Here is a 226,938-nt window from a genome sequence, read left to right as displayed (position 1 = left end):
AGTTACTTATTCAAACAACCCTCTACATAAGCAAATCAAAACAAACAGTACTTTAAGAACAACGCATTAAAAGATGCAATCTTAATGATGTCATACAAGAATATCTTGAAACATTTCTTGTCATACAAGAGTATCATGAACACATGATCGGTGGTACAATATTTTGTCTCTCCTGTTACCATTTTCAAAAGAAATTTTGGGTTATTAAGAAAAGGTTTTGATAAAATGTTAAGGTTGTTTTACGTAGCCAATTAGGTGGTTTTCAAGAGAATAAACTTCTAAATATATTCATTCTGTAAAATAATTGATTATTTGCAATTTTCCAGGTTGTACTGAAAAATGCCTCTAAAAATTGGTTTTCAAAGGTTGTAAAAAATACCACCAGTAATGCTAAGATAGCAATTTATATTGTTCGGCATTTTTTCACTCTTTCAAATAAACCCAACATCAAGTAAAATTAATCCCTCATAAGTTAGTTTACTTTTATCTTTATTTCATTGGTAACAGGAACGTACGTTTATGATATATAACTATATAAAAGTCTATCCTGATACCTTTTTGTCTATCCTGTTACAGGTATCAGTATTGCACCTGCAAATGCTTAATTTGGGAAGATAAAGACGTTATAACCTTAAGATGAGTTCAAACAACGAAATATTTCATTCGTTTTGCACCTATATGTTATTAGTTAAAAAAATAACGACCTTTTTGTCTACAATTGTCTATCCTGTTACTGTAACCATAGCAACCATAGTAACAGGATAGACATAACTGGAAACGACAATTTTTGTCGTTTTTGATTGCTGTTGTGAAATAACTTCTCCCTTTGGTGAAGTGATTATGGTTTTCTATTGTGAATTTGGTTTCCAACACGTTATTGCACTTTTTACAAGCATACTGTTGGTGTAATTAATTAAAATTGTTGGTAAAAGCATAGACATTAAAAAAAGTACCCTCTATTTTTTTTTAATAAATGTCTTGAAATTTCTTTTCTCTTTACTGTCGTTCAAGAAACGTGGCGTTTTAAATGTAGCGATTACTTTGTACTTTTGAAATCAACACGGACTGATTCAATATTCATAGGGAGAACAATTTAACGGCTGATTTAAGTAGAGGTAACATGATGGACATGAACCTCCCGTACGCTGATTGAATTTAGTTTGTAGATAATATATTTCATACAATGATAAAGAAGCTACGATTTTTCGTTAGAGTAATAATTAACGTTCTTAAAAAGTCCCATTTGCAGATATCAAGGCGGTCAGAAAATCAAAGTGTTTTTCTGACACTGTACGCACACAAATACCCCCCAAATTGGACTAAAATACAGTTTAAGCTTATCAAAATAGATGTAAGATGTCTTTATTATAATATTAATGTTCTTAATCATAAATCCGACAAGCTTTTATCTAAACCATTACAACTGAAATGTCCATTAGAAATAAATAACTTAGCATGGGTGTACTGACAAATTCGACATTTTTTTTAAATGACCCATATAAAGCTTCAACTATCCCCGAAAATTATGAATCTATTTATACTAAAGTAAAAGACTTGAGGAGAAAAATTTCTCTAAATCACAGAAACCATGAGACGACGAAGATAGGGTTTTATATGGATGTGATAATCTCGATCAGTGGAATAACAAACTTCAACTATCTCCGAAAATTTATCTATTTATACTAAAATAAAAGACTTGTAAAGACAAATTTCTCTACATCATGCACAAAAAGAAACCATAAGATAGGGTTTCATATGGATGTGATTATATGGCGTTATATATAAAATAGTCTTTTTTAATCTCGATCAGTGGAATAACAAAACGTGCAAATAAACGTCAGTACAGACAAAATTTTGAAAAAGCGATAAAAACAAAACATACGCATGAGTACAAACACAACAATAACAAACAATATGGTACACCGCAATCTCCAAGTTCTAATCGATGCAAATCATGAAATATAGATGAAACGATGGTTTTACGAAGCATAGTTTGTGGCTATGAGGAAACCGACTTATGTGCTAAATAGACGTTGTATATAAACTCATATGTTCCTATACTGTAATATCGGCGGCTGTACTTCGGAGAATGTAGTGATATTTCGTACAAGACCAGCATGAAAAGTGCTTTGCCTGGACAAAATTTTGTGCAATGTCCAGAATAAATCATTATAATGCAGATTTTTTTTCCTCACTTAAAATGGTATCATTTTTAAGAAGTAAATCATTCTTTTTTCTAACGGATAGACTGCAAAGTTTCTACAACGATTGATAAACATTAAAAATTCACGAAGCGAGTTTTCTTCTTACGCATAAAACGAATGTAAAGGAGTAGGTCCGGTGAGACCCCTTTTTGGCCCCAAAATATAACAGTTTTACAAAATTGTTAAAGTTATTTATTGGACAGTTAAATGCGTCTGCCACATAAATATGGGCTGTTTTTGACTATGCAATCCAAATATATCGGGTTGTAGCGCCATTAAGTCATGCTAAATTACTGAAATCTTTAAAATTCTAGCATTTTAGTTAGATTTTAGACGGTTTCCGTGTAAAACGAAAGTGGCCGCATTCGTGTTCATCCTTAATATTGAAATGTAAGTTGTATTTTATGATAATACATAACATATATAAAGGTTGTGGATGAACACGGATGCGGCCACTTTCATTTTTGACAAAAACCATCTGTAAAGTGACATTTTTCAGCATATTTGGTAGATTTTTCATATTTGAGCTGGAATCGGATCGTTTTTAATGACTAAATCAGTTAAAATCTTTCACATAAACAAATTGAATCAAGTGAAATAGACACTTAAGTGTTTAAAAAGTGGTCAAAATCTTTCGTCAGATGAAACTGAAATTTGAGGCCAAAATGAGTCCTTACCGGACCTTGAAGTTCTCCTTTATCATAAATCTGTGTCATGGCAGAAAAATGTATTGAAGTAGATATAAATCAGTTTAAAAAAGGATGTGTAACACTGTTTGTCGATGATTTCGGTTTTGTAATGTCAATTTATATCTTAATTATACTTTTATACGTATTCAAAAATTTCATAGTTGGCGTAGCCGAAAACACCGATAAACCAACTTTGTATATATATTAAGACATATTTCATAGAAACCAAATCGAGACATTTGTTACCAAATTTAAACATTTCTCTCCATTTCCCGGGTTTTTTTTTTAACATTAATATCGTCAAATCACTACACTAATACATACATGAAAATCAAAAAATATTATATTGACTTACCAAGCAAGATGATGATCGTAAAACATTGTTTCATCTTCTTATTCCTTATAACAAAAATCACAAAATAAAATGCATCCTGACCCTCAATAACCCGAAACAAAAACTGTATGTATTTCTCGGTATCTTTTTGTTAACCATTAATTAATTATTAAGCATATTAAGGTGAACTAAAAACAAAATTTAATTAAGGCCTCACACACCTGTTGATCTCAAGGGCCTTCTAAAATTCACCTTTATATGTATTGGTGTTTGATATGACCTTTCTTACGTAGGACTGGTAATTAATTATTTATGCATAATTGACTGAGAACAAGTGTATATAGCATCTGAGGGGGGCAACATTCTTCATTAATTTATATCTTGATTAGTACCTATAGAAACGTCAATTGGTAATTATTGATTCTTTATTTACGTAAAAAAACAAGTTTTGATAAGACGATTATAAGCATCTTTTAGTTCGTGATACTGCGCAGTTTTCTGTGGGTATTTTTTCTCTGTTGATTGTGTTTTTCTTTAATTATGTGTTATGTCATCAAGAATCGATTCTCAGCTACTTGTATGCATAGAGACAGAAAGCAGACAGCAATTAAACACAACACACAAACAAATAATAACCACATCAAGACATAAAGACATCTTAATGTATGTATACGCCGCTCTGTATATATATATATATATATATAAAAATATTTAAAAAATGGGATCAGAAAAACGTTTGCCATTGTTTCTTACGTTGGTTTACAATCATCTTCATCTGTTCCAACTCCTTCAGCCAATCTTAAGCTTTAGCTTATTTTGGCTTTTCTTTTTTATTGTTTATTCGCATTTATGCATCCTCTGCTTTCAAATGTATTTATTTTTAAAAGCAACACAATGTTACATTAAAAATCCCCTTTTTGAAATTTGATTTGTTTTTATATAGATATAAAACTCCCTGTATAAATATTTGAATTTAGACCATTCAACATTAATGCTTTCTTTTTATTGATAAATGTACATGTATTGTATTTCTCAGAAAAATCCTTTGCTTTATATATGAGAGTTTGGATGGGGTTAAATGATTAAAAAATAATGCACTTGAAAAAAGAAGATTAGAGAATAACGGGCAAAATAAAATGAAGATTAGAGAAATGCATGGTCTTATTTTTTGAAGATTAGCGAAAAAAGGGGTGAAAATTAAATGTTTACAGAATAACAGACCCCCCATCCAGACCCTCATATATCAGCAGGCTGGCATTGTTTTCTTGAAAGAACAAAAAATTCTCAAATTTCAGGTATGTAAATTAAATAATATTATTTTACCTACATCCTTACCCTAATTGTTTTTGTTTATTCTATATAGGTGTACCATTAGAAAATGTATGAAAATTTGCAAAATTCTATATGTTTTGTTTTAATCTTTTCTCTTTCATATTTAATCTGTAGGGTCTTCCCCCCTGGTTAGAAAATGTCTCGGGGGATTGTACACTTTGCTAATGTAGTTATTAAAAGTTCACTTTCATAATTAATCTACAATGGAAAGTCATTCATGTATAGCATTTCATAGTGCATGGAAAACCATGTACTATAAAAATTAGAGGTGAAAAAATGCCTTTTCATTGGACGAGAAGGAGTGAGTATTTTCTAACTAAGAAATGATCAGATGATTCTTTCCATGTAGGTGGACGTGTACACATTACAATCATTCCTTGCATATTATTGCTTATAGTATCTTAGAAAGAGACCTAATAATAAAAAAAAAAAAATGATATAAGCCATTGAAACATGAAAATGAGATCAAGGCAAAATAAAAGTATAAAGGCAGCCAAGTACATCTTACAATAAAATATTTATATACATCAAATATAGGTGTGCTACTGATATAAACATTCAGAGAAAAAAACCCAGACCTGACCACAAAACTTTATGTTAACCAATAACCATGAAAATAAGGTTAAGTACAAATGACCCCTGTGGGACAGTCATATACAGTTTGCAATCAATAAAACAACAAATGACTTCATCAATAAAAAATAACATTGAACCATGAAAATGAGGTCAGGTCAAATAAACCCTGTGAGATGGACATCTGTCAATCATTTCATACACCAAACATAGTGACATAGACCATGAAAATGAGATCAATTTTAGATAAACTCTTAAACAACAGGTATTCTCAGATCTGCAGTGACATCACAACATGTAACTGACCAATCAATGATTAGAATTTGTGTTATATAAATAATGTTGAGAGGTGATGCGGATAAGAATCCTCTTGATTTTCCATAGACTTCAATGCAAATTAATTTAATTGATATATATTGACACCAGTTGAATCTAGTAATTTTACCCACTTAATATTTTTAAAGACACTATATTATATCTCCATTTTGATTTTTATCATACTATATCCTCTGGTTAAAAAATAATCAACAATATAAATAATCAGTTATCACCTTCAAATAGATGAACCAGATGCTTCGCAGGGCGTAGCTTTATACGACCGCAGAGGTTGAACCCTGAACGGTTGGGGCAAGTATGGACACAACATTCAAGCTGGATTCAGCTCTAAATTTGGATTGTGATTAAATAGTTGACACAGCATAGGTTTCTGACACAGAATGAATGTGTTCTAATGAACTTAAAATTTTTGTTTTCTCTTAGAGCAATTCACTATGCTGTTGAATATTAATCCTCTCAAAAAAATGTTTGAAGAAATTTTCTTTTTTATTTATGAAATTTCAAATGAGAAAAATTGAACTCAATTTTTTTAATCACATCCCCCTTTCCCTTATTCCAAAACTAATCTCAATTAAAATTTCTAATGGAGTTTGCAACAATAACTACTCATTTAAATACATCATAAAATACAGCTCTTTGTAAGAACCAGGCAGAGTGCGATACATGATGGTTTCAGATTTTTTCTATAATTGGCCTAGTAGTAGCAATAAATGAATCCTGCTCAAAAAATAATTTTGAGTGGGAAAATATGAGTGGTTGCCATGGTAACGGCCACTCTATTTTTTGGTTGTTAAGCGTGGTAAAATCTGTCAAAAAACAGCTAAATCACCACAATTCAGATCTTGATTATGAATAGAATCATGCATTTTTAATTAATTTTCATATGTAACATTGATAGAACATCGTTTAAGCTTCATTTTAGTGAAGATTGCATGTCAACCAAATTTGTAAATATTTTGAAAAATTTTGTGAAAAAATGCATATTTTCAACTTTTCTGAAATTGGGATTTTTGCTGAATTATCAAATTTTCTCTGGTGTTTTTCAGAAAAGTGCAAATGTGTACAGAATAGTTAGCACTGTAGTTATGAAGTTTGGATACTTCTTTATCAAATTAAATAGTGAAATGCGTGGGATTTTTTTTAGTTTTGTCACCATAGCAACCGATTTTTTCTTTGGAAACGGAGTTTTTATTTGCAGAATATTGTAGTTTAAGAGCTTAAATGTCCTGAATTGTTTTTTAACCGATAAGAAAAATACATAAAAGCTAACGCAATCTTTAAATTACAATCGTCAAGTGTTGTTGACTTCAATTGTTACCACGGAAACACATATTATCCATAGCAACATCCACTCTGAAATTAGATAAATAAAAATTTATGTAAAAAATTACATAAATAGAGGGTGTTTATTTTCAAATTGGAATATGACTGCATGCTTTGCTTCACTTACAGTCCTTCCTGTTCTTTTCATAAGGCTCAACAAATGTAATATATAATGTAATATTGGGGTTGGAAGGTTAGAAAAAAGGGAGGGTAGGTTTTTTTTTTTAAATATCATACATGTAGATTCTTGAAAAGATTATGTTTGGTCGGAGAGCCTGATTATAAATAGAATCTCTTTTTTTTCAGAAATTTCATATATAAGATTGATAATCTATTACTTGGTTTTAGCTTCAAATCTTAGTTAAGGTACTTTGTAGTTCGCTTGTCATTTTGGGGGATTTTTGTCAGATTTTTCAGAAACCTCAGGTTTTATTCATTTGAATGCTTAAAAATAAATGGCATTGACCCCCATTTATCTTTTTATAAATCTTTTACATGTATAAAAGTCTTATAAAATTTAAATTTTGATAGTTTTTGAGAGTGTAAACTTATCAATGATAAAGCTATGAAAAGTCAAGAGAGTATGTTTTCCCGCCAAAATTTCAATGGCTAATATCTCGAAAACAAGCACATTGGTCTGTATATTTGTTTACTCTTTTGATTCCTTTATCAATCCGCTATCGATATTCACTTATATTTAAATTGAAAGATCCAAAATAATGTCATACAATTGTGAAACTCCAAGTCAAATTATCTCTCTGCTTTAAAATGAATATTTAATAAGGAAACAATTTTTTTAAATCTCAGAATATGATCAGGATTCTTTGATAGAAAGTCATTGAATTTTCATTTCAATATAATAAAGTATTCTTTTTAAGATGCTTGGGTAGCAATTTGAATAGATAGAACATGATTTTATTAATAAAAACATCTTCATTCTATATATGTATTGCAAAACTACTTTACACAGTTCTCAAACGAGAGCTTACTTTGGAAGTATATTTATATTCGGTTATAGTTATATAAACAGGGTTGATTTTTGTTCTTCCGTATAACCTCAATTTACTCAATTTTCTTTATAGTATATATACTAGTGGTAACAAGGATATCGTTTCTGGGGGCCTTTATAGTTTCTTGTTCAGTGTAAGCTAATGCTCCGTGTTGAAGACCGTACTTTGGCCTATGATGGTTTACTTTTAGGAATAGTGACTTAGATAGAGTTTTCTTATTGGCATTCATACCACGTTTTCTTATATAATTCTGCTCATTATTAAAGTCAATGATATATGATCTAATTATTCAAGAATTTTACTTTGCAATCTATTAATAACTACTGTTTCCTTTGAATCTTAAATAAGAAATAAGCTAAAACAACGGTTTGCGTTATTTCTCAAAGGTTTGCGTTGTAACGCAAACATTGGAAGAAAAAATTTTAAAAATATTTGGCGCTAATACGCTTCCGTAGATTTTAAGAAAGGTAGTGCATATATTACTTAAGAATCGGTGCTCACCCATTACATTAAGAATTGAAAAATGCCAGACACTCGTAATGTACAGCTGATAGAGTTGAGGATGAGCGTCATTTTTCAGTCGAATGCTTACTTCATAATGATTTGAGGGAGGAACTCTTTCAGCACATTTCTAGCACTGACGATTTTATTGTTAAACAATAGTTCTTTTGAATAATGTAGTGCATGTCTTGATACTCACTGTTATTTGATATATATAGTTGTTTTTTTTTATTTTGTTTTGGCTCCGATTGTGACTGAGGCTTATGGTGCTATGAAGAGGGGGGGCAAGGGGGGTCCCAATAACAGCAAAACAGCAAATTGATTTGGCTCATAACAGATAACAAGGTATTAAAATGGAAAAAAACAGATAACAGTAAATGAAATATTAAAATAATTCGGTCTTTGACAAATCAGTATTTCTTACTACGGATATAATCCTTTGTAATGCATTCCATTTTTATGACTATGTTTTTAGTATTAATTTATGTATCTAGAATTTGTTTAAATTACTACTCAATATATTATAATATTTTTTATCACTCGTTTACGGAACGTATTATGGTATACTGTTGTCCGTCTGTTGTCAACATGTTGGACATTAACTCAAAAACTCTTTAACCATTTGCATTAAAATTTGGGAAATTGTTTATATCTATTGACGTGAGCTCCCTTTTTTTTTTTTTTTTTTTATAATTTTAGATTTTAAGTTTCTGGGTAATGGGTTTTTATTCAATAAAATTTGTGGGGTTTTTTCAGTTTTCTGATAATATCTCAAAAATGATTTCACAAAGCAAGGAATTTTGGTGAATTGTTTATATCTATTAACATGAGGTAACTTTCAATTTTAATAAATTTTAGATTTTACGTTTCCGAGTTAATGGGTTTTATTAATTAAAAAGGGGTGATTTTCCAGTTTTCAGACATTAACACAAAAATGTTTTCCACTATTTTCAAAGGCCTTATTTGAACAATTTTTTATCAGCTGAGGTTTTTGATTGTACCAAGTGTACTAGTAAGTAGAATACATAGTTTAGTAGGGAAACAATGGCTTGAAACGAAATAAATCTTTGTTTGTAATGAGTTATGTGCAGCTTCGGACCCAAGTACATGGTTGAAACTTTCATTGTACAATGCATTTGGTTCTGCCTTGAAAAGAATTACAGAGCTGAGTCTATGTCGCCTGTATTATTTTCACTATATTTAAATGATTTGCAATCATATTTAGAAACAAAAGATATTAAAGGTTTAGAATCTATCACCAAAGATGCTGAAAACGAACTTACAGTGTATTTAAAAATATTTTTGCTTTTATATGCAGATGACACCATTTTATTAGCAGAATCGGTTGAAGATCTGCAACTTATGCTTGATAATTTTTCACAATATTGTCTCATTTGGAAACTTAAAGTAAATGTAGAGAAAACTAAAGTTTTAGTTTTTTCAAAAGGCAGGATGTCAAAACACACAAAATTTTATTTGAATAATAATGAGCTTGAAATAGTTAAAGATTATAAATATCTTGGTATATTCTTTTGTAAAAGTGGATCATTCTTGTCTACAAGAAAGTATCTAAAGGAACAGGCAACTAAAGCTATGTTTGGATTATTGAAGAAATGTAGAAGAAATAACTTATCTATTGAATGTCAAATTGATTTGTTTAAAAAATTAGTAGAACCTGTAATATTATATGGATCAGAAATTTGGGGTTTTGAAAATTTAGATGTTCTTGAAAGTATACAGTTGCGATTTTTAAAAATTATATTGCACTTGAAGCAATCTACACCCAACTTTATTGTATATGGTGAGCTAGGAATATTTCCTATATCGATACAAATAAAGATACGTATGATAAATTTCTGGTGTAGACTTGTTAGAGGAAATGAAACAAAATTTTCATCCTTATTATATAAATTGTTACATGTTTACTACACAGATTATGGTTATGAATCTAAGTGGTTAAAGTTTATAAAGAATATTTTAGATGATTGTGGTATGTCAAATGTTTGGCAAAACCAAACTGTTTTTTCGTCTTTATGGATTTCAAAGTGTATTGAACAGAAACTTAAGGATCAATTTATACAATTTTGGTATTCAGAAATGTTCAAGTCTCCTAAGGCATTGTGCTATAGATTATTCAAAACTCATTTTTGTTTTGAAAAATATATCTCAGAGTTATCACCCTATTATATGTACATCCTTTGTAAATTTAGATGTGGTAGTCACAGATTACCGGTCGAGACCGGGAGATGGCGCAATTTGCCAAGAAGCGAAAGAGTGTGCTCTCTGTGTGACTCTATGGATATCGGTGATGAATACCACTATATAATGACATGTAGCTACTTTATCAATGAAAGAATAAATCTGCTTCCCCCTTTTTGTCACGAAAATGTTAACATTTATAAGTTTGAACAGCTATTTGCTTCCAACAATGTAATTGTATTAGAAAAACTATGTAAATTTATTAAGAACGTCCAAGAGAAGGTCGTTCCTCCAGGTTAAAACTTCTTAGTATCACTTTATATATGTATATGTAATTCACACATGCTATATAAGTTTGTATATTGTTAATATGTATATGTTCTCTGTAACAATTGTTTTAAGAGAATAAAGTATTCATTCATTCATATGTACCATATTATATAAAAGGTTAAGTGGTTGTTAGGACCTAGTCCTTAATTGAGATCCTTGTCAGATATTCCTGGCCATATGTTTTCCTTTTTGTCATATTAAGAATTGCTTTAATTTAATATGTACATACGGAAAACAAGGAACATTATTCTCATACACACAAATAAGATAATTCTAAATACACATTCATAAAAAAAATGAAATTTATTACAAAGGATAATCATAAGATATACTTGAATTGTCCTGGACCTCACTTCTGTGGTGGGTATATGTTAATGGAATCCTTCTCTGAATACGGGACAAACATATTAGTAGTGGTAGACCCCAATGGCCAATGATCTTCAATTTATACCGAATATTGACTGTCAAAAAAAATGCTTACATTCCAATTTTCAATAACAGTTAACAGCAAATACATTATCACAATAACAGATAACAAAAAAACTAAAAGCCCAATAACAGCTAACAAAGAATAAGACAATAACAGCTAACAGCAAATGTATTTTCAAAATAACAGATAACAAAGAATTAAATTGCCCCATAACAGCATAACAGTTAAACCCCTTGCCCCCCCTTATGAAGGTTTATATTATATCATATTATTATTGTTGTAAAGTCTTTATGTTGATCCAATCATTATACCGCCGCTTAAAAAAGTGGGGTATACTGGTTTACCTCTGTTTGTCCGTCCTTCCAACCATTCATCCGTCAGTCTGTCCGTCAGTTCATCCCTCCGGCCCATGAATATTTTCGTTGCATTTTTTTCATGAACTTTATTATAAGGATTTCTAAAAGGTTTATTGAAGTCGGCTATATCTTGTGATAAGTTTTCAGATTCATTACTCAACCACTTCCTGTTTACCGAAAACTTTTCACATGACTGCCAAGTTAAAAAAATATTTTTCTGAGGGACTACAATACAATGATTTCTGAAATTTGGTTTCAGGGTTTATATTAGTCAGCTATACTGCGTGATGATTTTTCAGATTCACAACTTAACAACGAAATATTTGGGCGGGGTATATTGTATCATCAGTAGTTCGCACCACCACTGGTTGTTAATATGCTCTTTATAGACCCTTTAATTTGGAAAAATGAAATATTCTGTTCTGTTTTATTCTATATACAGATTTCGAATTGAGTATATAGAAAGTATTCGAACTACCTAAGCCTAATATGTTATATATACAGATTTATTTCTTTAAAAACATGTTACTTTATCGTATATCTAAACGTAGTAATACAGAAAGACAATTTTCTTTTATCCTGTTACCCTTATGCTTGACTTGATAAGCGTTGGACTAATGGGTTGTTGGAGTATTGGGCTGTCGGAGCAATTGATTGTCGGACTATTGGGTTGTTGGACTAATGGGTTGTCGGACCAATGGGCTCTTGGACCAATGGGTTGTCGGACCAATGGGCTGTCGGACCAATGGGTTGTCAGACTACATGTAATGGGTTGTCGGAATAATGGCGTGTAACCATCTCATTAACAATTATACCACATCTTCTTTTTTAAATTAACAGAAAAGATAAAAGAAAAAGTCGAAAAATATAATATTGTATGTATGACAAAAAGAGGGCTCCAAAAAGATTCTCAGTCCTAAGATCAAATGGTCACTTTTTCAACACTTACAGTGACACCAACAAAATTCAAACTTGATCTCTCTGTGTATACATGTTTCATAAGATTTGATTGAGGCAAACTAAAATTATAAAATGGAAACTAACTTTGTGACGACTAATGTACTGACAAACATGGGTTAAAGCTACTTCAACCCCCCCCCCCCCCCCCCCTTCCCCCTCCAAAACAAAAAAATTGCGGCACGGTCATAAAAGTGTTTATTTTAGTTTTTGCCCGGCCTTGTACCTTGAATCGATCAAATGTGTGCACAAAGAGTGGGACATTGGAAATTTATTCTTTTATTTCACAGGGGATACTAAAGTCTTGTATTCATGAATGTTTACAACTTGTTGGGATTAAAAAGCATTGATAATTACAAAGAAAAATAAGATTGGTATGTACTGCGCTGTTTCTAGTGTTGCAGTTTATTGAATGTGTGGAATTTGTCTTCAAATTATTACTGTTTTTAATCTTGTATTCATGCAGACATTCTCAGCTTAGTGGTTTCATTCCTAATCTCGGGATTAATGCAGTCTTTTGTAAAGGTTACAGAGACAGATACAGAAAATAAGGGCGTAATTCATGTAAAGGTTAAAAAAAACGTTGAGAATAGCAAAAAAATTTTTTCGAATATTTATCCTAAAATAATTTCAGAAGGATTAGAAGTGTGCTTCAGCTGAATCCCCCTCCCCAACACACACACACCCACACACAAAACAAGATATTATGATATTGGAATCATGAACTTAAAAAATGTGAGATATATGTAGAACGACGCATAGTAAGGAATGATTCATTATTGATACAATTATATTGCTTGATAATTTTGATTTCATAGTTTTGCAGGTAATAGCATAATTATTTTACTGGGATTAACACAATTCTAACTTAGCAGATGTATTATATTTGTCTATCTCGGAGATCCTGAATTCCAATTGCGGGATAGTAGTACAACAAAGCAGTTATTAATTATATGTTAATAGCTACATGTTAGCGGCAATAAGTAAAATTAGGCATTAAGCTTAAATCCTAGGCAATAAGCTAACGCCTAGGCATTAAGTTATTGCCTGAAATTTTCTGACATTAAGCTTATTTCCTGAAATCTGATGATGATTATCCATCCTATTGCCGAACATAATTTTAGGCAAAAGTAAACTCTCGAATTAATGCATATTTGGTGATTTATTCTTGATATAAAGTCGTTTCTTAATTATTTCTAATATTACATATTTAAATATACATTCATTTGACAGATCTTCAAATTAAGTAAGTTTATTTAGCACGTTTAGTAATTTTAACAGTTACAAAACAGAATTAACTCATACTTTTTTAATGTTTTTGTGTTATTACAAAATAATTAAAAGATTTTAAAAAAAAAAGTGATTGTATCCAATTAAAAAATGTTGAGAGCTGGTTTAAATTGGCCAAAAGTAGACAAAATTAAAATATGATTTTTTGCTCACACCAATCTATTTTTTTATTGAATAAGTAAATTTTCTTTTTTTTTTTTATTATAAAAGAGTGATTTTAGCAAATATTCTATCAAGTTTTCATACTTTTAAATTATAAAAATGTTGCGTTTACAGTCGGAAAGCTGACCCCGGTTTGACCCCATTTCTTAAAGCAACAATGGACGTCATGTGATTACCATATATGGGCATTTTTTTACCAAAAAAAGTGAAGCTCGTTTTTTGGAATTTGTAGTTTTTTGCATGAATTAAAACTAATTTCCTTTTGAGTGAACATTCTTGAGTATATAAGAAATATATTACTCAACTCAATTATGGATTAAACTCATTTTTTTCTCTCAAAATGTGTCTTCAAAGTCAAGGTGTTGACGAAAAAAATTGGTCACAGAAAATTAAAATCGTAATTTTCTTTCTTAACTTCTCGGGAAGCTATGCTGAATTTAAATTATGTTATGTAACATAACTTGGACTATGATGTGTCAAATTTGTGCCAGTTGATATGCTAAGATACGCAAATGTGCCAGTTAGATGTGTCGATATTTCTGACGAAGCGGGGCCGACGGTAATTCACGAGTTACGTCCCTTTGTTTGACACTATCATGAACAAACTATTGTTATATCAAGCAATATGTGCTGTTATTTACATGTGGATATTATTAAAAATTATCTTATTAAATATATTTTGATACTGTAAACATGTGCCAAAAAATAGAGAAACACATTTTATCACTTTTCAGAACTCAGTCCCTGTGAAATAGGCCCTATGTGTCCCTATGTGCCATAATAGGGTTAATAATTTAATATTAATTTAATATTCCAAGAGTTAATTTAATATTCATGTTTTGGTAAGTATTTTTACTGCTGCAACCAAATTATTTTAACACAGAAATAAATGTCTACTCAATTTATACAAGGGGTAGTCTAAATATTCATGAATAATGGATCAAGACAGTATTAAAATGATAAAAAACAGGAATTCCTTTTCATTACTGACACTTGCAAGTTGGTCCTACCTTTTTCATTTAAACATAAAAGAGATCATAATGAAAGTATTCTGAATGTAAAATCTTCATTATTTTAAATTTATAAAAGGAAAATTAGTTTGCAATCCTTGTATGAACAAACTAAATATAACCATGTTGTCTCATTGATTTCATGCAAGTTATAGTTCTAATGAATGGAATCAAATTATAAAAATAACACACTAAACCAATAAATAAATGGTGCTGGTCATGAACTTGAAAATAAATAAGAACAAAATAGACTTACTACTGTCTTAGTAATATTTTTCTTTTTCTATTTGAAAAAAATAATAATAACATTAAAAAAACTATGCATTTTTACATTTATATAAAAGTATTTCAGAGCAGTTTCTGGGGGCTAAGTCAACACTTATGTTTTAGATCACAAGTCAAAATTAAGTCACACTTCATGTCAGTATGATAATGCTTTGAATAAGATTGATTAAAATGATACTCTGAAAGAGATTGTTTGAAGGCAGCAACCATTTGTTTTCAGGGAGGGGGGGGGGGACTATGGATTTTTTTCCAGACAAGTTGAAAACAATTCTTCTCTTTCAATTTTAGCATTTCATTTAATGGCAGCTGAGGGTAAAACAAACATTTTTTTTTCTCAGGGTCAAAAACAAATTATTCTTTATCCAAAAATTGGAAACAAACTTTTTTTCTTCAAAACAATCAAAAGCCACCACCCCCTACCCCCTACAGAAAATCAAATGGTTGTTGGCTGCCTAAGTTGAAATTTAGGACAATACTTTCCCATTTACTTTTGCAGGATTCCTTTATCACAAAAAAAAAGTAATATTTTAAACAACGAATGTGTTTTATGTCAGTGCATCTAAAGTAGTTAAGGTTGTGCAAAGACAGTATAAGATTTCCTTACCTTGGTTTAGTTAAGTCATACATTTCACTGACTTAAAGAGAATAATTAATCCAGTCAAATATTCACAGCTGATCTCGCCATTACTTTTTCAAACAAACATACTAAACATGCTAAATGTGTGTACATTGACTGTGTTCAGATGCCAGGTGACACCGAAAAACTACAATGTCAAAAAATGTCTTTCTTTTGGAATTTAGTTCAAACGGGGTTTCCCAAGGGGTAATAGAACGTTATACTTTATGATTTTTTTAAATTTTGAGATACGTATTATTAATTGTTTGCATAGTACATATAGTCTTTGTTAATCTGTGAAAACTAGAAGAAAATAATAATAAACGATGATCAACGGCATTACGGGATCGTTAAAACACGGCCAATTTGACATGTTTGAGATTTTTTTTTCCTTTTGATAATAAACTCCATGCTCAACAAATCGAAATAAATCTATTTCAGACCCTAATGGCAAGTAGGAAACTGAAAAAAAAGATAAACTTCCAAATTGGCGCCAAAAAAAAAAATCCGCGAAATTAACGCAATTTCAGAATGGCGGGTTCTAATATCAGTCCCATTGTTGTCTTAAGAAAGTAGCAACAACGGTCGTTTCTAAGGGCTTGCTTTCCGACTGTTTAAATATAAATAACATATTTCAGTAATGATTTTATTTCCGGTCTGTTGTGGACAGTTGTGTCATTGGCGTTCATATCACATCTTCTTTATTTATATTCAGGATGAAACTGGTCCCTGTAGTATATACGTGTTTCATTGGTAAAATAAGAGTTTTTCTTCTGCTCATATTCAAACGTATGTTAATTGCAGAAATACAATAAAATAGTTGAAGTATTCAGTTTTTATGTGAAAGATGCACAGGATTTGCCTTTGAACTTTTAAGTATGAAACCATGACACTTCGAATTCAGCTCCCTCCAAGCATATACTGATTTTACCGATTACATATTTAATTTTAACTATTTACAGTTAGTTTGTTCAATTCTATTATAAAACGTAGTTATATTTTTTTACTTATGTTTTGTTTACAATGTACAATAATAATATCAAATTATCTATTACCCTTTAATCTAAAAATAATAAGTTATTCTAATAATTAACCGTTTTTTAAATTAAAGTTGTTGGCTAAATTTGATACAATATTTCAATTTTTTTCATTTGCTATTTTCTTTTAGGCCAATACTTAGGACATCCTAGTTAAGATTTTGATGCGCATGCTGAGACATGTTGTAAATCGATACTAACTTTATCCTAATTTCTGTCCTTAAAATATCTTATAGGACCGATCTTAGGACAGTTTCGAAAAACAGGCCCCAGTTCTCAAAATGTTATCATGTAATAAATATATTTTTTATTTAAATGAATTAATGTTATTTATTTACCCTCATTTATATTTAAGGCATTAAGCTTAATGCCTGCACCCATTTTTCAGGATTTAAGCTTAGATCCTAGGATTTAAGAATAATGCCTACCATCATTTAGGCAATAGACTTACTGCCTAGGCGTTAGCTTATTGCCTAGGATTTAAGCTTAACCCTTTCAATGCCAAGACCAAAATTCAAAATTGCCAAGACGTTACAAACGTAACAATATTACGACGTCATCGATAGTTTCCGATTTCCAACGTTGACGTTCCTACTGCTTTCGTCAGCTATTGCTACTCTTTTTCAATGCATAGGACACATACTATTTATTCATTGCACGCTGTGGCGATTGTGGATGGTTGCGTATCTTTAGAGGGAGGAGCAATAATCATTAGTAATATAGAAATTAGTTGAATATTGGAGCATAAAAAGAAAAAGAAAATATTGCAAAAAACAACAGTAAACTAACAAAACAATGCAAGTTAGAAAAGTCGATAGTTTCAAAAAAAAATATGACAGAATAATGGGCAAGGTGTCTAACCATTTGATTGTCCTTTCATAGACGTATTTGCCACATCTACTTTTATTCATCATTGACGTATTTACCACATCTCCTTTTCTTCATCATTGACGTATTTACCACATCTCATTTTATTTATCATTGACTTATTTACCACATCTCATTTTATTTATCATTGACGTATTTACCACATCTCCTTTTCTTCATCATTGACGTATTTACCACATCTCATTTTATTTATCATTGACGTATTTACCACATCTCATTTTATTTATCATTGACTTATTTACCACATCTCATTTTATTTATCATTGACTTATTTACCACATCCCCTTTTACTCATCATTGACGTATTTACCACATCTCCTTCTATTCATCATTGGCGTATTAACCAGATCTCCTTTTATTCATTATTGACTTATTTATCTCATCTCCTTTTATTCATTGACGTATTTACTACATCTCCTTTTATTCATTGACGTATTTACCACATCTCCTTCTATTCATCATTTACGTATTTACCACATCTCCTTTATGTCATCTTTGACGTGTTTACCACATCCCCTTTTACTCATCATTAACGCATTTACCACATCTCCTTTTATTCATCTTTGACGTGTTTACCACATCTGCTTTTATTCATCATTGAAGTATTTACCACATCTCCTTTTATTCATCATTGACGTATTTACCACATCTCCTTTTATTTATCATTGACGTATTTACCACATCTTCTTTTATTCATCTTTGACGTGTTTACCACATCTCGTTTTATTTTGTATTAGTTGGTTTATATATCAATGCTTACGTGTTTTTTTTTACATGATTGTAAGCTAATAAAAACCACAAGAAAAGGAACATATACACGTAGTAAATTTATGAAGAATCCGGTTGAAATTCAAAGAAATGTAAAATTCTACTAGAATGGGATAATTATGAACTATGAACTATCTTGTCTTCTTTAGTTTATTTTTAATTTCTTGTTTTGTACTTTTTTCTTAACTGTGGTCTTCATTTTCATTCGTGATATAATTACATTATGCAACAGCTGATAAAACGCACTTATATAGATGTAAAATTAATATAATGCTTTGAATTCGCCGTAAATTAGAATTTCGTTCCCTGATTATAAGACATTGCATAGTTTCGTTCTATTCATTCTTCGTCTTGCAATTAATTTTTTTTTTGGTTGGAGGAAAGTCAGAGTGCCTAATTTTTAGAACCACCGACCTTCCGCGGGAAATCTTACATTAAATTTTTAAAAAGTGTTATTTGATAAAGTTAATTGCATTTTTTAGGGGGCAGTTTCTCGACAACTAATAACACATTTAACTAGCTCATGAACAAACTGGAGGCGTCATAGTGGACGAGGGTTAATTGATTTTTTTTTATAAAACATGTACAAATTTATCATAAATCTTATAAAGATTACTAGGTTAACAATAAATTTCTTCCACATCCTTTCATCTTTGTAGAAGGCTGTGAACATATCATTCCGATCGAATTCTCCCATAGTTTTGCTAAAACTTTCTATAGCGGTTGGTTTGCCATGTGGTGAAACTCCTGGTTTACAAATTTGGACACTAAGCAAACTTGTTTCCGTTCGTTTTGTCTGTATGTACATTGAAAGCAATGTTTCTCGTCTTCTCATAAATACAGAGTCATCCGGACGTTATTCATGTTCTTTTTTAATTCTTTTGGAGCATGTTACTTCCCAAAGTTCCAGTCATAAATGTCCTTCTTACAAGCAGTTTTAATGCTAGTGATAGACTAGAAAAAAAAACTATCGCAAAGCACTTGGTATCTTTTATTAATTAAACAACTAGCAATCAGAAGACTTTTAACTTCTTTGAAGTTCCCTATCAGGCACATGATCAAAGTTACGGCCTCTGTAAACAGTACTATGAATGAGATAACCGGAAATATATTCAACCAGCATCCAAAATTTAATGCCAAATTTGAGTCTTTTTGATGGTATATATTGTGTCATTACTGAGCGTGCACGTGTTCCAACCAAAGACTGGTCAATCAATCGTTAGGTTTCTTCCATGTGTATACAGATATTAACGCATGTTAAACGAATCAAGAATCGGCTTGAACTTTACCGACGGGTCATAAGTGGTATCGTTTCTGCCTGAAACTTTACGTTTTGTAATACCGTGTTGTAGATAATTCAATATGAGAAATCAATCAAAAGTCGAGTTAATCGATAAGTTCGAGAAAAAAATATCCGAAGTTAGATATTCAGAGGTAATAATTCTGCTAACCTCATCATAAATTGCAATTGTCTGTTAACATTCCGGACGGTAATGTTATGTTCGTGAAATTAAAAACATTTTGCCAAGATTTTGATGATTTTTTGGTAAATATGTGTTTGTTTTATTCTACTTGGAGCGGGATTCGTGGGTATCTATAAATAATTCATACTTAATGTTTTAAAATATAAAGGAGTTTCTCACTCATCCAATTAAGAATTGAAAAAAAAACGGGAATATGTTGTTGCATTCAAATAAATGATTTTTGTTAATTCAAAATGAAATATTGAATTTCTGAGATGTTTATAGTATAACATTATTTTCGGCAACAAAATAAGAATTAGGCTTCAACGATCCTTAATTGCATTCAGTCGCAAACAAAGAGTAGTAACACACGATCATTATTATACACTTACAGTTAACATTCATGATACGCACACCCTCACCCTCACCCTCACCCTCACCCGACTCCCCCCCCCTTCCCCCCCAAAAAAAAGTAAACCCCACTTCATTAACTTATCATATTGACATACTGAAACATTTTTCAATAATGCCTTTGGTTATATTTACTATGATAGTTCCTCTAGACTTTTCACTCCTTTTCTTCTAAAGGTTGTACATTGACTACATTAGTTCTTTTAATCATTGAGCTTATATTTCTTTATTACTTTTTTGGTTGGAATTGGTGAAGTTGAGGTGAAAGAATCATTAGATAAGATTTTAGGAAATTCACATGCAGACGGAAGCTTTATTAAACTGTTTCTGTTCAATTTATACTGATATCTACAGATATATATAGGTTAATCAAAGCCATGAGCCAACTCAATTACCTCCATGTTTTTAGTATGACAAAATAGATACACTCTATCAATAACATTGTATCAGTTTCATGAAAACAGAACTGCAAAAAGAGCGAATATTTTTACTTGTTTGTTTCAAGAAATATCTTCTTCATAAGATAAGTTGTAAACATGAGCATAAAATATGCTATTGCAGGCATATTCTTTACACCACTTTCGACAGTAAATTCGGGGTCTTCAGCACTTTGAATTTCTTCCGGCGGAAAACAAACGGAACCAATGAGTTGCCATATTTGCAGCATTACGCAACTCTCCATTTGACGTCATAAATTCATAGTCGACTTTCATATTCGTGCATTTTTCCGTAGTTTTCCTATTTCACAATGTTAATGGTATTTGGGGAAAATGTCAATTTTGCAAATGCACAGAAAATGCTAATAGAATTACTTGCAATTGTAAATGCTGGTCAGACATTTTTTTAAGTATGCAATAAACATTCCAATTGAAAAAAAAAATAATGCTATAAATCGTATCAGTGTATTTCTTAGACTTGATATTGAATTTTACATGAAACGAGTGTATTGCAATAACAGGTTATTAAAATTATTGAACTAATGAATGCTACATGTATATAAAGAAATAATTCAAGTATGAACGTTTTTTACATTTATTACAAATCTATAGCGTATTGTCGACAAATAATATTTCATTCATTGCTTGTTGATTGCAAGTTACTTTCGGTGTGTTGCCGAAGTTTACTGGTTTATGGCATTGATAAACAATCAACACATAGCACGTGGAGCATATGCAAAATAAATGAATTGATAGAGCCATATTTTTTTTAAACATTTTCTATCAAACTTTTTTCCATTTAACATATTGCTAAATGATTTGGTGTATCTAATTTATTCCTTCAAAATCTTTTTATTATTTACATTGAAGTATACGTTTGTTTACATTCGTTCGTCACGGATTATCCCTTGCACTTGCAATGTGCGCAGTCCTTACAAGTAGTAATTCGTTAATCTTCATTTTTCAATTTTTGCCCGATAATCCCTACTTTTCTTTTCATGATTTTATAACATATAGATAATTATTTGATAGCAGTACACGTACGAAGATTATGATAGTATGAAGGATTATTTTTTCTTACACTTGTTTTACAATAAAACCTATAGTATTTAAGTCTGTTATCAACTTTTCTTTTAAATTTGAAGTTTCATATGACTACAATTGTCAAGATGTGACAGTACTCTAAGTTCTAACGTTTTGTTTGTTTCAGCGCGGGTACCTGTTGTTGTTGTTGTGAAAGTGACGTAATAAACGTCAACGTCAAACTACTGTTTACAGTATACGAAATAAAACCGTTAAATTATTTAAATTTAACTGTAATTATTAAACCAACGTATGTTTAACATTTTTGAAAGACATAACGTCGTATTTGTTCAAAAATTATGATAGATATTTTTACCAATTAAGGGCCAAAATATTGGCCTTGTGGCATTTTTCAGATATTACCGAGGCCAATAAATTGGCCCTATGGCACAGAACTCGTTAATGCCTAATTTCACTTATTGCCGCTAACATATATATTAAGAGGATTCCATTATACTGGACTTCCGATATTAGCTATCGCCCATTGACTATTATTATTTTTTAAATCACCACCAACTTAAAATATGTTCAATTTGCCTGTCCGTCTATCCTCCCGTCCATCACACTTCAGTTTCAGTTTAGAAATGATTTGACCAAATTATTGGTTTGTTAATATTATGTTACGGGTGAATTTTGTGATTTATGCTGGTGGAATAACATCTCAGACGGATGTGTGCCATAAGAAACAAGTGAAACTGCGAGCTACTGCTCACTGATGATACCCCCGCCGCAAGTGGATAATATTAATAGTGTAAAAATATGCAAGTGTTCGGTAAACAGGAAGTTGTCGAGTGATGAATCTGAAAACGCATCACACGGTATAGCTGACTTATATAAATCCTGAAACCAAATTTCAGAAATCCTTGTATTGTAGTTCCTGAGAAAAATGTGACGAAAATTTTCAACTTGGCTATCATGTGTAAAATCAGACAAGTGTTCGGTAAACAGGAAGTTGTCGAGTGATGAATCTGAAAACGCATCACACGGTATAGCTGACTTATATAAATCCTGAAACCAAATTTCAGAAATCCTTGTATTGTAGTTCCTGAGAAAAATGTGACGAAAATTTTCAACTTGGCTATCATGTGTAAAATCATACAAGTGTTCGGTAAACAGGAAGTTGTCGAGTGATGAATCTGAAAACGCATCAAACGGTATAGCTGACTTATATAAATCCTGAAACCAAATTTCAGAAATCCTTGTATTGTAGTTCCTGAGAAAAATGTGACGAAAATTTTCAACTTGGCTATCATGTGTAAAATCATACAAGTGTTCGGTAAACAGGAAGTTGTCGAGTGATGAATCTGAAAACGCATCACACGGTATGGCTGACATATATAAATGTTGATACCAAATTACAGAAAGGGTGGATGTGTAGTTCCTGAGAAAAATGTGACGAAAGTTTCATGGGACGGACTGACTGACGGACTGATGGACGGACTGACGGACTGATGGACGGACTTACGGACTGATGGACGGACAGACAGAGGTAAAACAGTATACCCCCTTTTTTAAAGCGGGGGTATAATTAAGACTTGTCTTACAATTGTTAGTGCCATATATATCTTGCCTTTCAATAAGCCAGGTTGGCATCCCATGAAGTTCATCATCTGTTAACCTTAAACCAGATGCTCCACAGGGCGCAGCTTTATACGACCACAGAGTTCGAACCCTGAACAGTTGGGGCAATTATGGACACAACATTCAAGCTTGATACAGCTCTGAATTTTGATTGCATTTAAATGGTTTACACAACATAGTTTTCTGACACAGAATGAATGTAGTCTAAGAACTTAAACTTAAAAACTTAAACATTGGAGAATTACCTATTATAGTCCAATATCCAAAATCTAAATACATGGTTAAATTCAGCATATCAAAGAACCCCAAGAATTCATGTTTTGTTAATATCAAACTAAAAAGTTTAATTTTGGACCCTTTGGACCTTAATGTAAAACAATTTAAAAACTGGACCAAAAATTTACATTTACAGTAAGATTCGGCATATCAATGAACCCCAATTATTCAATTTTTGATGAAATCAAACAAAGTTTAATTTTAACCCCTTTGGGTCCCTAATTACTAAACTGTTGGGACCAAAACTCCCAAAATCAATCCCAACCTTCCTTTTATGGTAATAAACCTTGTATTTAAATTTCATAGATTTCTATTTACTTATACTAAATTTATTGTGGGAAAACCAAGAAAAATGCTTAATTGGGCCCTTTTTGGCCCCTAATTCCTAACCTGTTGGGACCAAAACTCTCAAAATCAATCCCAACCTTCCTTTTGTGGTAATGAACCTTGTGTTTAAATTTAATAGATTTCTATTTACTTAAACTAAAGTTAAAGTGCAAAAACCAATGTGTCTTCGGACGACGTAACGCAATTCTCTTTTTCTCAAGTATCTACTTGTATGCAACATTTAAAAAAAATCAACATACCCCTCCCCCCTTTTTCCAAGCCCCCCAACCCCAATGTTTCGTTACATATTAAATTTATTGAACCATCTGAAGAAAAAATTTAGACAAGACTGTGAGTAAAGCAAAGAAGGAAGTCATATTCCAATTTGAAAATTAACACCCTTTATTTATGCATTTTTTTTACATAAATTTCTATTTATGCAGTTTTTTAATGGATGTTGCTATGGATAATATGTCTTTCCGTGGTAACAATTGAAGTCAGCAACACTTGACGATAGTAATTTAAAGTTTGCGTTAGCTTTATGTATTTTCTTATCGGTTATAAAACAATTCAGGACATTTAAGCTCTTAAACTGCAATATTCTGCAAATGAAAACTCCGTTTCCTAGGAAAAAATCGGTTGCTATGGTGACAAAACTAAAAAAAATCCCACACATCTTTCTATTAAATTTGGTAAAGTAGTATCCAAACTTCATAACTACAGTGCTAACTATTCTGTACACATTTGCACTTTTCTGAAAAACACCAGAGAATATTTGATAATTTCGCAAAAATCCCAATTTCAGAAAAGTTGAAAATAGGCATATTTTCGCAAAATTTTTCAAAAAATTTACAAATTTGGTTGACATGCAATCTTCACTAAAATGAAGATTAAACCATGTTCTATCAATGTTACATATGAAAATTAATGAAACATGCATGGTTTTATTCATAATCAGGCTCTGAAATGTGGTGATTTAGCTGATTTTTGAAAGATTTTACTACGCTTAACAACCAAAAAATTGTGTGTCCGTTACCATGGCAACCACTCATATTTTCCCACTCAAAATAATTTTTTGAGCAGGATTCATTTATTGCTTCTACTAGGCCAATTATAGATAAAATCTGAAACCCCCCATGAATCACATGTATATGGCACTCTGCCTGGTTCTTATAAAGAGCTGTACTTAAGATGTAAAAAAACTGCTTGTTATCACTGAATGGTAAAGATTATTTTAATTTATCAGTTGGTAGTAAAAAGTGAATATACATTGTATATTGTATATAACAAAGATTTAAGTTGATTCTGGACAAAGAAAGATAACTCGAATTAAAAAAAAATCTTGCTATTGCACAATATTTTGCAATTAGATATTTCTTGCTTACTATTCTGGACAAAGAAAGATAACTCTAATTTAAAAAAAATTTGCAATTTCACAATATTGTGCAATTAGATATTTCTTGCCATTGCGCAATACTGTGCAATTGAAAAGACTTGCTATTGCACAATACTTAATATAATAATTTTAGATCCTGATTTGGACCAACTTGAAAACTGGGCCCATAATAAAAAATCTAAGTACATTTTTGGATTCAGCATATCAAAGAACCCCAAGATTTCAATTTTTGTTAAAATCATACTAAGTTTAATTTTGGACCCTTTAGACTTTAGTGTAGACCAATTTGAAAACAGGACCAAAAATGAAGAATCTACATACACAGTTAGATTTTGTATATCAAAGAACCCAATTTATTCAATTTTTGATGAAATCAAACAAAGTTTAATTTTGGACCCCGATTTGGACCAACTTGAAAACTGGGCCAATAATCAAGAATCTAAGTACATTTTTAGATTCAGCATATTAAAGAACCTAACTGATTCATTTTTTGTCAAAATCAAACTAAGTTTAATTTTGGACCCTTTGGACCTTAATGTAGACCAATTTGAAAACGGGACCAAAAGTTAAGAATCTACATACACAGTCATGACAGTTAGATTCGGCATATCAAAGAACCCCAATTATTCAATTTTGATGAAATCAAACATAGTTTAATTTTGGACCCTATGGGCCCCTTATTCTGTTGGGACCAAAACTCCCAAAATCAAAACCAACCTTCCTTTTATGGTCATAAACCTTGTGTTTAAATTTCATAGATTTCTATTTACTTATACTAACATTATGGTGCGAAAACCAAGAAAAATGCTTATTTGGGTCCCTTTTTGGCCCCTAATTCCTAAACTGTTGGGACCTAAACTCCCAAAATCAATACCAACCTTCCTTTTGTAGTCATTAACATTGTGTTTAAATTTCATTTATTTCTATTTACTTAAACTAAAGTTATTGTGCGAAAACCAAGAATAATGCTTATTTGGGCCCTTTTTTGGCCCCTAATTCCTAAACTGTTGAAACCAAAACTCCCAAAATCAATCCCAACCGTTCTTTTGTGGTCATAAACCTTGTGTCAAAATTTCATAGATTTCTATTAACTTAAACTAAAGTTATAGTGCGAAAACCAAGAAAATGCTTACTTGGGCCCTTTTTGGCCCCTAATTCCTAAAATGTTGGGACCAAAACTCCCAAAATCAATACCAACCTTCCTTTTGTGGTCATAAACCTTGTGTTAAAATTTCATAGATTTCCATTCACTTTTACTAAAGTTAGAGTGCGAAAACTAAAAGTATTCGGACGACGACGACGCCAACGTGATAGCAATATACGACGAAAAATTTTTCAAATTTTGCGGTCGTATAAAAATCTAGAGGAATCCTTTCTGCATCACCCCTTGAAAAATTTAAATGCCAGGATGTCCGTATCTGAGAATACCTTACCATCATCCCAATAAATCTTCATTCATTTATGTCTCTACTGCCAATCCATTAGCATCACTAGGTCTCCTATTTTGCGATTTTTGTTGCATGCAAATTCAGAAATTGTTGCATGCATTTATTGTTGCAATTTTGTCATTTTAGACTTAAATGCAATTTTATTTTTTACGATTTTGAGAAAAATCCAGTTTAATTAATTGTATTTTTCACAATAATAAAAACCTTGTAATAATTTTTGCACTTACAGTAGCTAATGCTTCTACTGTGACTGGATTAGCATCATTATGTCTTCCAGTCTGCAATTTTTGTTGCATGCAACACATAAATAACAGCTCCCATAATAACTTACCTGACATTTTCTATTTAGATATAAGAAGATGTGGTATGAGTGCCAATGAGACAACTCTCAATCCAAGTCACAACTTGTTAAAAGTAAACAATATGGGACAATATCCCTAATGTGCCTTAAAATGAGGAACTCAAATGTCAGGTGTAAACAAAAAATCTCTGTGTAGTGATATTTGACACATTTATATTATAAACAAATGACTGAGCTGAACCATTTGTGTTAATTTAGAAAGTAAAGGAACACAGAATAAATGTGTAAAAACTATGGAGCCATTAAATGTGTTCAAAGTATTAAATTTTTAAAGAACTTATTGTGTCAAAAATGGGATTATTTACCATGAGGAGCCACATCGCCAAAGGATACTCGGGGTTTGCTAATTTACGGAAAAATGAATCACACTTCGTACCCCGAAAATTTAACCACATATGTAAAAATGTCTCAGCTTCGAAACAAGCCATCATACATATTCAAGTTTATGATATGGGCTGAGCAACAGAAGAAAACGTTACCATTACCGCCTATGTAGAAACAATTGCGCATATTGCCCAAATTATGGGTCAAAATACGTTCGTCAACACAAGCCTTGGCTCACACCAAACAAAAAGCTATAAAGAGCCTCAAAAATTGATCGGTTAGGCTAGTGACTAAACCATTATAAAACTTATTTATGATAAAAAGAAGGATTTTCTAGTACATGTGGCTATATACAGCAACAAAATTCAAGTTTTTTTTTTTTTTTAAATTTAATTGATATGATAGTACATCTATAACAAACTAATATCACAGCAAATATAACATATAAAATAACTCTGATATACAAAACTTTGTCAAATATCGGAAAAGTATTTATGTAATGTTATTTGTCATGCTGAACTTTACTTGAAAACACCAGGGCATTAGGAGGGGATGGGGGCTAAATAGTTTTGATATTTATACCAATTTATTAGAAGTGAGTTATATATTCACATTATTTTTAGCTATGTTATTATATATATATAGAACATGTGCATGTATACTATAGGGTTCAATTACAGGATACAACATTTAAAACATAAATATTCTTTTTTACCCTTTTAAAGTCCCACCCCTTTCTTTTAACCTTGCAAAGTATTATCATCATATAGCAGAAAAACCTATATGGAGATTAACTATGTGTCACTGTAGTTACAAACATCAACATACCGTGACTAGACAAACAGTTGTTTCTCATAAGAAATTTATCCCCAAAATAATAACTCAGTTGTACCTATATTTACAAAATAATAAACAAAATGGCCAACAACATCAAAATGTAGATGTAAAGTTTGTTTTAACCAGCTGTGATTAAGTTCTTTTAGCGAGTGCTTGGATATATTTGTATATTTGTAAATAACCATTTGAAGACTCCTAAACTGTGTTGCAATACACAAATTGTAACAAAAAATTATTATGTATATTAATAACAAGTCTTATCCTGATTTAGAGTAATTTCTCGCAATTTGATTGGCTGATATTGTCCTAATAAATTTCAGTACAATTTTTTATCATGTCAATTGGAATTATCTCCCTTATACAATTGACCTAATAAAAAAAACCAAAAAACAATTGAGTTGCTTTGTAGTCATAATATTTTTTTTATTTTTCACATTTTTTTATTTAATATCTAAAATATATTTATTGATATTGTCCTAACATTGAATTTGAATATAATAATATGTAATATAACAAAATCAGGATAAATTCGTTACACAGTGTTCAATTGTCCTAATATAGAATTTATCAGGTCAATAAAAATCATATCGGGTTTGGCTTCGCCTCACCCGATATGAATTTTATTGACCCGATAAATTCTCGTATTAGGACAATTGCACACTGTGTAACTAATATTATGCAATTTATCCCTTTTCAAAAATCAAAAATGTCGTATGATTGCCTTTGAGATAACTATCCAACAAAGTTCAAATGAAACAAATGTAATCAATTATAGGTCATATAGCTCTTAACATGTTTCAGTATTACATGTTTATATATCTTTAGCTTTCACAGATTTTGAGTGATGAAGGTCAATAATGAAAAGTACTTTATCTGGAAGGCATATGAACCCTTCTTTTTTTTTTTTTAAACTTTTTTAGCTCCTTTATTTATATACTATTGATTTATATTTAAAATCTTTCAAAGCACTTGATATTTTGAAAAAGAGTATCTATAAGAACTAATATTGATGAATGTTATTATATCTAAACTAAAAGTCTTCAACTTGTACAAATATTATTCTTTTAATCCCAAAAAAGAAATAAAGTAAAGGATTAATAATAAATTTTGTTACTTAGTATCTTAGAACAAGCTTATAAACTTAACATGATCTAATTGTCTAAACTTTCTCATTCTTCAAACAACAATATATTTAAACCATTATTAGTTAAACAACAACTAAAATTAAAAAAAATAAATTACTGATACAGATACTGCCTTGTAGATATATCATAATTACATGAATGCAGTAAACATTTGATTGTATTTAAACTGGTACCTCAGCTACTTAGTAGGTGGGTTTAAATATTAATAAGTGTGCATTATTTTGTCTATAGGTAACCTTTCTCTCTTAACAACACATAGTATCTGAAGATTAAGTTTTAATTTTTTGTTGTTTTCGTAGCTTTCTTCTTTCTGACAGCACTAATAATTTCGGTAGCTATGTTAGTATAACCTATACTGACGCTCACAGCAGCAACATTTAAAATGCCCTAAAAATACAGATAAGACAGATTATTGTTAAGATTATAATAAAGAAATCAGTTGGATACAATCACAGGAAAATCATATAAATAAATATGGTTGATATTATTAAGGTGTAACACCACTAATTCGGGCCCGGCCAGAACGCACATACCAGAAAGTAGTACATATTTAACACAAAATAGTTCCTATGCATGAGTGTAACATTCAAAATATGTAGGATATTTAGGTATTTTTGCATCAAATAAAAGCTGAAGAACTGATGATCATTGTAGAACACTTTTGGACTTTTAATTTTAAATATTAATCAAAGAGCTGAAAGCTCTGAGGAAAAATGACGCCACTGCCTCTAATATTGGGATATTTTTTATGCAAGTCTTGATTTTCACATACCGTAATAAGTTGAACATTGCAACATGTCTCGTAAGCATATAATTGATATTCGTATATGAGTGTGTGAAGTGAAGATGACAACTGACTGGTTTTTTTTTAATACAAATGAATAGGTCAAGAGTCAAGACTACCTAAATGATCTACAGTATCCAATGACTACTGGCATGTTTTTTTTTTTGTACAAATAAATAGGTCAAGACTACCGGAATGATCTACAGTATCCAATGACTACTGTCTGTTTTTTTTTTGTACAGATAAATAGGTCAAGAATACTGGAATGATATACAATATCCAATGATTACTAGCTGTTCTTTTGTACTAATAAATAGGTCAAGACTATTCATATGATCTACAATATCCAATGACTACTTGCTGTTCTTTTGTACGTACTAAATAAGACTACCTGAATGATCTAAAGTATTCTAATTAATGTGGTTTTTTTTTCCTTGCAATTACATTTTTCTAATTCAAGAATACAGACTACTAGTATCCTTTCAAACCAAATGATTATGAAGAGCATGTTGTAATAAGCTCTTATACCCCACTAGTCCTATAAACATATGACTTCACATTCTTATTCAATTTTTAACGTTTTTATACTGATATTTTCATTTTTTTTAAATTTTTGAATGCGAAATGTGACACATTGATAGTAAAAAAAAAATTATCAGAACAGTAAATAGAAATAGTAAATAATGCTCCTGAGGTCATATGTTATAGGACTAATTACCCACATACTCATTAAATAAGTAACTAGTGACATACACAAATGTAGTTATTTCTGTTACTTGAAACAAATTCTATTTCTTTAGATTTACACAATATTGTTATACTTGTTTTATTTCACATTGAAGATTAGACAAATAGGGATACTCCTTTGATTTTTTTATTTCATGTCAGTCAGGTCCCTTTATATGAAACTTGAAACCACTTCTCTGCCATATTGATATTTTATAACAACTCTGCCCATGACCAATATTTGATATTCATTCTTTAACCATATATTAGAGAAGCTAGTTTTTTTTTGTTTTTTTTTACACTAATCCACAATCTTTCATGTTAAATTTTGTCTCCATTTAAGTTTATGCCATTGAACCATCATGGTATTTTAAACACAATCCCAAGTAATTATGCTGTTATAGTGGGTCACCATATATTCAACTTGGGTGGCATTCCAGTTATTGAAATTTGTGTCAGATTGGATAATGAACTAGACCTTTAGGAATTGATCTCATAATTTAATATGGAGCCATCGCAAGCGACCCCTACCCGGTAACAAAAATAAACATGTCAAGCGGCAATATTTATCACCAGAGATTACAAGTCAAAAGAGGATGGATAAGTCTCCAAAATGCTTGCCAAACTGGAACTACAACAAGATCTCCAGACAAGGACGAACAAAACGTTCAAGCCAAAGTTAGTATTTATGTACAAAGAAGTTGAGGGGCTGATTCACGCTATTGAACCAGACGAATTCCCCTTAAAAGCATGTCCGAAGAGAACCATAACTGCTGAGAAATTCAAAGAATACCTCGAAACAATTATTGTGGAAAAGCAAGAAAAGAATAACTCTTACTGTGAGTGTATTGACATTCCGCCAAGTAAAACACCGTACAATATTCAAACTCACTTTAGGGCCTTAATAATATGGTACAAGTCAAATTGGCACCTGGTTAAATCGACATCTAGTCAAATCGGCACCTATTTAAAGTCAATTAGGCATCCAATAATAAATATAAATAATTCAACCTTTAAAAATGTGAATAACATGATAAAATTAGGTTAATATTTCTGGCCAACCCCTTCCTTATCTACCTTTTCTTGGGTAAATACTGTAAAATTTCTGGACAACCCATTCCTTATTTTTATTGTTTTTGCTTAAAATACTGTTAAAATATATATTAAACAAATCTAACATGGGTGCCGAATTGACTATATCAAGTGCCGATTTAACCAGGTGCCAATTTGACTATACCGGGTGCCGAATTGACCAGGTGCCGATTTAACCAAGTGCCGATTTGATTAGAATTCCGTAAGACAGTGATCGCACCGATCAGGGCGAACGATCCCACCCCGCCAATAAAACCGTTGTATTAAAGCCAGCATCGATATTGACAATTTATGCACATTTCAATGCACATGTCATACAGATACAGTCTGTTACAGACTCTACTGTTGTAACTTTGTAAACAAAGAATGAGTCGGATGTCCGGTACTTCGATCTGTCTTATAACCAATAGAAAGTGGACCAACACTGACACATTATATTTTCTTATAAAAAAGGCAGTGGTTTGTAAAAAGAAAAGACTATCAAGTTTTCCCCGATTAATTATAGATTTTTAATGTTTTAACAATGTTTTAGTTTTACTTCACATAATAAATAAAGTTATAAAAATAGATTTATGAGTATCTTAACAACATTGGTTGTTACACTTCGATCTTTTTGGTAATAAGAATGACCGGAGGTATGTAAACTGGTTCCCGGTTGATTACTACACAAAAATCATAATAAAAGCAAATTCCAGTTTAAATGTAAAATATTAAATACGAAACCAAGAGTGGTAGACGGAGAAATGTAATGGAAAGTAAATACGAACCAAGCGCGGTAGGCAGAGAAATGTAATGGAAGTTCAGTTCACTAGTATAGAAGCATGCTGCTGAAAGCGTCATTTTTCAAAAAAACTGCACCAGATTTTAAAAAGAGGGTACATTTTGTCTGTTTGTCAGATCTGAAGTACCTGTTTTGGTACATCCGAAGTTCCGGGGACCAGTTCTTTCTTATATGCCATTAAAGGAATGCTGATTTTTTTCAGTACAAGACACCATAAAGTGTTGCTTTGACATGCAATGGTTGCCACTTTTTTTTTAACTTAAAATGAAAGAGGTGTGCCTGCTTAAAATGGAGGAATTTAACATAGAAAGTAATGGGACCATGAATTAGTGGTGTACTTCCTTAAACTCTTATTTATTTGGAAGGAAATAAAACCTTTCCAAAGAATCAGTTGGTGTTCACCTGGCCATTTAAATTTTGTTACATGAATTTTTAAGTTCCTATTGAATGAACTCCACAGAGAACAACTGTAATGGTATTTTTCATAGGAGAGTTCATTTTGCCAAAAAAAAAAAAAAAAAAAAATTGCCAGAAAAATACCATGTGATCCTGGGGAAAGGATTATTTCCTTGCATAAAACATTTTGCAGGAGTATATGGTAATTGTTATTTCACATTCTTTTGGTTGATTACTCTTTTTTTTTTTAAAGTTTTTTGGGAGTATTTTTTTTACTTGTTTCTTTGTACAGTTATCCATCAACAATTGTAATCTAAAACTACTCCTAAGTCAGTTCCCTGATTTTCTTGAAATCTACAATATTTTGTGCAGCTCTTACTTTGTTTCTGGATACAACTGATTTTGAATGATTACAATGGCTGTTCATTTGAAAAATCTCTTCTTTTCCTGTTACAGTGAAAGATTCTGTTCATCTGTATGAATGTCTATTTTTTCTGATTATTTTTTTTAATATATGTTTTAAATGATATCCAACTTAAAATGTGAATTCATAAACTCCACATAAAATCCCATGGTCTGGCCATGTGTCTTTCTGTTAAACATTAGTTAACTGACCTGTTTAATAATTTTCTTGATATCCTCCATATCCTGTAAAGCCACTAGGTATTCAATAACAGCATCCCACTCCTGTAAATAATTAGATCCATTGTTTAATATAACCATTTTAATGTATAAAAATGTCAAACTTTACAGATAGTGAACAATTATAAAATTTAAAAAAAAATAGACAGAAATCAATTAATAGTAAAGTTAAGTGTTCAGCTTGCAAGAAAAAACATGAAGCTCAAACTTTCACTTGTAAACAAGGCCCTAAAAGAGTTCTGTGAAAGTCCTGCAAGAATTTTGTGAAAGACTTCAGGGAGTTCTGTGAAAGTCCTGTGAGAGGTCTGAAATTTTTGTGAAAGTCATGAAAGAATTCTGAGAAAGTCCTGCAAGAGGTTTGTGAAAGTTTTGTGAAAGTCCTGTGAGAGTTCTGTACAAGTCCTGCAAGAATTCTGTGAAAGTCCTCTGAAAGGTCTGTAAAAGATCTGTGAGAGTCCTGGCAAGTGTGATTTCTAAGTGTTATGTCAAGATGAACTTACAGACAAGTGTTTAGTTTTCAACTTTTAAAAGATTTTCTGTGGGAACCCAGAACAGTGGGGGGGACACATTTTAAATCTAAAACTTTCATATCATCAGATTTCTATAAATTTCCAAACATGTTTAAGATAACACAATGTCTAATTCTCACATTCTAAAAACACTTTTCTGTGAAAGCTCTGGTTAATGGAGGATACATACCAAAGCTTAGTTTTCAAATTGCAAGAAAAGTTCTGTATACCTTTACTAATGAAGGGTACATACCATAGCTAAGTTTTCCACTTGTAAGAAGAGTTCTGTCAGAGCTCTGGCTAGTGGAGGAACCAATGTTTTTGTTTCAGAACCATCTTTAGTTATACCATTATATAAATTCCACAGTGGTTTTAACAAACTCAGATCTATAGATAAACTCTCAGCCGATGATCTAAAGTACAAAATAGGATACAAAAAAAAAGATATTTTTTATCAAAACTCTGTTTCAGGAGGCTCGCAGGTACAAAAATTTCAGCAAAATTAAACATTTCTTTTTTCATAATAAATTTAATTTATTACACTATTACTTATTACTTTATGATATGATACAAAAATTAACAAAAAAATCGATTCAATTTGGCCCCAGATGACTTTTAAAATGTTTATATCATTGAAAAAGCTCCAAATTATCTCCCTTTGGTGCAAAAATGCTATTTTTTGGCATTAGAATTGAAATATCTTTTTTTACTCATCGGTGACCTATACTTTTTATTATTGTTTTCAAATAAGCTATACATAAACTAAACAGTTGTAAAATTTAAGTGATTTCTGTAATTAAATTCTTTTTCATTTCAATATTACCAATTTTTCTCCTATTAGTTTGAAAGAAAAAAAGTACCTTTACAAAAATGTATGCTTCTTTCAAAGGCAGATTGTGAGCATAAATGATTGATGACCCCCTCTTTTTTATTATATACTGCAGCTGTGCTATTTGAGCAGTCAAATTGCATTGACCATACATTAATATGTGATATACAGTCACTGACCGTATATCACCATTTTTATGTCATTGACAATGTGTTTCTGTTGAGTTTTATTTATGACGTCAATAAAACATAGTTTCACGGAAATTTTACATCTTCCGCTCAAAATTAAGAAATGATGGTTTTTACCCTAAATACTTCATTTAGAAGTTATAAGAGTTGCAGTATATAAAGAATAACCATACATTGTCTCGAAATATCAATGTTATTTGTACTTGGCTCGAAACAGGTAGAAATGCTTGGCACAGGCTCGCTTTCTATCTGTTTCTAAGCCATGTACAAATAACATTGATATTTCGAGACAATGTATGGTTATTCTATATCTATTTTTCTATTGGGTATAAGATAAAGTTCATTTATAGAAAAAATAAGCGAAATCTTATATTAGATAAAAAACAAAAAATGATTTAGACCTGCGAGCCCACTTAAATGCAGCAAATAATCAGTATTACATTTCTAAAATCCAGAGATACTTTCATCGTTTTTTAAAATTTTGTTGGTAATTATTCCTTTGTATAGAGGAGCAAAATGGTTGTGCATAAACTATGTGATGTAGTTGTTGAATAAGAATAAGGATCAATAAGCAAAAAAAAAAAAGATTTTCTTTTGTATTCAAGCTACAACTTTTAAAACTATATCATGACACAAAATTTAACAGTTTGATGGAAAACTAGAGGCTCTCAAGAGCCTGTATCGCTCATCTGACTCTACTTGGGTTTTTGAAATCATATAAAAACAGATAAAATCTGACTACAAAGTAACAACATTTGGCCAGCACCTCATAAGGAAAGGACTATTCATGCTATGTTTGATTTCATTCAATTCCTTGGTTCTCTAGAAGAAGACGTTTGTATGCATTTCCCATAGGGTCTTATGTTAAACTAAGCCCCCCGCTGGCAGCCATCTTGGATGATGGATCGGAGACAAAGTAACAACACTTGGTCAGCATCTCATAAGGAACATTCATGCTATGTTTGGTTTCATTCCATTCAGTGGTTCTCTAAAAGATGTCATTTTTATGCATTTCCCATAGGGTCCTATGTTAAACTAAGTCCCGCCACTGGCGGCCATCTTGGATGATGGATCAGCTACAAAGTAACCACACTTGGTCAGCACCTCATAAGGAACATTTATGCCATGTTTGGTTTAATTCCATTCAGTGGTTCTCTAAAAGAAGTCATTTGTATGAATTTCCCATAGGGTCCTATGTTAAACTAAGTCCCCCACTGGCGGCCATCTTGGATTATGGATCGGCTACACAGTAACAACACTTGGTCAGCACCTCATAAGGAACATTCATGCTATATTTGGTTTCATTCCATTCAGTGGTTCTCTAGAAGAAGTCATTTGTATGCATTTCCCATAGGGTCCTATGTTAAACTAAGTCCCCGCTGGCGGCCATCTTGGATGATGGAATGGCTACAAAGTAACAACACTTGGTCAGCACCTCATAAGGAACATTCATGCCATGTTTGGTTTCATTCCATTCAGCGGTTCTCTAGAAAAAGTCTTTTGTATGCATTTCCCATAGGGTCCTATGTTAAACTAAGTCTCCTCTTGGATGATAGATCGGCTACAAAGTAACAACACTTGGTCAACACCTCATAAGGAACATTCATGCCATGTTTGGTTTCAGTACATTCAGTGGTTCTCTAGAAGAAGTCATTTGTATGCATTTCCCATAGGGTCCTATGTTAAACTAAGTCCCCCGCTGGCGGTCATCGTGGATGATGGATCGGCTTTAAAGTAACAACACTTGGTCAGCACCTTATAAGGAACATTCATGCCATGTTTGGTTTCAGTACATTCAGTGGTTCTCTAGAAGAAGTCATTTGTATGCATTTCCCATAGGGTCCTATGTTAAACTAAGTCCCCCGCTGGCGGTCATCGTGGATGATGGATCGGCTTTAAAGTAACAACACTTGGTCAGCACCTTATAAGGAACATTCATGCTATGTTTGGTTTCATTCCATTCAGTGGTTCTCTAGAAGAAGTCATTTGTATGCATTTCCCATAGGGTCCTATGTTAAACTAAGTCCCCTGCTGGCGGCCATCTTGGATGATGGATCGGCTTCAAAGTAACAACACTTGGTCAGCACCTCATAAGGAACATTCATGCCATGATTTGTTTCATTCCATTCAGAGGTTCTCTAGAAGAAGTTCAAAATGTAAAAAGTTAACGACGAGGACGACGATGGACGACGACAACGACGGACAACAGACGGCGGACGCCAAGTGATGAGAAAAGCTCACTTGGCCCTTCGGGCCAGGTGAGCTAAAAATTGAGGCAGTTCAATTAACATGAAATAAAGAGATGTTTGCCACATCTACACAATAAATTAAAGGGAACTAACCTATGTTGAGTGTGTATTATTATAAACAAAGGGAATAAAACTAACCTATGTTGAGTGTGTATTATTATAAACAAAGGGAATAAAACAAACCTATGTTGAGTGTGTATTATTATAAACAAAGGGAATGAAACTAATCTATGTTGAGTGTGTATTATCTTAAGCAAAGGGAATAAAACTAACCTATGTTGAGTGTGTATTATTATAAACAAAGGGAATAAAACTAACCTATGTTGAGTGTGTATTATTATAAACAAAGGGAATAAAACTAACCTATGATCACCTATGTTGAGTGTTTATTATCTTAAACAAAGGGAATAAAACTAACCTAGGTTGAATGTGTATTATCTTAAACAAAGGGAATAAAACTAACCTATGTTGAGTGTGTATTATCTTAAACAAAGGGAACTAACCTATGTTGAGTGTGTATTATCTAAAACAAAGGGAATAAAACTAACCTATGTTGAGTGTGTATTATCTTCAGCATTAGTTGAATAGATTTAAGTCTGTTTTCTCCTGTCTGTTTAATGGCAACATATACTAAGGTATGCCACAATCTGCATAAAGGCAAGGCTCTGGAAATCACAAGGTGAACATTTAAAAACTAAAATTGATTGGAAAACCTGTATTGTTATCATATTTAATGCAAAAATCTAGATATTCAACTGAATCACTGCACTTGTCAGTTAACCATAACTTTCTATAACCTCAACCAGTTTCCTGCAGTTGTTACACCACAGGCATTAACCACAAATAATTACTGTAAAATCAATAGACGTTTTTTTTTTTAATGTTGTGGTCATTTTTTTACAATGAATGTTGTGTGGTCAAAATATCATTAACATAACAAGATTATTAAGGTCAATGTCGTGGACAGAAATTATTCATGAAGGCATTCCATAATATTTGTTTTATCTACATTGGCAAGAAATATAGAAGATATAATTAAGTACCCTGATACTGTAAATTCAGAAATTATCTGGAGCATTTATTATTTCTTTTTTGTCATTTAAGACTAAAATGCAATTCTAATTTTTGCGATATTGAGAAAAATTCTGTTTAATTCATATAAAAAATTTCAAAATGCCAGTTAAAATTATTGCAATTATAACCCTGATAAAAGCATCGCAATAATTTCTGAATTTACAGTACATTATATCATGTTTTTTACTTACAAGGCCAACTTGGTTGAAAGGACATTATTTAGAATAGCATATCCTGTTTCGAAGCTGTCCCTGGTCAGTATAGAACCAGCGGTCACACTAAACTTGTAACCCCAGTTTGATGTCTCGGATGGTGATTTCTTTATAGAAAATTTGTACCATAACTTGTCACCTTAAAAAAATAACAAACATATAATAGCTATGTTCTACCATACATTTATCAGTCACAAACAAAAGGCAATTCTTAGCACAAATTGTCATATTATCAAAATAGAAAAACAAAAGATATGGGTATCTATCAAAATCAGTTTCTGCACAGCAATAAGTGAAGGAACAGTGCTTTTATTGCTGTTCTTTGTCTAAAAGTCATAGTGAGGCCTTCAACATGGAACAAAAACTAAAAAAAACAACAAACAAAAAATTCTCAACTTGCAGCAAATTTAATTGTTTTATAGGGATACATTTTTTAAAGCAAATAATATTCTGTGATTCTTTTGTTTGCTTTGCGAAAATAGTTTTCAAATTTATAAAGCAGAGAATACAAGAGGCTGTCACAACGACAGCAAACCGGATTTATTTACATTTATTTGTGTCCTGGCAATATCACAAGAACCATTACTGATGAATGGTGAAAGTGAAAATCATCAATATCAAATTTGACCTCCATTTTGTCATCAGTATCAACATTTTGAAATAATAATATTTGAAAAGCTTAGATTGAATGGTTCATGAGTAAATGCAACAACGTAAATGGAAACGCCATTTTACGACCTTTCAAGAACCATAACTCCTGATCAGTAAAAGTCAAAATCGACATTATGGAACTTGACCTCTATTTTGTCATCAGTAACAACATATTAAAATTTCAAAAGCTTTGGTTGAATGGTTCATGAGAAAATGCACGGACACGACGGGAAACACCATTTTTCAATCTTTCAAGAACCATAACTCCTGAACGGTAAAAGTCAAAATCGTCATTATTGAACTTGACCTCCATTTTGTCATCAGTAACAGCATATTAAAATTTCGGAAAGCTTTGGTAGAACAGTTCATGCATAAATGCACGGACACGACTGGAAACTCCATTTTTCAATCTTTCAAGAACCATAACTCCTGAACGGTAAAAGTCAAAATCGCCATTATTGAACTTGACCTCCGTATAGTTGTCAGTAATAACATATTAAAATTTTAAAAGCTTTGGTTGAACGGTTCATGAGTTAATGCACGGACAACATTTGATTGCCGCCTTTCAAGAACCATAACTCCTGAACGGTAAAAGTCAAAATCGCCATTATTGAACTTGACCTTCGTATAGTTGTCAGTAATAACATATTAAAATTTTAAAAGCTTTGGTTGAACGGTTCATGAGTTAATGCACGGACAACATTTGATTGCCGCCCGCCCGACCGCCCGGCCGCCCGCCGTACATCCCCAAATCAATAACCTACATTTTTGTCACAAAAATCCGGTTAAAAATCAATAACCTACATTTTTGTCACAAAAATCCGGTTAAAAATATAAATGGCAAAATCAGTTTTTAGAAGAAGAAAAAAACACTCTTATGACAAGATATGGGCAGCTAACCTTTTGAAAAAAAATATTCTCTACAAATCATTATAATTTAATACCTGCATGAATCTGAAGTGTGTTTTTACATTATTCTTTACATACCTTGAAATTCAAAGTTAATAAAATTGGATGAATCTCCAGAAAATGTCTTTGCATTTTGTTGCATGTCATCTGATGTTGAAAAAGTCAGTGTATCTTCATTCTGTCTCAAACAGCATCTATAAAATACACAATCAATTTAATTCAAAAGAATACAGCCAATCTCCTTGATAGTTATACTTAACATGGTTTGATTGGATCTTAACCCAACCACTATATATCACAACCAGACAACATGATTTGATTGGATCTTAACCCAACCACTATATATCACAACCAGACAACATGATTTGATTGGATCTTAACCCAACCACTATATATCACAACCAGACAACATGATTTGATTGGATCTTAACCCAACCACTATATATCACAACCAGACAACATGGTTTGATTGGATCTTAACCCAACCACTATATATCACAACCAAACAACATGATTTGATTGGATCTTAACCCAACCACTATATATCACAACCAGACAACATGATTTGATTGGATCTTAACCCAACCACTATATATCACAACCAAACAACATGATTTGATTGGATCTTAACCCAACCACTATATATCACAACCAGACAACATGATTTGATTGGATCTTAACCCAACCACTATATATCACAACCAGACAACATGGTTTGATTGGATCTTAACCCAACCACTATATATCACAACCAGACAACATGATTTGATTGGATCTTAACCCAACCACTATATATCACAACCAGACAACATGATTTGATTGGATCTTAACCCAACCACTATATATCACAACCAGACAACATGGTTTGATTGGATCTTAACCCAACCACTATATATCACAACCAGACAACATGATTTGATTGGATCTTAACCCAACCACTATATATCACAACCAGACAACATGGTTTGATTGGATCTTAACCCAACCACTATATATCACAACCAGACAACATGGTTTGATTGGATCTTAACCCAACCACTATATATCACAACCAGACAACATGGTTTGATTGGATCTTAACCCAACCACTATATATCACAACCAAACAACATGATTTGATTGGATCTTAACCCAACCACTATATATCACAACCAGACAACATTGTTTGATTGGAACTTAACCCAACCACTATATATCACAACCAGACAACATGATTTGATTGGATCTTAACCTAACCACTATATATCACAACCAGACAACATGATTTGATTGGATCTTAACCTAACCACTATATATCACAACCAGACAACATGATTTGATTGGATCTTAACCCAACCACTATATATCACAACCAGACAACATGATTTGATTGGATCTTAACCCAACCACTATATATCACAACCAAACAACATGGTTTAACATACTAACCCAACCACTATATATCACAACCAGACAACATGGTTTGATTGGATCTTAACCCAACCACTATATATCACAACCAGACAACATGGTTTGATTGGATCTTAACCCAACCACTATATATCACAACCAGACAACATGATTTGATTGGATCTTAACCTAACCACTATATATCACAACCAGACAACATGATTTGATTGGAGCTTAACCCAACCACTATATATCACAACCAGACAACATGATTTGATTGGATCTTAACCCAACCACTATATATCACAACCAGACAACATGGTTTGATTGGATCTTAATCCAACCACTATCCACTATATATCACAACCAGACAACATGATTTGTTTGGAACTTAACCCAACCACTATATATCACAACCAGACAACATGGTTTGATTGGATCTTAACCCAACCACTATATATCACAACCAGACAACATGATTTGATTGGATCTTAACCCAACCACTATAGATCACAACCAGACAACATGATTTGATTGGATCTTAACCCAACCACTATATATCACAACCAGACAACATGGTTTGATTGGATCTTAATCCAACCACTATATATCACAACCAGACAACATGGTTTGATTGGATCTTAACCCAACCACTATATATCACAACCAGACAACATGGTTTGATTGGATCTTAACCCAACCACTATATATCACAACCAGACAACATGATTTGATTGGATCTTAACCCAACCACTATATATCACAACCAGACAACATGGTTTGATTGGATCTTAACCCAACCACTCTATATCACAACCAGACAACATGGTTTGATTGGATCTTAACCCAACCACTCTATATCACAACCAGACAACATGGTTTGATTGGATCTTAACCCAACCACTCTATATCACAACCAGACAACATGGTTTGATTGGATCTTAACCCAACCACTATATATCACAACCAGACAACATGATTTGATTGGATCTTAACCCAACCACTATATATCACAACCAGACAACATGGTTTGATTGGATCTTAACCCAACCACTATATATCACAACCAGACAACATGGTTTGATTGGATCTTAACCCAACCACTATATATCACAACCAGACAACATGATTTGATTGGATCTTAACCCAACCACTATATATCACAACCAGACAACATGGTTTGATTGGATCTTAACTCAACCACTATATATCACAACCAGACAACATGGTTTGATTGGATCTTAACCCAACCACTATATATCACAACCAGACAACATGGTTTGATTGGATCTTAATCCAACCACTATCCACTATATATCACAACCAGACAACATGGTTTGATTGGATCTTAACCCAACCACTATATATCACAACCAGACAACATGGTTTGATTGGATCTTAACCCAACCACTATATATCACAACCAGACAACATGGTTTGATTGGATCTTAACCCACCGACTATATATCACAACCAGACAACATGGTTTGATTGGATCTTAACCCAATCACTATATATCACAACCAGACAACATGGTTTGATTGGATCTTAACCCACCCACTATATATCACAACCAGACAACATGGTTTGATTGGATCTTAACCCACCCACTATATATCACAACCAGACAACATGGTTTGATTGGATCTTAATCCAACCACTATATATCACAACCAGACAACATGGTTTGATTGGATCTTAACCCAACCACTATATATCACAACCAGACAACATGATTTGTTTGGATCTTAACCCAACCACTATATATCACAACCAGACAACATGGTTTGATTGGATCTTAATCCAACCACTATATATCACAACCAGACAACATGGTTTGATTGGATCTTAACCCACCCACTATATATCACAACCAGACAACATGATTTGATTGGATGTTAACCCAACCACTATATATCACAACCTGACAACATGGTTTAATTGGATCTTAACCCAACCACTATATATCACAACCAGACAACATGATTTGTTTGGAACTTAACCCAACAACTATATATCACAACCAGACAACATGATTTGATTGGATCTTAACCCAACCACTATATTTCACAACCAGACAACATGATTTGTTTGGAAATTAACCCAACCACTATATATCACAACCAGACAACATGGTTTGATTGGATCTTAACCCAACCACTATATATCACAACAAGACAACATGGTTTGATTGGATCTTAACCCAACCACTATATATCACAACCAGACAACATGGTTTGATTTGATCTTAACCCAACCACTATATATCACAACCAGACAACATGGTTTGATTGGATCTTAACCCAACCACTATATATCACAACCAGACAACATGGTTTGATTGGATCTTAACCCAACCACTATATATCACAACCAGACAACATGATTTGATTGGATCTTAACCCAACCACTATATATCACAACCAGACAACATGATTTGATTGGATCTTAACCCAACCACTATATATCACAACCAGACAACATGGTTTGATTGGATCTTAACCCAACCACTATATATCACAACCAGACAACATGGTTTGATTGGATCTTAACCCAACCACTATATATCACAACCAGACAACATGATTTGATTGGATCTTAACCCAACCACTATATATCACAACCAGACAACATGATTTGATTGGATCTTAACCCAACCACTATATATCACAACCAGACAACATGGTTTGATTGGATCTTAACCCAACCACTATATATCACAACCAGACAACATGATTTGATTGGATCTTAACCCAACCACTATATATCACAACCAGACAACATGGTTTGATTGGATCTTAACCCAACCACTATATATCACAACCAGACAACATGGTTTGATTGGATCTTAACCCAACCACTATATATCACAACCAGACAACATGATTTGATTGGATCTTAACCCAACCACTATATATCACAACCAGACAACATGGTTTGATTGGATCTTAACCCAACCACTATATATCACAACCAGACAACATGGTTTGATTGGATCTTAACCCAACCACTATATATCACAACCAGACAACATGGTTTGATTGGATCTTAACCCAACCACTATATATCACAACCAGACAACATGATTTGTTTGGAACTTAACCCAACCACTATATATCACAACCAGACAACATGATTTGTTTGGAACTTAACCCAACCACTATATATCACAACCAGACAACATGATTTGATTGGATCTTAACCCAACCACTATATATCACAACCAGACAACATGATTTGATTGGATCTTAACCCAACCACTATATATCACAACCGGACAACATGGTTTGATTGGATCTTAACCCAACCACTATATATCACAACCGGACAACATGGTTTGATTGGATCTTAACCCAACCACTATATATCACAACCAGACAACATGGTTTGATTGGATCTTAACCCAACCACTATATATCACAACCAGACAACATGGTTTGATTGGATCTTAACCCAACCACTATATATCACAACCAGACAACATGATTTGATTGTATCTTAACCCAACCACTATATATCACAACCAGACAACATGATTTGATTGGATCTTAACCCAACCACTATATATCACAACCAGACAACATGATTTGATTGGATCTTAACCCAACCACTATATATCACAACCAGACAACATGGTTTGATTGGATCTTAACCCAACCACTATATATCACAACCAGACAACATGGTTTGATTGGATCTTAACCCAACCACTATATATCACAACCAGACAACATGGTTTGATTGGATCTTAACCATACCACTATATATCACAACCAGACAACATGGTTTGATTGGATCTTAACCCAACCACTATATATCACAACCAGACAACATGGTTTGATTGGATCTTAACCCAACCACTATATATCACAACCAGACAACATGGTTTGATTGGATCTTAACCCAACCACTATATATCACAACCAGACAACATGATTTGATTGGATCTTAACCCAACCACTATATATCACAACCAGACAACATGGTTTGATTGGATCTTAACCCAACCACTATATATCACAACCAGACAACATGGTTTGATTGGATCTTAACCCAACCACTATATATCACAACCAGACAACATGGTTTGATTGGAACTTAACCCAACCACTATATATCACAACCAGACAACATGGTTTGATTGGATCTTAACCCAACCACTATATATCACAACTAGACAACATGATTTGATTGGATCTTAACCCAACCACTATATATCACAACCAGACAACATGGTTTGATTGGATCTTAACCCAACCACTATATATCACAACCAGACAACATGGTTTGATTGGATCTTAACCCAACCACTATATATCACAACCAGACAACATGGTTTGATTGGAACTTAACCCAACCACTATATATCACAACCAGACAACATGGTTTGATTGGATCTTAACCCAACCACTATATATCACAACCAGACAACATGCACTAGTAACCCAAATTTAACTTGATCGGACAAAAACGTGTTAACGCTATTTAAATGAGATTGATCGTTATTTGATAAAGATTGACAAAAATTAAAAATTATATTTAATTCATTTCAATTCATATCAATTCATTTTAACGCCAGTCAAATAGATTTCTCTGCAGTCGATCAATTGAAATCAAGTTAGTGGTCAGTTGGGTCAAACTAATAGGCCACGCCCCTGTTAAGCTATTTCAAACATGCATTAATTCGTTTTAAACATGGATGAGACCCGCGGACTTTTTACAGGTAAATCACTCAAGCAAAACGACCTCGATGTATATATCGTAAGTAACGTGTGGTCCTTTGCAACTATTTACGAAACTTTATGTATTCCTGTATATTTACCGTTTCTCTTTTTTCTGTTTTACTATATTGTACTCGTAAATCAAATGTAGACACGGAAAACTACATAATTTGTGTACATAATTTAAATCGATGTGTCTTGAAGCAACATATATTCATTCTCTTGCTGTATATTGATATTTGGAAAAGCTTGTAATGAAAAACAAGATATTGTTGAATAATAAAATCGACGAAGATAATGTTGACGTTGAATATGATAAACAGAAAGGCATGCTCAAAATTATAAATGAAGCAGCAGCCCACTGAACTTCTAAAACTGTGTTAAATTGTAATACCGGTCACTGGCCAAATCGGGCGTTAATTGTGGAAGAGAAACAAATATCAAACAAAAATATTGTTCTTACGACTCTGTAAAAAGATTATTGTGCTGTCATGCACCCTGACGTACTTGTAATAAATTAACATGTATTCTGTATATATGAGATAAATTTTAGTCTGCGATAAAGATGGGTAAGTTGATTTAAGTTTAACGACCTTGACAGGCTATTTGTCGGCATACTCTTACGTTTTTTTAATGTTTTAAAAGAAAACATACATTTACGTTTTGGGCATTTAATATAAGTCTACTTTCCAAATTGAAATGAACATAAACATTGTTAAAAAACAGAAAATGGAAAAGAAACATTCTGCATTGTTGCTTTCATATAATTTTATTTCCTATATATTTGAGCGGAAATTTCTAAGTTAAAACTGATTGTAGTATAGATAAAATATTTCATCTAGGTGCTCTCGTTACATATTAAAATGAATTTCATTGGTCGGAACGTTTGCAAACTTTCAATCCAGGTGTTCTCATCGAGGTCCTCGTTCATGTTTCAAATCAACACACAATATGAAGTCCAGTTCGGCAAAAAGAAATCAAATTAAAACTCTATGATGTCCGATTAAACAAACAGAATTCAGAAAAATAACACTTTTACGATTCTTCCAATCACGACAAAAATATCTATCTTTTTCTCCGATGAAAATCATTACTATTTATATCAGAACAAGTCAAAAGTTGCCGGAGCTTGATTTATGATGCATACGAAACTTTAATAAATAATAATCCGTGTGCAATGTTCTATGCTTTATTGCTATTCAAACCCCCGGAGAGGGTACAAAACTACAACATAAAAAAATACAATCATAAGTAAAAGGTATTTAGAAACATAACATTTTCCAATATTTCACATAAAAATAATCATACTGAAAATTGTAACCAAAATGCAAAACAGTACTAACAGTGCTTTGATTGTGTAAAATTACATAATGAAGTTTTAGTCCAATCTTTAAGATTTTCTTGAAAATACATGTAGGTGTAATATTACTTCAAATATCAATGCGGAACAAATAATAAATTGTTTGAAATGTAAAATGTGTCTAGAATAAAACATCAGTAAATTATGTACCATGTAAAATTTATCCTGTTATGTGTGTAAAAATACTTGAGCATAAAATATCTGGATAATACAAATAATAATTTGTCTAAACATTCATTTCAAATATATCAAATAGTTACATCATTGTACATACAAATAAACCTGCACAATCGCACAAAAATAACTTCAAATAATGTTACAGATTTCCCGTAGAGTTCAATATTTAGGACGTTCCTTGTCTCATAGAAATGCACCCATTTTACAGATAATTTCAACGCCCCGATATTATAATGTTTATAAAAATACACTAATTAATCAAATATCACCAATAAAAAAGGTATAAACTTACTTCATGAGGGGCCAACACCTAAATTCTATGTTTTGTGACAAAGCGTAATGTGAACATCAAACGTATCCGGTGTCATATGACTAATAACCAAAAAACGGTGTTGGTAAAAATTTAACCATAGCAAAAATTAAATCCGGGGCAGCACAATCCGGTTTGTATTTTTCAAAATAACTTTTATATCCGATAAAAATCGAAAAATAAATTATCGATTTTTCTATGAGACGAAAATTATCCTTATTGGAGTCAAATTTGTAATAAAGGACAAACCATATCCTCATGTTTTTTTATGCAGCACTAGTAAGCATAGTTCGTCTGTTATCGCTTCAAACCAAGCCATCATAAATACACCAGAGATTACTAAAAAGTTTTTCAGAATTACGAAAAATATGTTATAATCCTTGACCTTCCCGAATCAGTCGATTGTATGAAAGTTTTTTTTTAAAGAAACAGGTCTTTTACTGCAAAAAAAAAAAGAAGATAAAAGCGATTTTTGTTTGAAGTAACGAATGTCATTCTTGAAAAAAAGAAAGTTTTCGTGTTTTAGGTCGTCCTGATGCAAACGTAAAAGTTGAAATAAAAATTACACTCCGAGATTACACTAAAGACATTTCGCTAGCACACACGGGACTAGATTTATTAATCGTTCATTTGCAAGTCAAAAATAATAATTATGCAAAACAAATGATAAAACTTCCCAATTTAAAATTGAGAAAAATCCGACAGGAAACCAAAGTACAAAGGTACGGCATTTATCTAGAAACAATTTCCATCCAACTTCAAAATGTGAGGTAAATCGATTAGCTTACGCTAGCCAAGCAACCAACAGACAAAATAAATCTTGCCTCCCCGATGAAGACTATCTATAGACACGGAATAAAAACTAAGGAAATTATAATAGCATGTTAGATTGGTTACAAACACATTTATGCAAACATGAAGCAGCTGTTTCTTTACTGAACTGGTCAGTGGTAATACAAAACCAGGGTTTCAAAAAGATGAAGAAAAAGAAAAAGACATTAAACATGTTAAAATTTATTTAAAAGCAAATCATAAATAGTGTTTAACTGAAATTGAAAAAAAAAGAATCATAATAGTCTATAATATGTATAAATTTATATCAGAAAGCTAACAGCAAAATGAAAGGAAAATATGTGTTGCTTAAGAACATTGACCTGGGCCGTAACAGCCTCATGTTTGAAATTTTAAAACAAAGTTGAAACAAAGGCTTGTCTTCATATCAAATTGTTTTCACGGCGAATGTCTTGCAAGAAGCAAACTCCCATTACTCCGGTGTCGCCCCTGCATAATTTTGCGTGATCCATGCATGTTTCTGAATTACTTGTCTTTTGTGCATTTACTTTCCTACTAAATGGCTATAGTACAAGTATTAATTTTCATTTGTAAATGTCTGGTTTCGCAATGATGCATGTCCACCAATATCCAGACATTGTGCGAAAAAATATAGTTTAGAAGATATGATTCTATGCTGAATACAGAAAACATATACTAGTAGTCGTTTCTTCATGAAGAATTGAACTCTAACATTACAGAATACCAAACTGGCTCTCCTTTTTGAGTACTTCCATCTGGTATCTTACATTTAAAGGTGTCAACTTACTGTCAAGACAGACGCCTTTATAGAAAATAAAGGAATATGGAGTAAAGGTACACGGGACCTTATCGAACACAAAGTCAGAGCTAAACAAAAATACAAATTATCAATGGTCAGCGTTTTATTCCTGTTCATCTTTATAGTCGCTAGAGAGTCTTCAACAATGAAAGAATCACTTGTTTACCAGAAGAACAAAACGACAATAGCAAGAAAAGATCTGAGAGTACTTATTAAATAAGTTTCTGACAGCTAGTTCAAACTGTTACTTTTGAAGTCTTCCTGTCCGTCATCTCGCAATCGTTATTTTTGAAGACCTTAAGTGAATGAATAATTTGATTTTCTGTCTCAGGACCTGCGCATATATAAAATACTTGCCACTGAACATTGAACCAAGTAAAATCAATACACATCGTTTCATATATAAAAATCAATCTACAGATGATAAAGCATTTCTTTGTTGGTTAGACTCCCTTTTTGGGAGTTGAACACTGTGCGGGACAAATTTCTTCTCATGGGTAGATATATTTTTCCCATGGGAAAATTAGTTTTTTCTTTTATTTGTTTCAAAATTTGTAAAAGTGCTATGAAATATCGAAATGGACTGACAATCACTAGTAACCAATGACTGGAACAATTTAACAGGCATTATAATAAATTAAAAGTATTTCTATCATACTTTTACACTCAATAGTCTTCTTTTTTTTTCTTTTTTTTTATCGTTGAATGATTGGATAGAAATTCTACCGTCCAGCGGCTGATTTTACAATTTGAATCTTTCACCTTTGTTTTCGGTCAATATCATCGTGCATTTCATGTAATAGTGTTCACTGAACTGTCAAGTATCAGAAACATGTCTTTTGAATTTCAGAATTTAATTTAAGAATTAGAAAATTATAATTCTGTTTTAATCTATATACATGGGGAATGACGAATCGTGTTTTAAATTGTTTTCTAATTATAACCTTATAATTTCGTGAATTTACATCATAATCATTATGAACTTATTCTTTTTCGTCTACGTAGCTCGATATACGTGTTTTTCGCCACTAGAAAGATGTGCACTTACATTTTTTGTTCAAATTTCCTAATCATGCTTATGCAATGTTGTAACTCGTCTACACAAAAATCTTTTATTTCAATTCATTTTTGGCAAACACCTTTGGAAGTCTTTTCTAGATCTTTTATAACCTCTCGGGTAATTATCAAAGAAAATCCAGAGTTTTGCATTTACAAGGACGCGTACGGATGATCTTTGTGATATATTCACTTGTACTTTACCCGTAGGCTGTCTTCGTGTACTGTAATTTATGGTTTAAAGGAATACGAATACTTTATTTCTCATAAAACTTCAATTGCTAGTAATCAAGAACATACATAAACATAACTATAAGGTAAAATTATCACATGCATGTGTAAACGATACAATTAAATAAACTTGGAGGACTGACTTTCACATTTATAACTCTTACATAGTTTTTCTAATATTACAATATTTGATGAGTTTAACTGTTGAACAGCTTTAAAGATATAAGGGTTTGACTAACAGTAGTTCCTTAAACATTTCCTTCTTTTTCTATATTTTAAATGTTTTACAATTCATTATGTAATGGTACTCGTCATCAATGTTGTTTGTGTCACAGAGACGGCATATTCTGTCTTCTCTGTGTAAATCCTGACACCTTCTAGACTCAATCGGCAACTACCACATCTATATCTGCGTAATGTATTATTTTAGAAAGGTAAAAAGGAAAAGTAGTTTTCAAATTGATAATTCTTTTTGAAAATACGACAACATTATGTTTTATGCGATTCTGCAATAAAAGCAAAGAATTCTTCTTGAAACTGGTCTTTGGGTTTTTGCTTAAGACATTTTGACACCCATTTATCACAAACTGTGCACAAGGACGGATAACTAATATACGTCCTTGCTGTGCATTATAATTCAAAATAGTTGTAATTTGCAATTGTTTTAAATTTGTATTTTTTCCTCACTAGATAGGTGAAAGTATGTATAAAATTTAATGTAAATTGCGAAAATGCATTACGAGCATTAATCTATACTTTTAAGTTAGAATTTAGAGTCTCAACTTTTTTCAAAATCTTTGTTATATTACCCATGTATTATTTAAGTTTATGTCAAAGGCGTTTGATTGGATAATAGTTAAAGGTAGGCGTGGTTTTTGGTAACTTTCCTCCAATCAACTGGCCTATTTGACAAACCTGTGTGCGCTGATGCGTGTAAACTGGGTATTGTAACGGTACGTGTCTTACATCAGAATCTATCGTGCGTGACCAATGTTTATTGTATAATTTCTTGTCATGTGGTTAAATTATCTGAAAAAGTTCCAAAGGTTACAACTTTTTGAAAGATTTTTTTTCGGCAGAAACCAACAGCAATATTTGACGAAGACGAAGACGAAATAAAGGATTAAATTTTAACGTCCAGTGACATATATTACAATGATGTCGAAACAGAACTTGAAATTGACAATAGGTTTTCATAGAACCGCCGCTTTTCCAAAGAATTCACGCTTAGTTGCTATTTCACAACTTCGGGTTCGCATTATAGTTATACATGTACAAATAACTAACAATAAACAAATTCTGATGATTTCTGCAACTGTTCTAGGACCTTTTAGTTGTAATATAAATCTGTGATTTTTCTATATTCGTACTTTCGACGAAGCAAAGCAAGTTCGATCTAGATCTGGACATTTATGCATTAAACATTTACAATATTCAATAGTTGTACAAATGTTTTGTAGTACATGTAGAAAATCCGTCTTTTCGGATAAAATCTTAATTCACGTACCATTGTAAAATTGAGAATGGAAATGGGGAATGTGTCAAAGAGACAACAACCCGACCAAAGAAAAAAAACAACACTGAGCAGAAGGTCACCAACAGGTCTTCAATGTAGTGAGAAATTCCCGCACCCGGAGGCGTCCTTCAGCTGGCCCCTTAACAAATATATACTATATATATATATAAGTACGTCTGAGTCAGTTATGAATATAATTATTTTCATCTTGATTACATTAATTTGTAGGATCCTTTACTATAGATAATTTAGCTGATCTGTAAACAATAACATCTTCATGCCTTATATATCATGTACTGTAGTACGCCGCTAGATTAAAACTGACGTGGAAAGGTAACACATGCCCACCGAAAGCTCTTTTTTTGCGTCTAGCGGGACGGCTGCAGTGTGGGCGATTTGGTGTCACGATATCACAGTAGCATGGGTTCGAATCCCGGCGAAGAGGGAAGAACCAAAAATTTGCGAAAGCAAATTTACAGATCTAACATTGTTGGGTTGATGTTTAGACGAGTTCTATATATGTATATATATATATATATAGTCCAGTGACAATAAACGCCATACTAATTTCCAAATTGTACACAAGAAACCAAAATTCAAATAATACAAGACTAACAAAGGCCAGAGGCTCCTGACTTGTGACTTGCGCAAAAATGCGGCGGGGTTAAACATGTTTATGAGATCTCAACCCCCCTATACCTCTAGCCAATGTAGAAAAGTAAATGCATAACAATACGCACATTAATATTCAGTTCAAGAGAAGTCTGAGTCTGATGTCAGAAGATGCATATACGGACCCTGGATTTAAATCAGATATGATCTGGCGGTTTTTCAAAATACATATTTTTAATTGTGACTATCTTTAGTTCCGAATCTTTCTATCATTCTATATAATTAATTTAGTTTAAATGAAAATAAGGAACTTGGAATTAAAACACTGTTGAAGAGAAACTACATATTCGGGTTAAATTCACCTCAGTTTGTTAATTCAAGTTTGACATCTAACATCTTAATCCGTAATCCACATTTACCTGACGACCTTAAATTGTTTATTGTTGTCCAAAATATCATGTACATGTATATTGCGATTAGTGCTATATAGTATGTCAATGACATTGAATGCCGCTGAGTGTAAAATATTTGTCAGCTTAAAAAAATATTTTTGACACTGCTGGTTTTAATTTTCTGACTCAAGTATAAATTTAAGAAAAGTTTATAGTTTCTAAATATTTTTAGATTCAATATTTTATCATTATTATTATTTCAAAGTCTCACCACATACAAACATAAAATGAGAATCACAGAACTAAACAATAATTTAAAAAGATAAATGAGAGCCGTATAAGACACAATATATAAATATAAACAAATTTTTACTCATTTACATTCAAAATTTACAGTGTCCGTATACTAAATGAAATTAAACATCTTTTTCTTTAAGAACAAGTGAAATAAAATGCCGTTTCTTTTCAATATAATATTGTTGATGTTTCTGGCACCTATTGCAGCAACATTGTCGTTATTGAATAAATATATAAATTGTTCGCTATTTGATATTTATAAATTAAAATGTTAAGCTTAATGTATCATGATATGTCTATAATGGGCATTTTAAAAGCACAGGAATATAAAAAAAGAAGATATGGTATGATTTCCAATTAGACAACAGTCCACAAGAGACCAAAATGACAGAGACATTAACAAATATAGGTCACCGTACGGCCTTCAACAATGAGCAATGCCAAATCCACATGGTCAGCTATAAAAGGCCCCGATATGATAATGTAAAACAATTCAAACAAGAAAACTAACCGCCTTATTTATATAACAACAAAAAAAATGAACGAAAAAAAATATGTAACACATAAACAAACGACAATTTTTCTAAGAAAATCCAGTTTTTAACACACTTATGCTCAATACTCACACTATCAGCCCACTTGTGAACTTTTGCACTTAACCGATTTGAAATCATGTTATTTAATCTACACCACAAACGAATAATACTTTTCCACTGTTTATCAAAATTAGGTGGTATTCCTAAGTCTCTAGTAACTGTAGCATTTGGTGCATATTTTTGTACTCCGAGAAAAAAATCTACAAGCCCTATTATGTATAGAGTTAATACAGGAATATGTTTTTTGTTACCCCATATACCTGCTCCATATTCTATTATAGGACAAACCAATCTTTCATACAATTTTACAAATACAACGAAACAAACACCACCTTAAACAATCGTTTTACAAAAATAAATCAACTTCGAATTACAATGAAGTTTGACTAAAAACCAAAAAAAAAGTATCATAAAGTCAAAATAATTAACCTATAAAAAAATACACTCAAAAAAGAAAGAAATACAAAGTTTTGTTTTAACTCCTACAAAAACAAACAATTATATAACACGGCAAACAAAAAGGTGGAAGCCGTGTAATTGTTATGTTTCTTTATTTCTGCATGGGTCAGTGATTTTATTACCTTGTTAATTACTGGCACGTGTCGTCGGACAAAACCTTTAATGACAGAAAAAATCAAATTACGACTTAACTACAATTTCTAATGACTAAAAAAATCAGATACATTATCTTAAAAAAAAACAGCGTCCGATGGTATCTTTTTTACATGTGAATTTCATAGTACCATCCCATCATGGGCTTAGTGCAGCTTCTTGAGCTTAGTGCACTAAGGCGGCCTAGGTGGTGTTTAGACGCTCCCTAATATACCGTCGTATATAACAAAAAAAAGAGAATGGAAATGGGGAATGTGTAAAAGAGACAAAAACCTGACTATAGAGCAGACAAAAGAGGAAGGCCTATATTACGGGTCTTCAATGTAGCGAGAAACTCATGCGTATACATGTACATACATGCATTATTGTATGCACATGCTTGGACTTATAGATGCATATATATACTTGTACAAGTCCAAGATTGTGTTATAAAGTATTTCTTATAAAAATACAAGAACATTTTAATGCTAATCCAAACGCACAGGTGTCAATATCTGCAAATCTTCCGGTTGATACAAGTTGTCATTTAAAAAAAGTGAAATTATAGTGTATTTTATGGATGAATAGATAAATTTATTTTAAAGAATTACAATCCCTTAAAAACGAGGCACCATCATATATACTTATAAAACAGCTCAAATTCAAATCACTGAAGAGACATGTATTTTCGAAATGCGCATCTGGTGCAAGAAAATTGGTACCGTTAATTTTATTCTATATTAACCAGTGACCCGTGTACTAATTTTTAGGAAAAGGGATAGAAAAAGTATGAAACAAAAATAACCGGAAACTATATTTTCAAAATGCACTGCATAATTTAAACCGCTTTAAGGTGTTTCATTTTATTTTATGTTTGTGCGTATACGAAAAAATGATAGCAAGTTAAACTTCAATGTTCATGACTTACAAGTATTATATTTCTTGTAAAATTGATAGATGAGCGTTTTTCACAAATACCGAACATAAGAATATAGCGTAAACGTCAATAAATGGACAAGCAACCCAACAAGAAAAATATAATTTCAGAGGCATCTACATGTACATGTATAACTAGTTTTGAGTTAGAGAAATCATTCAACATTTTCAATGCCATGCATACGATTTATTTCAGATTTGTGCGTTTTTTTCGATTTACGAATAAGTCAATAAGATACAAAAAAGTAATTGAAGCAAAAAAAAAAATACATGAAATAACGAATTAACAAAAGTTTACAAATACATACCTAGGTGCTTTTAATAAAACAACATTTATTTTTTATATTATTATAATTTTATGTTTATGTACCCGATATGGAGTTCTTCTGAAATTAAAAATCACTTGAATGGGTATTTCTGGTGTATATACATGTATAACACGTGATACCTACATGTACAATATACGGAAATGACACGGCTGGGTATTGTAAAGTTACTGAAGGTAGATTACTGGCAGGTGTATATCCCCGGGCGAAAAAAATACTGATTTGTGAAAACGGTTAGGTGTAATTTGTCATATTGTAAACGTTTGAATAGCGCTCATCTCTTCTGTTTTATAATATTAAATGCGCCAATAAATGGAACTTGACACATTCCCCATTTAATTCTCAATTTTATTAATTGTGTCATATTTACATCGAAACTATTGCCCAAACTATTAACATATTTACACGTACATGTAACATTAGAATACTTACTTCAACTGTTAAATAACTTTATAATTACTAAAATTCGAAATTATATTCTTCTCCTTACGTATGCCATGTTTTTGTGTCAATTCTATCTTTCCATCAGGTCCATTGTGCACTTTTTTGTCAGTCTAAGTGCACTAAGGAGGCCCTTTCAGTTTGCAAATTCTGAACCTACATGTAAATACCAAAAAGGACCTCCTCAGTGCTCTAAGAAGAAACATTTGAAAACAAGTGTATAATATTTCAGTGTATGTAAAGTGCGGATCCCAAAATATCATTTTTACTGTATATGCCATAAATGTCTAATGTAGAATGATAAATAAACAGACGAACTTTTTTAAATTTTTTAAGAAAATGAGGAAAATTGGTTAAAATGTATATGTTCAGAAATACATAATACTAATTAAACAAAGTAAGAGATGCGAGCGGAGTTTTATCGCGCCTAAAGCCATCCAGCTGTGAAATATATACCAAAATAGGTGAATATTTAGGACATTTCACGAACAGATCGTGCAGGTGCTTTATAACTGATCATAACTAACAGGTAAGATGTTGTTGCAGTAAAAAATATTCATTTTAATACAATTATTAAAGTTGTATAACGTAGAATATGCTTTGTCATTCAGTTTCTTCATATTTAACTAAATTCCACCATGATGATTTCGTAATGCTAGTCATGTTTACTGTCGAATAATGATACTATTCTTTCATTTTCACTGTGGAGCGAATCATTAGTATTGTATATGCGGTGCATTTTCACTGTATAATTTTTTTTTTTATCTATTACAGCTCATTTCTTTAAGCATGTAGAGCAAGACTTTAGTTGATTTGCTTGCTTTCTTTATTGGATAATCATTATGATAACACCCAATTTAATTCAAATATTAAAAATACAGGTTAAACTATGCCTATTCATATTGTTTAAAAATGTCAATCTTATTTACAAAGTTTGTATAAACAATTATACAAACAAAGCAAGCAAGCCAACCAAAGTTTTGCTTTACATGCATTAGGAAATAAGCTGTAAAGCCTTAATTTAGCCGACTTGCTCAAATAATAGATAAATTAAGAGAAAGATTTGATAAAATTTAACTTACGGAGGAAAGTTTGGTTTTAAAACACTCTAATAAATTCAATAGAAATAACATTTATTTCAAATGTATTCCATTTAGTTTCTTATAAAGCGTATAGGGATCTTTATCCTTATTTTTTTATCCATTTCCATGACACTTCACCACTAATTACGTACATCTTGATATAGATTGCACCTTTGTTTTCCCGTTCAAAAGGTTTTACACTGGAGCCCTTTATAACTTGCTATTCGGTGTGAGCCAAGACTCCATGTTGAAGACAGTATTTTGACGTATAATGGTCTACTTTTATAAATTGTGAATCGGAGGGAGAGTTGTTTCATTGTCACATACGACATCTATATATGGCTCAAAAACGAAACGAGATGGGATAAAAAGGGACACAAAAATCCACGCTACTTTTTTACTATATTTATAATGGGCTTAATATGAGTCAAAATAGAGTAAAACACTAAAATAGTGGGTCGCATTTGGGTATAAGCGTCACGCCGGATTGCCGATTTTTTGCAAGCGTGACAGGTGAAAGTCAAATGATTGTGAACTGAAAAACGGGAAATGAAGTCTAGCGGGACACGAATAATCACAAAAAAATAGAACTGCATAGTATAAGCGGGATACGGGAATCTGACAAAACAATAAGCGGAATAAGGGAATCTGCCAAAACAGTAAGCGGGATCCGGGATCAGAACCCCCCCAATGAGACCCCAGAATAAGATATTTTTGTATATTCATCCTATTGTTACAGTCATGCCTTCAATAACAAATGTATTCGATGCATGCATTTTTTAAAAATTTTTGATCCCTTTTTCAATTTTGTGGGGTCCACATTTATAGACAAATGTCCTTTAATATAGATATTTGGAATTCGTTGACATGCTGAATCTAACCGTGTATCTAGTTTGGGGATTGTTTGCCTAGTTGCTGAAATAGCCCACATACAGTTCCAAAGGGTCTATAATCAACAAAAATGAATTGAAGCATGCATTTCATGTACAATAACCCATATGTGTATGGTTTTACCTCTGCGGTAGTATCCATTCGCGGATCTAGAATTTTTCATTAGTAGGGGCCCACTGACTGCCTAAGAGGGCCCGCTGCTGTCACGATCCAGTGATTCCCTATATAAGTTAAAATCAAGGAGAAACGTAATCTGAAGAATACAATATGACATTTTGAGAATCGCTTTTGTTACAAGTTTGAAAAGCTATATATTTGATGAAGAATGAATGAGGAGTTTGTATTTCAATTTGAAAATACATGTATCATAAATCCTAAAGTCATCAACTTAGTTTTTTTTCATTTGTTGCAAGTGCATTTATCACATAATTCTACAATAAAAATTCCTCGCATCTTTGAAAATTCTACATTAATAATGACTGCACTAACAGTGATAATTCATCGCATCTATAGTTAAAATGGATCGCTTTCAATAATCGATATGCTATATTATGATGCTTTTATAACACTTTTTTGAATTTTAATGCTATGTTTGTATATTATAAAGACATATCACAATGAAAATATGTTAAAACGTAACTTAAAATCCTTTAACTTGATATTTTCAAAACGTAAACAAATACAGTTTTCCCATAATCCTTTATTCTACAATAGACATACCCGCATATAACAGTAAAAATGAACTAGCTGGATTCGCACTTTATATACACTGATATTTGCACAATTAAATGATTGTTTTATTGGCGCAAATGAATGTTGCAGTTTTTATGATTAAGTGATACAAACAAAAAAAAAAGAATTCGCGTAATTAACTTGTAGCGCAAATTAATTCTTTTTTAGCCGAACTGGATATCGGCCTTCAAAACATTGTGTATACACAAACAAAGCAATATTTATCTTTTACGCAGTCTAGCCGGAGAATAAAAGTTTTTGCAATTTGTGTAGGATTTTAATTTTAGAATACAACGAACAAGTAAGAAGATCGTTATGTTCGATGAAAGGGAAAAATTTGGTGCGTCGATAAAAATTTCATGGATGCACTTGATAATTGTAAAATGTCAAGTCTTTAAATAACATCCATTTGTAGAACTGATTATTTCGATCCTTCAAATATATGTAGAATAATAATAAAGAAATATATTATTAATAAAATTGAGAGAAGGAAATGGTGAATATGTCAAAGCGACAACCACCCGACCATAGAGCAAACAACAGCCGAAGGCAACCAATGGGTCTTCAATGTAGCGAGAATTCCCGCACCCGTAGGTGTCCTTCAGCTGGCCCCTAAAATATGCATAATAGTACAGTGATAATGGACGTCATACTAAACTCCGAATTATACACAAGAAACTAAAATTTAAAATCATACAAGACTAACAAAGGCCAGAGGCTCCTGACTTGGGACAGGCGCAAAATTGCGGCGGGGTTAAACATGTTTATGAGATCTCAACCCTCCCCCTATACCTCTAGCCAATGTAGAAAAGTAAAAGAATAACAATACGCACATTAAAATTCAGTTCAAGAGAAGTCCGAGTCTGATGTCAAAAGATGTAACAAAAGAAAATAAATAAAATGACAATAATACATAAATAACAACAGACTACTAGCAGTTAACTGACATGCCAGCTCCAGACCTCAATTAAACTGATTGAAAGATTATGTCTTCATCATATGAATATCAGGTACAATCCCTCCCGTTAGGGGTTTAGTATCATACTATCATAAAATATATGAGAAGAACATAACCCGTGTCATGCCAACAACTGTTATTTTAGAAGTAAATGTGTTTAGTTCCGATGCAAAGACCCTATCAGTGAATCAATGTTAAAGCCAAAATATGCAATCTTTAATGACCTGACAACAGTATCGTAACTATATCCCCTTTTAATAAGTCTATTTAAAGGTTTTGTTAGTTTCTGAGGAGAATACTGACATTTTTGTGCTTTATAAAGAATATTTCCATAAAATTTTGGATGTGAAATACCTGAACGTATAAGATGTCTGCATGTTGAGTTATATTTACGAATTATTTCCTTATACCGGTGATAAAATTTAGTAAATGTTTTGACCAGTTTGTGATATCGAAAACCCTGGTGTAATAATTTTTCAGTAATACATAAATTTCTCTCGCTAAAATCTAATACATTGTTACATACACGAGCGAATCGTACAAGTTGAGATATATAAACACCATAAGATGGTGACAAGGGAACGTCACCATCTAAAAATGGATAATTAACAATAGGAAATGAAAAATCATCTCTTTTATCATAAATTTTTGTATTAAGCTTCCCGTTTATGATATAGATATCAAGATCGAGGAAAGGGCAGTGGTCATTGTTATCATTAGCTTTATTTAAAGTAAGTTCTACAGGATAAATTTTTTTAGTATACATACTGAAGTCGTCATTATTTAGAGCCAATATATCATCCAAATATCTAAAAGTATTGTTAAATTTTTGTATCAAATGTTGTTTTGATGGGTCTTTGCTAATTTTAGTCATAAATTGTAACTCATAACAATACAAAAACAGGTCCGCAATAAGTGGTGCACAGTTAGTCCCCATTGGAATTCCAATAACTTGACGATATACGGAATCTCCAAAGCGAACAAAAATGTTATCAAGTAAAAATTCAAGTGCATAAATAGTATCAAAGCATGTCCAATTGACATAGTTCTTTTGTTTATTGCTACTAAAAAATGATCTAAAAGAGTTTGAACATATGTACTCGCATTCCGACTTTTTAAATGCCCAGTTAATTATGGATGTGAATTTTTTCTTAATAAGAATATGAGGCAAAGTGGTATATAGGGTAGAAAAATCAAAACTTTGAACAGATTCAAAATCACCAATATATGCATGCAATTTATCAAGTACTTCCAACGAGTTTTTGACACTCCAAAAGTAATTAATTCCACTATTTTCAAAGGCCTTATTTGAACAATTTATTATCAGGTTTTTTATTGTACCAAGTGTACTAGTAAGTAAAACAGACAATTTAGTAGTTGAACAATGGCTGGAAGATGAAATAAATCTATATTTGTAAGGTTTTTTGTGCAGCTTCGGAAGCCAGTACATAGTTGGGACTTTCATTGTGTTTGGTTCTGCTTGTAAAGAAGTAGCTAAAAGTTTATGTTTGTTACAGATGTCGTTTTCTGAAAATGAAGTCAGTTGGAATGTTGGTGAATTCGTGATTTCCTTTTGCAGAACCTCTATATAAAATTTACGTCAAACAATAATGATATTATTAGCAGCTTTATCAGCCGGGACAAAAACAAATTCCTTGGCTAGTTCTGTCTCTTTCATATAAATACTGTAGATTTGTATTTGATCATCGATTGCAAACATAATGTTCAGTGAGAAATATTTCATGTATTCGTACAGAGAACAAATCAACTTCTTTCAGAATACAATTGATTGGTTATTGAAGTAAATGATTTGCGACAGAATAAGTGAAACTTGGCCAGCAGCTTACCTCTAAAATAAAGAAATATAAAAAAAGATAGAGTTAATTCTGTATTTTACTCATACTGCACTTAAGCACTTTTTACAGTCAATACCGAAAATATGAAATACATCGATTTAAATTATGTACACAATGAATAATTTCTGTGTAGTTTTCCGTGTCTACATTTACATACGAGTACAATATAGTAAACTGTATAATTTGTGTATGTATTTGATCCTATGAGCTGTATATTAATTTTCTTACGGAATAAAGAATTATTATAGTAAAACAGAAAAAAGAGAAACGGTAAATATACAGGAATACATAAAGTTTTGTAAATAGTTGCAAAGGACCACACGTAACTTACATGCCACGAGTTTTCATAGAACTTGGCAATTTTTGAAACGCATGTTTATATGCGATAAAGATCTAGTGCATTTGAGCAAATTAAAATCATGTTATATAATTATCTATCTATTTTATTTTCAACAAATTCACAAGTTTTGCATTTTTAAACCGCGTGTGCATATATGTTTTAATGTTTTTATTTTAATTCCTTATATATGAACATGTCACGTGTATTATTCGGGCGCCCTATTATTCATTCGCTTGTTTAAATTGTGAAACATGTGACTTTACTAAGACTGTACGCATTTAAAGTTTGAAACAAAAAACTGCAATTGGCGCAAATTGATTCTGCCCAAACGATAGATACATCGAGGTCGTTTCGCTTAAGTGATTTACCTGTAAAAAGTCCGGGTCTCATCCATGTTTAAAACGAATTAATGCATGTTTGAAATAGCTTAACAGGGGCGTGGCCTATTAGTTTGACGCAACTAACCACTAAATTGATTTCAATTGATCGACTGCAGAGAAATCTATTTGACTGGCGTTAAAATGAATTGATATGAATTGAAATGAATTAAATATAATTTTTAATTTTTGTCAATCTTTATCAAATAACGATCAATCTCATTTAAATAGCGTTAACACGTTTTTGTCCGATCAAGTTAAATTCGGGTTACTAGTGATGGTTTGATTGGATCTTAACCCAACCACTATATATCACAACCAGACAACATGGTTTGATTGGATCTTAACCCAACCACTATATATCACAACTAGACAACATGGTTTGATTGGATCTTAACCCAACCACTATATATCACAACCAGACAACATGGTTTGATTGGATCTTAACCCAACCACTATATATCACAACTAGACAACATGATTTGATTGGATCTTAACCCAACCACTATATATCACAACTAGACAACATGGTTTGATTGGATCTTAACCCAACCACTATATATCACAACCAGACAACATGGTTTGATTGGATCTTAACCCAACCACTATATATCACAACCAGACAACATGATTTGATTGGATCTTAACCCAACCACTATATATCACAACCAGACAACATGGTTTAACTTGATTGGATCTTAACCCAACCACTATATATCACAACCAGACAACATGGTTTGATTGGATCTTAACCCAACCACTATATATCACAACCAGACAACATGGTTTGATTGGATCTTAACCCAACCACTATATATCACAACCAGACAACATGATTTGATTGGATCTTAACCCAACCACTATATATCACAACCAGACAACATGGTTTGATTGGATTTTAGTCCAACCACTATATATCACAACCAGACAACATGGTTTGATTCGATCTTAACCCAACCACTATATATCACAACCAGACAACATGGTTTAACTTGATTGGATCTTAACCCAACCACTATATATCACAACCAGACAACATGGTTTGATTGGATCTTAACCCAACCACTATATATCACAACTAGACAACATGGTTTGATTGGATCTTAACCCACCCACTATATATCACAACCAGACAACATGGTTTGATTGGATCTTAACCCAATCACTATATATCACAACCAGACAACATGATTTGTTTGGAACTTAACCCAACCACTATATATCACAACCTGACAACATGGTTTAATTGGATCTTAACCCAACCACTATATATCACAACCAGACAACATGATTTGTTTGGAACTTAACCCAACCACTATATATCACAACCAGACAACATGATTTGATTGGATCTTAACCCAACCACTATATCTCACAACCAGACAACATGATTTGATTGGATCTTAACCCAACCACTATATCTCACAACCAGACAACATGATTTGATTGGATCTTAACCCAACCACTATATATCACAACCAGACAACATGGTTTGATTGGATCTTAACCCAACCACTATATATCACAACCAGACAACATGGTTTGATTGGATCTTAACCCAACCACTATATATCACAACCAGACAACATGATTTGATTGGATCTTAACCCAACCACTATATATCACAACCAGACAACATGGTTTGATTGGATCTTAACCCAACCACTATATATCACAACCAGACAACATGGTTTGATTGGATCTTAACCCAACCACTATATATCACAACCAGACAACATGGTTTGATTGGATCTTAACCCAACCACTATATATCACAACCAGACAACATGATTTGATTGGATCTTAACCCAACCACTATATATCACAACCAGACAACATGGTTTGATTGGATCTTAACCCAACCACTATAGATCACAACCAGACAACATGGTTTGATTGGATCTTAACCCAACCACTATAGATCACAACCAGACAACATGGTTTGATTGGATCTTAACCCACCCACTATAGATCACAACCAGACAACATGGTTTGATTGGATCTTAACCCACCCACTATAGATCACAACCAGACAACATGGTTTGATTGGATCTTAACCCAACCACTATAGATCACAACCAGACAACATGGTTTGATTGGATCTTAACCCAACCACTATATATCACAACCAGACAACATGGTTTGATTGGATCTTAACCCAACCACTCTATATCACAACCAGACAACATGGTTTGATTGGATCTTAACCCAACCACTCTATATCACAACCAGACAACATGGTTTGATTGGATCTTAACCCAACCACTCTATATCACAACCAGACAACATGGTTTGATTGGATCTTAACCCAACCACTATATATCACAACCAGACAACATGGTTTGATTGGATCTTAACCCAACCACTATATATCACAACCAGACAACATGGTTTGATTGGATCTTAACCCAACCACTATATATCACAACCAGACAACATGGTTTGATTGGATCTTAACCCAACCACTATATATCACAACCAGACAACATGGTTTGATTGGATCTTAACCCAACCACTATATATCACAACCAGACAACATGATTTGATTGGATCTTATCCCAACCACTATATATCACAACCAGACAACATGATTTGATTGGATCTTAACCCAACCACTATATATCACAACCAGACAACATGGTTTGATTGGATCTTAACCCAACCACTATATATCACAACCAGACAACATGGTTTGATTGGATCTTAACCCAACCACTATATATCACAACCAGACAACATGGTTTGATTGGATCTTAACCCAACCACTATATATCACAACCAGACAACATGGTTTGATTGGATCTTAACCCAACCACTATATATCACAACCAGACAACATGGTTTGATTGGATCTTAACCCAACCACTCTATATCACAACCAGACAACATGGTTTGATTGGATCTTAACCCAACCACTCTATATCACAACCAGACAACATGGTTTGATTGGATCTTAACCCAACCACTCTATATCACAACCAGACAACATGGTTTGATTGGATCTTAACCCAACCACTCTATATCACAACCAGACAACATGGTTTGATTGGATCTTAACCCAACCACTCTATATCACAACCAGACAACATGGTTTGATTGGATCTTAACCCAACCACTCTGTATCACAACCAGACAACATGATTTGATTGGATCTTAACCCAACCACTCTATATCACAACCAGACAACATGGTTTGATTGGATCTTAACCCAACCACTCTATATCACAACCAGACAACATGGTTTGATTGGATCTTAACCCAACCACTCTATATCACAACCAGACAACATGGTTTGATTGGATCTTAACCCAACCACTCTATATCACAACCAGACAACATGGTTTGATTGGATCTTAACCCAACCACTCTATATCACAACCAGACAACATGGTTTGATTGGATCTTAACCCAACCACTATATATCACAACCAGACAACATGGTTTGATTGGATCTTAACCCAACCACTATATATCACAACCAGACAACATGATTTGTTTGGAACTTAACCCAACCACTATATATCACAACCAGACAACATGGTTTGATTGGATCTTAACCCAACCACTATATATCACAACCAGACAACATGGTTTGATTGGATCTTAACCCAACCACTATATATCACAACCAGACAACATGGTTTGATTGGATCTTAACCCAACCACTATATATCACAACCAGACAACATGATTTGATTGGATCTTAACCATACCACTATATATCACAACCAGACAACATGGTTTGATTGGATCTTAACCCAACCACTATATATCACAACCAGACAACATGGTTTGATTGGATCTTAACCCAACCACTATATATCACAACCAGACAACATGATTTGATTGGATCTTAACCCAACCACTATATATCACAACCAGACAACATGATTTGATTGGAACTTAACCCAACCACTATATATCACAACCAGACAACATGGTTTGATTGGATCTTAACCCAACCACTATATATCACAACCAAACAACATGATTTGATTGGATCTTAACCCAACCACTATATATCACAACCAGACAACATTGTTTGATTGGAACTTAACCCAACCACTATATATCACAACCAGACAACATGATTTGATTGGATCTTAACCCAACCACTATATATCACAACCAGACAACATGGTTTGATTGGATCTTAACCCAACCACTATATATCACAACCAGACAACATGGTTTGATTGGATCTTAACCCAACCACTATATATCACAACCAAACAACATGATTTGATTGGATCTTAACCCAACCACTATATATCACAACCAGACAACATTGTTTGATTGGAACTTAACCCAACCACTATATATCACAACCAGACAACATGGTTTGATTGGATCTTAACCCAACCACTCTATATCACAACCAGACAACATGGTTTGATTGGATCTTAACCCAACCACTATATATCACAACCAGACAACATGATTTGATTGGATCTTAACCCAACCACTATATATCACAACCAGACAACATGATTTGATTGGAACTTAACCCAACCACTATATATCACAACCAGACAACATGGTTTGATTGGATCTTAACCCAACCACTATATATCACAACCAAACAACATGATTTGATTGGATCTTAACCCAACCACTATATATCACAACCAGACAACATGGTTTGATTGGATCTTAACCCAACCACTATATATCACAACCAGACAACATGGTTTGATTGGATCTTAACCCAACCACTATATATCACAACCAAACAACATGATTTGATTGGATCTTAACCCAACCACTATATATCACAACCAGACAACATGGTTTGATTGGATCTTAACCCAATCACTATATATCACAACCAGACAACATGGTTTGATTGGATCTTAACCCAACCACTATATATCACAACCAGACAACATGATTTGATTGGATCTTAACCCAACCACTATATATCACAACCAGACAACATGGTTTGATTGGATCTTAACCCAATCACTATATATCACAACCAGACAACATTGTTTGATTGGAACTTAACCCAACCACTATATATCACAACCAGACAACATGGTTTGATTGGATCTTAACCCAACCACTATATATCACAACCAAACAACATGATTTGATTGGATCTTAACCCAACCACTATATATCACAACCAGACAACATTGTTTGATTGGAACTTAACCCAACCACTATATATCACAACCAGACAACATGGTTTGATTGGATCTTAACCCAACCACTATATATCACAACCAGACAACATGGTTTAACATACTAACCCAACCACTATATATCACAACCAGACAACATGGTTTGATTGGATCTTAACCCAACCACTATATATCACAACCAGACAACATGATTTGATTGGATCTTAACCCAACCACTATATATCACAACCAGACAACATGGTTTGATTGGATCTTAACCCAACCACTATATATCACAACCAGACAACATGGTTTGATTGGATCTTAACCCAACCACTATATATCACAACCAGACAACATGGTTTGATTGGATCTTAACCCAACCACTATATATCACAACCAGACAACATGGTTTGATTGGAACTTAACCCAACCACTATATATCACAACCAGACAACATGATTTGATTGGATCTTAACCCAACCACTATATATCACAACCAGACAACATGGTTTGATTGGATCTTAACCCAACCACTATATATCACAACCAGACAACATGGTTTGATTGGATCTTAACCCAACCACTATATATCACAACCAGACAACATGATTTGATTGGAACTTAACCCAACCACTATATATCACAACCAGACAACATGGTTTGATTGGATCTTAACCATACCACTATATATCACAACCAGACAACATGATTTGATTGGATCTTAACCCAACCACTATATATCACAACTAGACAACATGATTTGATTGGATCTTAACCCAACCACTATATATCACAACCAGACAACATGGTTTGATTGGATCTTAACCCAATCACTATATATCACAACCAGACAACATGGTTTGATTGGATCTTAACCCAACCACTATATATCACAACCAGACAACATGATTTAACATATACTAACCCAACCACTATATATCACAACCAGACAACATGGTTTGATTGGATCATAACCCAACCACTATATATCACAACCAGACAACATGATTTGATTGGATCTTAACCCAACCACTATATATCACAACCAGACAACATGGTTTGATTGGATCTTAACCCAATCACTATATATCACAGCCAGACAACATGGTTTTACTTGATTGGATCTTAATCCAACCACTATATATCACAACCAGACAACATGGTTTGATTGGATCTTAGCCAACCACTATATATCACAACCAGACAATATGGCTTAACATACTAACCCAACCACTATATATCACAACCAGACAACATGATTTAACATACTAACCCAACCACTATGTATCACAACCAGACAACATGATTTGATTGGATCTTAACCCAACCACTATATATATCACAACCAGACAACACGATTTAATTGGATGTTAATGCAACCACTATATATCACAACCAGACAACATGGTTTAACTTGATTGGATCTTAACCCAACCACTATATATCACAACCAGACAACATGGTTTAACTTGATTGGATCTTAACCCAACCACTATATATCACAACCAGACAACATGGTTTAACTTGATTGGATCTTAACCCAACCACTATATATCACAACCAGACAACATGGTTTGATTGGATCTTAACCCAACCACTATATATCACAACCAGACAACATGGTTTGATTGGATCTTAACCCAACCACTATATATCACAACCAGACAACATGGTTTGATTGGATCTTAACCCAACCACTATATATCACAACCAGACAACATGGTTTGATTGGATCTTAACCCAACCACTATATATCACAACCAGACAACATGATTTGATTGGATCTTAACCCAACCACTATATATCACAACCAGACAACATGGTTTGATTGGATCTTAACCCAATCACTATATATCACAACCAGACAACATGGTTTGATTGGATCTTAACCCAACCACTATATATCACAACCAGACAACATGGTTTGATTGGATCTTAACCCAATCACTATATATCACAACCAGACAACATGATTTGATTGGATCTTAACCCAACCACTATATATCACAACCAGACAACATGGTTTGATTGGATCTTAACCCAACCACTATATATATCACAACCAGACAACACGATTTAATTGGATGTTAATGCAACCACTATATATCACAACCAGACAACATGGTTTAACTTGATTGGATCTTAACCCAACCACTATATATCACAACCAGACAACATGATTTGATTGGATCTTAACCCAACCACTATATATCACAACCAGACAACATGGTTTGATTGGATCTTAACCCAATCACTATATATCACAACCAGACAACATGGTTTGATTGGATCTTAACCCAACCACTATATATCACAACCAGACAACATGGTTTGATTGGATCTTAACCCAATCACTATATATCACAACCAGACAACATGATTTGATTGGATCTTAACCCAACCACTATATATCACAACCAGACAACATGATTTGATTGGATCTTAACCCAACCACTATATATCACAACCAGACAACATGGTTTGATTGGATCTTAACCCAACCACTATATATCACAACCAGACAACATGGTTTGATTGGATCTTAACCCAACCACTATATATCACAACCAGACAACATGGTTTGATTGGATCTTAACCCAACCACTATATATCACAACCAGACAACATGGTTTGATTGGATCTTAACCCAACCACTATATATCACAACCAGACAACATGATTTGATTGGATCTTAACCCAACCACTATATATCACAACCAGACAACATGGTTTGATTGGATCTTAACCCAACCACTATATATCACAACCAGACAACATGGTTTAACATACTAACCCAACCACTATATATCACAACCAGACAACATGATTTGATTGGATCTTAACCCAACCACTATATATCACAACCAGACAACATGGTTTACTTGGATCTTAACCCAACCACTATATATCACAACCAGACAACATGATTTGATTGGATCTTAACCCAACCACTATATATCACAACCAGACAACATGGTTTAACTTGATTGAATCTTAACCCAACCACTATATATCACAACCAGACAACATGGTTTAACATACCCAAACAGTTGATATTTAGTAACACAGTTCTAGATAAAACAGAATGAACCATTAACAAGATTTTTTTTCTTCATAAATGTATGATTTTAATTGTAAATGGTAACCTTGCAAAAATATGGATTTTTATTTTTAATTTTTTTCAAATATGTAATTCTTGCTTAAGAAAGACCTTAGTACCAAGATTGTGGAATAAATATAGGTCAAAGTGACAAAATTTTTGAATGATCATTTTTTTCTAACCAAAATGTGTGCAGTGACAAAATATGGTGAACCTGTATTACTAGAGAACAGATTTAAATACGATAAAATTAACAAGTTATCAAAGAAACAGCACTGGTATGGTTCTTTACCCTTTTTCAAAGTTGCTTGACCTTTAAAAATTAGTTAAAAATTAATGCAAACAGAAAGCATTACCATTTATCTAAAATTATAAAAAGAAAAAAGAAGACTATTAGGAGGAAGTTTACTTACTTGCTATCAAAAGATATTTGTAATTTGGAAGCTCCTGGGATTTGTATGGCTTCCTTCAAATCCTTGACACAATCTTTATTCTGTTTATAGTCATCTGTGTTTAACTGTTTGATTAAGGATGACATTGTGATCTCCTCCATGAACTGGGCAGCCGTACATGCAATAGGGATCAGGCTCTCTTTGTCACTGTACTTAATCACTTTCTGTACAACCTGTTAATCAACAGTTCAATATGCTTCAACTTTACCAACAAGAGAAATATAAAGCACATATTACGTAAATTTTACCGACACCATCACAAATTGGTTGACTGTTACGAAATAACGGTTTCACAGATGAAATCGAATATATTACTTATGTCGTAACTACAATCACCTTCCCTTTTCATGAATATGACCTATCGAATTCATGAATATGACCTATCGAATTAGACTATTTTCCCAGTTTATAATACCATATAGCAACACCACGGGTGCCACATGATCTGCTTACCCTTCCAGAGTACCTGAGATCACCCCCAATTTTGGTGGGGTTCATATTGCTTAGTTGTCAGTTTTTTATGTTTTGTATTGTGTTCTATTATTTGTCTTTTTTTTTTTAGCCATGGCGTTGTCAGTTTATTTTTGATATATGAGTTTGACTGACACTCTGGTATCTTTCGTCCCTCTTGTATGTCTGTGTATACTTCTGACACAAGACTCTCTTTCCAAGTTTACTTAAACATTTCTGTGCAACCTATATAAACAGGCTTTAAAATGTATTGTACATTATTATTACACTTATAGAAACAATTTGCATGATTTCAGATACTGATTTTTAATGGTACTTCAAAAGAGTACTAAGGAATCATTTATTTTCGTGGATATTTATTTTCGTGGATAGAGAAAAACTTGTTATTTTTTAATATATTTAATTTCATGGTTTTTCCAAGGTCTGCATAAAAACCTATAGAAAATTTACAATCCACATCCACAAAAATTGGTATTCAACGAATAATGATAAATCAACTAAACTGTGGATTCATAATTATTTTCCTTGGATACTAATCTTTCGTGGATTTCTTGGGTACAAGTGAACCACAAATTTAAATGTTCAACTTATAACAAATTTTCTACAGAAATGTATGCAGAGACTTTGCCAAAACTAAGAATTTAAATATGCAAGAATATGTAAGTTTTCCTAAATCCAGGAAAATTAATACCCACGAAAATAAATGAGTAGAGTTTTAGAACTAAACCTACAGTCTGGAATACATCTTTAGTTTCTGATCTGTTGAGTAAGTCCAGGATACATGGGATATCATGGACTTGTTTACATCCCAATAATTCTGCTGTAATGGCAGGAGCAGATTCTGGCCAGTGTGCCAAGAGCTTTCTCAGAACTTGTCTAGCATACAACACAGCCATTGCCATGTTGACTTTGTACAGGTATTCTCTAGAGCTAGATTTTCCTTGTTTTTCCAATTCCTTTTTGAGAAGTTCAGCGCTCCTGCTACGTTTTTGTTTCTGTATGTCATCTTCCACATCATTATCTGGTGTGTTCATAAGTTTGGTGTCTTCAGAACTTGCTTCTTCTTTTGCCTTCTCTGGGATTCTACAACAGGTAAAATTACAATGTTGATAAAACTTTTATACATTATCTATGCTAACACAGTATTTACTTAGACAATTGTGACCTCCTTGTCAGAACAGAAGGAACTTTAGAAAAAGATTTTAAAATTTAAATATTTATTTTATCAAAATTTGGTTAAATATTCTTACCATGAAAATACATTTATATTATATAAAACATTGTAGAATATGTTGTCTATGTTCTCATCTCAAAAATTAAGATAAATTCATATCAAATCTTCTTTACATTTCAAAATTACAATTTTCAACACTTTTTTGTATGCAACTGGATGTGATGTACTATGATTTGGGTGTATGACACCTTGACAATATTTTCTTTTAGAAATGTATGGTATTAAAAAGTATAGTCAAATAATAGGGTAATTTGACAATCTTTTGTTAATACTTTGCTTAAGAATTATTACTAGTAGTTTGGATACAAAATATTATTCATAAATTAAACTTTTTTTGAGAGCAGCAAATAAGCTAAAGAAGGATAAAAAAAAAACCAAGTGAAACTGTGAGCTACTGCTCACTGATGATACCCCCGCCGCAAGTGGATAATTTTAATAGTGTAAAATATGCGCAAGTGTTCGGTAAACAGGAAGTTGTTGAGTGATGAATCTGAAAACGCATCACACGGTATAGCTGACTAATTTAAACCCTGAAACCAAATTTCAGAAATCCTTGTATTGTTAAGTTCCTGAAAAAAATGTTACAAAAATTTTCAACTATGCTATCATGTGTAAAATCATACAAGTGTTCGGTAAACAGGAAGTTGTCGAGTGATGAATCTGAAAACGCATCACACAGTATAGCTGACTTATATCAAGTCTGAATCCAAATATCAGAAATCCTGGTAGTGCAGTTCATGAGAAAAATGTGAGGAAAAATTTTCAACTTGGCTATCAGGTGTAAAAATGATACAAGTGTTCGGTAAACAGGAAGTTGTAGAGTGATGAATCTGAAAACGCATCACACAGTATAGCTGACTTATATCTAGCCTGAAACCAAATTTCAGAAATCCTGGTAGTGTAGTTCCTGAGAAAAATGTGACGAAAAATATTCATGGGACGGACGGACTGACGGACTGACGGAAGGACAGACAGAGGTAAAACAGTATAACCCCTTTTTTTTCAAAGCGGGGGTATAAAAACAGTCTTCTAACATAGTATTCAAAAATCATTTAATGTGCATGGAGATATATTGCCTTTGTGATTTTGTGTTCAGAGACATTTTCTGAATTGTTTGCCCTGAGAGGCAGCCAAATCAGAAAATTGTCCCAGAGTGTAACAGTAACAGAGTCTCAAAATGATGATGGACATGAAACTTAATGTTGATTTTTTATATATCACTCAATTGGTCTTTTTCAAGAAGTAATAATTTTCTAATTTCTTGATAACTTTATTCTCAGAGCAAATTTTATAAATTGTCTATAATTGATAAGTATATATGAGCTGCGTCGGATAGAAATCGACCTTATGCAAACGAAAATCAATACCTCTGTTAACCTATTTTGGGTTAAAATAATTTCTACGGAAAGTCTGTGATTGTTCCAAAAGTAGATTTTCATAAGAAGACAACCCTTTTACATTGTTTTAAACGGACCAAAATGCAGCTTTTATATCTTAGTTATTCCAAAATCGATCAAAGTCTTAGATATGTATATGTGTGCATGCACTTGCATATGGTCGATTTCTATCCGACGCAGCTCATATGTAATACCTATTCCTATTGAGACGTAACTGGTCAATAACTGTAATAAACATACGTACACTAATAATGATTGAGTGTATGGCATTTAAATGAAGAAATTTAGGGCCATATTTAATAGAAATTTTACACTTGTTGAATTAAATCTACACAAGAAACTTCAATCCTTTTAAAAAAAATATATATAAGGTAACTTTAATAACCTATAGAAATGTGCCATAAATTTAGGACATTAAGGTCACTGACCACTGTTTTTAACCATATACTTATTAACTTTAAAGCTATGGTTCAGTTATTTATAATTCTTTCAATACATGAAGGTTTAATTCTTATTGTTACCTATGCTTCATGTGAACAAAAGGTGAAGGGATCTAAATCATATCAGAATTTGACATTTTTCAAAATTCCAAGATGGCTGTTGCAGAGCCCATACAGACAGCCCAGATTCCAGTAGGATGTCAGCTGTGTGAGAGAGGAGATAAAATTCAGTGGAAATGTTTGGACTGTTCATTGTTGTTGTGTACTAAATGTAAAGACAAGGTCCATCTAAAGTTTAAAAATGCCAAGGACCATAAAATTATTGACATTAAGAAAGTAGGTCAGCCAGAAACAGAGACTTTTAGCTTTGACTTTCAAGATAATAAATGTGAGGAACACATAGGACAGGCTTGTTGCTTGTATTGTAAGACTTGTGAACAATTTATCTGTCTGAAATGCCTCACTCAAGTACATATAGGCCATGATGTGATTGAACAGGAAGAATACAAAGCTGAAATGAAATGTGATTTAGACATTCAGATGGAGGGTGAAAATCAACTGAGAACATTATCCCATTCAAAAGCTGTCCCACGAAAATTACTGGAATTTCCTCACAGAGCTGGATCAGAAAACTGTGACAAGATAGAACAACAGAAAAATACCATAAAACCCTCCATGCAATGTACTACAGACATGGAACATGCAATGTCTACTATAGCAAATCCGAATAATTTGTTGTGGATTAAACAGGGTTATGAAACGGTGAAACATGTGACACTTTTAGGGGAGGTCATTTCAGAATTTACCGTCCATACACGTAATATGACAGTTACCTCATCAAAAAGATAGTTCTCTATAGTTTCAGCTCAAGGTCTAAGAATAACTGACCTAAACAAACATAGAACAAACAACAGATTTTAAACATAATGAAGCACCATTTTTAACATCATCAGAAATAAAGAAAACTTGTAGTTGGAGCCAAGTGACCAGGACCATCTATTCTATTGAAAGGTGTACATTGAAAGTGATATTTAAAATAGATACATTCTCAATGGATATGTACATAAAAATCCAAACAAAGCATTGATTATATTTCCCTTGGAATATACCATTTATCACGCTTGCCCACATGCCAAGTCTTGTACTATCAGAGCATGTTAAAATTGCTACAACAGACCAAAAGAATCTATACAAAATTTTCCTTTAAGATTAGCTTGGAGCTTGTGACTGCAATTCTTTTCTATCAAGGAGACCTATATCAGTAAAAGTCAAATTTGTGGGGTAGGCATGGTATAGTTCTGAAATAATCAGAAATATTTATCCTAATACATCAATTTAACTTTTGTAACAAGGACTGTGTCTCACTGTTCTATTTTTGAAAAATATTTTAATTTACTTACATGGATATTTATTCAGACTATAAATTATGGATGACAAATTATTGTTCAAATGTTGTGATTTAGTGAAATATATAATATTCAATAAAACATCATTTAGGAGGATGTTAACACTAATATGTCTGTTTCAAACAAGAAAGAAGCCCTAACTTGTTACTCACGAGTAATTATAGGAGTGCAATACATGGTGTGAAAGAAAGTTTTAAATCACTTATTTTTTTTCTCAGTTTATCATTTTAGAACAGTACATGGACATTCATATTTATATTCACACACAAGTATGAACAAGAATTTGGAAGGTATTGCTTATCTTCACTGGGCTTCTAAAATGTCGTATATGACTTTATTGGCTAAAAATACTCTTTGACACCAATGGTCTGGGCGGGAGAAAATCTTTGGTATTACAAAATAGCATACAGTTAGACCAATCAAAATGTGTGAAATAAGACATATTACAAAATTGCAAATGTCAGTTGTTTGTAAAGTTTGCTTCCAAAATGTTGTATGAAAACTTGAAAATAGTTGTAGAATGGCTTTGGGAAAAAAGTAATTGTACATTTCTTTATTTCTGTGAAAATAATTTAAGTTCTTGGATAATCCAGAAATGTCAAAGTTTTTATTTTATTGCTATTTACAAAAATGTTCAAGTTCACATACAACATTTTGGAAGCATGAATTTTGCCAAAATTTTCAAAGCCTGTTTGTGAGATATTTTTTTCTTGAAAAATTTGTAATTTACAACATTTTAGAAGCCCAGCGACGATATACAATATTACATGTCCCCTACTGGAAAGGACATTAGATGAGTTTACACTTATAAAAAACTGTCATTCAATTTAGAAGGTGAATTTTAAATTCATCTTGGGAAAATTCTATTCAGAGTTACTTGAGAATTTTCATTTTATCAATTATTTATTTAGAAAATTGAAATATACGAGTTACTTTCAATAACTACCAGTCTAACCCAATCCCCTGGGAATCACATTTTTTCAAGGAAAACTGTTTATTTTCCAGCAATTTTCTACATCCTAAGGCCAACACTAGAAGAGATTAAATTTCTTACCATTTGACTATACATCAAATATTGATAGTACACTGTTTATAACAAAGTTTCCATTGGAACATTGACAACTGATTCAATAATCAAATGGGGAAAACTTGTATTTTCAAGCTGTTGTCGTTTGTTTATGTGTTACATATTTGATTTTTGTTCATTTTTTTTTTATATAAATAAGGCCGTTAGTTTTCTTGTTTGAATTGTTTTATAGGGGCCTTTTATAGCTGACTATGCGGTATGGGCTTTGCTAATTGTTGAAGGCCATACAGTAACCTATAGTTGTTAATGTCTGTGTCATTTTGGTCTTTTGTGGATAGTTGTCTCATTGGTAATCATACCACATCTTCTTTTTTATAAAACTTGTATTTTCAAGCTGTTGTCTTGTCCCAGACCTAAAAGTACTGGAACTATAAAATTATCTGTAGCTTCTTATGACAAAACACCAATGATTCAGGTTTTACAGCAAACAATATTAGGACTATCAGTGATATTTAGAAGTATCAAACACCTTTCTTATTCATAAATAACACACAATATATATGCATCATGCTATATGAGAATTTGCATTTACAAAAAGTATTTCTAAATAGTTGAGTCATTAAACACTTCCATCATCAGCCACCTTAAATTTAAGTTCTCTAGGATATAATAGTGCCAAGTCCTCACTTAAAGATGTACTTAGGTGAGGGTTTGTGAAATTAAAAAAATCAAGAATTTAAAATTGATACTATAACTCAGAAGAGCATTACTTAAGGAAAAAAATTAAGCTAAAAATATTGAGAGGTCATGGATCTCCTTTCGAGATAAAACAATTTTTAAAATATGGCGGGGAAATGGCTGACTCAGACTTTTTCCTTATTTTTGCATTAGTATTATTTTGGACTCAAATCAAGTGAAAGAAAATAAAGAATCTGCTTAAATATTGGCAAATGACCCTTTATGAGCTATTTTAAAAGTCTTATATGAAAAAAATAAATGGGTGTTATGGGGCCAAATATTTTACATTGTATTGTATGGAGAAAAAAAAACCAAGGAGTTCGAACATTTGACACAAATTCCAAACCTCACCTAAGTACATCCTTAAGGTGGTATCCAACACTTTCATTAAAATTAATTTGGCTCGTTTAATTTTCATAAAATTTTGACAAAGTATTTAGTTTGAAAATTGAAAAAAATATAAAAAATTTGAACAAACCATTTTATCAGAAAAACTACACTGGTTATATAGCAGTTTGACGAACAATAATTTTGATCATTAAGAAGCTTGATATTGCCTTAACAACACAAATTAATTAAAACGTTGAGCTGAATTTTGGCTCATTTCACCAAAACAAGGTCTTAATAGTGGGTGGGTCTACAGGTCAAGTTTAAAGCATGGATCACAAGTGATTGTGAAAGTGAACAATGACCCTTACAAATTCTGTGCTTAAATTTGTGAAATGAATAAAAGATAGACTTACTTATTCTGTGACTGTATGACTTGGTGATAGTAGATGCCTGTATCTATTAGTTTCTCAGAGTCAGTAGACATTACTGGAGCTTCTTGTGTAGATGCAGTCAGACGTCCTCCCCTGAAACATAAATTGAGTATACTTATTCGTGAGGTTGTTGACCAATGGACAACAAGGCATCATTTATCAATGCAGCTAAAAATGGAAATGACTGGCACATATTTGTTGCTTGAGCCTTAATTATTTAGAGTCTTAATTTTCAAATAAAATAAAGTTATAACAATTATATATTGTTACATTTTATAGTTCCCAAACATTTACAAATCTCTACTTACCATTTGAGTGCCATCTTCATAATCTCATCCTTTGTCTGCAATGCTGAACTTTCCAGACTGAAAAACAAAGAGAATTTTCATAAAACCAGTTGTTCAATAAAGTTAGCTCTATGACATATATCATCACAGGGAAAGTGTAAATTGGATCATATTGTGTGTAATGAGGTTTGGCATTGTATGCAAACATTAGTTCAAACATATTTATTTATAGTGGATTGTGAAACAAGTTTTGCAACTTACATTAATCCCTTTCCACTTTGCAGGTGCGAGTGCTGCCTTGTAGCGGCATTAGCCTGCTCTTTTTTGTAATCTACAAGGGTGTCTTTTACTAAAAGAGATATGGCTCTCTCTTAACACGGGTCACCCATTTATCGTCCCTTCAGACGGACTATCATCGTTTCCACAAGGCCATACTCGCAAATGGTGTCAAGGGAGAGCCGAAAATTTAGTCCCTGAAATTTTCATCCTGAACCGGGAATCGAACCAGGAACCTTTGTGTTAGTAGTCCCATGTACTAACCACTACACCACGGCTCAGAAATTATTAAATCAAAACATGAACATTGTATAAAATAATTTACCATAGAATTATCAATTACCATATTCAGAAGCTTTAGGTATAACCAATTTAATGTGAATGTTGACCATAACTAGAGGTTCTTAAGAGCCTTTGTCGCTCACCTTGTCTATGTGCATATTAAACAAAGACACAGATGGATTCATGACAAAATTGTGTTTTGGTGATGGTGATGTGTTTGTAGATCTTACTTAACTAAACATTCTTGCTTCTTACAGTTATCTCAATTTATAATGAACTTGGCCCATTAGTAAAAGAGGAAAATATTTTGTTAAAATTTACAAAAATTTACAAAATTTACAAAAATTGACTTAAAAGGGCAATTACTCCTTAAGGGGTCAACTGACCTTTTTGGTCATGTTGACTTATTTGTGGATCTTACTTTGCTGAACATTATTGCAGTTTACAGTTTATCTCTATCTATAATAATATTCAAGATAATAACAAAAAACAGCAAAATTTCCTTCAAAATTTCCAATTCAGGGGCAGCAACCCAACAAACAGTTGTCGGATACATCTGAAAATTTCAGGGCAGATAGATCTTGACTTGCAAAACAATTTATCTCCATGTCTGAATTGCTCTTGATGCTTTGGTTTCAGAGTTAGAAGCCAAAATCTACATTTTACCCCTATGTTCTATTTTTAGCCATGGCAGCCATCTTGGTTGGTTGGTTGGCTGGGTAACTGTACACATTTTTTAAACTAGATACCTCAATGATGATTAAGACCAAGTATGGTTAAATTTGGAACAGTAGTTTTAGAGGAGAAGATTTTTGTAAAAGATTAGAAAAAATTACGAAAAATTGGTAAAAATGACTATAAATGGCAATAACTCCTTAAGGGGTCAACTGACAATTTTAGTCATGTTAACTTATTTGTAGATCTTACTTTGCTGAACATTATTGCTGTTTACAGTTTAACTCTATCTATAATAAAATTCAAGATAATAGCCAAAAAACTGTATAATTTCCTAAAAATTGCCAATTCAGGTGCAGCAACCCAACAACCGGTTGTCTGATTTGTCTGAAAATTTAAGGGCAGATAGATTTTTACCTGATAAACAATTTTGCCCTGTCAGATTTGCTCTAAATGCTTTGGTTTCAGAGTTATAAGCCAAATTCTACATTTTACCCCTATGTTCTATTTTAAGCCATGATGGCCATCTTGGTTGGTTGGCCGGGTCACTTCACACATTTTTAAAACTAGATACCCTAATGATGATTGTGGCCAAGTTTGGTTTAATTTAGCCCAGTAGTTTCAGAGGAGAAGATTTTTGTAACGACGACGCCAACGCCAGATGCAAAGTGAAGAGAAAAGCTCACTTGGCCCTTCGGGCCAGGTGAGCTAAAAACTAGTTAAAACTCTGTTTAATTCGATGGGAGATATGAACTGTGACACTGATCAGAATAGTAAAAAGAAAAGGCCCAACTTTAAAAATTGAGCGACAGATACAACATTATGAATAAGACAGATAGTAGAATTTTGTAACACTTACTTTTCTATGAGTGCTTTATAACACTCTGAAGTATTTTTATCATTCATATCATATATAGCTCTGAGTACATCTAATGGAACTTTACAATCACCATGGAAAAACTGAAATATACAAATGATAGCTGAGCTAATACAGATATCAGAACCATATTATAAAAATTGACTATATGCTAAGTGATAAAATGATATTGATTTGGTTCAAAACACTTTACAAATCAAAGTGATGGAAATCACTCATGGAAAAATTAGGAGAGTAGTTTGAATAATTTCATATTATAGAATGGTGGGGGGGGGGGGGGGGGGATGAACATTAATAAAGAACTATTGCTGAAAATTGCATTAACAGCAGGTCTTTAGAAGGAAACGTGCTTTTCAAGTATGAGGATAAAATGAGCTCAAACTAAATAATATGGGTCTCTTAATTCACACAATTTTATTTAAACTGCAGTTAATATCTTATCCAAATAATGTTGCCTGTTCTGAACATGTTTCAAAAAAACATAAAATTGCATATCAAAAATTCTTCTAGTAAATGTTACCAACTACCTTTGAAAGACATAAAATCTAAACCAGCTAAGAACTTTAAAGTGTCAACAAAAATAATCTAAATATTTTTTCGGGGCATTTTGTAAGTTGAAACAGAGGTTATATGACATTGAAGATTAAAAGTTGTACAGTGCCTTTTGATCAATATTTTTAAGTATTTTTCAACACAGGGCATTGAAAATGTACTTTTTCAACGTAAACAAATTAAAAACTTATTTTTATTGAAATGTGAATTCTTTCTTGATTGCAAAAATATATATTCACTTCTAATAAAAATTCAAATGACTAAAATAGACATAATGATTGATGGGGAATAAACTAATAAACAATGGTTTGTTAAAATTAAAAGTTTTACAATTTTAAAACTGTTTCAAGCCAATTCCTGATAAAAAAAAAAGTGAACTAATCTAAATTTTTGATTATATACAGATGGTTATTGGAAATTTATTAAGCAAATTATAGGCCTTACTTGAATACCTTTTATATATTCATATTTATATTCATATTTCATTTTTTTAAAGATCTTGTTAATCCATTAATCATTTATCTTTCAGATATAATTTACAGAATCACTTAATGTAATGTAGATCAAAAGTTATAGGCAATAAATAAATCTATCATCTTTATATATATCAAACATCTAATATATACATTTGTGTATTCAATTATGAGGTCAAATATTTGTATATTAAGATCTATTGTATATTGCAGGGTCTGTATAATTATGTAAGACTGAGGTTGATAAGTTAAATGTGGTCAATTGTTAATAAAAGGGCTACCTTGTCTCTTATTGTTTAGTGATAATGACAGTTGTCAATCATACTAGTATTGTATCAATACCCAATTACCTAATCAAAATGTTTTTAAAAAAAAGCTTGCACATCAACACACATTAATTAATCACGAGTTGGTTGACCGTTATGGAATAACCGTTTCACAAATGATATTGGATATGTTCCTTACGTCGTAACTACAATCCCCTTCCCTTTCATGAATGTGACCTACCGAATTAGACTATTTACCAGATTTGTTATCACATAAGCAAAACGACGGGTGCCACATGTGGAGCAGGATCTGCTTACCCTTCCGGAGCACCTGAGATCACCCCTAGTTTTTTTATGGGGTTCGTGTTGTTTATTCTTTAGTTTTCTATGTTGTGTCATGTGTGCTGTTGTTTGTTTGTCTTTTTCATTTTTTTGCCATGGTGTTGTCAGTTTGTTTTAGATTTATGAGTTTGACTGTCCCTTTGGTATCTTTCGTCCCTCTTTTAATGACATACATTCTTAAATGAACTGCTCCAATAATATACCCATTTTTTCAGTTTAGATGTGTATTATGTGCACATACATGAGAACAATAGGGAACTATATTTCAGTGTGAATACATTTACTAACAGTAGCTAACCTGTCGTGTTGTATGGGAGGCCGGTGCCTTAGTAAAGATTTAGAACAAGTTCTAATCTTTCCAAAAAGGGTATTTATCTGTGAAAATTTTAGAAAGCAAGAACTGATATACTAGGTGCAAGTGGCATGCAGATTTTGTATCTGTTATGCCAAGTCAAAATTTTGCCGGTTTTGGCATTCATAATACCTTCATATATAATAGACTGAAGTTTATGTCTGTGTCATTTTGTTCTCTTGTGGACAGTTGTCTTATTGGCAATCATAACACATCTTCTTTTTTATATGAGTAACTAAATTGTTTAAGATATTTAATTTAAGAAATTTAAAGAAGCTGAAAAGCTACTTTGGATACAACACTTTCCCCGTTCACCCTGTAGATTTTAAATTAGGCAAAATAACTTGATGAATGCATGTTGATCTCTACTTGTCTTTGGTTTTTTTTTCTGTCTTTGGGTCGCTGTGTCCTGTTTATTCAATATTTGAACAACAAAACAACAATTTTTTTTTACACAGCATGTTACTGTAAAGTCAGATATTATTGTGTGCATTTATTATTGCGATTTTGACTTTTAAGACTAAAATGCGATGTTATTTTTAGCGATGTTAAAGTCATAAGAAACCTCAAATTAAAAAAAATAATGCATATGGGTTTTTTTATAACTCAATGGATAGTTTTCATTATAAAACTTATGTACATATACTTTTTTCTAAAGAAAATTCTTTAATTTGTTCATATTTAGAAGAAGTTTACTTTATTTTAACATATTTTCTGTATTAAAAGTGACCTCAGTGTGACCCATCTCGTAAAAATCCGGTGATCGCAATACACATGGATGTCCTTAAAATAAACTATTATCTGATTGAACATGTTAAACACGTGCTCAATATCCACGTTGTGACAATCGTTAAGCTTCGGCTTCAAAACACGAACTTTAATTACCTGCCATATTTTCACAACAACACTGACCGATTGAAAAAAAAATGGACTATTATACAAAATTTATGCAAAAAAAATGATAAAATCGTGCGCAGAAGACTAAGTTTATGATGTTTGTCTGCATTGGTTCAAGAATTGGAATAACATTATTTTTCACCGGTCACTCGTTTCATTTGACTTTAAGATAAATCCTATTTAATGCATTATGACATATAAAAAATTTCAAAATGAGATTTTAAATCATTGCGATTATAACTACATGTATGTCACATTTTTTGCAATAATAAAAACCTAACAATAATTTCTGAATTTACATTTACCGTAACTACTATTAATACTTATTGAACTCTAACCTTAAACATTCCCTTTGTATCATCGTCTGCGTCAGGGAATATAGTATTGACATCATCATTCTCTGTGTCATCTGCTACATTCTCATCATCATCAGATGACGAAGGAGAAGATGATATTGAAGATGAAGATGTAGACAGCAGACTTTCTTTGTCATCTCCTGATTTTTTATCCTTGGATTTCATAGTTTTTAATGAGACAATAGAAGGTGGTTCTGGGAATGAAGGGTGTCTTCCTTTCTTTGTACTTGAGTTCACACCATCTGTATACAACATCAGGGACAGAACCTGAAATTAAGGAGATATATTTTAAGTGTTCACGCCATCTGTATACAACATCAGGGACAGAACCTGAAATTAAGGGGATATATTTTAAATGTAACAAAACATATATGATTATATACTGGCTTTACTAGCTCTCCAAAATTAATATCCATTCATTTGATGTGTTTGAGCTTTTGATTTTGTCCTTTCGTTTGATGTGTTTGAGCTTTTGAATTGTCAATTGATTAAGGACTTTCGGTTTTGAATTTTCCTCAGAGTTCAGTATTTTTGTGATTTACTTTTTATTAGATAAAAATAAATTTCAAAACTAATCACATATTTTTCCGCTGAAATTGTATGAAATCACACAAATTTAATCCTAGGAACTAAAAAATTTCTCCCCAACATGAAAGTTGACATTTTGTCCTTAAAATATGAATTGGTAGCATTTCTTTAGTAGTTTCTTCAAATTAAGGTGGTACCCAACACTTTCACTAAAATTAATTTGGCTCGATTAATTTTCATAAAATTTGAACAATGTATTTACTTTGATCCTCTAACAAAAACATAAAAATTTCAAAAATTTTGAACCAACCGTTTTGTCAGAAAAATTACACTGGTTACATAGCAGTTTGACAAGCACCAATTTTGATCATTGAGAAGCTTAACATTCCCTTTACAACACAATGTAGACATAGTGCAACACCATACAAGCAGAGATCTAGTCAAAATCAATCCAACTAAATCTGAAGCTGTTCTATACAATGCAAAAGGCTCAAACATATCAACATTGCAATTTGAAGACAATGACATCAATATAACCAATGAAACCAAACATCTAGGTATCAAAAGAAACGAGCAAAACCGTGCAAATATCTCAGAAAGAATAAGAACCGGAAGGGCAACAATATACAGCCTTCTTGGAGCTGGGTTACATGTCAGAAGGGGATTCTCACCAATGGTCGCATACAAGCTATGGAGAACATATGCAGTACCAAGAAGCATATACGGACTTGAGGTGATGAACCTACTTGCAAAAGAAAAGGATATGCTAGAACTGGCAGAGAGAAAAATCCTCCGACAAATTCAAGGACTTCCAAATAATACAGCAAATATGGCTGTATATACCCTGGTAGGAGCAGAACCTATTGCCATCACATTAGACAAAAATGTACTTACCCTCTTCATGAATATTGTTCGAAATTCAGGAACCATAGAATGTGAAATTCTGCGCCGACAAATAGCATTTTCAGACCTAAGAGGAAAAGACTTTATCAACAGAGTAGAAAAAACTCTATCAAAATACAATTTGAAATCTAGCAGCTACTACATAGAAAATCCACTGAATAAAATCGAATGGAAAAGACTAGTAGGAATAAAGATCAAGGAATACTGGAAAAATGAATGCCATAATGAAAAAATGGAAAAAACATCACTTAAATACATAGAGATACAGAACAATCCATTAAATGAAGCTCACAATATATGGAAAAGTGTAAAAAACAATAGTAAAGATGTAAAGGCAGGAGAAATAAAAGCAAGAATAAGTACTCAAACGTACATATTCCAAGCCAAAAGAGCTAAGTTCGATCCGAAAGTTAACCCGATGTGTACAATCTGTGAACAGGGAAATGAAGATCTAGAACATTTTATTCTACACTGCAAAGAATTAGAGCAAATAAGATCTAAATACTGCTCAAAAATTGAACTGACAATGGATGAAATTGATACCTCAACATACAAGAAGATCATACAACAAGGGAATTTACTGCAGCTCATAATGGACTGTACTAGCAAAGACATAAACTGTTACTCAACTGTGTATGAAAGCATTGAAACTCTGGCTAGAAATATGTGTTATGAGATGCACTTGCTGCGCACAAAAAGGATAAAAAACTTGATCACAAGTACAGTATAAGCAAACTTTTTAAAATAAAACAGTTCATTACTAATAGTATATCATCTTACTATTTTATGACTTATAAGTACATGTATTTAAAATAAATCTTCTCTTTTTAAAATTGTAAGATATCAGTTATAATTTAAAGAATAATGACAAGATCCCCATATAGTAAAATAAACTGTGAAGAAAATTTATGTATATATATTAGCTCAAAATTTTTCCAAACCCCTACCATTTTACATAAGTCTTATAAAATATAATTTTCATTATAGTTCCTGATGTATTTATAGCACTCTTAACTAATAATTATAAGTAATTTTAATTTGAGACCATTTTAATTCTTATTTGTAAATATATGCAGTTGTCTCTTAAAATTTTCTTACAACCCAGCACATATGAATTATTATATATCTTTTAAAACTTTATGATGACAATCCATTGAATTAATTATGATATTTATCATTTAGTGATTATTATAACCAAATTCAGTCATCTGTATATAATTATTTGTTTCCTTATGTTTTAAGGTGTACATAGTTGCTAAAACTATACCCTTTGGGTAGTGCTCCACAATTAATGGAGGAATATACAAGAAACTGAACTGAACTGAATTAAAACGTTTAGCTGACTTTACAGAGTTATCTCCCTGTACTGTTAGGTACCACCTTAATCTAAAATATTTTTGTAAGGAAATGAACAAACATTTGTTATAAATTGAGGTAAATGCATGAGGAGTCCACATAATAAAAAAATATTTGGAAAATTTAAATTCCAGGATGTGCATTTACTATAAAAATTTTGATACTATAATTTACCTCCAAATCTTTAATAAGCCACTGCTGACTGAAATCTGTTCCTTTACTTGATAAATACACCAGACACTGAATAAAACTGGCTTCAAAAAGTTCTGTAGCATAATAAGTCTGTCCTAACTTTTTTAAGTTGTTGCTAAGGACTTTAAGGCTTAGAGATAACACCCACACTGCCTCCACAGAAATATCTTCATCAGTCTTGATCTTAGCTGTAATACTTTTTACAGTTTGTATAAAAACACTAAAGTGATCTGTATCCCATACTTCTGTTACCATACTGAGGCAATCAATAAATTTATCATTTATCTGAAGGTAAATTAAAAAAGTTGAATTCTATTTGATTAAAACATATATTCTTGGACAGTTCAACATTTATTAAAAGACAACTAAATAAAGAGTCCAAGTATGCTGGAAAATCTTCTGAAACATAATTTTTTCAAAGCAAAATCTTATAACTGATCAAACCTAAATCATGTGTTCACCAGAAAAAGTTGCAACCTGCATTATAAAGTACATCTACCATAGTGGACCATGAAAATCTGAATTACTTCATGTAGAATTCATTAGTTTTCTGAGGACTTTATCAATATCTAATAAATTTCATTCATTTTTAAAGTATACTTATTTTGCAGTTTTTAAAATTTGACACAAAATTCTTGTATTTACAGCTTGACAGACTTGTCTGTCCTTCATCTATTTGAGTTTTACAGATATAAGGGTCAGCTGTTCACCAGCCAATCATCTTCTGTCATTACTTTCTTTCCCCTTTGAAATAAAATTTTAGCTCATTTATGACAGGGGAATTTTAGCGCCTATATTCTGAAATACTGCAGTGTTAGTAATAACAAACTTGAAAGGAGGAAAAGTTATCTGAATATGATAAGGGAGATACAAATGTAGGTTTAACTTACTGTATGTCTTTTCCTTGTTTTGATGTCGATGACTAGAGTTTGGTATTTATCAGGGAAATGTTTTAGGACCACACCCGTTTGCTCTGTTCCTATATGACTAAAGTGGACCAATGTTCCTATTGTAAGTACCTAAAAAATAACAAAAACAGATCAATGTTTTAGCACATCAATTTATCAGTGCTTGTATGTATAAAAAGTAAAATCACAAAAATACTGAACTCTGAGGAAAATTAAAAACAGAAAGTCCATAATCAAATGGCAAAATCAAAAGCTCAATTCATATCAAAGATAAATGATAAAGAAAAACAAGAATGTGTCCAAAGTACACAAATGCCCCATCCCAACTATCATTTTTTTATGTTCAATGGACCGTGAAAATGTGGAACAATCTCTAATTTGGCATTAAAATTAGAAAGATCATATCATAGGAAACATGTGTACTAAGTTTCAAGTTGATTGGACTTCAACTTCATCAAAAACTACCTCGACCAAAAACTTAAACCTGAAGCGGGCAGACGGACAGAATAACGAATGGACGAACAAACAAACGGACACACAGACCAGAAAACATAATGCCCATAAATGGGGCATAAAAATCAAATAAATCTATGGTATTGTCATGGGAATTAGGTTTACAGAGAATTCTAATATTTTTTGACTTTCAAAAGAGACAATACAAGAAAAATATTAGAATAAGAATTTGTAAGCACATCAATATACCTCAGGGAAGCCAGCCATTACAAACAGTGCAAATATAGACTGTAGATCTGGTTTGTCTGTCATAGATAACACACAGTGTGTGAGGTGTTGATGGATCACCATCTTCCACTCACTAGATATGTATAAACTCTGTAATATCCTGGCCACAGAACACGCCCATTCTAATCCCCATCTGTAATAAAAAATTGAAATATTGATGCAAAAATGGCAAAATATAGACCCTGTGTAAACAGCAAAGATTTCAATGTAAAAGAAGCTTTAGAGGTGAAGAAAAAAAGACACTAAAAAACAGTGTATCAAGAAGAAAAACTATTTTGGTTAATTCAAAGTTATCCGGCTTTTTAAGTTTTAGTTATTTCATACAATTCAATATAATTATCAAATTATGATCATGGTAGAGTACAATAATAACTTCATTCTCCATTTAAAACAGTCCTAGATATCCTTTAATAAAAGTTTAGTACATATTGGGTTAGTGTTTTCAATAGTATGTTTTTATATTGTAATTTGTAGTGCCAATATTTATACTAAAAGGCATCAGAAATGACAACTGAAATTCCACAAAGTTAGCACATCTTCACTTTTCATGTCACATTTAAGATGACCTTGGAGTCTTTGACTTGACCAGTCATTTAATTGTATCAACTTATAGTAATAAAAAACATATATCTGACTTACTTTTCTAAACAGTTTGCTCCAAAGGAGAAGAGATATTTGATTGACTTTTGACCTTCAACTTCACTGGTCCAATCCTTAGTAATGACTGCCTCATCTGCTACCTAGTGTAAATAGTCAACTATATTTTCAAGATCATGTCAGAGTATATAAATGCATCAAAAAATTAGAATAATAGTTCCTAAACAGTATAACCTCCCTTAGATTGTCATAGATCTGCATATTTCAAACTGTTTAAAAATAGATAAATATCTGTTAACCAAAATGCTTCATTTATGTTATTTTTTTTGAACATTGAATTGATTGATAATTTTATGATAAACACATGTTTTATGCAAAATTGTATATTTTACAACAAAAATCAAATTTACAGGCATGCAGATTTTTTACTTGAAATGAGTTTTTTTTCCATGTACTATCTTATGCTTAAGAAGGCATTATCCAAAAAGAAAATATCCACAAAGCCAGAAAATAAATACCTTAGGTGATGATTTCTTCAACAATGGACCTAACAATCCCATAGCTAGATGTTGTGTGTTGACTTCATGGCCACTCTCTCCCCTGTTATAAATCATAAATATTATAATATGAAAGTCTTCTCTCAACAATTGTTTGATAAAAATGAAGACATAGATATGTAAAAGACTTAAAACTTTGTTAAATTTTACAACATTGACTGTTAAGTGCATTACCAGAAATAAGTAAATTTCAATAGAATATAGTCGTTCTATAAAAAAATATTATTTGAAAATACAGAGAATTTTAACACAGGGTTAGTGGTTTTCAGGTATGTTGTTGAAATTCAAATCATAGTTAATAAATTGTAAATCAATTAAACTTCCCTTGCTCCTAAACAGTTAATATTTTATACTCACTTAGCTATTTTGAAGAGTAACTGTATAAACTCAACTGTTGAGAAATTAAACGTCACTCCTGGTAGTGTACTCTGGAATAATATAAAATGAAGGATTCAGATCACGATGATAGTATATATTCAATGTAATTAACAAAGTAAAACAAACATTTGTTGAAGACCAATTAGTGGATCGGGGAAAAGTTTATTTTCATCAATGTATTGGTACATTTTTACACATGAAGCAATATCTTTGAATTATATACCATTATATATATTTTTAAAACAACTTTATCTTTTTTCAAAATTTATGTTAAGACTTTTGAAACATTTATTATGATAATTAAATTCAAACAAATGTGAATACACACCTTTGAATCTGCTGGTATCATAGCTCCAAGTAATCCCATAACCCTCTCCTGGGAGTGAATTGCAAAAGCTTCTTCTTGTCTTTGTTCTAGTGACCTCCCTTCTTGTAAGATATCTTTACTTCCATCTAAAACAATAAACAAGTCATGTAAAGTTAAAACTACTATAACAAAACCAATACTTTCATATTGCAAAATGTCATTCCTTATTAAATTGTTACATAAAGCTCACTCAAAACTTAAAGCTAGAAATTAGTCATTCTATGTATATACCTCGTGCATAACTCTGATTCCTTGTTTCGGCTTTGACTGTACTTTTGGTCCTTTTGGGATATATAAGCTCTTAAAAGTTTGTATAAGGTTTTTAATTTTATTTCTAACTTGAGCAATCACCTAGGAGACAAAAATTGTCATAAAGAACTGTATGAAGAACATGAGATAAATTTCAAGGCAGTGAGTGCTCTTGCTAAAATATGCTTTCTAAAAGAGGAGAAAATATAAGGTCTTTGGAGGGGTCTTCTCTTAGGCTTTCAAAATATGAAATTAAAAAGAAAAAGGCAACGATGGATTCATTGAATACAACAAAAATGAAAGTTTTCAGCAAAAATCATCCTAATGCATCACGTCAAAAATATAATTGATGTAGCAAAGGAAATTTTAAATTGAATTTAGTTGTTACCTTCAGCATCATCTGGTACTTGTTGTAGACAGTGAGTGACAGCATCTATACACTGACTCTGTAACTGGGCTGCTAACTTGATATAATCTGGGTCAGGATACTGATTATTATTATGAATTATATCACCTGTAGCTAAAGCTTGTACTGTAAACAGCAGCCATACATGTTGGTGTATGTAGGCTTGTATCATAGAGTCAGAACTTTGGGATGTCTTTACTGAAACAGGAAGAATATTATGATCAGAAAAGAATTAAACATTAATTGAACTTACAGGCTCCTGACTTTGGACAGGTACATACATACATACCCTCCACTAACCTGGGACAGTGGCCATGTGTAACAGTACAACATAAGAACGAACTATCAAAATCAGTTGGAAAAGGCTTAACTCATGGATAGATACAAATACTACACAGAATGGACGTGACTTGGTACTTGGTACTTGTATATCCCAACAACAAAAAGCCATTAATTACAGATCTGAGAGAACTCACAGTTAATTACTGACAGCTATAGTTCAAAGCCACTAACTACATTGTACTAAAAAAACAACATGCATCTGTTAACGGGATTTAGACAATGTAGCGTAATAAGAAAAGGAAAATAATAGGCAAACTTAACTGTAAAGTATTTCAAATGAACACACAACCACAATCATGATGAATATCAAATCATTTAATTATACAATGTGGAAGCCTTTATACATGTATACATGTATTGCATTTTCAAAATCCTTGACTCAAAAATAAATATATTAACAAAGATACAGTGTGATTCCCAATAAAATCCAACTGTATCATAAGTGATATCACTTATGTTCTCCACTGATTTTAGCAGGGATAATGTTGCTAAATCTTTGGATTTCTGTTGAGTGTTGTGTTGACTGATGTTTATCTGTAATCTTCTTTTGGCCATAATTTTTACCATTAATATGGCTTTTGAAGAACCCTTTTTTTACAATAATTTTCTAACATTGTTACTTACATTTAATCATTGGAAACTTTGTTATATCATGATCAGTATTGTGTCTGAAATTAAAAATAAATATTTATCACCCAATTCCAAATAATGTGATTGTCTTCTATTGTCTTCAAAATTGCTTTTGACACAAATTAGGAAAATTTTATTTTATTTGAATTAGTAAAGCAAATATCTATACTCTTTCTTATAATTTGTATATCATAACATGTACAGTATACTGTAAATTCAGAAATTATTGAACACATTTATTAATGCATTTTTTAATGCGATTTTAATTTTTGCACTATTCCAGAAAATCCTGTTCATGTATTCATATCATAAATTTAAAATAAAAAGTACTAGTTCTATTTATTGCGATTATAACCATGTCACATTTTTTGCAATAATAAAAACAAATGAATAATTTCTGTATTTACAGTAGTAGGATATCGACAATGACACAACAAAATCAGAGTCAGACTAGATGTGTCAATGAGACACGAATGGCCCCGCCCCAAAAAGTTGAAAAATCTGCAATTTCAATATAAACACATGTGGACACAAACATGATGGTAGTCTCACATATCATAAATCAGCTCAAAATCTGGAGGGGAATAGAGAAAAAATCTGTATAACTGTGATTTTTCAATAATTTATCAAAGTCCAAAGCCCGTAACTTCGGCAAATATTAGTGGAGCAGAACGAAACTTAAACTTGATCTGTAACTCATCATGGTTAACTTACATACCAAAAATCAGCCCAATATCTGAGGGCATTTAGAAAAAAACTCTGTATAATGGTTTGTTGCGGAATGAAGGAATGATGGAATTATGGAATTTTGGAATGATGGAACTTCGGAATAATGGACAAGGGTAAAACTATATAGCACCGACAACTTCGTTGCGGGGCCATATAAAAAACAAGAATGTGTCCTAAGTACACGGATGCCCCATCTGCATTGTCATTTTCTATGTTCAGTGGACTGTGAAAATGGGATAAAATCTCTTATTTGGTATTAAAATTAGAAAGATCATATCATAGGGAACATGTTAACTAAGTTTCAAGTTGATCGGAACTTCAACTTCATCAAAAACTACCTCGACCAAAAACTTTAACCTGACAACAGACGGACAGACGGATGAATGTACGTACAGACGGATGAACGTACGTACAGACGGACGCACAGACCAGGAAACATAATGCCCATAAATGGGGCATAACAACTGTGAAAATAACCACTAAAATATACAAGTTTTATCTTTGAAATGCCCATATCTAAACTATATGATAATAAACCACTTGACAGTATCTTAGAAATGCATGATATGAATATTCTTGTACCACTTTTGTAGTCAATTGTTTGAGATATTATTTCAAAACTTTTCAATCTGATTATTATTGTATATGAATAGAATGACATAATCAAAACAAACTTACTCCTTTGGGTAAGATCCTTTGTTATGACAGCCAATACAAAGATCAAAATCTTCGCACTGGTTACAATGTATTCTGGTACCCACTATAAAGGCTTGGCACATGTTACACTTATATCTGTAATACAGTAATAATATTTTTAGTGCACTACATAAATATTTCATACAAATTCAATCCTTTATTTTTTTCAATGATGAAACTAGTTTCAATAAATTCAGGAACCTAAATATATGCTTTAGAGTTATTACATTAGCTGATATATATATAGGTGAAACAGTGATGATATTTTTCAAAATAAATGCTTGTACCTACTATATGTGATTATCAAAAAATAATTTACAATGTACCTCTTATTTCAAGAAACTGTACTAGAGTCAATTATCATCTAAAACCTCAACCTATAGCTATAAAGTATTATTTCAAAAACAACAAGATGATAATATTCTATTTTAGCTTGAAATCATTAAAAGATGTGGCAATTTTTGGCTGTTCCCATATTGATTTTTGCAAGGCATACTTTATTCTAGTGTTGTCAAATCATACAGTTTTGCCTAACCGGTTACATGGATAATCGTTCAACCGATTAAAAGGTTAACTGGCATAGTTTAAGTTGATATTTGAAGGCTTTATCTATAGTACCCTACAAATGTACGTTTTTAAAATACGGTGAATTGAAGTTTGTCCTTTGTCATTATAAGGCTTGTCTGTGAGGACTTCTGTGGAAGTTGGTTAAATATCCAATACCACCATATATAAATGGCGTTTGTAATAATGTCAGGTTGAAAAATAAAAAAAAATTCTTCATCTTGTAGAATTGAAATTTCTGAAACCGTTTTTTTTTCTTCATTTTCTCTCAGAAAAATAATGTGGGACGTTTTAATTTGAAATTATTCAGCCTGTTACACGTACCATCAAGTATACATTAATAACATTCAGGTTGAATTGCATTCACAATTTTTAAGTTGGTGTTTTGTTTAAAATATGAACTACGGTAGCCTTGTATCTTCAGATGTAGGCCTACGCAATATCAGATCAAAACTTATATAATGAAGAAAATCGTAAAATTTATTCTGATTACTGATCTTAAGCTACTGTTTAAAAACATGTAAAGTAATTATTTTTACTTAAGATCTTGCCCCTAGCTAATAGACAAGTTGTCCAAGTACTAATTGATTTAATATTTTTTTATGGATTAAAATTAGCAATCAATTTTACTGGACAATTGATCTGTCAAATTAATTACCAAGACGATAATTTTTAGATAGAACAAAATTTTTTAATGATTTCAATACACTTTTGAATCAAATCTTCTAAGATTGAAAAATAGTCCGGTTAAACTGTTAGCAATATTCGGTCCTTCCGATGGTTAACCAGTTAACTGTTGACAACACTACTTTGTTTGCTTAATTATATATAGAGGAGAGCTGCACTCAATTTTTTCAGAGTGGAAAATATGAGATTTTTTTCCCCCTTTTGCTGTAGAACACCCAATGACATATGAGGATAATCATTTTAACAGTTAAAAACCCAACCAGTACTTACACCAAATGGACAAATTCATGGTCATCACCATGGTCACCTTCTGGTTTTACTCCCCCAGCAAAACATGTGGCACAAAGATCCATATCACTACACTGTAAACATCTGTATCTTCTGCCAGGAAGGGTCACACCACAACCATCACAAGATATCTCCACCTCAAGTAGGTCACAAAACCGGGCAACAAACATCTGTACTTGCTATTAAGAAATATCATAAGCATAATTTTTTATTTAAAGAATTAAAATGTGTTTATGTATCTGCACTGATAATAACAAAGAAATTCATTTCTATAAATAGAGTACACTTTGAAGTTTGTTGAATGTAAATTGGCATTAAGGGAAATGAGGAGCAGACACATACTAGAATAAAAGCATGTAAGTTTTACAAATTGTGGGGCTTATCACATGCAATTCAAACTACATCTGCTCTGAATATAAAAAGGGAAAATAGACACGACAGTTTCTATTTGCTAATAATTTAATTTTGGATGTAAGGTGTCTTCTGATTGGCTGACATTATTTTGTTATGAGCCCATAGACATAATTTAGTCATGTGACCGTGACGTCATCATGGTTTTCTATGGTTTAAAATGGAATCTAGAATTAAATTATAAGAAATGACTGTAATATTTTTTCTGTCTATTCAAATAGCATAAAAAGTGTGGTGCACACTGTTAAATAACCCGCTACACGCATTATTCAGTGTGCACCAAATTTTTTATGTTATTTCTTCATAGACAGAAAAAATATTACAGTCATTCCTTAATTAAAATGAGTGGAAAAAACAAATTACCCTTTTTTCCTCTTTAAATTTTGGATCATCCACTTTGTTTTTCTCATACCACTCCTCAAAGCCAGACGAGCAGTCTTCAAACCACTTAATAAACTTCTCATACTCCTTTAACTGATTGTCCTCGTCCTGATGGTCTACCATACAATCCCTCATCTTTACTGTCTCTGTCAATATAAAATAAATAATATTAATCTTAACTATCAACCATATCTCTTTGAAAAAGTAATTGAAGTTAATAATAATCATGTCTGCACCCTACAAATGATTGTATCCAAATTTTGGGGCATAATAAGAACTAACAAGACATCATTCAAATCTTTACTCTCTGGTGATTACTTGAACAAAATATGTTCCAAATAATTACAAACAAGATTACAGATATTTTTTCCTATAAAAATGTGTGAGACTCAGAGTTTATCAAAGAAAGATGTGTTTCAACTTCCACCTGCCTTTTAAAATAACAAAAGCAGACATGAGAAAGTGTAACCAAAAAAGTACTCAGATAAAAAACCAAAACAACACCTTTACATCTTCATGTCATGGAAAAAAATCTGTGTGCAAGTTTGGTGGAATTCTATTAATAGACAATTTTTAAAGAAGTATAGTTTAACAAGATGTGTCATGAATGGTAATGCAGACAATTCTAGATGACCAACATGTTCCCATAAGCTGTTGTGCATGACAACAATTAACATATGCTACAAATAATAATTACTATTGAAGTTATTTGTCAACCATACCTTTAGCTACATCTAAGTACAGAGAGGGTAACTTGGTTTCAGTAACAAATGTCAGATCATAGGCCTACAAAAAAATTAAATAATCAGTAGTAAAACAAAACATATTATGCATGAACACTGGAACTGCAATAAAAACTGGAGTTAGCATGTTTTCATAACAATGGACATAACACCATAGAACTTCAGTAAAATGAATTTCTGTTCAATCAATTTACTACTAATTGAACAACGGTATGTCAGATTTCAGCAATATAAAAATTTAAGTGTACTGTGAAATTACGAAAAAAGTATGTAAGAACTATAGAAATAGAACTTCTTTTTCAATTATCTGATGTTATGATGCAAAATAGTATTTAAATCATTGGAAGATTTTTGCATAGGCTGTAGAAGAAGACGATATGAAATTATGGTTTCAAGATTTAATTTTCAAATGCGTTTTACATAAAGGAATTATAAATTTTATCTGATTGAGCCACCTACCTGCCATTCTATATCTAGGAGATGTAACAGACATGTCTGAATGAACTCATAAGCTGGCATAATCTTCCTGTAAATATAGGTTTAAAAACTGAATAATTCAAATCTTGTTTGCATATTGTATTTAACTGGAACTGTTATATTCTGTTAAGTTCAACCATACACCAGAGACTGTTCGTTTCTGACTTTTATGTGAAATGTGCACAATTTAAATGGTATTGAAAGCATAAGCATTATAATAAATCTGTATTACTGTGGATTCAGTATTATTTGTTGAATGACAATTTTCGTGGATTTTGTGGGTATAGGTGAACCTTGAAAATGAATTTTCACCGAATGACTAATTTCCTATATGCTTGCATGCAGACTTCTGCAAAAACACCAAATTAAATATCCACTAAGTTAACATATTAATTTTCCTTAATCCAGGAAAATTGGTACCCATGAAAATGAATGAATCCACAGTAACAAAAAATAAAGAATTAATAAAATTCAAAACTTTTAACAGTGAAAACACTTCTGGAGATACACATAGTCAGTAATCCAATTACTATTTCTAAGAAAATAAAATTCCCCCAAAACCCATGTATTAGTAACTCAAAAAACAAATGTTATGATACTTACTTGTCTAAGTCATGCTTGTGTAGATTATGGAAGGGTTCAGACAATCTTCTGATCAGCTGGTAATAAGCTTGTCTGACCTTAGCCTCTTGTTGTAAACCGCAACCATCTAAGCCATCAGCATAGTGTTTAGCAAAGCCATCTTGATAGGACAATAATTCTTGGAAGAATAGAACAGCTGGAATCTGAAAATAAATAAGTTTTCTATGGATATTAATTTGTTTTAAAGTATAGAAGTCTCCTGTTTTATGGATATTAATTTGTTTTAAAGTATAGAAGTCTCCTGTTTTAATAAGTAAGACACTCCGGAGTGCAGACAAAACAAGTGAAACTGCGAGCTACTGCTCACTGATGATACCCCCACCGCAAGTGGATAATATTAATAGTGTAAAAATATGCAAGTGTTCGGTAAACAGGAAGTTGTCGAGTGATGAATCTGAAAACGCATCACACGGTATAGCTGACTTATATAAATCCTGAAACCAAATTTCAGAAATCCTTGTATTGTAGTTCCTGAAAAAAATGTGACGAAAATTTTCAACTTGGCTATCATGTGTAAAATCAGACAAGTGTTCGGTAAACAGGAAGTTGTCGAGTGATGAATCTGAAAACGCATCACACGGTATGGCTGACATATATAAATGTTGATACCAAATTACAGAAAGGGTGGATGTGTAGTTCCTGAGAAAAATGTGACGAAAGTTTCATGGGACGGACTGACTGACGGACGGACGGACGGACTGATGGACGGACGGACGGACTGACAGACAGAGGTAAAACAGTATACTCCCCCTTTTTTAAAGCGGGGGTATAATTATGGCCTGATAAAAGTTGTTACCCATAGTCAAAGATTGAACTTGCAAGAAAGGTTGCAGTGTAGTAAAAGAAAAAAAAGTGTCTTCAATCAATAATCTTGAGAGTGGCCTTATCAGAGTAGTAATGTGTTGTATTTTCAGTCTTCAATTTGCTTCTTGATTCAATATGCTATGTTGTATTGTATTCATTGCCAACATACCTGAAAAATTCCATTTGAGACAGATAGACAGTGAATCCGGAGGAATTCTGCTGTAAAGGAATACACATCTGATACAGCCTTGGCATGGTTCACTCTCTCCTGAATCATTCTATTCACTCTGTAATATACACAAAATAAATGGCCATTTTATTTTTAACAAATATCTTCTATAAACATTATAGAGCTCAAAACAAAATTGGGGAGATGATAGATAAATATATAATCAGTATATTACTTTATAAGACTTTAAAAGGAAGCTTGCTTGACTAAATGGTGGTGTAACTGTAAATACATAATCAGCTCATTACCAGTACTGTATTAAAACATATAAAAACCTGTTACAAAATAAGTGGTAAATTTAACTTAAACTGAATGCAAACATTTACAATCATGTTTATCTTTTTATTGACAAGATTTTGTTTCTCTTTTACTTTATTTATATAAAAACAACTTTATAACAAACCTTTCTGTGGTCCATGCTGGATCCTGTACAAATTCTAACACCAGTCTAAAGGATGGGTATTTGTCTGTGACATCCAGCTTTAATATTAAAATATTACTTTAAATATGAATTAAAAAAAGATGAAATATACAATAGCACATCACAAGAGTAAACTATACAAAATCATAAACAAGTCAAAAAATTTTAAAGTGAAAAAAAAACCATTTACATATGAGAAAAGACAACCAATGATTAGGTTTCTGACTTGGGATATTTACATGTTTATATGAAGTAAAATAGTTCACTATGTCTACATTGAAAAACAGATATTTCCTTTACTCACCTTTAAATCTTTAGACTACTAATAATGAATGAATGAATTTTATTTCTCATTAACTACAAATTACAAAGTTACAGAGAATATATATGTATAAACAATTACATTTAATATTAAAGCACATGTGAACAATACAAACATAAACATTAAATTACAAACTAACCAGGAGGAGTGACCCTCACATTTATAATATTTATAAATCAACATAGTTTTTTAAGAACAATATAATTATTAGAGCTCATCAATTGTTGATATTTATAAATATTCGGACGAAGAGTACAATAGTGTGGTAACAACCTCAGTCTTTCTTGATGTAAAGCATTACATGACATAATATACTGATATTCATCACCTACGTCTCTTGATTCACAAAGATTGCACAACCTATCATTTCTTGATGTTATTCCACCCGTTAATGTATATTGAGAAATATTGAGGTAAATCATACCTTAATTTTTTCATTTTTCTTGTTAGAAAGTTTCTTCCACTGCTTTGCTGCTTTAGATCTCATCTGTTAATTCGAAACATATTCAGTCAGTGTTCACCATTCTTATAAAATTATTCCTCATGGATTCATTTCAAAACATCATTTACTTTAATAAATATATATTGAAAATTTCTTTAAACACAACTATTTGATTTGGCATTAAACATGAATTAACCTGTAATTTTTGTAACTAAAATTAATAAACCTTTAAAAAACAGAATATTTTTTTCAAAACACTTCAAACCGAGTAAAAACAAGTGAAACTGTGTGTTCCTGCTCACTAATGAAACATCCGCCCAAATATTTCGGTAAACAGGAACTTGTTGAGTGTTGAATCTGAAAACGCATCAGACAGTACTAGTATAGGTGACTTATATAACCCCTGAAACCAAATTTCAGAAATCCTTGTATTGTAGTTCCTGAAAATATTCATGGGACAGACTGATGGATGGATGGACAGACAGAGGTAAAACAGTATACCCCCACTTTTTCAAAGCGGGACTATAACTTACATGTGCATAGTAAATAATACAATAACCTAATAGTGCTATTAAAAGACGATTAATGCTATTACTCACCTCATTTTTTAACTGGATCTTTGTTAAACCAGCAAACTTCAACAGGTACATAGCCTTATCTTTACATACCAATGCTGCAAAAATATATATGCTTCTATGTAAATATTGTTTTTGCACTGTTTGGGTTAAATAGGTTGAGGGTTAAGTAAAAAAATTTTTGCTAATGTAAGGTGACAATTAGGGCTAAAAAGATATCAAAATATTCAAACAACCTTGATTTAAATTTTTTTTGAACTTATAAATGAAAGTGGAGATAAGTCATTTGAATGTAGGCAATTATTACAGCCGTCCATACTGCTACCTGGAACTCTACACTAAGTAAAAAATGTTTATTTAGGACAGTGTGCACCTTCAGACCTTTAAGAAACTACAAACATGATTTTTTTTTTCACTTATTTTCTTTTAAATGTTATCATTGGTCTAAACAATTACCAGGTTCCTCGTCATTTTCTTCTTCTTTTTCTGCTGCAGCTATTTTCTGTTTAAGTTGTAGCTATCAAAAGAAATTATAGCATGTAAAAGAAATTTTAGACACAGGGAAATCATTTCTGTTAATGCAAGCTTATGTTTGCCTATAATTCCTGGTACACAATACATAATAACTACGTTTCAAATGTCTGGGGAAATATTACATTTGTTCAAAAAGTATTTTTTAAATCATTGCTGAAAGATGAAAGACTAATGTACTTATGTTGTACTGTTATACCACTGTATGTATGTGCCTGTCCCAAGTCAGGAGCCTGTAATTCAGCGGTTGTTGTTTGTTTATGTGTTACATATTTGTTTTTCTTTCATTTTTTGTACATAAATTAATCCATTTATAGTTAGCTCGTTTGAATTGTTTTACTTTGTCATTTCGGGGCCTTATATGCAGTACTGGCTTTGCTCATAGTTGGAGGATGTACAGTGACCTATAGTTGTTAATTTCTGTGTTAATTTGGTCCCTTGTGTAGAGTTGTACATGTCTCATTGCAATTGGCAATCTTACCACATCTTCTTTTTTTTTTAGAATGAAAAAAATTGTTGAAGTGCTTATTACTATTTCTTTAAAATCACATTGTTGTAGATTAATTTTGTATATCTCTGCTTTCTGTATATTGCAACAAAATACATACCAATTGCATTCTGATGGACTCAGCTGTGGAATAAGCATGTAATATACCGTCTGATACACAATGGTCTCCAATGGATACAGCTGAAATTAAAATAAATCTAACTTAACTGTAAATGCACAATCATTAATAAAAAAAATATCCCCAACCAATACAGGTGAAATAAATAAGCAAAAAATATCCAAATGAACCATCTGAAACACAATAATCTCCAATGGATAACGGATTTATTATTGCAAAGTTAATCGAAAATGTATTTATAAACTTTCTCTAAGTTACTGACCTCATACTAAAATAATTCTAAAATGTTGCCCAGTCTTGTAAACTTACCAATATATTATTGTAATGTTTTCGCAGTTGTGTAACCAAGGTAACTAACTAGTATATTTTAGTATATCCTCTCTCTCTTGCTTGTTGTGTGACTATTGTAATTATTTGAAAGTATGTGCCTGTCCCAAGTCAGGAGCCTGTAATTCAGTGGTTGTCGTTTGTTTATGTGTAACATATTTGTTTTTCATGCTCTTATTTTGTACATCAATTAGGTCTTTAGTTTTCTTGTTTGAATTTTTTACCTTTACATTTCGGGCAATTTATAGCTGACTATGTGATATGGGCTTTGCTCATTGTTGAAGGTCGTATGGAGACCTATGGTTGTTATTTTCTGTGTCATTTGGTCTTTTTAATTATGAGAGTTGTTTCATCTTTTTTTTTTTATATATCAACAAAATATTTAATTAGATCATTAAAGTTGTTGAGCAGCCACTGTAACTTACCAATATATTTCTGTAAATCTTTTAATTGTTGTGTAACTATGATAACCTACCTATATATTTCTGTAAATCTTCTCTGAGTTGTTGTGTATGCCATATAAGGGAAGTAAACACTGCAATGACAGCATTCTCTATAGTTTCTCCTCCAACTTGTAGTCCTTTGTTATGGTCTCGACACCTATTTACAAATAATTATAATATAAGTGACTTTGCTATTCAATTTGTCAAGTTTTGAAATAAAAAGTAGGGTTTTTGAATATTCACAAAATAAGAATTACAACATAACACAGTAGATATCTGTCGTCTTAAGTCAGAATATGTCTTTGTTAACATCTTAATGTGTGTGTCCATTCAGGACAATTTATTCATAACTTGGCAGGATTAATGGGGGAAATTGGCAGAATATACCAAGGGGCATTGAAAAACCACAAATTAACAAAAAAAACACGGAAAAAACCTTGGTCAAAAAGAAAAAAATCAAAAGATTAACAACAGTACAAACAAAACTTGAGATACACAATCCCAACAATTAACTAGAGAGAACTCAGGTGCTTGGAAGTGTCACCAGTTCCTACTTCACTGTCATGTTATTGCTGTTAAATACAGTGATGAACCATACAAAGTGATTAAGCATCGCACAAGAGTGGAACTGTAATTGTCTACCTCACTAACCCTAAGACATTAGCAAATTTAGATATATATATAAAAAGTTTAAACCCGCTGGATATGTTTGCCCCTGTCCTAATTCAGGAACCTGATGTTCAGTAGTTGCTGTTTTGATGTGGTTCATAAGTGTTTCTAGTTTTTTGTATAGATTAGACTGTTGGTTTTCTCATTTGAATGGTTTCTCACAAGTCATTTTTTCTGGCCTTTTATAGCTTGCTGTTTGGTTCTTGCTGTTGTAGACCATACTTAAACCTATCATCATTTACTTTTACAAATTATGACTTGGATGGAGAGTTGCCTCATTGGCACTCATACCACATCTTTTTATATCTATACAAATTGTTAAATGGCTATTCAGATCTTAACATACCTTCAAGTAAATAAAATAGAATAACAGTTATATCTAATAGTGTACTTACTTTTCAATAAGCCTGAGTGGAGCCCCTTCTTTCCTGTCAATTACTTCCAACAGAAACTCTAACACACTTCCTGATGATTCTGCTTGCTGAAAAACATGGAAAAAATTTAAACATTTTTCATATTTTAGTTTTTATATTCACTAAAATATTGGCTGCCAAAATAATCACATTTTTGTCTGGTTAATATTACATGGATATCACTATTGATAAAGAAGAAAATTCATACATGATCAATAAATATGTCAGAATTTATGGAAATAATACCCTTATCAAAGGATCCATAGGATGTGCAGTACGAGGGATAAGGTCTGTCATATTTTTTTGTAAAATTATTTTTGGGCTTATTCAAGACATTGTTTTTTCATTTGAATATATTACATTTTGTCATGTCAGGGAATTTTTTAGCCTACTATATGGTATGGGTTTTGATCCTTGTTGAAGGCCATATGGTTACCTCTAGTTATACCTTCATCCTTTGGTCTTGTAGATAGCTGTTGGTTACCATATCACATTTTCTTAGTTTTATACATTTGTTATATACTTCTAAGCAAATAACTTACAAATTTTCCTGACAATGAGTGTTGAAGTTTTCCTATCATATATCCCCCTCTAAACAGAGTTGTCCAGAGTTCACTACGTAATACATCTTGTTCAGCAGTGTCCTCTGGGCCTATAGCCAAGGTCTTGACAGCCTCTGTAAAACAAAGAGTAATTAACATGAAACAAAGAAAAAAAAAGAATTTGTTGATGGGTATTTAGAAAAAAATTGTCATTTCCTGGGATCTTAAATTTTGTGTTTCATAGCTGTTGAAATTTTCCTTTTTCATTTCATTCCACATTAAATTGGGTGGTTTTTCGTTAAAATATGAACAAGTAAATGATATGGTTGATATGACTTGCATTTCATCCAATTATACAAGAATTCTGTAATTATCCTGAAGCTTAAAATGATTAGAAAATGTAGCTTATTAATAATGATGTAGTAATAAACACATTTCTAACTAACTAAACATAACTAGGAAAAGTAATAAATGATTAAATAAAATTTATAAAAAGTTAAAACAGCATCTTACGTGAGTTGGAAGCTAAGGTTGCTCCACACAGACGACCCATCAATTTTGTTAGACTAAGCTGTAAGTCAAAAGGCCATGATAAAGGTACATCAGGACTTCCTCTAGCTGTCACCTGTAACATAAAAACTATGTATCAAAGTAGATGTTGAGTAAAATTGTGTGGTTTTCTTTTATCTTTGGTTGACTGAAATCATGATTAAAAACAGGGATCTCCATGGCCTATTTAACGATGGCGCCCCGCCATTGTTCAAATGTCTTGCGCCATCGTCAAATGACTTGCGCCATCATTCAAATGTCTTGCCCCATCGTTAAATGACTTGCGCCATCGTTCAAAACTGTGATCGTTTTTTATAGCCTGACGCCATTTTTTTGTACCTGAGCTTGTACAGGTAGATCAACAAAGCAGACAGGAGAATATTATCTGAAGATAGACGATTCATTTGTCGAATTATTTAATTAACTTTCCGCAAATGCTTATGATAATTCAGATTAAATAAATAAATTAATAGTCCAGTTACAAAGTTTAGGAACAAGTAGAACACGTGCTTTTATTTTGACTTACGCAATCAGCATCCCCCTTTTTTAAGAAGTACAAAATAAGACGTAAAACAGTAATTATTATTTCATCACAAATAATTCGAGTACTGCTGTATTGTAACGATAATATAGAATTACTTTAAAAGTTAAAAAGTAAAAACTTTTAATATTTCCTGTAAATAAATATCATATCATAATTCCGAATTCATTTTGTAGTTTACAATCAAATTGATACATCCGCGTTTCCAGTTTCTATTCAGACTCGAAAGATGCATGTTGCATAGCGTCGATTTGCTAGATAAAGTCCTTTTAAAAACCTTTTCATTTGACAACGTTCGCTGCAAACCAGACATACCGGTAATGGGTTCATGAATTCTGAATTTGTCCGTGAAAAATAAGCTCCACATGAATTTTAACCCCCATAACAATTACCAAAAATAACAAGAAAACTACATTGGGACCTTCGTGATAGCTATTGGTCATTCTTGACTAAGGGCATGAGGGCTTAGCCTTTGAAGGGTTACAAACGGCAATTGTTGAAAATATATATACTTTTATATAGTATTTATAATGAAAATTCAAATAAATATAATTTAATTAAGCAATGAATTAGCATGTTCACCTATCCTTATGTGGAGGGATGAAATATTTTCGATCGCGCTACACTGTACGGCGTAGATACGGTTTATGATGGTGAAAGTTCCTCCATCGTTCAATTTTCATCCATGGAGATGCCTGAAAAATTTGATGATGATTATAATATTACAATTACTGATATATGTATTACGATAATAAAATTGACAAATCTGTAAAACTTGAAGCATGCTGAAGATGATTTTAGAAGAAAAAAAACCCAGCAAAAACACAATGAATAAATAAAATCATTGCAAAATAGTTTTATAAACCATTTGGTTTAACAGATGTCTTACTTTAAATTTATATCCCCATTCTGTATTACTGTTGTCAGAATGAAACAGGAAGTGAACATGTGGCCCTGTAAACTGGACTTGTCTAGGCCATTTGTTAGAGCCAACCCTCTGATCAAACTTCATCTGGTAACCAGTAGCATCGGTAAACATCAGGTAGTCATACCTATAGAATAAAAGATGGTCATTATTTCATGGCATACTATACAAATATCATTACATATAGGGGAGAACTTTCATGACTTTTTCTAGTTCATAATGGTTAACAAATTTTGACAAAACCCGTCTGTGATAAATTTTAACCCATGTCTACCTGGAATTACATAAACAGATTATATTATATTTTCCAGTATCATTTAGCATGAATATTACTGTTAATTACTGTAAATTACTATAAATTACTGTAAATCACTATAAATAACTATAAATTACTGCAAATTACTATAAATTACTATAATTTTGTTTTTGAAAAGTGGCATTTCTTTATGCTGAGTTCACACGTAATTCGAATTCGATTCGCATTAACTAATTCGAATTTGTTTAATACACATTCGAAACGTTTTACGTCCTAACATCAATTCTAATTCCAATTGCAATGCGCGTCAAATTCAAATTTACTGTCCAAACGACGTTTACTTTTAATTCGTATTAACTACAACGTATTTCTAATGCGAATTTACTAATTCGAATTAGTTAATTCAAATCAATTCGAATTAAAAAAGAAGAGTGTGTGAATGCGATTAGCGAATTTGATTCGCATTCGATTCGAATTCAATTCGAATTAAATGTCCGTGTGAACGAGGCATAAGTGTAAGTCAGTATTCTCCAAATTCAAATGAAAAGGGTTTTAAATGCTGATATTTAAAGTTGGTACTGGCAAAAACATAATTTTAAACAATATTTAGAGCGTAACATTATTTTACCTTCTTTCTGTTTCACATCTGGGATCAAAATCTATGATGAATCTGTTAGCTCCTGGACAACTGAATACCTGAAAACAAGAATAGTTATGAGTATACAGAACATTTTTATCTTCCCTTTGATAATAAGTTCCTCAAAGGTGTGAGACAAGTTCTATTACCTCAGAATCTACTTTTTCAAAAAATTAGCTTTCCTGAAATGTGTTCAAAGCTTTTTTAGCTTTTAAAATTTCAAAGCTTTATCTGTACATTATCAAAAAAAATATTTCTTATGTTCTGGTAGTGTGTTAACTATAAGGTATTTGTCTCCATTTCATACCTGCCAACTTTCACGATTTAGGCGTGTATTACACGATTTTGACCCTTTGTCACGATTGCACGATCGTGATCGTGAAAAACCCTCTAAAACACGATTTTGTGAAAATCTACACGAAAAATATGATGGTTCCCGATTTTGAACTGTGTCCAAGGACGACATTTGTGTTCAGCCAATCAAATTCTATGTTTCTGATGATCAAATTAATCAGCCAATCAAAACCGTTTTCTCTCAAGATAATTCTAACATCCTAGATTTTGAACTTGTGTTGATTTCCTCTGTTTTTTAAAATCGTGAACATGGCAAATGTTTTTTTTTACCTGCAAGGAGGTTCTTATACAGAATAAGAATAAAAGCATGGCTGATTGACAAACTACCATAAAGATAATAAATAGTTGTTTATTCACTAATTTATTGATATTACTTTTGCTGTAACAAATGATATGTATTTTTCACATGGACAAAACAAAAAACCCCACATGAGGAATCACTTAAATGAGGGACTTCCCTTAGTCAAGGGGGCATTTTACTTCTGTGAAAAATAAAAATGAAAAATGTAGATTTTTATTTAACTTAAAAATGGGAAATTCTGACATTATATTTAGAACTACATTTCTAAATGTAGGGTCCAATTATTTTGAAAAATAAAGAAGATATACATGATATATTAGGCCAAGAACATACCAAAATTCTTGGACATGTGTTGACCATATTATACCAGATAGATGACATGTGTTGACCATATTATACCAGATAGATGATATGTGTTGACCATATTATACCAGATAGATAATAAGATGTATAATTCTTTGGGAAAAGTTTCTTCAAATGATATGAATATTAGAATATGTGCTCATTTTTACTTAAAAAGTGGTTTTTAATGTCCTTACATTGAGGGGATACCCCTAGGTGTTGTTCCCAACCTGATAAAGGTCTTTCTTTGTGCATTATTTTAAATTAGAAAAGTCAACAATTATTTAATATCCTTACACATGAAAATTAATTCCTGGTCTTGTAGCTACATGTTCATCTTTTCTACTGATATATAATAACTAAAATCATGCAAATAAACTTTAGAAAAGGCATGTAAGCTCATCTTACAAATATGACACTTTTTCTAGACCACAAAACAGCACACGCAAAATAGTCGTCGCAAAGAATTGTAACATTTGAAATTGTTGTCGCGCACTAAAACCCCCATGGGCACTTTCAAAACTTGGCAGGTATGCCATTTCCCATGCCCTGAATTATCAAATACCCTAGAAACATACCTGTGTTTCATGTTCGTTGTTATGGTAACTGTGTGATGACTCCACTTCCCATGTCCTTAGTACAATGTCATCTGTCTGAACAGTTGACCAATGGTCACTTGTTATCTATAAAAAAATTAATATAATATTGATGTAAAATTATAAATAGTGTAGATAAGTAATAGAAATAAAAAAATATATAATTTAAGGGTCAGGATTTATACTTGAAGAAATGAAATACAGAATATCTTATTTTGCCCCACATGTATACATTTTAAGAATTTAACCCTATTTATTAGTTTTCCTGTCTATTAGAATTTAACAGAGAAAATTTCTTTCTTTTAATGAAAGTTACTTCCAAAAAAACCTAGAGGCTCTAAAGAGCCTGTGTCGCTCACCTTGGTCTATGTGCATATATTAAACAAAGGACACCAATGGATTCATGACAAAATTGTGTTTTGGTGATGGTGATGTGTTGGTAGATCTGACTTTTACTGAACATTCTTGCTACTTACAATTTTCTCTATACATAGACTTGACCCTTTAGATACATAGGAAAATATTTTGTAAAAATTTACAAAAATTTACAAAATTAATGAATATTGTTAAAAATTGACTATAAAGGGCAATAACTCCTTAAGGGGTCAACTGACCATTGTGGTCACATTGACTTATTATTAGATCTTACTTTGCTGAAAATTATTGCTGTTTACAGTTTGTCTCTATCTATAATAGTATTCAAGATAATAACCAAAAACCGAAAATTTCTTTAAAAATTACCAACTAGAGGGCAGCAACCCAACAACCAGTTGTCCAATTCATCTAAAAATTTCATAGCAGATACATATTGATCTGATAAACAAATTAACCCCTGTCAGATTTGCTCTAAATGCTTTGGGTTCAGAGTTATAAGCCAAAATCTACATTTTACCCCTATGTTCTTTTTTTAGCCATGGTGGCCATCTTAATTGGTTGGCTGGGTCACCACACACATATTTTAAACTAGATACCCTATTAATGATTGTGGATAAATTTAGTTAAATTTGACCCAGTAGTTTCAGAGGAGAAGATTTTTGTAAAAGATTACAAAAATTAACGAAAAAATTGTAAAAAATGACTATAAAGGGCATTAACTCCTTAAGGGGTCAACTAACCATTTTGGTCATGTTGACCTTTTTGTAGATCTTACTTTGCTGAACATTATTGCTGTTTACAGTTTATCTCTATCTATAATGATATTCAAGATAATAACAAAAACGGCAAATTTTCCTTAAAATTACCAATTCAGGGGCAGCAAACCAACAACCGGTTGTCCGATTCATCTGAAAATTCCAGGACAGATAGATCTTGACCTGATAAACAATTTTACCCCCAACAGATTTGCTCTAAATGCTTTGGTTTCAGAGTTATAAGCCAAAAACTACATATTACCCCTATGTTCTATTTTTAGCCATGGTGGCCATCTTGGTTGTTTGGCCGGGTCACCGGACATATATTTTAAACTAGATAACCCAATGATGATTGTGGTCAAGTTTGGTTAAATTTGGCCCATTAGTTTCAGAGGAGAAGATTTTTGTAAAAGTTAACGACGACGAAGGACAACGGACGACAAGTGATGAGAAAAGCTCACTTGGCCCAAATGAGCTAAAAATGGGTTACCATTGAATGATTTCAACAACCAAAATAAATTACAACAGACGTCCTTGTTTGGGATATTACCTTTATTCTTTCATTAAAGCATTGTAGCTTACCTGTGGGGTCACCAGTCTAGTTTAGAGAAATTAGACTCTATATTGGCTGAAGATGAGATTTTTTTAATTTGACTGCAAGGAGAAAGAACCAAAAAATGACTAAAATGAAACATATTTTTTCAGAAATAAGTACAATGACTTACATTTGGAAATATTTCAGGAAGCATTTTAGCAAGGTCATTGAGGTCAAGGACAAGATGTTGGAAACTGTGTATTAACACCACTCTAGCTGTTGATCCACAATAATCACAGATATAGGTCAGCATCATTATCTGTAATCACAAAGTCAACAATAACAAAAACACAAACAGGAATCAGTAATATAACAAACTTTGGTCAGGGCTCACAACAAAAATTACATATTCAATTTGAGACAGTCAAATATGGAAAGTACTTTCCTATAGTAAAAAAAGAACCTTATAAAACAATACAATTATCTCCTAACTTTAACATGAAGAACTTAACATTGGTTGATATACTTTTTTTTAAATAACATCCAGCTTTCAGCCTTCTAATTATCAGTCAACCCAAGTAATTTTGCAACATATACATGTTTTTAATCCTGTACAGACCTGTAGTCAGATCCTGTAATTCAGTGGTTGTCAATTGTTTCTGAATTTCATATTCGTTTTTTCATTTATTTTGAACATTAATCAGGCCATTATTTCTCTTGATTAAATTGTTTTACATTTGTCATTTCAGGGCCTTTTATAGCTTGCTGTGCTGTATGGGTTTTGTATGTTGTTGGAAGGCATTAGCTATGGTTGCTATCTTCATTTCATTTTGTGAGGAGAAGCTATAATGCCACATTCTCTTATTTTTATAAGTTTAAACATACATTAATTTAAGTATGTCTTACCAACTGTCTGATAATGTTTCCAAGGAAGGAAGAGTTAGGAATCTTGAAAAACTCCATCTGAAAATAAAATTGAACTATTGATTATACATAGTTTGAAGGTATACATTTGTATTGCAGACCCTAACACTTTACAAAAAAAAAAAAAAATAAGATGCAAAGAATGGTGACAGAAAGCAAAAAGATATTTTATACAGCTCTAGATAAAGTTTAAGCAACTTATTGTAAGAAAACTGGTTTAACAAATGTATGATTGTAAATGATATAGAACCTACAGACTTAGTCACAGGTATAAAGACAAACATTTATATTATTGCTATTTTTTTTAATTTTACTTTAATCTTACTGAATGATAATTTCCTTTCACAGCAAAGAAGAGTAAAAGAAAAATTATAGCTAGAAACTAAGGGTGCACATGCAGTTTTCGATGTCATTGTAGGTAAAATAGCGATAAACAGATTATCATTGGTAATACTGGCTCAAGCAAGAAAATCAAACTTATTGAGATGACCAAAAATAATCTTTATTCTTTTACTTGATACATGAGGTTAACTAGCTACCAGTTTCTCCTTTGACTGTTTTAACAACAGTTTACAAGCATTTGTTATCTACCTACCAGTTTCTCCTTTGACTGTTTTAACAACAGTTTACAAGCATTTGTTATCTACCTACCAGTTTCTCCTTTGACTGTTTTAACAACAGTTTACAAGCATTTGTTATCTACCTACCAGTTTCTCCTTTGACTGTTTTAACAACAGTTTACAAGCATTTGTTATCTACCTACCAGTTTCTCCTTTGACTGTTTTAACAACAGTTTACAAGCATTTGTTATCTACCTACCAGTTTCTCCTTTGACTGTTTTAACAACAGTTTACAAGCATTTGTTAACTAGCTACCAGTTTCTCCTTTGACTGTTTTAACAACAGTTTACAAGCATTTGTTATCTACCTACCAGTTTCTCCTTTGACTGTTTTAACAACAGTTTACAAGCATTTGTTATCTACCTACCAGTTTCTCCTTTGACTGTTTTGACGACAGTTTACAAGCATTTGTTATCTACCTACCAGTTTCTCCTTTGACTGTTTTAACAACAGTTTACAAGCATTTGTTATCTACCTACCAGTTTCTCCTTTGACTGTTTTAACAACAGTTTACAAGCATTTGTTATCTACCTACCAGTTTCTCCTTTGACTGTTTTGACGACAGTTTACAAGCATTTGTTATCTACCTACCAGTTTCTCCTTTGACTGTTTTAACAACAGTTTACAAGCATTTGTTATCTACCTACCAGTTTCTCCTTTGACTGTTTTAACAACAGTTTACAAGCATTTGTTAACTAGCTACCAGTTTCTCCTTTGACTGTTTTAACAACAGTTTACAAGCATTTGTTATCTACCTACCAGTTTCTCCTTTGACTGTTTTAACAACAGTTTACAAGCATTTGTTATCTACCTACCAGTTTCTCCTTTGACTGTTTTAACAACAGTTTACAAGCATTTGTTATCTACCTACCAGTTTCTCCTTTGACTGTTTTGACGACAGTTTACAAGCATTTGTTATCTACCTACCAGTTTCTCCTTTGACTGTTTTGACGACAGTTTACAAGCATTTGTTATCTACCTACCAGTTTCTCCTTTGACTGTTTTAACAACAGTTTACAAGCATTTGTTATCTACCTACCAGTTTCTCCTTTGACTGTTTTGACGACAGTTTACAAGCATTTGTTATCTACCTACCAGTTTCTCCTTTGACTGTTTTGACGACAGTTTACAAGCATTTGTTATCTACCTACCAGTTTCTCCTTTGACTGTTTTGACGACAGTTTACAAGCATTTGTTATCTACCTACCAGTTTCTCCTTTGACTGTTTTGACGACAGTTTACAAGCATTTGTTATCTACCTACCAGTTTCTCCTTTGACTGTTTTGACAACAGTTTACAAGCATTTGTTATCTACCTACCAGTTTCTCCTTTGACTGTTTTAACAACAGCTTACAAGCATTTGTTATCTACCTACCAGCTTCTCCTTTGACTGTTTTAACAACAGTTTACAAGCATTTGTTCCTTTCTTAGCAACAGACATGGCATCTACAAAATCAAATAATTCAAAATATTTATATCAGCAACTTTCATTTTTAAAACATGCAAAATTCTGTTTCACAAAAGTAAAAGTGAAACTGAGAAGTTGAATAAAAATCCAATAATGCCATCAAATAATCAGCCATAAAAAGTTTGCTATAAAACAAACAACCATGCAACAAGTAATGAATTCCTATGAACCAATGCACAGTAAAAAATTGATTTGATTTTTTGTGTTATGCCACCTTTAAGCACTGCTTTAGGCTATTTTGTGGCGGCCAGTTTTTTATTGGTGGAGGAAGATAGAGAGCCAGGAGAAAACCACTGACCTTCAATAGTAAAACTGACAATCCTAGTCAATTAAGATTGTGGAGTCAAGTGTACCTGCTTGATCGGGGTTCGAACTCACAACCTCAGTGTTGACTGGCTAATGATTATAGTATAGTAACTACTTAGGCCACTCAGCCACCAAGGCCAATGCACTGTTAATAAGACTTACACTGGTAGGCTATTTCTATGTCTGACATTACTCTGTAAATAGTACTTACACTGGTATGCTATTTCTATGACTTTTTCTTTCTGTAGGTCTGTTCGAGTCTCTTCCTCTAACATATGTGACCAGCACCATGACAATAGACTGGTCTGTAATGAACATACCAGCTCCAGGAGGTGTATAACTTGTTCGTGACACTCCCCTGTATCTAAGGTATCCGTAAACTCATGGTAGGTCACAGACAGCATGGTCTCCATTATATCTAACACAGCCTGAGAGTTGTAGTCCTGAAAAATATATATGTAAATAGAGCTCTATAACTCTTGTTCTTGTTGCTTTATCTTAATATTTTAAAGGGTTATTTTTATTTTAAGAATTATGTTGTGATGGCATATCAATTTCTGATTCAATTTATTTATATTTTTTACAAACTAAAGACATGAGTGATGTTGTACAAGTATGTTGAACTTCTCTTTAGGATGTCTTTTAGCTATTTGTGGCATTTAGTTGCCACTAATTGACAAATACCTCACATATGACTTCCTCCATATACATGTAGTTAACATAAGTTAAATTATTGCCCTTAAATTCAGGTTTTAATTCTCAATTAAGACCTTTCTGGCGTTACTCTATTATTATACACAGGTGATATGAAGATCTTTATTATTCATTTTAATCAATAAGATCTTGCTGAGATGATGTATAATTATCCTCTTTGAAGTATCACTATACTTTTAAGATATTTACATCATGTCAAAGTTTCTTTTTTATTCATTGCCTCTTTGAATGAAAGTAAATTGTTGCCTCTTTGAATAAGAGTAAATACCCAAAGTTCAAAATACCTGTGAAATATGGACAAAGTGAAGTACAGTGAAACCTGACTAAACCGAACCCTTTCGGGACTTGAGATTTTGTTCGGTTTTGGCAGGTATTTGGTTTCATCAGGTTCACAATGCATAAAATGTGATATGATTGGTCTTCAGAACAAGTTTGGATTAGACAGGTTTCCGGTTTATTCAGGGTTCGGTTTAATCAGGTTTCACTGTACAAGTATTTTACCTCTTTGACATGGTTTGGAAGTTCCAACAATCCACTGGGATCTACAGAGCTGAAGAATCTACACAATGACTGGAATACTAACATCACAGATGGAGACTTGGACAAATTCTGTAAAGATCAAACATAACTTTACTGATCTAAAATATAAAATGGCGGAAAGGACTAACTCAGAAATTGTGTTGCATTATGGTTCATTCTTTTTAATGTTCTGATTGATCCACACTTTTTTACAACATAACTAATGAGGATGTAAGTTGAATTCTGAATTAGTGTAAAAAGTTATTTGTTAACTAGAAGTCTTAACAAATATTAGTTTTACTAGCAATAACTATTTAAAGAAATAACTTCTGAATTTACACCTACATCATTGACTGCTTACCTCTTCTGGACTTCAAAAAAATGTATGAGAAGAAACAAAATCAATCTTGTTTTACATCAAAATCAAAACAAAAAGTTTGGATAGGTTTTCAAAGGTTGTTTAAAGTCATGGGAGAGAAAAAGACAGATAATTACATAAAACAGAACATAAAAAATACAAGTCGAAATTAGAACTGTATAAAGTTACCTCAACATGGTGCATCATTGAAAATAGCTGTTTTCTTCTGGCATCTTTGTCTGGGAAAAACATGGCTGCACCTGAATAAAACATTCATCTTCAAAGTTTTAAATATAACCATTAAAATTGAGAATGGAAATGGGGAATGTGTCAAAGAGACAACAACCCGACCAAATAAAAAACAACAGCAGAGGGTCACCAACAGGTCTTCAATGTAGCGAGAAATTCCCGCACCCGGAGGCGTCCTTCAGCTGGCCCCTAAACAAATATATACTAGTCCAGTGATAATGAACGCCATACTAATTTCCAAATTGTACACAAGAAACTAAAATTAAAATAATACAAGACTAACAAAGGCCAGAGGCTCCTGACTTGGGACAGGCGCAAAAATGCGGCGGGGTTAAACATGTTTGTGAGATCTCAACCCTCCCCCTATACCTCTAACCAATGTAGAAAAGTAAACGCATAACAATACGCACATTAAAATTCAGTTCAAGAGAAGTCCGAGTCTGATGTTGCTTGGTTGGCAATTAGATCTTTCATTTTTATCTTATTAAAATCAATTTAAATTAATAAGCAGACAATTTATAATCAATAAAACTTGAAGAGAGTAAAAATTCTCAAAAATGAAAGGGTGATATTTCCAGCACGAATCAAAGTTTGTGTGATTTGCTGTTATTGTAAATCTACCATTAGGATGGCAAAGACTTCCAAGATTTGAGCTCTATTTAGTGTTGTATGTATTCTTAATAGGTTGCTTACCTTCTACAATCAACTGTTTACATAGTCTGTATTTCTTACTAGTCTTTACTACTGCAGAGTCATCTATTACTTTACAGAAATGTTCAAACATCTCCTCTGAACATTTCTGTAAGAAAAATATAGAAAAATTACTATTTAAATGATTGTTGATAATAAAACAAATTATAAATGCTTTATGTGTATTTTCATTAAAAAATAATCCATGTCAGAACCTTTCTGATGTTAAAAATTCATAAGAATCATGAAAAATGAACAAAAAACCAATAGATGCACAAGGAGCAGAGCAGAAATAAAGTATCCTACCATAACAATAAATTTTCAGACATTATATCTTTACCTTTTTCTCTCCCTCTGGAGCAGACGACACTGGCAGAAGACAATACATCAACTGTAACATCAAAATAGCACAACTCTGCCATTTCTCTTGATCACTGTAAAATATGGATGAAATATGAAGTGCTAATTTATATCAAAACAGTAAGACATCTTTTTTTAACAAATTAATACCCCTTCACGAAAAATCGGGAGGACTGTCTTTATCTGTTTTATTGTATAATTATCATTGAGTGTATCTTGTTTTCATGGTAACTTACTTATCTCTGAAAGCAGTATATAACTCCCACAGTGTATCTATAGGTGTATCTCCAAACTCCAAGTAATCTGACTTTCCTGAGGAAATACCTTTCTTCACCTAAAAATAACAATAGGAGCCTTAACATAGAATTGTCAATATTTTGAGTTAGAGCTGGAAGACTTTTCTACACTTTTGATATTACTTTTCGTAATAGTAGTACACTACACTGTGAAAATCTATTTGAGATAGAGCAGATGCAATTTTAAAAAATAAATTTTAATTTATTGTCTAAAAGAAATGCACTACGAAATAACTGTGTTCTCGGGCCAGTGACTTTTAGTTGCTACTTCTACCTCATTTGGTTTTTGTTGGAGAAATGCCTCATTATCAATCACACCATATCTTCATTTTTTTTTACAGAAAAATGAAAAGCCTTAAAATTTCTATGATTGTTTAGTCTAAACTCTAAAAAAATTCTATTCTTTATCACCTACGGTATATGCCCATTTCTCTAGTTTTACGTTTTAAAAATCTTTGATATTTTAATTGTGTAGCAATAAGCATACTAATTTGACAAGATTTGTCCAACAAATTTCAGATCAGCCCTAAAATGTAAGTACACTTAAGTGTCCATTAATAGAATTAAAAACAAGCAAAAACAGAAGTTTATACTTTACAGCACTAGTTTTTGGTTTGTATCTTTTAACAAATACTAGCATTCTACAAATCATAGTCAATTCATATCAAAACATGTTGCTACTCTCTAACCAACAAACAAACCTGATCTTGTGCTAGATCAACTATGAACTCTAATACATGCTGTATAATCTCTAAACTGTTACAGTTTGGTTTCTTGTCAGGGTTTGGAGGATGCTTCACCTGCAAAATTGTGAAATTTCTATTATGATAGATTAATATAATATGAAGATTAAGAGATAAAATTTTCATAAGGGTCAATAAATTTCATCATCTTCAAAAGCAGTAATTGTTAAGGGACATAAGAGAAAAAAAGCATTTGTAGTCACTTTTCCCCTGTAGTAACTATTTTACGAAATTTTCCTTTAATTTTAATGACTGATAATTTCTTTTCTCAGCACAGTAGAGTGATATGAAAAGCTATTGCTAGAAACTAAGGACACATATGCCTGTTGTTAATGAAATTAACAATGTCGTCATAGGTAAAATAGCGAAAAACAGACTTTCATTGGTTATCTCAACTGCATTGCTTTTCTCACTTACGCCATACAGGCTCAAGCCAGAAAATTAACTATAATCTATAATTATATGAGATTCATAAAATTTTGATCTGCCATTAGACTTTTCAATATATCTTGTCACAAGGATTCTGAAAAAGTTGACTATCTGTATGGAAAGTAGGCATGCACTTGACTGCTATAAAAACTTACAGACACTTCCTCATCTATTAAGACTTGTTTTCTAGGAAAGCCATAAAACCTGACCCCAGCTACTGACAACTTAGTTTCCTTCTCTTGTCTTGGTTCTAACAGCTTTATCAAGATATACTAAAACATTTATAAAATACAAAAGTCAATTTATGACATTTCATACATATAGTAATGATATTGAAAATTAGACTCCAGGAAATTATATTTTTTTAAATTAACAAGGCTAAAGCTCTTAAAATTCTACTAGTATTCTGATTGCAATATATATCAAATCAATGTATTGAAAAATTAGAAAAAAAAACAGCAGAAAACTTTGAAGTGGATTGCAAGAGACAAGAAATTTTAGTGGAAACATTTTTATGTTGTATAGTATATTATAAAAATCCTACTATGAATATGTGTCTTTAATAGACATGTGCAGATCTAGACTTACCTGGCCAACTGGATGCCAAGTAACAGGGATGTCTATTTCATTGCTGCAATGAGGAAAATGTCAATAAAAATACACAAACCAACTACGTGTACCAGTAAATTGGTATTTTTAACTGTTTCAATCAATGTGAACATTCTTTTGTGGTGGTTATGTATACATTCAATAATTGATTTTTTTTATATGAATTAAAGTTTTTCTCTCAATATTGCAAAAAATAAAATCGCATTTTAGTCCAAAATGACAAAATCGTAATAATAAATGCATGCGATAATTTCTGAATTTACAGTAGATATCTGTCTATTGTTGAAGTCTGCATGTTGCCCTCTGAATTTGGTATGTTATTTTTGATTGATTGGTGTTTAATGTATTTTGTGGCTGTGGAGGATGTGTAAGTGCTCAGAGATGTTATTTCTTTTGTTGATTTGATTTGATTTTTTTGGTGATTTAACGCCACTTTTAAGCACAGCTTTTAGGCTATTCCATGGGGGCCAGTTTTTATTAGTGGAGGAAGCCTGAGTGCCTGGAGAAAACAACCGACCTTCGGTAGGAAAACTGACAATCCTAGTTAATTAAGATTGGAGTTCAGTGGACCCGCATGAGTGGGGTTCGAACTCACAACCTCAGTGTTGACTGGCTAGTGATTACAGTAGTAACTACTTAGATCACTCGGCCAACAAGGCCCCCCCCCCCCCCCCTTTTCTTTTTTGTTGCTGTTGAAGGATGGCTCATTAACAAACAAAAAACAGATAATTTTATTCAAATGTACTTCAAGTTAACTGTTGATATTACGTCCATTCTAAATAAAACATTTGATTCCTAACTGATATCTTACCAATCATCTTCAAATGTAAAATAAGCCACAGGATTGTCTGGTTTACCTGCTATTCCAGCTCCTCTGTAAAATAAGTGCAAAATAAAAAAAATGATTGTAAAACTAGAACATTAACTTGCTATGTGCAATTATAAAATAAACAAGTTGAGATATTTCTATATAAATTTTTTCAGAAAAAGTGAAAAGGCATTCTGTATCCTAAAGAAACAAAAGCAAGGATGCAAAACCCAATAATGAACATATTCAGGAGCCTAGAAAGTAAAAACTAAATTATTTGTTTTACAAATACCAAAACACATTAGTGATATTCAATAATAAAATCATAGTTGTACAGCTTCCTTTTTGAGATTTTATTGACAAAGATTAGGACCAACCTGACTTGTACACTAAAATCATACTCCATTTTGCCCCAGTCATCATAACTCTCAAATCTTTTGGCATGTTCTTCCATATTGAATTTCTCAGTGCTGAAGAAAGTATTTGTAAAAATAAAATTAATCATGAAACAATTATTTAAATTCAACTTCAAGGCTATTTAATTCTATTTAAATACTTACATTAGATGTATGTTTCATTATAATATGTAATTCTGATTGGCTACACTGCAACCTCGCGTTATTCCTTAATCAACTGCATTACACAATAAAATGTATCATTCATGATGACACAAGGTCCCACAATAAAGTGCACAGGTAAATTAAATAACAATTTGATAAAAATCATGTTTTCATGATCATAGCTAAACATGTAATCATAAGTATTGAATGCTTCTTTTTGTAACTTCATAGGGTTGTAAAAGCGCTGACCGTGCACATTTTTAAAATGAAGTGCATAATACAAAATGTACTTTTGTCAATGCTTTTACACCCCAATGAAGTTACAAAAAGAAGCATTCAATCTTAAATAAATACTATGTTAAGTTTCCATAGAAACTCATATCAAAATGTTTTTCTTTGATCTTTTATATTTCATTTTATTCTGCTTGTAAACTGTCTGGATATCTATACAATGCCTTGTGACAAAAAATAATCTTACTACATCTCTGTCTTTATATCATATAAATCTCTAATGAAGGCTGGTTGAATCAAAGTACTTATTAAAAAAAAATCTGTTGAAATATAAATAACTCCATTCATAAAACTACCTTTTTGTGAGCTAGTCATAAAAATTGAAAAGTACAATTTATACAAAATTAAGTAATGTACCTGTCCCTATAAACAAATAAAAGTCCTCTTCTAACTCCCTTACTGCCTTGTGCATTCTGAAAATAATAAATAGCATAAAGATTTATAAAAAAAAGATAATTCTACTTTAATACCTATAATATGAGAATGCAGTTTTTTCTGCACAACTAGGCTATATTTTTTTTCAAAATAAGTTGTAAGCCTAGACTTATGGTAGTCCAAATTGATCCATCTAATCCTTTTTCCCCTGATCAAATATATGTGACTGTATACATTATTTCAGACAAAACAGTGTTTTTTATTATAAAGATTTTTAAAGGTTAAATATATGACCTGTATTTGAATTCTTACAGAAAATAATTTTGTCTGTGTTTAAAAGCTTGTGACTTGGGGTGAAGACTGATTATGTTGATACAAGAAAACACTGAACATGTCCAAATGATTCTCAAACTTTAATAATTGATTTTGGAGATATTTCTCTAAGTAAAGAATTAAATAACAACTAACATTTATGGTTTTCATTATTCTGTAAACAAACTTATTTTCGCTGAGAATATAAAAAAGAAGATGTGGTATGATTGCCAATGAGACAACTATCCACAAAAGACCAAAATGACACAGACATTAACAACTATAGGTCACTGTACAGCCTTCAACAATGAGCAAAGCCCATACTGCATAGTGAGCTATAAAAGGCCCCGATAAGACAATGTAAAACAATTCAAATGAGATACTTTATTTTGTGTTTTACACTTTCAAGTCAACTTTGCAGCTATCTTTATTTACTTGATGTAGTTTATTAATTAAAGATCCAAGTTTTACATATTCACAATGATTTATACAGTATTTGCATTATTTTTCTACTCCTAAAAGTCGCGAAAAATAGATCGCTCACAAAAATAAGTTGGTTTACAGTAATTCTATTTTATTTATACCTTCAGTCTGATCCTAGTTATCTGTATAAACTCTGTACTTTTAAAGATAATATTACACTTTGTTTTTCCATCCTCTGTTGTATAAAATGCTAAAATAAAAACAAACAAGTGATAAAAAAGTTGTCATTTTCTCTGTTACAGTTTTATTTTGAAAATAGTCTGTGTCTTTTTTAATGCATTCAAAATTGTTTCAAGCATCCATTTATTGTCTATCTTTACATCATACACAATGAATACTCCTTATATTTTTTGTAATAATGGTCGCTACAATTTCACTTTTAATACAGTTTTGAATGGTTTTAAAACAAACCTAACAACAAGAAATTTAATAAGCTTCAATACTCAACCATTATGCTATGACTTAATTCATAATTGGCATAATTTGGTTTGATGCTTGAAGACATCATTTGCTTTTCAAGATTTTTTCGTTTGTACTTTTTTTCTATTTTAAAACAAACCAAAAACAATTATAGGTGATTTTTTTTTTAAAGGAAAATTCCTAAGAATTTATTGGCTGTTGTTATTATAATTTTGTTTGCAGTTTCATTTCATTTGATAATGCCATGATCACTCCTGATTGGTGAATGCCACAATCAGTAATCATCCATGTTAATATTACCTTCTACAGGCAATGAAGTCCATGTGTGATTGAGTAGATTTTCTGGTCCTGAATTGTCATCAGATTTTCCTCCATCAGTACCAAGTATTGTCACTGGTAACTGGTGCCCTGTTTATAATTAAGTCACATTTCAAAATAAGTCTGTATACAACTTTCCTGTTTTTATTCTTAAGTAACCTTTATTACACCCAGGGATCTCCATGGATGAAAATTGAACGATGGAGGAACTTTCACCATCATTAACCGTATCTACGCCGTACAGCGTAGCGCGATCGAAAATATTTCATCCCTCCACATAAGGATAGGTGAACATGCTAATTCATTGCTTATTTAAATTATATTTATTTGAATTTTCATTATAAATACTATATAGAAGTATATATATTTTCAATAATATGCCGTTTGTAACCCTTCAAAGGCCAAGCCCTCATGCCCCCTCCCTTTCCCTTAGTCAAGAATGACCAATAGCTATCATGAAGGTCCCAATGTAGTTTTCTTGTTATTTTTGGTAATTGTTATGGGGGTTAAAATTCATGTGGAGCTTATTTTTCACGGACATAACAGAATTCATAAACCCATTACCGGTATGTCTGGTTTGCAGCAACGACAAAACAAGTCGTATGGGTTATGTAAAAGGTTAAAAAGATTTGTAAAGCGAACGTTGTCAAATGAAAAGGTTTTTAATGACTTTATCTAGCAAATCGATGCTATGCAACATGCATCTTTCGAGTCTGAATAGAAACCGGAAACGCGGATGTATCAAATTGATTGTAAACTACGAAATGAATTCGGAATTATGATACGATATTTATTTACAGGAAATATTAAAAGTTTTTAATTTTTAACTTTTAAAGTAATTCTATATTATCGTTACAATACATCAGTACTCGCGTTATTTTAGATGAAATAATAATTACTGTTTTACGTCTGATTTTGTACTTCTTAAAAAGGGGGATGCTGATTGCGTAAGTCAAAATAAAAGCACGTGTTCTACTTGTTCCTAAACTTTGTAACTGGACTATTAATTTATTTATTTAATCTGAATTATCATAAGCATTTGCGGAAACTTAATTAAATAATTCGACAAATGAATCGTCTATCTTCAGATAATATTCTCCTGTCTGCTTTGTTGATCTACCTGTACAAGCTCAGGTACAAGTGATTAGTGATCTTAATCCGGATATCCCTCAGGCGTTAGAACTGGATTATACTATAAAGAAAGCCTGAAGGTTATGCAATTACATGCATTTGATTATAATTGCTAAAAAAATGGCGTCAGGCTATAATAAACGATCACAGTTTTGAACGGTGGTGCAAGTCATTTAACGATGGCGCAAGACATTTGAACGATGGCGCAAGTCATTTGACGATGGCGCAAGACATTTGAACGATGGCGGGGCGCCATCGTTAAACAGGCCATGGAGATCCCTGTTACACCCTAAATATTTATAGATGCTCAACAATTTTCTTGAATCTGCTCAGTGCATAATATTATTACTGTATTTACACATTTATTATGAACAGTTATAAGTATTGTTCAGTTGAAAAACTTGCTTCTAGTGACTTAATCTTATAGGTATGTTTTCAGTATAAAGGGGCTTTTTCAGGCCCCATTATCAACCCTTTTCTTCCAAGACCAATATTGTTCATGTTGTTTTAAGTTAATGAATAAACAAACAAGTATGAGAAAGTCAAACATATCTATATTAGTCAATCCTTTTTAATGGAACATTAACATTTACAAACCCAATTGGTCAAAATAGACATTTATTCACAAGAAACATAGAGTTCATGGTTCAAAATGACAATATTGTCTTGTTCAGAATTTCAGATATAAAAAGTCCCTTTCATATTTAGCATAAGACATGTGTAATGACAAAAATACAAACCTGATTTTTCCCAACATGAATCTCTGGCCTGTAACATCTTTCTCAATAATTCTGAACATGGCAAATTTGTTTCTGGGAATTCTGAAAATTAATTCAACATGACAATGGAAAATTGACATAGATAAATTATAAAACTATTTTATTATTATTTTACAAAAAGACGTTCAAGTGCAAGCATAACTTTTTTAATTAAGTATATCTAGAATTCAGCTGAATGTGCATATTACATAACATAACAACAGAATTTATTTCACTTGTATAATCCTTTCTGCTGACAAACACATCCTGAACTAATTTTTTAAAAACTAAATCCAGATTCATGAACTTTAAACTACATAAAAGCGTATTTTACTAATTGTTTTATACACCTTTTCACTATTTGTCTGAAAGTACTGGCACTAGCAGACTTTCACATAAATTGACGTCACAAGAGAAAATGTCAGATGAAATAAGGAACAAGAGTGCACACGTTGAAATGTCTCGCCTTCTATACTAATCATTGATATTATGTTGATAGTCCTAAGTATAAAGCTAAGCTTTATAACAATTGTCACATAAACTTAACATTAACCAAGATAACTAAACATAGACCAATGAACCTTGAAAATGAGGTCAAGGTCAGATGAACCATGCCAGGCAGACATGTACAGCTAACAATGCTTCTATACAACATATATAGTTGACCGATTACTTATAGTTTAAGAAAAATAGACCAAAACACAAAACCTTAACACTGTGCAATGAACCGTGAAAATGATGTCACGGTCAAATAAAACCTGTGCGACTAACATGAAGATCATAAAATATTTCCATACACCAAATATAGTTGACCTATGGCATGTAGTATTAGATAAAAAGACCAAAACTCAAAAACTTAACTTTGACCACTTAACCATGAAAATGAGGTCAAGGTCACATGACATCTGCCCTTTAGACATGTACAACTTACAATCGTTCAATACAACAAATATAGTAGACCTATTGCATATAGTATGAGAAAAACAGACCAAAACACAAAAATTTAACTTTGACCACTGAACCATGAAAATGAGGTCAAGGTCACATGACATCTGCCCGATAGACATGTACACCTTACAATCGTTCCATACAACAAATATAGTAGACCTATTGCATATAGTATGAGAAAAACAGACCAAAACGCAAAAATTTAACTATAACCACTGAACCATGAAAATGAGGTCAAGGTCAGATGACACCTGCCAGTTGGAGATGTACACCTTACAGTCCTTCCATACACTGAATATACTAGCCCTATTGCTTATAGTATCTGAGATATGGACTTGACCACCAAAACTTAACCTTGTTCACTGATCCATGAAATGAGGTCGAGGTCAAATGAAAACTGTCTGACAGACATAAGGACCTTGCAAGGTACGCACATATCAAATATAGTTATCCTATTACTTATAATAAGAGAGAATTCAACATTACAAAAAATTTGAACTTTTTTTTCAAGTGGTCACTGAACCATGAAAATGAGGTCAAGGACATTGGACATGTGACTGACGGAAACTTCGTAACATGAGGCATCTATATACAAAGTATGAAGCCTCTTCTAAAATATAAAGCTTTTAAGAAGTAAGCTAACACCCCCGCCGCCGTAGCCGCCGCCGCCGGATCACTATCCCTATGTCAAGCTTTCTGCAACAAAAGTTGCAGGCTCGACAAAAAGTGATTATGATACGATGTCAATAGTTCAAGTGTAGTAATATTCGCAGTCAAGAAATTACAGTTTCTGAAATAACGATAAGGTATATTTAAATGCTGAATGACAATAATTATAGTCACCTTGAAGAAGCTTTAAGGTCCTCAGTATTCCACCCACATTTCCTCTGGCTAGATTGAAGGATAGGAGCATATGTAATCCTTCCTGAACAACTTCTCCATCATTGCTACTACAATAAAATTATTGTAAATCAGAAAAAAAATCCAAGGTAAACAATTCTGCACTAGACTTAATTTTAGAGTGCAGATATATTTTTCAAGTTAACAAAACAGTAGATGTTATTATATTATCATACATTATATTATCAAACATAAATTTCATTTCTGTCCACACCTGTATAAAAATTAATTAACAGCTGTAATAACTTAAGGGCATACGATACAGTAGAGATCCCTCGCTGATTTTTTCTTGAAAGTTTGGTACAAGGTCAATTTTAATGTGTACTTTCGAAATATCCAAAGAAAAATATACCTTCATGACTTACTTTTTCAGATAATTTGGTTTGAAATTTGCATATTTGAGGTAAAAACCCAGAAATTCCATAAATAAGGACTTTTACGGAAAGTAACAATACTTTTGAACGAACAGTCATAACTTAACCAGGTTTTTTGTGAAATGATCCCTAGATCTATGGCATCAACATAATGTAACAAATTTAAGGTTAAACTAAATTGTTATTTTCTGAATTTATATTACTATTAGTGAAATAAAGAAATTGACAACATTTGTGATTCTATTCAGAGGTGCAGAAAAAATTTGATCGTTGATTTTTCCTTTAAATTTTGGCGAAGTATTCTTTTAACATTACTTAATTGATTGCAAAAGAAAAAACTGGGGGTCCATGTGCTTGTTTTTTCAATAAAAGCAATAAACATTGATTTTTAATGGCAAACGGGACGTTTGCCAATAAGGCGCTAAACTACGTTAAAATAAGTTTTAATCGCAACAACGTCATGATAACTTTCCTGCCGGTCACAACTACGCTGTCAAGTTCAGTGGTATAGCCAAGATTTTTTTTCGAAAGCCATGATATTAATCATCAAAATTTATCCGTAATATAGTGGTTATCCGTAATATAGCATAAATATTTGCCAAACCTTTATGAATTGTTATGATACTTGGATAGAAAAATTCGTATAAGGGCTCCGCGGAACCCAGTGTCTCGCCTACTTTTGCTATTAATAGCAGACTCAACAAAAAAGCAGAAAAAAAGTCAAATTATCAGTAAAATACGGAAAAACAGGTACAAAATGTAACAAAATTTCTTTCTAGATACTATCCATTGATCATACACAAGCTTTGGTACAAATCCAGGTTAGTTTAAAAAGTTATTAAAATTTCAAAAACTTTTAACAACAGAGTGAATATTTGTGGATGCATCCGACGACGCCGACGACGACGGCATGTAGGATCGCTATGTCTCGCTTTTTCGACTAAAATCGAAGGCTAGACAAAAAGTATTCTAGTAAATTACTTTTAGAAAAAAAACGTTTGAAAACAAAAAAGTGAAATCTGATAAAAAAAAAATGTGCATAAGTCCTACAATTCATGTAGACAACACAGCTGAGTATAATAGTTTTAATAATTCAAAAGGCCCCGACATGACACAACGTGAAAACATTATAATCAGGACAAATGATGAAGATAAATGAAGTAAAGGTCACTATACGGCCTGCAACAAAACAAAAACAAAAGCCAAACCGATTAGTTAAGAATTGAATGCTTCTTTTTGTAAATTTATTGGAGTGTAAAAGCGTTGACCGAAGCACATTTTGTATGAAGCTTCATTCTAAAAATGTGCGCACGGTCAACGCTTTTACAACCATATAAAGTTACAAAAAGAAGCATTCAATACTTATAATTACATTTTTAGCTATGATCATGAAAACACGTATTTTACATATTTTTTTATTTAATTCACCTGTGCACTTTATTGTTGGACCACGTGTTATCATGAATGAAAAGTTGTATTGAGCAATGCAACTGCTTACGGAATAACACATAATGTGCAGTTAGCCAATGAGAATAAAGTATTATAATGAAACATACATCATACATCTAATGTAATTATTCAGCTTTAAAAATCACCGATATGAAAATGTGAAACGATTCAAATAAGAAAAACTAACGGCCTACTCTATAGGCATTATATGAAAACATAACCATACCCACATTAAATCGGGTCAACTTAGGCACTACTCTGAACATATATAAAAAGTGAATATTTAGAGCAGTCTTGAACAAATTTATGTCGTAATTATTCAACATAGTCCATTACGGTGTAGTTTAACATTTTATTGGAAGTACAGTCGTCGGTATTAGAGCATGAAATTGCATGATTCTGTATCATTAGATAAGTTACCTAAGCTTGTTTTCGGGGTATTCTCTTTTATTATGGTACATATAATTAATGACGTAGAGAGCAACCATTTATTAAAACATTTTTTTTTCAGTTTTCGTTTTTTCGACTCTATCAATCAATTTTTTTTTCAAAATTGAACAAATTGGACATTATAGCCTAAGGAACAGGAAACATCTGGATTCAGAATTTTAATTAATTTTGTCACCTGCTTGACCACAACATTTCTTTATGGGGAAAAACATTACCCCCTCCCTTTCTAACTTTGAAATGGTCGTTCCCTTACTTTTCTGAATAATACCTCCAATATAGGGGTAGGTGCAACCACATTGTTTGTCCGTCCGTCCGGTGGTCCAAGAAATATTTTTTTCTTATCTAAGATACTACCTCACAGAGTAACTTCATATTTGTTGTCTTTGGTCAGCAGCTTAACATCATGAGCTGCAACGTGTGAACACTTCCCTGGTTTGTCAGATACCTAATTCCTGAGTGCCATTTTTTTCTCTCAATATGTACATAAGGATATACTTAGCACATCAATGGATGCTTTGTTCTATAATACCGTGCTTATGACTGTTTCTTTTTAACTGACAGTTCTTCTTCATACACATACACTTGGTTAAATTCTAAATTGCCGTTTAACGTTTTCAAGAATGTACCTATTCAAAGTCAGAATCAGTATGAGTCGTTTTCTTTATTTATTATGTTATTTTGTCATTTCGTTGATAGTCTGTTAAATTTATCAGTGAAATTCTCCGTACGATTTATAGTTTGCCAAATAGTGTAGATACTAAATATTTATCAAGCCAGTACGTTGATACCTAAATTACTTATTGGGCTTTTTGTGTAGTTGGGTTTCTGTCTCAGCGACGTATTATTATTTACATATCTTTTATTCATTTCCTATATGAAATAAAACACATATAAAATTTTGTATGTGGATTTGATTTTTTTTCTCATTTCAAGTTAATACTGTTTACTTCTTAACTTTAATTAATAATGAATAAATATAACAATTCTTGTGATATGGACAATTTTTTTAGCAGGTACTTTTTTCAAATCCGCCCAACCGGGTTTATGACATCAATGAATTTTCCGCAAATGTGAATACATCTAAAGCGACGTCGCAAAATGTAATCGTTCTTATTAGAAACATCGCGAAATCACAACGTTCTGATTAACAACGTCACGGAAACAACATGACAAGTTTCGACAACGTTATTATCTGCCCCTGCTACTGTATCGTATTCCCTTAATAAGTAAGAATTATAATACTATAAATTGAGAAAAAAATGTTATATTATTTTTCAGATAACAGCTCATCTACCAAAATTGAACTTCATATAATTAAGTATAAAATAAAGCAATGTGGCAAATGTTTAAAATGTTGAAAATGATGAATTTCAAACAATTCAAATAAAAAGATAAAAACATAACAATGATTCATCAGTTATCACATGTCTCAGTAAGATTTGAAAGTTAAATGACATAATTTTGGACGTTGGTTCTCCGATAAACCTTTGTAACCCGTTCATAGAAAATAACCCATAATTGGTCGGCTCACAAGTTTCATCATAACATATAATGCATAAAGTTTTCCAAACTTACAGAGCTATATCTGTGACAAACTTCTCTACCTCCTGTAGAACATATTTAGAGAGAAACTTTGGTCTCTCTGTACTGGCAGGACACAATGACAATGGTGGTATGTTATCTAAAGCTCTCCTGAAATAAAGAAAAAATTACATCCTATAAAATTATGAACAAAGACATGTGTTTCAAATACGTGCAGTTCAAGCATACAATTTGTTTGACTGAACTAAGTCGTCTTGGTAACATGTTTATGATTACAAGAAGTCTAAAACTTTTAAAGCATTTCAACAATGTATCAACTTCAAAGAGTGTATCGTTACAGACTATCTGAGGCTTATTTCTGTACAAACTTTAAAATTCAAAGATATTTTTTGGTGTGGATTAAAGGTTTAAAACTGAATAAAAATTGCAACCGAAGTCTCTATGATTAAGTTTTCTGGTAATTTAAAATATCAATAGTTAAAATTGTAGAATGAGTTCTTGTGTCAAAATAACTATTGTTGCAGGCATTCAGATGAATAACAGTATAAATGGTCAGATTGCTGGTTTCACTGGTAATATCATCATGTTTCTAGTTGCTTAGGTCTGTATAAAGGTTATATTGGATGTTTCAGAAACATTGGTAAAAGTTAGTGATTAAAATGTTGAGTTAAGGTAATTGAGGTTTTTAGAACCTGTATGTAATACTAACCTTGTCTGATCCAATATATTTACTAAAGTTGTGAATTGAGTGGTATTGTATTGATATCTATTTTAACTAAGATCTGTGCATGTTTATTTCCTGAAGCTGTGGACTTATTGCCAATGTATTTAGACTACATGTTTTAAGTACCTAATATGTGGCCTGCAGAGTGTATAATTTACCTTGTATGTTCTAGTACCATTGGTCAGAGTTTTGGATTGAGTGGTAGAGTCCTATACATTATGTTATACTAAGTATAATTTACCTTGTGTGTTCGAGTACCATTGGTCTGAGTTGTGGATTGAGTGGTAGAGTCATGGTAACAGTAGAGGCTAGGATCTGTATGTACCAAACAGCTGCGGCATCTCCAACATTTATACCTAATTCTTTCATTACTCTATAAAACATCAGACAGTTATGAATTTTATGAGAATCAGTTAATGTTTTGTCTGCTAAGTCATTACATTTTTATTCAAAGATAATGAATATTTATGATTTGTTAATTCATTTATACATATATCTTTACAAAGACCTATGAGATCATTTAGTTATATTTTTTGTACTTTGTACTATCATGAAGATGTCTTGCAATATCATTGTCATCTTGAGTTAGGGAGATGAACCAAATGTTTAAAAAAAAATTGCTGCTTTTTGCCAAGCACATTTAGGGGAGGAGCAAAAACTGTTTACTAGGGTGATAAAAGCCATACTTATTGTGTTGTTCTTAAGAAAGCTAAATTTGTATTAAGCTTCAGATATTTTTAAGAATTAGGCAATTTGTATACTGCATATGATTTATTAAAAGGAGTTGGTTCAGTAGGACTCCTTTTTGGCCCCAAAATATAGCAGTTTTACAAAATTATGAAATTGTTATCTTTTAGCTATTTATTGGAAAGTATAATGCTTCTGCTATATAAATATAGGCTGTTTTTGACAATACAATGTACACATATCGGGTACTAGCATCATTAAGTCATGCTTAATTACTGAAATCTACACAATTTTAGCATTTTAGTTAAATTTTAGACGGTTTCCGTCTTAAATGAAAGTGGCCGCATTCGTGTTCATTCATAATATTGAAATGTAAGTTGTATTTGATGATAATACATAACATATATAAAGGTTGAGGATGAACACGGATGCGGCCACTTTCATTTTTGACAAAAACCATCTAAAAAGTGACGTTTTTTGGCATATTTCTAAATTTTCCACATTTAAGCTTGAATCGGAGCGTTTTCAATGACTAAATCAGTTAAAAACTTTAACAAAAACTAATCAAATCAATTGAAATAGACACTTAAGTGTTTAAAAAGTGTCCAAAATCTTTCGTCAGATGAACATGAATTTGAGGCCAAAATCAGCCCTTACGGGACCTACTCCTTTGTGTACAATAAGCAACATAATTAAAAGATTTCCTATCCTTTTCTATCAAACTTACTTGTACCCCACAGTCTTTATCCCATGAATCCTGGTATCACAGCCATCATTTCTACATCTCTTTATGTTTATCTGTATAACTGCAAAGAAAACCATGTGTCAGATGAAGAGCACACAAAAAAATATAACACATTATAATTGTTTTAATTGATTTCTGTTATATTTCTATCTTTCACAATATGTAGTTATTTGTCATACCAATTCATAGCTAGTGATAAAAGAAATACATTGGTAACTTAAAGCACTTAAAGCACATTAATTGGTTTTAAAAATATTTGCCCATCAATTTATTCAATAAGTACAGGAATATATTTCTTGGTTTTATACACAAATATGTTGTGTGAGATTTCTGACATAACATTGGTTTTTTTTGTCTAGTTACTTCCCTTTGACTACAACATTTGCTATCAAACTGTTAGGAGGTATATGAAAATCATCTTTTTACTTACTTGGGTAATAAATCTTACAGTTCTTCAACAAGACAACATCACCTGTCACATGACTGAAATATAATTACATAATTATTATGTGCAATTCAAACTGTTTAAGGTTAGAAATATATTGTCCACATTTATGTATCCTAAAATAAGATATTTATTTTTCATCATTTCAAATTTATTCTGTCTTAAACCATTTGCAAATTAATCTTGTTATTAGGTCTCTTTAAAGAGAGGAGTATTTCACTAATGAAGTTATTTATCTATGTTTTTTAGCAACAATTTTTTTATTATTCCTTACCAAAACATATTCCAAAATTCCATTACTAATAAAATGGCTCAAATGGTTTATGAAATATTTCCATTTTCGATATAAGTTTACCTCGGAATTCTTATTTCTTTGAGTTGTCTAAGGCTCCTGAAGTTTTTCCCAGCAACAATATGTATAAGTTCTGGCATATAACTAGAGTCAGAGGAGGCCACTGCTACTGATAAAGTCTTTATCACAACATTTGTTTTCGTATGTAATCTGTAATACAGGAAAAGTCCAAATAATAGACATTGAGGAATAAAACAATATGAAACAATGTGTCTATACATAGTGACTGGACTGTAGGTGTTTTAATCATTCTGCTGCAGTCCAGTTTTCCTTTGCAAATCTTGATGTAATTTAAATTTTTCAGGGATTTTCAATGATTAGCATTAGCAAGGTTAATTACAATGTGTTGAAGATTGGATGCATTATTATCTGACCTTGCTACTGTAGTGATCTTCAAAAGGTGTTAAGTACAAATTATCCAATATATCATATTTAGCAATATAAAAGCTATGGGTTAGTTAATGATTAGAAACATTTTCTAAGAGACTGCCATTGCTGTCAGAAGAAAAGGTGGTGGTTTTTTTAAAAGTTTTATTTAAAATCCAAGCATTGGACTCTTACAATACTAATAACATTTTATTTACTATTTCTCTTGTTATTAGGAAGATTATAAAATTCTGTTGTTAGATTTACATTTTTTTTTAAATTATAAGGTCATCATTATACAAAAGAGCTGTATAATAAACATGTGACCCAAATTACAAACCTATTTAAAAGAAGGTACAACAGTCAAATGTTTGATTGTTTTATAAATTTGTATCAAAGACTAAACCCTTCATACTACCCTACCTTATCCAGTGTGACCTAGCTGTACCATCTGACTGCCAGTATGTGTTAGGGTCACCATTGGTTAACCTGCAATCATACATAGTAATAAATCAATTGTTGGCTTCATGTATAATTTTGATATCCATCCATTGATAAGATTTAATCAAAGAGCTGAAACCTCTGAAGAAAAATGACGCCACTGTCTCTAATATTGGGATAGTTTTTATGCAAGTCTTGATTTTCACATACCGTAATTAGTTTAACAATGCAACATGTATCGTAAGCATATAATTGATATTCGTATATGTGTGTGTGTGTGAAGTGAAGGTGACAACTGGCTGGTTTTTTAAGACAAATGAATAGGTCAAGACTAGCTGAATTGTACAAATAAATACCGTAGAAAGGCTTGTATATTTCTCACTGGTACATAGTCTGAATCTGAGTCCGTTCGCTTCCATTCACGTTTGCGCCCACTCATTTTCACCCCTTTCACTTTCACACCCTACATGTTCACACCCAATCTTAATTGGTTTTGTGTTTAATAACTATGTAAGCAAGTGTTTTCTTATAAGTATAATTGTTGTCATTGTCTCAAAATAAAGTGAGACAGCAATTTTTTTTTTGTGTTGAATAAATCTTAATTATGTTTTGGATAAGGTATTGCTAAAAATAATAATAATCCTTTCTAAATAAAGTGGTATTTTGTCAACGTTTTATTTTGTGTTGAATAACTTTTAATCATGTTTTGGTTAGTGTATTGCTATAACTTGTTTCATTGACTTGTTTCAAAATGAAGTGAGATTCTGACTATGTTTGTTTCTGCGTGTTGAATAAATTTTATCATGTTTTGGTTATATTAGTGGATTGCTATATTTTGGTTTCTATGTTTTATTGTTTCGTTGTTTCAGATCAATGGGACCAAGCTGTTAAAAACAATTATCTTTTGTGTTTTTTCCTTTAAAATCTTCAATGTTTTACTCATACCAAGCTATAAATACATTCAGTATTTACACCAAAGCAATTTAAAACAACAACCATAATTTTCCAATTATTCAACTTGAATTTGAATTAAAATTGGGCGTGAATGAGTAGAGTGTGAATGTGCGAACGTGTAGGGTGCGAAAATGTATTGGGCACAAACAGACCTGATGCCACACAGTCTGAACCCCCTTCTCCCACAAAATATTAAGTAAATAATCTTTTTGTTACTGCTATCAAAGGTCTAATGAAACTCAGATAGTTTCAAACATTTGTCAAAGAATTCTAGTCAAACTGGCACCTAGTTAAATTGGCACCTGAACGTCGTAGGAAGGCGTCCCAGAAAAATAATAAAATAGCCTTGCCAGACGTCATAATTATTTGGACTAATACATGAGATATTGTGTATTTTTCTGCATTATTTTAACCAGTTGAGCATTTTACAGGATTGTTGGTTTAATGCTGTTTAAACTTTACTGAAAAACAAACACCTTAAATTTGCTAATTATTTGGCATGAAAGTTTGATTTATTGAAAGGGACTCATAGTTTTGTCTAATTGTTAAAACAACAGCTTTGGTAAGGACTTCGTTGTTTACCTTTATACACTACATATTCACTTTCGTTTCGTGGTTTACCGAAATACACAACAACATATTCACTATGTACTTGGTAACAGTAATTAATTAATTGAATAGAAAATATTATATCAAATATTATTGGATGCCGAATTGACGTCGAATAGGTGCCGATTTGACTAGATGCCAATTTAACCAGGTGCCGACTTGACTTGTACGTTTCAATTCCTCTGCGATCGTTTGCGGTATTTTCTTGAGAAAACCTATTTTCCATCATCAAAGAGAAGAAGAAACTGCTTTAAAATGATTCTGGAACGCTTCATGATTGTTAAAATAAGTTTAATTCACTCAAAAACAATTTTAAAACTTGCGATTAAACAGGAAGTTTCCAAAGCACGTGTAAAAGAAGAAATTAACCGGTGAGAGTGGAAATCCGTATATGACAGATATCCCTATAGTACGACTTTGAAAGTATAACAGTTCAATCCTTTTGTAAAACAATCTTTAATATACCTATCACATTAATGTTTAAATGGTCTTAAGCTTATTCAAACCATATAAGTCGGTATGAAACACCAAAACGGAATGAACAATAACCGATTACGTTTTGTAGTTTACAAATTCTAAAACTGGTTCCCGTCAAACTACAACACTTTGTTCGAGTGTAGTGGAATACAAGCAAAAACCAGTGTAAACTGGGTCCTGGCTGGTTTAATACTACACAACGATGCATAATGATAACACAAGCAGGTTCCAGTTTGTTTGGAAAATAGGAAATACGAAACCAAGCGCGGTAGGCAGAGCAATGTAATGAAGTTCAGGTCGGCAGTTATGGAACAATGACTGCGTCATTTTCCAAAAACGACAATCTACTTTTGACAGTCGGAAGTGTGGGTGTTTATAACATCCACTGAAACCACAAGTGTAAGCTAATCTAATGGCCTCTCTGAATAGTTGTTACTTAAGTTCAAGTCATTTGAGTTGGGTACACTTATGCATGCATATGGTATAATGGGAGTTAGTCAAGATAAGACAACAACATTGTCCTGTAAATGACAAATTTAAGTGTGAGTCATCATGCACGCTACCAGGCCATCTACCATCAGTTTAATTAAGGTATCTTCGACAAGTATAAAAGACAAGAATGTGTCCCCAGTACATGTATGCCCCATCCACACTATCATTTTCTGTGTTCAGTGGACAATGAAAATGGGGGAAAATCTCTAATTTGGCATTAAAATTAGAAAGATCATATCATAGTGAACATATGTACTAAGTTTCAAGTTGATTAGACTTCAACTTCATAAAAACTACCTCAACCAAAAACTTAAACCTGAAGCAGGACAGAAGGACGGACGAACGGTCGGACAGACGAACAGATGATTGAACAAACGAACAAACAGAGGGACGCACAGACCATAAAACATAATGCTCATAAAAGGGGCATAAAAATAATGTCCTATGTATGAACATACTATCCATGAACAAATCAGATTAAGTTTGGTGATCTTCCTCCAATCTGATCACTCAAAGTGATTACCTCAAGTTCACAAATCAGATAAAGTTTGGTGATCTTCCTCCAATCTGATCACTCAAAGTGATTACCTCAAGTTCACAATGTCATTCTTAGCATACTGCACTTGTAATTCAAAGTATCAGAAAACTGGAAGTACAAGTCTGACAGATAAATAGAATTTCAGCACTATCAAGCTGTTGAAATCTTTTTCAATCAAGCTGCACATGCCTCTTTTGAAAAGGCTTAACATGTTTCAAAAATATCACAATCTTCTATATCTAAAACTTACTTTTTAAAGATTGTATATAGGAAAATTACCTGTACGATTCTGATGAATTAGATGAGACTTCAATATTACTATGACAGGGACTGATTGTTCTTAACTCTTCTCCAGATCCCAATACACCTTCTTGAGTGAAAGAAGGACCTAAAATATGTGGCAAAATATAATACAGTCAGTTAAAACTTCCAACCATAGTTGCAAGAATAAAAGAATGGTGTTAATCTTGCAAAGGGACTAATCAAAATATTATTAAAAAAAAATAATATATTGATCTGTATATATTTCTCAAAATCATTATACTGGGGAAATATAACATCATTCTAATGTAGAGGAAGTGGCATGAAACATAGTCTACTTTTATCAATATAATTTTATCTTAAAAGGTGTTGCAGATTTACATTTAATAAATACAAGCATGAATTTTAAATTCAAAGTAAATGAAATGAAAAGAACAAAACATACAGAAACTTACCGCTTTCCTTAATATTTTTGAAGACATGTTTGAGAACCGATGCTCTCATGTTGGCTGTGTTATTGAAGCCATTCAGTAGAGGGAATGGTAGAAAAGAACTCGGACATCTGTTACGTAATAAATACTGAAAACAAAGCAAAATACACAAATTTAAACATTAATATAATTAAAATAAAAACAACAATTCTATACAATAGCTTGCATGTAAATAATTGTTTACAATTTTATTGTGAAAAAATACAATAATACACTTTACCATATAATAGACTGAAAAAAATCAAAAACAATTTTAAGTAAGTGTTGGTTAATGAAGCGCATATAGCAATGTGCATGAAAAAACAGTTGTTGAAAATAGTTGATCCTATTCCAAAATGACTCCCTTATTCATCTGCATGTATTGATGATTGACCTGTTTCATGTTAGTTGCGGGTCTACAAAGGCTGTTTTCAGTTCAGATATCTAGATTCAATGGTAAAAAGCCATCTCTAAACCACACAACTGCTGAGAACAATTTGAAGGCAATGCTTAGTAAAGATTTTGAAGGTATCTATAAAGTGCTTAAATCTTGCATTAATAATTGTCTGTCCCATGTCAGTTCATCATCAGCTGGTCTTTGAGTATACATGTATTGTTTCTCTACTCTATGTTAGAGAGGAAATTTACAAACCTTGAGTATTTTTTCTGCATGTTGTTTAACAGCATTTTTATCTCCAGCATACACATCCACAAAACCTGAAATAAGCAGTATTATTTTAAAAATGTTTAGTACTTTCAGCATTTAACTGCACAAGCAAAGAAATATCATCACAGATGGATAGAGATGTAACCTGCATTGTTTAGAGTTCTTATAACTGTGCATACATTTTATGAACAAGCTTGTAGCATTATCTTAAAAACACTTTATGTTATCTTATCCTGATTACCAATGTTACCCAAAATATAAAATAAAATTAAGCAAATAAAGCTGTGATTTATATTACATATGATATTTACCTGGTGTAAGAGAACAAGCCTGCATCATACGAATACTCCGTCCTAATTCTCCCTGTAAGTTAGGACCACTCATAGACTTGACTGTTTCTATCATTGTTGAAGTTTCTACCACACCACTGCCATCTGTGTCAAACTGCTGGAAAGTCTACAATTAATTAAGAGCAGACTACAATAGTCACTCTATCATAAGGCTGCAGTTGCTTCAAAGGCAGTGCATTGGAAATAAAATAGCATTTACTTCAATATTTCGCCCTGAGTTCTTTTCAAGACTGTGTTGCATACATTATTGAAATCTGAATATCAGGTAGATTATTTTCAGTTCTGAAAACTTTCAAAATGTGACTTTCTTGTTGTTTTATCAATTTTAGATAACCTTTTACAGGGACAGCTATTGTCCATGTTATAATCTTACCTTAATAGCATCATCCCTGGACACACTTTTCGTCATCAACCAATCACAAAACTGGGCAATGGATATTGTTTCCTGAAATAGTAAGAAAGTAATTAATTGGATAAATTCTAAAAAAAACTTGACTTCAATATTCAATCCTAAAAAAAATTTGACTTCAATATTCAATCCTAAAAATTGCTTTCCTCTAAAGTTTTTCTTAATTTATGAAACATGGGAACATGATTTATAGCCAGTCTTTATAAAAATCAAAATCAGAGGAACTTGACATTTTTCCATTCCTGGTAGTCAATATTATAGATGAAAAATTTCTACCAGAAATAAAATTATATCAGATTTATCAAAATCATAACCACCTTTATCTTCTATAAAATGAAAATCTGAGTGCTGTATAAGTGTAAAAAAAAAATCACTATTTCTTCTGCATGTGTTTGTATTAGTGTACATGTGACATGTTTGTGATTATATTTCTGAGAGTGTGTAAATAAACATCCCATTTACTGTTAATATCATCCAACCAGTGTAGAATCTGTGAGTTGTATTAGTTTATTTAATGTTCTATTATTTTTTCTGCATTTGCCAGTGTTTGTGTTTGTTTGCAAGTGTATGCATATATATACAACTCGTCTAAACATCAACCCAACAATGTTAGATCTGCGAAAGCAAATTTACAGATCTAACATTGTTGGGTTAATGTTTAGACGCGTTGTATATACATAATGTACACAGTCATGTATAACCATCACTGCTGGTGATCCGATGGATAAATCTGTTGTAGAGTTGTCACTGGCTCAGACGTACTTATGTATATATATGTATATAAATATATCTGTGTGTGTGTGTGTGTGTAAACTGCAAACAAACCTCCTGTTTGCTATCTTTATCATCCAACCATCGTAGAATCTGTGTTCTATACTGCTGTAATACATTCTCTGTTATTTCTTCCCTAAAACAGTAGATACAATGTTAATGGAAATGAAGAAATAATTGTCTGTCGTGGAAGTAAAATGTATTAAAGAGTTATATGTTCCTTTTCTAAATGTCTTAACAATGCCTGGAAAAAAGGTACTTTTGCTTTAAGTTCTTTATAATGGATATAAAAGGATTGTGATCATTTAAATTATTACGACTGTTCTTAAGATTTGTGCCCAAACTGACTAATTTCAGGAACATTTTACTAAGTTTAAAAAGGTTTTTGAACAATTATTAAACCCTTACAGCCATATTTTGAAAACACATTTTTCTGTTGGGTTAATTCACACTGTCTTTCATCTATAGGATTGGATCTAGCAATTTTTCCAGATTAATTTTCAAGACTATTTTCAGATTAAATAAATGGGGAATGCCCCAGCTAACTTATTACGTTATAATGGGCAATAACTCAATAATGGTAAAAGTGACTCTACCCAAATTTGTACTTGATCTGAGTTAAGTGTTTATAGCTTTGTTTATAAGTTTTTCATAACATTTGGTTGAGGCAAAATAAATAGAGAACAGAAACAAAAAATTTAGCATTTTTTTCATCCAATATGAAAAGGGGATTCATGAGAATATCTGACTTGAATTTCATTGCTGAAATATTTGTTTTCACAATGCATTAACACTTAAACCTCATGATTTTTTTTTACTGAAAAACATTCTATGCGAATCAAGTGTTAATAAAAAATCCAGGGAGGAAAGGGTTAACATAACTTGGGTATCACTCTAGAACAGTTAAAGTGATGCAACCAAATTTCAAACTTGATCTGTTTTTTTTGTGGTAATTAGCACTGTGCATAAGATTCATAACATTTGATTGAGAATTTTCTACCCTTGGATAAGACATCCTTAGACCATGAGGACCATTAATTTTGTAGAAGGAAACCTTTAAATTTTAAATTATCAAAATCCATGACCTCTAATCCTCTACACTGACATTTAAACATGATTTATGACTTTCTAAAAGAGGAACTTAAAACTTGAAAATTAAACTGATCCAGCAATTTTGTTTCATTAATAGAAATTTTATCTTACTTGAATTTTGAGACAAGATTCCTCAATGCTGAGTGATCAAACAACTCATTTAAATCTCTAACTGCTGGAGTCTCCTTGTCTCCTGAAATTATAAATGTATTATAGTGTGTTTTTGTCTATTGAGTACTTGGACTTACACTAGACAAGAGTGCACATGCTGAAATGTCTCGCTTTCTTTACTATTCATTGAAATTATGTTGATAGTCCTAAATAAAGCTTTATTACAAAGTTCAGTTACACAAACTTAACATTAACCAAGAAAATAAAACATTGACCAATGAGCCATGAAAATGAAGTCGAGGTCAGAAGAACCATGCCAGACAGGCATGTACAGCTAACAATTCTTCCATACAACAAATTTAGTTGACCTATTGCTTATTGTTTAAGAAAAACAGACCAAAACACAAAACCTAACACAGAGCAATAAACTGTGAAAATGAGGTCAAGGTCAAATAAAATCTGTGCGACTGACATAAAGATCATAAAATATTTCCATACACCAAATATAGTTGACCTGATGCATATAGTATTAGAAAAAAAGACCAAAACTCAAAACTAAACTTTGACCACTGAACCATGAAAATGAGGTCATATGACACCTGCCAGCTAGACATGTACACCTTACAATCATTCCATACACCAAATATAGTAGACCTATTGCATATAGTATAAGAAAATCAGAACAACACACAAAAACTAAACTATAATCACTGAACCATGAAAATGAGGTTAAGGTCAGATGACACCTGCCAGTTGGACATGTACACCTTACAGTCCTTCAATACACCGAATATAGTAGACCTATTGCTTATAGTATATGAGATATGGACTTGACCACCAAAACTTAACCTTGTTCACTGATCCATGAAATGAGGTCGAGGTCAAGTGAAAACTGTCTGACGGTCATGAGGATCTTGCAAGGTACGCACATACCAAATATAGTTATCCTATTACTTAAAGTAAGAGAGAATTTAACATAACAAAAAATCTGATTTTTTTTTCAAGTGGTCACTGAACCATGAAAATGAGGTCAAGGACATTGGACATGTGACTGACAGAAACTTCATAACATGAGGCATCAATATACAAAATATGAAGCATCCAGGTCTTCTACCTTCTAAAATATACAGCTTTTAAGAAGTTAGTTAACACCGCTGCCGCTGGATCCCTATCCCTATGTCGCGCTTTCTGCAACAAAAGTCACAGACTTGACAAAAACTACACAGTTTAACAGAGTTTTTGATACCTTCTTAAAAAGCACCCATCATTTTTTTCTAGGAAAAGCACATTCTAGAAAGAATACCATTAACAGCATTTTTAATGCTAAAACATGCACGAGAGTTTTAATTGTTAATACTATACCCAGGAAAATACCTTATGATGTGGACATGGTGGATTCATTTATTTTTGTGGATTGAGAAAAATTCATTTTTGAGGATATTTGATTTCATTGCCAAAGTCTGCATACATTTCTATATAACGTTTATAATTGGTTGGACATTCATGGTTCCCAGATAACCACAAAATACACGAAAATTAGTATTTTTAAAACGAATAATAATAAACCAATAGTGAAAGCAAAAGATATTTTTATGGTAAAATAGGGACAAAATGTATATAGTATTTCTATCAAATCTGCCTCAATTAAAGCTAGAAAGATTTAAATGAGACTTTAAAGTTTGGAAAATACATGTATAACTGAAATCGTTTTAGGACATGTAGGAGGTTGGAAGAAATAATGCCAATGAATATTACTGAATACTGTCTGAAGTCTAGTTACACTGAAAATAATAATAACCTCTGATATTATAATTTGTTCCAAAAAGGATCATGATAAAATAATGAAAAAGAAAGAATATTTTATTTTAGCTCATTAAATGTCAACATTTAAAACTTCAAAAGAGATTTTCAAAAGAAATTTACTGTTAGACCTATTTCACACAGTTGCATGTATATAGCTATTAGCTATTATTTTACTTCTTGTATTTAATATATTGATATTTGAATTTTTTTTATAATTACCTTTCAGATGAATTATAAACATTAATACTATCATCAATGCATATGATATTAATGAGTTAATAAGTTAAAACAACCCTGTAAGATTACTATATGAAGAAACAATGTTTAGACAATCATGTGATTTTTTTTAAATGAGAACTACTTCATCATGTTAATTAAGGAATGACTGTAATATTTTTTCTGTCTATGAAGAAATAACATAAAAAATTTGGTGCACACTGAATAACGCGCATAGCGGGTTATTTAACAATGTGCACCACATTTTTTATGTTATTTCAAATAGACAGAAAAAATATTACAGTCATTTCTTATAATTTAATTCTAAATACCGTTTAAACTGTAGAAAACCATGATAAAACGTTGATGACGTCACGGTCACATGACTAAATTATGTCTATGGGCTGATAACAAAATAACGTCAGCTAATCAGAAGACGTGTTACATCCAAAATTAAATTATCACAAAATAATGGTGAAAATGGAGGAACTAAACAATTTTACATTGTATCTCAAAACTGAAAGACCTGACCTATCTGTCAAAAAAATCTGTAAAAAATAAATATAAAAAGCTCCATCCAATATCTGGCATGTTGACCCCTAAAGTATTCCTTTACAAATATATAGCCCTTCAAATTATTCTGATTTTTTTTTTAACATGTCTTAGATGTAATGGATGTACCAACCTGTATCTTCAGAATCAGAATTCTCATCCATCTGGAAATACAAAAAAGGAAAAATTTAAAAATATTCATATGTTCAGTGTTTTTGTTTTTTTTTTATTGTGAGACATGGTTTGACTGCCAGTGAGATACAATGTAGCTATCCACCAGAGACCAAAGGAAGTGAATGTAACTTGTAAGCAATGATAGGTCACCCTGCATCCTTCAACAATGAACAAAACCTATTAAAAATGTTAAAGTCTGGAAAGTTAATAAGAAATGTTTGCTGAAAACCAACCCAAATTAAGGTGTATTATTGCCCTGTTGGCCATGGCTGAATTCATATGTATAGTTAGCTGGTAAAGGACCCAGCATTACAAATATTAACTGTAGTGAGAATGCACTTATAGTTTTCTTCTTATAAAAATAATTAAATAACAATTTGAAATGGGTTAAAAGTGCATGAAACAATCAACAATTCAGGGTATTCTTATCTATAGGCACTAATTCCACCCATTTAATAGCAGACCTGTTCTTCTACTGTTATGACCAAACTCAGAAAAGAACAGTCTAAATTGCATTTATTTGATAAATTTAACAACATGAACAACACTCATCATTATCTTGATGGCATTTTCCGTTAAATAATCCAGTATTTTCTAAATTTAATCCTGAATTTTACCAAAAGGAATGAATTAAATATAAAGGGTAATAAGACATGCATATTTTATACATATGTACAGTGTGGATTAATGTCTATGTCTGCAAGGTGTTGACTACAATATCAAGAACAACAGATTAATCAGGCCTCTACTTTATCTTTTACATGTCCATTTGGGAAACTTTTAAACTCTATTGCTTTTAAACTCAAAAGTGCAAAATTTTCAATATTTACACGATGACACACTTAAGAACATATAACTACAAATTTTGATTTAAAGCATACCTAATTGTAATGAATATTTATCCAGGAAAGAGTATTTAAAGCAAAATCTATCTTATTGTTTTCAATATTTTAATTTGTTTTAGATACTTTTTTAGGCACATGAAGTACCACAAGCGTCTTATACACACATTGTTTTCAGAAATTGTCCAAATGTGAACAATGTAAAAATCAAATTTGTGCAGTTAAATTGTACTTTTGTTGAGAAAAAAATAATAAGATTTCATTGCTTATAAAAGCAGTATTTCTCAAGATACAGTTTTGGGGTAATATCTGTTGGTTCGCTGGTTCATATTGAGTCTAAACTGAGAATTGTCTGGAAATCAATCACATTGTACCCCCTGGGTACAAGTCAATTCGGCAACCATGGAAAAGGTCAAATCAGCATCTGGTTAAATCTGTGTCTGGTCAAATCAGCACTCTTTTAAAGTCAATTCGGCATTCCAATATTATTTGATAAAATACATATATAAATAATTCAAAAAAATCTATTAATTATCTCACTATTTTTAATTATTTAAAAAAACGTTAGAATACATACATGTAAGTCATGTCAGTCATTCCTCTGAAAATTTCTCAACATTCAATGACTGATGGTTTGATTAGTTTTCTTTTCAATTGATTATTCAATAACTTATATCAATTAAATAATAAATAAGTGTGTTGTTATTGAATAAAAGGAAAAACTATCACTAATCTAACTTGCATGCAAACTAATCGGCAAATATAAAGGTGTTATTTCAGGTAAGTATATATTAAACCAACAATCTTGCAAAATAATGCTCTAGTTGGTAAAAATATGCATAACAAATATATATATCATTTGTAAATCAAATACCTTGATTAAACATAAAGTTGAAAGAAAAAATACATACAGAAACCACTAAAAAAATGTTAATTGGTCAATATTTCTGTACATGCCCTACTTTATTTTAATCTTTCTGTTTAAAATACTGAAAACAAATTTATTTTCAACATATTTAACATGGTTGGGGAAAGACTTCATTGGATGTTGATTTAACCAGGTGACCATATGACTATTCCTGCTGCTGATTTGACCAGATGCCGATTTCATTATGTGCTGGCAGGTTTGACTAGAATTTGTACCGCCCATATACATGATATAGTCCAAATAATTATGACATCTTGGAAGGCTATTATATATTTTTTTCTTTGACGGCTACATCAAAACAAAAATTTAAAATAGCCTTCCAAGACGTCATAACTATTTGGACTACCGCCCATAAAGAACTTCCTGAATTAAAGCATCAGATATTAAAACCTATCTATCAAACACATACAAGGTATATAGCTTATTTACTATTATTTATTTTCAAGACAAATAGTCATGTGCAAACATGGAAAAGGGGGTACTTGTTTAAGTTAAATTTACTAAGAACGATGTGTATGACTCATATAATTTCAGAAGACATAACTGTTCTCAATATCATACAAAAAAAACTGAATGCAATATGATTCAAACCAATAATAAGCTTTTACTTTTGTTGTTTCTGGTGCGTCCTCAGATTCACTGATACTTGAGGAATTGCCCATAGTTTAAAAGATTCATTATATTCTTTTGCTTTTTTGATTGAAGGGATTTCAGTGAACCGGGGAAAGCAACGAAAGCAATATTTCCGAGAAAACGGAAGTTGTTTTCGGGCAACAGAAAAGAAAAGCAATACGCGAACTTTATTTTTTATATATGATGATCATATGTTCGAATTTTCAATAATTAGACTATTCTTTCTACAGTTAAAGATGGGCTTCAAAAATATTGTAAGGAGATATATTCTACCAGTGGTGTTAACCTTACCTTACCTCTGTATCTTTAACCCCCTTTGTAGAGGAACCATACGCTAGTATGTATAACTTGTGGTCTTTCTTATATACAGTGATGCCTCCACCAAATATGTTGCAGTGCTGAGACTATTTACACAGTGAAGTCTTACCCACACACAATTATATTAAAAATCCGTTATCACAATATATTTACAATGTTCCTGTGTTGATTAAAAGTCAAGTCACGTACTTTATAATTCCTCTTTTTCTTTATATAAGTAATATGTGTAAGTAGCACACTCCTGTACATGAAGTCCGTATAGTGTGAACAAGCACGTGAATAACGTATCAATTGTGATATATAAACACCATACGAAGGGGCAGATGGTATGTTACTGCTGAGAAATGGGAAATTGATAATTGGGAAGTTGAAATCGTCCCGTTTGTCATAGATTTTCGTGTGAAGTCGTCCATCTACGTCAATATTGAGGAAAAGATCAAGGTATGAAGCAGTCCTTCTAGTATCAGTAGTATCCTTAATTTCAAGTTCACTGGGATATATGAGATGTAAGTATTGGCTGAAGTATGGGTTATTCAATGATAGAACATCATCAATATATCGGAAAGTAAAAAAAAAAAGTAAAGAATTTCGCAAGGTGCTTTTTCTTTTTGTCTTTTAGAAGGTTTTGAATGAATTCTGCTTCATACGAGTACAAAAACAACACCGCCAGCAGGGGTGCACAATTAGTACCTATTGGAATACCGATTGTCTGTTGAAATATAAATCCTCCAAACTCAACAAATATATTGTCGATCAAAAAGTCCAGCATTTTGATAATATCATCTTCAGTATATTTTCTGGAAGATTCAGTGTGATTCTTCACAAAATATGAATTATTGTAACCCAAAACAAGAAATTTGTATCTACGATTCCCATTTTTATAGAAAAATATGGAACGCCATGACTGCCTTATGTTAATGATCAGCATTATATTCAGTGCTTACAACATTATATGCAGTGCTCACACCATTATATGCAGTGCTCACAACATTATATAAAGTGCTCACAACATTATATTAATAAGTGCTCACAACATTATATTAAGTGCTCACAACATTATATGCAGTGCTCACATCATTATATGCAGTGCTCACATCATTATATGCAGTGCTCACAACATTATATGCAGTGATCACAACATTATATTAAGTGATCACAACATTATATTAAGTGCTCACAACATGATATTAAGTGCTCACAACTTTATATGCAGTGCTCACAACATTCTATGCAGTGCTCACAGCATTCTATGCAGTGCTCACGCCATTATATGCAGTGCTCACAACATTATATTAAGTGCTCACAACATTATATTAAGTGCTCACAACATTATACGCAGTGGTCCAAACATTATATGCAGTGGTCACAACATTATATGAAGTGGTGAAAACATTATATGAAATGCTCACAACATTATATGAAGTGGTCACAACATTATACGTTTTTTGTTGTATGATGAGATTGATGTATGATGAGATCATTCGGTAAACTTCGTTTTTTTGCGGAAATTACCGAATCCATAATTGGTAAATTGCGGTAAATTAATGCCCAGCAAACAAATTTCAACAGTAATTATTATATATGTTATATTAAGGCAGTATACAATATATAAAACTGATTGAAATAAGTAAATTAAGAAGTATGATCAATTTAACACAAATTTATTCCACACCAGGGCAGTTTGAACTTATTTTTGAGGATCAGTTTCACCATATTCACAACTTAAAATGTATATAAAATTATATTTAAGTCTTTATTAAATTGCTTCGCCGAACGCAGTTGGATACGACCGCAGAGGTCCAACCCTGAACAGTTCGGACAAAAATGGACACACTATTCACGCTTGATTCAGGTCTGAATTTGGAATGTAATTAAATGTTTGACACATAATAGGTTTCTGACACAGAATAACTGTAGTCAAAGAACTAAAAATTGGTTATATAATTTGAATTTATACTTAATTTTTTGCTTTTGCACTACGCTGTTGCGAATTGCCCCATCCCCTCCAAAAATTAAAAAAATACCGTCCTTATTTTGTTGTTTTGTGCAATATACTATGCTGTTGCATACTGACCCCAACCTCAAGAAAAGAAAAATGTATCCCCCACTTTTTTTCTTTTTAATTTCTGAAATCTGATATGGGAAAAAAAATCTTTACACATAATTTTAAAGCAGTGTAAGGGAGGTAATCAAACATGTCTGGATTCCCTTAATATATTTGGATTACCTTCCTTACACTGGTTTCAAATTGTCTTAATTGACCATTAACCAAGAAACCCTTGTTTTTCCCTCTTTTTTGCCTCTAATTCCTAAACGGTTTGAGCCATAACACCTCCCCAATCTACCCCTCCGAGCAAATCATAATCATCCTTTTGGTAGTTTGGAAACTTGTGGTATAATTTCAGAGAGATTCATACACTTAATGACTGGAAACTACAAAAATGTTTATTTCGACCGCCTTTTTGGCTCCTAATTCCTAAAAAGTTAAGACCATACCCTCCCCCCCCCCCCCCCCCACCCCAATTTTTTTCTTTAGTGGCTATAAACCTTGTGTTAAAATTTGATTGATTTCTATTTACTTAAACAAAAGTTATTATCCGGAAAACATCTGTCTTCGTCGACGCTGACGACGACGACGTGATAGCAATATACGACCATTTTTTTTTTCATTTTTTCTTGCAGTCGTATTAAAACATGTAGACTTATACACATATATTGTGCATTTCTGAATAAATATATTCAGATTACTCGAGATGGTATAAATTAAGATATGTTATGACCCAGTATTTTTCAAGGAGAACCAAATATCTGTCAGAAGTATACTGTTCATTGCATTTTTTTTTTATCAATGTTGGTCAGCAATTGCAAATAGAATTTTACTTAAACATTTACGATTTTCAATCATATTTTAAAAAGGCATGTCACAGCAATGTTTGGTGCAAAATAACAAGTTTGTGAATTTAAATTCTTTTAAGAATATAATTTGGACTATGCTATACATAAAAGTCAAATTAGTTTCGACAATTTTCCATTTTTTTCCCCGTGAGTGATCCATATCCATGAGAAAGAAGCCCCACAGAAACAATCAAGATCCATCGTCAAAAGTAACTTTCCAGATAACGAAAAAAATATTCAGATATGAAATTTTCAACCTTTTACATTGATCCTAACATGGGATATGAAAAAAAAATTAGTAGCAAAAATAACAGGAATCCCCAGACTATAGACAAGCTTGTATGTGAGAAAAAATAGAACGCCAATAACAACAACGAGAAGAATTCACAGTAAAACAATACTAGAAGTTTTCCATTAATATAATTATATTACAATTATATACTGACATAATAACGAGTATCGTTTTTTTTTTTGTGTGCTTCTGTTACAAAATAAATTGTGTGGACTTAAAATAAAATCAAAGAAGTGCTCAGCAACAAAAAGCATTCCTCTTTTATGTGTTGTTGCTATCATCTGGACCTAAACACAAATTTGAATCTTTTTTCGAGGTCCATTGTTATCAAAGAAGTGCGATCTAAAAGATATTATTCTTCACTGACTTATAGTTGATTATATTTTGTATCTTAATGTACCTTAACCAGAATTAATTTAGGTCAAGTAGTTATCAAAGGTACCAGGATTATAATTTAGCACGCCAGATGCTCGTTTCGTCTACATAAGACTCATCAGTGACGCTCATATCAAAATATTTATAAATCCAAACAAGTACAAAGTTGAAGAGCATTGAAAATGACTCTTTTTTCATGGACAATCGTTACTATCCAATAATAGTAAATCATTCTTTTTTACTCACAGTTTGTTTCAATCTTTACCTAAATGCAAAACTTAGATGCATGGTTTTTTTTATTAGTTGTTAGTGGGTTTGAACTAGCTGTCAGTAACTGCGAGAACTCTCAGATCAGTACTTATAGTGTCTTTTTGTTGTTGGGATATACAAGTACCCGCCCACGTCCACTCTATTTTCTTGTTAGATGTATTTATATTTGTACCCATAGTTCGTTCTTATGTTGTTCTGTTATGCCACTGTCCCAGGTTAGAGGGAGGGTTGGTATCCCGCTAACATGTTAAAACCCGCCGCACATTCTGTATATATGTGGTTGTCCCAAGTCAGGAGGAGCCTTTATCATTTCGGAGCCTTCTATAGCTGACTATGCGGTAATTTCCGATAAAAAACGAAGTTTACCGAATGATCTCATCATACATCAATCTCATCATACATCAATCTCATCATACAACAAAAAACGTATAATGTTGTGACCACTTCATATAATGTTGTGAGCACTTCATATAATGGCTTGACCACTTCATATAATGTTGTGACCACTGCATATAATGTTTGGACCACTGCGTATAATGTTGTGAGCACTTAATATAATGTTGTAAGCACTTAATATAATGGTGTGAGCACTTAATATAATGTTGTGAGCACTGCATATAATGGTGTGAGCACTGCATATAATGGTGTGAGCACTGCATATAATGCTGATCATTAACATAAGGCAGTCATGGCGTTCCATAGAAAAAGCTCTGTTTTATGAGATGGTGAAGTTGATCTTTCAACTGAGCATGGGGAATAGTAGTATATAGCGTAGAAAAATCAAAAGTTTTTATCACGGTTGCTGCAAAATTGCAAAGATTGTGATCGAAGGTTAAGCAGTAGATATTTGGAATTTTTGAGAATCCACATCTGGCAATTTTGCAGCAACCGTGATAAAAACTTTTGATTCATTCAAAACCTTCTAAAAGACAAAAAGAAAAAGCACATTGCGAAATTCTTTAATTTTACTTTCCGATATATTGATGATGTTCTATCATTGAATAACCCATACTTCAGCCAATACTTACATCTCATATATCCCAGTGAACTTGAAATTAAGGATACTACTGATACTAGAAGGACTGCTTCATACCTTGATCTTTTGCTCAATATTGACGTAGATGGACGACTTCACACGAAAATCTATGACAAACGGGACGATTTCAACTTCCCAATTATCAATTTCCCATTTCTCAGCAGTAACATACCATCTGCCCCTTCGTATGGTGTTTATATATCACAATTGATACGTTATTCACGTGCTTGTTCACACTATCATGATACGGACTTCATATACAGGAGTGTGCTACTTACACAGAAACTTCTCCAACAAAGTTATGAGGAGGACAGATTAAAATTGACACTCCGTAAATTTTATGGACACCATCACGAATTGGTGTGTGTTTAACCAAACTAGCTAAGGACATTTTTACCACATGGTAGATTGTGGTTTGTCATTATGTCGTCTAATCTTTTAATTACCAAACGTGACTTATTCCCGATTGTGACTGTTTTGCTGAGTATGAATTCGCATTACTATAAGACTTGTTACGGTACTTGTCTATCCCAAATTCATGTATTTAGTTTAAATGTTTAATGTTATATTTGTAATTCTCATCGGATTTTGTCTAATGTGTTGACGTCTTTTCTATTATATGTATGTGTTATGGAAACAAAAATTAATCACCGCAGTCATTTATTAGATTTAATTTTGGTCAACATAATCTGTACGATAATTTACGTTTGAAGTTGGATTCATAACAAACTGCACATATATATATTATAGTTAATTGCTATTAATAAGTATTGCAATATGCATTGTGTTTAAATGCAATATCAGTATTTAGTTCTATTTTAATCTTTAATCAATCCTAATTCTATCTTACTTTTGAGATATAGTTTTTCATATGTGACGTAATTTTTCTGCTGTTTCAGAAATTTCATATATTCAAATGTGACGTAATTTTTAATGCCTTTTCACCATCGTATGTGACGTCATTTTCATAATTTACTGCGTTGAGGCCTGGACTGAGTCGGGTGTGTCTATTCTGTATTGGTCATTCATTATGTATTCGTGTTTGTTTTATGTAATGAGTTAATACTTCAGTTTCATTATGTATATCTGTTATATTCATTTGATAAAATTTACTGTTTGCAATAGCATTAATTGTTCTAAATAATAAGGATGTTCTTATCCCAAGCATAAAAACTTAGCCGTATTTGACACAACCTTTTTCAACTTTTGATCTTAAGTGCTGTACAACTTTGTACTTTTTTTCGCTTTCGATCTTTTATATATTAATCTGGGCGTCACTGGTGAGTCTTGTGTGGACGAGGCGCGTTTTTGGTGTATTAAATTTTAAACCTGATGTTTTTTGTTATTCATTAAGGTTTATGTACCCTTCTGTAGCCATTTTTGTACGAACTTTTCAAACTTCAATTGTATCAAAACTACAGATATAATGAATAATAGAGATAGGCCATTTTGTACATATTCAAAGGGGAAACTTGATGCAAAGCAATATTTTTTACTGTTCCATTGCATTTAATAGAAAAAGAGGACTTCGTGGCAAATAAATCAAGATTTTTATAGAAAATCCACAGCCTTTATCATGGGCGTCAAGTTGGTTACCTATTCCCTATTCCCTATTCGTTACCTATTCCCTATTCCCTATTCGTTGCCTATTCGTTACCTATTCCCTATTCCCTATTCGTTACCTATTCGTTACCTATTCCCTATTCCCTATTCGTTACCTATTCGTTACCTATTCCCTATTCCCTATTCGTTGCCTATTCGTTACCTATTCCCTATTCCCTATTCGTTACCTATTCGTTACCTATTCCCTATTCCCTATTCGTTACCTATTCGTTACCTATTCCCTATTCCCTATTCGTTACCTATTCGTTACTTATTTGATTTTTAATATCATTCCCCCTTTTTAATTATGGCATGGAATAGTTTAATATGGCTGCCGTTACCATGGAAACGGCACAATTGTGAAAAAAATGAGCTTTTGGTTTTTGGTGAACTGTTTGGATATGCTTCAACTCAGAATCATCATATTTTAAAACAATGTAGGTGCCCACTATATACAGGTGTTGGATGATTTTGGCGATCATTGGAACTACTATGTTGCCATGGAAACTACACCAAAATTTTCAAAATTCTCAAAATGCTCAAAACTTCATGAAACTTCACAGTAATGATGAGCAACATTGGAGTTGGAATTTCCAAAATAGGTCTTGTTACCATGGAAACAATGCAAAAAGGTCAAAAATTTCAAAAATAAGAATTTTCCGCAAACTGGATGAAACTTTACAGGAATGGTAACTGGCATAGGCAGAGTTGGATTTTGAAGTTAGAATTTTCAAAATGGCCGCCGTAACCATGGAAACAGCAAAAATATCAAAAATTCAAAATGTTCAAACTTAATGAAACTTTGCAAAAATGTTACTAGACATCTGTAGATGCTCTCTTTGACTTTGGAATTGTCAAAATGGCTGTCGCTCACCTGGTAATAGGGGGAAGGGGTGCCTTCCGTTATTGCTAGCAATTACAAATCTAGTTGTTAATAGTCTTACATATGGTAATAGTTCTGAATTGGTTGAGGTAAAATGATCTTTTTATGACCTATTTATATGTGTTTGTGCTCAACCGATCCTTTTACTTCATGTTCGATACGCATTTGTTCCTTACTTGTTTTTTATACGTTCTACCTTTTAACTGCTTTATGTCCGTATGTTTGAAGATGGATCTTGGTTCGACGGGATGAAATCACCGTGTTAGCGCTTGCGTAAAAACGAAGATGTGGTATGATTGCCAATGAGACAACACTCCACATTAGACCAAAATGACACAGAAATTATCAACTATAGTTCACTGTACGGCCTTCAACAATGAGCATAGCCCAAACCGTGTAGTCACCTATAAAAGGCCCAGACATGACAACCTCATACAATTCAAACAACAAAACTGACGGCCGTATTTCATATACAAAAAAATAAACGGAAATATGTAACACAAAAACAAACGATAACTACTTAATTTCAGGCTCTTGTCTAGGGACAGGCACATACTTACATAATGTGGTAGAGTTAAACATGTAAGCAGGGTGTACATCGTTTCGGAGCATGCTATTACCTTGTTTAATTCGTTCCATCACTCGCTTATAATTCGCTTATAATACGTGTATCTTACGTTGCACCTTTTAAAACATGATTTTCAATTGTTTTGTTGTCTCTGGTGGAAGATTTGGGCTCTTAGAGGTGATATAACTCTATAAGTGCATTTGTATCCGTTCCAGCGGTCGGATAATACCCTGTTAAATATTCGTTACTAATTCGCTTTTAAAAAGTTTGTTGTACGTTGCACCTTTTAGAAAAGGATTTCCAATTGTGTTCATATCTCTGGTGGTAATAATGTGTTCTTATAGATGAAATACCCCTATAAGCGCATATGTACTCGTTCCAGCGATCGGTTAATACCCTGTTACCTATTCGTTACCTATTCGTTACCTATTCACTTATAGTACGTTTGTTGTACGTTGCACCTTTTAGAAAAGGATTTTCAATTAAATTCATATCTCTGATGGTAACAATGTGTTCTTAGAGATGAAATGACCCCATTAGAGCGCATGTACCCGTTCCAGCGCTCGGTAAATAACCTGTTACCTATTCGTTACTTATTCGCTTTTAATGCGCGGGGTATACGGTGCACCTTGAAATAAATCGTTTTTTAATTGTGTTCAGGTCTCTGGTGGTAAGAATGTGTTCTTAGAGATGAAATTACCCTATTAGCGCGCATGTACCCGTTCCAGCGCTCGGTTAATACCCTGTTACCTATTCGTTACCTATTCGTTACCTATTCGCTTATAATACATTTTTTTATACGTTTCACCTGTTAGAAAAGGATTTTCAATTATGTCCAGGTCTCAGACGGTAACAATGTGTTCTTAGAGATGAAATGACCCCATTAGAGCGCATGTACCCGTTCCAGCGCTCGGTAAATATCCTGTTACCTATTCGTGACCTATTCGCTTTTAATGCGCGGGGTATACGGTGCACCTTGAAATAAATCGTTTTTTAATTGTGTTCAGGTCTCTGGTGGTAAGAATGTGTTCTTAGAGATGAAATGACCCTATTAGCGCGCATGTACCCGTTCCAGCGCTCGGTTAATACCCTGTTATCCATTCGTTACCTATTCGTTACCTATTCGCTTATAATACATTTTTTTATACGTTTCACCTGTTAGAAAAGGATTTTCAATTATGTCCATGTCTCAGGTGGTAACAATGTGTTCTTAGAGATGAAATTACCCTATTAGCGCTCATGTACCCGTTCCAGTGCTCGGTAAATAATCTTGTTACCTATTCGTTACCTATTCGCTTTTAATGCGCGGGGTATACGCTGCAACTTGAAATAAATCGTGTTTTAATTGTGTTCATGTCTCAGGTGGTAACAATGTGTTCTTAGAGATGAAATGACCCCATTAGAGCGCATGTACCCGTTCCAGCGCTCGGTAAATAACCTGTTACCTATTCGTTACCTATTCGCTTTTAATGCGCGGGGTATACGGTGCACCTTGAAATACATCGTTTTTTAATTGTGTTCAGGTCTCTGGTGGTAAGAATGTGTTCTTAGAGATGAAATGACCCTATTAGCGCGCATGTACCCGTTCCAGCGCTCGGTTAATACCCTGTTACCTATTCGTTACCTATTCGTTACCTATTCGCTTATAATACATTTTTTTATACGTTTCACCTGTTAGAAAAGGATTTTCAATTATGTCCATGTCTCAGGTGGTAACAATGTGTTCTTAGAGATGAAATGACCCCATTAGAGCGCATGTACCCGTTCCAGCGCTCGGTAAATAACCTGTTACCTATTCGTTACCTATTCGCTTTTAATGCGCGGGGTATACGGTGCACCTTGAAATAAATCGTTTTTTAATTGTGTTCATGTCTGGTGGTAAGAATGTGTTCTTAGAGATGAAATGACCCTATTAGCGCGCATGTACCCGTTCCAGCGCTCGGTTAATACCCTGTTACCTATTCGTTACCTATTCGTTACCTATTCGCTTATAATACATTTTTTTATACGTTTCACCTGTTAGAAAAGGATTTTCAATCATGTCCATGTCTCAGGTGGTAACAATGTGTTCTTAGAGATGAAATGACCCCATTAGAGCGCATGTACCCGTTCCAGCGCTCGGTAAATAACCTGTTACCTATTCGTTACTTATTCGCTTTTAATGCGCGGGGTATACGGTGCACCTTGAAATAAATCGGTTTTTAATTGTTTTCAGGTCTCTGGTGGTAAGAATGTGTTCTTACAGATGAAATAACCTAATCAGCGCGCATGTACCCGTTCCAGCGCTCGGTTAATACCCTGTTACCTATTCGTTACCTATTCGCTTATAATACATTTTTTTATACGTTTCACCTGTTAGAAAAGGATTTTCAATTATGTCCAGGTCTCAGACGGTAACAATGTGTTCTTAGAGATGAAATGACCCCATTAGAGCGCATGTACCCGTTCCAGCGCTCGGTAAATAACCTGTTACCTATTCGTTACCTATTTGCTTTTAATGCGCGGGGTATACGGTGCAGCTTGAAATAAATCGTTTTTTAATTGTGTTCAGGTCTCTGGTGGTAAGAATGTGTTCTTAGAGATGAAATGACCCTATTAGCGCGAATGTACCCGTTCCAGCGCTCGGTTAATACCCTGTTACCTATTCGTTACCTATTCGCATATAATACATTTTTTTTATACGTTTCAACTGTTAGAAAAGGATTTTCAATTATGTCCATGTCTCAGGTGGTAACAATGTGTTCTTAGAGATGAAATTACCCTATTAGCGCTCATGTACCCGTTCCACCAGAGACATGAACACAATTAAAAAACGATTTATTTCAAGGTGCAACGTATATCTCGTGCATTCAAAGCAAATAAGAAACGAATAAGAAGCAGGGTATTAACTGAGCGCTGGAACGAGTACATATGCGCTAATAGGGGTATTTCATCTAAAAGAACACATTATTACCACCAGAGATATGAACTGAATTAAAAATCCTTTTCTAAAAGATGCAACGTACAACAAACGTAATATAAGTGAATAGGTAACGAATAGGTAACGGGTATTTATCGAGCGCTGGAACGGGTACATGCACGCTAATAGGGTAATTTCATCTCTAAGAACACATTGTTACCACCAGAGACATGGAGACAATTAAAAATCCTTTTCTAAAAGGTGCAACATACAACAAAAGTATTATAAGTGAATAGGTAACGAATAGGTAACGAATAGGTTACAGGGTATTCACCGAGCGCTGGAACGGGTACATGCGCGCTAATAGGGTAATTTCATCTCTAAGAACACATTGTTACCACAAGAGACATGGAGACAATTAAAAATCCTTTTCTAAAAGGTGCAACATACAACAAACGTTTTATAAGTGAATAGGTAACGAATAGGTAACGAATAGGTAATAGGGTATTAAACGAGCGCTGGAACGGGTTCATGCGCTCTAATAGGGTAATTTCATCTCTAAGAACACATTGTTACCACCAGAGACACGGACACCATTGAAAATCCTTTTCTGAAAGGTGCAACGTACAACAAACGTATTATAAGTGAATAGGTAACGAATAGGTAACAGGGTATTTACCGAGCGCTGGAACGGTTACATGCGCGCTAATAGGGTAATTTCATCTCTAAGAACACATTGTTACCACAAAAGACATGGAGACAATTAAAAATCCTTTTCTGAAAGGTGCAACATACAACAAACGTATTATAAATGAATAGGTAACGAATAGGTAACAGGGTATTAAACGAGCGCTGGAACGGGTTCATGCGCTCTAATAGGGTCATTTCATCTCTAAGAACACATTGTTACCACCAGAGACCTGAACACAATTAAAAAAACGATTTATTTCAAGGTGCAACGTATACCTCGTGCATTAAAAGCAAATAAGGAACGAATAAGTAGCAGGGTATTAACTGAGCGCTGGAACGAGTACATACGCGCTAATAGGGGTATTTCATCTAAAAGAACACATTATTACCACCAGAGATATGAACTGAATTAAAAATCCTTTTCTAAAAGGTGCAACGTACAACAAACGTATTATAAGTGAATAGGTAACGAATAGGTAACAGGGTATTTATCGAGCGCTGGAACGGGTACATGCGCTTATAGGGTCATTTCATCTCTAAGAACACATTGTTACCACCAGAGACACGGACACCATTGAAAATCCTTTTTTGAAAGGTGCAACGTACAACAAACGTATTATAAGTGAATAGGTAACGAATAGGTAACGAATAGGTAACAGGGTATTAACCGAGCGCTGGAACGGGTACATGCGCGCTAATAGGGTAATTTCATCTCTAAGAACACATTGTTACCACCAGACATGAACACAATTAAAAAACGATTTATTTCAAGGTGCACCGTATACCCCGCGCATTAAAAGCGAATAGGTAACGAATAGGTAACGAATAGGTAACAGGGTATTAACCGAGCGCTGGAACGGGTACATGCGCGCTAATAGGGTCATTTCATCTCTAAGAACACATTCTTACCACCAGAGACCTGAACACAATTAAAAAACGATTTATTTCAAGGTGCACCGTATACCTTGCTCATTAAAAGCGAATAGGTAACGAATAGGTAACAGGTTATTTACCGAGCGCTGGAACGGGTACATGCGCTCTAATGGGGTCATTTCATCTCTAAGAACACATTGTTACCACCAGACATGAACACAATTAAAACACAATTTATTTCAAGGTGCAGCGTATACCCCGCGCATTAAAAGCGAATAGGTAACGAATAGGTAACAGGTTATTTACCGAGCTCTGGAACGGGTACATGCGCTCTAATGGGGTCATTTCATCTCTAAGAACACATTGTTACCACCTGAGACATGGACATAATTGAAAATCCTTTTCTAACAGGTGAAACGTATAAAAAAATGTATTATAAGCGAATAGGTAACGAATAGGTAACGAATAGGTAACAGGGTATTAACCGAGCGCTGGAACGGGTACATGCGCGCTAATAGGGTCATTTCATCTCTAAGAACACATTCTTACCACCAGAGACCTGAACACAATTAAAAAACGATTTATTTCAAGGTGCACCGTATACCCCGCGCATTAAAAGCGAATAGGTAACGAATAGGTAACAGGTTATTTACCGAGCGCTGGAACGGGTACATGCGCTCTAATGGGGTCATTTCATCTCTAAGAACACATTGTTACCACCTGAGACATGAACACAATTAAAACACGATTTATTTCAAGTTGCAGCGTATACCCCGCGCATTAAAAGCGAATAGGTAACGAATAGGTAACAAGATTATTTACCGAGCACTGGAACTGTTACATGAGCGCTAATAGGGTAATTTCATCTCTAAGAACACATTGTTACCACCTGAGACATGGACATAATTGAAAATCCTTTTCTAACAGGTGAAACGTATAAAAAAATGTATTTTAAGCGAATAGGTAACGAATAGGTAACGAATGGATAACAGGGTATTAACCGAGCGCTGGAACGGGTACATGCGCGCTAATAGGGTCATTTCATCTCTAAGAACACATTCTTACCACCAGAGACCTGAACACAATTAAAAAACGATTTATTTCAAGGTGCACCGTATACCCCGCGCATTAAAAGCGAATAGGTAACGAATAGGTAACAGGATATTTACCGAGCGCTGGAACGGGTACATGCGCTCTAATGGGGTCATTTCATCTCTAAGAACACATTGTTACCGTCTGAGACCTGGACATAATTGAAAATCCTTTTCTAACAGGTGAACTATAAAAAAATGTATTATAAGCGAATAGGTAACGAATAGGTAACGAATAGGTAACAGGGTATTAACCGAGCGCTGGAACGGGTACATGCGCGCTAATAGGGTAATTTCATCTCTAAGAACACATTCTTACCACCAGAGACCTGAACACAATTAAAAAACGATTTATTTCAAGGTGCACCGTATACCCCGCGCATTAAAAGCGAATAAGTAACGAATAGGTAACAGGTTATTTACCGAGCGCTGGAACGGGTACATGCGCTCTAATGGGGTCATTTCATCTCTAAGAACACATTGTTACCACCAGACATGAACACAATTAAAACACAATTTATTTCAAGGTGCAGCGTATACCCCGCGCATTAAAAGCGAATAGGTAACGAATAGGTAACAGGTTATTTACCGAGCTCTGGAACGGGTACATGCGCTCTAATGGGGTCATTTCATCTCTAAGAACACATTGTTACCACCTGAGACATGGACATAATTGAAAATCCTTTTCTAACAGGTGAAACGTATAAAAAAATGTATTATAAGCGAATAGGTAACGAATAGGTAACGAATAGGTAACAGGGTATTAACCGAGCGCTGGAACGGGTACATGCGCGCTAATAGGGTCATTTCATCTCTAAGAACACATTCTTACCACCAGAGACCTGAACACAATTAAAAAACGATTTATTTCAAGGTGCACCGTATACCCCGCGCATTAAAAGCGAATAGGTAACGAATAGGTAACAGGTTATTTACCGAGCGCTGGAACGGGTACATGCGCTCTAATGGGGTCATTTCATCTCTAAGAACACATTGTTACCACCTGAGACATGAACACAATTAAAACACGATTTATTTCAAGTTGCAGCGTATACCCCGCGCATTAAAAGCGAATAGGTAACGAATAGGTAACAAGATTATTTACCGAGCACTGGAACGGGTACATGAGCGCTAATAGGGTAATTTCATCTCTAAGAACACATTGTTACCACCTGAGACATGGACATAATTGAAAATCCTTTTCTAACAGGTGAAACGTATAAAAAAATGTATTTTAAGCGAATAGGTAACGAATAGGTAACGAATGGATAACAGGGTATTAACCGAGCGCTGGAACGGGTACATGCGCGCTAATAGGGTCATTTCATCTCTAAGAACACATTCTTACCACCAGAGACCTGAACACAATTAAAAAACGATTTATTTCAAGGTGCACCGTATACCCCGCGCATTAAAAGCGAATAGGTAACGAATAGGTAACAGGATATTTACCGAGCGCTGGAACGGGTACATGCGCTCTAATGGGGTCATTTCATCTCTAAGAACACATTGTTACCGTCTGAGACCTGGACATAATTGAAAATCCTTTTCTAACAGGTGAAACGTATAAAAAAATGTATTATAAGCGAATAGGTAACGAATAGGTAACGAATAGGTAACAGGGTATTAACCGAGCGCTGGAACGGGTACATGCGCGCTAATAGGGTAATTTCATCTCTAAGAACACATTCTTACCACCAGAGACCTGAACACAATTAAAAAACGATTTATTTCAAGGTGCACCGTATACCCCGCGCATTAAAAGCGAATAAGTAACGAATAGGTAACAGGTTATTTACCGAGCGCTGGAACGGGTACATGCGCTCTAATGGGGTCATTTCATCTCTAAGAACACATTGTTACCATCAGAGATATGAATTTAATTGAAAATCCTTTTCTAAAAGGTGCAGCGTACAACAAACGTACTATAAGTGAATAGGTAACGAATAGGTAACGAATAGGTAACAGGGTATTAACCGATCGCTGGAAAGAGTACATATGCGCTTATAGGGGTATTTCATCTATAAGAACACATTATTACCACCAGAGATATGAACACAATTGGAAATCCTTTTCTAAAAGGTGCAACGTACAACAAACTTTTTAAAAGCGAATTAGTAACGAATATTTAACAGGGTATTATCCGACCGCTGGAACGGATACAAATGCACTTATAGAGTTATATCACCTCTAAGAGCCCAAATCTTCCACCAGAGACAACAAAACAATTGAAAATCATGTTTTAAAAGGTGCAACGTAAGATACACGTATTATAAGCGAATTATAAGCGAGTGATGGAACGAATTAAACAAGGTAATAGCATGCTCCGAAACGATGTACACCCTGCTTACATGTTTAACTCTACCACATTATGTAAGTATGTGCCTGTCCCTAGACAAGAGCCTGAAATTAAGTAGTTATCGTTTGTTTTTGTGTTACATATTTCCGTTTATTTTTTTGTATATGAAATACGGCCGTCAGTTTGGTGTTTGAATTGTATGAGGTTGTCATGTCTGGGCCTTTTATAGGTGACTACACGGTTTGGGCTATGCTCATTGTTGAAGGCCGTACAGTGAACTATAGTTGATAATTTCTGTGTCATTTTGGTCTAATGTGGAGTGTTGTCTCATTGGCAATCATACCACATCTTCGTTTTTACGCAAGCGCTAACACGGTGATTTCATCCCGTCGAACCAAGATCCATCTTCAAACATACGGACATAAAGCAGTTAAAAGGTAGAACGTATAAAAAACAAGTAAGGAACAAATGCGTATCGAACATGAAGTAAAAGGATCGGTTGAGCACAAACACATATAAATAGGTCATAAAAAGATCATTTTACCTCAACCAATTCAGAACTATTACCATATGTAAGACTATTAACAACTAGATTTGTAATTGCTAGCAATAACGGAAGGCACCCCTTCCCCTTATTACCAGGTGAGCGACAGCCATTTTGACAATTCCAAAGTCAAAGAGAGCATCTACAGATGTCTAGTAACATTTTTGCAAAGTTTCATTAAGTTTGAACATTTTGAATTTTTGATATTTTTGCTGTTTCCATGGTTACGGCGGCCATTTTGAAAATTCTAACTTCAAAATCCAACTCTGCCTATGCCAGTTACCATTCCTGTAAAGTTTCATCCAGTTTGCGGAAAATTCTTATTTTTGAAATTTTTGACCTTTTTGCATTGTTTCCATGGTAACAAGACCTATTTTGGAAATTCCAACTCCAATGTTGCTCATCATTACTGTGAAGTTTCATGAAGTTTTGAGCATTTTGAGAATTTTGAAAATTTTGGTGTAGTTTCCATGGCAACATAGTAGTTCCAATGATCGCCAAAATCATCCAACACCTGTATATAGTGGGCACCTACATTGTTTTAAAATATGATGATTCTGAGTTGAAGCATATCCAAACAGTTCACCAAAAACCAAAAGCTCATTTTTTTCACAATTGTGCCGTTTCCATGGTAACGGCAGCCATATTAAACTATTCCATGCCATAATTAAAAAGGGGGAATGATATTAAAAATCAAATAAGTAACGAATAGGTAACGAATAGGGAATAGGGAATAGGTAACGAATAGGGAATAGGGAATAGGTAACGAATAGGCAACGAATAGGGAATAGGGAATAGGTAACGAATAGGTAACGAATAGGGAATAGGGAATAGGTAACGAATAGGTAACGAATAGGGAATAGGGAATAGGTAACGAATAGGCAACGAATAGGGAATAGGGAATAGGTAACGAATAGGGAATAGGGAATAGGTAACCAACTTGACGCCCATGCCTTTATCCTTGTACTCTCATATTTGGCAATTTGATGACTGATAGATATATGATTATTGCATGCAGTGCTAGCATTGATTTCCTTAAAACAAGTTTATAAATGTAGTTATTGGTTAAGACAAGTATAAATGTGGCCAAAATCAAGTACACCTTTTAGGGTGCGCTCGACTTTAGTGACTCAGCACGAGGTGTTTTGGAATTTACAGGTTACTTAGAACTTTTTGTAAAAAATAAACACTAGCACATCATAGAAAATCAAGTGAGTAATTTATGTTTCAAATTTTATAACAAAAATCTCTGTATTAAAGGCTGTGGATTTTCTATAAAAATCTTGATTTATTTGCCACAAAGTCCTCTTTTTCTATCAAATGCAATGAAACAGTAAAAAATAATGCTTTGCATCAAGTTTCCCCTTGGAATATGTACTAAATGGCCTATCTCTATTATTTATTATATCTTTAGTTTTCATACAATTGAGGTTTGAAAAATTCGTACAAAAATGGCTACAGAAGGGTACATAAACCTTAATCATGTGTTTCTTTGTCTAATACGTTTTCCTATTTATTTGTATTGTAGTCCTGTAATATTATGTTGTCATTTCTATGTTATATTTAACATTGCCATTAAAGTGCGATGTTTGGCATGCCACAAAACCAGGTTCAACCCACCATTTTTTCCTTTAAAAATGTCCTGTACCAAGTCAGGAATATGGCCATTGTTATATTATAGTTCGTTTCTGTGTGTGTTACAATTTAACGTTGCGTCGTTTGTTTTCTCTTATTTTTGAGTGTAAATTGACATTGCGATAAGACGTGTCACGGTACTTGTTTATCCCAAATTCATGTATTTGGCTTTGATGTTATATTTGTTATTCTCGTGGGATTTGGTCTGATGCTTGGTCCGTTTCTGTGTGTGTTAGTTACATTGTAGTGTTGTGTCGTTGTTCTCCTCTTATATTTATGCGTTTCCCTCAGTTTTATTTTGTTATCCCGATTTTGTTTTTTGTCCATGGATTTATGAGTTTGAACAGCGGAAACAGTGAAAACATAATTGCCGAAATAGATTGCAACTGCAATAATTTACTTTTGTCTTCAATGTTGCCGGGAAGTAGCGACCTCCACAGTGTATAAAAAACAAATAGATTATCAATCTGAGATTTAATTTCACGCCTTATAAACAAGGTCGGCACTTAAAGTTCTATAAACAAAGGCAACAGCTAGCAGTATACCGCTGGTCAATAGTTATAAATCGGTCAAGCGAAAACACCTGGGTTACCAACTAAAACCGAAGGAATCACATCAACTATAAGAGGTAAACTACGAAACAACAGAAACACTGAACTGTAACAAAAACAAACGCCAACATACATAGAAACGGATTAGTTGATAATTAAAAAAATGGTGGGTCGAGCCTGATTTTACAGAAAGCCAAATTGTCCGCTTATATGACAATGTTAGGAAAACGGCAAAAGAGACAACATTACTTGACAGGTGTAAAGAACAAATGAACAAAACTCATGACAGAGAAATACACATGAAACAATACAGTACACCAGGACACCACAAACGAAGAATACACTGTGTGTAAATAGAGCAAAAATGTAGTTAAAATATAGAAATATTAAGAAAATTGAAGAAACGAGAAGTGAAAAAAGATTTCGATATTCATTTAAATAGAGGTACGCACATAAGTATTCTAATATACACCCGGAAAATACACATAATAGAAGAGGGGCGAAAGATACCAGAGGAACATTCAAACTTATAGATTGAAAATAAACAAACAACGCCATGACTGAAAAAGAAAACAGGCACATAATAGTACACAAGATACAACATAGAAAACTAAATCCTTTTTGTCCAGTTTGCGAAAAAGGTGTGAATGCATTAGACTAAATCTATTGGACGCCTTCCTTTTTGCATTGTTTTACCCTAGTAATTGTGTGGCCCTTTATAGCTTGCGTGGGAGGCTGTACTTTGATCTATAATTGTTAACTTTTTTTTCGAATTGTGACTTGAATGGAGAGTTGTATTAAACTAAATCTTCTCATTTCTATGTAGTTTGATAAAAAATGCTAAAATCTAAATGACGAGTAATTAAATCTTATTCTAATTCATACACGTCATCTATACTAGTATATGAAATTCTTGACAATGAAGAGATTAAGTTTCATAACGGCATTTCCAAACACAACTGCGATATCAGTCTCATGCTATTTGACCCGGAAATCAACAGAGAAGGATTGCTAAAACAATCAAATGAAAAGTTGTGTACCATAGAACTAGATAGATGACTGTATACAATTTACTTCCAGTCTACAAATGCCACCATTAACATCATACCGCATAAATCGAACAAATATGGATGGATACAAAGAGGAGACACAAATGAAGGCAACTTTCGTGATAGAAAATGTTTCATAAAATACTTCAATTGCTGATGAAGTTACTACACAAAAGTGTATAAAGCCCAAAAACAAACAGGTCAAGGAAGTAGTAGCTTGTTGAAAAATACGAGTCCTCGCCTAGGTTGACTCAGTGTTTTCTCTAGATTACAATTTGCGCTTTGGTCCTCTCAGCTATGTGTTATTTAAATAATTTTGTAAGAGGAATACCCAATTAAGTAAATATTTCATCATCATTATAGACCATATTCACACGAATTTGATTTTTTATGCACAAGAAAGAAATTCAAACCTGACATATGTTCATCCACTTAACGTTTTGATCATACTCTGGTTCAGCCTATTTTCCAGTGGTCAATAAGAACACAAGATAACCAGAATACTGCTGTAAAATAATTTCAAGCCTAGATGCTATAAGAAGGCATACAAAACCTCTTAAAGATATTTAGAAAAAGAAAAGAAATGCTAGCGATAAAAAGACGCTGCTTGTGCAATTCTAAAATTGTCAAATATACTACACCACTAAACAAGTAATCATTTAACTACCACAGATCTGTAATTGTGAAATCATTAGGCAAAGGTATTGTGGAATTATCAGTTTAGTGATGCCACCAATTAGTCATTTGTTTTTGCATTGTGATTAGGGACTTTCCGAGTGTCGGAGTTCAGTATTTTGGTGATTTTACTTTTTGCCTTGTTACAATGGACAAATGCCAATGTTTTTCAAAATCGTACTTCATTCTACCATATTTGTATTCCAGCGTCACTGATTAGACTGAAGATCACAGGTCTCAAGAAGAAGTAATATCACCATCCCAGTAGTCAGCACTTCTGCACTATCATTGATATGGTCATAATTATAAATTAACTGTTTTCAAAACTGAATTTTTGAAATTCTAAGGATTCTCTACTTCAAGAATAGATTACCTTAGCCGTATTTGGCAAAACTTTTAGTCATTTTGGTTCATAATGCTCTTCAACTACGTACTTTATTTGGCCTTTTCAACTTGTTTTGATTCGACCATCACTGATGAGTCTTTTGTAGACGAAACGCGCATCTGGCTCATATAAAAAAAATCAATCCTAGTATTTATGATGAGTTTATCTATAGTATATTTATGGGAAAGAAATGCGATGCTCATAAAATGATTCAACGAAGGTAATCGATACTCAAACCTCGTGAATTGAAGCAAAAGAGACAAGCAAAGGTAACATTCTCCAAATCATTATTTGAAAGGCACTGGCTACGGTTACATGGAAATGTAACAATAATAAAAATATTATTGTTACATTGGAGACTAATTGCCGGAATGCCGCAAAGTTGGGTGAGGAACCGATTAATTACAAATTATGTAACAATAATTACTGAGGCTACGGTTACACTACGTTATTGTTACATGAAAAACAGCAATGTTCACTAGATCGATTAAACTTAAATCTTCTATAGTTGTATTGCTTCATTCTTTCATATGTACTAAACAATACTTGTAATTTAATACTGATAAATAATAAAATATTAAAATATTATTATTCAACAAATGGTGTACAACTTGAATAGTTTTACTACGTATTAATGGTTTTGATGTTCTAAAAGATACTACTCAAGATTAGGAGTGTGACTGTCAAAGGCGAAAAATATAGTTCAATGGTTTCACTTTTTTAAAGCATTTAACTGCACACCTACTCTTATTACTGTCATTATACTTTGGACCAATTTTGTTAATGGTGAAAAAAAACAACTTGGGATGCGTTTTCTGAAACGAAACTGAAACAATATCAAGACATATATTTCATACAGCTTTATAACTTGACGCAAATTGATAATCAAAAGCAAAGTTTGCTAACTGTAACTTAATACTAAGAAATTATGTATGTACACGTATCCGTGGAGGACGTAATTTCGTTCATCAAAAATGTGTCGGACTTTAAAAACAACTTACTGGATTTGTAGAAATTGTCATTGTAAATAAAAAATTACAGTAAATAAATTGTATGTTATAAATGTATGTAATAAATGTCCTCAACTTTTATTATTTAGTACATATTACTAGTCCCATCGAACATTGCTTTTTTTCATGTAACAATAACGCAATGTAACCGTAGCCTCAATAATTATTGTTACATTCGTAATTAAACAGGTCCTTACCCAACCATGCATTCCGGCATTTAGTCTCCAATGTAACAATAATATTTTTATTATTGTTACATTTCCATGTAACCGTAGCCAGTGCCTATTTGAAAACAGACCGAAAGTCGAAACTGTGTATGCCCTCCTTGGACCAGGATAAAACATGTAATAAAAAAATACCGAGCTCCTATAGACAATTCAAAACGGAAATTCTTTTTACAAAATCAAATGGCAAAATCAAAAGCTCTAACACATCAAACAAATTGAAAAGAACTGTCATACCTTTTCTAACTTTTTTGGATTCGTGCGTCACTGATGAGTATTATGTAGACGAAACGCGCGTCTGGCGTAAATACAAAATTTAATCCTGGTATTTATGACAAGTTTATTCCTAACGTGGTACATGTATTAGCTTATGTAAAAAATTGGGAATTCAGTCTTGTGTTATTGCTAACTAAACCTTTCATTTGACAGTTGTAAGCGAATATCACCGCTAGTAGACGATAAGCTTCGGCAGACGTATGTTCTACAAACAACGGTATATTGCTGGGTCTTCAAAGTGCTCCACGAAACCTCTTTCTAGATTATTAACATATCTTTTTTATCAGCAATCAAAGCCGGGTTTCAAAGTTATTGTGAATCTGCATATTCTAGAAGTGGCGTGAATCAGATGTGGATACTAAAATTATTCAAAGATCTTTTAGAGTACACATACTTATAATCTAAGACTCTTTCATCTTGCAATAGTATTTAAACATTTGACTTCTCTATGTCAAGTAATTCTACATAAGTATTCCCCATTCAAAAAATAAAAGGAAAATTGAAAGAGTTGGTATTCATTTGTTTCATAAAGAAAAATGACCAACGTAGATACAAGTATCTTTTCTTAGGGAGAAATAAATCTAACGTTGTAAACAACCACAATGATTAAAACAAAAAATTCTCTGAAACTTACATTATCAAGATGCCTTGATTTCTTGATTGACAACATATATGTTACGTTTAGAGGACGTGTTTTTCAACAAACTATCGGCATTCCTATGGGAACCAATGGTGCCCCTCTTCTTGCCCATTTGTTCCCTTATTATCATGATGCTGACTTTATATAGGAAATTTTTAGGAAGAAAGATAAGAAGCTAGCAATATCCTTTAACTTTACCTTCTGTTATATAGATGATGTTCTCGCACTAAATAATTCAAAATTTGGTGACTGTTGAACGTATCTATCCCATCGAACTAAAAACAAAGGATACAACAGGTTCAGTTAAGTGTGCCTCATATCTTGACTAACATCTAGAAATTGACAATGGGTGTTGTAGAAAACAAAACTTTACGACAAAAGAGATAAGTTCAGCTTACCACTTGTGAACTTTCCATTTCTATGTAGCAACATACCAGCAGCGCCTGCATACGGAGTATATATCTTCCAATTGATACGATATCCCTGAGCCTGTAGTTCCTATCACGATTTCCTTGATTAAGGGTTGCTGCTCACAAGGAAGCTATTAAACTTTAGAGTTCCAAATGGTGATGTTGAAGTTATTCCATCTTAAATTTTACGGACACCATCGTTGGTTGACCTTGATGGAATATCCATTTCACAGAATATATCGAATATGTTCCTTATGTCGTTATTACAATCCCGATTCCTTTTCACGAATGAGACCTACCGAATTAGACTACTTACCAGATCTGTTATAGCATAAGCAACATGACCATGCCACACATGGAGCACCTGAGATCACACCCAGTTTTTGGTGGGGTTCGTGTTGCTAAGTCTTAGTTTTCTATGAGATGTCTTGTATACTATTATTTGTCTGTTTGTCCTTTTGTTTTTTAGCCACAGCATTGCCATTTTTTTTCGATCAATGAGTTTGATTGTCCCTCTGGTATCTTTCGCCTCTATTTTCTACCACAAATTATCTGTAGTATTGAATTTTACATCTGCAGATAAAATCGACCAACTACTTCCGTGCAAATTGACAGATCTTTCACAAATCCGAAGATCTATTACAATAGCAAGTAAAAGTCTCAGTCAAATTCCTTCATAAGTCGATAAAATTATCATTGATATGGTCACGATTATAATAGTAATCAAAGGTACCAGGATTATAATTTAGTACTCCAGATGCGCGTTTCGTCTACATAAGACTCATCAGTGACACTCATGTCAAAATATTTATAAAACCAAACAAGTAAATGAGATGTTTATAAAACTTTAAATTTTTGAAATACTTAGGCCTTTTTTTACCTTAGGAATAGATGACCTTAGCTGAATTTGGCACAACTTTTTGGAATTTTGTTCCTCAATACTCTTCCAACTTCGTATCTTATTTGGCCTTTTTAACTTTTTTTTTATTGCAGATGAGTCTTTTTTAGACGAAACATGCGTCTGGCACAATACTAAATTTCAATTCTGGTATCTATGATAAGTTAATTTCTAAAAACTCCAATCTAAGGGTAAAACATCAAAAGAAATGAAAAACGTATTGCTTATTCTTGATTTTGTATCTAAAGATCTCTGGGAGAAATTTTAAAGTCTATAAGAGGATACCAGTCATTATTAATGTTTGATTTAGTAATAAAATTGAGAATGGAAATGGGAAATGTGTCAAAGAAACAACATCCTGAACATAGAGCAGACAACAGCCGAAGGCAACCAATAGGTCTTCAATGCAGCAAGAAACTTCCGCACACAGAGGCGTCATTCAGCTGTCATCTAAATTGTCAATAGATAAGATGTTGTCCAACCAAATGTTGGTACTGATTATTGTAAAAAAAATATAGGCTACTGTTTGGTGAAAACACATACCTGCATAAGTGTCCATTAGTTTAAATTGAAACTATGTAACATCATTACTACATGCCATCAAATGCCATCAAATCAGCATGAAACTAGGAATATTTGTAGAAATGGGAATACTTTAAATGATAAAGAAATTTGAAAATGGATAAACAAATTTTGAACAGTTGAAAATATTCAAATGTCAATGATACATGAATTAACAAAGGACAACGAGCAGTTTTTGACATGCCAATGCCAGACCTCAATTAAACTGATAGAAAGATTATGATTCATCCTGAATCAACCATGTTCAGGATTAAGTATCATATCATTATAAAATAAACGAGAAGAGCCTTACTTGTATCACGCCAACCATTGGTTTTAGAATAAATGTGTTTTTCCTATGCAAAGACCTTATGAGTGAACTGATATCAATTTCCCAAAAATGCACTCTTTAATGACCTGACAACAGGATTGTAACTATATACCTTATGAAAAAGTCTGTTTAAGCTTTAAAGGTGAACAACAACATTTTTGAACTTTGAATAGAATATTTCCATTGAAAATTGCATATGAAATGCCTGAGCATATAAGATGTCTGTAAGTTGATTTATAATTACAAATGATGTTCTTGTAACGATGATAAAATTATAGTTAACGTTTGTGATATCAAAAAATTTGTAAGGGTTCCGCGGAACCCAGTGTCTAGCCTACTTTTGCTGTAAATTGCAGGCTCAACAAAAATGAGAGAAAAAATCAATAAAAATATTTAAAATTTACTTCTGGATACTATCTAAAGATCATATACAAGCTTCTGTCCAAGTTTGGTACAAACCAAGGATTGTTTAAGAAAGTTATTAAAATTTTAAAAACTTTAACCACAGAGTGAATGTAATGTTTTCCCGCAGAAAAACTAAGTCCATTTATAAGTAAAATATGGAAAAAATGGAATTTTATTTTTACATAATTTACTTCTGGATATTATTTTATCATCATAAACAAGCTTCTGTCCAAGTTTGGTAGAAATCCAGTATGGTTTAAGAAAGTAATTAAAATTTCAAAAACTTTAACCACAGAGTGAATATTTGTGGACGCCACCGCCGTCGCAGACAATGCAATTTAGGATCGCTTAGTTTAGCTTTTTCGACTTAAGTTCAAAGACTCGACAATAAGTGCAATAATTTGACAAAATCTGGCTTGTTATAACTATTAAACAACAGTATACTACTGCTTTTGATTAGATGTTACTCATCTAAAAACAAATACTCATGCCATCATTGTATTTTGTTTTTTTTTATTCTCTCTAATTTCGAATCCCTGTCATTGTGTCCGTCTATATTGACCATCTTTGATAGAAATAAGAAATGCTTGAAACTGAATTTAACAATTTATTTTTTTGTCATCAAAACAACAAAGTTAACATAATCAATATGTTTGGAATGTCATCAATATAATCTTTACAATATATTGTAAATTGCACTATCCCCCACATATAAACATATATTGTACCAAAATAAAAACTCCTCCATAAAATTTCATTTAACAAAAAGGCATTAATTGTAGTTTAATAAATAATAACAAATAAAAGGATTTCCCTTAAACAAACTGCTTGTTTACAACGAAACTGAACTGCACTTAATTGCAATACATAGTTTGTACCTTGATTAATAGATGTACTCAGAGGCGGATCCAGCCATTTTAAAAAGGGGGGGTTTCAAACCCAGGACAAAAAAGGGGGGGGGGGATTCCAGCTATATGTCCCCATTCAAATGCATTGATCGTCCAAAAAAGAGGGGGGTTCCAACCCCCGGACCCTCCTCTCCCTGGATCTGCCAATGGTACTGGGATCTAATGTTCGATAGTGATACCCCTGCCAATTAGAATACAGGAAGCTGTTGTTGTTTACAGTTATTTGAAGTTGTGAGAAAAATGGAATAAACATCATGGGAATCAGAAACAGACAGAGTTAAAGCTACATGTATATACCATCTTCCGTCCCCTTTGAGAATGAATTATAATTAAATATCATCATAAAAAACTGAAAAAGTATAGTGGCATTTCCCAACCATTTGGTAACCTCATTGCATAATACAACATTTCAAAAAACCAATTGATTACATTTTGTGGAGAAAAATATTTCATTCTAGTTATTTTTGTATTACACAAATACTTTTTTTTTAGAAAATTTGGACACTAAATTTTGAACATGATTATGGGTTAAACCACTTTGCATGTGATCTTTTAACTTTTGATAAACATTTTATAATTTTTCTTTCACATTACATGTTTAATGTTTATCTACCATTAGTTAGATTCTATTTAAAAGATTTCAATAAACAATGAAAAATTAGTGCTTTTCTTTAATATCTGACTTTTGAAATAAAATGCTAACTGGTAAATTTTCATTGTCATTTGGTAACTAGATCAGTTGTTTTGTTAGTTTTTTAGCCTTTAAATTACATTTTCATTTTGAAAGTTTATATTCTACAAGCTCAGATAAGCTTGCTACTACAAAGCTTAGCTTCAATCTTAGTTTTACTTCTTGTAACACATAGCTTTTATCTACCACAACTCTCTGTTCCCTTTAGATAGACTTGTAGATATCGAGATTATTTTCCCTCTGGTTCATAAACTCATTTGTTTATTTTTTGCCTGTTAACCAATTTGTTTCCCCTCTCTTTTCCATATAATAACCATGCCTTGTTCATCACATGATGCTAGTAAACTTTCATCACAGTTAAAACACACATCAAGGACAGGAGCAGAGTGTCCTAATAGTTTGTTAACACAAGGTTTACTTTCCTTACACACATCAAAGAAATACACACACATGTCTTCACTTCCAGATACTGAAAAAAATAACATCAAATGTTCATTTTCTATTTTATATATGTAGTAATGTATTAATGCATTGCATTTGAAGAAACTCATAAATATTCATAGATTTATTTTCAAATAAAATAAACAATTCAAACAAAACACGGTTTAAATTACATACAGATAATTTCTTTAAAATTATGTCTAATGTTCATGTGTTTTTTTAAGTATGGTTGTCATTGCAATAAACAGATCTCTTTAAATAGGCATTGCTACACACTAGATGTTTAAATGACATTTTCCTAATATGCTTCTTCCTCATTTATATTTTCTAGCATTAAGTATTCAGAAAATATAAACAAATTTAACATTGAACGAGTTACCAAGGCAACAAACCATGATAAAATTTACTTATATATTGAATAATGATGATGATAATGATATGGTGTTAAACATCCAGAGGCAAACTCTTAAATGTATATATATGTGTGCTTAGAAGAGAAGCAGAAAATACCAATTTTTAAGGTGACAGATCGAAATACGGAACCTCCTGTACTTAAATCTAAAACAACCAATGCTGATTTTTTTCTCATTGCTTTATTTTCATGTCATATTTTTTGTATGATTTAGGTTAAATTGTGTTGTCTCAGAAGTTTCAATTGATGGATCATTTAAGACTGTCATATTTAATAAAATTTTGGCAATAAAACCTTAGTTTTACAATTTCCTATGAAAAGACCTGTATAAGGTCTGGGGAGAGGTATCTAGTTTATGAATGATATAGTAATTTACTGACACATGCTTCTTATATGGGAGATACATTTTTACCTTTAATTACTGACCTGTGTGATGTACATGTATCTAAATAAGTGTTACTTACTAACACATGCCCCTTGTCTGAATGACATTAAGGGACAAAATGTGCTCCTTATAGAAGATCTTTTCTGTTTAACTGGAAATCTTTTCTTTAATTGCAAAGCTCCATCTTCACTTATTATTCTGTAAATAAAAGAAAAGTTTCAGAACTTTCAACAATGGCAGGACTCTGGAAAATGTTTATTACTTAAAACAAAAGTAAGCACACCTGTGTGATTTTATTTATAGCATCTTGTTTGATTGTACTTATATTCTTCATCATGATACCAGCTCACAGCAATTAGAGAATCTTTTCATTTCTACAGGTTAGTTCAATCAGTCAGTGTTAAAAGAAATCAATCACAATACAAATATTTAAGAATTGAATGCTTCTTTTTGTAACTTCATTGGGGTGTAAAAGCGTTGACGGAAGTACATTTTGTATGAAGTGCGGAAGCGCTGCATTCTAAAAATGTGTGCACGGTCAACGCTTTTACAACCCTATGAAGTTACAAAAAGAAGCATTCAATACTTAAAATTACATTTTTTAGCTAGAATCGTGAAAACAAGAATTTTATCAATTTTTTATTTAATTCACCTGTGCACTTTTTTATGGGACATCGTGTTATCATGAATGAAAAGTTTTATTGAGTAATACAATTGCTTAAGGAATAACACATGATGTGCAGTTAGCCAATCAGAATAACGTAATTATAGTGAAACATACATCTAATGTAATTAAGTGAAATGTTGTTTTTCAACAGTAGTAAATATTGGTTGCTATGGGTTAATTCATTTTTATGGGTGCCAATTTTCATGGCTTGAGGGAAAACCGTTATTTCAGGGATAATTGCTTTCATCGTTTTGCTAAGGTTAGCTTACAAGCCTATAAAAAAAATCATATTTGATTGAAAATTTATTTACCTTTTTCGATGAAATCCACAATATTCATTAACCTACAAATATTTAATTCTTAATATTTATCAACTTAAATACCTACTTAAACAAACAGAGTGCATTAACACAGCAGTTAACGAGTAACGAAGGATCTCTTGCTTCACGACTGATCCATGACCTGGCAGATATACATGTAACTGGTAAACCTTCACATACAGTTATTCTGTAAACAGAAAAAAAGAACTGAAGAAATTTGAAGGAAAGTTAGAATGTAAAACATTGAGATATCTCTCACTTGGTTTACAGAAAATATGATGGTTTTATTTTAATTTTGTATTATATAACTGAAATGGGCTGCTAATATCAGTATATGAAATATCAATGGTTTATCAGATGTAGTTCTTCATAAAATCACAAAGATCCTTATAAGAGCATAGAATCAAAATATGTAGCTTCAAACCTTATTTCATTATCGTAAAAAAGGGAGCAGATTTTCAATTTATAATTCTAATGAGCCATACTTTTATATATCAGGTACAACTAAATAAAATAATTTTAATGTGAAACAAAATCTAAGACATTGTACAAACCTTCTGGCTTTTATTAGTTTCCCACTGTTCACATCAATAGTAAATGAATGAATAGAGCCCTTGTCATCTCCTGTCCATAATATATGTCCTGTACTGTCAAAAGCTAGAGCTAGAACTTTACCAGTCACTTTACTAGAACCTCCCTGTAAAATATAATATTTGTAATGTTACAACAAAAGCTGGTTCTAATAAAATTTCCGCATTTATTTTGCTGGAACATTTTTTTTATTTTCAATTTTTAAATGCTCTAGTTATTAAAACTTCTACATTAGGAAAATCATCAGTCTGATACTTCACTGTCATTTCTCTATAGAATAAATGTCATTCTTTAATATAGGCTATAGCCAGAATATATACTTTCATCCAAACATATGTAATTTAATATTAAGTCTTGAAGGGAAATAAGATCATAAAGCATGGACTTTTCATGTTACTACTTTCCAAATACATGTATAAAGTGTTTAAAGGTCTGTGCTATATTAGATGAAAGATGTATATGGTTGTCAGATAATTGCTGTACAAAAACTGTTCATAATATACTGTACAAGTATTATGCATAACCACACCAATTGAAGAAGAGATAAAAAAAAAAAAAAAATTCTACTTTTCAGTTTGACTGCAGCAAAACTGGAAATAACTTTTATATAAAAAAAATATGATCAAGAAATAAAAACTGCCAAGAAAACAAGACTGAATGAAATTGTTTACCTTACCTTATATCCTTTGCCTGTTGATATGTTCAAAACTTGAACAAAACATTTACTATTCCCTGTCTGGTAACAGTTAAGGTTATAGCATACAAATTGATTCCCGAATAAAAATAATGTAATGATCATCATTCAACTTAAACAAAACCAGGTGCTCCGCAGGGCGCAGCTTTATACGACCGCAGAGGTCGAACCCTGAACAGTTGGGGCAAGTATGGACAAAACATTCAAGCGTGATACAGCTCTGAATTTGGATTGTGATCAAATTTTTGACATTACATGGTTTTTTTTTACACAAAACAAATGTCAAGATTTTACAAATCAATTAAAGATTTCTTCTTCAAACTTTTTAAATCTAAAATTAAATAGTTGACACAGCATAGGTTTCTGACACAGAATGAATGTGGTCTAATGAACTTAAAATATTTTTTTTGCCTTTGAGCAATTCACTATGCTGTTGAATATTAATCCTCTCAAAAAAATGTTTGAAGAAATTTTCTTTTTATTTATGAAATCTGAAATGAGAAAAATTTAAACCCCCTCCCCTTTTTTTTTCACATCCCCGTTTCCCTTTTTCCAAAACTGATATCAATTCAAATTTCTAATGGAGTTTGCAACAATAACTACTCTTTTAAATACATCATAAAATATTAAAATGTAAAATAAAGTGCTGGTTATCACTGAATGGTAAAGATTGGTTGGTAGTAAAAGTGAATATACATTGTTTATTGTATAAAACAATAAAAAAAACTTCATCAGCAACATTTTATATTGGCAAATTTCCAATGAAGTTATTTACATAAAGTTATTGGCAAATAAAAATAGAAAATGACATCATAGTCATGTCTGGCAAATGTCCAACATACATTATCTAAAAACATTTTAGATAAGATAAGGAAAAAAAGCTTCATCAGCAACATTTTATATTGGCAAATTTCCAAAGAAGTTATTTACATAAAGTTATTGGCAAATAAAAATAGAAAATGACATCATAGTCATGTCTGGCAAATTTCCAACATATATTATCAACTTCTATTCTATACAAAGAAAGATAACTTCAATTGAAAATTAATTGCTATTGCACAATATTGTGCAATTAGATATTTCTTGCTATTGGGCAATACTGTGCAATTGAAAATTTCTTGCTATTGCACAATACTTGATATGGAATCCTGATTTGGACCAACTTGAAAACTGGGCCCATAATCAAAAATCAAAGTACATATTTAGATAAAGCATATCAAATAAGCCCAAGAATTTAATTTTTGTTAAAATCAAACTTAGATTAATTTTGGACCCTTTGGACCTTAATGTAGACCAATTTGAAAACTGGACCAAAAATTAAGAATCTACATACACAGTTAGATTTGGCATATCAAAGAACCCATTTATTCAATTTTTGATGAACAAAGTTTAATTTTGGACCCCCATTTGGACCAACTTGAAAACTAGGCCAATAATTAAAAATCTAAGTACATTTCTAAATTCAGCATATCAAACAACTCCCAGGATTCAATTTTTGTTAAAATCAAACTAAGTTTAATTTTGCACCCTTTGGACCTTAATGTAGACCAATTTGAAAACAGGACCAAAAATTAAGAATCTGCATACACAGTTAGATTCGGCATACCAAAGAACCCCAATTATTCAATTTTTGATGAAATCAAACAAAGTTTAATTTGGACCCTTTGGGCCCTTTATTCCTAAACTGTTGGGACCAAAACTCCCAAAATCAATACCAACCTTCCTTTTATGGTCATAAACCTTGTGTTTAAATTTCATAGATTTCTATTTACTTAAACTAAAGTTATTGTGCGAAAACCAAGAATAATGCTTATTTGGGCCCTTTTTTGGCCCCTAATTCCTAAACTGTTGGAACCAAAACTCCCAAAATCAATCCCAACCTTTCTTTTGTGGTCATAAACCTTGTGTCAAAATTTCATAGATTTCTATTAACTTAAACTAAAGTTATAGTGCGAAAACCAAGAAAATGCTTATTTGGGCCCTTTTTGGCCCCTTATTCCTAAAATGTTGGGACCAAAACTCCCAAAATCAATCCCAACCTTCCTTTTGTGGTCATAAACCTTGTGTTAAAATTTCATAGATTTCTATTCACTTTTACTAAAGTTAGAGTGCGAAAACTAAAAGTATTCGGACGACGACGACGCCAACGTGATAGCAATATACGACGAAAAATTTTTCAAATTTTGCGGTCGTATAAAAATAGGGATCAATTCATAGATAACACTTTATGATCTACAGATTCCAAAAGGATACAACAAACATATTATTATTTAACGGGTGGAAGACACACGACAAGAGTTCTGCTGCCATACTGTCCTCTATCACCCGCATACACTTCCCTGCGGCTATATCCCATACTCTGGCTGTGGCGTCTAGGGATACTGAGAGGATTACATCATTGGAGAGGGAAAATACAAAATCTGAAATTGATAGAGAAATTTTATTGGATAGGAAAAATAAAAAGTTTGAAAGTCAGAAGGGTTTAAAAAAAATGAAAATAACACTTAGCAAATTAGTTTTTTTTTTACTTCCAAAGCACCATCTGGATTTAACTTGTTGATATTGGTCAGGGTATTTAAATTTTTGGAAGGTAAACTGTCCCATCCAATAATTACAATAGCTTTAGCTCTATGTAGAGTTCTTTCAATGGAACCTTATTATCTGTTCATATATGTACGCAAAGCTTTCCTAAATGAAGCTTTGATTAAAATAACTAAATGTTTCTGCATATGTACCTGTGACCCCAGCTGCATGACCTCTCAGCATACAGATAACAGTGGCTGGATCTGGTATAACCTGACATATAGACAATGTACCATCCAATGAGGCACAGGCCAATCTGGTTTTATCATCATGTCCAAATTTTACATTGGTGACTATAAAAGAAGAGATTTAAGAATTATCAGGATTCAGGAATAAAACATCAATAATTTTTAGGGCTTCTCTGATATAAATTTGCTGGGGAAAGTGCTATTTATGCATTACAGAAATCAAGTTAACAATCAATTTCCTTTCCTGTCATATCAAATACTCGAACATCTTTAAACCATTACCTTATTTTAAAAAAGGGAATGGACTTCATAATCCAATCATATCAAGTTTGGATTATATTTAAATGAGAGTTAGGAGTAAACATTAAGTTGAAGCAATTATCTTTTACTGCAAGTACCTGCTGCTGTGTGTTGATCAAATATATGATGCATTCCTGCAAAGGCATAATTCTCTGAGACAGTTTTTCCTCCTGCCATTGCCCTGGAAAACATATTTTCTTTGTCAACTTTCTTACTGATCAATAAGCAAACAACAAGCAATTATCAAATTTACCTAAATCCTAAAATAATATTTGAAAACATAACTGTTTATTATCAAATAACAATTTTCTTCCTCTGTTGGTTCATTTAATTTTGAGGGTAAAAGTTTTTGTTGATTGAGGGAAAATTGTGTATTTGTAAATATTTTAATTGGCAGATATTCCTCTACAAAATTGCTACTTCAATAAAATTTAGAATTTGTTATTTCCATTTCAGTTTACCACTTGCATCCACAAAACTTGTTATCCCCCAGTATATGTTTAAATTCTTGACACAATGTTAAAGATCATATCAAAACCTGAACAAAATTATGATGATTATGATAATTATACCTGCTTGCTTCAGCTTCATCTGTAGGTACAACTTCTATACTGTCAAAGACACGTTTCATTGGTCCCTCAAAGATATGCTTCAGTGATCCACTGCTCAAGTTTCTACGATGTTTCTTACTGTCACTTAGATTAAGCTTGTCAAAATTCTATAAAGAAAGAAAACAACATATATAAGGAATGCTTAAAATTAATGTGAATATTTTCTTTATCTAAAGGAAAATTATGTGAATATTGAATAAAATTTAAAGAATTAACACAACCAAGGTATGAATAAATCATTTTTTAATAAGTTAATACATTTATGTATTGGGTTCAGGGAAAATGGAAAGATATAATAAAATCAACTAAACTAACTCAAAGGATACTGGGATATATCATAAACATGTATATGGAATTCTAAAAAGCAACACTAGTAGACAACAAATCAATTATACCATATATATGTGGATTTTCTATAAAAAAAAAAAAAATACTAGTCATTGTTTGGTTAATGTAATACCCAACCAATGAGGAAAACTAAAAGAAGCTTAACAGAGTTAACAGACTTAAAAGGACAAAGTAATTATTTCATCTCAAGTGTTGTTTGATGGTACAATAAAACAAAGGATTTTTAATCATACTATTCAAGGCTAAATGGCTGATTACATGTTTAATTTGAGTATCATAAACTATGTAACTAACAAGACCTTAAATAATTACATACATCTAATCCACTCCTTCCTCCACTTCTTAAACTTATGGACCTACTTCTTATACTTCTGAAAAATATAAAACAATGGTTATAAAGCTATAGGTTTGCTAGGTAAATATATTAATAACAAACCAATATAATATAAAAAAGAAGATGTGGTATGATTGCTAATGAGACAACTATCCACAAAAGACCAAAATGACACAGACATTAACAACTATAGGTCACTGTACGGCCTTCAACAATGAGCAAAGCCAATACCGCATAGTCAGCTATAATAGGCCCCGATAAGACCTTGTAAAACAATTCAAACGAGAAATCTAACGGCCTTATTTATGTAAAAAAATGAACGAAAAACAAATATGTAACACATAAACAAACGACAACCACTGAATTACAGGCTCCTGACTTGGGACAGGCACATACATAATTAATGTGGCGGGTTAAACATGTTAGCAGGTCTGCCCTAACGCTAATTACTCAAACTTTTGGGAAGGAGGCATATCTCCAAGGTTGCTTGGCCCATTGAGTTGTAAATTATGACACAGTTAAACAGTCATTGTGTAATTACACAGCTTAACAACAGTCAATTTAACATGGTATAACCTGCTACATAGAATTGTTTTATACCAAAATAACAATGTTTTATTGAAGTTCAAAGATATATAATATACATTGTGAGAATTCTTAACAATGTATCTATAAATTATATTTCATTTATTACTGCCTCACTAAATTAAACACTGATAAAACCTACCCTCCATCTGAGAAGGCTGGACTACCATATCTAGAATTCAGTAACTGAGCCCTTATATGAAGGTGATCTTTCCTGACTGAAGGGTCTTTCTGAAATGAAAAAAATCCATATTACCTTTGGTGTCAACTAATTTCAAATTAAGTTATTATCATGTTTAATAAGCAGTTGACATCCTTATTAATAAATACATGTACTAGTCTCTATCCAATAGACCAATTTTGTTTGTTGCATTTCTGTCAAAAACTTTGTTTCAAGTGATCATGAACACAATTCCTGCCTTTTGGGGCATCATCACTTCCATCCCATCTTGAGCAAGCGGTTAAAAAAATATGATGCTATACAGTATGAATTATTCAGAAAATTAAATTCTTATACTTGATAGTCAAGTGGAATTGCATGCCTTAAATTATATTTTTTTACATCACTGAAAGTTTTGACATCTGAATACTTACTCCTGACTTGGCACACTCCCTTAATAACTGACTTCTTCTTCTAATATACAAAGTTCCTTTAAAAGAAATAACAGCAATGCACAAAGTGGTATTACATTAAGATAACATTAATGTTAAAGAGACATTTGTTTATCATGTTTATGAAGTTTTGGTTGTTCAATTTAAGTAGCATTAATAAATTATCATCCACCCTTTAATATAAGTGTAATAGAAAAACTTCAACAACATCTTTTAATATATATATCTTCTTGTATATTTTCCCATGTATTTCATCATATACTCATATCTTAACATAGCATATTTCAATCTTTTCAACATTTAGTGAAGAAAACATGTGTGGTGGACATACGGAAATATATTAAATAGTTGGAAAATAGCACAGGCACACATCTCACATGTCTCAGAATCTGTGTCTTTCTTCTAAATACCTTTCTGCTTATAATTTAATGTGCTTTTGGTTTTGTAATAGCTGGTAGAATATTCTGATTGCCGGAAAATCAGTAGCATCATTGTCTGACATGATAATGATAAATCAATGAGGGTAATAATGACCTTTAACTTCAGTTAGAATCAAATTGGTTAAAAATTTAACCGTGATTAGTCAAAATATCATTATCGTGATTTGTCAGAGGTCTCAAGTAATTATCGTTACTGTCATTTTTGGAGAAAAAATATATTGTGTCAGATTTTTCAAAATCAGTCGATGTTTTTACTGTCTAAAGATAGTGTAAATGTAAATTTTATCGTCAAACACCAAAAACTACCGTTAGCGTCATTTGGAAGAATTTTTACCATTATTCGACGTCATTGAGATACCCCCATTACGACCCTCATCAATGTACAATGTAAATGATGTACCAGAAAATTACGAAAATATACCCAAGAATGACATATCACTCTCCATGCTCTCCCTATTCCCAATTTATCAGATATTGATCAATGGCAATTGCCAATAAAGGCTAATTTACAACAGGGTGTGGCATAGAGGGAGATAAAATTTTAGCAAGGATTGATGTTGGTTTAGTACATTATCTATGGCTAATATATATTTGCCTATCCGGCTATGCAGGAACAAATACATATACATTATATACTGTACCCAGTGATATAAGGGTAGTAATGCGCTTTAAAGTCAGGCGTCAAATGGTCATTTTCAGCTACTGTTAGTGTAAAATTCGGTAAATTTTTAACGTGATTAGTCAAACTATCCTTATTGTTATTCGTCAGGGGTTTCAAATAATTATTGATAACGTCATTTTTGGGGAAGAAATAACATGATTCGTCAAAATCAGTCAATTTTCTTATCGTCTTAAAGAAAGTGTAGATATTATTGTCATGCATCAAAATTACCATTAACGTCATTTGTCAAGAATTTTTAATTTAATATCATACCCCCATTATCACCCTCTGATATGAGTGGGGGTAGAAGGGGTTAAGAACACAAAATCCTGAGGTCTCGAATTTAAATCCTGTAATTTCGAAAAAAGAATTCCCTGATCCAGAAAGGGCCAATCCCAAAATCATGAGCTTTAAAACTCTCTATCCCATAGTCCTGATGAACAGGTCAGAAATAATCACCAACTGGTGGATTATACCTCATTTGACGTATAATCCACCAATTGACATATAATGGTATATATACAAATTGATGTATAATTCTTTGTTTTTCAAATCAAATTATTCAACCAAAATGGAGCATTGTTTTCTTAAAACCATATTATGGTATGAAAACATGTGAAACATTCCTAGTTTAGTATAGTGACATAACATATAAACAACTAATCACCTGTCAATGGACATCATACTGTTTGCAGTCATGTGATTATGAGTACAACTCCACAGGTGAATGAAGCTCTTTGTTAATACTTGACTTTATTATTAATAGTCAATTATGGTCAATAGTACAGATGTTTCAACAAAAGAATTGTTGTACACTTGCATTCTCAAGAAATACAACAGGCTTTGACAAAACTGAAACTTTAGGAGGACTCACCATTTGTCATAAAATAGGTTGTAAGTTGCAAAATGATGCTCCTATCTCACACTAGCATGTTATTACAAAAAAATTTGCATTATACATCAATTTGTCCATACCAATATACCTCAATTGGTGGATTATATATATACGTCAATTGAGGTACATGTATGATCCACCAATATTGGTTGTTATTCCTGACCTGATGAAGATCCTAACCATCTTATCGCTAATCCCGGCCGCTTGAACTTTTGACGTCAACAACAATCACTTTTTCATTGTGGCATCAGATAATTTGCTTTAAGATGTCAAAATTTTACTGGAACCTGTGTGATATCCAGTAATGGCGGACAAATAGCGATAAGGTGTATCGCCCCTTGGATATGGTACAAGAAAAGATTTCCACAGTTGTAAACTAGAAATAAATTTTGGCTGATGTATAAAAAACATAAATTAACTAAGCAGTTGGCTATAGAAAACTGGCTGTCAAAAACGGAAATCTAAGACAACTTCCTTTTATACAGAATAATCATGCATTTAACAGGTAATTTCTATCAAGATTCAAGTACATCATCGCTACGTGTTAAAAAAATTATTCTGCACGTGTAGAACTTACTGAACTGAGGGTTGTTAGGAGTTCTATAAGCATTAAATTTTGCATCTAAGGCAAGTGCTTGTTGCCAAACTGCTGCCATCCTGGCATTTTTTTCTAACCGGAAGTTTACATAAAATAAATAATATCCGGATCGATTCTGGTCTTATGGCAATGGCTTTTGCTACGAATTTTTAAGACTTTCAAAAATTATGCTATTTCCACGAAGGTAATGTAATTCACATTCTTATTCATATATAAATTTGAATTGAGATCAGTTTTGGAATAAGGGAAAGGAGGATGTGAGAAAAAAAATTGGGGGTGGGGGTTAAATTTTTCTCATTTCAGATTTCATAAATAAAAAGAAAATTTCTTCAAACATTTTTTTAAGAGGATTAATAATTCAACAGCATAGTGAATTGCTCTAAGGCAAAAAAAAATTTTTTTAAGTTCATTAGACCACATTCATTCTGTGTCAGAAACCTATGCTGTGTCAACTATTTAATCACAATCCAAATTTAGACCTGAATCCAGCTTGAATGTTGGGTCCATACTTGCCCCAACTGTTCAGGGTTCAACCTCTGCGGTCGTATAAAGCTACACCCTGCGGAGCATCTGGTTATTCTTAGCATTTTATAAAATAACAGAGTCATGATCCAAGCTTATGAATACAATAAAATATGATAAAGCAAAATCTATATTTCGATTTTGACAGTGGTCAATGATTGAAATGACTTAATTACAATATAAATCCTTGATAGAGATGAGGGTGTGGGGACCTAAATATTTTGATTTAGGGATTGGGTGTTTTCACAAGGAGAAAAATATAGATTCTTACACTGCAACAAGTGTATTACGATATTTCTCCACTTGAGACAGTTAAATTTTATTATTTAAAGCGCTAGGCTTGCCGAGCCCTTTAAATAATAAAATTTAACTGTCGAGAGTGGAGAAATATCGTAATACACGAGTTATAGTGTCGGAATCTGTTTCTCTAATGCTTTTTATCGTTCTTTTTCAAAGATTTTCAGAAAATTGTGCTCTTTATATGCGACGTCATCAGGCAAGGTCGCCTTTTTTCATGACGTCACATTTTTGAAAATTGAGAAGAAAACAAAACATTTTGACGTCATAATCAAATTTCGACTAATCATTTGCCGAGAACAGATTTTTCACTAGTGAGGAGAAATATTTTTCTCACACCGGTCAGGAAATGTGAAAATAGCACAAAAATTAGAGAAACTCCTGTAAACAATTGTTCCATACTCTTCTAGAGAATGAGAACACTTAACATTGTATTTAATATTTTTCAAGGGGCATAACTCTTTTAAAAATAGTTGATCAGCACTTATGAATTCACAAATTTCTCTGAGATATTGCTGATTTAACCTTTAATATAAATTTCATAAACATTTGGCAAGATTTGAACACTTGAGAGTGCTGACAATGCAATTTTCTATAGAATTTATATTTCAAAGGGAAATAACTCACTTATAAAGCACTTATTACTATACTCATTGCAGACATTGCTGCTATAAAACTCCTAAATTTCAAAACAATTATACAAGCAAATTAGACTTGCTGTATATGGCTGCCTCTAATTGCTTGCATTCACTTCATTTGAGCTTTGGTGGATGTATAGTTGTCTCATTGGCAATCATACCACATATTGAAAGCACTTACAGAGCAATTTATTATACACTTTGTAATACCATATAGTATAAATCTTTTGAAAACAGTCGATAGTAGGCACTGGTTTTCAACTTGTTTGAGACATTGCTGATAAGAATTTCATAAATACATGTATCTAGCAAAATAGGTACATTTGAGAGCACTAAATGCAATTTTCTGTAAAACTTTAATGTTTCCAAAGGCTCCTTTAAAAATGGTTGATCAGCCCTGATTTATCAAAACATGTATAAAGGAGTAGGTCCGGTAAGACCCCTTTTTGGCCCCAAAATATAACAGTTTTACAAAATTGTTAAAATGTAAACTTTTAGTTATTTATTGGACAGTTGAATGCTTCTGCCACATAAATATGGGCTGTTTTTGACAATACAATGCACATATATCGGGTTGTAGCGCCATTAAGTCATGCTAAATTACTGAAATCTTCAAAATTCTAGCATTTTAGTTAAATTTTAGAAGGTTTCCGTGTAAAACGAAGGTGGCCGCATTTGTGTACATCCTTAATATTGAAATGTAAGTTGTATTTTTTGATAATACATAACATATATAAAGGTTGTGGATGAACAGGGATGCGGCCACTTTCATTTTTGACAAAAACCATCTGTAAAGTGACATTTTTCAGCATATTTGGTAGATTTTTAATATTTGAGCTGGAATCGGATCGTTTTTAATGACTAAATCAGTTAAAATCTTTCACATAAACTAATTGAATCAAGTGAAATAGACACTTAAGTGTTTAAAAAGTGGTAAAAATCTTTCGTCAAATGAAACTGAAATTTGAGGCCAAAATGAGTCCTTACCGGACCTTCTCCTTTCATAAAAATTTGTTAAGAATTGTACATGTGATAGTGCTTATCTCACAAGACCAGACAGAACATTGCTCTTAATGCTATGTCCACCACAACACTTTGCAAGAGACAATTAAAGATAACAAAACTTTTTTGTAATAATGAAGATGGCACATGAACCCTCAAATGTTCACTGTGTTTCATTTTTGGACCCACAAATATTCTTTATCAATATTGTTATAGCATGGTCTGAATTTCCTTATATACTCATAATCCTATATCCTCTTAATTCTCTTTTCCTACATTTGTCTTGCACGGTGAAGGTCATGTGTTTTTTTATTACTTTATCAATGATGTGTTTACACTTTATCCATGGGAAGTAAGCTGATTGATACTAAAGTCTGGGATGACATGATTCTTGTAATTAGCTTTCAATATTAAAGTGTGAGTACTCAAATTTTGTGTCTATTGTCTGTTGTTTTTATGTAAGTTGTTTTTTGTGCTTTGGAATGTTCAATCAAGTTCAGCCATTTAAGAACTTATTTCTACTGTTTGTTTTTATGTTATTTTAATGCACAGCTGTCTCAGGTTATGGGAGGGTTGAGAGCTCACAAACATCAGCTTTTAATTTAGATGTTGTCCTACTTTCATGTCTGTCATAATTGTTTTTTATAAATTTTATCATTATATAGTTTAGTGCTTTAGTTTTCTTTTTTTTTTAATTGTTTCAATTTTTTTCTTGTCTGGGCCTGTTATGGATGACTATGAGTTATAATTTTTTTTTCTTTCTCACTGTTGAAAGCTGTCCCTTATATCCATATCATTTGAATTCTGAGGTATAGTTGTCTCATTGACATTCATACAGCATATCTATCTTTACATTGGTAGTCAAATAGTTTGCCTGTATAGACCAAATATCATAACAGTAAAACAATCAGTAAAAAACTATTCATGCAAGTACCATCTATACATGAAGTTCTATTTTATAATTAACAGTGAGCTATACTTTACAAGAAAGACAAAAACACAAAATTTATTTGACATGTTTTTTAATGTCAATTATCATAATAAGAAATCAACAACAAAACTATATTCAAGTATGAATATTTATTTCTCATAAGAAAATAAGAAAAACTTAAATACAACCATTGTTAATAGCTATTTACAAAATCAACAATATCTGATGCACTGACATTTCCAAACAACCATTCAAACTACTTTCATCTTTTAATATCCATTGGATAGCATGCATACATTTGTTTAGAATTAATTTACAGATATAAATTCATAAAACAGACACTCTCTCATTTTCCACTTACTTTCATTCAAAAATAACTCTATTGTAAATTACTTTACACATCTTCCAAAATTCTTAAATTAAAAAATAAAACAATTTAAAGTTTTCTAATTCTTATGTCTAACCCATAATCAATAAGAGGCAGTTCCTCTAGTTTTCTCTTGTAACTTAACTGAAGGGATGGTTAAATACCAGCAAACAAATTGGCATACACATAACAATTAGTAAATTTAAATTTGCAGAAATGGAAAGGGGTAATTTTAATAGTTAGAGTGATCAATGAACATGTTCATTTTCCATGGGTACTTTAGATTGAATGGCATTCTGGGGTCTATCTTTGAATTTAACATCTTTATGTGTGTGTTATATTAATGGTGTAAATTTTGTACATTAAGGAGTAATATCTTACAGTATAGACCATTTTAATTGTTACTGCTACAAAATGACCATTGACTATTAGAAGGAGTTAAGAGTAAAAGAACTTTAATATTTTCAAAACAATGCTCTAACAATTTATGAATTTCCCTACTATTTTAAATTTTCTGTAAAAGCCATGTGAAATATTTTGTTTTGTAAATTACAAGTGTATTGAATTCATTCACATCCCCCAGCAAAGCATTGTATACATATTACTGTAGAATGATAAATGATCATGAAAAAAGATGAATGGAGAATTATCTCTCCTTTGTTTTTTTAATGTAGTGATCAAATTATCTCCCCTATGATCAAACTATCTCCCCTATGTTTTTTAATGTAGTGATCAAATTATCTCCCCTATGTTTTTTAATGTAGTGATCAAATTACCTTACCTATGTTTTTTGAATGTAGTGATCAAATTATCTCCCCTTTGTTTTTGAAATGTAGTGATCAAATTATCTCCCCTTTGTTTTTCAATGTATTTGTTGATTTCCAACAATTAACCTTGACACAAAATGCTAAATGATATGCAACACTGATGTCTCACTTCACAACATTATTCACATAGGGGACATAGTAATGAAAATGAAAGCATATTTTAGACCTTGTTTCATCATGATCATTATTTCTTCTAGTTTCACAACTTTGTATTTGAAGAACAATCATCATACACTCTCTCAAAACAGTTTGTTTCTGAATAATTCACAATTTTTAAAATGTCATGACGACCAAGCTCCAACAAAAAATTTCGTAAGTTGTAGAAATTGAATGCACGTGCATTTTCGTATTTGCTTGATAACAATTTCCAATGACATAGAACCACTCTTGCAGGCCATTCTCTTTGTGTATAACAAAAATACTGTATGATTTCAATGTCTCTGCAATTTAAACCTAAAATAGAAAATAAATTAAGGTATATCCTGGTTACAGTAACCTAATGTAGGTTCATTTGTAGTAGTTCATGGTTGAATTAGCAGATAATGATGTAAAGTACGTAATATTACTGAAATCAGGAAGTGAAAACTTTATTTAATTTTAATTATCAGCTTTAAGTGATGTTTTGAAAAAACTAATAACCACAAAACTATTTTTACACTTAGATCCATTTTTATAATTTTGGACCATTTTATAAATCAAAATTTAAACATATTCATTTTTTTTTAATTCTATGTTTTTATGGGGAATACCCTGAAAATGTAATTTATTGATTCAGTGCAGAAATGGTTTATGTATATATCAAAAGCAATTTTTATGACGTTTGTTTCTACGGAAAGTTGTCTCATTGGCAGTTGTACCGCATAGCCTTATTTCATATTCAAGTACATTTTTTTTTAGTTTACAAGTATAAATACACACACACACAAATTTGCCTTTCCTTGACAACATAGTTTTTTTCCAATAGAAGATGATATTAAATAAAAAGATAAAAAAAGGTTAAAAAAAAATTCTCACTTTGAAATGACAGACATTAAAGTATAGATCCTTAAATATTTTTTTCAGTGATGGTTTGAAAGATAGCATTCAATATTTATTACAACTCAAATATTGGGAGTACTGCTGATTATGTAAAAACGTTTTATACATGTAGTATAATATCTATATTTTATAGTATGCTTTCTGGCATGAACAGGAGAGCCCCTATATTTGTTTAAATACATTCCTTAATCTTACCCAACTTTTCAGCAAAATCTCTCCAATCTTTCTTCATACAAGCAGGGGTTTGGTCTAAGCTGAGGTGTATAATTACAGCACAGAGTTGGGACCAGGACAGGTCAAGGTCCATTGATAGTTTTGGACTTTTCCTTTCCATCAATAACTGTACAGTCAGGCATAGCTAAAACCAAAACAATATCATTGAATACACATTGAGTTATCTTACCAATTGATATCAGAGATAGATAAAAAGGTACATGTCTTTTACTGCCACTCCACTTTCCTGTGCATGTCAAAACACATGGAGTGCATTGAAATATGGGTGTAGTCATTTTTTTTCTGATGTTTCTTTTTTTAACTCAATGATTTTTGTTTGAGTTGTAAGTATGGTTGAATTGAATCTACTAGTATCTAAATTGAAATCTTTTTTTTTGGGACACATCAAACAGTGAAGTCAGGAAAGAGAAATTTTATCTTGTTAACTATCAGTGTACAGCTAGTAAAAACCCTTATGTAAACACTATGCCAATAGCACTGAGAGCCCCTGGGCTCCCCCTAAATCTGCCTCCAAGAGCCTTGGACGTGTGGCCTCATCTCACTGAGCACCCTGAATGTAGTTTATCATACAGAAATAAATTATAAAAGGTAAACCACAAACTGTACACTGGGGTTAAATTTACATTCGTCTCATTCATTAATGAACCGTTTTATTCTATATTAGGAAATCAATTAAATCTCTGACACCGAACACATCAATCTAAATGAACTTAATTGCATGATATACCTTAACCTAGATCTAACATGTGAACTGTATTTCTCACAGATATTTAAAATTTCAAATCATTTTATTTTTATTTTTAAAAAGAAGTAAAAAAGTAACGATGATTCACATAAAAAGAGAGCTGACTATACAGTATGGGTTTCTCATTGTTGAAGGCTGTGATGCCAATATTTGCTCACATCATCTTCATTTGAGCTTTAGTGGACAATGGTGAATAGTTGTCTTGTTGGCAATCATAACACATCTCCTTATTTTTAAATTAACCTAAAATCTTCAAGAAGGTATTGATAAGATCACAAGGGATGGCATGTGTCTTTATTGTGCAATGCTTCATTGTATCATACCAAATTTGAACAAATGCGCACAACTGAGCACTGATGTGTACAATCATACTTCCCTCTATAAATGAAGGTGCAAAATCATTTACATATTATATAATTTTGTTCAGCTCTGTTGATCTTAAGTCTCAATTTGATGCATTTAAATTAAAGTATTTTAATTTTGAATAGTAACTTGCATATAGCAATGTATAAGTAAAGTTAAAGCTAAAAGTTTACAACCCAAAGAATTGATCTGTGCATTTGTTAGAATCTGCCTAAAATAGACTTTTGAATAAATAGAACAAATGAAAATAAAATGATTGATTGATTTTGGTTTAAAGGTGAATCTGCACACATAAACTATATCCCTGAAAAAATATCAGACACAAGCCTAATGTCATTACAATATAAGCTGCGTCGGATCGAAATCAAGTGCACATGTACATGTATATGTATATGTTTTTGATTATTTTTGTAATAATCAGACGATATGAAAGATAATTTTTGGCCTGTTTTGTAAGATTCTTATTAAAATCAAATCAATTTTCAAATAGTTACAGACTATGACACAGGTTATGTTCTCACATTTTTCATGATGATATAATACTAAACCTCTAACAGGAGGGATTCATTGTGCCTGATATTCATATGATGAAGACATAATCTTTCAATCAGTTTAATTGAGGTATTGAGCTGGCATGTCAGTAACTGCTAGTAGTCTGTTGTTATTTATGCATTATTGTCATTTTGTTTCATATTTTGACATCAGACTCAGACTTTTCCTAAACTGAGTTTTACTGTGCATATTGTTGTGCATTTGTTTTTCTACATTGGCTAGAGGTATAGGTGAGGGTTGAGATCTCAAAAAACATATTTAACCCTGTCCGCAATTTTGCGCCTGTCCCAAGTCAGGAGCCTCTGGCCTTTGTTAGTCTGGTATGATTTTTAATTTTAGTTTGGAGTTTAGTATGAAGTCCATTATCACTGAGCTAGTATACATATTTGTTTAGGGGTCAGCTGAAGGACGCCTCTGGGTGTGGGAATTTCTCACTACATTGAAGACCCATTGGTGGTCTTTCGGCTGTTGTCTGCTCTATGGTCAGGTTGTTGTATAGCTTTGACACATTCCCCATTTCCATTTTCAATTTTATTTGCATAGAGATTTTTTAATCTGAAATAAGTCAACAGAGGTATTGATATCTATCCAACACATCTCAATATAATACGTACATCACCATTCCAGTATTCTGTTTCTGATGGTTCTGTCTTGTGACACATATTACTCCTCGTAGTTCTGTCAAAATAATATATTCATATTATTGAAATTATTAACTGTGTTCTTAAACCACAGAATGAAAACACATATTTTGTCTCAATCAAATACCATGTAGTTTAATGAAAAGTCACGAAAGACCCTGTCCTCCCTCCAGTAACTACATGTGCATAATTGAAATATCCTGGTATATATGATATCCATGGCCTACCATTTTTCAGTTTTAAACCATTGAATAAATATTAAAATGCATTACAATATTAATGTTATCTTTTGACCTTTTAAACTGGTCCTGGCTGTCCTGTAGATTATTTATTCCTAATTAACCTCTCTTTTGGTCTTTTTTTCACACAGCAAGTAAATCATAGTTATTTGGGAAACACAAATACGTCTTAATTCAATTGTGGATAGCTGTCTCATTGGCAATCATACCACACCTTCTTTTTTATATAACTTTATTTTTATTCTTAAAAAAATACTAATGAACAATTATGACACCTTAGTAAGCATGGTAAGAGAAAATTATTTCTGTCAAAATTTATGCTTAGAGACACAATATTAGAAAGATAGAGATTCGTTGAAGGTGATATAGCTTATAAATAAATAAATACCTCATGAACATGTCATCTTCTTCACACATTTTGAATTCATTATCCCACCACTTTTCATGTTTGTTCACAACTTCAAAGTCAACATCAGTTATATTTAATCCTAAATGTCTTTGTCTATGAAAACGCTGTAAAATTTTCACTCTGTTATTTGAGTATCTTACCCAGCCAAGATTCTTATAATAAATTCTTTGATATTCGCTATCATCACTCGAACAACTGTTTCTATTTGGCCTGTCATTATTGCACAAATCATTATTTTGTTTATGTGGAAAAAGAACATCCACACTTTCTGCCCTAATCAAATGACCTTGTGGAGGTCGTGAATTACAAGTTGGAGGATTGTCAGGATCACGTTGATTGACAATAACCAATGTATTCCCATCTGAATTCTCCATTGCTCCAATGTTTGTTCTATCATGGGGAGGAGGTGGGGGTAATATTGTACTTGGGTCATCACATGTATGTCTTACTGTGAAGGGACCATTAGTTTTTGAAATGTTATCACTATTTATTGTTTCCTCTTCACTAACAGTAATAGAATTTGAATCAACCTCGAAAGACGATGATTTATCTGATATAGAACTTCCTTTCCCATCATCAAAGTTCTCTTCACTTGAATCGTCCGAATTCTCCACTGCTTCATGACTTTTATGATTGTGATGAGGAGAGGGCAATGGCGGTAGATTAATACCACTTGTTGATGATGACCACTCTATATTACAAGGAGATGAAATTTCAGAAAGATCACTACCCCCAGATAAAGTTTTCTGATCTGTCAGCCATCTAAGCACTTCTGGGCTCGGATCATTTGTCATTTCAACACTAAGTTCTTGCAGATGGATCTCTTGTAACTGATGACACAGATGCGTCCTGAAATCATAGCCCTTGTCGTCTCCAGACATGGATGATCTCAAATTTATACAATGTACATGCTGAATTTCTACAAAAGACAAAATAATTTGAATATTATCGCTATATAGTTACAAAAAAAATATTTATGGGAATTTTAGCCTTAACCTGTTGATATTTATTCCCTAGCCTTTTGGCTCAAAGTGAACTTATCTTTTTAGTGATGAAAAACTGGACACCTGCTTAATAATTAAGGAACAATATTTTGTGATTGTTGAGTAAAATTATTGTTGGCTTGTTTGTATGTCTGCTGATTTTCTGCCTTTACTTTGAATACACATCTTTATATATATAAAAATGCTTCAACTTCTGGCCAGATTTCAATTAAAAATGCAAACTATTTTAAGCACTGAATGGTCATAGTCTTATTTATATGTTTTTTTTCCAATAATTTTTACCCTGCCATAAGAAATTGATGAGCTTTGCAATATTTCTACAAATAAGGAAGGGCTTTTATTTTAGTTTAAATCATGCTTTATAGGATCACAAGAATGAAGTACCTGCACATGGAGTTTTTTCTACAATTTCCATTTTAATTAATCTCTTCAATGGATTAACCAGAATTTCTTTGAATTCCAGATTGCGTAGCTGATGGTAATTTAACACATTTAATTTATTATCCAACACAGAAAAGTTTGTCTTTCTTAAGATAACACGGACTGGCTGTTCATTATTGTTTTTAACACTGTACATAAACCACTGCTTCATCACTTTACCTGTAAGAAGAAACATTTATATATATATTTATTTAAAAAATATATAAATAACGAAAAAACCCACAAAGATTGCATGGTAATAATGGTAATGGCTTTCAGCTGTACCAAGAAACTTTGCATTTTGGAATAAAACTATATAAAGTATCAGTTATTTTTTAGGAAACTTGATTTTTTGGTTTAAACAAATTGCAAGCAAGGCTATAAGAAATTTGTATTTTCTTGAACGCTTGAATAAGTGTTTACCTATATTATGTATATACCCAAAAAATACATGTCATGTTTTTAGTAATGAATCCACAGTGGTTATTAATAAGACTGAATAAAACTCTTAATATAGCTATAGCTGTTTGACTGATGAATTGACCGACTGATTGATTAGAGATAATTTAATCAATTGACTGAAATGTTTGAGTCTGCTTGATGCATCCATTAACTGACAGTACTGTCAATTGATTGATTGATCATAAGATTGACTAGGACTTTTTGATTGGTTTACTAATGTTTATCAGGTTAACTGGAGTTTAGAACAACTTTCGGTTTTTGCACATAATTTTATTTTTCCTTTGCCATGGTGTTGTACACAATGAACTGGTGAATGCAATGTACTGTCTCTTTTTGATTTATAATTTACTGATTGTCCCCCTTGTTTTGTTTTAAAACTTATTTTACTAAACATTTAATTTCATTAACAAATACTTCAAGTTTATACTTCATAGAATTTACACTAACATATAAGAGACCTATCAATAGACAATCTTGACTTATGAAATTGGTTTCCATGTGTTTGTTTTACATTGTTTTCTAGTAGACAGTATCCCAACAACATAAAATATCAAATGAAACCTAAAGTTTAAAACACTGTTCTCTAATAAAACCTAAGAATTTTAAGCATTTTTGCAATGATAAAAAAGTTCATGAACTGGTTTCCATTAGTATGTGACCCTCCTGTCTTCATACTTGTTATTGTAATACTATCAAAAAGACCTACCAAATGTTTTTTGAAGTTTAATGTTTAACTTTTTTAGCTGAGAACTTTTCCCTGGCACCACTCTGTCAAACAATTTAATCCTGTTTGATCCCAGGAACAAACCATCAGGACTTTCATCTTTATATATAACAATTGTCAAACACACAAAGTTTTCATATGCCTCTTCCTCTGTCTTATGTCCGAGACAAACAAAGGGTTTGGATTTCTTGGATTTCTCTTCCAGGATACTTAGTTCTATCTCTTCTACATCAAAGAAACAGAACTCCTCCTCTTTAAAGGTTCGTAAGAATGGTCCAACTTGAATTGAATCTGAAAGTTAAATATTTTTTATATGAATAAAGCAGACTTAACAGAATACAACTTGAACCTTTCCAAAATGGTACAGAGTGCTTTACTAAGTTCATGAATCATGAATTGACATTAGCTTTTGGTTTTTTTTTTTGCATTTGTTTTTGGAGAAAACAAGTTTGATCTCTGTTTCAGAAATATTCCTTAGACAAATAAAGGGGATCTATTTGGATCTCCTTATTGACATGTGATATAATATAATTATACTGTGGATTCATTTATTTTCTGTGCCAATTTCTGTGGATTGGCATGTACAGAGGAAAACTTGCATTTTCATGGATATTTAATGTTGTGGTTTTGGCAAAGTCTGCATATATTTATATAATTATATATTCCTTCAAGATTCATTGAATGTTTCAATTTGTGGTTCCCCTGTACCCTTGAAATTCACAAAAATTGGTATGAATATTAATGCAGTAATAATTGTTAATTTTTACTATAAATATTATTACACTCAAATAAATTAAATTATTTCTGTGTAAGGATTGATACAAAAATTTGATATCTAAAGTAGTTCTATTCTACATTTCACATTTTTTATGTTTTCTGGTCTGTGCCTCCGTTCGTTCGTCTGTCCGTCTGTGCGTCCGTCTGTGCGTCCGTTCGCTTCAGGTTAAAGTTTTTGGTCAAGGTAGTTTTTGAAGAAGTTGAAGTCCAATCAACTTGAAACTTAGTACACTTGTTCCCCATGATATGATCTTTCTAATTTTAATGCCAAATTATAGTTTTGACCCCAATTTCGTGGTCCACTGAACATAGAAAATGATAGTGTGAAGTTCAGGTTAAAGTTTTTGGTCAAGGTAGTTTTTGATTAAGTTAAAGTTACATCAACTTGAAACTTAGTACACATGTTCCCTATGATATGATTTTTCTAATTTTAATTCCAAATTAAAGGTTTGACCCCAATTTTCACGGTCCACTGAACATAGAAAATGATAGTGCGAGTGGGGCATCCGTGTACTATGGACACATTCTTGTTTTAATTTCTATTTGGTTTCACATTTATTTAAAGCAGATGTGTGTGTCGAAATTCATTTTTTATCATTTGGATAATACACATCTTTAATCTGATGAAATGATGCATCATTGTCTAGCACCATAAGTAGGTCACATACCTGTAGCCAGGGGGGGTTCGGGGGGTTCCCTTGAAAACAAATAATGACTGTTAAAGTCAACGTTCTGTTCGAATTGTGACTGTTAAAGTCGAGTTTTTGAGGCCAACGAACCCCCCTTTGGAAATTCCTGGCTACGGGCCTGGGTCACCCAATTAAGACATCACAAGATTCATTTTTAAGCAATCAAGTGACCTAAATATACAGTCAGGTGTTAGTATAAAAACAAATCTGATAAGAGTCTGAAGGTTATCAACAAAAGAAGAGAGTACGTGCACATAATTTTCTTCCTGATAAATAATTTTAATTTATTTTGAACAAGAGTACTTTTCTTCAATATTTTTAACATATAATTATTTGGTCCATATTTTAAAGAAATAAATAGCATGTCTGGTAAATCCATTACCTAGTCATTACACCTTAGTCTGACCTTTCACCTTGAAGTTCAACATTTGATAACTTTATTGGATTTTTTGTAGAAATGCAATCATCAAAGAAATATAATGACTACCCTGTATTACATTTTTTTGATACTTTTAAAATGCAGACTACCGGGTACCCTTTTATATAATTTATTGTTCATTAATTTCAACAATAGTAAAGATTTGTTAAATCTGTGTAAAATTATACATAGGTGTGCTAAACTTTGTTTTAAGTTTAAACAAACAACAGAGAACTATTATATCTGACAATCAAAAGTTCTTTTTGTAAATTTCCAACTTTCCAGATCTGACTAATATTCACAAAAACTTGAGTTTGAACAGAAAAATCACAGGTTTTATCCACATAAGAGAAAATGCAGTCCAAATTTCAATTTATAAAAACAAATTTTTGACATACACATAATTTTTTTACGAGAAATAATTTAACAGCCATGACAGAGTTCATCCATAGACTTTCATGGGAAAATTTGATTGATTATATAGGGTATCACTGAGGCATGTCTGGAGAGCCCCCCCTTTTTTTTTTAGGTTAGTCAATAGCCCCTCCCTCCCCCTTTATGAAAAGTTCTGGATCTGCCACTGTCATTTGTCTGTACATGTCAATGCCTGACCCATATAATATACATATGAAGACTAGTGTTTTTTTTAATCTTAATATTTTCCTGTACAAATGATGTGTGTGTCGTAACTAAGCAGTTTTTCTTTTTTTAGATATGTTAACAAAAATTTAGCATTATACCACTATTTGACCCCAAAATCTATGGTGTAGACTGTGCATACACCCATTATATCATATTAATTAATATTTATTTTAAAAAATCTTTAGAAACTTTGTACAATGTACATCCATGTTTGAGCTTACAGAGATTTAATTATGTCAAATTTTGCCTTATTTGAGTTATTTCAGAGGATTTAAGACTCAAGGACAAATAAATTACTGTGTAAATAGTAAATGTATTTTTAAATGCAGAGCATGATCAATATAATATATAGGTATATTTACACCTGGAACTGTTATAGCAAGAAATGTATACAATGGTAGATTTCAATAAAACTGGAAAGTAAAAGTACAACTGAAGCAAATAGAAAATATAAACAACTGACTCCAATCCCACTTGGACCTAAGTTTCCAGTGGCGGATCCAAGGGCTGTGTGGGGTAGATCCCCCTTTTTCTGAACGATCAATCCACAATGCATTTGAATGGGGACTTACAGTTGTCCTATGTTGGGACCCCCCTCCCTTTTTGAAAAAGGCTGGACCCCTTCCACTGGTTTCTTACCAATTAGCATGTGACATGCATTATAATGTCTGAATTGTGATAATTTCTTTTCCCTCATAGTTAAGGGGTAAATGAAATACTTGAATGTCAAAGTTGTCATATTATAGAACAATACGCTAACAACAGTTTTTTTTTATTTGTTTCTTTCTCAAGTTCAAGACTTCAACTAAGATCGACCAAAAGTCTAGATTTAAATAAATTCAATATAGATTTCAAAAATAAAAGACAAAATTGAATTTCAGAACATAAATTTTTTTTGTTTGTATCTGTTGAAGATAACTTACATTCCTTTTCTTTCTTGTACAGTCTGAGGTAGACGTTTTCCTGAAAAAAGAAAACAAACTAGAAGTCAAGAATATGAAGTTAAAACAATGTAGAAAAATCAAATATGGTGATCAACTTGTGATCATTTCAGTGCAGTAACACAAGAGGAAATTAATTGACTAATATAGAAAAAAATTGTTGACCATTAGTATCTGATAATCTAGATGTTGAGAACAAAGTTAAAGGTACATAATTAAGTCTGATATATTTTTCACTAATTTCCATTCTTCCACATCTTATACACAATTTCCTTCTCCTTTTCATTCCAATATTCACTGCCTTATTTCCCTTATTGTGCAATTATGAGCATTAAACTGCAAACAGTCAATAAACATATCATATTTAATTTCAATATTGACCCACAGTGGTGTATGCTTCAGGGGTAATAATATTAGGTCTCATATTTAACTAAGTATAAAATAGTTGTTTAGTGCCTTTAGCTTTTATCGAAAAAAAAATATTTCTTTTTCAAAAATGCATTATACATGTACCTTTTACCTCTATAACATAATCTGTGTAAAGATGGCTAGGCATACATATCACAAAATAAATGGGGAATGTATTTATGGAACACACATGATGCCCTCTGCTTACATATCATATAAAGATGTAAAGGGATATAACTGAAGAACGGTCAAAGTGGTGCTACCAAATTGATACTTGGTCTGTATTTTGTGGTAATAAGCATTGTGTATAAGTTTCAAACATTTGGTTGAGGCAAACTAAAGTCAGAGAACAGAAATTATAATACAAAAAAAAAATCAATTTTTAAAGGGGCATTACTCTAGAACAGTTGACAACACCAAAATTTGAATTCGATCTATGTTTTGTGGTATAACGCATTGTGTATAAGTTTTATAGTATTTGATAGGGGAAAACTAAATTTAGAGAAGAAAAACTATGTAACATACAGAGGGACAAGGGGACAGATTAATGCCCCCTATGCTATATATGGTGGGGGCATAACAATCTAATACATAAAAGCTGCATTTAATTTAAATGAGTATAGAAACAGATGTTAACAACCCAAAACAATCCAACTTAGCTATTTCTAACCCTCTATTATAAAGTGTTCCTTCTTTATTGTTTAATTACTACTGGATTTCACCTTGCATATCACTGTGATTTTTAAAATGTACCGGTATTTTGGTCCACACATACTTGAATAAATAAAAGAAAAATCCCTTATAAACCAGGAAGAGAAATAAGCTGACATTTAAATTGAGCAAGGTTCATTGCATTTCAATACAAATCATTCAATTATGTTATAATAAATGTTCTGGGTCAAAATGGTTATGTAAACACAATACATAAAAAGACTTCTTTAAATGGTATTAAAGATAAATATTATATCTTGATATCTATTACATCTTGATATAATTTTTTTTCATAAGATAGGGAAATCCCTGATTTCTTAGAAAAATGTATATCCTCTGAAATAAAACTTTCTACCAGAGAATGAAGTCTGTACTTAACACATTGTAACAAGAGAGATGAAAGGATTTGGAGTGGGTGTACATAATGGAAAAAAGTTTTTAAAATTTACACTTTATATATATCTACACACATGTGAAAACCTTATTGTTATACAAATCTTAGATGTTTGATGCTAGTTTCACATATGAATATGTTCCATTAGCTTTGGTTAGCAGATTATAAATGAAACAACCCAACATATAATGAATGGATTCAATTAAATTGTGATTGGAAATGGGGAATATGTCAAAGGGACAACAACCCGACCAAAGAGCAGAAAACAGCAAAGGCCACCAATGGGTCTTCAAAGCAGCGAGAAAATCATCCCCCATACTGGGATTTAATGCTAGCAACTTATATTCAAACCATGAAATTTCCAAATTTATTGACCATATTACCTGTTTAAAGTAAGAATTCTTGTCAGACAATATTACAATAGAGAATGGAAACATAACAATGTGTTAAAGAGACAACAACCTGAACAAGAGCTGAAAACAGCCCAGGCCACTAATGGATCTTCTTATAAGCAGACAGAAATGTTTTAGGAGACAGCCCCTGTCAGACAATTTTTTGACAATATTACCTGTTTAAGGTGACCATCCCTGTCAGAATGATAATGTTTTCCGGTATAAAGTATTCTTGGACTCATTTTTCATTTCTTCCATTAGACTCCTGCAATATAAAAAGAGACATTTTAAAAACCGTTCTGTTTATTACACATTTCAAAGTTGCCTATCGTTAACAGTTGACATTGTGATGTAAAACATTTACACCAATGTTTCTCTATAAAACAATTCAATCTATAGATAAAGCTCCATGTTTGTCCTTTTGGCCATACCTTAACATCCATTTACATCCAAGTTCCAGAGTTTTTCGCAATTTGATCAAATCTAAAAAGATATCCTATATTGATTATTTCTACCTGTTTAAGTTCTTCAAATCTGTATTTATGGGCTTTCCTTAATATTTGAGTAAAAATACTTTTGAAAATGCAAAAAGATACTTTTCATCACTTCTTAAACTTTTGCATTCTGATGCAACATGGGCATTAGGTCGTAAATCTTAATTGAAATCTTGTAAAGAGATATACATGTTATAATTATATACATGTATTATAATATAGTTAATGTTCCACTTGTATGATGAAACCCACAGAAATTGGATCAACAAATAATTAAAAGAATTAACAGTATTGCATGTTTGCTTGCAAAGTTTTCCTATACTTGTACATAGAATTTGTACATACTGACTTTGAATTGGCCCTGACATTGTATAGTTTATTTTTTATTACTCTTTACTGCATGTTTGGAAACAAATTTTTCTTAAATCTTCAATCACAAACAGGTTCTTGCTAGAGCAGCTAGAAGAAAATGAACGGTGAAAAAAATCAATTCTCAAGAAATGCAAAACAAGCTAGTCTTATCAGGGTATGGAATTTCAATGATTTGGCCTTGACTTTCAAATGTTAAATATTATTGCGCACTAAATATTTGATAAGATAAATACTAAAAAAATTAAAAAATGTTTAAAGATCTAAAGCAACTGTGTATTGACTGTGACTAAAGCTTTCAGTACAGCATCCCTTTTGTTATAATCAATACCCAGATTTGTGCATAAAAACTATCAGTTTCTTGTGTGAGCATACTTATCCTTGTTCATCTTGAGGAGGTTTGTGCTTTATCAGATATATAGTCTAACATTTGTTAGTCAAATAATCAAGATTCTATTTATTCTCTTTTATCAAATAAACTGCCATTACATGATGATAATGCAGTAGTGGATCCAGGGGGAGGGTTAGTTACCGTTACGGGAGTTGGAACAGACTGGAACCCCTCCTCCTTTTTTAGCGGATCAATGCATTTGAATAAGGACATACAGTTGGACCCCCCTTTTTTATTCTTGGTTGGGAATCTCCCTTTTGAAAATGGCTGGATCCACCCCTGATAATGTCAGATATAGTTGTGTTTAACATTGAGTGGCTGCTGCACTTTCATATGCATATGCACAAAGAACAAGTTGGTGTGATATAAATATGTATCCAGCTTTGTACTTGCCCGACATGCTGAAATGGATTTTAAATGTGATAAGAAAGCATATAACAAAAGTATTACAGAAAGGCTATGAACTGCTGTGGATGAATTTTTCTTCTAGGATACATATTTCAATTGATAAGATAAATTGTATTTTGGAGGATCATTGTTTTTACAGTTTTTGCCTCATTCTGCTAAAAACTTAAAAGAAAAAGTGAATTGTGTTGGCAATTTAAAATTGTGGTTTACCTTTACCAATTTGCAAAGAAATGTTCATGGGTACCCGATGAGTAATCATGAATTTGCAGAAATATTTAACTTTGCTACTAGTTGAGAAACAGGTTAGAGTTTCTAATGGCACCTCAAACCAATGAAATAAACACACAGTACTACCTTTAATGTGGTAGCTAAATAGCTCTGCCCAAGAAAAGGGGGTGCATTGAATTTTTTACTTTTTTACCTTAAAATGTACCATTGTTTTAAAAACGCATAAACATTACCTTCTGGAGTCACTTTGACATTTTTATGTTGTCAATCATGAATAAATAAACTTTTAAAAGCGACATAGAATAAAAAGTATTCACATTCGGTATAATATAATTTATACATTGACGTAAATGTAAAGACCAATTAAATCAAGTTAAAAATTAGACGGGAATGAATATTAAAAAAAATCTGGGAAGTACAGAGTTTACCTGATATTTAATTAGTAGACTTACCTGTAACAGGGAATATAATGTGGATTTTTAATGTTTCACAAAATAATCCTTTTTCAAATGTATCCCAAAAAAATATCTTCAATAATATTGCAAAACACAGTGAAAGTTGTTTATCGTTTATGATGTCACTAAATGTTTCAGCCTTTATATGTCATAATAAACAAAATTCTTGAGTCTCTGGGTACAGATAAGGTAAACAAAACCAATCAGGTAAAACATTTACACAGGTAAATAACATATATATGGGCTTTCTCGAATTACTGAAGAAATCACTATTAAATCATTCAAGGATTACATACATGTAACATGATACAGCAAATTTTTTATTAAATACATGTACTTTTCAATTTTTTAATAAACATTAGATGCAAAAAAGTAAAATAGAAAACTGTGCATTTACATACATTGTACATATCTTAAAACTGGTATAACAACTATCACATCCATATAAATTTCTAGAATACTGTGGACCAAAACTTTAAACATCAACAAAAATAAAGTAATTGGAAACCTGATAAACAACATTTCACACGTGATCTAAATGCAAAGTAAAAAGTTACTAGAAAAATAACACAAAAGTGAAAAGACAGCAAATGGCCTAACCATCTTATAATTGGTATACTCTATTATTTCTAAACGATTTTAAAACTTCATGTTTTAATACTGTACAATACATCATGATCAGTTCCTCCTCTGATACCTTATAAAACAAATCAATATATATATACACATCTTTGGCTTAGAGCATCACCAAGTTAGACTACTAAAATTTAGACAATAAAAATAATCTGATAGTCTCTTGAATGTATTACAACTTCAGCACCTTTAGAAAAACCAAAACGACGTCAAGTACCAACAAAACACTGATATTTCATAATTTGTAAAATAATTCTGTGACTGCTCTTAATTATAAAAGAACATTGTATTAGCTAAAAACATAAAGCCTTTAGCCACAAAAATAAAACATGTATAAGCAAAACAATAATGCAGGACAGCACATGCAGCATGTGCTGTAATACTTTTAATAACAAAATATATTAGAACAAACAAATCAAGATCTGACAGTGGAATAAGTTATATAGGCAAGTAATACTAAGTTATCACTCTGTCAACAGACTCAAAGTGTTTGGTTTAAGGTGATGTTATTTGACGTCATTTGCACGTTTGTTGGGCATAACATCTATGTCAGTATGTTGAGCTAAGGGATGAATATTCTATTGGGGATAACTTTTGAATGACTTCTTCGTTAACTGTTTTTAAATGATAGAATTAATATAATTCTTTAGACAGGGTTGGGTTATGAACATAAGAATATTTTTGAACTTTGAAAATGTCAAGCCTTCAAAATTACTTTATCAGTTCAAAGATACAGGGATCCAGTTAGCCTATAGAACATTAAATCAGAAATCAGAGTATAGTAAATTCAGAAATTATTGCGTGCTTTATTATTAACAGGCTATTATTTAAACTTGGAATTATTTTTAATTATGGAATTTGCAAAAGTTTCTGTGCTGGAAATTTTTAATAAATTCCATGCTTATGTTATGATGTTTTGAGCAGTTCATAACACTTTCCATACAATGTATTTTGTATAGATAGTGTTGTGCACGGCACAGTACATTCTATTGAAAATGTACTATCTTCTTTGTAAAAGAAAGTGTTGTGCGCAGCACAGAACATTGAAGTACAGAATAAGCATGGAATTTACTAGAAATTTCAAGCACAGGAAATTATGAAAACTCCATAATTAATAATAATTCCAAGTTTAAGGAGGTAGACCTAGGTTAAGGGAAATAACTCTTAAAATCATCAGTACGTTTGTGTCAACCATTTTCATAAATATATTCTAAGCTTCTAGGTTACATAGATTATTTCCAATCTGTTTCAGGTAAATGCTTAAAAAACATTGATGAAACTTGACTTTTACAAACACATAACTGATTTAAAGAGTTATCTCCCTGAACCAAGGTCTACCACCTTAAATAATAGCCTGTTTATTGCGATTTTGTCATTTGAGACTTGAATGCTATTCTTATTTTTACAATTTTGGGAAAAAATCCTGCTTAATTAGTATAAAATATTTTAAAATGCGAGTTTAAATTATTGCGTTTACAACTCTATCCCAATTTTCCCAATAATAAAAACTTCACAATACTTTCTGAATTTACTGTATAGTATTTTTTTTAGATTGTTTCTGGTAATGAAAATGATTTAGATATGGATCAAACATATTCAGGCTTCTGACTTAGGACAGGAACATACATAACATATTATGGTTTATTGTAAACAATGACAGTCATGATAGTGTCTTCAAAAGTGAGGTCTATAACTATAAGTTTTTATCAGTTTTATTAACTAACCAGTCAAAATTAAAGATTGCCTCTCTCCCTTGTTTATTGTATCATAAAAGACAAATACATATCATGTGTATAAAGAACTTGGAGAGCTTTATTACATGTATATCAATTCTGCAAAGTTTTGATTACAATTGGCAGAAAAGTTAAAGAAATGATGAAAGTGTAATCTTTGTACCTTATTCAATTGTCAATAATCAAGAAATATGAGCTACCAATATTTTGGACAATTTTATAGCAATTCAAAATAAACAGTTAACAGGCTATTATTTGAACTTGGAATTATTCTTAGTTATTGAATTTTTTAATAAATTCCATGTTTATTCTGTACTTTAATGTTCTGTGCTGCGCACAACACTTTCTATTACAAAGAAGATAGCACATTTTCAATAGAATGTACTGTGCCGCGCACAACACTATCTATACAAAATACATTGTATGGAAAGTGTTATGATCAGCTCAAAAGATCATAATACCAAATAAACATGGAATTTATCAAAAAAAATTAAACACAAGAAATTATGCAAATTCCATAATTAAAAATAATTCCAAGTTCAAATAATAGCCTGTTAACTGTTTATTTTGAATTGCTATAAAATTGTCCAAACTATTAAGCTTTCATATAGTTTTTCTTTCTAAAAGTATTCTATATTTATAAGAATCAGATATCATTTTAAATAAAACATCATATATTCAGTAAAATATGTATGTTTTATTTTATCACCTTGCACTTTCATGACTTGGCTGTGGTTTTCTACAGCAGTTGGTTCAAATTTCTGACCAGTTGAACAATTTGATTTTATAAAACAAATTGCAATTTGGTCAAAATTTTGAATGAGTTGCAATTGGTGGAGAGCAACACTAACAGTCAACTCACTGTAATGATTTTTAACAGTATCCTAGTGTTATCGGTTCTCTATAGTGTAACAAACTTTTGCTCCGTATGGCCAGTTCTTCAAATAAATGTGGTCAAAGCTGATTGTGTTAATTAAGTAGATACTTTTATTCATTTCCTATGATCCTCATGATTTTCTTTTGCGTAAATCAAGAAAAATCAAAACATCTGTTGTTGTGCTCAATTTTGACATTGTGTGCAATACATCATCTGTTCTCAATAGTTGTGAAAAGTATAGTATGGTAAGCATGTTTGATGTTAATAGAAGATTTAAAATTACACAAATTGAAGAAAAGTATCAATTTACTATCATTTGTCTCTAGAACCATATTTTTTTTTTATGAATTTTAGCCTAGTCGATCATTTAAGGCATCTTTAACCGATATCCTAGGAATTATCACTCAAGGACAAAAATATGCATTGAATATTAATCTTTAATAAATTTTAGATAATTTTAAATTATTGAACCAATTCTTATACGTTATAAGATGTTGTCACAGCTGTTATTAATATTTTACTGTCACAGTAACAATATTTAAGGGCATTACTTTTCCGATAATTGAATTGAATTAAATTTCAAAGTTCATAAGATATGGCCCAAACTGCGTTCCATAGATTTTTTTCCATAGCGATGTCACACCCCATCTTACAATTGTGTATTATGTATGTTGACTTGACCTTCTTTTCGAGCTGAGTTTTGTTTACATTTGAAAACATGCTATTTATGAACCGAGGGGATGAAGTTTGGGTTGTTTTGGGAATAAGGAAAAGTAGGTTAAAATCGGAAAATATTATTTTTACTGTTGTAAAATGTCTGAAAACTTGAAATGTTGAAATTAAAGCTAGTTATTATTCTGTCCTTGAAATACAGACAAATAGAAAAATTGTGCGATTTCGCGAACTACTTTTATTTTAACCACGCGCATTGCTATCGAGAACTGATTACTATCAAAACAGATGACTTCACATTACTAGTTGAAAGGCTATTTAAATTTTTGCTGTGACGGTTATAGGGTAGAACCAAGGACGTATATTAGTTATATATATGTTAGTTATACGTCCTTGGGTAGAACATAATTTAAATTATGTTAACTTGGAGTTTATTAATATTGATATATATTGCAAATAATGAGCCAAATTACAATGTGATAGTCTGGTGCATTGCTAATAAAAAATGGTGCGAATGGATCAACTCAACCAACAATGAATTTACCTCACCGATCGCATACACTGTGTTTTAGTCGGAGTCTGTGAAATTAGCTGCTAGTTTTTTACATGGGGATACCGTTTTGCCTACGATTCTAGACTATTTCGATTCAGGATGGGTTTTCCCGGAAATTAGTAACTGAAAGATTATATTTTGAAGATATCGAATTGAATAACCGTAAGGTTTTGATGATGCTTTCACAATGTTCTCTATCGTATTGAATACACTCGATTTTTAAAATACCAAAAAAAAATAAACTAAAGTGTACGGTACTTATGACAAAAAAAGATAATGCTACAATTTGCTGTCATCTTAACATGTGAAAATATTATCTTACTTTTATCCATACAAAAAGGGGAATCCCAGGTCACACTATTTGTGGTTCACTTGTGGTCATGTGGGAAGTAAACACATGATTGACTTCTCCTATTTACCTCACCACCGACCAAAGAAAGGATGAATACTTTTGTCGTTTATATTTTGATGTCTTGTTGTTTTGTGTCCGTTTATAGTGAGTATGCCTGCAAGATTTATTTGAAAGACTGCATCATCAGCTCTAGCTGTTATTACACAATCACAATTTTTTTTTTATATTTGTAAATATTTATAGGGGGTTTGGGTTGACAAGAGCACACTGAAAATTATAATTTGAATTCTGCACATTTCATCAAACCTATTATCGCAATCAATCAAACGACATAAGTGTCATAATATCATCAATGGGGTTTTAATTTTACAGACCAAATGAGATGAGGGGGGTGGGGGTGCAGGACCTTTTTCGGGACGTCAGTATCGGGTGATTTTACGCTGAGGATTTCAGCATTGATCCTTTTCAGATCGGTGAATTCTTTTTTCAATTTCTGTAAATTCAGGATCTCAGGATGTTATGTTTTTTATGCCCCGGATTTCGGGATCAGGACCATCCTCTCTAACTACCTCGGGTTTTTTATTTGGTCACCAAATGTAGCTCACTCAGGAGAGCATGACTTTTGTGCTCAAATCTGTGACATCTGTATTGCAAGCAGCACTTTAAATGACTGCATGAGCTGAAGAAGTACCTCCTAATAGTTCAACTGTTTATGTAACGGTTTATTTTTTCCTCTGTGATATTTTATCCTGGGGATAATTTGTCACAGTAATTTTTTTCCAGACATGGTATTTCACAGTTATATTTTTTCCAGAGGAGTGAAAATCTGTCTGTGTAATGCAGATAGTATGTATCGGTATATATTTTCGTACCATATTTCACAAACCTTGTGAAATAGAGTCCCATTAACTACTAAGTAAGTTACTTGCAATCAATATATACCTGACTAAAATTATAAAATGTTTCACAAAAGTAGAACAAATTTGCATAATTTATCAATCAAAGGGAGGTAATTATGAGCAATTTATATTTTAAAGATATTTATATAATATATTCCTGAATCTGTTTCATAGTGAATTTTTCCTTGAATTTTATTTTTAATATATATTCATTTATATAAAAAGATGACTTACAACATGATTTAATAAGAAAGATAACATTTCACAGATAAATACTATCCAACTGTTGAAATTGCTTTTGTTCCAATATATTGTTATGCTATAATTTATCTGATTTCCATATAATCAACAACTACATCTTTGTCCCCAGACAAAACTATTTATATAGTTAAAAATATCAACATACTCAAATTCTTCTATTACTGTTAACAGTACTAATGCAACTATATTTCGGCCTTTACTTTTTAATTTATATTTGTATTGAGATCTGAAAACAACTCACTTTTACATGTATTTCACTTACCTTATTTAATCATAATATTATTTCACAATTACGATATTTGAAATTACTTCTGGTTTTCTTTTTTATGATTCATGATTATTTTCTTTTTAAAAGAATGATATTTACTTGAATATTTCAGGAAATTTTTTCATTGATAATTTGTAAAATTATTTTCCAATTTTTTAATATTTTAGCTCTATAAATTCAAATACATTATTATTATTTCATAGTATTTGTATTGTAAAGGTTAAGTTTTTTTTTCTAATAACTTTTCAATAAGTTAACTACCCAGATAGAATTTCACAGCAAAGGAAAAAATATCCCAGGGAAATAGTTTCCTCTGGATAAAAAAATAACAACTACAGTGACATTTTTTCCTCCGTATCAAATTTCACCCGGATATAATTTTGCTTTACATTTACAGCTGACTAAGTATCTAAGTATTAATCCTGTCACACATTATAAGAAGACAAACTGGCATGTCAAACCCATGACAAAAACTATGAAAAACACTTAGTCCTTAATTGCTATGCATGATGGTACACATGTAGGGCAAGGACAAGTTTCATGTAATTCCATGCTAGAATCATCCCTGAAATCACTTAAAATTCATATATAAAAATTTGCATTTACATGTATGTACTTTTCTACGTTTCATTGCAGGTTCAAATAACTTTTTTGACATAAAACAAGACTTTGGTTATGTTGATGTACGTGACAAGGCTCACATGTTCTGGTGGTTACAATACACTCAGTCTATGCAGGGATATCAACAAGTTCCTCTTATCATGTGGCTACAGGTATTCTCAAAATATAACAGTATCAGTCTTTTCCCCAGGATAATTAAGAAAAGCATTGATTTGATATTTTTTATGTTTTGTGATTTAGCTCCACTTTTAAGCACAGGTTTTGGGCTATTTCATGGCAGCCAGTTTTTATCGGTGGTGGAAGCTGGAGTGCCAGGAGAAAACCACTGATCTTCGATAGGAAAAATGACAATCCTAGTCAATTTAAGATTGGGGTGGATTGGACCCTAAAAGACGGCAGTGTTGACTGGCTATAGTGATCACAGTAGTAACTATTTAGACTCATTGGCTACTGAGAAATGAATTTGGAAATAAAGGTTACATGTACCATAACCATTTAAATTTTCAACATACATAGTCAAGCCATGCATGAAATCAACTATCCATGAACATAAAAAATTTCCTCAATCTACAAAAAATTTAACCTATGAAAATAAATAAATCTGCATTTACATAAAATGCATTAATTGGGCATTTTTCAAATGTATTGGTTCAAATACTGACACAGATAACCAAAAAAAAAACATACTTTCTACAACTTTGAATAATCTTTTGAGTCCAGTAAAATGAGTTGAAGCCTGCCTCCAGGTGCAGAATTTTCTCGCTGTGTTGTAGACCAATAATGATCTTGGGTTGTTAACTGCTCTAAATTATTCAGGCTGTTGTCTCTTTTACCCATTCCCTATTTTCATTTTCAATTTTATTCGATAATGTTTTAAAATATTGTTTAACTCTTGATTGTCCTAAGACTACAAAGCTATCAACAAATTAAACAGGCTATCTAAGATATGGCATAAAACAACTGATGACAAGGCTCCTGTGCTACTTACTTGATGACAAATTATCAAATATGTGACTTTTGTATTATCAAAGGGAGGACCTGGAGGATCCAGTACAGGGTTTGGTAACTTTATGGAGTTAGGACCTTTGGATGTGAACATGAACCCCAGAAATACAACTTGGGTAAGTGATGTCTTTATTACATGTATGTGGAGTAAAGGCATATATATTCATATTGACTGTTGTTATAACATGTCCATCCACCTGACCATACAGGCCTGTTTTACTAATTTAACCCTAGAAATACATTTTCTGAAGCAGTTGTTCTTAAATCTATTGATCTTGGTTCTAAACTTAAATTAGTGATGACAGACATTTGACAAGGACTTGATTATGACAAGCATGTAAAAGGCGAATTGTGTTCAGGTAACAGATTTATTTGAAACTATTTATAGAACAATTTTCTAAGATTCTATTGCTTTTATTTTAATATAAGACAACTTAAATCTGGTTAAAATGGACTACAGTGCGATACATACTACACTTTTATATTTGAATTTAGGATTTTGTGACAATGTACTTTCAAGCAGCTTAAACAAAGTGTGATAAGAGCAGAAACATTGGATAAAAAGTGCATGTTATCAAGTCATCAGCTTCAACCCTGTTGTTAGTTAACATTTTTATGCTCTGTCTGGAAACTGTTATTTATTCCTTATGTTTTAGCTCTCTATTGAACACGCCTGTTGTTTATTACCCATATTTGTTGTTTTTTTACAGCTAAAGTTAGCCAGTCTGTTGTATGTTGACAATCCTGTTGGAGCAGGATACAGTTATGTAGATAGTGATGATGCCTTTACTACAGATGTCAATATGATTGCTGCTGACATGATGGTCCTTCTTACCACGTTCTTCAACAGTCCTACAGGTAAAAACTTTCAGGTAAGTATCCAATCATCAACAAATGTGTATTGATTAAAAGTTTAATTTCTAGAACTCTCATTGTTTTTGCAGTGTATGAAGCTAGCACATTGAAAGTTTAATTTTATAATGTTGTAATTTTGTGGCTGATAAAAATCTATAGATGACCACTTCTTAATCTCTTAGTATTAACTTAAAGGTGGAAAATTCAGAAATAAATGTCAGACAGACCATAATTGGGACTTTTGTAAAAATGCAGTCTAATGGGAGATAACTCAAAATTAAAAGCTATTTTCATTTACCATGTCCACTATTAATACAGTATAAAAAAAAATGTTTCAAGAAGTTTTTGAATAACATTATTTCTTTCAAAAGACATGCACTGAATGTTATATTATTTGAATTGTGTATTTATTATGTTTCACATTTGTTTTTCTAGAATGTTCCATTTTACATATTTTGTGAGTCATATGGAGGCAAAATGACAGCTGCTATCAGTAGATCCTTATATCAGGTTAGTCAAAGATTTTTCTATACTTTAGTTAAGACTTTGACCACTTACCATGCCCCAGACTTTGACCACTTACCATGCCCCAGACTTTGACCACTTACTATGCCCCAGACTTTGACCACTTACCATTCCCCAGACTTTGACCACTTACCATGCCCCATGTGTAGATACATTATTACAATTTTCAGTTGATATATTTGTGTTGTGTCAACCATATATTTCAATGTTTTAGAAATGTATTTACATTATGCAAGGATATAAATATTTTATCACAGTGGTACTTGATTTTTAATCCCTCTGGTCATTCAAATACAATTCTGCATCTTTATGTTTCAATCTTGATATTAAATTCTTTGCCAATGAAACAGTTATTTCTTACTATGTTTTTAGTAGAAATTTTGTTAATTTCCTTATAATCATATTTTCAAATCTTCAGGGTGTGAATGAGAAAACAGGAAACAATAAAAGGCACATTTATATAAAGGGAATTTCATAATCACTACATTTTTTAATCTAAAAACAGATTTCAACCCTTATACATATTTAGCATTAAAGAAAACATAACATTATTGTAAGCTTATATGCAGAACATTTGTCCTTAATATTTTTAAGTTTCAATACAATTTTTGAAATTTGACTGCATTAAATGTATATGTTTATATCATTTCTAAAATCTCATTTCGATAAGACTCAAATGTTTGCTCACTGATCTACAATAGCCTTATTAATAATTGTCCCATAATAATTTATGAAATAATACTGTAGTTATACAAGACATTACTCATACTCTAATATTTTTAATTGTTCATAATTTATTTTTGTTGCAGAATATGAATTCGGGAAAGATAAAGGTGAATTTTAAAGGTTTAGCTCTTGGTGATTCATGGATATCTCCAGTAGATTCAACTGTCAACTGGGCTCCATATATCTTAACTAATGTAAGTTTTGGTTGCAATGAAAATTATTTTAGATATAATTCATTTGCTGCTTGTAGACTCACTGTTGTAAAGTTGATAAGAATTAATTCAAAGGGAGATAACTCAACATTTTTTTGAAACATTATCTGCAAAAGATTTAAGATTAGCTGAAAAGGCATAACTATATCAGTTTAATTTGTGAACTAATGTGTTGGTTAAATCTGTGGTTAAATAATGAATTTAAATTTAAACTTTTTCCAATACACTGAAGTAGCTATTAGATTTGGGACCATCTTGTTATTTGCAGAAAGGTGAATTTTTGCTTGGACTTTGATCTGAAAAGAAAGGCTGCTAGACCAAAAAACTTATTTTCTTGTTATAAGAATTAATCAAATTTAGGTAACTTCAACATTTTCTTATTCAGGTATTTCCCTATTTTCCTGAAGCTAGGGATACCTCATGCTGTTATTGAAAATAGCATTATAATTATAACTACACACTTAATTGAGTATTTCTTACTACAGTCTATTATAGATGAGAAAGGATATTACAAAATAAATGAAGCGACATTGAAGATGACAAAGATGATCGAGGGAGGAATGTGGAAAGAGGCCACAACACAATGGGGCGTCATACAGGATATCTTAGAGACAGAGAGTAATGGTGTCAACTTCTATAACATGTTAGCCTGGGGAGGATCAGAAGCCGGGCTTAAATCTTCAAATAATCTTAAAGGTGAGTTAAAGAATATGTGGTACTTTTTTCTGTGAGAGTTTCAACTGCTTTACCTCAACAGTGTTTTCCATTAGGCATTTAAGTGTGCCGACCACCTTCTTTTGAAAGCCGACCACCTTTCGATTTTAGGAGGTGGTCGGCTTTTTTTTCAAAATCCGGATTTTTTTCGGTTCCGTACATAAAATTTGAATACTAATCCCGCCTTGTTTTCATTGACAAAGATGGCGTCCAATCGTCAAATTTCAATGTTTTCATTAATCAATCGGGGGAAAAGAAAGGAAGATGACGATGATGATAAAGAAAATACTAGACCAAATAAGTTAAATAAAATTGATAGTAATGTTGAAGTTGTGGAAATTGAACAAAAATCAACCAAACAATGGAAAAGACACGCAAGTGAAGACAAATATGAGCAAGACTTCAAATGACTTATAGTCACAGAGGAAGGATACTACTGTTCTGTGTGCCAAAAATACGGCACAAAAGCAAGAAACAGAACAGAAACCTGGATCGAAAGGCCTTAAATCCATGCTGATGCATAAAATTGTAAATGAAAGAAGAGATGAAAGAGATAAATTTTTGAAAAAATAAAATCAAAGAATATTTGACAATTAATATGACTACTTCTATTTATGTTTGTTCAACTCCATAAAATGTGAATATTATACTAATCTTTATTTCTGTGACCCCCACGTGCACCCACAGTAAATTAAAAAAGGTTGGACATTTAAAAAAAAAACCACCCGGTTGCAAGTTATTTTTTTAAAACACCCACCTTACCTTAGTGAAAAAAGGAAAATACTGCTCAATTATTGTCACATTAACCTGTTATTTCTGTTTGGGTCACACATTGGATTTTGTCAATATAAAGGAACCATAAACAACTGGCGTACAAAGGGATAAGATAGCTATGAAACCAGGTTTTAAATACAATTTTTAGGTGGAGAAAGCCTGTATCACTATAGGAAATTGACAGTTGTTTTCTATTAGTTCCTTTGGTTGAAAAAGTCTTTGAAGGACTGCCCCCTTTTTGATTTAACCTTGGAGTTCGTACTTTTTATGTTTTATTTATTAAATACCACTGACAATGATTCTTTGCATATATTTTTATGAAGTTAATAAAAGTGTAGGAATATTTTAAAATAGGTTATGAGTTAAACATTTAGAAATAAATGGGGTCTGTGTCCACAGATGATCTGATCTGAGTTTTGTGGTAATAAGCATTGTGTATAAGTTTCATAACATTTGGTTGAGGCAACTTAAGTTAGAGAATAAAAACAAAAAACTCTACAATTTTTAATTTGTAAAGGTAGATCAAAATTAATTTGATCTGTGTTTTGTGGTAATAAGCCTTGTGTGTTAGTTTATTTAAATTTGGTTGAGGACAGTTAGAGAAAGAAAAACCATTGTGGGACATATGAACAGATATATTAAATGCATTTCCTTTTATTAAAATGACTTACTCATGGTATCATTTTCCATCTTATCTATAGTAACATTCATTCTTTTATTTTCCAATCATTTCAGTCTGTGTCTTGTCTCGCCTTGACGGAGTCAAAAAGTGAGACATAGGTATGCTGTTTCCGGCGTCGGTGACGGCCTTAAAAATGTATTAGTTTGAGATTAGGTCTAGTTTATGGTGAACCCAGTGGCGGATCCAGGGGGGGGGGTTCCGGGGGTGCGCACCCCCCCTTTATTTTTGCCGATCAATGCATTTGTATCGGGACATATGTTTTGCACCCCCCCTGCACCCCCCCTTTGCCCTGGGTTAGCACCCCCCCTTTCGAAAATTCCTGCATCTGCCCCTGTGAACCACAAGTGATAGGTCAATCATATTTGGTATGCAGTTGTATAAGCATTTGCACATCTCATTTCCATGGAGATTATTTGGCCCAGTCCCCTCAGTCATGGTCTATTGACTTCGAAACTTTTGCTTATTTTACATGTATTAGTTTGTGATTAGGTCAGGTTATGGGGAACCACAAGTGATAGGTCAATGATATTTGGTATGCAGTTGTATAAGCATTGGTATATCACATTTCCATGGAGATAATATGGCTCAGATCCCTTATTCATGGTCTATTGACTTTGAAATTTTTCTTAGTTATCATGTATTAGTTTGTGATTAGGTCAGTTCAAGGGAAACCATTAGAGGTAGGCACTTGGTATTCAGTTGTATAAGCATTGGCACATCTCATTTCTATGGAGAATATTTGGCCTCGCCCCTCAGTCACAGTCTAGCGACTTTGAAACTTATCTTAGTTTACATGTATTAGTATGTGATTAGATCAGTTTAAGATGAACTGCTAATGTTTAGTCAATGATATTTGGTATGCAAATTTATTGGCATTTGCAAGTATTGTTTCCTTGGAGATTATAAAGCCCCACCCCCTCTTCATGGTTCATTGACTTTGAAACTTTTACATACCGTAGTTTACAAGTTAATGTTTGTATTTAGGTTTGGGAACGACTTAAAATAAGTCAATGGTATTTGGTATGCAGTTGTATTAGCATTGGCACATCTCATTTACATGGAGATTGTTTAGCCATGTAAATCAGTCATGGTTCATTGACTTTGAATGTTTGCATAACTTGTGTAAGATGTTAAAGTGTTGCTATTTTGATTTCAACATTTGCATAATCAAAATTACAAAAAAAGGCGAGACATATCTCTGTGATAACAGTTTATTAATATCTAGTTTTAACTTTTTCAGAAAGAATGATAAACAGAATGATTGGTGCTTTAAGAACAGATAAACTAACAGCATTGATGAATGGGAAAGTAAAAAAGATGTTAAATATTCCAGAGAAGGTTGAATGGGGAGGTGAGTTCACTAACCACATGTTACTGTTGACACAAAGCTGATGGTCTGTATACAGTAAAACCTGCTACAATATAGAAAACAAATATAAGGAGATGTGGTATGATTGCCAATGAGACAACTAACCATACCATGTGGTTGGCTTTAAAAGTCCCAATCATGAAAAACATGAAAAAATTGTTCAAAAAGTTCACCTATACCTAGCAAAAACCTGGTCTTGTCAGGTCACTCTAGACTTGCATTGGTGTAGTAATGTCTATCCATTTTGAACCTCAATTCTAGGGTCTTCTCTTTTATAAGGTCAATTTTCTCTGCCCTTAAGGATGACCTTTATGTACAGGCTTGACTGTAGTTATGTGGTTTATTTGTTGAGCAGTTCTGATAGTTATTCAGTAAGACGCTACCAAAATCCGTAAATCTCGGAAAGTCTCGGGGAGTCCGAGATTTTATCAATTTTAAACTGAAAAGCGTATCAGATTCATTTCCTGTTAGATATACTGTTCCCAGGTTTATTATAGTGTGGTCATCTTTGGTCTGATGTCATAATGCTCAGAAATTTATATTTGAAATTAAGCCATGTAATAAAAGTACACCATAGCTATTTAATCTCGTAAAACTTTGTTTCAGCCCAATCATCCAAAGTGTTTATGTACCAAGCAGAAGATTTTATGAAGCCAGTTGTTGATATAGGTTAGAAATTCATAAGGGCTGATTAAATGATTATTTTAATCTTTAAAAAAATTACTTTACATTTTTACCTTTTGCAATTTTCTTAAATATATACATGATACTGTAGATTTCCGTTTGCGTAGCCTATTTGTCAGACAAAATTATGCAATTAAGCAGAGTATGCTTATACAATGTAGGAATACAATAATTTTATGAACCATAAAAATGAAAACCCATTTTAATATTAGCTTTCAACATTAAAGAATTGTTTTTCAGATTTATCTGAATTATCTCACAAACCTTAAAAAATGTAATGTTGTAATTAATTATGGTGCTAGAAATCAAAGAGTGGATGAGCACCACTAGTAAAAAACCTGTGGTAGTCCCTATATACACAGCCTGTTGTTGTCCCTGTATTGTTTATAACTTCAGTTTAAAATATCTTCAAAAAAAATTATTATATCCTACCCATTTTAAATGAGCATGACATGAAGAAATTCTTTCTTAATTAGACAAGACTATCAGTATCAAAATATTGCCTGTCACATTAAAACTTTGATCTATAGGAAAGTGGTAAGGAATCAATTAACAATTTCTTATTAAAAGTGTGTATATTTATGTTACAGTGGACTATTTGATACAGAATACCAGCCTATCAGTTGTGGTATATACAGGACAATTAGACATCATAGTAGCTACACCAGGTTAGATCAAACAGTTAATGACTTTTGTTTTGTAATCAAAACAAATAAAGTACAGATATATAGCAGAATTGATTAGATGTTGTTCTTTGTGTTTTATTCTTAATGTTTTGCATTCTAACTATAGTTTCTAATTTTTTCATAAAAAATATATTCCATAGACCTCTTCTCTTGTCCACATGAGAATCAGCCGCCTAGAAACATTTTTTGTTTGTATGAATAAACATATATTTGAGGTTTGTTTTTCAATCAATGACCAATGTTACTTTTGTTCAGTTTAAAACAATCATGTTGTGATTTTGATTAAAAAAAAAATGGTTTTTGATATTTAATAAATAACATTTTACATATGTTAAAAGTAATGCAGATTCAACAGAAGTCCAAGAAATTGTTGAAAAGTCATTATGACATTGTCTTTCCAAAAATATTTTGTAGAAAAACTGCAATTACTTTTTTTCAATCATTATTGAATTTTGTATATTGGTGTGACATAGAGATAATATATAAAAACTGCAACCACATCTATTCTATTTCTTATTTATATATATTGGTTTATTACAGGTACAGAGAAGTGGATCACACAACTTGGTATATACAAAGACTATTACAATGCTACAAGACAGCCTCTATATGATCCTTATACAAAACTAACGACAGCATTCTATAAATCTGTTAAAAATTTCTCCGTCTACTGGATACTGGATGCTGGTCACATGGTAAGGTTGCATAATTAGTGAATACCCCTGTAAAATGTACACAAAGATTGAAATGAATTTGGTTTAATGTATGAAAATGTACAAAATAAACATTCAATTGCACAACTGAGTCACAAAATAACTACATATTTAATTTTTATAGGCAATTTGTGAATTGTTATAGTGTTGATGTCAGTAAGGTTGTTATGATTGGATAGGGTTGGGGAAGAAATATCAATTACACATCAACTGAGCAACACAAAAAAAGTCCAAAAGATATCTAGGGGTTACTGGCAGGGTCAACATATTTCTATGATGTTCAACTATTGAAAAAGAGAGGCAATCGATGCCTTTACAAAATGTTAAGCACTAGATTTCCCTGAAAACATCCAAGAAAATAAGTAAATAAATTTAGATCTGACCATTTTCTATTTACATTCATTTTTTAAAGGATGGACAATAAGCATTTAGTAGCTAAAATTAAAGAAATTTCAGACAGGGTATTTCACTTTGGGTTTTAATATGAAAATCTGGTGGGTATAAAATTCTTATTTGATTATTCTACTCACCTCTTTTAAAATCTATTTTCTATTTTGTTTCAGGTACCCAAGGATAATGGAAATGCAGCACTAGAAATGGTCAAAAGGATTATAAGCAAATAATGAGACTCTTGCAGAAATATTGCTGAACCTTTTAAACATTCCATTTACTTATTTTCATACGATATTTGTTTCTTGCCTGGTTTATAAATATTGTTAGTTTGCTATGGTTCGATGAATTCCTGTTAGTTCTTGAAAAAGATGCATACAATTTCTGAAAATTTGTATCAAATAGAATGCCTAGTTCATAAGAAAAATAGAAATAAAAAATCATCAAGAAAGCAACATTTGAAAATTCATACACCCTTACCAGAGATTGAAACTTTACTCTCCAGCATTTTGAATCCTGATAGCAGGATGTCTAAGGGATTTACTTTAGAAGACTTAACAACAATTTGAGATTAATTATTGTGGAATAAGGAAAAGCTGCATAGTAGACATATGTATCCGATATCAGAATGCAAGTTATTATGATACTTTCCAAGTGGCATTTTTTTTTTGCATAATTAAAGACCTCACAATAATTTTCTAATTGACTGTATCAAAAGATTTGAACTTTAATTTAATTTCAGTCTTTATTGCTCATGTTGTAAATCAAAAATATGGTTACCGAGTTTCTGTTTGCCTCTTAACTATTTGCATAATATATCTTCCCTTAAATTAATTGATGTTAAATTAGTCTGTCTATCTAGTAAGGTAAAATTTAAGAATTTGAAATGTATGTTGACTTATGTATTTAATTTTTTAAATTGTATTTATATCATTTATATATGAATAGTTTGTTTAATAAATTTATTGTTATTTTCACTGTTTGGTAATGTTAGAAATTCATGACTGGTAGATTATTTGATTATCATACTATCTTGATGCCAAATTAGACATTTACCTCACCAGAGAGCAAAAAACAGCCAAAGGCCTCCAATGGGTCTTCAACCATTTCTCATATTGGGTTCTTTTTCATACGAGAAAACTTAATTACTCTTAATCAAGAAATCTAAATTCTCATAAGAACAATACATTTTTTAACATAACTGAATACAACCACTGCTGATGTAACAATGATCCCATTCAACAGATTTGATGGACATCATATTTTTCTAAATATAGACTTGTACTTTTGAAAGTTTCATCAGAATCATCACTGCAGTACTTGGTATCATCAGTAAATGGTTTTACAGCCATGAAAATCTGCTATCAAGCAGACAGTAAATTAAATGACTTGTAAAATTCACAACTGACATGAGAACTTTTATTATACATTTTTTAGTCTCTGTGAATGGTAAACAGAGCAAGTCTTACATGGCTGAATTGTCCAGGATGTTGAGTTCTACCTTCTGCTAATTTACACCAAACTTCAGACATCTTCTATAGGAGTTACTGTCCTGTAATCACGATACTAATCCATTTATTGAATGTTTATAAAAATGAAAATATGTGGTATGATTGCCAATGAGTCAATTTTCTACAAAACACCATGATACAGAAATGAACAACTTTAGGTCACAGAACGACCTTCAACAATGAGTAAAACATTCTGCATAGTCTGCTATAAAAGGCTCTGAAATGACAAATGTAGAACAATGCATACAAGAAAACTACCTGCCTGATTTAGGCACAAAATAATGAATAAACCAGATGCTCCGCAGGGCACAGCTTTATACGACCGCAGAGGTTGAACCCTGAAAGGTTGGGGCAAGTATGGACACAACATTCAAGCTGGATTCAGCTCTAAATTTGGATTGTGATTAAAAAGTTGACACAGCATTGGTTTCTGACACAGAATGAACGTGGTCTAATGAACTTAAAACCATATGCTCCGCAGGGCGCAGCTTTATATGACCGCAGAGGTTGAACCCTGAACAGTTGGGGCAAGTATGGACACAACATTCAAGCTGGATTCAGCTCTAAATTTGGATTGTGATTAAATAGTTGACACAGCATAGGTTTGTGACATAGAATGAATGTGGTCTAATGAACTTAAAATATTTTTTTTGCGTTTGAGCAATTCACTATGCTGTTGAATATTAATCCTCTCAAAAAAATATTTGAAGAAATTTTCTTTTTATTTATGAAATCTGAAATGAGAAAAATTTAAACCCCCCCTTTTTTTTCACACCCCCTCTTTCCCTTTTTCCGAAACTGATCTCAATTCAAATTTCTAATGGAGTTTGCAACAATAACTACTCATTTAAATAAATCATAAAATATTAAAATGTAAAATAAGGTGCTTGTTATCACTGAGTGGTAAAGATTGTTTTAATTTATCAGTTGGTAGTAAAAGTGAATATACATTGTATATTGTATAAAACAATGATTTAAGTTGATTCAACTACTATTCTGGACAAAGAAAGATAACTCCAATTGAAACTTTCTTGCTATTGCACAATATTGTGCAATTAGATATTTCTTGCTATTGCGCAATACTGTGCAATTGAAAATATTTGCTATTGCACAATACTGCCTAATTGCAGATTTCTTGCTATTGCACAATACTGTGGAATTGAAGATTTCTTGCTATTGCTGAATACTGTGCAATTGAAAATTTCTTGCTATTGCACAATACTTAATATAATAATTTTGAATCCTGATTTGGACCAACTTGAAAACTGGGCCCATAATCAAAAATCTAAGTACATGTTTAGATTCAGCATATCAAAGAGGCCCAAGAATTCAATTTTTGTTAAAATCAAACTTAGTTTAATTTTGGACCCTTTGGACTTTAATGTAGACCAATTTGAAAAGGGGACCAAAAATTAAGAATCTACATACACAGTTAGATTTGGCTTATCAAAGAACCCCAATTATTCAATTTTTGATGAAATCAAACAAAGTTTAATTTTGGACCCCAATTTAGACCAACTTGAAAATTGGGCCAATAATCAAAAATGTAAGTACATTTTTAGATTTAGCATATCAAAGAACCCCAATTATTCAATTTTTGATGAAATCAAACAAAGTTCAATTTTGGACCCTTTGGGCCCCACTTATTCCTAAACTGTTGGGACCAGAACTCCCAAAATCAAACCCAACCTTCCTTTTATGGTCATAAAGCTTGTGTTTAAATTTCATAGATTTCTATTTACTTATACTAAAGTTATTGTGCGAAAACCAAGAATAATGCTTATTTGGGCCTTTTTTTGGCCCCTTATTCCTAAACTGTTGGGACCTCAACTCCCAAAATCAATCCCAACCTTCCGTTTGTGGTCATAAACCTTGTGTATAAATTTCATTGATTTCTATTTACTTATAAGTTATTGTGCGAAAACCAAGAATAATGCTTATTTGGGCCCTTTTTTGGCCCCTAATTCCTAAACTGATGGAACAAAAACTCCCAAAATCAATCCCAACCTTCCTTTTGTGGTCATAAACCTTGTGTCAAAATTTCATAGATTTCTATTTACTTAAACTAAAGTTATAGTGCGAAAACCAAGAAAATGCTTATTTGGGTCCTTTTTGGCCCCTAATTCCTAAAACATTGGGACCAAAACTCTCAAAATCAATCCCTACCTTCCTTTTGTGGTCATACACTTTGTGTTAAAATTTCATAGATTTCTATTCACTGTTACTAAAGTTAGAGTGCGAAAACTAAAAGTACGACGCAGACGACGACGCCAACGTGATACCAATATACGACCAACAAATTTTTAATTTTTGCGGTCGTATAAAAACATGTGATATACAACAACAAACGACAACCACATACCATAATACGTCCTGTAGACGTGCATATAAAATTCAGTTTAAAAGGGCCTAACCCATCAGATTGATATAAAGCAGATTGGTCTTTTTCCAATATTGATTATTATCTTGAAAACTATAATAAGTAGATAAAGACTTTAATTGACAAAAAGTATCAGCAAGACAAGATCTTCAAACAAGTCACATGACCAACTTAATCTGGACTTATTGTTCTTTATTAAAGATTTTTACAGAATTTTTTTCATTATTGCCTATCATTTTTAAAACTATGATGGATATTGGTTAATTTGAATATTACAATGAAAAAGCACAAATAATTAGCAAGACAAGATGTGCAAGTAGATGATTTTGTCAATTGTGTTCATTTTGAGTTATTGCGCTTGAAAGACGATTTTATTTATATTATTTGTGTTTGGGGCAACATATATAGATAAAAATAGAATAGAAAAATGATTAGTTAAAAAAAATATAATAGGTTTTAGTCATGCTGGTTGGATAATGTCCATTGTTGAAGATGCAAATAGAATTACATGTAGACATGGGTGAGCGACACAAACTACAGAGCCTCTTGTTTCTTAAATTTATAATTGAAACATGTTTTTTAATAGGAGTGTTTTACATTGATATATCATGGATTAATAAGAATGTTGATGTATTACTTATATGTTGGAAAAAAGGGGGTAAATATTTCATACACTTCTCAACACATGCTGCATTCCTAAAACTCTTTCACTTTGAAAATAAACAACCAAAAGTTTTAGAGAAGATTTGACACAGTTGTCAAAGATGGAGAACCTGACTTGAAGTTTGTTTTATACTTTATTTGATAATGGAAATACAGCTCAAGAAATCGTACAAACTTATAAGTCGAACTATACTGACAACACCATGGCTAAAACATAAAACAGACAAACTACAGTACACAAAACACAACATAGAAAACTAGAGACTGAGCAACATGAACCCCAAGGTAATCAGATCCTGCTACACATGTGACAACCATCATGTTGCTCATATTAGTACACAATCGGTAATGGTTCTTACTCGGTAGGTCACGGGGTTGCAGTTAGGGGACAACCATTTGATATATTCTGGGGGGGGGGGGGGGCAGGATGATTTGTTTTTGATCGGTTATTTATTTTCGTAAACTAAGAGGACAGATTATTCATTTTCTGCACTATTGAAGCAAGATTTTTCATTTTCGTTAAAGCAGAGTCTTATATATACACAAGTTCATACCAAAATTACTAGATTACAAAAGGAATGCAACACTAACAGAATACAGAAGGGCAATCAATGAACAAAAGACAAATAAATAAGAAACCTTGATCCCGAAAAATCAGGGCTACGTCTGAGGGAAAACAGAACTTGCTTCTTGCAAGGCACTTGCCGTGAACACAATTTGATATGGAGACAAGCGTTTGGTTTTGAAATTTCCTACATGAGGCATTTGCCTCAATGTAGTTACGACCCTGTAATAAAATAAAAGTGAGGTAAGGTTTCCTGAGACAATATACCTCAAGATAAACGAAACCAATTTTCAGACATTTCAAGTATATCTAAATAATATTTATACTTTTATTATTAAAAAAATTGGGAAGAGTATCCCGATTATTTTGGGGAAAAAGATAAATTTATG

The 226,938-nt window shown here is 32.2% G+C and overlaps 4 protein-coding genes and 1 long non-coding RNA gene across 6 annotated transcripts; 1 reads left to right on the top strand and 4 right to left on the bottom strand.

The window, feature by feature from the left end:
* Positions 1-28,991: 28,991 nt before the first annotated feature.
* On the bottom strand, positions 28,992-147,278 carry LOC139489310 (zinc finger ZZ-type and EF-hand domain-containing protein 1-like). The gene is made up of 74 exons (XM_071275593.1): positions 147,121-147,278; positions 144,702-144,732; positions 141,998-142,079; positions 140,849-140,930; positions 139,988-140,059; positions 139,576-139,720; positions 139,250-139,314; positions 138,583-138,706; positions 138,146-138,254; positions 134,779-134,844; positions 133,993-134,139; positions 133,623-133,675; positions 133,175-133,253; positions 132,002-132,133; positions 131,070-131,186; positions 127,165-127,271; positions 125,356-125,436; positions 123,467-123,574; positions 122,848-122,936; positions 121,934-121,989; positions 121,103-121,195; positions 120,729-120,791; positions 119,897-119,939; positions 119,464-119,580; positions 118,838-118,936; positions 118,077-118,174; positions 117,821-117,914; positions 117,484-117,589; positions 116,731-116,801; positions 116,166-116,273; positions 115,162-115,393; positions 114,552-114,622; positions 112,539-112,595; positions 111,823-111,951; positions 109,950-110,054; positions 108,366-108,433; positions 107,446-107,608; positions 105,980-106,091; positions 105,467-105,600; positions 104,907-104,992; positions 103,875-103,999; positions 103,055-103,134; positions 102,372-102,432; positions 101,940-102,013; positions 101,323-101,385; positions 100,559-100,635; positions 100,096-100,213; positions 99,084-99,265; positions 98,463-98,529; positions 97,983-98,046; positions 97,243-97,406; positions 96,451-96,647; positions 94,912-95,025; positions 93,499-93,542; positions 92,515-92,730; positions 91,839-91,963; positions 91,490-91,560; positions 91,094-91,175; positions 90,618-90,718; positions 89,940-90,111; positions 89,220-89,348; positions 88,312-88,614; positions 85,333-85,617; positions 82,095-82,195; positions 80,024-80,080; positions 79,698-79,808; positions 73,444-73,795; positions 72,203-72,414; positions 40,840-40,955; positions 39,181-39,340; positions 38,464-38,580; positions 34,903-35,062; positions 34,114-34,185; positions 28,992-30,106 (listed from the first exon to the last, which is right to left on the bottom strand). Exons 1-74 carry the CDS (start codon positions 147,172-147,174, stop codon positions 29,996-29,998), a joined length of 8,331 nt encoding a protein of 2,776 aa, XP_071131694.1. The 5' UTR covers positions 147,175-147,278; the 3' UTR covers positions 28,992-29,995.
* LOC139489309 (uncharacterized) lies at positions 48,045-48,844 on the bottom strand. The gene is made up of 2 exons (XR_011656180.1): positions 48,701-48,844; positions 48,045-48,095 (listed from the first exon to the last, which is right to left on the bottom strand). It is a non-coding gene; the product is annotated as an uncharacterized lncRNA (long non-coding RNA).
* Positions 147,279-173,423: 26,145 nt separating the features above from the next.
* LOC139489307 (WD repeat-containing protein 13-like) lies at positions 173,424-186,178 on the bottom strand. Its single transcript, XM_071275592.1, has 13 exons — positions 186,074-186,178; positions 183,483-183,538; positions 183,031-183,119; positions 182,286-182,340; positions 181,583-181,728; positions 181,109-181,191; positions 180,675-180,815; positions 180,193-180,359; positions 177,922-177,981; positions 177,209-177,351; positions 176,722-176,841; positions 175,747-175,865; positions 173,424-174,898 (listed from the first exon to the last, which is right to left on the bottom strand). The coding sequence occupies exons 1-13, from the start codon at positions 186,150-186,152 to the stop codon at positions 174,705-174,707; spliced, it is 1,452 nt and encodes a 483-aa protein (XP_071131693.1). The 5' UTR covers positions 186,153-186,178; the 3' UTR covers positions 173,424-174,704.
* Positions 186,179-189,558: 3,380 nt separating this feature from the next.
* LOC139489305 (uncharacterized) lies at positions 189,559-209,998 on the bottom strand. 2 transcript variants are annotated; one of them, XM_071275590.1, is made up of 9 exons: positions 209,686-209,998; positions 203,058-203,146; positions 200,959-200,998; positions 197,492-197,800; positions 196,288-196,503; positions 194,879-195,818; positions 194,225-194,288; positions 191,912-192,074; positions 189,559-191,131 (listed from the first exon to the last, which is right to left on the bottom strand). In XM_071275590.1, the coding sequence occupies exons 2-9, from the start codon at positions 203,121-203,123 to the stop codon at positions 190,878-190,880; spliced, it is 2,052 nt and encodes a 683-aa protein (XP_071131691.1). In that variant the 5' UTR covers positions 203,124-203,146; positions 209,686-209,998; the 3' UTR covers positions 189,559-190,877. The 2 variants fall into 2 exon arrangements, with proteins under 2 accessions (XP_071131691.1, XP_071131690.1); XM_071275589.1 differs by lacking the exon at positions 209,686-209,998 and adding an exon at positions 205,224-205,497.
* Positions 209,999-210,020: 22 nt separating this feature from the next.
* Positions 210,021-222,407, top strand: LOC139489306 (retinoid-inducible serine carboxypeptidase-like). The gene is made up of 12 exons (XM_071275591.1): positions 210,021-210,190; positions 212,111-212,247; positions 213,127-213,216; positions 213,811-213,972; positions 214,391-214,465; positions 215,290-215,400; positions 215,904-216,114; positions 218,829-218,939; positions 219,564-219,626; positions 220,232-220,309; positions 220,868-221,022; positions 221,604-222,407. Exons 1-12 carry the CDS (start codon positions 210,136-210,138, stop codon positions 221,661-221,663), a joined length of 1,308 nt encoding a protein of 435 aa, XP_071131692.1. The 5' UTR covers positions 210,021-210,135; the 3' UTR covers positions 221,664-222,407.
* Positions 222,408-226,938: the final 4,531 nt, after the last annotated feature.

The sequence above is a fragment of the Mytilus edulis genome, chromosome 9 (assembly GCF_963676685.1).
Source record: "Mytilus edulis chromosome 9, xbMytEdul2.2, whole genome shotgun sequence".
NCBI lineage: Eukaryota > Metazoa > Mollusca > Bivalvia > Mytilida > Mytilidae > Mytilus > Mytilus edulis.
The sequence above is the reverse complement of the archived record's forward strand: the minus strand, read 5'-3'. Positions and strand labels throughout refer to the sequence as shown.

Excerpts from the sequence above, each read along its gene's own strand:
- LOC139489310 (XM_071275593.1), bottom strand. The coding sequence starts at position 147,174 with ATGGGCAATTCCTCAAGTATCAGTGAATCTGAGGACGCACCAGAAACA. Across the intron at positions 104,993-105,466 it reads ACTCATTGTCAGGAAAATTT|CAAGCAGAATCATCAGGAAG; the intron begins GTAAGTTATTTG and ends CATGTTTTTCAG. Across the intron at positions 73,796-79,697 it reads GTCATACAGTCACAGAATAA|AATCCCAGAGAAGGCAAAAG; the intron begins GTAAGTCTATCT and ends TACCTGTTGTAG.
- LOC139489307 (XM_071275592.1), bottom strand. The coding sequence starts at position 186,152 with ATGGCAGCAGTTTGGCAACAAGCACTTGCCTTAGATGCAAAATTTAAT. Across the intron at positions 183,120-183,482 it reads GGGAGTGTGCCAAGTCAGGA|AAAGACCCTTCAGTCAGGAA; the intron begins GTAAGTATTCAG and ends TTTTCATTTCAG. Across the intron at positions 175,866-176,721 it reads AATGCACTCTGTTTGTTTAA|AATAATAAGTGAAGATGGAG; the intron begins GTAGGTATTTAA and ends TTTTATTTACAG.
- LOC139489306 (XM_071275591.1), top strand. The coding sequence starts at position 210,136 with ATGAATACTTTTGTCGTTTATATTTTGATGTCTTGTTGTTTTGTGTCC. Across the intron at positions 210,191-212,110 it reads TTGTTTTGTGTCCGTTTATA|GTTCAAATAACTTTTTTGAC; the intron begins GTGAGTATGCCT and ends GTTTCATTGCAG. Across the intron at positions 216,115-218,828 it reads ATCTTCAAATAATCTTAAAG|AAAGAATGATAAACAGAATG; the intron begins GTGAGTTAAAGA and ends TAACTTTTTCAG.
- LOC139489305 (XM_071275590.1), bottom strand. The coding sequence starts at position 203,123 with ATGAGTCCAAGAATACTTTATACCGGAAAACATTATCATTCTGACAGG. Across the intron at positions 196,504-197,491 it reads TAAACTTCAAAAAACATTTG|GTAAAGTGATGAAGCAGTGG; the intron begins GTAGGTCTTTTT and ends TTCTTCTTACAG. Across the intron at positions 192,075-194,224 it reads CAGAATACTGGAATGGTGAT|CTATGCCTGACTGTACAGTT; the intron begins GTACGTATTATA and ends TTTTGGTTTTAG.